Source organism: Varanus komodoensis, unplaced genomic scaffold (genome assembly GCF_004798865.1).
Source record: "Varanus komodoensis strain SLA01 unplaced genomic scaffold, ASM479886v1 scaffold39, whole genome shotgun sequence".
Classification (NCBI taxonomy): domain Eukaryota; kingdom Metazoa; phylum Chordata; class Lepidosauria; order Squamata; family Varanidae; genus Varanus; species Varanus komodoensis.
Genome location: NW_025335922.1, coordinates 8855988 through 9144345, shown reverse-complemented (window position 1 = coordinate 9144345; position 288358 = coordinate 8855988). Strand labels below are relative to the sequence as shown.

Below are 288358 nucleotides of genomic sequence, written 5' to 3'. Positions count from 1 at the left end.
AGGTGCGGAAGCAAAAGTAACGTACAAGGCCAACTCTCAAATTGTAGATTTCTGAAGATTGAAATAAAATGCATCAGCTGACCTGCCAAAATGCAAGGAAATGATCCCTCTTCTATAGGTTTCCATTTTCATGTAGAACGATGGCTTTAAAAACACTTGGGAGAAGTGTATTTAGCATAATAAAAGTTGACATCAATAATGATGTTGTGTATAGGGTCCCACTTAATATAATTAATATCCTCCGACAATATAGATGTCTTTCTTTATGCTGTTGATTGCAAACTACTATACAGATATGTACTTTCAGCAATGTAAGTACCAGGCCATATTATAGATAGCACTGAAGAATGACTGGTCAAACAGTCACTTGTTCTTCTAACCATGTGGTGCAGGCATTCCCTGAACAAGGAAGGTCGCTTTGTATATTTATTTTGATAATAATTAAACAATCATCCATTTCACATTAATAAGGATGGAGTAACTGGAGTCATGGTTGGACTGGGCTTTGTGAGCCTAGTGTCCATTTAATTGGGTTGGGTGGTGGACAGACGATTGGCTTTTTCTGAGGTTAGCATATGCTAAAAGGACTATATTTCTAAGTGTTCATAACTTTGAGGTTCTGCAATGTTTCCACATATACATCAGCAAATGCATGAGTGTGCAAACACTAGCAGCATGTTGTGTGCTTCATCCCAGTTAACCTACTTTTGGATCCATATAGAAATGAGGAGCAAATAACTAACTGGGATGCATCCTTGTAGGATATGTATAAACATAAAAGATAGCCTGGTATTTGGGAATATTTTTTTAAGGTCTACAGTCTTCTGGCTAACACCATCTTCCTAGCTGCACAGTACCTACAGCACAATTCTGGGCACTATAAAAATAATTACAACAATTATTATAAAAGAGAAAATAATAGAACATTGCTTCCTACTACTGTATATACAGATTCACACACGTGCATGGGAGTATATGCACATACACACAAGGATGTGTATATGTGTGTGTTAGCTGTCTCCATATTCAAGTTCAAACTTCTCTACTGAAATTTTGTGATGTTTTGATTGTTATTTGCATTTTACATTATATTTTATGAATTGTTATAAACCACCCAGAAAGCTTTGGCTACCCAATAGTACAGAAATAACATTAGTATCCCTATCATCATTATTGCTAGCTTTTCTTCAGCTCTTTTCTTTTCATCTAATTTGTCATATTAAGGTCAAAAAGTTCTGCCCTTTATTCATGTACTTCAGCAGTGTTTGAGGTTGTGGTTACCAGCTGTTTTCTTGCTTGTTTTGTTAAATGAGGATGGAGACGGCAGTTTTCAGGAACCTTGGGCAAAGCATACTAGATTCCTTTTGACATCTGTTCTACGACTCCAGGTAGAATTTTGCATCACTAGGCCATACTGGGTGGCTCCCAAAAGAAAAATTGGGAAAGGACTCCACCGTGCCCAGTTCTCCATGTATTTAAAAATAATAACAAGTGTGCAAGCTTATGCATGCTTAGGCAGGAGAAAGAACCTACAACTCCCAGCATGCTGAGAATTGCAAGCCTATTTTCTATCTAAACACACATAAGATTGTGCCCAAAGTGATTTATACCCTGCATTTTCTTTTATGCAAAAATCCACTAGATAGCTTATGAAATAAAATGAATGACATTCATACAGTACTACAATAAAAGTGAAATGGCCATAATAAATACCAGGATATATAAGCCATATTTAATTAAAAGCTCAAAAAATAGGGTGACCTTAGCCTGATATAGATGTGGTGATTAAAAGGGCACTAGGAAAAGTTTCCTAGGGCAGAAATAAACAGGAGGTGCCACCACAGAAGAGGTTCTCTCAGTGAGAGTCTGGCGCTGTCTCTGGAGGTCATTACTGTCGTGTGTGCTCCCCTCTTGCCAGCTGCTGACAAAGAAAGGGACTGAAAAGCATTGCTGCTTTCCTCCACTTTAGATGTAAATACACAGTGCATTTATGTTTTCCTCTGCCATCGATGGTTGCCTGCTTCTATTGTTGCCACTGGTTTAACTGCTGTCACCGTATGGCTTTATTGTAATTTTATACAAAGAGCTGCCTAGCAAATCAGCATACTTAAGGGCCTGAAGTAAATACTGGAAATAAAGAAAGGAGAGGGAAACATGGGTGTGGGGGAGAAAAGGCACTGTGAAGGTGTTAGAACATGGACTGCAGAAGAGCACCTGGTAGAGCAGGAGGAAAACGCCAACTCAGAGATGGTTGCAGTCAGAGCACAAGCATTGCAAGTTCACCCTGGGATATCTCTGGGTGGACCTGGAAGGATTCCTGTCTGAAACCCCGAGGAAACACTGCCTGTCCAAGTGGGCTGCACCGAGTCTGGTGGACCAAGGGTCCAACTGGGCCTCTTCAGGCATTCAGCCCGAACTGGACAGGATGCGGCACAGGATGAGGGTGAGGCGCAGAGCCACGCCGGCTCACCCCACTCCTGGGCACACTGGCCACTCCCACTCGGCCCTGACTTTGCGGTCTGAAGAGGTCCTCTGTTTCTCACTTGCCTGAATGCAAGAAGAGCTCTCTGTGCAGTTGGAAGCCATGATGAAGCCGGGTCCCTCTTTGCATGCAGAGCGAATGTGAGCAGAGACCTCAAAGTGTGGGGGCTGTAGGCTGAGCACCTGAGCTTTGGAGCTGTGGGCTTTGGAACAGGGCAGTTTTCTTGAGCTGCCTTTTTCAATGGCAACCGGATAATGGCTTGTAAGGCAGCCTCTCCCACCCTTGGGCCTTCCAGAGACATTCGGACGGCAACACTCAGAACTCCCACTCAATGGCCCTGCTGGATGGGAATTCTGGGAATTGCAGTCCAAAAGCCTCTGAAGGCCACCAGGTTGGGGAAGGCTGTCATAAGGGCTTAGCCCACACTCACGGTAAGCCCAGCAGGAATGCCTGTGGAGCTCCCTACTGCTCCTCCATTGACTTCCCATGCTCTCCAAAACTCACACTTTGAATGGAACCTTCGAGCTTAATAAAATTAGGAACAGGAAATGAACACTTCCATGGGTCCCCTTCCATCCTCCTCCTCCTCCTCCTCCTCCTCCTCCTCATCATCATCATCATCATCCTCTCTGTGCTTCTCAATAGTCAAAGCTCTGGGTGGTGCACAAGGATTGAGAAAATACCCTAAGATGAAATGTAAAATAATACTAAAAGTATCGTAACAATTCATTAAAAAGTGCAATCAAAATTTAACAACTTAAACAGCTAAGACAGATTCACACACCTGGGCCTCCTGAAGCAGCTAATGGTCCCCCCACCCCATGTCATTAGAGCTACTAAATGCCTCAGCATAGAGGGCAGTCTTAACTTGGTGCCAAAGGGACAGCAGAATCAGTGCCGTGGTGCGAGGTCTTCTCCGGAGACCTGCTACAAGTGCTTAGTACATCCATTGTGCTTATGCTAAGTCCTTGGAACTCTGGGCCACCCGCTGCCCCTGGCACTTCTTTAAATCTGGATCTCATGGCTACATCTTTGCTCACTTTTTCTTTTTACTCTGGAGTGGTACAGAAGACCCAATATAGATGGGATAAGGAGCTTTTAAGTTCTGGATCAGTCCTCCTCCTGCATGCCTACTCTATTCAAAAACAAAGGCACAGATGTAAAACATTGTCTGTGTTGGCTGCCTGTGTCTAGTCCAAAGGAAGCAAAATATGTTGGTTTTCTTTTCTGTTCTTTTCCTTTTTTTGTCAGACATGTGACATTTGGCGGAAAGAACCTGATATGATATTCCAAGTCTTTGCTTCTGACAGTTTACAAAAGAAAAGAACTTCCACTTTTTAAAAATACGTCATGTTTGTATTTTTGCTTTGCTGATTTTAATATTCTCTGTGCACCAGCTTGAGTAAAAAGAAAGACAGAAAGATAAGGAAGAAAGAAATGGAGGGAGTGAGAGAGAAAGATGGACAGATGGACAGACAGACAAGGTTATAAATGTTAATGTAGGCAAGTAAATCAATACCCTAGGTAACATGATCTTTCTTCACAATGAATTTCCTTTTTATAAAATTAGGGTATTAACCTAGTATACATTCTGTTCCATTTGCCAGATTCACCTTGTCTCTTTTTAGCCCTAGTCATAAAAATATATTCACAAGAGGTAGGTCACTGCATCTATGCTGCCCCAAATCCTCTCATACAGCTTTTATTTCTGCATTAATCTCCTCTAATTTCCACCCCCCACCCCCACTCTTGGTGCCAGCCTGTTTTTAGTGCAAAATCAAATGCTCAGCTTTTAAGAGGCATCATTTGATGCAAAGATTTCAGAAATGGACAGATTAACCACTCATTAGATCTGACCAAAGCCCGGTGGGTATTTATCTTCAGCAGGGCTGGACACCTGGTCTGACAGAGCCTTCAATGATTCCCTTCCAGAGCAAAGCCTCACCTCGGTTTCTAGGGTTGCCTGAACTGCTACTTTCACCAGGATCATAACAAACAAAACTCCCAAAGATAATTGAATCCTTTTGTTCCCAAGTGGAACAAGAAGGAAGACATTGATTTCCTGGCACCCAAGTTTCATTCAGAACCATTTAGGGTTTCTTGGCTAGGGTCACAAGGAGATGACTGGAATAACCCAAGATACGTTGGCATCCATGGCAGATGCTACAAATGGTGCCCCACTATAATGAGAGTTCTGCCTATTGGATGGTATATGAATGTAATAGACACATAAATGACACATTCAACAATTGTGGTGCATGCGCATCCTGTCAAATTTCAGGCATGCTTATGGGAAGCTCCCAAAGGGGAGAGTTCAGCTTCAAAGACGTTCTCAGGAAACTTCAGTTGGCAAAAGGAACCCCAAACCCCAGCCTGTTTCTGCTCAAAGCCAAGAGAGGCATTTCAACCTTCTAGGATGGGGGGAAATGTTCAAAGCTAGGCATCCACTAAATAATCAGCATACAGGGGAAATGAGGAGAAGCCAGGGAAGGGCTTAACTTTGTTAAGAAAGTTTAGGACTCCCAATGGGCCAGATTTGTGCTGCAGACCGGGGTTCAAATGTTGTGAACCTTTACAGCATGAAAGCTCTGCCATGGTGGGAGAAAGTTCCTTTCTGCCTCTCTCTGGGTTTATCCTGATGCTAAGGAGTCCCCCACCCCTTTCCATGTGTTTTGGACAGAGAGTAGGGAAGGGAACAATTTCCATCTCTTTCTTCCACCTACCTGATTTTCAGCTTTCATCACTTCAACCTGTCCCTCCCACAACTGTTAAAGCACTTTGGGTCACCATCTCACCTCCTACCTTCCTCATCCCTTCTCCTGACTGGAACATGAGCTGCCCATGCATAAGCCGGCTTTTGTTTACCTTTGCAACGAAAATGCCATTTCTGGAGAAACTCGACTCTCCTTCGTGCTGCTCATCCACCCAAGTGCCTTACCAGGTCACTCCTCGAACTAGCCTGTGTGCTTAAGTTATACCTGCTGCACGCCTGGATTTCCACACATGTGCTGGTTTCTGGGTCAGCCCAGCTGGTTTTAACTTAGGCACCAGCAGCTCTATGGCCTTGGGTGCCCAGTCCCCCTTTGGCACTTGAGCTAGTCACCCCCTAGTCATTCACACTCCAGAAGGGCTTGTTCTCTGAACATGGGGAAGGAGTTTGCAAATGGGAATGGAAATGGGTCTGAAGCAAGCATGGTCACAACTTCAAAGCTAATTGCTAACATCAAGATGCTTATTAATACAGTATTATACACCCTCATAGAGAAGGCTTAAGTTGGAGTATGACCAAAGTTGTTCAGGGCAGTCCACACACCCAACATGGCAAGCCGAAATCCTTTCAACCTTCCCGTCACTGCTAGTGATGTTGGTGGTAAATCAGCACAGAGTGATGAGGTACATCTTCTGTTTGTACTTTTCAGTAGACAGAGTGCTTAATGGGCTGCAAAACACAAAGACAACCGTTGGGGATTTTTTTTCTTTTTTATAGCACCTGAAATCAAACTACTGAGATGGAAATGTACCATTGGGTCATCAAAGTCGGGACTCATCTGTCATTCTCCCAGCACCTGAGTCAGGCAAAAAGATGATGAAAATGCAGGAGAAGCCATGGAAACAGAACAAATCTTCAAAGATGCAATGCTCAGGTGCACACGGCCTTAAGAATCTCATCTGGATATTCTGGAACATGCTGATGTTGCCAATACTGCATCCATGAACTGACCTAGTTGCCAAAGGTAAATGGGGGCTCTTTGCCCATTCACGTGGACCTACAATTCCTAACATGTGCAACAGGGCAGATAACGAAACTATGGCACTTCACACACCGAGCTGAGAAGATGCCGTCTTGGGTACCCATCCACTGCACTTCCCCTTACGGTGGGTCCTCCACTGAAGACTGAGTGCACTGTGGACATACATGGGAGAAGGAAGGGCATGCAGCTTGTGACTGTCCAGAAGCTCTGACCTACAACTCCCATTAGCTCTCGTCAGCACACCCAATGGCGAGGACAGTTGTAGAACAAACTGTTTGAAAAGCCACAGGTTGCCTGCCCTTGATTTAGGTCTTTAAACCCCCATGATGACGCTTTATGCCAGTCGCTGGAGAGTATGAGCAGGAGCACCTTGCGATAATGCTCCGTCCATGGGACTTCCAAAGGAAGCAGGTTGGCCACCATGAGGACAGGAAGCTGGACTAGACAGGCCTTTGGTTTGATCCATCCGGGCTCTTCTTACAGTCCGATGGTAACCAGCACTTTGAATTGTCCTGGAGACCAGCAGCCACTGCAGAAGCCACCAACAGGGTCGCAAGCACATTATCAGTCTGCTTGTAGTCCCTTTTGAACATTACGAGCCCTTGCATTCCTCCAACTATTTTTTAAAAATCAAAACCTGCTTTTTTTCTAAAGCAAAAAGCAGATTTGTTACTAAGAAACATATCACTGGTTTTGATCTCTCCTCCAGTTTAAAGGCATGCTGTATAATTAGCTGTCAATATTTTTAAAGAAGTCAGAAATACTCTAAGCTTTGAAATGTGGTGATTTTTGCTTTATTTTTAAAAAGCAGATGACTGTTTGCTCTAAACAGATGTCAAAGAATGAAACAAAAACCAGTAACGGAATGAGAAGTAGGCTTTTTTCTTTAGGAAAATATTTATTTGCAAGAAAACAGATAAAGCATTATGTATTTTCACTTTACTCAGCTACATACAAAAAAGCATTTAGTCTATTTGGTTTTACACTCATCTGCTTAATAAAAGGTTTTTTACACAGAAATTCTCCCCCCACCCCAAGTTTGCAGTATGAACGACCATGTAAGGACACAATTACAGGAGCAGTGCATATATAGAAAAAGTACAAATACAAAAATAGTACGGTATTTAAGAACATTAAATCGATGCAGTAAAGAATGCAAAGAGTTTACATCAAAAGGGGCATTCTCATCATTTACCAGATATGTCTTTCTGACGTCTCCTGATGAACTTTGCTTAATAATTGCCGTATTTCATCAGGACAAATCTGCTGTCCAAAAGTACATGGGTCTGTTCACACAGCAGGAAGCACAACTGAAATGTCTGGGCAAAATAATGTCCATTTAGATGGCCCAGTGAATCACTTTGGGTTGCCTACACGGCTACCAATCCTGTAGCCAGTTAACAGGTGCTGTGCCTTGCTGCATTTACGAGGATTAAGTGCATGTAACAAAATTGCAACCTTTATTAGGGCATTAAGGCTTTAGCCTCGGTCCCATTATCATTAGGAATGCAATCAGTCTGAGCTGTTTGTCCTTAGCCATACAACCAGTTCTGATAGTGGATCCAATGGGAAATTTCTTGCTTGGGTTGGAACTCAGTATGTACATCAGCATTATATGCAGACAAGATCAGGCCTGTGATGCAATGATGCAAAGTGAGGGGAGGCTGGGAATGGGCTGAGGGAAGCCCATTCAAGAGCACATGCCATGGCCACATAAATTGCATTTGTAAACCTCGTCCAGCATTTCAGTCTAGAGATATATGAAGCCAGTCCCTAACTCCAGTGGAAAAATTAATCCTACCCATTTGTGGGGACAGAGGACATGGACCTTTCCCGTGTTTTGTGCTTGGGGGCTGGTTCAAATACTGCAGAGCATCCTCCACTCCTGGGAAAGACCCTACCTTCACTGGGAAGTTGTTCTCTTAACACTGGTGAGATACACCTGCCTTTGTGGGAATCCACGGCACCCCTAGTTTGGCTTTGGGTGTAGCACTTCACCAATGTGATAAGCAAATTGGGGCCAGTTGCACCCCAGAACAGACGTTTGCAGCTGGAATACAGGTAGACATGAGCAGCACAGCACCTAAAAGCATCTTAGAGACAGGTAATGTTCCTAGAACATGCTGAGCCTGATTCAGCTGAAAGGCCTCTGAAAACAGCTTACTGGGGTTTTGGCTCAAAAATAGCAGAAACTTCTATGTATAGAAAGAGACAAGAACTTCCTGGTCACCGCTAACATCACAAACTAAAGTACATCAGAACTGACTAAATCGAACCAAATTAGGAGTATTTTCGAGTGGTACGTGACTATTACAGACTTAGAAAATAACAGTTGTTTGGATACGGGAAACGGTTTTGCAGCTTGTATTTGCAGGATATGCAAATATACACAGTCCTGCAAATATGCCTATACATATAGTGCCCATGGATTGCTGAAAGACAGCTTGGAGCGGGACCATGCTTTGCATGCAGAATGTCCCAGGTTCAATCCTGAGCATCTGGTTACAAATAAATGGGGATCAAGCAGCAGGTGACAGATCAAGGCCTCCATTTGTGGTGCTGAAGAAATGATGCCAGAGTGTACAATACTGAGTTAAGCGAGCAAATGATTTTGGTATTAGCTATGATATACTGAGTCAGATCATTCATTCATCTAGTCCAATACTGTAGACTTTGGCAGCCGCTCCTTTCTATCATCAGTAACACGATCCTTTTTAAAGGGAGGGAAGGAGGGAGAAACAGAATGAAAGAAAAGCTTCTTTGCACTATGCTCATGAGTTCTCATCTTCTTTTGATGTCTGGGGTGGCAAGAGAGTCTTTGGGCTTGTTCACACACCTAATTATGAAGGAGACTCCAAGGGGATCTGTTGGCAACGTACAGGTACATGAGGGGGTGTCACACGGAGGTGGGTAGAGATGGGTTCTCCCCTGCAGAGGAGGGCAGGATGTGCTCCAACACAGCCAAGCTCAGGGAACCAAGGTTCAATTTAGATGCCAGGAAGTACTTCCTGACAGGAGGGTATGGAATGGGCTTCCACAGGAGGTGATTGAAGCCCCATCAGTGCGGGTGTTCAAGGATAGGCTGCACGTGCACATGGTAGGCATGCCGTGAGCAGAGCTGAGGGTCAGACTAGATGGCCCAGGAGACCCTTTCTGACTCGCGCTGTTTCTATGTTGAGGACCATCAGATTTGGTCAGTACCCACACTGAACATGCACGGTAAAATTGAATCAACTGTGCACAATAAAAACAGGTGATATACTTTTCTGCAATTGACATGCCCAGAAGTATGAGGGAACTCTTTATTGATGAGGAGATCCTATTTGCCATGGGACTATGTCTGAACATGAACAAGCCGATGATGTAGATCTTTCCCGTGGCTCTCTCCTGTACACATGCATTGCTGGATCATTCAGATACATCCCTCATTTGGGCTTGCCAAGTCCCCACAGATGAGTGATACTTCAAAACTTGTGGACTGGACTTAAATGCATCTAACCGTTACTTGTCATCAGGTTAATATGAGTGCACAAAGTACTTCTGATAGCCACTGAATTAGCACAGCATTCCACAACCTGATGCCACCCACATGTGATGGACTATAATTTCCACCACCCCAGCCAGCATATTATGCTTATGGGCATGCCATCCAACATGTCTGGGCTCCACCAGATTGGAGAAGACCACCTTTGAGCATTAGTAGGAATGTTATAGTTACAGTCATTTTTGTCTACAGAGTACATCATATAGCTCACTTCCATCCCTCACATGGAACCACTCTCAAAAGATAGGACTGGCCAGTTTTCTGGCAAATGAGATTTGGAATTGTGAATTCTAAGGTAGCAAGCTTTAGGCAGACCCCTGCAAACTATGTATCCCCCATTTCTACAAAACAACAAATCAAAATGTACAAGTAGAACACTCAATCTTTTGCACAGGAGATACCAAAAGGAACTGCTGCACCTTATGTCCCTGAATATACAAACTGTGTTATTGTGGAGGAAGACTAGAGTCTTGGTGCTCAATGGGATGGAATTAACAGCAATGCTAGGATGACAGTGTCTAAGCTTTAGTTGAATTAGCACCTTTTTCACTTTTTATTTCCATTAACCCTATGATTTCACCTCCTACTAAAGATACCACCAAACTATGGTTATTTGGGGAATTAGATTATCAGGAAACAGAAACAGGCTCAAAATCATAGAATAGTAGAGTTGGAAGGGGCCATGAAGGCCATCAAGTCCAACCCCCTGCTGTTGCAGGACACCACGTTACACCATCCCACTCAGATGGCTGTTCCGATTATTTCTGAAAGTCTCCAGTGTGGGAGAGCCCACCACCTCTCTAGGCAGCTGGTTCCACTGTCATATTGCTCTGACAGTGAGGAAGCTTTTCCTGATGTCCAGCCTGAATCAGGGTTGTCACAGCTTGAACTGATTATTCTGTGTCTTATACTCTGGCATTAGCAAGAAGAGATCTTGACCTTCCTCTTTGTGACAACCTTCGAGTGATTTTTAGAAGGATATCATGTCCCCCCTCAGTCTTCTCTTCTCAAGGTCGAACATGCCCAGTTCTCTAAGCAAAATGATACACAGCCACTTGGACACTTGTCCACGCTAACTTTTCAAGGTCTGCACATAGTTCAGCTCGCTCAGAATATTCCAACATGCAGATCAGAAGAGCAGAAGGGGAGGAATTAGTTGAGTGCCAGTGATTTTACCACAATGCACCACAGCTGATGCTCAGGCCTGAGGCCGGGGGGAGGGGGGAGAGTCCTTCACTGATACAGGGTCACAGGATCCAAAATAACGAGACATCAATGTTGGATTTGTACCTGGAGGCCCTAGCCACTCACCCAAGTGGCGGAAGAAGCACCCAAGTAAATCAATATGAACTTTCCCAATGCCCTGCTTTCTTCTGAGTCACTGCAGCAGTGGCCTACTGTTTCACCTTCAAAGCTACATGAAGAAATGGCCTCTTTCCAATTAGCAATTACAGGAAAATTATTTTTGTCACAGAGTGGGGGAAAGGATGCTAAATATACAGCACCTTATGCTGTTCGTGTATGGGGGTGGTGGTGGAGGAGTTTGCACAATGGACTTCTGACATTAGAAACTTGGTATTTTTCATGGAAATCCTTCCCAATGTGCAATTACGGTTACTCATTCATTTGACTGACAGCCAAACTGTGTCTAGACATCATCCACTCTTCAAATTGAAGGTTTAAACCGAGAGAGAAAGAGAAACCCCATAACAGAGAATCTTTTCAATAAAGGGGGAACTGGGCACTTTGACATTAAACCCACATTTGCAATCAGGAAACAGAAAATGTTTCTAAGTATAGCTAAAGAAAAAGAACCAGATCTTCAGCTTGGTGTGAAATGGGAAACTGGCAGTTTACATCAGCCAAAATCTGTTTCAGAAGCATTCACTTGTGATCGTATTTTAATTTGCACAGTAAAAGTGGAACTGAATCATATGTACAGCAAAAGAAATCTGCCATACTAAGCCATGATTAAGTGACACAATTTAAGTGTCCCCAACCTCACACTTGATTGCTATAAATGTGGAGTTTCAAAAAATGCCTTCTCCTTCTCTGTCCCACAGACCAATTTCTTAAAAGTGCAAGAGCTAACAGAGATGTGGAATCAGTAAAAGACAGTGTCATGAAGTTGAATGCAGAGCATGAGAGATGCATTGTTTGTCCAAGTTTGACACTCTATACACAGCCATTCCCAAAACATCCCACAGGAAGGTAACTGAGAACATGATTTGAAGGATCTAAACAGACAGCTAAAATGCTGATCAGAGACCTCTGGCTGTGCTAATGAACAGAGCTGGGGAGGAGCTTTCTACAGTTAACATAATTCATACATTCTTTTCAGTGTCCACTGGAAAGATGTGAACAGGACTGTGCCTGACCTGGAAACTGACACACAGAGGCAAGTGTAACAACTATTCCTCATTGGAGAACAGGATCAGGTATCTCTTGAATTTTCTGAGTGCAGAACTGACCTCTGGCACCCGAAGTAGAAGTTTATTGTAGTTTGCAACTGCCCAAGATAAACAGTAGAGTTAAACTTTCACTGGTTTTTAACCACAACACTTGCTCCAAGAATATGCATGGCTAAAGCGTATATGAACATCTAAGCATGGAAAGAAGCATGAATACACAATTGCATCAGCTTTTAAAAAATTAATGCCAGGAGCCTAGAAGTTCACCAAAACCACTGGAAGGATTCCATGATTTTGGCTTGTCATTCTGGCTGCCAGCTGAAGCCATGGAAAAACTAATAAATACTATTTACAAGAGAAGGGGTAGGGAGCTCTTGTGTGAGAAATTGGCACAAACTGAACATGGCTTTTAGATCTGGTTCAGCCGGCACCACTTCCTCATGCGAACGAGACCCAAACGAAGGGTGAACTGAGAGTGACCTCTTTTCTTGCAGGAAGGTAGCCACACAAGGGGATGCTGGCGACTGCTTTGCACATGATCGTACAAAGGAAGGGAGATGCAAGGCAGGGATAGACGAGGAAAAGCATTCATCATGGGCAGTCTCACATGCCTGGGGTCTTTTCATGCCTTCCTCAACAACCCCCACTAATTCACTGCTTGGAAGCTGGAGAGGCCTCAGCCTAGAAAATGCTGCACTGTCTTCAGAGGGACAACCCTGCTCAGCACTGAACAGAACTTGCATTTGCTGGTCTGCTTGGTTATTTAAATGCCCTCTTTTGTCCAAGAATTTCCCTGCCTACTTTATACTCACACCAACCCTCTTAGCTAGGCTGAGAGAGAATTGGCCCATGGGCCCACGTCTGCCCAGTGAACGTGGCACAGAGTGATCTGAAAAATGCTCTAACTACACCACCATCCTGGCTGGAATTTGTCTGAATCTCCATTTATTATCAAGAGGGGTTCCAAAGGGGTTTGTGTGGTGTGTGTGCGCTTGGGATGTCCTTCCTCGTAGTCAAGTCACACAAAAATTAGCTTTAATGGCTGAAGGATATGGGGTCCTAATAATCCACTCTCCATATTATCAATGTCTATTCTACGCTATGCCACAGGGAAGGTAAGAAAAGGATCCTGTGGGCCCATTTATAGCAACATGAAAACATACATACAGCTGAAAGTTACTTGATCGACGGAGACAACAGCACCCTCCCACTTGCCAAGGCTTCATCTAAAGAACTGAAGTTTCTTCCATTCCCTCTCAGTTAAAAGACAGATGGATGAAAACCTGCTGCAATGCAAGTCCAAGCTTTTCCATTTGTAAAGAGAAATGTCACAATGAGGTGAAGATAATCCTGTACCTGCTCATACCTCTGACATTAACAAAATCAGTGATGAAAACTGCTCAACTGGCGCTTTCTTCAGGTTACACTACACATCTCAGTGATGAACATGGGGGGACCTTTTCCTGGAATGCCAAAGTGTTTTGCCAGAACTGGATTCAATGTCCATTCCAACCTTCATCATAATCATATGATATTATTACAGTTCAATTCTCCTAGTGAGGGAAAAATATACGTTTCTTGTAGTTATATTTCTATTTCTCCTATCTTGAAATTGTGCTTCTGCTTCACCATGCGGGAATATAATAATTAAAAACAAATGATTGCTGAAGCATTAATGAGAATTGCTACCTCATGGTGACATTTCCCTGTAAAAAGAAAAAAAAGCCTGTGGAAAGTCACCCTTCATCCACCCACAGGAGGCAGATTCTGGCTGAATCTAGACACTGTTTGTCCCTTTTTACACATTGCATAACATGGTAAAAGCAGAGACAAGACATCTGCCGTAGCTTCAGTGAGGTGAGGTCACACTCTGCAATTCAACTGGGAGACGTGGCTGCTCCACCCTGCTCCACCGACAACACCTCCCCAGCACTGGCTGCTTGCGATCCTTCTCCCTGGGTGTAGGAGGAAAAAAGATTTGTGGGGCAAGGGCCGGGGGGGTGGGGACCGGAAATGCCGGCCAAAGCCATTTCCTTGCAGGCAAATGAAGAACTCAGATGAATGCTCCTTCTTGCTCTTTGTGCTACAGACAGTGATGAGTTTGTTTCACCTTCGGCTGGAAAGATGATGACAGGATAAGAACAAAAATGTTCCTTTGTGTGTATGCACACGTGCACATTTGATTCTTTTTCTTATTAAGAAGTAGCATTGACTCGTCTGTCAATTTCGATGATCTTTAGTGTTTCATTTGCCTCCAGCTCTGAGTTGACTCTGTAACCAGAGGGAGGGGAAGAAGTCAGGGTACAACACAACGGCAGTGTATGCAAACAAGCCACGCAGGTGGTTTCCAATGGCTGTTACGAATGCCTGCACCAGCTCCTCCATACAGTACCAAGATCGCTGCCTGATACTTGCTTAACTAGTGATGCCAGGATTTGAACCTGGGACCTTCCCGCTGCAAAGCACGTGCTCTGTATGGGGACACAGCACTGAGTCAGGTGGACGTCTTGTAGCTGCTTATCTGAAATGAAGTCCCATTGAACACAAGGGAAATTACTTCTGAGTAGATTTGCATAAAGTTGCACTATTAATAGGTGCCCTCCAGTTGTGCCGGACTGCAGGCTAGTTGGGAAAGATGGGAGTTATAGTCCAGCACATCTGCAGAGCAACAGGCTGGGAAAGACCGGGATGCACTGGGAGTTATAGGCCTTTCTTTTTCTCCAAACGTGCATAAGATGGTGCCTTGAAAATATTTTTCTAACTAACAAGTTGCCCTCAGCAACTTAGATCTTATTTTAAATGCATTATTGCTTTCAATTCAAGTGCTTATAAAAATGGCAAATTTACCCTTCCCAGCTATATGGCAAATTGAGGGGGCTCTTAAGGAAATGCTACCTGGGACATAGTGCACCTAACATCTAAAACCAAGGAGATTACGTTGCCCTGCCATCCTCTGGCACCACTGCTTCTCCTCACAGGAAAATAGCTGCAGCTTTAAAATTCGCATTCAGCTACTCAGTGCCTGCAGGATTCCAATGGCCGCCCTGAGATAGACTTGCTGGAAGAGAGAAGAGCAGTTTTGCTGACCCCACATGGCTGGCCAGAGGTGGCTTCCAAGTCTCTGGGCTTTCCTGCGAGTGCTTTCCATCCTATTGGATGAACACTCCCTAGCAACAGTGATACATGCTCTGGTAACTTCCCGCTTGGATTACTGCAACGCCCTCTACGTGGGGCTGCCCTTGAAAATGGTTCAGATACTGCAACTGGTGCAGAATAGAGCTGCCAGGCTGCTGACGGGGACCGGTCTTTACTCTCACATAACACTGGTCCTCCACCAGCTCCACTGGCTTCCAGTTGAAGTCTGGGCCCAATTCAAGGTGCTGGTTTTGACCTATAAAGCCCTAAATGGCTTGGGACCAGGATACCTGAAGGAACGTCTCTTTCCTTATATGCCCTCACACCCCTTAAGATCTATGAGAGAAGCCCTACTCTGGGAACCCTCTCTAAGAGAGGTAAAAAGGTCATCAACTAGGAGTAGGGCCTTCTCTGCTGTGGCACCCAGACTCTGGAATGTACTCCCCAGAGAGGTACAGCCGGTGCCAAGTTTATACTCATTTCAGCACCAGGCCAAAACCTTTTTATTTAAACAATACTTTAAACTCTAATAGTTTTTAAGTTTAGTTGCTCTGTTTGGTTTATTGTTTTGTTCTGTTTTATTATTGAAATTCTTGTTTTAATTGTCCTCTTAAATATTGTGAGCTGTCCTGAGATCTTGTATAACAGGAAGGCGCATATACATACTGCAGCAGCTGTGCGCTATTGCCATTCACGGCAACAGTGGCTGTTTTCCCTGCAGCAAATGAGCCACCATACAGCCCTTCCACTTCTCTGTGCCCCACACCCAGTCCAGAAACGCGCAAGAGGCCGCTGAACCACACGCCGGCTCCCCCTCCCTCACCACTCCCTCACCTGTGCGGCTGCAGCCCCACCAGCATGGACTTCTCCAGCCTCGTTTCGTTGCCTATCGTGATCTCCGTGACTTGGTCGTGCTGTGACATGGGCACAGACTCCAGAGACAGGGCGGAAAGCTTGGAGGCCTCCAGGTGCCTGTCCCGGCCAGCGCTGCGGTCCAAGAAGGGCTGCTCCTCCAGCGCGTGAGGCCCCTCGTAGGTCAGCAGGCTCCTTGACCGCACTGGGCACAAAGAGGGAGGAAGACGGGGCAGAAGCAAGCTGAGCCGTAAAGGATGGCCCATCAGCAGGGAAGAAAACCCACTAGGGCTCATGGATTCCAACCAATGAACTCACAACTGCCTATATGGAGTTAGAGAAACTTAAGCAAGCCTTCCCAACCTTCCACCCTCCAGCTAAGTTGGACTAGATAGGAACTATGTCCTGGCACATCTGGAGGGTGCCAAGCTGGAGAAGACCTAGGCAGCTCAACACAATCTATCATCATCTGTGAGTCTTCAAGTTGTCCTTCACAGCTGTCCTACTCCTGCACTGATCCTGGGATCTTCTGCACGCAAAGCATTTGCTCTCTGCAGCACGTCCCTTGAAGGGAAATCCACTGCTGGGCTGAGATGTGCTGCCCATATACTCCTGGAGAAGTCGGGGAGTGCTCTGCTTTCCCCAGCCCTGAGCATCTCCTTTCCAGATAATCCAGGGGCTGGAGCGGGGTCTCCGCCTGCAGAGCATTTGCTGTACTGTGCAGTCAGCCCTTTCTCTACATGGTGTTCAGACTGGACCTCTTCAAGTCTCAGAAGTCAGCCTGCTCTTGAAAAGGACCGTCCACCCCTCGCCTCCTGCCCAGCTGCCTCTGCATCTCATTAGGAAGCTCCTCGTGCAGCCAGCAATGACCCCAAAGCTGCAAAAGGGGAGCTGGAAGTGGAGTTCCAAAGCGGGAGTTGTCAAAATGGGTGCCAGGAACTCAGCAGGTCCAGAAAGCGAGGTCCAGTTCCCCCCTGATGAGGCAACTCTTTCCTGCACGGCCCCATTGAAGCAGAAAGGAGAACTTACCTCCAATTACTCCCCCCCATCATTATCCTACCAAGCCATTTCCTAAGGACCTCTGGTTTCCTAGGCAAAGTGTGTCTTATTTAGCTGCAGGGTACAAGCTTCTCCCAACCCCAGCTGTTGTGGGTTGGGTGGGGATGACCGCCGCCATCATGCACCTGGGGACCCAAGGCTGGGAGAGGCTGTTGGAGCGGGGAGGGAGGGCGCTTCCCACTCACCTATAGAGGCTGTGTATGATTCTGGCGTGGAATGCTGGGGCGGCAGGGCTGCCTTTGTGATGGAGGAATTAGGCCCGTAACTCTGCGGGAAGCTGCCCAAAATAATTGCGAAGCATAACACCACCACCTGGCAGGAAAAAAGAAAAGCGTATGCAACAATTTACAAAGCACAATAAAACCAAACCTGGTTGTCTGAATACAATCCAGGAGAGCTCATACTGAAACCAACCCCGAGGTGCAGCTCTCATTCGATGGGATGCTTGTAACTAGAAGCACAGCGGCAGTGAAGCTCCAGTTTAACAAGGAACTCATTGGCATGAGTAGGGCAGTCCTGGAAGCTCTGCAGCCATTCTGCTCAGGCAAACCACTTGCTTGCAAAACTCAAAAGGTAAGAAATCCATCTCGGCTAGACTAGACTGTGACGTGAATTTCAATGTTGTTTCATAACATCACAGCGGGCGCTTCCTGCGTGGCTTGTGCTGATGGACACACCGGTGTTTAAAAAAGAGCCTAACAGGATATTCTTGAAACCCAAAACCTCGTGTGGGGTGGGTGTGGCGGGGGGGGGGGAGATGGGTACATGGACAGGGACATCTGTTCCAAAACCATTTCTCCTCTTGGATGAATGCAGCAAGAAGGAAGCAGAAGCCCTTCCCATTTCCATCGAATGCAGAAAGCCAGCCCAGAAGCAGGTGGTACCAATTCTCTGGGAACGATACCACTTCATAATGCAGCTGAAGGAAATGTGTGGCTGAACGTGCCCTGCCCAAGGAGAGCCAGTACATCAGCGGGGAGGCCTTTCCGGCCAGCCAGGGCATGCACTTTCAAAAAAAACTCAGATGAGTTTTTTCCATGCAGAAGAACTGAAATGCGTTACCACTCCTTAATTTAAAACACACATAAGCATGTGATTCTGGGAAGGGAAAATGCATACAGGAAATGCTGGGCAATCATCTTAGGTGGGGGTTTAATGTACCAATTTTCTTCACCCATTTTAGAGCTTTTAGTGCCATTTTAGAGCTTCTCGGTCCCAGGGAACCGGAGTCTGCCAGCCCACCAGGGCAAGCACTGCATTCCAGGAGCCCCGACAAGAGACAAGGCTCCCGTCTTCCATGCCATTCCCATCACGACGTGTCCCATGCCTCCCACACAGAAAGAACGGAGTGGCAGAGCAAACAGCAATTTTCTCCACCCAGTTCTCACTTGGCAATCATCTTAATATGTAGAAGGTCACAGGACCAAACCAAATGGGCCAGCCTTCATGCAGTTAGCAATTATGCAAATAAAGCATTTTTTAAATGCATGGAGGCTCATGATCCTGAGTGGGAGTAAGGGCCTTGCTCCCACCAAGGTTCCAGTCTAGACCAGCCCCCTCCCGCCACGGCTGCTACTTCGTTCGAAAAGGAAAAAATCCACAGAACTGCATGAACGGTGCCGTGCCCCACGTGACCACCATCGAGCAGAGAAATGCTGGCGGGACTGCAGAGCCCTGGCGAGCTGTAGGAGCACTTTGCCCACTGTGCCGTGGCCACTGCAGCCAAGCTGCCGGAGCGAAGAGCAGACAAGCGCAGGCCCCAGAGGAGGCCCTTGACGCGTGGCCTCACCATGAGACAGGTCCCCGTTTGTGTGCTGGCGGCTTTGCACGAGCGCGACACTTTGCCTGCCACCACGGCTTGGAGCCTCTGCAGCTGCTGCAGGAGTGTTCTGAAAGGAGAGAAGGGCCAGAGGAATCAGTACGCAGCAGCAGCCGACGCAAATCCACCCTGCTTCGGACCAAATCTGTTCCTACAGGGTCCACCCAGATGCCTCTAGGGAGCCCCCAAAAACAAAGGCTGCTTCTGGTACCAGGCCATAATAATAACCACCAAGACTTCAAGCCTTATTCCCCATGAACTTCGTATTCATCTATATATTCATAGCCCAGCTATTGTCCTGCACAGAACCCAAGATGCAGTCCTCACAACGACCCTGTAAGGTAGGTTAGACTGAAAGTCAGTGATGGGCCCAAGTCGCCCACTGTGCTACATGGCCGAGTGGGGGTCTAGAACCTGGAGCTCCCAAGTTCCAGGTCAACTCTCTAACCCCTGTGCCTTTTCAAGTCATTTCCTGGGTTGCTAATGGAAGATGTGGTACCAGACAAATTCACGTTAAGAATTTGCCTGTCATTCATCAATTCTTACTCTCGTCCTTGTGCTCTGCCAGGCCTATATGGTAAGTTAAGAATTTAATCCATTTGGGGCTAATGATATTCATGTATGCACATACATAGTTATTATATTTCAGTCTGGGTTGCTGGAAGGCCTGAACTGTATAGAACAGAGGAAGCCAACAGTTGAGCAATGGTCCAGATCCAATCCTTCCACAGTTTATCAAGCGCCCAGAGAACCTATGGCTTTGTTCACAAGAAAAAGGAACACATTTTCAAGTTGCAGGAAATATGTATGCTCTGCTCTCTAAAGCGTTTTTTATATGCAGAGTATCATATTTTATATGCAGAGTACCAGGATCTATGCATACAATTAACATGATTCTCCAACAGATGAAGAAAGGGAACAACTACTATTACCTTCTTATTGTTTTAAAAAGAGAAAATATTGAAATCTGGTTGTAGGACGTTCATTTGCAGAAGTATCTTGAGAACTGAATGTATATAGGCCTGTCTTTGGATTTTTTTTAAAGTTTCTCTAATTATGCACTAAATGAATTCAAGGACTCTAGAAGTTCAGGCTTAAATTAGTACCCAGAATGATCCCAGAAGCATCACTTCTTAAAATTATGAAATAACATTACACTCAAGAGACTATAGATAAAAAATGGAGGGGGTTATGTGGGTGCTGTTCTTTCCTCTTCATTTTTTCAAGACCAGGCAACTCATTCTCACCAAGCAAGGCTACCTGAGATATTTCGTCAACGACTAAGTAAACTTCACGAGCAAATGGAAGTGACAAAGACCAGACTCCAGCTTTTTCTTTAAAGCTGAAAGCAGCTGGGAAGAAAATGTTTTTAGCAGAGAAAAGAGGAAAGGAGGAGTAGTGTTATCTATTTCCGGCCTGCCATTTCACTAGCCCAAATCATCCACACCCACTACTCTACTCCACTACCCTTGCACAATTTCGCACACGTTTACCTGTGTTTTGTTCATGTGAAGGTAATTTAGAGCGGACAAATGGTGGGTGGTGGAAAGGCAAAATTGATGCTTGCCACTTCTCGACTCAAAATGCCCCCTGCATCTACTATTCTTTTAGGGAAAAAGCTGCCTGACCGTCTCTCAGATGCCAGGACTGATACTTGCACTGAATTGTCTGAATCCAGTCCATCCATCATTCAAAGCTTTTTTTCAAGAGGGCCATCTTGGTCTTGCTTGGTTATAAAAGGCCTCCATCAGCTCAGTATCTGCTTCTCTGCGGAGCTCTTCCAGGCTCTACAAACCCCAGTGCTTAGGTTTACTGCCTGCTCTGTGCTTCCACTACTGGACGACTCCTGCTGATGGGCAGCCCTCCCTGGCTTTGCTCAAATTCCTGTGAGGCTTGTGGCTTGGTTGGAACAAATAAAAAGGCAAACAAAGCCCACTGGCTTGATTTGTAGGGGCTGAATCAGGAGGGGCAGGTCAAAAGCCCACGGCTGCCTGCCTTTGAGGAAACCCGCATATATGGCTTATTAAGAACCTACACCACAACTCACACCTTTTGACTGCAGCAAATTGCAGCTGTGGTACCAGCAACCACCCCACTGAACAGAGTCATAGTGGAGTGGCAAAGCCACATGTCTGCATGCAGAAGATCCTAAGTTTGTCTCCTGGCATTTCTGGCTGGGGAGGAGAGCAGGATCCTGCCTGAAACCCTGGAGAATGGCTGCCAGTCCATGTCAACAGTTCCAAGCTAAATGGACCAAGGGCCTGACTCCATAGGGGGCAGATTCCCATGATCTTTCCACTGCACTAAATAATTAGAAACACAGGCCCATTGGCTCAGGGGTCAAGCACTTGCATGCATGCAGGAGCTCCCAGGATGGATTGATGGCATCTCCAATTTTTAAAAGATCAGGCAAAAAGTGATGGTGAAAATGTACTGATCTCCTCCCAAACAGAATACAAAATTCTGGGCCAGATACATACAGTAAGTCATCTGGTTGTGAGAGCTTCTGACATTCCTAAAATATTCACAGCCTATCATCCAGTCAATAAGAAGAAACTGAAATGACAGCTCACGTGCCTGATTATGGCAACCCCCCACTGCAGGATAAAAGTTCTTTCCAACTCCATTTGGGCATAAAAGATGGGGGTGGAGTTAACTCACGGACAAAAGCCTCACTCTCCCAAGAGGGAAGGCGCCTTCTGGTTTATTAATAACATTCCATTTTGGCAACTGTCTGCTGAAAATGGAAGGGGTAAGTTGAGTGTGGAATCATGAAAAGACACACTCTCTCACACACAAGCATGTGGATGACACAGTAAAAGTCTCCGGTTATTCCTCTTATTGAAGGTCACAAAGGCTTTGGTGAACCAGACACGTCCACACTGATTTGCAGAGGGAATTTACTTGTGATCTGTTTTAACATGGTCGCTATTGTACTTAGCTGCACGGGTGTGCTTAATAAGGTGCAGAGCGGACAAATGAGACATACCCTGTTTAGGAGACTTACAACTGGTGTTCAACAAACAAGTGTGAACCCTTGGACAAAATGCTTGACTTCAACTTGGAGACCTGGGTTCAAATTTCCTTCCAGGCCTGAAGTGCACAGGGTGGTCTTGGTACTGTCATAGTCTAGTCTACCTCACAGAGTTGCTGTGTGGATAAAATGGAATAATTCTATCCACTAATACATCTCTTCCTTCGAGGTGCAAGGGAGCATGGAACCATAGATTCCTAGAGTTTGGAAGGGCCTCCACCATCCTCTAACCAACTCCCACCAATGAGAGGAATCCACTGCTACAACGGCCCTGTCAGATGGCCATCTGCTAGAAAACTTTCCAAAAGTTCGCCATTTTCTTTTCTGCTGCTAAACAGTTTGCAACATCAAAGGTCACCACGAAGTGCTCTCCTAGCACAGTGAGCTATTTCTCAGTGGAACATACTGCCTGAGGAACTGGAGGTTTCCCTTCATAGGGACTTTGCAAACAGTCTAGATGTCTCACCTGAGTGTGAGTGTGTGTGTGAGCACTTTTCCTTATCACCTGCATACAATTCTGCATTGGCCTGGGGTTGGACTGGATGACCTTTCCAACTTCAGAATTCTGTGGTACTACAATCTCTAGCACCTTGAACAGATGCAAGGAAATCACCCTCAGCAATTGCAAAGGACTGATATAAGAGAAACAGGAATGCGCCAGCAAGAGAAAATCAGACAAGAAGTACGTAGGGTGATAAGGAAGCCTTCAGGGGGAGGCAAGGGCAGATGACTGATACCGATTCTCTGCCCAGTGCTCAGCCAAGGCACTCAGTGAAGCTAAATGGTGGGAGATTTGGACAGATAAAGGCAAGCACTTCTTCTCACCCTTGAATTGCAGAATTCCTTGTCACAAGAGGTAGTGATGGCCACCAACTTGGACATCTTTACAGTGGAACTGGACATGGCCAGTAGCTGTCCACTGCTACTGGCCATGATGGCAATATGCGCCCTGCCGATTCAGAGGCAGCACAGCCATTGAAACCTTCTGCAGGAGACGGTTGTAGCAGGACAGAGTTATTGCCCGCACGTTCCGCTTGTGGGCTTCCTAAAAGCTGGTCATGAAACTAAGCCAGATACTGGGTTCAACAGAACTTTGATCTGATCCAGCAGGGCTCTTTTTCCCCTGCTAAGCTATTCGTGCATTTCCATCCCATCTGGTTTGTCCCTGAGAAACCTGAATGTACTTAAATTATCTGAAAATCAAAGTCAGGTGACATAAGCTTGAGGACGTTTTATGCAAGTTCCAAGAGCATCTAACAAGCTCCGAAGTTAAGCAAGCCTTCCATTTTTGTTATACACAGTGACCTGATGCCCTAGAGGTATGTCATGATGGACAGCGAGAGAAGGATGGAAAGTTGTGTCCCCTCAGTGTAGATTTCCCTAGATGACTCTGAATCACATGCTATTTAAAAAAGAACAGGACGGTAACCCTTCTTTCATTTAGTTCATAAACGGCATTGAACCTGCCTACTTCTTTTAAGAACAGTATCTTGATTACTCTCCTACTCAGAGAAAATCCCAGAGTCCAGTGGTGCATCGGCAATTAGGAATGACAACTCAGCTCATCATGGGAAAGAAGAGTAAATTGTAAGTGGCAAGGTATCTTCACCTTAGGGAAAACTTTTATTGCTGCTATCTGGAGTTGCACTGCAATTTAAATTTATGCCATTTGGGTCCATCCTAATTTATGTATACCCAGGGAGTACTTTTCCTGAAGCTGGTGCCCTCCAAATCCAATGGATGACACTCCCATCATTCCCAGAATGGCCATGTTGGCTGGAGATAATGGGAGGTGTACAACTGCAGCTCTGGAGAGCACTAGGTTGGGCCAGGCTGATGCTGAATGCCTGCCACACATCAAACTGGTGTGTATAGGCACAGTCTTGATGGTATACATGGCTCTGCTACTCTGTGATGTGCAAAACGATCCAAACTGGGGGTCACTTGGGGAAATTAATCACTTGGGGAAATTTCTTGCATCCCGCTTGCTTGCGCAGTACGTTGTGCAACCGGAGGGTGTTTTCATGCACAGATGACACAGGGCGGATGAGGGTGATTGTGCACCACACAGAAAAGAGCAAACCAAAAAATGCAAGTTGTATTTACATCAATGTTACCATGAACACAAATATGTCTGCAGTGTGTTTAATGAGGAGCTGGCTGGAGCAGGGGGTCAGACTAGATGGCCCGGAAGACCCCTTCTGACTCACGCTGTTTCTATGTTATCAAAGGCTGATCAGGTTTTCAATCCATAGTTCGATGGGTGAAAAACCTGTGAGGATGTGTGGGGGAGGGATGAGGTAGAGTTTGAAAATTATATTCCGGTAGAGTCAATCCCAGTAAAACCCCCAAAAGCAAGGTCTGTAGTCTTTAAATAGGAATGGAAAAGATAGGAGCTTCCCATTTAAAACAGGCCTCTGAATACCTTATTAGCAAATCACAATCCAAGTATTTTTAATATGTCAATGGACAGTCAATTAAATAAAAAATGACTAGCTTTTCACAGATCAATGTCTTAAAATGGAAGCACATTTTGCACTTTGCAACACTTTGCAAAGGCTCTGTGAAGACCCTAGAGAGAAATCTGGAGGAAAAGTTACTCTCAAGCTTGTTTGTTTAAAACTTTTATATCCCTGCCGCTACTGAGGTCTTGGGATGGCCTTTTAATAAACAGTAAGTTAACCAACAGAAGTTACTGCTCACTGTCAGACAGAAAAAGAGAAGCGATCTTTAATATAAATCTTTCTCTAACCAACTGGAAAACTGATGTACAAACCCAAAAAAGAGGTCTTTTAAAAAGCCACTCAAGTTAATTGGTACAGGACAGGACAGCCTTTCCTAACCTAGTGGTCTCTAAGTGTTTTCAACAATTCCCAGCATTTCTGGCCATAAGACAGATGGGAGTAAGGCAGATGGGAGTTGAAGTCCAAAAGATATAGACAGTCAAGCTTCCATATAGCCTGAAGTGCCTGATCCTGCCTCAACTTGGAAGCTAAGCAGGGTCAGGCCTGGTTGAAATTTGGATGGGTGACTTAAATGTTGTGAACTGCCCAAAGGCTTCTGCTATGGGCAGTATAGAAATGTAATGCAATTATAATAAGAACGAGGGCACCAGGTTGGGGAAGGCTGGCTACATAAGGAATACTGATGCTTCTTTCAAGGGCTAGTTCAGCAGCTTAGGAAGCGGCTCACTGCCCAAGCAGCCCAGCCCAGTCTGCTACAGCTGGCAGCCACTCTCCAGTCTCCGACACAGGTCTGGCCCTTCTCATCACCTGCAGTCTGGCTTCTGTGTAGCTGGAAATGCGAAGGATTGCAACACGGGACCATCTGCATGCAACGCACGTGCTCTGCAGGGAAGACCCAGGAGACGAGCGGTGCCTTAGCTGTCCCAGCCAGCAATCGTCCTCCGCAGATGCCACCAAGGACACCACTAACCAGGTTGCAAAATGAGAGCATCGGCCAGGCAGAGGAACTGCCAGGAGGGGCACACACAGATCGGTCCATTTTGTTTGTGGCTGTCACTGAAGTTTAGCCATGGGATGGGATGGTGGTCTTTAAGTGGATAATTCTGTTTAGTTATTTTAATTGATGTATGTTTCAGTTTTGTTGTCAGTTGCCCTGAGAGCTTCCTGAGAAAGGTGTCTATGCCAGCTAAATATGCTATTCACAATAACAACAACAGCACTAAAGTTTAGAATCAAAGGGTGTGGAAAGAGTTAAGCAGGCGATCATTCAGCCTGTCAATTTCCTCTTCCAAGAGTCACCTCTGCCCCCAACTGACCTCTGCAAATACGGGGACAAGAGCCGGCATTCACTATGGTAACACAGAGTTCATGTGTGGGAGACGTTCAACTCCAGGGCTGCCTCTGAGCTTAGGAACACGTCTTGCCCTCTAGAAAGCAACATATACATGCTCTCTGCCAAGCCGACTGTGCAGTCTTCAGCATCAAAAAGGTAACCCCCTCCCCGGTTTCAGCACTATGACGTCTATCCACGACCGGCCGGCCGGCCGTGCTCTCTTATCCAGGTGCAGGGCATTACATATGCATACCAGGTTCACGATGCTACTTTGTCATAATGCAGAATGCCAGCAGGACCCAGATGCATGATGAGAAAGGAAAGGCCCGTCACTAGCAGAACGTGCGCGGCTATGATGCTGCTCCTGTGAAAACGGCACGTTCTTTTCTTGATGCTGGTGCTTCACCATGCTGTGCCGGCACTGGCTGCCTATGCCATGAGAAGCAGCAGGCAGGGACCCTGTGGTCCCATGTCCACACTGCTTGTCGCAATTCAAACATGTGCAGTGCGTACTGCCTGCAAAGCAGTTTACAGAATCTTTATTTTGTCTGCGTCAATAAGCCGCTCTGTAGAACACAACATAACAACAGGTCTTTCCTGAACTACAGAACATATTAGATTGAGTTCTTTCCATTTATCCTCCTTAGCATTTGTCACCAGCATTCTGAGCTTCCTTTGTAATAAAAATTTATTGTAAGCATATTTTATTGCCATAGCTAGAGCAGTGCAAATATTTATTGTATCTCTTTTTATTTATGTGTTTCATTTCTATGCTGCCCCATACCCAGAGCATTTCACATGCAACAAATTATGAGAGGTTGAGCTTATCAATTAATCAGCTGATTTCTGGGAAAAGCCAACAGAATGCAGGAGAGAAAATAGCCTGAGTGTTAAGTCCCAAAAGAGCAAGACCCAGTAAAAATCTCAAACCTAACTTTTAGACTATTTAAAGAGGAACAAGGCACAAAGGAGATTCTGGAAAGAGTCATATAAGAACAGCCCGTAAGAAAAGCTTGTTTGACACTCCCCACGCTTCAGCTCTTTCAAGCAAGAATAAATGAACAGGTCAGCCATGTCTGCGGGCCATCAAGTTTTGCACTGCGGTGCAAAAGGTGAGGATTAAGGAGTTGGTTTTGGCTCAAGGACGGACACCATACCTGTTTGTGTTCTCCAGAACTTCCACTTTCTTGCGAAGCTCAGTGTTGTCATTTGAGCAGGACTCAACCCTTGGAGACAGACAAGGAATTAAATGTTACAAAGAGCTCAGTCTGGGTGGACCAAGGATCTACTGTTGAGAATCCTATGAATAAGCAAATGTGTATTAACAGAAAACCTCCGGCTTACACAAAGCAGGTCACTGCAGTGCTGCTGATCTTCCGTACCCCTTAGTAAACCCTGCCCAACAAAGGCGCTTTTGAAGTTTGGGGCCCTCTTTGGAACAGCGTGAGACATAGCACTGAAGGCCGCAATAAGTACGTGAGATCAGAGACACGCCGATGCCTGGCCTTGCACAAGCTGCATTGCTTTCCACTAGTGCAAAGTGAACACTGGATACAAACCTAATATATATTTTTAATTGATTATTAGCTTTGCATCCCATCATTTTTAGCTTTCACAAGGAACCTGGGGTAGCTTATGTGATCCCCTTTCTCCTCTTGATTTTATCCTCACACATAGGTCAGGCTAAGCATCAATGACTGGTCCAAAGTCAATGAGCTTTGTGGCCAGGTGAGAACACAGACCCTGATCTCCCAAGTTCTAGTCCAATATTTGAACCATGATGCCAGACTGGCTCTTTGTTTTCCACAAATTCTGCATGCAGAAAACTGATTCTAAAGCTATGAAAGGCTGGGACAATGACACCTCTGGGCCTATGAACAGCTCTCAGGTTTGTGTGATCCCTGCAGCATGGTGGCTTATTTATGGTGGGTACTGGGCACCCGTCTGGGCAGCTGCCATAGTTGGTCATGTCACACAAACTCATGCAACAGAGGAGGCTTGCGTGAGGAAGAAGGAACTTGTGATTAACCCTAGAACAGCTGCAATCGCCTGTACCAATTGAATCAGCCTAATCTACACATAGCCTCCATTTTCTTATGCCATTGATGGTAGTTTTTTCCCTGCTAGTAGCCACTAGGGGGCACATGAAACATGCACACTGTTTTCAGTCTTGGGGGCCATGTTGATTCTTTGGCTGCATCAAAAATGAGCTCTGGAAGACACCAACAGCTGGATGTCTTTCTGAGAATCAAGACAGACCACTGGCCCATCAAGCCTCCTTCGACTGGCAGCGGCTCACAGGTCTCTTTCTCAGCTTGCTATCCAGGAGAGACCCATTAAGCTGAGATGCTGTGGCCTTGGGGCATCTGTTCCACCATGGAGTCCTCTGTTCTGTCTGCTCCTTTCACAACTCTTCACTACACTTTCATTCTATGGATTATTCTGGGCAACTTACTTTTTCTCTAAGCTGTCCATGTATTCTTTTTTTTTCCTTCTGCTTTCCTGTGCAGAGATCTACAAAAGAAAGAAGGGGAAGAAAAATAATTTAACAGAGGTCTAAGGAGAGGGGAGGACAAGCAGTTCCAAAGTGGAAAATGAAAACAACTTCAAACCATGCTGCCCTTATTAAGCATTTTTAGGACTGTTTCCCAATTAAAGAATCAAGCATGGTATAAGATTTAACCTATTAAATTGGTGAATATGTCCACACGGATAAAGCAGCAGTATTCAAGTATGCCTTCTTTATTACAAATCCTTTCCTCAGGGCATGGTCCTCTTCAGGAGAACCCCAGCATGCCTCCAGCACCTCACCCACATCTGAGTGAAAAGGAAAACTGGTGGATGGGCTATCCAGCCCCACACCATGACCCAGTTCGGATGACACAACAACCCACTGTTTCAGTGAACTGTGCACTGTTCTGAACATCTTTGAATGAGTGAGCACACTGGCTCCCACCTGCTCGCCTACTCCTGTGGATGCTCTATCTCTGGGATGTTTAGTGCAATGTGTGAACGCAAAACTGAGGATCACTGGGTTTAACCAAAAGTATAACATCTGGGTTGCTCACCTATCCACAACCCTCAATTCCTGGTTTGTGCACTACAATGTACAACCTAAGAACAGAGCCAATCCTACGCAGGAGTGGGCAAGCAGTCAAGAGTCACAAAATGGCTCCCAAGAAATCAATGGCATGTTTAACTATGGTTGTCACGGAGCTTCCTGTTCACCAGCCCTCTGAATGAATAACAGCAGGAGCAAAGAGATGGCACAGGAGCATAGTTTGCCATGGTCCGTGTAGCCACCAGACAAATTTGGTCCAGAAAGGACGGAAAAGCAAGAAAATGGCAGCAGTGATACTGGCAGATCTGCTGAGGGGCATCTTCCCAAGATAAAAGTTCAAGTTGGCAAACATCCCCACCTTGTTCTTGATTTTCCTACGGATCTTCTTCAGGGCTTTCTCTTCTGCTTTTGTGAGGGGCAATTTTGTAGGGATGGGGTATCCTTCTGCTATCAGTGTCCTCTTCTCTTCCTCTGTCAGTATCAAGGGACCAGTGCCCTGCAGTTTCTACAGCATCCACACAAAAGGGAAGAGACACGGTGACAAGGGTGCAGGGAGAAGTCATCTTGACCGATGGCGACTCCAACATTTCTTATCCGTGACAGCCCTGCTCAGCTCTTGCGAAAGAACGAAGCTGCATGTGTACAAAACTGCATTTTTAAGAATGAAGACCTCCACTGCAGTCTTGTCACCCCAAGTAAATACTGTCATTAAAAAAATCCAAAGAACTCCAGAGATCACAGCCATCATTTTCCATGAGAAGACTTAGCTACAGCTGAAATGTTATTAATACATCAGAGACATTGCCCAATTAACAACATCCTTAATGTTTGTAAGCTGCCCCGAGGCTTATGCGAAGGGGGCGGCATACAAGCTGTCTAAATAAATAAGTAAGTAAGTAAGTAAAATCAAGGAGTCGATGATTATTCTGATGCATGTGTAGACAAAAGAGAGTCCTAGAACTTGTAGCATTTTGCATGTAAATATGCATAAAACTGTGGGGAAGAAGACCCCACAATTGTAAAATCTCATTAAGTTTTCAGGTTATTTGATGAAAATTCCTTACTACTCCTCAGTCAGAGCTCTGGCTGTAGAACATTCTTCTGTCCAAACATGTATGTAACAATAATTGTTTTAAAGGAGAAGGGATCATTCTAATTTTGTTTTCAGATTATGGACATGTACTACACTGAAGTACCCCATCACCTTAGAAGAAGAAATCTTTCTTTCTCCTCACACGCTGGTGAAAATTCCTTTTCAAAGATGGCACTGAATATCCACAATTTTAATAAGTACTTTGTATTATTATTTTTAATTAAAACTTGCTGCTCAACTGATCAGGGCAATTACTTGACTAAGAGCCGCATTTCAATGTTTAACAGGACAGTCAAAATATCACTATGGCCATTGAGCAAACCTTGCATCTTTCCAGCTGTGAAAAGGAAATGAGAAGAAAAACATCCACTATCCAGATTCCTCCATCGCTATGGAACTAAACTCTCTCTTTGTGTCAGCATATCCAGGATGGATTGCACAGATTCCCGATATGTCACCCTCCTCCCGTTGTGGACTTCAGCTCCTATGAGTCCCAGCCATCATAGCCAACGGTCAGGATGCTGAGAGCTGTAGTCCAACACTCTGGCGGGCACAAGCTGGGCCGGGATGAGGGAGTAGGCAGAGCAGCACTCGCCATCTCCCGCCCCATCAGCTCCGGGGATGGGTGGAGTCCATCCCAGTCTAAACTCTGCATCGGCACCATCTGCAAGAGGAGGTGCACTGAGTACAGCCCCATGCAGGTACATTAATGAACAAAGCAGGAGTATCCAAATGCAGAGTTCCCCTTAACTAAACAGTCACCTATTGGGCTAGAGCAATTCAAAGGGTGCCGATATTCTTGGCAAGTAGGAGGCGGCAGATAGGAAGAGAAATCTGCTTCCTACCCTTAGGTGCCAGCTACCCAGCTTAATTTTTTCAGTGCCAGTGGCTGCTAACATGTTTTGCTCCTGTTTGGTTTCCAACAGAGCCCTGACCTTTGCTTGCTGCAGATCCTTGCTCTCAGAACAGGAGGATTTTGGGTTTATCTAGGCTTCCATTAGGACATATTTTATTGTACCACACAAATCAGACATGTTGCGTTCGCTTAAAGGAGAGAGAGACCACTGTTCCCTACGTGCGGCGCTGTTAGGAGAGGTGAATTGGTGAGCGCTGAAGCCGTGCGCGATGTCACTTTCACAGTGGCCTGCAATGGTGTGGGGCTCGAGGGCGGAAGGGATCTTGCTGGGCTGTGCCCGCCCTCTGAATCACTGCCGTGGCTGCTGGGAGGCGTTGGAGGCATGTGCAAGGTATCCACTGCTGCAAAAGACAAAAGGGAATGGGGGGCGGAGAGACAGACCGTTTGCCTTATGGCATGAGAAGAAACAGCGACCCAGTTCTCATACAGCAAGCTCAGTTTGATAAACCATGGTTTGTTAGCCTATGAATGAGTCTTCTGCTTGCATGCATCCTCGTCACATGTCTAGCTTTGAAAAAGACATCTGAATGAGGAAACTATGAGATAAGCACTGCTCACAAAGCAGGATTAGAGTCTCACTTGACATCCTGGTGTATAGCCTGCATTTCAACTTTGGTTTCCCAGTTAGGACATCACAACAAAATGGTTTAATAAACAGCAAAATCTTCCCCACCGTGAGGGAGAAGGGAAGCAGATATACAAGGAGAAAAGCATATTTCATTCGAACTAGGCCAAAGTTTGCAAAGCTTAAACCAAAAGGCCAAAGAGTTTCAAAAACTCAAAATATAGAAGATGAATTGATGTGGCCTGCAACTACACATCATATCAAATACACACCACATGTGCATCCCCGAGCATTAAAGGGCTATCTATAATGCTACAATTAAGGATGCTATCCTACACATTTGGATAGAAGAAATCCATGCTAGCTGAACGTGCTGGGAGTCGTATGGCTTCTTTTCTGTCTAAGCATGTGTTGGGCTGAACCCCCACCAGTGTAACTAGTGTAGCTTCTGCCCATCCCTGTCCAGGGATCCTGGGACTGAAGCTTAATTCATTAATTAATTCGCCTTTTCTTAAGCCAGAGGCATACAAATCAAACTAATGAATTCCCCGTTGATTCAAGTAGGAATAGTAGTGCTTAATAATGCAATCAGGACCAGAATCATGTTTCGGCTAGAATCCTGCTAACAGAAAACGTGGGGAAAGCAACCGCAGTCCTAACAAGCTGCACATCAGAGATTCTTATCTTCCTGTTCTAAGTCTTGTCTGTTAACCTAGTTTATTAATAAGCAAGGATTACACCAGTTTCCCTGGACTTAATGCAAGGCAGGATCTCAGAACTGAGGCTGCTGCATGGGGGAGGAAAGAGAAGACGTGACCATCCATGGCTACATAACCACCTTAGCCATGGACAAGCACCCGGACATGGTCCTTACCGCTTAATGAGGACAGGGAATCCCTGCTGTACCCATCCATCTCAGATCAGAGACAATAGCAAGCAGATTCCTTCAGGGAGCTCTGCAAGCCAGTGGTCCATGGGCAGGAGGTTTTGCACCCCTGCATCAGGGGTTGGTACTGTCTGGTGTCTGATAAGCCTGTATCCGAGAATGGAATGCACTGCTGACTTCCAGAGCCTTCTGGCTTTGCTGCTCATTCTCCTTGTTGCTACCCCTTTTCACCTGTCTTCTCTGAGCATGTGAGCAGTGACAAGAAAGGGGTAAAGAGAAGCAGCAGCATCTTTTACACGCCTTGCACTTTTCCACTAGGTGGCCAAGGAAGGAAGCCAGACTAGCTCTTACTAGCTTTTCCTTGCAGCCAAAGCCACACCTTTCATCTCTACCTCAGCGGCATCTCATGAGCAGCTTTCCAGTTGCCTGCATCTGATGGGTAATGATAAATCCAACACAGTTTTGCTTTTGCTGTCATTATCAGGGGGAGAGTATTTGACAGTAAATGACAAACCTTCCTTGGAAGAAAGGTTCAGGAACTGATCCACTTCATGTGGCTCTAGCTTGATCTCTGGAAGAGCTTTGTGACTCAGGTGTTTAGCCTAAATGAAAAAAAATCAAAGTTTTAGGCAAGCCTTTAGGAGAGGACCTGCTCTTTCATCTACCTTTGCAATACAGTAACCCAGATAAACAGGAGGATTAAGAAGAGGTGCCACTTCTCTGAAAAGGGTAGGTAGACATTATGAGATGGGTTCTTATAGCGGCATATAGGCATGTGAAGGGCTGTCAATGGTAGAGGGTTGCAACTTTTTCTCCCCTGTTGTGGAGGAAAGGATGTGGTCCAACGGGGCACAGCTTAAGGAACTGGGTTTCCGGTTGAATGCCAAGAAGTACTTCCTGATGGTTAAGACCCCTACGATATGGAAAAGGCTTCCCTGGGAGGTGGGGGGGGGCATCAGTGAGGGTGTTCAAGGAAAGACTGGATGCTGACATGCTCAGTATTACATGAGCAGAGCCGGCTGGAGCCAGAGGTCAGACTGGATGGCCTGGGAGACCCCTTCTGACTCAATATGCTTCTATGTTTCTAGGTTTGGATATCATGACGACAGGTACTGGGATGCACTTGCCCATGTAATACACACTTTTGTGGTGGCCACTACTTATGAAGTAGAAGCCTTCTAAGGAAAATACAAAGGGGAAATGCCTGACTGCAGAGGCTGACATTTTCTGGAATTCTGGTATGGAAGGTCCCAGGGTCGGTCTGTGGGATCTCAGGCTAAGTGCTTCATGCTGCAGCAGGGGGTGGGCACAATCCGTCCCAGAGACCTGCTGCCGGTCCAACTGGCCAAGGATGACCCAGGTGAACCAAGAGTCCGACCTGGCGTCAAGCGGCTTCTTACGTGCCCTACTATCCAGCAACACGCTCCGTTTTGCCCAGTTAAGACATCAAGAACCAAAAGCAACTACCATGTCCTCCGGCTGCACCTGGGGCTCCTCCTGCCCCGTGGCTACGGGGCTGGGTGCGGCTGTGAGGGTGACTGAAGGAGCAAGGCCCGGCACATCTCCCACAGCAGGCTCTGTCTTTATGGCAGCCGAAGTCAGCTCTGAACCCAGGCACCAGTCTTCATTTTCCAAGTCAGCTGGACGAAGAGAAGGAAAAAAGAAGAGAGACAGACCCCTGACACATTAGAAACCAGCAAGGCAGAGCATGCAGATCTTCAGAGAAATAGAGGGGAGCTGGGCAAGAAACTAACAGAAGTAAATCCTAGCCAAGGACAGGAAACCTGCAGAGAAAGCATTTAACTCATTAAGCAAAGCTTTCTACCTCCCCTCCCAGGCTATTACTTCTCAGAGAAACCTGGGGCTTTAAACTGCAGCCTAAACATAGCCCTGGGAGGAAGGTAGATTGGCTGAGGACGGCGAACAAGGTAATTACTGCAAGCTGCTAGCGAAAGCTTCAAGCAAGACTAAACAAGTCATTAGACTAAGCAGCCGGGGGTCCGTGCAACATTCGATGCCAACAGAATGCCTACTTATTTTGGCATTTCTGTCATTGGCTTTCTGCCTTCCAAACATCTGAATGAAGGCCAATTAGAAAAGCTAGATAATCCTGCTCTCTCAAAATTAAGTTCTCTCTCTCCATCCAAGTTTAAATAATCATTGGAAAAGCCTGGAATAATGCTTCAGCTCCTGGGATTCCAAGTGCATTTGCACATTATTACTGGTTGATTTATACACCCCCCCCCCCCCCCCCTCTCTCTCTCTTTTTTACAGAAGTTGCAATGTGCAAGATAAAAGTGCAACCAACCACCCTGCACACCAAAATAAGCAAACAAACCCAAACAGAAGTTTTAAAACAGCAACAGGTACACAATAAAATTGGCCCAGAGCTGCAGTTATGGGGCAGTAGAGAAATTATTATTATTAATAACAACAACAATAAAATCAATATTCAGAAAGTACTACTCAAATAAAGTCAACTTCACTGCCTCCATGAAAACAAGCAAAAAAGCCACATGGCCATGGAGTTCACTGGGTGACTTTGAGCCAATCACTCACTTTCAGCCTAACCTACCTCACAGGGTTGTTGTTATGAGGATAAAATGTAAGCTACCCTGGGTTCCTCAAAAGAGAAAAAGGCTGTGTTATAAATGTGATGTTTAGTAATAATAAAAACAATAACACCACCACCTCTATCTGGATATCAACCCACCAGCAGCTGTACTGAAAATATACTGAAAAGATTCAAGGCTTAAGACAAACACTCATATTTGCATATACTAATTTACTTATGCTCTAAAGTGTGTGTGAGTTTGTGTACATGTGTGTATCTTTAAAAGACTCTGTCTCTTAAGGACACCCATATTTGGGGAATTCAAAGGATGCTTGGAGTACTCTAACAGATTTATTTAAACTACTTCATATTTAGAAAAGTTCTGGAGTAGTGAAAACCAGTAAGATAGAACAGGAAAAAAAGGAATAATGGCTGATCAACAAGGAGGGCTTCTTAAAACAAATACACCAAAACCAACACAATGCAGAGTTACTGTCCCAAGCCCAGCCCTTTCTTTCTTGCCATAGGCTCCAAAACACCAGCAGATCCTTCACAATGCAGATCTTTATTGACACGTCACAGCTAACAAGACAATGTAAAGCTAACTGCTTTCTAGAAATAAGCAGAAGGATAAGCCTCTGCTCATGTAAAGAGAGCTGAACCCAAGCTGGAAACTCCCCCCACCCCCATCCGTCCTCCTCAGCCATGCTGCAACTCAACCCTCAGGATGGCTCCTGCTGGTGGGCAGCCCTCTCCTCTCTCCCAGAGCCTCTTCATGGGGTCAGGGACAAGGGGAAGCAACTGGTCCCCTTCCTCTCCTGAAGCCCCTCCTGTCCCTTCTAAACCAAGCCTGCTCTCACGGTTGGCCTGGGAAACTTCAGGCAGCAAACCTGATGGAGCATTAAAAGCTTCTGCCCCTTTTTGACCCTGCTGCCTACCCACCATTGCCTCCTCTTCTGCGTCTTCTTCAGAATCTGATCATTCATGCCTCCCAAATGTCAGCAAAGAGTGCTTGGCCCACTCACTGCCAGACACAAGCCACCGTGACTATTTTTAGAAATCACAATAAGAATCAAAGGTCTGTTCTATGATTAACATGCTTCACCATGGTTTCTCCAGTCATCTGAACCTGGCATCATGGTTTCCACAGTCCATGGTTTCCACTGCAAAGGGCCCGGGAAAGAGAGTCAACTGCTGCGGGAGTGGCTCCAGCCATCCAGTGAGGTACTGAATTTCAGTCATGGAAGCTGACTGGATATGTGCCAACAGCAGGAGGACTGAGAGAGGAAGGTGGAAACCATGCTAGTGGAGAAACCATATGATTGTCTGTCAGTGCACTGTGGAAACCATGCAGGGTGGCTTGTTGCGATGTGTGGACTCCAGCAAGGACTCCAGCTACCAAGGGAATGCCTTCTGATGACATCAGTGACCAGGCAGGCTCGTAAGGAAGAAAGTGGTATCCTGGTCCCAAGTTGTTCAGGATTTAGTTGGACAGGAAATGAAAATTCTGCACGCCCATCGTCCCACATCCCTGCATGATGATTCCCTTCTCTTGCACAAGGGTTTAAAGTGACCATCTGGATCGATGCTATTCTATTTTAATTTCACCATGGAGGAGCAAGACTTCATAGCATAAGATTTTGTTTTTTAATCTATAAAAGCAACACATTACAGGACTATAGAAAATGACATGTTATTTTTAAAAGGGGAGCACTTCTGTGTAGAAGCAGAAGCTCTGTAGAAGCTATACATTACTTCTGATCCGAGCCTAATGCTAAAAATAGCCACTCGTGCTCACTTGCCTGCTGTCAATGGAGGTTAGGCTGGCAGGAAAGAGCCTTTTTGGCAGTGGCCCGACATGTCGAATCAGATTCCATCAATGGTTTATCAGGCCTTTCTTTTCAGGCCTTCCGGAAAGCAATGGAGACCCTGTTATTCTTGTAACCTTTTTCTCGAACAGCCTTGTCGGTGGGTTGATTTTTCTTGCAACTGCTGCGACTTTTATCCTTTTGTTGCTCTGTTTCCTTTATTACACACGTCGCTTTGGGAGAATTCCAGACTTAAGGTGGCCTAAACATAGTTTTAAATAAATTACCCCAAAATGTGTGAGCTCCTGATCATCACTCACTTTTCCTCGCAGTGTCACCATATGGCGCATTGCTTCACCCCTACCCCACATAATCAATGGGTGGTTGTTGATGTGTTGATGCGGAGAGGAAATGCACAACATGATGGGATCACAAACAACATAAAAGTCTGTGCATTCAACAAAGGAAATCCACGTCAGATATGTCACTTCTGGCAGCCTCTCTACATTGCATGGAACATCTGCACTCAGTACAAAGAGAAATTATATCATTCAATTTCCCTGTATCCTGTGCAACAAGAGATGCTTCTTTGCTCATATATTCAACAGTTATTTGAATGCCGTTGGTTTCAACAGAGCAAACTCCACCAGGCACTTTCAGGGTAGAGTGGAATGGGAGCCTAAGAACTACTAGATAAAAGTGGCAAGAGATCAAAGTCTCCTTTGTGGCTGGATCCAAACTGTGGAGCACCTTGTTCCAAGCAGCTCAGGCAGCCTTCCGTTCCAGCAGGCCTTCCACCTTGCTAGGCAGACTGTGCTTTTATCTGGGTCCATTGTATTTAATGCTGTTTTATTATGATACTGTGATTTTAATCGCGGTAAGTCAAGAGGGTAGTGCAGCTCCAGGACTTTTTTTGCCAGAGCAGAAGGGAAGATTCTTTGTATCATGTTTATTTTATGTAAGCCGTCCCAAGGCTTTGCGATGGGGCGGCATACAAAAATTCTAAATAAATAAAGAATAAATAAATAAGATGCAATCAACCAGCATGGCAGGGAAGTCCAGTGACCCTCCTTAATCTGCCAAATAAGATGCAATCAACCAGCGTGGCAGGGAAGTCCAGTGACCCTCCTTAATCTGCCAAGGGACTGAGGCAATAACAAGGCTTCTGAGCTGGCCTGGTGGTAGATTAGCACAGAGGAAGTCAAAGAATGATCAATGTAATCAAGCATGGTTGGATTTAAAAAAAAATTTTTTTTTTTGCTTTGATGGGGCACCTGCTAGCAATTTAAGGGGATACCCTATGCATGCTTAGGCAGAATAAGGGTCTCTAACTCCCAGCAATCCCCACCCTTGTGTTACAGCAGCCTTCCCTCCAGTCAGTTTAGACTATACTCCAGCCATACCCAGCCAGCATCACCCATGCTGATGGGGGATTTTGGGAATTACAGTCCAACACAGGAAAGTTGTATCACAGCATCCTTCTCCCAGCGTTGGTCAGCTATATGCTTCTGGAAAACACAAAGGCAATGCTCCTTCTGACCACTGCATATTCCACATGGCTGTACCACCTCTGAATGTCAACGTTCTATTTGGTTATTGACACTAACAAGCAATGAAAGCAGCATCTTGCGTGACTTGGTCAAAAAGTACATCATCAAGGAGTTGTAACAGGACAGTATGTTTCTAACTACTATTTTAGCCAACAACTTCCCTTCATCAGGATACACAACACAGAAAAGTGATGAATGGCTTCACCCATCCTGGAGAGAGGAGGTATTTCCGGCAAAAGAATGCAATTACCAGGAGCTTTGGCCACAAAGGCAGGGAGAAAACCAAACCGAGAACAAACAACCCCCACTGCTCCTGCAGCCTTGAACTGAGCAACGGGAAAGGGAGGGGAATTGCATACATCTGATGCTAGTAATTACTTTGTGGTGTAATCTTAACCTCCCCTGCTGGCAAAGGAAGATGTAATTTGAATAACGATAGGCCAGGCCAAAAAGATTATGAACAAAAATAAATATGTATACATCCTGTAATCAGACACTTCAAAACAGTAATCCAAGCTCTGCCAAGGAAAAGAGCCATATTACAAATGATGACTATAATTTATTTTAATATAGCATCTATGCTCAAAGGGGTTCTTGACCCCTTTAAACAAATACATACAGATACAATTCTTCGAAGAGCCAATCTTATTGTGTGTCAAAGAAGCCGTGGCAACAAACACTAGAAACGCCCCCTCCCATGAATGGGCTATGCTCACAAGTTGCATTCTGAAGTTGCCGTTGTCCCAGTTGGTGTGTATGTGGAGTACTAAAACTGCAAGGAACTATCCTACCTGGCATCAGATTGCCCAGCAATCTGGCACAGGAATTCACCTACACAGCAGCAGCTCTTCAGGAGCTCTTCAGCAGACGGCAACAACAATGATGCCAGAGTGCAGGACACGGAATACTCGAGTTAAGTTGTGACAACCCAGATTCAGGCTGGACATCAGGAAAAGCTTCCTCACTGTCAGAGCAATACGACAGTGGAACCAGCTGCCTGGAGAGGTGGTGGGCTCTCCCACACTGGAGACATTCAAGAAGAAACTGGACAGCCCTCTGAGTGGGATGGTGTAAAATGGTGGTTGGACTTGATGGCCATAATGGCCCCTTCCAACTCTACTATTCTATGATTTTATGATCTTAGGCCAGGAGTGCAGAATGTCAGACTACAATCTCCATCACCAGGACCAATGGCCACGCTGGCTAGAGCCGATGGGAGTTGGGGTCAACCACATCTGGAAGACCATCCCCAGCCCTGTAATTAGAGACAGGAGCATGAAAGTCTTAGATCTTTTTAACTCCTCATAGTTTTGGGCACAATTCAGTCTGCTGACAAAGCCCCAGACAGCTTGGAATTGGGCTACCCTGAAGGACAGGCTTCCTCTATAGAAGCCTGCCTAGGGGTATTGATATTATCTGGGAAAATCCCTTCCTCTTCCCCATGAACATCTGACGCAAGGTTGACAGGAACGCAAGAATGGGACTTCTCAGGGCCACAACTGTTTAAGAAAGTAAAAAGGGAAATGTATTGTGAAAAGCTCTCCTAATGACTGGGTCCGTGTGGACATGTATGTATACAAGCTGACAGCCAGGATACAAATCCCTGGCTTTCTCTTCCTGGTTAATCATCTACACCAGCCTTCTCCAATCTCCAGAAGGAGTGGACTACAACTCCCATCAGCCCCAGCATGCATGGTCAGGGCCAAGGATTATCTGAGCTGCAGTCCAAAGCATCTGGAGGGCACCTGGCTGGGGAAGACTAATCTAAAGGATCTTCTATGAATACCACATGTTGTCCTTTGCTGCGGCTCTTCCTTTGAAAAGCTGCGGCTTTTGCTCACTCCCTCTCCTGGGCCCAACCTCTTCGTACACAACATGTCTAGACATAAGCCCCTTTTACTGGGTTACTCTCCTCTGTAGCACCAGGTGAGAGGCTGCATTCATTTAGGAAACTATTTCACAGTTGTCCAGAAACATGAATTTCTCTCCTGCTCATTCCCTCCCTTCCTTCAGCTCCAGCCACTGCCACAGATAGTGAAAGACAAGCTGTTGGCTTGCTCCTGACAAAGAAGGTACTGTGCAGCACCCAAACACTGGAACCCTTTTTCAGATTGTCACTGTGGAATGATTAAACAGAAAAAGAGATGGGTGTGTGGGTGGGGGGGGGGTGGAAGGTGGAGTGCAAAAGTATGAAGAAACAGTCATTTTTAAAAGCTCTCTTTGTTTGGAAGGACTGCCCCCAATTCAACTGGCAAGCCCAGAGCTAGATTCATAGGAAAGCTCACTCCAGGCACATGCTTTCTAATGTGTAAAGAGCTTCTGGGCATGTGAAGAGGGCTTTTCCCTCCCACTGAGGCTGAACTGCTGCCAAGGCTTCTAGGACTGAAGATCTCACTGCTAAGGAAAAAGAAATCTAAGCTGCACTAAGTGCTGCTTTTTTAATTTTAGAAAGCTAAACCTTGGATCTGTTTGATTCTTATCTCAAGGAACCTCACTCAAACATGCAATGCTGTTACAGAAAATATTCCCAGTTGCAGCAACAGAATGAGTTGGGAGGTTGTTGCCGTTTAGTGCCAGGTCTGGTTTCATTGCCTTGAGATCTCATTCCACTTTTCACATCTAATGAATACAAAGAACACTGCCTTCTCCATTTGGAGGTACAGTAATAAAAAATTATTCACAAGGCATCACCATGTACCTCACATTTTCTTCCTCATACGCACATGCAGAGCACCAGTCTAGCAATAGCAGGATGAAAACTGAGTCAGGCCAGACCTGACTTGAGGGCCTGAGCAAAAGCACAGACTATGGGCTTTAAGTCTCTTTGAGGATTACGAAAGGAATGAGCAACTTCTGCTTACTCACAAGTTGTCTGGGTAGTCCTCCTGGGACTGGTCCTGTCTCATCCCACAGACTACCTTGCAAGTGATTGGGCTTTATACCTTATGGCACTTTTGCCCTGCTCTTCCTTAAATCCCAAGCCTTTAACTGTATCACCAGTAGGTAAGGGAGGCTGCAACTCCAATATCAGTGGGGCAGAGTCTGAATTTTAAAGGAACTGTCCATGGTACTGAACCTGCACCATGGAGAGCTTCTTAGAAGTTCAGCCTGCAACCTGGAGTGGCTCGACTGCACCACCGACATTAGTGCCCTCAGCCTCCACTCTTCGTAGGATTAGCTTTGAAGGATGACTCTTTCAAGCAGGAGAGCCCAGGTATTTTGAGTGCAGACAGTTCCAACTTGGGTCCCGGGTACTGCCAGCTCCATGGCTCTCTCTGCCTGACACCACAGAGAGCTGCTGCCAATCAGACTATGTTCAGCTCCACACACCATGGAGCATCAAACAGTATCTTATGGCTTGTGTCACGTAAAGTTACAGCAGCAGCATCCAGAACATCCATGGTGCCTACCTTAGTTATAGCTTCACACTGTGAAATGCAACTGTACTTCTGTCCAGTTAAGAGACCACATCCAACCCCCCAAAAGAGATAAGGTTCAGTTTCAACTCAAACCGCTCCTTTTTACAGTCTCTGTCTCTTGATGATGTTCTCTTCCTTCTAAATGAAAGTAAGGGCAAACGTTGCACAACATCTTAACATTGTGAGTTGCCCTGTCTAGCCTGTAGGCTACCAGGGAACCCCTGATGGTTAAGCCTTCTGGCTTCTTCTCCAGACCTTACCCCTTCTGGAGAATAAGCTCTTACTTCTGATCAGTTGCTGGTCTGAGATAAGAGCTGGACGTTGCTGCGTCATGGCAAAAGGAGCCTTCATCACTGTTTAGCCGGGAAATGCTCTAATCCCAGCCCAAAGAAAGAACTCTGGTTTTGGGACGTCACTGTGGAAGTGCCGCAGAGTGAGCCAGTGCTGCTTATTCTGAGTATACATGCAGAAGCTTTGTCCTACTTACTTCTCGGTAGGCTTAAAATAGTAATATTCATATTTGGTCTCACCTGTTTTGCTTCTGGCTCAGCCCAGAGATGAAATACAGATTGGAATTTGGCCCATGGGCAGAAAAGCATTCTTCCGCCCTGGTTTAGGGATAGAGTATCTTATCAAAGAAACTGTCTAAAGAGGCACTATTCATGTTTAAGATGGCTTAATAAACTGCAGTGGTTCTTCCGTTCTTTAGAGGCTAATCGAAGCTTGGGATAACTAAATATCACACATGCATGGACACACATAGTAGATTTCGCATTCAGATATTGCCAATATCACCAGGCGAAGACCTTTTTATTCAAACATCATTTTAATTGCTAATATTATTTGCTTATTTTATTCTTTGGCCAGGGCGACTTATTTTATATTGTTAATTCATTTTATATTTTTAGTGTATTATATTTTAATTGATGTTTTGTGAGCCGCCCCGAGGCTTCGGTGAATGGGGCGGCATAGAAATTTTCTAAATAAATAAATAAATATCAAGGAGAGCTTTCTTACCAAGCAAGCTGTGTCAGGCCTAGAACTATGCTCAAGGCAGCGCTTGGGCTAAAATACACAGACCAGAAGGAAGCAGGTGTGAGCCCAGGATAATCGCAAATGCATTGTGCTCAAGGTATAAAGGAGAGGGCGAGGGAGGAGGGGAATGCACACCCAGAGTACTCAGAGTACCATGAATTACAAAAACTAGATCCCTTGAAAAGCACCTTGCAATATGCAGCTTTCAAAAGAAACTTGACCACAACAGTGAGATGAAATAATCCATTATGCAAGCCCACATAGGTCATCTATTCTCACTTCTTATATGGTGGCTAGACAAGTTATTGTGAATTTTGATGTGACTTCACCAGCAATGAAAAGTAATGGCATGAGATGACACTCAATATACTTCTGTTCCTTGTACTTCTAAAATTCACCTGTACTCTTGCTCTAAGCCTGAGAGACTACAATAGAGAAACCCAAACACGACATCTGCTTCAAATTCAGCTACCAGGTAATAGGGGATGAAATCACTGTATAATAGGCTACAATCCCTGGCAACCTGCAGATGATAGTTCAAGTCCAATCTCCTTCTTAGTGCTGGAACTCAAATGAAAGCATCCCTGACAAATGGCTCTCCAGTCTTTGTCCGATTTCCTCCAGCAGCAGAGAGCTTCCATCTCCCTAGACAGTGGGTACCACTGTCTGGCTGCCATGACTGTGAAGAGGTTCTTCTTGATGCTCAGGCAAACCTATGGACATAGGCAGCAGTCTTGTATCAAGAGCATCTAGATCAGTATTATCTACACAACTGGCATTTCAGACAGGTTTCTTCCCCATCCCTACCTAGAAATGCTGAACAAACCTAAGACTGCTGCATGAGAAGCAAGTGTTCAATCAGCTATAGCTTTTCTCCTAATTACTAATAATTGAGCCAGATCACACACACGTGTGTGCACACAAAGCCAGTTCATCCGGGTTACTTAACTCAGGATGAGAAGCAGTAAGCATAACTGCCATTTCGAATATGCAAGCCCCAACCACCCTGTGCTGCATGCATCTAGCCATCACGGATTCTTCAAGCCTTGAAGAACCCTTGCATAACCTACTACCAATGGCAGGTTACACGAGAGTTGTTTTAATTCTCAAACAATCCACAATGGCTGGGTTTGTAAGATATAGATCAGAGGCTAGATACTGAAAAATGGAGAAATCATTCCGTAAGTGGAAGGCTATCGCTGGGAAAGCCTCCTTCATGTTGTCTCCATTCAGGCTCCCCTAAGAGGGGGCAGTTAAGGAAATCCTCAGCCATAGATTGTGGTGTTCAGGTAGACTGCAGTTGAGAGAGGTGTTCCATGAGGCATATTATGACTTCAGGCCATGTAGGGCTTTACAGGATAGAATCGGCACCCTGAAATGGGCTTGGAAGCATACCTGCCGTCAATGCAGCTAAGCCAGAATTGATCTTACATGTCCGGACTTTTTGGTCCTGGTTATTAATCTGACCACTGTATTTTGCAGCTTCTCAACAGTCTTCAAGAGTACCTTTGCAGGAACCCGATTTTGAGATTACAGATGTTTTCAAACATACATGCCAGCATCCTGACTAGTGGTCATGCTGGCTGGGGCTGATAGGAAGGCATCAACTTGGGAAAGGCTGCACTATTCATTCCTCCATCTCAGAAGCAAGATCTATGCCCTGACAAGTGTGAACATAAAACTCGTCCTGTGGCAGAGATGCCTCGGAAGCATTCTTTGCTTGAAACCCGGCCCAGTTTAAAATTCACCCATCATCACATATATACAGCAAGCTAATTTCTGTATGAAAAATCAATTTGATGCTGTTGCTATAGGAACTAGGTTCAGTTTCCAATGGGTTTCATTTTTTTTTTTTAAACCAAACTTTGCATTTAAGAAGAAATTGAATTTGAAGGGGGAAGGAAGGGCAGAGGAAGGACATTAAAGTCAGAGGTTGGTATTTGAAACCTCATCTACCTCTCCCCCGCCCCCCTCATACACGCTCTGCCCCCCTCCTCTGCCTTCCTGGATCACAGGCAACTTCCCCTGGAAAGGTAAAGAGTGTTAAATGATTCACCAGAAGTATGACTCACCATAAGACCTAGGCTGGCGGGGGGGGGGGGGTACTACACAGATGCTGAGAACACTCGCCTGCCTGTGTTAATCCACAGAAAACTACACACAAAAATGGGAATGGTCTCTGTGACACAGGGACTAGAATGTTGGAGCGGAACTTGAGAAATCTGGGTTCTAGTCCTGTGTCTCTGGGTCAGACACAGACTCTCCACCTAACCTGCCTCACAAGCTTGCTGAAATGATAAAATGGAGTGGAGGACGACTCTGTAAGCCCCCTCGGGTTCCTTGCAAGAGGAACACAGTGAGGATATACATTATGTTAAATAAATAAAGTAGCAAAACTGGCTAAGGGCTGCATAACTGAAGAGAGTCAGATTTAAAAAGAACGAAATAGAACGGAGCAGAGGATAAGGTTCTCTGTGGCTGCAGATGTGTGTGACATCCAGGACTCCTCCAAGTGCCAGTTGTTGTTCCTCTTGTTATTGCATTGAATTTAGCTCCCACCACGCTTCTCTTGCGAGGAACCCAAGGCAGCCTAGGTAGCTCCATTTTAGGCTCACAACAGCTCGAGAAGAGCCAGTGTGGCATAATGGTGAAGAGCGCAGGATCATACTCAGGCAATCTGGGGTCTAGTCCCCACTCAAGCAACTGGGTGACTTTTGCCCAATTGCAGCCCCTCTGCCCAACCTACCTCACAGGGTGGTTGTTGGGAGAAACAGAAAAGAGGATAATTATGTAAGTCACCCTGAGCTCCTCCAAAGGGGAAAAAGGGTGGGATATAAATTTAATGCATCAATCAATGAAACTTCTGGTTGGGATGGCATGCAGGGAGCTGCCTGCTGCCTCTTGCAGGGGGCAGTCCCCTCCATGTTGCCCCAGTCAAGCTGGAGGCTGCCTTTGTTGAGCTCCAGGCCATGCACACTGTGTTTTAAAAGCCACCTTTGTGCCCTGCAAAGCAAAAGGGAGGCTGAGGTTGCTGGTCAGGCTCCAGGAGCCTGCTGGAGCAGAAGACAGGAGGAGCAGGAAGGAAGGTAAGCACGGTGTGTCCGAGCTAGCCACCTCTCTCTGACATCAGTCACTCCCTGGCATCTCCAGGTAGGGCACCGAGTGTTCACAAGCAAGGCATGATGCAGCCACGTCCGTCTGCCATGAACATCTGGTATCAAGAGGGAGGCAAGCTCCGAACTTGGGACTTGAACATGACAACACTTTCATCTTTCCAAGGCTTTGGGGCAGATGGCACTTATCTTACCCCATCCTTCCCTGGTCCCAATTGCTAAAAGTCAATTAATTGATTTGTTTGTTTGTTTGTTTAAGATACATTGGTTTTGAAAAAGCCCTTGGTGCATCTCAGGGGAGATGTCCAGAATTATACACACACAAATATGAACAGCTCCCCAAAGTACTTACACAAGATGCTCACAAAAATGCAGTTATGAATGGGTTGTCCAGGGAGTAAAATTTTCTGGTTTCTGGCAGCTGATACATAGCCTGGTTTTCAGATTGTTCCCTCTGGTACAGGCCTACAGACTGAAGGGGGCAGGCACTAAGAATGTGCTATGGATGCTTTTTCTCATCTAATGTAGAAAATAGTGGCACGGAATCCCATAACTACTGATGCATTGTGTGAATCAGTTCTTATAGTTGTCAGTCCTGAAAATTATGGACAGCTGAATTATAGGAGAGGGAACACATCTCTCTCTCCACACAGCTGATAGTTTTATAACCTTCCATCATGCATGCCCAGTCTTGCCATCCAAGTAATCTCTGCCTAAACTTAAAAAGCTCCAACACTATAGGAAAGGTGCTTCAAGCCCTTGATAATTTCAGCCATTCTTTTCTGGAGCTTCATCCAGAGTTATGATGCCCTTTTAAACCCCAAATGAGATAACCAAATGATGTGTTGTATTCTCACTCTGGCCATAGTGTAAGATAGATGTGCTAACCTTATGATGCTTCCTTGCTGCATTTTTTCCATTTCCATTTTTTAGGCTGTTGAAGTTGTGTGTGCCATATTAAAGGTGTGCTATGAACTGAATTGCAAGTCATGAATTCCTCCTTAGGAACATGGGAAGCTGCCAGACTATGTGTCCATCTATCCTATTTTTGCTGTCACTGATTGGCTCTGGCTTTCCAGGGGTTCAGGCAGAATTGTTTCCCAGTCCTACCTGGAGATGCCAGAGACTGAGCCCTGGGTTTTCCACATGTAACATAAAGCATGTGCTCTACCACTAAGCAACAACCCCTGGCAAAGTGAAGAAATGATAGCTAGTTTTAAGAATTTGTATATTATCATTTTTGCAAAAAGCAAACTGTTACATAAAGCTAACTTGGTTTTGGCAGCACATATGGCTAGTTTTACACTTAACATACAAATTCACAGGTGCCCACGAGGGCCACAGAACTAGCAAACCACCTGCAAATTTCTGTCCAGGTTTTCTTCCTTGTTACTTCAACAGATGGCCACCCTTAAGTTCTGATGGGCTGGGATGTTCTGCTCAGCCTTCCCCTGCCTTACGAAGCTCATCAACTTCTTCCTGCCCACAGGCTTTTCAAGTATGTGTTGCACAACGCACTGCTGAACACCGCATCCCACAGTGCCCGTGGATGCCGAAAATAAACTCTGGCTGCATCTTGACTGAGTGCAAATATGCACACTTCGGCCTACCCCTATCCACCCCCACAACCACTTCACAGTGGAGGTCGGTGACAGCCGCACAGGCCTTGAGGCAGCACACGTGGCTGAAGTGGCGTCTTTCAACTTCCAAAGTGGATTCATTTACCGGCTTCACATGCATGGAGGAAACTGTGTCCCAAGCCTCTGACTGGCTCCAAACTCCAACTTCAGCTCTGGCCCCGCCTGCGTTCGACATGCAGAGCTGGATGCATTCAGACTGAAACTTATGGGGAAGATATGGCTTAGCCAAACTATGCCACTCTTGCCAAGGGACTCTTAGTTGCTCTGGTCCACCTGGATTTGGACAACACGTGAAAACATGGAGGGTTTTCTAAGCTCTACAATTAGTCATGGCTACTGGGATTGTTTATAAGCCATCATGGTTATAAACCTCTCTGAGGGAAACAGGGGGTTCACACAATACACTAAACCACACCACAGGGCTTAATGTGTTGTGTGTCATGGAGTATCTTGGACTTTTAACACTCCTTTGTCAAGTTCATCCCTTCAGGTTGGTATTAAAGCACACCTCTCACCCCTCCTTTGGGTTAGAGGGTATGCTTACTATTTTAGAGAGTGATGTGGGTGCTTACACAAATGGCAGCATCACCAGAGATAAGGCCCTTGTTTCCCAGAAAGCAATCTGGTGAGATTAAAAGAACAGGATCTTGAGCAAGAACGAGTACAAGGCAGAAGTGGGGAGGTCACAAAATCATTCTCTTGAACCCCCGCAAAGGCGGTACTGGAGGGCATCACCTCACTTAGCAGCAAGCCAGGCTCCCAGTTAGAGAAGTCTAGAGGGCCCCAAGAGAGGCGGCTGCTTGCATATTGATGCCCACGGACACCAAGTTGGAAAGCAAAGGCTGGAGGAAGGTCACAATAACCAGGTGCCTACACGGAAACGCAACAGAGTAGCCAAACTCTCTTCTGGTCAACATGCTGCCCTGATTAAATGAAATTTCCCCATTATTCCAGAACCTCACCGGAGACCTCAGCCTCCGGGCAAACTGCAGTGACTGTCCTGCTCAGAGAAATCCAGTAGCAAAAGCCATCGCACCCCTGTTACCTTCATTGAAATTGTCATCTGCCGAAATGTGAGTGAGCGGAGACTGGGGCCGAGAGTCACCGCAAAGTGAGTAGCTGTGCTCTGCTTGAATGAGCGGTGCTGGAGAAGCCGGCGAGAGCTCCACTTCCATCATCTCGTGTTTATCAGACAAGAAGGGGTCGTTCAAGAGCTGCCCCAAGACATCCTGGGAAAAATCATCGAGGAGTTCCGTGAAGGGCTGTGACAAAAAGAGGAAAGAGGAAACGAATCAGGCAGCTATCGTGTTACTAGTCTGTATTAACTATACATAGTCCTTCTGCTTCAAATTGTGTGGCAATCATTTCATTTACAGGGTCACATCATGAAACTCGGGTAACCCAACTGGCACCCCAGAAATGGAAACAGGCACTCCACTGAGATAACAGAACTGGCACATCAAAAACGGGGGTTGTGTGGACCCGTCCAGAACAGGGTTCACCATGTGCCTTTTCTCACAGCTCAGCCAGCGAAGAACCTGAGAGTAGCCCTGAAGGGTTAGATACCTGCCCAGGCAACCATGCAACGCAAGCAGGGCATGAAGAGTGCCCTGCATTTGTCCCTGCATTCGCTCACCAGCCATGGAATTTGCTGGGGGCCTTAAGGTGGGCAGCCTAACCAGGCTCACAGGTCTGTGAGAGGCTAACATGGGGCGAAGGGTGAAGGAATGCCATCAGACTGAGCTCCTTGAAGGCATTAAGTACCTGAACATCCCACATATACTCCATCACCACCACATCTCCATTCTTAGATGCTTAGAGTAATAGCTATTGAGAAACATGTCCTGCATCCATCTTCACACATTCCAAGTTAGGGCCAGCCCTATCATTAGATTGAGTGAAGGAGCTTCCTCAGGCAGCAGATTCTGGGAAAGCAAGGAGGACCAGCAAGGTTGTCCCAGGGCAGAACTGCATGGGTACCAGACAGAGCTACTCTGCTGCACACAGATTCAACAGGTGCACTCCTATGTATGCATGTATGTATTTTCATCTGCTGGGTCAGCCCTGTCGGAACAAAATCACTTCAGATGAAGACATGCAAGAGAAAGTGAATGAACTATACGCAGGGGTCCTTTTTGCAGATTTATGGTTTAACAAGTAATTCATATAGGTACAATTCCCCCACCGATCCCAGCAAACAGAGGTGAGGTGGATAGCCACTGGGATCCTGCTTCCACCCATATGCATACTCAGCTTTTGTGCGTTGACATTATGATTGGGGCTTTACAAATCCATCTTGCTGAAAAATTGCCTCATGCCAATGACCAATTGTCATATCTTACAGCAATTTGATCCAAATGTTAATTGGATGCTAAGTGAACTATTTTCTTTTGTCATTTCTGAACCTACAGCATATTTAACTGGATCAGCTTCAATTCTAGTATTCTGGGTGAAAATACTGCACCTGTCTCCATTTACTCTCTTCAGGCATTTTCCCTGCTGCATTGCATAGGTCTGGATCGATGCCATAAACATCGGCTAACTTGCAAACAGAGTCAATCCCTTCACCGTTCTAAGATGTGCCCACTGTGTGCTGATTATTTCAACCTGCATACAATGGGCTGGCTCGTACACGCTTGTATTCAGTTTAGTTAGCCAAATGTAGTTACTGTTCAGTTCATGCTTACACATGCATGTTTATGGCTCTATGACAGTAACATCAAGGTAGCTGTATATTTTCCTGCATTTTTAAAAAATTCCTTTGTAAATCACACTTTAAAAATGGAGATTTACTTTTGACAGCTCTCAGAATTAACTACTTTCATAAATAGGGTGACTTGCACTTCTGCATATTCTTAAGGTGGTAGAATTTCAGGAAAAAGTACAAAATTGAGGGCACCCAATAGGGCACATGAACAAAACAAAACACCTGTATAAGCATCGTCCTACAAAGGGAGAGAACCAGCCACCAGTTCACTTTCACAAGATAAGATCACTCATACTTTTTGCTACATTTGACAGCTAACCTTCTGACAGCTGTCTAACAGAGCCAAATCACACAATAAACCTACCTAAGCAATGCCTAGATTTTGCCAGCAAGCAGCTCCCTCCACACTGCCCCCCGAGGCTCTCCATTCCTGCACTATGGATATCTGCATTTGTGCAATGCAGATAAAAAATTAAAATGTGCAAATATTTGTGAAAATAAGGGAGCAATGATATGTAAAATGTTTTGCAAACATGGGTAGCCCCTCCAAGGTGCACTGAGGCACTCTGAAGGGGCTCTCCATAGCTGTCAGGTCAGGTTGCAAAAGCTGGCTTAACATTTAGCTTTTGCAATCTCCAGGAAAAATGTCTGGCCCTTTAAAAATATGAAACAGTGGTTGAAATACATAGATTGCTAAAGACAAACAGAAAACCCATGGTCAGACTCTTATCAACCGCCCCCCAGAGCAAAGTCCACAGTAATATTATGAAACAAATTCTGATGTTGCCAGAATGAGTCAAAATGAACAAACATATTTCACCCAACTCAGCAATGCAAAATCTAACAAAATATGCTGTCAAAACATCTAATCCCTGTGTATGCGCTCCACATGATAGGGGTTATGTTCTCCGAGCATTCATATCTTCAGCTGCAAGGGAAAACTTGTTTGCCAGGTTTTTCTGCAACTTATTTTATAGTAGGCCTTCCCCAACCAGGTGCCCTCCAATTGTGTTGGAACATCACTCCTGTGGCCAATGGCCATGCTGACTGGGAATTATGGGAGTTGCAGTCCAAAACATCTGGTTGGGGAAGGCTAGTGAAATCTGTAGACAACCCAAGGAGCAGCAATTCTGGTCCCACAACACACATACCATAAGCAATCACTCACATACACATTAACAAAAGACGTCCCATCTTGTGTATGACTTCCTTGCCCCTCCAAGTCCAAGGATGAAGAACTGCAGTTGTGCACTTATCTGTTCCTTGCGGCAGGAAGCCATTTAGGGTTTTTTGCTCAGTCTAAAGCATCATTATTGGATGCAAGCAGAACTCTTGCCTTGTTGCTTATTTTATAAATTGGTGCTCATATAGTTTTAAGCAGTCTATACTTGCAGAGCAGGGCTGGGGTGTACTGTACATTCCAGTTCAGTGGCGTTGTCAGTGCCCCAAATCAAACTGCATGGCTGCTGATCCACTGCGGGTTCTCCAAATCAAGACTACAGTATCCAACACCCTAGAACACAGGCCAGGCTGACTGAGACTTATGGGAGTCAGAGTGTTGTGAGCCAGGCGTCCCTTCCCAATGAAGGCAATCACTCCGGCAATCACTAAAAAGAGTCTTTTTTCCAAACAGCTGCAAAGTATTCACAAACACCAAAAGTATACTCAAGGTAGAAAGTCGGCCTCTCGCTCTGACTGAAATCACCCCGCACTTTGCTTATGAACCCTTCGGGGCCTGTCTCTTGGGGGCAGTGCACTCTGAACGCCGCTCCTCCAATTGCCCCAGCCGACGAGGGCGCCTGCACAACGAGCATCCCAAATAACCTCAGAAACCTCCCCGGCCTGTTCTCTATCGGATTCTTTCTCACAATTAAGAATAGTATTGGCCCGTGTTTGTCCTTGAAGTGCTTTGATCCTGTGCTTTCTCAGCCTGCCCCGCTGGGGGTAGTTTGCCACCTGGAGTCCCGCTAGTCTCAACATCTGCAGTATCAGGGTGAGAACTCTGAACCTCCACTGGAACAATAATTAACTCCCCTTCTTCCAAGCCTAAGCTATGGTTCCCACCAGAGCCTTCACTCTCTTGTGCACGCTTGGGAATTTCATCTGAGCACTTGCGCACGACACAGCCATCAACAACTGCAAAGATACAAGTTCTGTACTGCACAGGAAGCTATTTGAGGGCAAAACGGACTCTCGCTCTGTTGCAGTGTGCGGTTACAACAGCTCTGGAAACAGGATTTGCCGGGAAGACCACAATTGGTGCAATCACACTTCACACCAACAAGCTTCCCATGTGGCAATTACACCATTATGATCTCCAGTGACATCTGTGCTGCCACATTAATAGCAGGAGGATCAAGATGCCTTCAGTCATGTAGCGTTACAGACTTCTGCACCACTCTTCTATCCATCTGTTCCACAAAGCTGAGAATGCAAGATCAGAAGAACACACAAGATCAATAAAATCATATTTAAAATATGGGTATTATTAGGAAATATCTGTGGACATGCGTGATGTTATGTTAGAATAAACTCTTCCATATCAACATATAATGGAAGATATGCCTTAGATGGATATCGGAATGATTAGCAGGAAGAGACTCCTTTGTGTGGACTGTTGAGAGAGTAGAGGGCCATTCCTAAAAACCTCCTGCTACACTGTCCCACCACTGGATGAACTTGGGAGAGGCTCGGGATGGAGCCTCTTTGGCTGATCCTACAGAGCACACTCTCCAGCATTACCAATTTCTCTGATACCACACCTATTTCCACATGGTATCCCAGGGAAGGACAGAAGGCACATCAGGTCTCTGGGTGATGCGCCACTGATGGACAAGAGTTGCTGACTCCAGATGAAAAAGGTTCCTCCACCCATCATCAGGCCACTGAAATTAAGAAGGCTGAGGTAGGAAAGAGGACTTGGGTTTGTGGAGATGCAATTTGGTCCTGGCACTGAAGACAAATTCCACTGCTGTGCGTATGCTGAGAAGCAGCAGTTCCTTAATGTCATCCGTGTGCCCGAGCAACTATTTTTTATTTGGATTTTGGGTCTCTGGCAAAAAGTAGATCCTGTGAACACGTTTAACATGTTCTAGAGAAGGACTATATATGAAGAAGTGCACAGACATCTACATAAACACATTCCAAATAAATGAGGCAATGAGAAAGCTAGGTGCCAATTCTTCTAAAAGCAAGTCCAGAGGTAACAGATATACTGCTGACTAGCTTTAAAATGTCATTAAAGGTAACAGCACTAAGTAAACCCCAGTGTCACCTTAATGCCCCAGCCTGAAGGGCTTGATCACCTCAGGTTTCTATTTACCAAAGCCCAAGTTAAAGTCCAGGTCAAATCTAAGGTGGGAGTGCCAACTACAGAAAACCTTGACTTAGCTCTTAACTAAGAAAAACACCATCAGACGGATTTGCCTCGATAAGACAGAGGGATCAGGCAGGGAGAAGGTAGTAGAGGCTGACATGTTGAGTCAATTAATTTCTGCCTAGTGGCAGAACAAGGCAGAAGAGCTTTGGGAAGAAGAGGGAAGAACGAGGCATGTGTAGAAATAAGCCCACATTGGAAGCTCCATGTTTTTGTGAGCACCTGGACAAGACACGTTCAATAGGCTCCTTCTCGTAGGGAGTCCGCTTTCTCACCGCCACTGTCATCAGCTGATCATGCTCCTCATTCTCTTCACCAGGGTCCCACTTGCTTAGCTGATAGGCAGAGAGCCAGCGAACAAGGAGGCAAAGATACCTACTCCTCCTGCTTTCTGGGACAACACAGCAGACAGGGAACCAAATAGCGAAGAGGAGGAGCAAGGGTCACAGGGCCTCAGCGGGTATCTGAACATGCCTGCTCCTGATACTGGCTTTGCATTGCAGCAGCCTCCCTCAGCCTTGTGCCTTCGCCATCAACCCAAGCTGGCATGGCCGACGGCAGGAATCCTGGGAGTTGTAGTGAGGACCCCATGCTGTTCAAGAATATACACTGTTAGGCAGCATCTATTTCATATGCATAGGATAGAGATTATTCATCATTCAACCGTAATTAGACTTTTAAAACTATATTGAGTTACGCCTCCAACACAGCCAATCTCTTTGACCTATAACCATGCAGAAAATGGAAATCCAATCCTTAGAATAGCTAGAAATGAAAAAGGGAAAAAAGAGACCTTAGAAAGTACATCTTGGCTGTGTACCAGCTGGACACCTTCAGCAACAGCTCTGTCTGTCCAGCCACATACCATACCTCTCAGACAAAACATTCCTTTCTTTGAGGCCGCCTTTGGCATAAATAGCCTTTTATGTCTGATCACAAGAATCCCTCTGGAATACAACGGGGCTCACACTTATTTAACTCTTTGCTCTTGATTCCTAAGAACATTTTAACTGTTTTATCCAAGGAGCAAAACCTGACAGGGCACCAGCCTCTCTGAAGTTACGGGGGGGGAGAGGGGGGGACAGATTTCACCTACTTTAATCCACCTAAGGAAAAGTGCTAATTAAAACATGCCTCCCAAAAATCATTACCAGGCTATTTATGCAGATATGTAGAATATAGAGCATGATCAATAACTACCTTGGTTGTTTCCAATTAAAAAAGTTTTCCTGCAGGTATTTCACAGAGACTTAAAGCCCGGGGGGCGGGGGCAACCTTTTTGGTAAACAGGCCACAGGGCATATTCCACTGTTATCAGGCAGTACCAGTCCAATATGAATAGCACTGCACTTGCAGACTTTGGTACCTCTGCGGTTTGCCTACCGAACTGGGGAGTAAGCAGCAGTGCAGTCTGGGAGAAGCAGGCAGGCTGGCTCCAGGCCTGAACAGTTGCTATCCTGGATCTACATTTGTGAATGTAGAAATAACTGCAAGAATGTAAATAGAAATGCAATATTTCAATCTCACCATGGTGGAAAAGACTAAGGCCAAGTGACTTGTGTGCTTATGGCTCAGTCTGCTGCCCAGGCCATTTCCTGTGGATGGGCAGCTTCACCTGGTGAAGTTCATCAGGTGGTTCATCTTCTTTAAACCAAACTTGGACTGGGCAGCCCTCCAAACAGAGTAGCCTTTCACAACCTGGTGCCCTCCAGGCGCCATACTGCTAATGGCGCCAGGCGAAGACCTTTTTATTTAAAAGTTATTTTAACTGTTAATTTATTATTATTGTATGTATAGATTTTAATATATATAGCCGAGATGGTACCAGTTTTTAAATTATTAATTGTATTTTTTTATGAATGCTGTGAGCTGCCCCGAGGCTTTGTTGCGATGGGGACAGCATAAAAATGTTTTAAATAAATAAATGAAGTCATTGAATGTTACTTAGTCTCCTTTGCTGCTTCCTCCTGAAACATTCAAGGAAACCGACTGGGCAAGAACGACTAAGTGCATTCTTGAGTGTTGATTAAAAATGACAAAAATAATAGAATATTGCAATCATGACTTATTTGCAAGGTGGCTTCACATGGCATGTGACCTGGCCAAGAATTCTACCTGGCTTTCATTCCAGACACAGCTAACCAGCTAGCCAATGTCCCCTGCTGTTGCATCTTGAGCGGATTCCAGGCATCACCACTTTCTTCCCACAAGAGCGAAAGCCATGATTTGGGAATCGGGGTTACATGAATAATGCAGAACATTAGTTATGTGAAAACAACATCTTATCTACAATAATAAAACACTATTTGAATTGGAATGCACGGCTGCATTCCTGATCAACTACATCATGATGGTCATATTCTTCTGTAAAAAAAAGAAAAGAAAAAGTGGTCCCTGGATATGGTCTGGAATCACAATGCTGAAGCAAAACATCCCTGGGTTGGGCCAGGGTTTGGAGAGGAAACCACATGTGGCCACCTTGAGTTCCATGCTGGAAGAAAGGTGGGCTAGAAAAATCATAAACAAATAAGCTACACTCTCAAAGTCCCTGGCTCTGAAGTAATACAAGCAAATTCAAGAAGCTTCTATAATAATCTGGGTTCATATAAAAGGGCTTTGCAACCTGACTTCGTTGTGATAAATCCAGAATAAAGCCAGAGGGTGGTTTTTTGTTTTGCTTTGTCTTATTTTCTGAGAGACTTTGCGTAGTGTTGCTGCAAGCTGGAATTTGCTTCGGTATACATACAAGGTGTATTGTTTATTTAACTAATATTTGCTTTGCGCGGGGAACATATTTGCTGAACAAAATTATCCTATTATTTCCAGGAATAGTGCTGCCCAGGCTGTAGGTGGGGACACTACGAGTTGAGAAACTGGATCTCTTCTTGGAAAACCACTGACCTTAGAAGTGGGAAAAGATGCTTCTCAACTTGGGAATGTGTTTTAATTTAGCAAGCAGCTGTCTAGCTTGATTTCTCTCAGGTTCATATTTTTCCATTGCTAAATTCATTCTGCCCTGTTTCCAGATTGGATTGTAAATTATTATTTTTAGTTAGCATGAGAATGCATACATACCTTCAACCCGCATTTCAAAATATACACATTTTATATGCATTCTTCAGATGAACACATTTTTGCAACAAATTATTTTCCACTAAATGAAAGGTTTCTATGTATTTTACTGAATATACACATTTTGGACCATTTCAAATGTACCCATTTTAACACTTTTTGATACATATATCACAATATTCAGAAAAGTGTGGCTTTTAGTGTCTAACTGTAGTCTAGTTCATGTTCATGTGTGCAAAATGCTAATTTGGTACATTTGATCTAACTGTGAAGCAAACACATTTCTCTCTCCTCCCTAGCTGAAGTCACACAGCCTGCAATGACTGCTTATAAATTAAAATTCATGCGTTGCCATCCCACTTATGCATATTTCTGATGAAGTAATTTCCTTCTGAGTTCAGGTGTTCACAAGATTACAGCTCTAAGTCCTCTATATGTCACCAACCAATATTGTCTGCCCCTCCATGCTCCAAGGTAGGGCAAAGTCATGCTTTATCTATTTACCTCAGAGGTAGGCAGTCATCAGCCAGCTGTTAATACTTCTCCATGAATATCAGTATTTAATAACTCACTTATTTTTAGGCAAGAAGAAAGTTATCCTTTTCTGGAAGTTATGTTAAACGTCTCAACAAGCAGGGTAGTGAGCTTGTAGAGCAGTCCAGCTCAAGACAATAAAATCAACCGCAATTTACACTTCAGTCAATTATTAAAGAGCAAAGTCCTCTGGTGTTCCCTTGCCCATATTGCTCCAGCAATTAGGACTTTGGTAGCGGAACACACAATCTAAGACTAATCTGCAGGGCAAAACAACAACCCAGATGGCTAGTTTCCCACACGTGGACATTAAGGTCTGCAGATGGAACACCAGAGCAGAGGAGACAGTGAATGGCCATGAACTGCAAAACCAGGCACCCGGAAGGGAAAGCAGAGGTGTCAGGAAGCCCTGGGCCAAACAGCTCACCTTTCCAACATCTTCCATTATTATATTTGTAGTCCATTTCATGACCTTTATATACACTAATCTCAGGACATTAATGTTTTCATATCAGTGATTTCACCGTTTGTTGAATAGGCACTGGCGTAAAGTCTTCCATGAATAAACAAGAATTGGAGGGTGGGGGGACAGCCAAAAATTAAGCTATCTTGGGCCCACAGGGTAGTGTTGCCATGTTTTGAAAGTAAAGATGAACTTTTTGCCTAGTTTACTATAGCTGTATACAATTGAATAGGCTAAATAACTTAATAAATAAGCCCTGAATGGCACTCCCAAAGTAGATTTTTTCATCTTCAATCCAGCCATAAATTCTAAATCAACTTCGTTTCATACAGCACATTATTATGATAACCTGGATCATGATGGTTTCTCTTGAGGGTGTGTATGTTCCTATCTGTACATGTGTATTTTGCTTTGGGGTGGGACTGAATTTCTGGTCCCTTTAGCTCTGTTCCCACATTCCTACACTGCATCCAGAAAAACACAACAAGCTTTCTTTTTTGCACTGGGTGTGTAGTTGCCTCTCACAGCACGAGATCATTTCACCCAACATTTGCCAAGGACTGTGTTTATCCCAGACATGATGAATCAGTGATCTGGCCACTCGCAATCCATAGGAGGTCTATGCTTATATCAGCACCAATGGCTGCTAGCAAACCTGGTGAGTGCAGCATCAAGCCCATGTGTCCATATGCACACGGTGGGCATGTCATGAGCAGAGTTGGATGGTGCCGGAAGTTGGACTAGATGGCCCAGGAGGCCCCTTCTGACTCGCTCTGTTTCTATGTTTCTACCAAAATGCCAGAGGCAGGTCTGAGATGAAATGCCCCTTCTCCCATATGGACATCCATTCACATGCAATGAGTAGGTATGGAAGGCATTTATCAATTTTGCAGAAGGCTCCCAAAAGATAACTGGAGTAAAAAGTAGGGCATATGGAAGAGCAGTAAATAACAAGTGGAACTGATGGGAATCACCTCCTTCCTTAGAATAACACCAAACCAACCTACAGGATTGTGGCATGGATTGCTCTGATGATTATGCAGGGCATATCAAATACTATCAAGTGCTACATGAATGCTAAGTTTTATTACCACCTCTTTGAGGCACTCACTATTATTTTGACAGTACAGTCAGCAGGGAGCCTGCAGCCTGGAAATGCATTAACAGTCTGTCTGGGAAAGCAAGTTGCTTCTACACTCATACAAAAGGCCTCTTTTCATATAGGGTGAATCCATTTAGCAGTAACACCTTCAATACCTCTTCTTCACACTTCTAACTCAACTTGCTACGCATCATCAGTTTTCTCTAACAACACAAGGGGCCTACCTACCAAACAATCTGATATCAGCCCTGCTTTATTTTACACAAGGGGACAAGGCATTCCTATGCAAAGCTGTTCTTCTAGCAAGTGCAAACACAGAAAATCCTTTGTGATTATAAGTTTTGACTTAAACTTGCAGTGCAGGGGAAAGAAGAAAAAATACACACGCTCGTGTGATTTTAATTAGAACTGAGCTGAAATTTCTTGAAGGATATTCTTCTGGGAAAGAAAAATGAGATTTTTCTATGTGTCTCCTGCACAGAAGGAGGGTCATTTTCTCAGAAGGTTTTGGTAGAGGCACCATTCTTTGTTAGAGGCTTCCCTTTCTTCCCCACAGTGGACAGACACTGTGCTAAGCCTGGGGCAACATGAAGGATTGGACAGAGCAATAAGCAATGACGGCAGCAAACTAACAACCCTGAAGGGACAAGGACCAAGCTCTGGTGCTGGTTAATAAAGAGGCCCCATCCCCAATAGACACCTGGAAAATTTCTCCTCCCAATGAAAGAAAACGAGTGAGCAGGTCGCCTCACTTTCCCTGATGGAGGTGGATTTCATGTGCAACATTGCCCCTTCTAGAAATGAGCTTTTGACATGTATCGGGCCAACCTGAGACTTCTCCATGCACAGCTGTTCCTACGCATCTGGTCTTTTGTCTCGTCTTCCATCCACAGCTCTCAGGGCTCTGGCAGGGGCCAGAGGGAGGGAAACCAGAACCAGAGTGCAGCTGGCTGTTTATACCTAATTCCCATGGCAAGTATGTGAGGCCTCTTGCAATTCCCTAGGCGATGCCCACTTATTTCGATTTAAAGCTAGGACTGCTTTTGCCTTTTATGTGTCTCTTCACGAATGTAGCAAAGTTTCAGCCTGCATCTGCCACACACCATCTGAACTGGCAAAAGACGGAACAGTCAACTGGGGAATATTCTAGGGTTCTTTGCAACTCAGAGCAGCCTTTAACCTCAAATCTGCTCACTGCCAAACAGAAATATGCATGTGCAATCCATAATGCGCACCAGTCAGTAGCACAAACTGTAAACACAGTGTACTGCCTGACAGAGCTGCGTCCAAGAAGTGAGGCAGAATTGGGGGGAAATGATGCAAGCACGGTCAGGCTCAGCAAAATAATTTAAAAAATCACATGAGCAGAACAGTCACATGTGGGTTTTTTCATGGTTAGCCGATACTTAAGACTGCAAGTGGAGCATGAGGCCTGAGTATAAAATTACAGCTTGTGCCCCTCTTTATCTCTAGCCTCTACAGCACATTCCATTCTCTGCCTCTCCTTACTCCACCCTGTGAACGTTGAACTCCTGAAATTTACCTCGGTATAAAAAGCCTTTTCCTAAACCTAAAGAAAGTACTGGCATTGCACAGAGCTAAGAAGACAGCCACTGCTCTTCAAGCTGCAGGACGTGTTCGCTGCAAGTAATGCAGCCAGAAGGTGGCATTGCGAGGGCTGCCCTGGCCAGGCTTGCCATATTTCACAACACTGCAAGTCCCGCCTCACCAGATTTACCCCCAGAAATGAGCTTTCCCTTTGGCCCTATTTTGTTGCGCTACCATTGTGGAGAAATCTTTTGTCATCAAATATTATGGATTAAAGTCATGTCATCAGGATCCACAAATACAGAGAAGCGGATATATGCTATTGCACCTCATAAATCAAAAACAGCACGGGGTGAGATGACCAAGTGTTGACAACAACTGCCTGCATGCAGACTTTCAAGCATAACTTTCGCTACTCATCTGCAAAGTTGCTTATGCAACTCAGCGCATCTCTGCATGCAACCAGTGAAGTAGGTGGGCAATTCAGAGCATTGCAGATGTTTTGGACTCAAACAGATGGGATTCTTGCCATGCATGCTTGGGCTCAAAGGTGCTGCAGTCTAACACATCTGGAGGGTACAAAGTTGCCTACTTCTAATCCAGTGTACCAAGCTGTGGCACAGTGCAAATTAACTGGGTTCAGTCTGGGCATTAAATGGAATTGTCAGACGTTCCTGATACTGAGGCAGAAACGAAGAGCAAAATATATTTACAGTCTTGCCATGCTGAATTCTATTGGTTTATAATTTTATGATGGTTCTATTGTACACTGCTTTGGAAACCAGATCCGGAAAAGCAATTTAAAATACAGCAACAGCACCAAGCATGGCGACCAAGTACTTTTTGGTGGCAGGATTACAAGGTGGTAGGTGCAAAATGAGGGGAAAGACTGAGATTATGTAATAGAACATTTTGATCTGATGTGGAACAAATGGATCATTTTTTGGTAATACAGGGGTGAGAGCCTTGATCCAGACAGGGACTGCTGTGGGTTGAAAGCCTCTGTACATCTCCCCCCACTAGTCTTCCAATCCAGATCTGATCCCTGTGTAGACTTCTAAGTAAGAAAAATAGCTATCTACTAGCTATACACTAAAAGTAGCATATAGTCTGGCCTAATTCCAACTCCCCATCCATTGCACTAATATAATATCCACACTCCCCACCCCCACCCATTAGATGATCTATCATCTGCACAAATCTCAGTTCAGACATGTAACAGCCAATCTATGCCTGGGATATTAGGACTGTACTTTGGTTTCATGCATGCCATCTTTCTAACGCATGCTCAGATTCCATCCTATACTTCTTCACTTGGGAAACTATCATTTGCTATTATATAATAACCTGCTAACTATAGGTTGCATAAACCATCATCTGCCTCCATCCCAGAACCTGTAACTATGGTTTGAAGTAGGTTTCAGATTCTGGCTTAGAGGCAAACCATGGTTGGTATAATTCACAGGTTGCCTTTGCTTCAAAACTCGGCAGCAATAGATACTGTATGTCCATACCTCTGGCTTAGAAGCAAACCATAGTTGGTATAATCCATAGGTTGCCTTTGCCTCAAAATTGGGCAACAATAAATATGTCCATAACAGGATAGAAGGGAAGGTGCAGATCCTGAAGATGGTCCTAAGGACTTCTCTATGGGTCAACCATTAAACAGGAACTGAGCTAAAGAATGTCAGGCTGTGAATAATGTGATAACCTCTGCACTGGCCATGACTAATCAAGACATTTTGCTGTCTGACGCAAAAGATAACAAGGCTAACCAAGGGAGCCGACTCTTGCTTCAAAACTGGGGATGGAACAGAACCCTTCACCTGAGGACAGCAAGCTAATTTAGGGATCACAGAGCAGGAAACAGAGCACACAGAACCCCAATTTCTCATTGCTCTTCACCGTGTCCCCAGAATCTACTGCTGGGGACAGGCTCCTTTTGAACGGTCCAGCACATAAGCAAGCCCCCAAACCTAGCTCGTGCTCTCCTCTCTCGCCACCCTGACCAAGGCAGCTCAGTAAACAAGTTTTTGCCTTTCTCCATGACATTGCTTGGAAGAGCCTTAAATTCCATTCACAGCTGGCTGGAAGGAAGAAAACTCCCTAGAGTGTGCATGCACTAAAATCACTGTGATATCATGATTAGTCATGCATACTGGAGAGAGAACATCCTTCTCCAGCACATAAACTCCCCCTCCGCTGTAACCCATTCAAGTCACTGCAAGTTTCCCAGACTCTACCAAGGAGGGAGATCAACATGGTGCCATTCCTAATTTGAGACTAGTATCAGACAGGGCACACCCAACCATTTTTACACCTTTGGGTTGATTTTAGGCCTTCCAGCAAAGAGTATCTTCCCTCCACATACTAAAAATGCACTGGCTTTAAAAATACCCCTCATGCTCAATTACAAAGAAGGAACTTTGTGTCCTATATTGAAACAAAACCAACTATGCTCTGTTCTCCTCTCCCCACACTCCAATTAAGGCAGCTCAGTAAACAAGGCTTTGCCTTTCTCCGTAACATTGTTGAAGAACCTTAAATTCAACAAACAGCTTTTTGACCTGCTACTTCCAGTGTAAGTAAATAAACAAAGAAGGAGCTTGCATTTCACCAACAATAATGCTAGTAAATAATAGGAGTTATCAAGGTTGGATGGAGCAAGGTTTTACTGTGCTTCAGCAACAATGGGAGGCAGCTTCCTCATGTCTCCAGGTGTGCTAAGCTAGAGCTGATGAATCCCAAGGTTCTATGAAGAACTGCAACAACGGACTAAGCAGAGCACACAACCCTGAAATCTGCCTACATTTGGGCTAAGAGCTGGACCTACCATTCGACACGACAGGATGGCTGGCTCAGGCAGCAGATGCTGGGGGGCTGCTGTCCCTTCACCACTGTGGAAGAAAGTCAAATGCCAGCTCAATGGAATAGGGGGCAGCATGATCTTGTTCCACCCCTCAGGCACCAAAATGTCTTGGGCCTATTAGATAGGTGAACTGATGCAAACTGATTGCTCCAGATGCTCAAGACAAGCCCGCAATAGAGCCCACCTGAGGGAAATATTTTCAGCCTGCTTAAAATCACTAACAAGAGGAAAGGAGACATGACCAAAATAAAACACCAGACTTCTCCAAATATCTCCCACTCCTTGCACAGAAAGAAAAATAACTGGAGCCTCCGAATGCTTTGAAATTGGAGCCTTCGAATGCTTTTCCAACTTGGCCTCCTCCCACTGGTCTGTTAGACTAGACAGGACACATTCCAAAGGAGAGAGGGTCTCCAGAAGGAACACAAAACAATGCTTGTATCCTCTGGCAATAAAGACATGCACACCTCCTTATAACTAACTGTATGCTCTCCTGTTCAGTATTTCAGCCACTCTGTAATTTTTTTTTTAAAATTAAGAAAACACACAACCTGGTAGGGGAAGATTTATAAAAGCTACTGAGAGACTAGACCATTCCCAGACAAGTAGGAGATTCGTATGACTATTCAGTCTGAAAATGATTTTCAAAAAAGGGTGACCTAGAAACTTGCTTATTCTGCCATCTGCATCGCATAATTTTGTGGGTTTTGTTTTTAAAGACTAATGATACTGTTCCGCAAGTGCAATCAGATTTTTTTAATGAAAGAAGCTAGACTTCCCTGTTTTGTTTTAAGGTCTTATGAGTAACATATGAGCAAAATGGAAGGAAAAGCAACAGTAGGTAATGAAACAGAGGATATTAAAAATGGAACTCAGCAGCATTTTTAAGGATGCCTGTGAATAACCTTGCCAACACCCCACCCTCAAATATTAGCGTAGACTTCCTCTTTGGCCTGCACAGAAATTCAAGCAAGTGGCCTCTTTGCAGGTTAATAATAATGAATAAAAGCCTCTGATGGGACAGAGGGAGCTGGGACTCTGCGACCAGCCTGTTTGGTTTCCAGGCTGATCACATTAGAGGGCATGAACCTTTTCAGGAAGCTAGCAAGAAACCAGGTGGACTGGCAGAGGAGAGATGGAGTGATCCATTCATCCTCCACCAGTCTGCTCACCTGCCTGCCTGAAACCCCAAGGCACCAGACCAGAGGAAGGCATCTCAAGTATTCACATCCCTCTCTTCAACAGGATTCTTCAGAGTACACAGAGAATACAAAATATGTAAATACAAGAGAACAATGAAAACCCAAAAAATGTGACAGCAGCCTCACAGCTCTTGGTGGAGATGAAACTGATTTAAATGGAGCTATGATCTTAGCAGCACCTGTGTTCAAGTCCACACCTGAAGTCAAACTATACCTGACAGTGACTCATGGCCCCATCCTGGAGAAAAGTCTGCTCTGTGCAAAGTGTTATGAAACCAGCAAACCATACTTTACAGAGAAAATGTGCATACAGGAGAGCCATCATCTGCATTCAGCTGAACACCTGCAAGGAACTTATTCCTAGGGTGGGCAAGGTATGGCCTTCCAAATGTTGCTGAATTACAACACCCTTCACCCCTGACCACTGGACATCTCCCCTGGGACTGACGGGAATTGAAGCCTCACTTTATCTTGTTGGCCACCCTTGAGCATACATACATTTTTCTATACAATCAGAAACTTGGTTTTGCCAAAGTTCCGCTCTACTTTCCTCCACCCCCTACTCCATTGACTAGAATCCCCCATTTCAAGAAGGCTGTCTTGGCTGGTGGCTCACAGGAGCCCTCAAATACACAGGATGAGAAATCTCCAATCAATTTCTGTCTACCAGGACAGAGAAGGGGATCTCTCCTGCTCACATTTCTTTTTCCCATCCCAACTGAAGGATTTCACTAATTATTTTTATTACCCCTTTGGAACCTTTTTGCCATCTTAGAACTCATGGATGTTCCTTGGTATGGGCAGGTACAATTTATGGCCTTTGCCAAAGTCTCTTGTTAGAACTAGAGCAGGATATTTCATTAATAAACCTGGTAGGGTTTGTTGAATTATTACTATTCAGTGCTGACTGTTTATATTTCAGAATTGGGGGAGGGGGGGAAGGAACCCAAGAATAATTTCCAGATATGCCAGGTTGCTCTTTCCATGTCAGAAGTCCTTTTGAAAAGGAAGGTTTGGGCCAGGGCAGTCACCTGGCCAGAGTTACTGAGATTTGTCCCTCTCCCAGGTAATTTATGTGCCAATATTGGGGTTCTCCTCATCCCAATAGAAATGCATTGACAGCAAACCTTAAATAAATTTGCAGTCTGAAAGGTGTTGCAGACTGCCCATCCAGCAGAGAAGCTGGTGCCCCCTTTGCCACAGGCACTGTCCTGCTATGTTTTTATCAAAAAAATCCTGCCACCTATGATTTTTAGATACAGTTACAGCAGTTCTGCCTTCCCGAGCTACTTAGTCCAAACTGTTACAGCAATTATTCCATTAGTCTGGGAAGTTTTGGGAGGCAACTGGATAAGTAAACATCCTTGCAACTTTCTTGTTTTGCTCTGCTTCAGTGCCAGCAGTTCACTTCTCGCTTCCACAACCAGGAAGACCGGGAAGCCATACCAAATATAGCAGAAAATGTTGTCTTCTAGCCAGCTGGGGAATACAGAATACAGTGATCCCCTAAGGCTTGGGACAGCAAGTGTCTGAATAACAGCAGGTGGAGGGTGCTAGCATTATGCACCTGTGCTACTTCTGGGCTTTGCAAAGGCATGTGGCTGGCCACTGGAGGAACAGAAGGCTCCATCAGATCGAACTCTGGTCTGAGCCAGCACAGCACTTCTTATGCTCACCCACATACTCCAGAAGTCAGGACTGTGGCAACACAATGTCTGAGGGGCAAGGAGGGTATTAACAAAGTTGCTTCCCTAAATCACCAGTGCAAAAGAGCTGAGGGGAAGAAGGTATGGCTCAAGCAGAAATGTTAGCTCAGACTTGGAGCACTGGCTTTGCATTTTAAATTCCCAGCTTCTGCTTCAGCAGCTCCAGTTAAAAGAGCCAGGCAGCAGGTGAAGGAAAAGACCTGACTAGCCAGTGATGGAGTAAAGACTACACATATACATTTGCATTGATTTACAGCATTTGCGTGCTGCTCCATATCAAAACAGATTCTGGAGGCATGCAAACAATAAAAAGATAAACAGATCAAAGAATAAAATCAGTGCATTTGAACAGGAAATGCATCTGATGTGTTTTTCAGGTGATTTGAAAGGGGAATTGTTTTCCCTGTTGTGAACACGAACACACTCACTCTAGTCCTGCCAGTGCCTACTGTCAGACAGAAGTCCTGCAACAACAACAACAACAACAACAACAACAACAACAACAACAGTGAAATGGTTCTTTCCCATTAACACTTTGCAAAATTTGGGGTTGGCACCATTTACTTATCTGTTCCTGAGGACCTAGGTGGCATTCACCCCAGACAGTTGCAGCCCCCATGGCCAGTCCATGTTGCAATCTCAGCTCCCCAATGCTTCCACAAGCAACCCTAAAACCCTCTAATGTGCCTGCAGCAAAACATCTCTCAGATGTTAGAAACATAGAAACACAGAAACAGAGCGAGTCAGAAGGGGCCTCCCGGGCCATCTAGTCTGACCTCCGGCACCAGCCTGCTCCACTCACGACATGCCCACCATGTGCACGTCCAGCCTGTCCTTGAACACCCGCACCGATGGGGCCTCAGCAACCTCCTGTGGAAGCCCATTCCACACCCTCAGGGTCCTAACTGTCAGGAAGTGCTTCCTGGCATCCAAATGGAACCCTGGCTCCCTGAGCTTTGCTCCGTTGGAGCGCATCCTGCCTTCCTCTGCAGGGGAGAACAGGTCTCTACCCACCTCCGTGTGACATCCCCTCACATACCTGTATGTTGCCAACATATCCCCTCTGAGTCTCCTCTCCTCCAGGTTGAAGAGATCCGGTTCCCTCCGTCTCGCCTCATACCCCATCCCCTGCAAACCGGCCACCAACCTTGTGGCCCTACGCTGCACTGACTCCAACCTGGCTATATCCCTTCTGTAATGAGGGGCCCAAAACTGAGCACAATACTCCAGTTGCAGGTGCACCAGAGTTGTATAGAGTGCCATGATGTTGAATCATGGCACTGTCTCATCTGATTCAGAGGACAGTATGGTGAATGGGCAGAGCCCTGCCTTTCTGGTGCTCTGCTATTACCTTCCTGATTTCCCCTCTGTTCTCTGTGGAGAAGCTGACAAGGTGAGAATACGCCTGGTCAATTTCACCTGCCTTTAAAAAAAATGAAGGAATGCTTTGCAGACGAGCACACATGCTCTGCTAAGAAACAAAAATTCTGCTTTTCTGTCCACAGAACAGCAGAAACCCCCATGTCACAGTGGGATGGGAGCGAAGCCAGCCAGCCCACAACTCAACCCAGCAAAGGGTGTGGCTGCAGGACTGAACGAGTCTCTCCCTGCCCTGCACCCTAGAGAGACCAGCCCAAATCAGCCCACTCAACACTTCTCCAGCTCCCACTGCAGTGGGTCTCCCCAGCTGTTAACGCAGAGAGCAGGAGCAGGCAATTGCATTTCAGGCGTTCTGAACTCCTATCGGCTCAGCCAGTATGGCCAGTGGTCGGGGGTCCTGAGATAAGTGGTCCAAAATATCTGGAAGGCACCAGGTTTCCGACCCTACAAAGAGAACCAGGTTGGGAGACCTACAGTTTCCAATTATTTGCAATTTGTTTACCATGTTTATATACCACTTATCTGTGAGTGTATTCAAGGCAGATTACAATTCAAAACCACATTTTATCCAATAGGCTTGATGCTGATGAGGAGGGAGGAAGAAAAATGAAGCAATGCAGGCATCAGCTCTTTTTAAGGGTTACATAATGACCCAGGAGATTGTCAGCTACTGTTGGATGCACCTTTTAGAACGTACCTGGGAACAGATGCTGTTGGACTGCCATACCTGTCACCCATTACAATTGGCCACATGGGCTGGGGCTGATAGGAGCTGAAGTCCACCAACATCTGGAAGGCCACAGATTCCCTAGCATCAGTGCTGCGGCTGAGCCTGGTGTGAGGCTTCACATCACATATGGGGTCAGGCTGGTGCTCTCAACCATGGCCCCTCTCTTTGCCACACAGTGCCCAGTGATTCACTGTCCATATTCCCTGGCAGCTCCAATATTCCCACAGCTCCAAACAACAGCAGCTCTTCTCCAGGGATGCATGGTTGGGGGGGGGGGGGCAAGAGGAGTGTAACTGCAGCGTGCTGGAATTGTCCTCATCCCACCTTCTGGTCTTGCGGGGAGATGGGGACATCCTGCCAGGGATGGGACCTCTATAGCCCTTGGGACCTCTATAGCTATGGCTTCCAGGCTTACAGGGGTCAGAGGATCACAGGGGATGTACACACCATGCTAGGGATGGACATTCCTTTCTGCCTGCAAAATTGTTCTTCTCTATGCAGAGAGGGGTAATCACTCATGAACCAAGACTTTCTCTGCAGGAAGAAAAGGTCCGAGCATTGGAGGAAGGCAGCTCCTCTCCCCAAATGGAAATCGTCCCCTTACCTACAATCAGTTACCCAATATAAAAAGGGTGAGGGGTTCTTCATACACATGAGAGATACTCTGCCTTACTCTAGTGCTGGGAGGGGACTTGGGAGGCAAGCAGGGCTTGGGAAGATGGAGGGCTTCACAGACTAGGTCGAGGGAAAGCACAGGCCAGATTCGGCTTGGGGACCAGAGATCTGCCATCATAAACACTGGGCTTCCTGAACCTAAACACATGGAAATAAATCCCATGGATATTGCTCCTAAGCAACAAAGTTCAGCACTTTTATCCAGAACAAAATCCCTGTGTTTATATTGTGATAGAGATTTACAAGTTTATCTTTCCACCCATCTTACTATCTATTAAAGCAATGAGTCTGCCAGTTTCCCACTAATTCCATCATATTTCCTATGCTTAGGCTGTTACAACAGGGCTGGAACACCTTTCTTCAGGCTTCTCTTGGTTTTCCGTACCTGGACCATGAAGGATGCACAAACATACCAACCAGTCTGAATGGGTGTCATTTGTTGCCAGACAAGGATGGCGATGAGGCTGTTTCGCCTCTTTTATCCATTAAGCCTCCTGGATCCTTCTTGCCTGGGGCAGATTCTTAGCCAGAAGAACAAGTCTGGACTAAACATTTTATCTAATCTCTTATGGAGAAGGAGGGAAAGAAGGGAAGGAAATACACAATTATCAAGCTTCTTTTTGCCACTTGAGCTTGTTTGGGTTTAAGCATTTCAGACACGCTTTCTGAAATAACACCTTTCAAGCTGCCTGCCCTAAAGTCTAAAAGGATGTGAGATTTGAGACTGGGGAGAGGGAGAGGATGCAAAGTCAGAAAGAAGTCCCAACACGTTCTCTAAAGATACACAGCTCCAAGGTCTCAGTGCACTAAGTTTATTATTCTGCATGCCCTCCTTTATTTTCTCTGGCATGTTAGATTCCATTTACTCACTCAATCCATTTCTCAACACTGTTCCATTAGAGGTGACAGGAATAGTCACTGTGTAAACTATAAGCTGCAAAAACAACAGCATTTGGATGAAGACAAGCTCAAGGATCTGCCAAAAAAGAGCATAATCATAAGAACATAACCAGAGTCGTACTGGATCAGACCAAAGGTCCATCCAATCCAACGCTTCAGACAGGGGCCAACCACCTGCCCATGCGAAACTCAAAAGCAGAATGTGAGTTCAGCAGCAACTTTCCACTCACGTTCCCTAGCAATCGGTGTACACGGACATGCGTCCTCTGATACTGGGAGCATCAGAACTAGTAGGCACTTATAGCCATGAATTTGTTCAATCCTGTTTTAAAACTATCCAAATTGCCGGGCACCTCCACATCCTGTGGTAGCAAATTCCACTCTCAAAGTATGCACTGTGTGAAGAAGCACTTCCTTTGTCCTGAACCTCCCACCAATCAATTTCATGGGATGGCGCCTTTCGGTTCTAGCATTATGAGGAAGAAAGATGTGCACCTCTGTACACTTCTCTTATGTCTCCCCTTGTGTTTCTTTTCTCTAAGTCCAGCTGCCACAACCTTTCCCGACAGAGGAGCTAGTGCAGCCCCTGGCTCATTTTAGTTGCCCTTTTCTGCACTTTTTTCCAACGTGCAGTTTCCCTATTTAGGTATGTGACCCAAACGGCACATAATATTCCAAGTGTGCTTAGGACCATGGATTTATATAACGAGAGTATGATCTTGGCAATTTATTTCCATTTTCTTTCCTAATTATGCCTAACACAGTCTTTGACCTTTTCACAGCACTTGCATATTGGGTAAATAGTTTCATCACACTGTCCACCACCCTTTAGTCACTGCTGAAGTTGTGATTTTTTGGCCCAAGATGCGACACTTTATACTTAATTCCTTCAAAAAAAAAAAAAAAAACCCTGCCAGTTTGATGCCCAAGCATAACTTTCAAGGTACGTATAGCATCCATTTTCTTGTACTGTGGAAAGGCTGCTGGTCTCCTGCAAATACTGAAGTGTATTTATAAAACCAAAAAATGAATTATAAATGATAGTGGATACAGCCTGCAATCCTTAACATGTATTTATTTATTTCATTACAGTTTTTATAAACCATTCTTTAGTAGATCCATGGCCTAGTTTTCAAATAACAGCCCATGAGTTGTTTAAACCATGGGTTATTCAGGCTACATGAGAACTCGGGAGCTCACTGCCTCTTGGCACTTGTTGCTTCCAATTTGCTTCTTGTTTCTCAAACAGTACAGGGATGCCCCATTTCTGTGTGCTTTGATACAATAGCCAAACCTGGAACTCTGGGCTGCTGAGGGAAAAACCCATGGTTTGAATCCAGGGTTAAAATTCTGGATTGTCTGACCTTCGATAACCCGGAGTTTGGGTGTAGATGTCACATAAAACAACAAGGGAACAAGTGTCATCATAAAAACCAATGCAAGGCAGAAGTAAAATGCACAGGGGAGGTAACAGTGCAGTTCATCCAATTCATGGGTTAAACTATGTGTGAACCACGTCTGTGGGACTTATCTCAAAGTAAGCGCACGTAAGATATCTTGCAGAGAATGGTCTGAAGGCTCACAACTGTGCTCAACTCCTGAAGGTAAGCTAATATGTCACTGGAGATCTTGTTTGGATGGAAGACCAACTCCACAGAAGTCACTGTGACCTCCTGAGGAGGCAGAAAATGTAAATAAAATTCTGCCTCGCTTTAGAAATGGAAAGGAAAAGCTCCCTGCCATGCAGCCAACTTGGAATGCTTGTAACATTTGGAGTGGGAGCTTGGGTGGCAAGAAACAAGTGCAGCTAATTTAGGCCATCTTATAAATACGCTTCCTGAAATTTGTATTTCAAGACATTTTGGATGACGAGAAGGAGCATTTCTCCCGTTCACTACTCTAAACCATGAAGACACTCAGGGTTCAGGGGACCTTTTGCTATCCTGAACTGGTCCAAACTGCTACTAGCCCTACCTACAATGTGTCTTATGTGCCAAGTGGTATATGAAGAGCACATTAACCAAAAAAAAGTATCCCAGTCAACGTTTATTTTCACACAATGGCCACATTTGGACTTAAAAAGCTATGAAGTGATTACTGGACAAGTGTCAAGCTTGGGCATCGCCCACACCCTCACTCTTCTCTGATGGTCAGGAGATTAGAAGCTTTTGCTTTCATTTTAACTGCAATGTAATGTTAGAGCGAAACCAAGACCAACTGTGGATGGTCCTAACAAGGTTTCTGAAACTGGCTTATCTCGATAAACGATAGTTAAGATTAACCACAGTTTAAGGTTCAGCTGTAACATTTCAGTGTGGTTAACGGAAAATGGAAGTGAAAGCTTCCACGCTCTTCCTCACAGCTGTGTCAATGAGAGAGGAAGGGGAGCAGACAAACTTGAAAGTCATGTCTGTAACATTAAATCACCGCTTAGAGCTTATTGTTACCTCTGAATGCAATAACTGTCAGTCACTTGAGATGCATGCACAGTTCACTGCAAGAAAAGAAGTGGCAAGTTTCTTGTGTCAGATACAGAAACCTAAGATCAAATAGAACGGAGAAGGGCTTACAGCCTACAGCCTAATTTCAAGCAGGGTGCTGAATTCAATCACTTGAGATTTCGAGCCAGAGGAATCCACTGATCCTCTAGAGACACGCTGGGTGGGAAGGAAAAGAAGAAGGGCTAGCGGCAAGAGAGAGCGCGAGAGAGAGCCTGGTCCATGCCTGCCTTCTACCCTGACCACCACCGCTGGCATGCAGCTGCCGAGAGATTAACCCCCAAGCAGGCTTCAAAATAGAAAACAGTTCTCCATCCCTGAAATGGAGGGCTTGCTATTTATTCAGTGAGTTGATTATATTGCCTGCAACCACACATTCTTATACTTTTGAGCACCCTGGTGCCCATGAAAGGAGACACTGTCACAAGAAAAAGATTGGAAGAGCAACTCTTCTCAGTTTATCATGTGCAAAAGTCAGCAAGTTTTTAGAACCTTTACTCTTTTTAGAAGCCACTGTAAATAAGGCTGCTTCATGGATGACCCAAGAATCTGTATCTACAAGTACTCAGCCATAGTTCTATCCAACCGTCCTCCCAACAAAGGTGCAAAAATTCTTTTCCTGCAACTGGAATACAGTCCACAGAAAAACATATAATGAACAATATCCCCTACTTTTGGAGTTCCATATACACAAAAACCCCGATATATGTCAACATCCATATACTTTCTAACTGAATGTGCAGAAGTGCAATTCCATAAATTACTTCCTTTGTTTCAAGTGGGATTTATTTATTATTTAAAGTTTTTATATGCTGTCCAATTAAGGTGAGAAAGATCACTCACCCTTTTAATGAGGGCAACAGTTAGTGTTCACACTTGTTCTAACCATGCCACCTAAAAAAATCACAAAGGGTAAAAAGAGAAGTTCTATTTGTACAGCAAAGTCTGTCTTATTTGCAATATTCATCTTTCTTATTTGAAACATCTAGGAAAAAATGATGTCCTTTGAAGGCATTTCCTTTACCTATTGGGCCATGGTCTCTGTTATGTAAAGAAGGATGCATCCAAGACTTGCTATATCTAAGAAGCATACAAAAAAGAGCAACACCTTCAATAGCGAGGCTTCCTTTACATCCCATGCTGAAGTGGACAGATCAAGGAAAGGGGCATTCAACTATCTCCATCATAAAAAAAACAACATTCCCTGCCCCATTCCCTGCAAATGGGACAAAAAAATAAGTCCTCTCATTAGCTCTTGGCACTGTCATTCACCACAAACTGCAAATTCAGATCCCCCCACCCCCATTAAAAAAAAGAGCATTTCCTCCTGTCCCATTTGGTCAGGTCCCCCTGGAGAATCACATCATTAACTGCAAGTAAAATGACTGCAGGCAGCCACCAAGAAAACTCCTAGATATGAACTGTAGTCACACACAGAGTCACACACTTCTCCTCCTCACAGCAGGAAAAAAGGGAGCTAAGTATGTCCATGCATGTGCAGATGTTTTAATTCTGTCTGGCAGCACCAGGTTCTGACCGAGGTGAAATCCTTTGGCCCGCTTATCTGCAGAAGGCAAGGCAAGGGAAGGCCAGGCAGCAGGGGCTTTGCAATTCTGATTGGCTGTCTTATTAAGAATGGGTGTTGCCCATCCTTTCCCCCTGAAAGCAGCCTGGGCTGGAAGTCAGTTCCACAATTGAGCTTTTTATTTTAATGGCATGAGTCACAGTGCTCCGTGCTTTTTCCTAGACCAGTGCTCAGCTCTGAAACAAAGCCAGCAATGATCATCTAAATAAAGCCTGCCTGAAATTTAAAGGCTGCTTTCTTCCAACAGAGCTGGATATGGAACTCTGGAGCAGAGCAGAATCCTGAGGCAACTCACATGTGCATTAAAATATCAGAGGCATGATAAATTCAACTGGTTTGGTTTTATATGGAATAGCTTAAATAAGAGGGGTGGTACTTTAGAATTTCTGTCTGACATGTTAAGACTATGAAGACTTATTGGGGGTGGGTTGGAGTATACAATTACCGTAGCTGCCAGAAATAGCTTCTCCAGAATTAACACTAGAAAGTGCAAGAAATAGCAAACTTCTTGCTGCAGTGAGTCAAACTGTCACCAACAGGGTGTACTCACTTTTGCATGGTGCCACTGTGCACTGCAGGAGGGACTCTGGTTGAAATGCCAAGCACCCTGCATGTAGAAAGCCAGCATATCAAGAAAAATGCTGGAATAGGGACCTTCTCTATCCTGCTACAAATGCTGGTTTTCTCTGTAGGATTGTTTGTGATGGAGCATTCAAACAACTGAATCTCTCAGATGGTGTAGCATGGGAGGAAATTCTCCAAATTTCATTTTGGAGAAGCTCCTGGAAGCCACATTCCAGTTGTGGGCAGGGCTAAAGGCAAAGAGTGTGGGGACAAATGTCAAGGGGGTGGAGCCAAAATTTCCAGTATAATGTGCTTGCTGCCAGAGTAGCAAGGAAATCTGCACAAAATTCAGGAAACCACAAAATGGTAAGCGGTTGGAGGAAAGAGGTGGAGTTGCAGAAAGGGGTCTGGCCACCTAGAGAACCCTGCAGGATCAGATGGAGACTTCAGGAGGGCTGGATCTGATCCTTTTCTCTATCAGACTGAGTGAAATTGTATTTATATCCCACCGTATAGCCCACCTTCATGGCCAAGCAGGGACAGAACTCAGCGCTCCCAAGTTCCTGTCCAACACTCGAATCACTTTGCTGCACCAGCTTTCTCGCACCTGGCTGTAATGGTCTCTGACTATTTCTACAAGGTCAAAAAAGTGGAAGCAGAAACTCAGGTTCATTCTATCACCAGTTCTGAAAATCACATAGTATATAATTAGCAGGAACCTGAAACTGAAAAGCATCTTTGTGCTGCTAATCAGAATAGTCTCTTTCCTACATCTCCTTTGCTCAACAACCAAGACTTGTTGCATTCATTTTATTTCCATGCATGCTTTTGCAAGGCCCGACAAAACAATGCATCTTTAATATTTCCCTTACATCACTGGAGCATTTCAGCTGATTCACAAATCAGTCCTTCATTCGCAAAATGTCACATCATGGACTCAAATGTACAAACGTTTACTGCTCCAAAGGTCTAGCAGAGAACAAGAAGAGGCTTTCCGGGGTCTTTTGCGGGGTACCACCAAGGATGTTTGCTTGAGCAACACATATACTAAAATTGGAACAATACCGGGGGGGGGGGGGGGGAGACCACCAAGGCATACTTGGGCAAAGCTGGACAAATTAATACTGATGAAACACAGTACTTCAGATTCTTGCAGCACAGCCGTTCTTGCATGTGTTCCAGCCCTCAAGCAAGTGGGATTTAATCCCATGCAAAGTACACAACCTTCCATCTTCCAAAATAATAAAAAATAAAAATCAACATCTGCTGGCTTTGTGCCAGTAACTGTGCATTTAAGTTGAACCTGCTGAAAAGGCTGAACATCCAGATGATGAGGCAATAAAGTAATGGACTGTTGAGAGGCCCAGCTTCAGGTTGCACTCATAGAGTTGAATAGCTTGAGCTGATACTGTCAGATCGAGCATCCGTGTGTTTTCTCAGGGCTAAAGGCAGATACTACATGGGAGTTTATTCGGCATGAGAGCCAGTGTGGTGTAGTGGTTAAGAGTATGGGACTGGGACTCTGGGTTTTAGTCCCTGTTCAGCCATGGAGCCAACTGGGTGACGTTGGGCCAGTCACAGAGTCTCAGCCCAACCTACCTCACAGGGTTGTTGTTGTTGTGGCTGTGTTGATGGAGGAGGAGATGTAAGCTGCCTTGACCCTTTGTAGGAAAAAGGCAGGATATAAATCGAAAAATAAATAAATAAATTTCTGCTGCACTACCTTGTTGAATTCTGACTTGCATGTTGGGGCCCCTCATAGGTATTAGGAAGAGTTAGGAATAGGGTTATATATTGCTCCCTAGTAAGGCTATAAAAAGGCCCACCACATGGTCTCTCTGAATCCTCTGGAATTAGGCTGGGAAGAGCCTTATGGCTGAGTTGTCCCTAAGATAGTCCCCTGAAGCACTCCAGGTACTTTGGACTGCAACACTTATCAGCCCCAGCAAGCCTTACCCATGGTGAAGAATTAGGGGGACTGTAGTCCAAAGCTTCCCTAAGGACAGCTCTGCATTAAGATGGTCTCCCTCCTCTTCATTTCATTGGAGAAACTCTTTTGCTGGCCTGAGTGTGGAGCTCACACACAGGCAACTGAGTATGATCTTTACATTACCAACTCGAGACAGCCAAAATACAATACATTTCTTCTCCCTGAAACTGGGTACAAGGATCAGACAGGAATTCAGGCTTCAGGAGGAATTAAATCAGACCCCAAAAAGTCATAAAGATTTATTTTATTTATTTAAAACTTTTCTATGCCGACCACTACCAAATAGTCTCAGGACAGTCTTACAATAAAACAAAATAAAGCACAGCATCAATTCAGTACAATAAAACCCCAATTAAAATCACAATCTAAACTTTAAAATACTGGAAAAATAAAAAGGTTTTCTATAAGATGTCTATAATGCTCATAGGAGATGCTACTTCATGGTTTATTATACTTCTTTTTTGAAATTTTTGGAAGCAGTAGTTATGGAATGCAACCTTCAAGCAATGTTAGTTTGACTAGGGTTAGAGTATCAATGAATAAGAAAGATATAGGGTTAGAAACAAGTTGATTAAACCAAAGGCCTAACTCATTTAGCTTGGCCACTAAGTACCACAGTGGGTATAATTTTAGTTGCCATAACACAACCTCTCCCAATTTTAAAGATGCTGATTTTGGATTCTGTAGATGCTTGAACAGGCGTGTTTATTTCCAGCTGAATACAATAGCCGGCTAAATGGAAAGGATTTGTCAGATCTTCCAGACTGTCCAATATGGTTTTCCCAGTTATGAATGTCAGAGTAAATCTGACCCAAATAAGCCCCGAGTGGCTACTCCCAATGGTATTTGCAATATGGTTTCATAGTAACTTATTAATGGAATAGGACAATAATCTAACCCACACTTAATGCATATGAGTAGCTTGAGGTAGATCTATTAAAACCTGAAAGTAAATACAGCTGCAATCTCTCAATAGCTTAGGAATCAGGGACCCAGGCATGTCTGCTATTTTTCAATATTTTCATTTCAGACATATATTCGTATTATAGAGGTTCATGTGTAATCCATCATCAGCCTTCAGTGCTGCTGTTTTCCTCATCTACTGAATCACTCCACCACATACACCCCGATTCAACATCAGTTTTGCACACCAAATCTATTTGCATCCCTTGCTTGTAATTCCAGTCCCTTGGCCGTGAAAAGCAATTACAGTGTGGAATTGCTTTCTGCATTTCTTCCACACTCCACAGTTTGTAAACACAGACAGTAGTTACACAGAGAAATAAATCCAATTGGTATCTAGTTCATTTCTAAGAATTTATGAGGCTCTTTCAGATTAGACACTCAAGTATATCAAAATAGTGACCCTTGTATGCCATGAAAGAACAAACACAAGAACAGAGATTAAACTAGCTGAGTCTTTTCTTCCCAAAGCCCCCAGGCTGGGAAAGGTGGTTAATTTAAAACTGAGCTCCCAACCTCCTCCCCACTGCTGGAGAACTGGGAAGGGAACACGAAAGTCCAAGGCTCACGGTGGCGTGTCCTCAAAATGCTTAAACCATGCCTTAGGATTGACTGCTGCCCATATGACCTAGCCTTTCCCAATCCGGTGCCCTCCAGAAGCTTTCTAAGTCCCTTACAATCTATGGTGCCTTACACCATAACATTCATTATAATGAGAACTCACACAGTAATAAAACAGTCAGCACTCATAAAAGCAATAAACATCAGCATAAAACATCTGGCTTAGACAGTACTGAAAGCTGACAGAACTGCAGCTGCAATTCAGAAAGTCCCAACAACATAAACAAGGAAAGGACAGAGTAAACAAGTCAGTCTTCAAATCCTTTCTAAAGTCTGCAAAGATGGGGCCTGACAGACTCACACAGCCCATGGCAACACAATCCAGAGGTTTGGGGCCCCTGCAGAAAAGGCCCTCTCTTGCGTATTTGGCTAATGGTCTTCAAAGGTAGGCAAGTCAGAATGGCCTCTGTTGCTGATCTTAAGGATTAGCAAGCTGATCTGGCTGAAGGCTGTATGATTTGCCCTAAAGCAGCGCCTTCCAGATGTGAGCACCAGGCTGGGGAAGCCTATCCTGAAGCATTCGTAGCTGAGCATTCCCAAAGCTTTAGCCACATGGAGCCATGGAGTCCTGCCTCCCCACGCCTCTAAACTTTCAGCTTTTTAAAGAAAATTGTTTTACCTTTTTATTTGGGAACATGCAGGGGTGGGGGTGGCATCTTAGCAATATTCTATCCAACTGCTCACCGAAAAGTAATATAGACAGTGAATAAATTAGACCTTTTTAAATGTTCTGGCTGTACCTCTATACCACTCCCCCACCCAAAAAAGCCCTCTTTCCAAAACATCTCTGATTGTGGACCTGCCAAGGCCTCCGCTAATTCCAGCACTCTGGTTCACATGAAAGCATTTATTCCAGCAAAGCAACGGGGCTTATTTTTCTGCTGTGGAGGGGGCTGCCTTTGGGGAATTGCAAGTGAGCAAAACTTTCCAGTTGCAGATACAGAACTTTTACCAGGAAAGCCAACATCTGGCATTCGCACACAATGGAATCTCACATCTGGAGGGCCAGCAGGCACCGTTGGTTGCTTGCTCTCCCTCGCTCTGTGAAAAGGCCTTTTGTTACTTGTTACGTATAACTTATGAATATAGCATTCTCCACGTCTGGTGGTGGTCTTTGTTTTTACACAGGAAAGGGTTCTGGGGTGTTTGGGAAGTTTTCAGTAAGAAGCAAATTCATTCTCCAGTATTTAACCAAGGAGGCTGGAAAAGGGCAAAAGGGATACAGTCATCGTAACACACATATATCTTTATTCCCGTTCTTCTGGGCTTTTTCAACTTTTCATTTAAAAAAAAAAGATAAAAGAAATGAGCCCCATGCCACACACGGTTCTTAAAGAAAAGCGCAAACGACGAGTCAGTCCTCAGTGTAAAAAAGCTTGCATCCAAACAGTTTGGGTCACAAACACAGCTGTGAGGAAAACTGTGAGGTGGCACATGCACACACAGCATGTGACAGAGAAAGGAAACTTGAGTCATAAGAAACCAGAGAGAGAAACACAACTGATACAGGTAACTAGTCCAATCAGCTAGAATTACTTCAAAATGAGAGGAGCAGATGTTCCTCAGAAACTCAACTACTCTATCTATTTACCTAGTGCAGCACATTTGTGAAATAACACACCCAAGCGGCATTTTAACTGTTAACATTATTGGTTTTATCTGGCCAGGGCGGCTTATTTTATACTGTACTGTTGTATTTTAATTTTATATTTATATTTTAATTTATATTATAATTATTTTAACTGAATGATGTGAGCCGCCCCGAGGCTTCGGCAAATGGCGCGGCATAAAAATGTTGAAATAAATAAATAAATAAATAAATAAACATTATTTTACCCACCCCCAGGTCTCTTCTCTAAGAACACCTGCGTGGAAAATGTCTATTTCCTTCATTGGGTGTCATGTCCCCAGTCCTTCAAAGAAAGCTAAAGATCAATGTCAACATTAGAGTATTGTCAGACACAGGCACAGACCAACATCAGTCCAAAATACTTCACTGTCAAAGATGAAAAGCAACATGGTGCACTCTTCCAGTCTGTGCCCGAAACCTGGCTGGAATGGCAGGTGACTCTTACTTCCATCCCCCTCCACTGCACCTGAGACGGCAGGCAAGTGTGGGAGGCAAGGAACAAGCCAAACGGCCCATCCCTCTTTCCTTCCACTTCTTGCTGCTGCTGCCCAGCCTTTGTCTCACAAGGCGAGACAGCTGCCTTCCTCTGCCTAATGGTAGGACTGGCCATGGGAGACGCCATAGCCAAGGTCCACATCAAAGCCTTGGACACTTTCATGCAGCCCTTGAGTTGTCAGCTGGCTGACCATGATCCTGCCTGCTTGCCCCAGCTTGCCTTACCTGCTGCTGGGTTAGAGCAACTGCCAGAAACACAGCTGGGACCCACTTAAAGAGTTATGCAAAGCCCAGACATTGCACAACTCCCGGGCATGTCACCACCCTGATGGCAGATCAGCAAAGCCACAATCTTGCCTACTAGTTCTAGACAGCCCAGATGTCTTGCATGAGGAGAGATCCCACATACATGTGTGCACAAACCCAAACAGCTTTCAGTTCTGTCTGGCCCATTGCACACTCTCAGTTCCCAGATGTGGCCCTGAGGATGAAATGTTTCCCACCCCTGCCTCCAGTAATTTCCAAATAATCTGAACAGTTTTTATGTATTAATTTTACACATTATTCCATTGATTTCCCACTTTTTTCCCTCTTGCAAAGAACCCTGAGCAGCTTGCATGGCCCTCTGCTTTTCCATTTTATCCTCCTAACAACCTTGTGAGGTAGATTAGGTGGAAAGTCAGTGAGTTTCATGGCTGAGTGGAGATTAGAACCCGAATCCCCGTATTCTTCATCGCTGCAGCTGGATGATGAACAATCTAGAGGAAGGCCATTTCTTCCAACACCTCTGCATCCCTTTTTTTTTCTCCCAAGTGGGGGCTGCAAGTACTGAGAAATTTTTATGCTTGATATGATGGAGAAGCATGATTTGAGATGCAAAGCCAACTATCCTTAAGAAGGAAGGTGTCCACAGAATCACGTCTGGGAGAAATCCACGAAATCCCCACTGTGTTTCACAGTCTAAAAAGGGGGATTAGGTAGGGAAAAACACAAGTGTGGTACCAACATTAAGCTGCATTAACCCACTTTCATTAGTGAGTCATCAATGGCAATTCTGAAATCCTTAGTCATCCAGAGCATTCCCTGCCACAAAGACCAAGAGCTTCTGAAACTGCTGAATGAGTTAATAGTATTTCATAGATTTAAAAAAAAAAATGCAGCAGTGCTTGGATTTGGTCCTTCCCTTTCCTGCTGTGAGGATGGGGCCTCTTACGCTGTTACACCAAGTGGTGAGGCCCACTGTGAAAAGAGCAGCACTTTATAAAGAAAGCCCCCCACTGGGTACAAATTCCCCCAACCCTGGGTGTTTTGGACTTCAACTCCCATCAGGCCCTGGCAGCAAAGCCAATGGCCAGGAATCCTGCATAAAAGGACTAGCCCTTCATAGTTCCATTTCTGCAAAGCATCTTAACACCCTCTCCTCAAAAGGAGGTGTACCATAGTTTGGGTGAAATTCTGAATGGGGAGCCATCCTTCCCACACAGAAGCCGATGGATACAATATAAGGCAAAAGACATGCGCATGACCTTCCTTTCCTCATAGTCCAGGAACCCTCAACATTCTGGACTGGTTCCAGAGATCTTTGGAATCCTGAAGGTGTCATGGATGCTGTCACAAAATGGCTGTCCACTCCTTAATGGCTGTTGTGGCTATCACAAAACATTCATTTTCAAGAAGGGAAATTAGTAAAACCAAAAACAAACCTGACAAGCAAAAAATAATATGACCAAAAACTTAAGTACAAGATGAAGCAGGAACTAAGTTGTAAAACTTTTACTTCTGAGTAAAACATGTACAGGATTGTGTTGTTAGAGGTATTTGAGAGAGTAGCCCCGATCAAAGAAAGGGATCCTGAAATATGTGAATGGTTAATCAGGAAAATGTCATTAAAATGTGCTAATTTCACACAGAACAAAGGCTTGAACATGAGACACTAGAGATTGCATTAGATACTAGAGATCTCTGCAACAGTTTGTTTGTTTGTAGCACACAGCACATGTTAAAAATTGAGTGTTGTGCTTAACAGGGATAAAACTCACACAAGATTTCAAACAATGTTTTCAGAAAGTCATTGAAAATCCAAGCAAATAAATTCATGAGATACGTCTGAAAGAAGTTAACTGATTCCAGAAAGGCAAGTCACTACAAGCTGGTGCTTAAGTTCACCCGCTCCTCCTGAGTAACTTATCTGTTGTGATAGGGAAAGCTCAAAGTTTCCCCAACTCATCCCAAACAGCAATCACCACTCTGAACTTTAAGCAACAAGACTTATGACCAGGAACACTGCCAGACCTGTGCTGTATGTTGAACCATGGACTCGTGGTGCTACACATCCTGTGTACCACTCCTTCACTCAACATATGGATTGTTGTTTGTGTTACCAGCAAAGGGATCCAGCTTTGCACAGGCTGGAGTAGTCCTTAGAGAAGGCATCAAGCAAACTAACATACCTGTCAGACTCGGACACGGTGCCCACCCCAGATGAGGGAAGGCATGGCCCCTGCCGTGATGTACCCCAGAAAAGCCCTCCAACGGAGGGGTCTGTTCACTCCATTCCCTGAAGGGGGCTGCCCCATAGGAGCAGGCACTGTCCCCAGCTACTAATCTTGCCTGTCTTTAAACCCTACAGACTGCAAAGCTGTGTGTCCCAAGGGAAGTTTACTCTAGCAGCTGAAATCCTTACCATGGGTTTCAACCACACCAACATAATTAATTGAAATGATTCAGTGTGTTTTAAAAACAAAACACAAAGCATGTACCCTTTAGTATATACAGCAAGTTTTGGGTGTCCTGGTTTCATGGGGTTGGCTTTATAAAGTTGATGGATGGACAGACACATCCTCTTTCACAGCTATCAATTAACTAAAATATATTCCACCGAAACATTTGGTCCTGGCCAGGCATCCCACTCTTCCTATGCTAGAGGAAAAATGCATGCCCCATGCCAGAGAAGTGGACAAGTCTCCAAATATGGTAGATCACAACTTCCACCACCCTGACTTTTGAACATGCTGGTTGGGGATTGTGGGAACTGCAGTCCAAACTTCTGGAGGGCTCCAGGTTTCCCACCCTATCATAGAGGCACTTTTCTCTTAACCTGAGCCAGTATTTTCACTCCTGAAGATCCTTACATGGTGTTGCATTCAAAATAGTTTATAAACATTAAGCAGTATACAAGGGATAGAAATTATTATTATCCTCAGCCTACTTCCTGAACCTACTCTTGTCAGCCCCTGCTACCCAGAACTCTAGGCACCTCAATTTTGAGTTTAGCCAGTGAATCAACAGGACATGGTTATAAATTTCAAGAGTGCAGCCGTGTTTAAGAGGATACCACACAATAAGGAAATGGTTTGACGCATCTGCTCAGGTAATCCTTTGACATTTACAAGTTCCTGGTTAAGAGTAACCTGCCTTTCTGATTGCCTGCCAGCAGTGATTTAACCGGTATTCCCGTCCGTATCAATATGTTGACATTGGTTAGCCAAATATATTGAGCACACTGTGACAAAGAACTGGACTAAAGCCATGCTGAACCTTTACTTTGCTTGCATAACCAGAAATTAAAGGAGGAAAGAGAATTTTCATGCTGCCCAACATCGTCAGCCCACAAGGTTTGTATCCACACCGCAGACAGACTGGTTCTCCAGAGAACCTTGAACCTGAAGGGAAGAAGGGATGATAACCTGGGGATTTCTAACAGAATTTGGCACACTTAACCTATCATTCCCAAGATTTTTCCTGGGGAGCCCTTTCAATTAAACTGGTGCAAAATGAATACACATAAGCAGGATGGATGTAGGCAAATTAATAATTCCAGTGTTATTGGCTCTAGTCTTCCTTGTACAGTGTGCAAAAGATGTAATGATGAACATTCCTTCAGTCTGCTATAATTATTAGAGTTGGAGCATTTCCTCTGAAATCAGTAGAAGAGAATTCGTACTGCACAGAGATATAGCTAGCTTAAAGTTATTGCCAGGAGCCTCAGCCATTTAAGTCCAACAAAATCCTCATCAGGCATGATGCAAGAGACGGCATACCACAAAAATGTTTATCCCGCTAGCTCAGTCTTCCCCAGCCAGAAGCCCTTCGGATGCATTGCAATTCCCCTCACCCCAGTCCCTATGAGGATTATAGTTGCTGTAGTCCTAAAAATGGAAGGGTGCCTGGCTAATTGAGATATTAAAACCCTCAGTTCTTGAAACCTGCATGCAAAAAAGAAAAAAAACAGCCCAAGCAAATTTGTTCAAAAGCACCATAAAGCACAAAAAGAGTTAAACTGGGAAGGTCTCCCAGTTTTAAAAAGGCATTTGCTTTCTTGCAGTCTAGTTATCAAGATGTCAAGCATGAAGATTTAACAAGTTAATAAGCAGGTTTTTGCACAGATGAACAGTTCATGAAATTAGGTCAGGCCAAAGAAAGGGAAGTAGCAAAATGGCTCATTGTTGCAGAACCAGAAACAACATATTTTACTCTTGATGCTTATGGCTATGCATAGGGAGTAATTTAATAATTCGGCCACTAGTATTCATGCCTGCAAGGTGTGAATTTGAAAGTGGCACAGCAGTGATAGGTGAACGTTCAGAAATTCTGACAGGTGCTGGATGGAATATTTCCCTAACCCTAACCTTAATTCCTCCTAGAATTTAGTTACTGTGCTCCTAAGCACCCACCCAAGTATTTTTCTCCCTTCTTCCAGCTTGATATAAGGTACCAACCCCTGCGGTCTTTTAATTGCAGATGTTTAGTCATGCTTAGCAACACTGCAAATGTATATTATATCAACACTGACAGTTTGTGAAATAGGCCCATCCACAAGACAGACAGAATGCAAGGACACGCAAGCCAGAATGCCTGCTCCAACCTGAGCAGGTCGCATCAGATATTTTATCAGAGATGAGCAAGATGAAAGCAGAACATCCAAAAAGAAAAAGAAATGGTTCATGTGTTGTGCACACAAGCTGCTGCCAAGAATTATCTCAGCTAAATAGGAACCTACATGAATCCTATACACAATTCCCTGGGAATAAGTCTCTGAACTTCATGGGGTTTACTAAGGTTGCAACATTAATTTCTAGAATAAACATTAATCACATGCATACCAGTACACAGAAGCATACTATGAAATCATTCAAAAGCCCTGGAGATGAAAAGCTTGCACTTGGAACTGTTAGTGAATTTGCACGGGGCTGAAACCACCCTATTAGCTAAACAGCATCCCTGCTTCCTGCACCTGGATTCTCCTCCTCCAGGGAGCAGCCAGCCAGTCAGAAGGAGCAGAGGCCAGAAGTAGGTGCTGTATAAAGAGCTCTTTGCACTGCTGACATCAGCTGCAACTCCAAAGGGGAGAAAAAAGAAAATCAAAGCTCATGGGCTTCTCACAAACAAGGTGACATCTTTGTTTCCAGTCTGGCAGGCATGTTTGCATATGTCAAGAGTGAAAAATAAAATCCACAGCATTAGTGAGTCTTTTGCAGGGGGTCTCCAGTGTAGTGTTTGCAGACCCCTCTCTCGGTCCCACTAGAGTCTCTGCCTTTTCTAACTTTCTTTAGATGTTCTAAAAACCAGTTTGTTTGGTTTTTTTATTGGACAGACCAGCATAATGCAAATACGTTGGATGATTTTACAGCAAACATTGCCTCCATGCAGAACAAGCAAACCGGTTCTTTGAAAGATGGCTAGCATAACCCAGTAGATGGGGTGTGCTGGCAACTGCAGCCCACCATTTCTGCACCAGGCTGGGAAGAATGTGCTGAGGACTATCATGCAAGGCATGCCCTGCTCCACTCCACTAAACTCTGGTCTCTCTGCACAGGCCCACCAAGGTATTCAGACACGTTCTGTGCTGTTATTGCGCTATCAAACTCCCTCTGTGAGATTTAACAAATAGTTGCCCATTTTCCCCTCCCAAAAAAGGGGTTCTCAAGATGGCTCATAAAATACATTAAGAAACATTAAGAAGTGTCAAACACACTGAGAGCACAATCCAGTGAGGATGCCCATCACCCTCTGAACCTGGACAGTGCTCAGCACAATTTTAGCTACCTCTGACACTTCAGAGCAAGAGGGAAGGAGGCTGGGGTGTTCCCAGGATACATCGTATCTTGGCAGCTTCTCCTTCCTGCTTCCTGGATCACTCACTCAATCCTTTCTCTGGGGTTGCTTTCTGCACTGCTGCGAGTGGGGCAGAGGAGCCACTCCAAGAGCAGAGTCCCAACTCCAGTGTCAGAACTCTTCTCTGATGGCGGAGCTGTGTCTCCAAGAACTCCTGTGTCTTCTAGGCGCCGTCTAGGGGCCACAGGATTGCTCAACAAACAATCTAAAAGCAGCAGCAAACACTTAAACCAAACAAAAGTACTAGTCAATAAATCAATTTAAAATATGACAGGTGAGCTGTGTGCAAAAGGAGGGCTGGTATTTCAGGGCCATCTTTCAGAGTGCCAGTTTGCTTTTCTCCCAGGGAGGCCAAGTCTACAGTAAAAGGCACACAACATCCAAAATAGCAGGTAAAGTTTGCACCCACTGCAATGTTGTCCTCAGACAGCATTTCACTTTTCTCCATAAGAATGAATGGAGGTGGCTATTCAGTTAAGTGGGAGAAAGTAGAGATGAATTCTGTAGGTGTTAAGCATGCAGAGCTGATGTGGGCATCTTGGGCAGCTCCCATGCCTCCTCAAACTCTCTCAAACTATACCTGCTTATTTTGTCCCATGAAACTCAATGGGGACTACTAAGAACTGACACAGTATCTCTACACTGTTCAGAGAGCTTTTCCATTGTATGAACAGTATATAAATGCTTTAAATAGATAAGTATCTACATAGACCCAGCCTTGGTCTTATTCTCAGTCATGCTAACAAGCAACAGGTATACATACCAGAAATATGCTGAAGGGGGGTTCTGATGACAAACCCAGCTGAAATAAATTCTGCTCACCAATTATAGGTCACATAATGAGGCCATTGCAATTCAGAAACACATCTCCTTCTGCAAGGTCACGGACAAAACAGGTTGTTGACACAATTCGTGCTACACCCAACACTTAGAACGTGATTAAAGGTACAATCCTATGCATGTTGTTTCTGTCTAAACATGCATAGGATTGTTCCTTAAAACAGCGGCCTCGAGGCCGATCTACTGGACGGGGGTTATCAGGCATCTACGACCTCGTAGCCCCACTCATCACACAGCATGGTGTAACTGGACAGAGCACATCCATGCTATTGCCAGGAGCTATCAAGAACGTGCAGCACTTGTGTGGAAGCTCTTTGCACGATGTGCTTTGTTAGACTTTGGCTGCACCAGTGTGGAAGAGCAGCCAAATGGAGGGTGTTCCCAGCACTCTCCATATGAGAACACACGGCTTGGTCCCAAGAGAAGAGATGAAGTAATCGCTTTTCTTGGACCGCCTACATCAGTCTGATGTGAGGACAAGCAAGCTTTGAGGCTGGACAGAATCTGAATCAGACTAGGAGCTAAAAGGAGGAAGGCTTGCTTTCCCCTAATGCTTACTTCCCCCTCATAGAATATCCACTACTTCATGCTTGGAAGTTCAAAGATACTACGCTGCAGTGCTGGGAAAAGTCTCTCTTTGTAATGTTGCTGCACTGGATGGGCTCTAACAGAAGAATGGCAGGGAGGTTATTAACATTCAACAAGCAGTGCCGTTAACTTTCAAGTGTCCAAAAGCCAGGTAGTTTCTTGAAGACTTAGCAAAGCCTTTTGGCCTTCAGCATGTTAAGGAGAACACCAGAGATCGTTACTTGAAATCGCCATCTCTGATCATTTGCAAATAAGGACTACTTTTGCTGTGAGCATTAAACTGTTTGGTTTACTGAAGCAGCTTTGTCCCCCACCTTCATCTTCCCAGGAAGGGGTTAGTTGTGTGTACTGACACCTCCTGAAAAATGGGTAGAGAAGTTTATGAAATACTGGGCAAGAGGCATTGTTCTTTGTTATGGATTTGGGGAGTGGAATTGTCATCGTGCTCCCCAGGCAACCTTGGAAGCTGAAGGAGCATCTCCTGGCCTACCCAGGGAACTAGTATGGACACAGAGAAGGAGAGCTGAGCCATCCCTCCCAGGGTTGGAAAAACTACAAATATCTCTAGCCCCCCATCCAAACCTTAACTCTTAATACTTTTTACCATACATGGGCTGGATTATTTCTCCCTCTCTGTTAACCTACAGTGTTGGCACATATAAGTATCTACATATAAGTATCACCTATGATTTTCCACAGTAGGCCGCAAAACTCAAAAAAAAAAAAATCCCATTGAATTATAGATGACAAACTCACAAATAATCAAATCTGAAAAAGTTGAGGTCTGACTGTATAAGCGTGTTCAGCCTGTTGATATTCATCCAGATTTCATCATTGCATCTGACTGCATATCATTTTTGACATGGTTTTGTTTTTTCTTAAGTATCCTCCAACCCAAAGTGGAGTGTGGGGCTGGACCAGGCCCCTAGTGTTTAAACAGCTTCCTCAAATTAGGCAAGATCTTTTAGCACAAGGTGCTGCTCTTTGCTTAAGGCACACAGTTCTAGAGAAGGTTGTGTGCTGGGTGTACATTCTTCTGCACCAGGTTTCACCAACCTCGTGCTCTCCAGAGATGTTCATCAACTCCCATTGTCCCCAGCCAACCTGATAGGCACTGAGCGCCAACAAATTTGGACTTTGTCACATTGGGGAAGGCTGGTATATAAAATATGTATATTGATATGAACTATATATGCAGCCCACTTGTTAAGAGTCTGTTTTTATATTGGGGAGGAGAAAACACTTTTCCCTTGGATGTTTTTAATAGCTCTCTTCCTAAATTGGCAATTTTCAAAAGCACTTTGTCCTCAAGACATTTGTTTTTAAAAAATCTTGATTTCTTGCATAAGGGAAAGCCACTCATTCTTACTTTCACACACAGAATTTTTAAAATAATAACTTAAGAAGTGACATTCCATTTCATTGCTTGAGCAGAATTCATTCTGGCAGTCAAGGGGGAAATTCTGTACTGAGACTTTGTTCAGTTAAAACTCATTGATTGGCAGTTGTCAGCAAAAGGGAAAAATCCACACATCTTGCCTAAACTGATGCTCACTTTCCTCACTGTTCCTTTCATAACTATTTCTGTGGAATGAGCCACATGGGCCTTAACTCCCTTCCACACTGGCTTCTGTAACAATAGCAAACTAGGAGCAGCTGGAATAGTAGAGGAAAAAGTAGGATGCCAGATTTACAGAAAATTTCAAAGCTTTGGAAACAAAGTGGCTGCTGTTATAGTTCTCTCAAAACCTGCTTTTTTCTTGCTAACAACTTAGTCGGAACTTCTTAATTTGCAGAAAACGGAAGGAAAAAGTCCTTTTGAAAGCTACACAACCGATTCTTTTGAAGAAACAGGAATTACTGGGAGAAGACAAACGATGTTTCCTCTGTCCAAGAGCCATTTGATTTGGACAGAGACCTTAAAGAAGCAGAGGAACATTCAAGCCATTTCCTCCTTGCGTCAGCAACTCTATTTCCCTTCTAAAATTCCAAACTCCAGGCTCTCCTCCATTTTTAACTATAAAGCTGTTTTGACAACATCACACCACACCAGTTAAATGCCTGGCACTTATTCTAATGTCAATGAGCAAACTAAATAAATTGATATATGATGGGGTGGGGGTTCCTAAGTCATAAAAGAAAAGGCGAGGGGAAGGAGATAGAATACACAAACAGCCAGTTTCACAGCAGTTCATTCCAAAAAGAGAATCCACCTACATGATGAGAGAGCCCAAAGATGGCTAACAGCAGGATCACTTTTTGAATCCAGATGTGCACTAACCCAACCTGCGGTTCTTTCATCCACCAAAAGCATGCAAAACGATTTAAAGACTCTGCCTCTCTGTTCCAAAACTGGGGGGCAACCTACCAGCAACAGGATTCAACTCACCGGACCCAGCGCCCCGCCCCCCCTCCCCCGGCGATGCCTGATTTCTCACCGTGTTGTACAGCAGGGCATCGGAGTCCACCGGTTCTGACAACTCACTCAGTTTTCGATCCCAGTGTAAGAGACTCTGCTCCCCACCTTCCAGGACCTCCATGGCCAGTCCGAACCAAGCAAGGGGGCAGGGAGGGGAGAAACACGCGCTCTTGGGGGACACCACCAAAAAGTCACAGGAAACAACCGTGTTCCATAAGGCAAAAATAGGAACAGAGCAGATTAGAAGCGGCCTCCCCGCGCCGTCCCTCCGTATTCTCCCTGTGCTCTGAAAAGGGGCCCGCCGAGCGAGAACAAGTTCGCAAACTTTACAGAGCCGCGAGCTCCGGAGCTACTGCGGCTCGCGACGCTCAGGGAATGCAGCAGCGGGAGTTTTGCATCGGGCTACGCGTGTGCTTTAGGCTTTCGACCGAGCGCCGCCCGCTCTACCAGCTGCCGGAGACCCTCCTCACGGCCCCAGACCGACTGCACCGGCGGCCTCCCTCCGACCCACCCCAAGCAAGGCTCGGCTCCGCCCCGGGCCAATCGCCGAAGCGCGGCGCTCCCGTTTCCACGCTCCCCGCCCAGTCCGCCGCGGAATGTGGGCGGGGAACGCCGCCCGCATCACCGATGGGGAGGCCCTCGCGTGCGCTGCGGGGAGGGGTTCTCCTTTCGGTTCGCTTTGTCCCTGCTGACCAATAGCCTTCAAGCCCCGGCTTCCCAGCCCCTTTGCCGGACCGCAACGCGAGAGGACTGGCTCGTCCTGCATCCAATGAGCAAGCGACAAGAATACAAGCTTTCCCGCAGAAACCCCGCCTGCAGCTTCGGAGGAGGGCTCCGGTTGCAGAAGCTGGAGATGCTGGCTGAGAGAGGAGGCGATTCCAGGCAGAGCATTGCTTTGTCGATCTTGCAATTCGACGCACAAAGCGCGGCGGTGTCTGAATCCGCTCGGCTGCCGGAGCGGTTAATCCCTCTAGAAGCAACTGGGAGCAAAGTGCTTTCCTCAGGAAGCAAATCAGTAGTACTGGGGTACGGGGGGGGGGGGGGGGTTGTGTTTGCCCCTGGCAGGGGGAATGGGGAGAGATCCGTGATGAACTGACAAGCGGGCTGCCCACAGGAGACAGTGTGGTATATAGGTACGCCGGACTTGAAGCCTGGGCATAATTCCCTGTGAACTGATTATTTACTCCGCTGAGAAGATATATAGAATAGGGAGGGGAGTACTACCACATGACTGCCTGTGGTCCCAGTCCAGACTTCTGGGCGTCCCCACATAGCCACATTTCGACATCATCTCCTTTCCACCTACTTTTGGATAAGATTCGTGCAGTCTTGCCTCCATGCTTAAGTTGCCATGCTGCTCTCAAAGCACAGGAACTAGGAGGAGGAGCTTTAAAAGCCAAGATGCTGGTATTTTGGTTTTGTCCCTTGTGGTGCTGGCCCTCTTGTCCCCTGGAAAGTTTCTCCTTGATGGAATTCAGCTCACTGGCTTAAAGAAGTTCAACACTCTTGGACCAAATTATTCTCAGCACAACTTAAAATAGATTGCCCTTCTACACACACGCATGCACACACCTTCCCTGCCATAGACCCAGCTTGCTGGCGTTCCAGGTATGTTGGATAGCTGCAGTGGTAAGGGATGCAGAGAGCTGATACACTGAGGAACAGCAGCAGTTGTTCCCAGGTGTATCCGAAAACGTGCATCCAACAGGCTGAGCCATTTTTCCTAAGGTGAAGGCCAAGATCACTTACAGGAGCCAGCCATAGTTGCAGCTGAATTTTAACTTGAATAAAGAAGAGGGAACAGCAGTCTTCAGCACACCTGTGAAGAGCAGGCAAGCTTAGGAGGAAGAGAGGAGGTTGCCTGGCACACACAGCACTGTCCTGCACCAGAGGAATAGGTAGGGAGTTGCTGTCACCAACCCCTCCAAGCTATCCATGCACTGCTATCTAAGGCAACTGCCTCACTTGGCCTCATGGCTGAACTGGCCCTGGTGACATTCAACCTTCTGCTGTGAGTGTTTAGAATGTACATCGTGACACCATTTTTTGCTAGGTCAGGAAGGAACAACCTTGGGTCCTTCAGGTTTGTACCACAACCCCCATCATCCCCAGCCAGCATGGCCAACTGTCAATCCAAAGCATCTGGAGGACACCAAGTGGCCTTTATCTGAGCTAGGGTCTCACCATCAGTGAAGAATCCACTGTGACTCTCTGTGCAGGACTATCTTTTCTGTTCTCTGTCTAGAGTATGTGGCAGGAAACCAGCCTGCTTCCGATTTTGGCCTATGCTCTTTAGAAAAAGGCACCGTGATGGAGACTAAAGCCAGAATCTCATGCAAGTTTAGACAGAAATGGCCTACAACTATGCTGGGTGGGCATGTTGTGAGTTGTAAATTTTTTTTGTCTAAACATGTATAGGATTGTGCCCTATGGGATTCTCTCTTTTTCTCTCCACCACCACTTTGGTCATTAAGGTAAAAGTCTTGTCCTTTACTGGAAACCACTGACTCCAACTTACGCTCTAACAGAAGGATATGACATGTAAGTGGGCAGTTTGTCCACTTCCCCTTAGAGATTTCCCAGTGACAGCACATACACAGGAAGCTCTGCAGTTTCGAGAATTTGACCAAAAGCAATGCAGTTTTCAGGGCTGGAGCCAGACATTTTTCTGCCTGGGGCAGAAGACAAGAAGCGCCATTCATCACCACTCCACATTCAGAATACCAAGGCTATGGACTGTTGAAAACCTTCACTGAACTGTGGTAACAGAGCAAGGGCCTTTGCCACACCTGGGGACACCAGGCTCGCTTTGGGAGTGTGAGCCAAGCCATGGAGCACATACTCAGCTCTGTGCTTTGGCACCTTGCAGTCACCAGCTCACCGCTCCAGCCTCCCAGAGTGTGTTAAAAGAAATGCAACAGTGATGTGTGCATGCACACACTGGCTGCTGGAGTTCGGGAGGCCTACTTTACAGATGACAGCCGGCTATTTAAAGATAACCTCTGTTGCAAGGACAGGCAACTTGTGACCTGCCAGATGTTTTGGTCTACAACTTCTATCCACCCTAGTCAGCATAGCTAATGAGGAAGGGTGAAGGAAACTGTAGGCCAAAACATCTGGATGGCCAGAAGCTGCCCACCCTTGCCATATTTGAAGGGTGGCCCAGTCAAAATCCACTTTAATGATCAAGAACCACAGCTCTGGCATCCCCCTTCAGCAGTAAGCACCTGGAGAGCAGACTGGGGGGACAGACAATCGCATACATCACCAGGTCCCAGTCTTCCTCATTTTATTGAGTTGTATTTCTGCTTAGGATGCATATTATTTCTAAATTTACCTCTTTGCATATCAAGCTCAATCAATGTTATGCAGGTCTGTGCCCTCTTTTGTCCGTGGGTTTTGGGGGATTTGTTTCGCTTTTGGTGATACATTTCCTCTGCTTCGGTGAAACATAACCGGCCACCCTACTTAATGCCTGGGCCGTCTCTGTTTCTGCTTGCTAAGACTTTGGCAATAGCACACATCTGTAGGATGATTCACATGAAACGCCCATATTAACAAGAGCTCAAGTGGGATGAAGGGGTTGTGCTGCAGACTCAACTGATCCACACTGTCATTGTGTGCCAAATAGGGTAGCCACTTATTAATGCCACCCAAAGGAGGAAATGTATCCCATTTATATGTGCATATGCAAAAGTATAAAAATTATTATAATTTAAACAGAAGCAGAGTATCTCACCATACTGTGGAGCAACACTGTGATGCTGCCCATTCAAGCCTATGGTCGAGGTCAGTGATGGCAAACCTTGTAGAGACCGAGTGCCCAAACCACAACCCAAAACCCACTTATTTATTGCAAAGTGTCAGCACTGCTATAAAACTTGAAAATTGAGGTTTTAGTTTAGAAAAAGCAACTCACAGCCAGTCCAGGTAAATATCTCTCTCTGTCTCTCTCCTTGGCAGCACACTGACCAGCCATGCGAAAGCTCGGACGAGTCGTGGCTAATGAGTCGCAGCTCGTGACATCATTGCCTGGCACCACTACTCCTTTCCGAGCATGTGCATGGGCCCTGTGTGCGCTGTTATCTGATGCTCGGCTGCTGGGGCGATGCTGAGGTGACTTAGCTCGCATGCTGACAGAGGGGGCTCCTAGGTTCGCCACCACTGGTCTAGGTGGTATCTGTTGATGGGCCACATTCTTGATCCATTAGCAGTCCATTAGCATTGGACAGGAAGGCCCTTCAGACAAGGCTACATTTAAACAAAGGACAGTCCTCTTCAACACTGGACTCCTGTTCCCTCTTCTATGGCCACTGCCCTTGCTACCCATGCTTTGCTACCATCTGCTGCCAGTTACAGACACACATTTTAGCCTATGATGGGGGTATACACATAAACCGGGAAATCACTACATGGTGAAAACAGCTGGGTTAGGTAGAAGTGTGGGGTGGTCATGTGGGCCACCCCAAAGGGCTGAATTTGGCCTTGGGACCGGGGTTTTGTACATCTACTTGAATCACCTGGTAACAAAACATTAAGGTGAGGCAAGCAGACAGGCATCCCACGCACGTCTGATGCTGTGGGGACAGAAATTCAGTAGGATGGGAACAACCAGAGGGTTGAAGGAAAAGATCTGTACAGGGATGCTGTGCCCACATCATCTGCAAGCTACATCCCTCTGCCTAATGGGAGGGCCAGTTGTGCTTATTCAAGAGTAGAAGGGCTGCCCCTTCGAAGATATGGGTGTGACATCTCTCATCTTAGGAGGACAAAGTGCCAAAATGTATCAAGGGCCACATTTCATCAAAGCAAAGACTGTAGTAGCCAGCTGGAACTTTTGAAGTTACAGAACATAGTTTGAAATGCTAAGTATAAAGGTGCAAGGTCATGCATGTTTAGGCTAAGAAAAGCCCTACAACTCTCAGTATTCTCCAGCCAGTCATGCTTAGGATTGAACCCTGAAGCAGTCTGTATATGGAATCCATTTGCAAACCAAATTTAAACCACACTGGCATTAACTTAGATTCAGTTTGTATTCAACAGCATTAATTGTATTCCATTATAAAGGGCAGATCTGTGCTGGCAGAAAACCCTAGTACAACCTGTTTTAATCTGTTCACCACCCAGAAAACTTTGGTTAATGGGTGACTAAAAATGCAATAAATAAAACAAATCACTTAATTTCACACAATGATGGATCAAAATAGACATTTCTTGCCCATATCTGCACTCTCGTAAAAGGAAGTAAGTCCCAACCATGGAACTCAAGCAGGCTTAACTCTGAGTAAACATTATAAGATTGCACAACATGATCCAATGTGGCCATCTGTATATCTCTGAACTCAAAAGAACTGGGCAGTTTTTGGAAAACAGGAAAACCATGGAGGTAAAAGTTGGCCTTGCATTGCTCCTGCCTTCCATAGCACTTAGATGGCTGGTTCAAACCAACTAAATGTTTTCCCCAGCTCACAAGGAGATGAGTCTGAGACACTGCCAGGATTCCTTGTGTTGCCTCATGCCTCCCCGACCCCATCTCTGAGGTCTGTCTTCCAACCTCGGAGCTGCAGATGGCATGGTTTCTTCCAGTAGGAAGCTACTTCGAAGTCTGAGTCCCAGCTCCAATTTCGGAGCTATTTTCCAAGGTCAGAACTGGGACTCCAACAGTATCTACCAGCCACAGGATTGCTCCCTTGCCCATAATACCAGCACAACTAAAATATCTCTCTTCAAGGTCAAACCTGCTTTTCCCCCAAGAGAAGCGATTTGCCATTCCTTCAAAACTATGGCACTTTCACTACTGTTGCAAATGTATGTGCGCTTACTTGGAACAAAGCACTGGACTCAGTGACAGTTACTTTCACATAAACATACATAAGATCTGCCTACAAAAACAGCTCCATAAAAAGTTTTGTACTTTTCTCTGCTTTAGAACAATTCCATTTCAACAGATCATTCAAATCCTCTTCCAGCTTGACTGATGTCTGAAATGACACCCCTTCCAAACTGCTTGCTGTTAGATAAAATACTGCTGCTAAACAAGCATTTAAAGAGTAAACATTGTTTATCAATGCAAATTAACAATGTAAATACACTAAATACTGGGCATGTTCAGCCCTGAGAAGACTGAGGGAGGAAATGATATCACTCTATAAATACCTCAAAGCCTTTCACAAAGAGGAAGGTCAAGATCTCTTCTCACTAATACAAGTGCATAGGACACAGAATAATCAAGTCAAGTTGTGACAACCAGGGTTCAGGCTGGACATCAGGAAAAGCTTCCTCGCTGTCAGAGCAATACAACAGTGAGACCAGCTACCTAGAGAGGTGGTGGGCTCTCCCACATTAGGGACTTTCAAAAAGGAACTGGACAGCCCTCTGAGTGGGATGGTGTGACTTGGTGTCCTGCAACAGCCCGGGGTTGGACCCAATGGCCTTCATGGCCCCTTCCAACTCTACTGTTCTGTGATTCTTAAAAAAGAAAAGGGTTGGCAAGTTTTGTACTCTCCCCCAACCCTTTGCCCTCCAGATAGGTTGGACTACAACTCCCATAATAACTAACCAGCATGCTTATACATTGACTTAACAGCCACACTTCCACACTGAGACATTTTGTTGCAAGTTCCACATGTTTTGAGGAATTGTACTTATGGCTCTGTTATCAGTTTAGCAAAACTATGCTCCAAGTCTGCAAGCCACATTGTAAAACAATTGTCGACACACTGTATGCATTCATTATGTCAAAAGTATGACTTCTGCATAATATGAGCATTGTTGAAGACTGTGCTAAAGTGTCAGGGAAGTACCACACTTCTCAAAAGGATTTACTGGGACTATTTAGTGCACTCTTCCTCTTTTTGGTGTCTGTCTAAAATACCCCATTAGAGAACACTTACACACTTAGGCAGGTAGGAAAAGAACTGCAAAATGTGACAAGAAAATGATTCAGGCCCTCTCTACTAATACACACTTTAAAGCAGGGCTGGGCCCTTAGCAAGATCTACTTTGCTATCCACCACCTGCAGCCATTAGATAAGCAAGAGTTTTAAATGACTGAGCATCAGGAATCTGCTGCTCTTTACTGCAAATCTACAGCCAGATCCTGAACTATTTTCTGCTAATTATTTTAACAGCCAAACTAGCACTTCTATCTGAAGCTGAAGGATAAAACCTAAGCCAGTGATCTTGGAAGGCAGCAGCTGTCCAGGATGTCTCAAAACAGAAGCCCTTCCAAGCTGTAGTTTCAGAGGTCTTTAAATTGAGACTTTTTCTCTTAATCCTTATATTTATAGCCTTCCTTCAAGGGATCAGAGGTGGTTCACATGGTCCTCCTCCTGCTCCTCTGCGCTCCTATCCTGTGAGGTAGGTTAGGCTGAGCATGAATCACTAGCCCAATCAGCCAGTGATGCTCATAGCTGAGTAGGAAATGTTTCCAAAGGTTTGCAAGTCAACACCCTTTCGAGGTGTTGCCCTGCAAATCCCATCATCCCCATCCAACAGCCTGTGCAGTGATGGGCATCATAGTCCAGCACCTCTGGAGGTGTTATGTTGGAAACCTGGTCAAGCATGCATTTTGCTCCAAGATTGTACAGCCTTTCCTGTTCCAGTCGAGGCTACTTAAGCAATAGGTCTAGAAATGGTAGTCTGTCGAATATACAGACTGCACTGTCCAGTGCAGAGGCCAAAGAAATTTCCAGCCAGCAATTAACCCAGGCTGCACAAGCTTTTCTGGTTCAAAAGGGCTCTGTGTTTTTTGCAAAAACGGACACACACAAGCCCCCTCCAGCCCACCAGCTGAATCACTCCTTCATTCTCTAAAAGAAGAACTTGGAAAGCAGAAACCAGGCATGGAACAAACGTGCTTCCCCTTCGTTGCACCCGCCAACCTTCCACCATTGACTCATACATAGAATTCGGTGCAGCAGGAGGCAAAAAGCTCCAAACGTTCAATCAACAAAAACCATAGACATGATTTGAAGGTCCGGAAGGTTACACTGGGCACTGTGCCTGCAGTTTGCCCTTAATTGAAGCATTCGAGTCAAACCAAAAGGAGGTGGGGGCTTGTCCTCATAACTCAAAGTGGAAAGTGCAGGGAATATCTGGAGGGGTGCCAAGCACTACAACTGGCTCCTGCCCTGCAGCACTTTCTGAGGAAAAAGTTGCAAAATTCAGCACGCTGTTTTGTAACAGCTACAATCTGTACACCGCATTTCCCTCCCCACCCCACTGCAACAGACATGATGAAGCATAAATGTGGGATTGATTATATGTGATGTGAACCGTGTGTAGGCAATTAGCGTGCACAATTTAAAACATTAAATTGCTGCTGGTGCAGGAAGGGGCCAAGGACAATCCGGACTATGGGTGGGGAATAACCTTATCTTCCTTGCCCCTGCAAAACACACAGGCCTGGCCTAAGACATTTTGCTGCTGGAGAAAGGCACTTTCCATATGGCAACTATTTACACATCCTGCAAAAAAAAAAAAACAAAGGAAAAAAAGAAATGCATCGAATAGGCACAAAACTGATGCAGATTTGCATAACATCTGTATATGAAAATTTATATGGAGCAATGTGTATTTGGAAATAACTGGTTTTTCAATGAAATGATAGGCCTCACCATGGTGGCAAAAGGGTGACCAGTGGACTGGTGGCCCTGCTAGCTGGGGCCAGGGCCCTGCTCTTCCTGGCCTACAGGGCAGACTCACCTGACAATATGACTTCTTGCTCGTCCCCCTGCCTCTCACCATGACCCAGGCAATGGGGGTGGTGGGAAGGGTTAGCACCAGAGGCTGTGACCTTCCTTCTCACTGGCTTTCTGCCCCGCAAGCAAGCATGTGGCAGCAACAGCGAGGAGAAGGTTGAGGAGTAATACAGCTCCTGGCAATAGCAGTGAGAAGGCAGATGAGAATTAAAGTATCTCCAAGAGATCTTAGCAGCAGGCGCTCACTCTGGCCTTCCTTTTTAACCAGGAGCGCCAGTCCTCATACTGCTTAATTATGTGGCTAAAGAGCAACACGATGCCCCAGAGAAAGGCCTGGCCTTGCCCATTCGGCAGGCCTCAATCTTGGCATTCTGCAAATTATGGAAATATTCTCCATCCCTGTGCCTAAGAAGTGGTTTCTATACATGTGTAACAGTCTAAGAATATGCTTTAAGAAATCCTCCCAAAACCACCAGAAGGCTGTCTAGGAGAGGGCTCTATCTGATGCATTTATTGTGGCACGCATGGCTTCTAATCTTAGCCTTTTTAGACGGCCCAGACATAATAGGGACAAAGATAGACACACAAAGATACTTACGTGCTGAATTCCACCATGCCACCAACAGAATGGGATGGACACACAGTTACTTTATTTTCAGATTTATAGTCTGCAGTTTGACCTCAGAGTGGGACACAGCATCAACAGGATATAACAGAAGCGTGAACTAAAACCAAGTATAAATATTGAAAATGCAAAATGCAGTGATGAGCCCCAATTTGGATGGCTTTAAGAGGGCATTCAACAAATACACAGAGGATAAGTGTGCAATCCTATGTCAATTTAGACAGATGGTGGCAGGTGTGAATTAAGGAATCTGGGTTTAGATACCTACTGATCAATGATGCTTGTACCTGACCTGTGATCAGTTGCACTTTCTTGACCTACTGCACTGGATTCATTAAGATAATGTGGATAACCCCTTGGCCAACATGGTAAGCCTTTGGAAGATAGGAACCCGAGAAAAGGAATGGTCACCTTCTTAAAACCAATTAAGGAAAGCTCAGCACTCTCCAAACCCAGGAGAGCAATGCCAGGAGACACAAAGCAACAAGCATACAGAACAGGGTTCCCCACTGGAGTGCCCACAGACACATCCAATAATACCCATGGGGCTCTTCACTCCCTGCCCCTTTGTACTGAATAAAAACTTTCTTCCTCTCCCTTTCCAGCCTTGCTCTTCCTTCCTTCTACCCCTCTGCCTTGCTATTTCCTCTCTTTCTCAGCCTCCAGCCTCATGAATCCCCCTTCTTTAGCTCACTTAGACTATTGAGGCCCCCACGGCTACCACAAGGAGACTAGCCACAACTTCCATGGGAGACATTTTGTGGGAGAACCCACAGGAGTTTCTCAAATTCCAAAAAGCACCATGGATCCAAAACAACCGGGGTCCTTCCTGTAGACAAGAAAGAATTGCAATCAAGTTGTAAGACGGGGAAAAATATGAAGCTGTTTCACTTGTGAGTATGACTATTGGGAACTGTCAAAATGAATGCCTGAACTTCAGCATTTAGCTCTATGCTACTGGACAATCACATTTTCCTAGAATGAAACATGACTTCATAAAGTGGGTGTGAAGATTCCACATTAGGAAAACAGAGTATGTGGCAATGACCTAAAAAATGCGTCAGATCAGAGATAAAGCTCAATACCCTTTGTGCTGTTCTTCCCACAAACGACTAACAGAGCTATCTGTCCAGAAATGGAAAATGATGTTAATTAGATGTTAACAGACTGACTTTCAAGAGAGCAGGTTCACAGCTCACTCAATCTCCACCTGGACAATGGGTTGCAGAAACTGGTTTGCCCAAAACTCTCCCAGAGCAACACACCTGGGGCAGACTTTGCTGAATGCCCTCAGTGAAAAGATTAACAACAGGGCATAGAAAGACACTCCATACTGCACCCCTGAATGGAGACTGAAATTGCTGTCTCTGTCCTTGTCCACAACTGAACTGGAACAGTACAATAAATAATGGGGAAAGTGATCGCATGAACATGCCAAGTGTCTTCTTTTATTGGACTTAAAAAGTCCCTTGCCTAGATATCAGCTTACAGCACATGCCTGCATTCACACAGGGATCTCTCCATGGTTTACCGAGGCATGTTGAACTGGGTTTAAGATCGGAGCCATCACCAAACCAAAAGAGGAACATGCCATGAAGTTTTGTGGTGGATGTTTTCTGCTTGCTTTCTTTAGATCTACTGCTGAGAAAGCATCCAGTCCACATTTAGCTGGCAGTCTGCAGGGCCAATTCTTCTAGCCCAGACTTAACTAGAAAGTTGAGTTGGTCATTTGAAAAAACTGTTCTATTCACTTTGAATACAATAGAATCGTTTTTAAAAAGAGAGAATGAAATGAAACTTATCAAGACAAGCTCTGCCCATGTCTATCAGGCATTACAGCTGAAGTGTTCCACCGTGACAAGATGCACAGCCACAGTCTATTGCACAAGATGCTGGGAAGAAAAAACAAGGGAAGAGTAAGGCTGTCAGGGTCTGCTTGTGGGTTCCCCTGAATCATCTGTCTGGGTGCTCTTAAAAACCAAACATGGAATTCGTAGATGGTCCTTGGCCTGATGTACTAAAGCTCTTAGAATATGAATCACGCAATCAGGATGAGCTGGAAGGTCCAATTATCTCATCATAGACAGTTGTTGCTATCTGGTCCTTGACTGACTGAGGCTATGAAGGGATGCATTTCACAAGCAGGAACATTTTGGGGAAGAAGTGAAAAATGGGGTGCTGGAGGCAGGGGAGGAAGACAGGTAACCAGATGGGCAGGTGGTTGTGGGTAAAAATGACCAGCAGGTAAGGCAAAGCAAGTGGCAACAAGTTTGGAAAGCCCTTTTATTATTTGGATTGTTTGCCATTCTAGCCCAAATGGCTATACAGGGTAAATCAGAAACCTAGAAACAGAGGAGTATTTTTAAAACCACTAATCTCCAAAACATTTGAGTTAAACCTGAGCATAGGTGTTGAAAGCGTAAGTGGCGTAGGTGTAGCGTAAGTGGCGGCTGCACTTACCTGGCATGTGCTTGCTTCCTCACTCAAAGAAGCCTCGATCCAACACTAGGATCAGACTGAATTGCACAAAACAGAATCACAGCAGTATCAGTCTCTGGCCTGGGGTAGGCGACCAGTGGCCACCAGCCTACTTTTATGAGGCCTCTGCAAGCCATCAGTTCACACCTCTGGGAAGAACAGGCCGTTCCTTCTCTAACAGCCCAGCTGGCAGGCAGGAAGACAAGAGTGGCAGAGAGAGAAAGGGTTTATCAGAGAGAGAGACAGACAGAGAAGGTGGCACATGAAGGAGCCAGCAGGGAGAGGAAGGATGGACAGAAGGGGTACTGGAGGGAGGGGGGGGTGTCAGAAGGAGGGTTGGCTCTGCCCCCTTTGGCAAAGGCCCATCCGTCATAATAATGTGACCCGTGACAGATTACTCCTGAGGAAACAGAAAAAGGGGTTGTTTACTACTGATTTAATGCTATTCTCCCCATTCATGTGCCCACATAAAACGGTCTGCAGCTAGCCCACCTGCTCCTAGCAGCAATGAGCCAACTCACTCTTGAACAGACCACTGATAGCCCAGGGGGTGTGGCAACACCGTGATCTGATACTGATGGTAACTATTAAGAGAAAAGGACCGCCGCTGTCCCAGGCAAACTGGCTGTATTAGCCAGGATTAAGCTAAATGGAGAGAATGAAGGAAACAGCTATGGAGGGAATGCTTCCTATTTTAGCGCAGTATCTGAAATGGCTAAACGTGGCCACTGCCTGGTGCTATTAAGTATTTAAGCACATTCAAACACAAGTAGGAGGCATTCAGACACATGCTGGAAAAGCTGCATTTCAAAAGATTGCTCCCTTCTTGCATTGTCCCTCCAGCATCTAGCCTAAACAGCACAGTTAAGCCACCTTCAAAGTTCAAGGACCTAGCAAGCGAGACAAAGCCAGAGGGCAGGATGACATGCATTTGAGAATTGGAATGGTTTCAAACCTTTTTGCACAGTGACCCCAAGGGACAGCAGCTCCTGTGCAAAAGCCAGACGTTCAAAGCTGACAAGCCCTCCCCTTGTTGCGAAGGTCATGAATTTAATGGAGGCTTCAGATATGCATCAAAACATGAGAATCTTTGGTTTTCTGCATACACGGTACAGGAGTCTACTTCTAGTGACTGCTGGTGAATCAATGAAAAAACACAAACACAGGAAGCTGCTGGATACCAGGGCAGATTACAAGGCTGTAGCTGGGTCCAGATATCACAATACCCCACACTCAAGGGGTGAGCATGGGTTGAATGTGGGTTGTCATTGAACCTGGTTTATTGTTAAAAAAATGGGTTGCTGTGTGGTCTGAACCAAGCTGCACTAACAAAGCAGTTTGTTAGCTACAAACAGTCCATAAAGAAAGCCCAAGGTTTGTTGCTGGGTTTTGAAGTATGGGTTGTTTGTCTGTGTCTGAGCCCACTCAATATATGTATCTGACCCAGTCCTGTATTTTCCAGGTTAGCAGGGAGGGGGGGCTAGTAATTCCTATGTCAGTGGGACTCCCAGTTCAGCTTTTATTTTGAACTGTACAGCAGCTATCCATGGTGGTGAGCAAACTTTGGGCATCAGTTCTGTACTATGGATAACTTCTATAAAGCTCAAAATAAAAGCCACAACGGATGAGCAGCCCCAGCAGCAGCCCCTGTTCCAGGGACTGGGCAAATGATAAATCAGGATATACCAGCAAGTTTCTGCATGACTTAGTTGATCAGCAAAAGTTCCCAACTCTCGCTTCTCAAGAATAAGAGCTTCTCAAGAATAAGAGCAAGTTCCCACACCCCAGTCTTAAATTACTGAAACAGGATGTCAAAAGAGAAATTGGGACTGGACGTGTGTGTGAAAGGTCTGTCTTCTGCTCCTGATCACAAGATCTGGTATTGAGCACATGGGAAGAAGCTCCATATCCGTTAATTCTTTCCATACAACTGCCTGCCTAAATTAGAATTGCAATAAATACACGGTAGCCATGTTGAGTAGAAGTCAAATTTCAAAACCTGCATTAGCACAATACCTGGATCAGGTCAACCAAGAGACCGTGAAAAATGTGTAGGCTTTTGAGATCTCCATTCCATTTCATTAGGCAAAATGTTATACAAGACATTTACTTGTGTGTGGAAGGAGAAGAGGAGAGAGGGAGGGAAAAGATTTGATGATGAAATCAGTTTCTGCATAGTCAAGAGCCCCAAATTATTATTATTTTTACTTCACTTGTTCCTCTCCCTTCTCTTTTATAACACCTGATAAAGAGCACTGGACATCTCAAAAGCTTGGACACTCTTTGGTGATCCTTTGATTGGCTTCATTTGCACCAGGCTCTGGTGGCAGGTCTCAGCGTTCTACTTAAAAAGCTTTCAAGACAGAGGTCTGCCCAGTCTGACCTACTCTACTTTTATTACCCTTAGCTGCACAGAATCTCAGACAGGGGTATTCCCTAGCCCTTTCTGGAGATGCCAAGAGCTTCTGCAGGCAAATCCTGCACTTTACCTAGACTCCTGGTAAAGAAACCTTAACTTCAGAGGTGTTCAACCCATGTACATGCCTCCCAGCCCCCACAAAGCAAAACACCGACTCATTCAGGCCCAGTGTTCCTGATTGCACAACAGCCACAAACCAAATACCACTGATCCTTTGCCCTGCCCCAAGGATTTGAATTACAGCACAGGCTAAAAGTTTTTAAGCACAATGGATTGTAGAGAGATTTATATCTGGAAAGCTACTGCCTGAGCTATAAGGACTCTATACCTTTTCTGCTAATGCAAAGGGATGGAAAGAACCAGACCATTCAGGCAAAGTTCCCAACCTTGTTCATATGTAAATATTGCTATTGATCTCCCCGAGAACATTGTTTTAAAGGTTTTGTGGGACCCCACAGGCACCACTATGGGAATCCCTGACTCACGAGCTGCAGATTTTGCCAGCCTCTAACATTTCAGAATGCACTGCATCACCACCACCTCTGCCTTCCACCCTTGCACACTCCTTCAAGGGCACTCCCATCCAGGGGGCTGAACCAAATCCACACTTGCTTAGCTCCGGTAATGATACAGCAACCGGCAGTGACCGAGCTGCATGTCTGAATCCTTCCAGAGAGAGCGCCAGAGAGAGCGCAAACCCTCCAGAGCACATACTGTTCTGTTTACACATCTTTGCCTGGAATGATATATATTAGGCCAAGAGACACTAACATTTCCTAATCTGGGAGCTTGGGGAGATCTATCAACTGTTTTATTAGCTGCCTCAGTTAAAAATGAAGCCAGCATGAAAGGATTATGCATCCAACTGTCGGTAATACCAAAAAATTGTACCGTGCAGAGATGCAAACTTATTTCTGATGTGCACAACAAAATGAGAGGTGAGAAAAGGAAAAAATCAACTATATACATTTGATTTTTTAACATTTTCATTTTGTATTTATATCCTGCCTTTTTCCTCTTGCAAGGAACTGAAGGAGGCTCACATGGTTTTCCTCTTTTCCATTTTAGCTTCACATTGACTCTGTTGAGAACTAAGACAGGTTAGGCCAATAGTCAATATCACTTCATGGATAAATGGGCACTGGAATCCAGATCTCCTAAGACCCCAGTTTAAGGCTGTAACCACTTCACAACAATGGCTTTCCACATATCAAGCACAAGATCAAACAGAAGATAGCCTACGATCTGTTCAAATGCTGAAGCCACCGTAAGGTCTTCATTAAACTATAGGAGGTGAGCCCTTAGCAGTCTTTTAACTGTCATAAGTACACAGAAAATCCATTTAGGTTGATTGTGCATTACCTTCCATGAAACAGGTAGATAATTTCCAATACAAAGTTTATACATATCATTACTTCCTCCTAAAAAGAAACAGCTACTGGGTAGCACCAAAGCATATGATTATAAAGTATTAGCAATACTATGCCTCCAGCAGTTAGCAACCTAAATAAACCCCTACTGAGGTATCCAATAGGCAGAAAACAAGAAACATATTGAACAGGATGTAACCTGAGAGTGACTGAAGCCTTGGCTTTCCTAGGTGGCACTTCACTGATTAGACATAATAGGACTGTCCAATTCCCTATACTTGCATCTTGGGCATTGACTAGGTCGGCTGAGCTGATGGGAAACAGAATCCAGAAAGAAGGCCAAATGTTTTTCTAACCCTGGTATGCCTTCAGGTGTACTTCAAATGAGTTATCAAGTTGCAATCCTTACAACATTTTAAGGCAAAGTGTGCAGCCTGTAGTCCTCATATAGCTCTGACTGCTCCCAGTGCAGTTCATGGAGCCTACCCAGAGATCATGGCAGGTTTATCCTGGTTATTGCTCACTAGCAAAAGGCTCTGTGGCTTAATGGTAAATGAGAAGGTCACAGTTTGAATTCACAGCATCTCCAGCCCTGAAACACTGGAGAGCTACTGCCAGTTAGTGTTGACAATACTGAGATATATATGGAACAGGGACCTGATTTGGTATATGGCTGCTTCCCATTCTGTTTCAAAATCACATAGGTATAATGCACTTTATTAGAACATAAACATAAATGAAACTGTACTCTTCTTATGTTCTTATGGTGGAAGCAAATGTCCCCTTACAGATGCTGCAGCAGCTCTTATTCTACCACTCAAGAACGAACTTTTCACTTTGTAGGGAGGAGGAAACCCAGAGATTTGGCACCATGGCACATATTCTTTGTCCACATGGGCAGGGCGCAGCTCAGTGAGAGACAGCACATGCTTTGCATACAGAAGGTCCCACGTTTGAAACCTGGCCCCCCCCAGGAAAGAATCCTGCCTGAATCTGGAGAGCCGCTGCCAAACGGTGTTGACAACAGTGAGCTCAATGGACGATGGGTCTGACTCAGTATAAGGCAACTTTCTCGGTCCTGAAATCCTTCCCTTTTCTCTGATAGTAGATGGGTGGTAAGGTGAGGGTGTCCTGACAGTGCTAGCTCTGGCAAGGGACACTCATCTCTGTGCAGGACAACTGTGTGTGTGTGTGTGCACCTACATGGCCTGCAGCCTGCTACCACGTACTGGATTCAGCTGTCAGGGCCAAAATGGCTGTGCACCCCAGCCATAAGCTGAGCATTATTTCCCGTATTGCAGGTTTGCAGCGGGTGGGGACTAAGGCTGGGAGAGAGTGGCTTGCCTAGTGCATACCTGGCAGCAACACAATCCAAACCACAGGCTTCTTGGTTCACAGCTAAGGCTCTTACCCACTGAGCTGCACTGACTGTCCAGGGCCAGGGGCAAGCCAGGCTCAGCTGTCAGCACCTTCAGGCCCTGTATGAGAGTTTCCAAGCACTCTCCGGCTGGCCTCTGCTGGAAACAGTGCAAGGCTCAGTGGATGCAGCACTGTAGTCCTTGTTCTTACTCTGGAAGCTGCCAGGTGTTTTGGCTTGGCTGACATGGTGGTGCAACACTGAAGTAAGAAAACACAATCTGACATTCCCAGTGACATTGTGCAAACATTTGGCCACTGGTGCTTTGAGTCACCCGGCCAGCCTGTTTTTCTCCTGCTCAGCCACCAATATCTCGGGGGGGGGGGGGGGTTTCCACCAAAACAGCCACCCCACCCCCTGCATGGCTCCTCAATAGCTTATCAGATCAGCCTTGAGCGTGTATCATATTCTCGTGCAGCCAAATTTCAACTGACAAGAGCTGCAGGCACAGAAGAAGACCAGAAGCGGAAAACAAATTTTGAACAGGAAGAGAAAAGATCATTAAAAGGTCATGAAGCAAAACTTGCTCCTAGAAAAATGCAGTTTGGGGAGATGTGTGGGCTGCAATTTCCACACCTTTCAGCTAATGCATGAGGAAAAGGATTGCTTGGGGCAGGGCACAGTGCCCCAGAGGCATGTGGGTCAGCCACTGCCAATCATAACATCCTGGGCTCTGCAGAGCAATGCTCTGACTCTGTCTAAGCAAGGATCCTGATTCTGAGGCCAGCTTGCAACAGGTCTGCAACACAGACCAGGCTGGGCAAAGAGCAGAATCCTGATCAGGCATGCACTTGATCAGGGGGTACAGGACACACGCGCTGGACCTAGGACTCTGCCTTTTACAGTCAATCGAGCCCAGTAGTTTACAATAATGGCAGCAGCTCTCCAAGGTCATGGAGAGGAATCTTACCCTGCTCGACTACCAAAAATCCCTTTCTTGCTATTGCTTTTAAAGAAAATCTTTTGATGCATCTTCCCCATTGGTTTCATTGTATTTGCTTTCATTATGTATGGTGTGGAAAGCTTTGCCTTTAAAGCAACTTGTAAATCAAACACAATAAATAAATGAGAAGAATGTTTGAAAGCAATTTTTAAAGCTTGAAAGAAGGCCTTTGGATGGGGAAAATTGTTTCACAAAGGCTGCCCACCCATTCCTTCTTTGTTATCCATTCTTTTGCTACCCATTTTGTTTCTGGGGTTTTTTTAATCATGTTCACCATTGTTCCTCACTGCTCCTTCCCATTCTATTTTCACACAACAGAATGTTAGAATCAGAGTGCTAGGCTTGGAGACATCATCATAACGACAGCTCAGAGTGAGGGCAATGATGCCAGCTGGAGCACGCGCAGTCAAATATTTTATCCCTTTTCACAAATACTTTCAAAACCATTGTTGCCACCCCCTTTGCCATGTTACCAACTGCAGATGCAAGGAGCTCCAGGGCCTCTACATACAAAGCCTAGTTTTGCTACTGAGACCCGGCACAACAGCAGCTTAACCCAGGTGGGGAAACAGGGGTACATGGCCTTGCCAAATTCCAACCGAGACCCCAAACTCATGTACAATATTAACAAGATATTAATGTATGTATGATTTCCTTTTCAGTAGTGAATATGCCAAGCAGTTTTTCAAGATAGCAAGTGAAAAATGAAACATTACGTTTTTTAAAAAGAAGGCTAATGGCAGTAGTAGGCCAGTCAGAGTGGTACTACGGCAGATTCTGCTCAGCTCTATGTTTGCTGCCTAACCTAGTAAAGCACATTGAGGTGGCACTAACACAGGTAGAAAAAAATGGTCAGATGTGACAACAGAGAGAAGCAGCAAGCAAGCTTTTGCATAGTTGCTTTGAGAAGGAAGTTTATCTGAACAGTGAAACCTAGCCATGATAGGCAAAAGTGAAAAATAAGTCACATTTCTTCCTCATACCACACCCACCTACCCATCCAGCAAACACACACTGGCTTTCCTTAAAAAAACAAAACATACAGATGTAAAAAACTCAAATGAAAACAAACTCCCTCTCAAAATAAAGCCAGAACACTCTCACACTTCCCTAATTTAAAAAAAGACTATTTTTAATCTTGGCAAACAATCTATAAGCAGGGGCATGATTACAGATTTAGGAAACACTACAAAAATGAAGAAACAGTACAAGCCTCATTCTTTTGTAACCTCATTCTTTCTCTCTTGTATAGTCACTCAGGAAAATAATGTTATCTGGAAAGAAGAAAAAGTGGGAGAAAACATAAATAATCATAGATTTGAACATACACAGACACAAGAAGTTCACAATCCAACAGAGGCTTCGTTTCTTCTTTCTACCTCCAGGATGGAACTAGCATGCCTATGCACAGATACACTATTGTTAAATTAAATTTATATTATGCCTGTTTATCTGCATGGAATCCAAGACAGTTTACACAATCCTCTCACCCTGCTCTACAGCAACCCGGTGAGGCAGGTTATGCTGAGAGTCAGTGACTGGCCCAAAGTCACCCAGGAGCTCCGTGGCTGAGTGGGGAAGGGCACACTCCAGCATTCTAACCATTGCACCACACTGGCTCTCTCTACTGCCCAATCTGGTTGGCAGTAACTTTCCAAGACCCAGACAGAGGGTCTTTCCCCAGAACTGAGATCATTTTTAGCTGGCAATGCCAGAAATGAAGCAGGAACCCCCTTGCAACGCAGGGCCAGCCCTGTTCTTAGGCAACGTGAAGCAGGCAACACAAGCAGGGGGAACAGTCCTGAGAAGCTGAGGACAGACCTGTAGATCTTAAGCAGCCTCTCCTGGACCCCTGAAGCCATCTTGTGATCACTACCATTGCCTGAAATACAATTCGGTTACCACAGTGGTCCATCTCTGTACACAGGAATAATGTGCAAATTTAACCTTTGTCTCAGGCAGGCTACAATGGCTTGGTCCAGTCCTGCCCACCAACCCCTCTCCCTCCTACCTAGGAAAACTTGAATGCATCTGTGAGGGACGCCTGGTTGTCATTTGGAGGCAGAGCAGCTGCCCAGCTGAAGACACGCTGTCACCTGAAGGGGAAAGTAACACAGCAGTCCCCCCACCCCTTCCATCTTGTCTCAGAAGGCAACCACTGGGAGTGTGGTCTCGTTCAACACAGGGGATGGACAGCATCTGCCTTCACACCTGAGGAACGCAGGGCAGCTTCAGGGGCACAGGCCAGGCTGCAGACTTCAGCACTTTGCCACTGTTTCCACCTGCAAACTAAGGTGGCTGCCTCACTTTACCTAGGGACAAGGCCATGTCTGAGCACTATCAGACATCCTGAAGATGAAGATCCACAACTCAAGCCTTGCTCCAGGTGCTGCTGCTTCCTGATGCTAGGCTGGCTCATATTTGTTCCTGACATTTCTATACTAGCCAAGAATCAAAGCTCTCTGGATAGTTCACCAAAATTAAAACCTCAGAACCCAACATGATAAAATGTAATGGGAAAGAGATAATGGAATAAAGATAAATTAAAATTCAGAGCGATGCAGTGTCAAGATTTAAAAATACAAAACCTATTAATAAACAAATTAATGAAGGACTGAAAAACCTGGGCAAATGGAAAAGGCTATATTTGGTGCCCCAAAGACCACAACACGGGCACAAGACATTCCTCTTTGAAGGGGTACTCCACAAGTGGGGTGCCACCACTGAAAAGCCCTTTCTCTTAGTAGCTCTTCAAAGGAGGTGGTTATCCAGAAGAAGGGCCCTGAAAGGACCCTTCTCAGTTCATAAGGTCTGAGAAGACATACATGGGAGCAGGACCATGCCCTCTCTCCCCCTCACACGTGAAGAAAGCCTCCCTTTGTAGGAAGGGGCTTTCTTCATGGAGAAACCCAGCAGGCCAGTTTTCTAAAGACTGAAGAAGCCTTCTATCTATCTATCTATCTATCTATCTATCTATCTATCTATCTATCTATCTAATTGGTATGCCGTCCCATCGCATAGCCTCGGGACGGCTTACATAAAATAAAATAAAACATAATACACATAAAATCCAGATCCACCCTGGCTGCAGATTAAAACCTATAAGCTGAAATTAAAAGTTATTAAAATATTGTTGAAATAAAAAGGTCTTAGCCTGGCACCGAAAAACAAATAACGACGGCGCTAGGCAGACCTCTCTGGGGAGCGCATTCCATAGGCGGGGCACCACCAGAGAAAGCCCTCCTCCAGGTACTTTGCCTCCTAATGTCTTTCACGGAGGGTTCCTGGAGGAGGGCCTCTGATGCCGATCTCAGGGGGCGGGAGGGCAAATATGGAAGAAGGTGTTCCTTTAGGTATCCAGGTCCCAAGACATTAAGGGCTTTATAGGTAATAACCAGCACCTTGAATTGAGCCCGGACTTCGATGGGAAGCCAGTGAAGCTGGTAGAGGACTGGGGTTATATGAGAATAACGCCCAGTCCCCATCAGCAACCTGGCTGCTCTGTTTTGCACCATCTGAAGTATCCGGACTGTCTTCAAGGGCAGCCCCATGTAGAGCGTGTTGCAGAAATCCAACCAGGAAGTAACCAATGCATGTGTCACTGTCACTAGGCAATCGTCCTCCAGGTAGGAACGCAGCTGATGGATCAACCAAAGCTGAAGAAAGTGCTCCTCACCACCGCAGTCACCTGAGTCTCCAGGGACAGCTCTGGGTCGAGGAGCACTCCCAAGCTGCGGACCCTGTCCTTCAGAGGGACAGCAACCCCATTCAGGGCAAGGTCCAAGTCACCTACCCAGAAGCTCGAACCACCCACCAAAAGGACCTCCGTCTTGTCCGGATTGAGTTTCAGTTTATTGGCCCTCATCCAGCCCATTACCTCAGCCAGGCACTGGTTCAGTACAGCCACTGCCTCACCTGGATCGGTTGAAAACCGATCTAAAACCAGATCTAAAAAGGTTCTTTGTCCTGCCAGGTCAAGATGAATGTGTGCATGGGGGTATCTCTATTCTGAGAACTTGCAATTAACCGTATTTCCCATCACTGGGTTTTATGGTGACTTCCCTTGTTCTCTTAAATGATATTATGGCTTCATGTTGAGAGCTGCCCAGAAGGTGCTGTCAGAGCGCAAGATGGGCTATAAGTCTAAACTAAAAAAACCCGCAGGATGCATGCCAAAATATCTGAAATCAACAGACTGAGCTCTGCTTAGCTCTGCATGGGATCAGGCTATTAGCCCTGTGTCTGCAACCGGTAACTATCCATTTCCCCTTCACTTCTGACTCTGATGTGGTTGGCTCCACATCAGAGAATGGGACTGGAATATTTATTGTTCATATCGACAGCAATGTTATTAACATCATCTATTTCTGGCTGTGCTAACTTAAACACAAGCATGATTCTCTGTTGCTCTCGGTCTCCCCAGGGAGAGATATGTTCCCCTTGTGGCTGGAGACAGCAGTAACTGAGAGCTTTTATCTTTTCAAAGACAGGGAAAAGGTTGCAGGAAAACCATTTGCCTCATAATATTCTGACCCTTTTACACTGAAGCTTAAGGCTTCTGAGAATGGCCCACTGGGGTGCATGGATGTTATCGCACAGGCTTACTTCACGCGTGGGGGGAGAGGGCAGGGTCCTGCTCCCATATAAACCTTTTCAGATCTCAAGATCCTTTTCAGGGGGCTTCTTTTGGGTGACCCCACCATGAGGTGAAGTAGGGGGCTACTAAGGGAAAGGGCTTTTCAGTGGCAGCACCCCACTTCTGCAATGCCCTCTTCAGAGAGGAGTGGCTTGCACCTGTGTTGTGGTCTTTGGGGTACCAGGTAGAGTCTTTTCTATTTGTCCAGGTGTTTCAGTCCATTTTTTTGTTAATGGGCTTTGCATTTTTTAAACTTGACACTGCATCTCTCTGGCTTTTAATTTGTCTTTATCCCATTATACCTTTTATATTGCATTTTATCCTGTTGAATTTTAAGATTTTCGTTTTGGCAGATACAGAAAGTTGGAGAAAAACCTGCAGTCTGTGGTACATCCAGATGGGCAAGTACTTCCTGCTAAATTCTTGAAATGGAACTTTCAGGCAAGGCGTTCCGATTGCAAAAAGAGAAATATCCTGATCGCACTCTGCTGGTGGACGGAAAGGATGCAAATGTTTACCAGCTACAATCTACCAGCATAAATTAGGATAGTCATCCTTAGCCTGGTCCCCCAGCTGGACTCCAGTGCCCACCACCATCAGCAGACAAGGCCATTCCCACTGGGGATGATGGGCACTGTAGGCCAACACATTGGGATTGGCACCAGATTCTGGGGAATCAGCCTTTGCAAGCCTCCCATTCTGTTCTCTTTGTGAACAGCTCCCAGCAGCAACACCCCGTGGCACAGGCTAAAAGCTGAAGGGATTTACACAGCTCTATTTAAACCCAGTGTGTGGTCAGGGGGAGGAAGAGGGAACAGGCACCTGGTTAGGGGCACATCCCTTTCCCCCACACTCAGCCACCTGTGGCATCGAAAAGCTGCTACCTGCAATGACTGTTGTGGCTTGCCTCTTCACATTATTTTTATCTAAGTATTCGCCATAGTCGATCTTCCCTTCCACGTAGATCCGAGAGCTGCCGGGAGTCAAGCACAGACAACGGACAGATTAATGGCAACATCCAGTTTTAATTCTCATCTTACTGCCTTCTAATTAAATCAGGGCTTTAAGTGCTGCCATTAACAGATGCTGCTCATTGCTTCAGTCGTGAAATCGGAGAAGGACAGAGGGAAAGGAAGGTTTTGAAAGACTACGGGGAAGGCTGACATAAGAGGATGCCAAGAACTTGCCTGCTGCAGACTCTGCCCAACAGTCCGCCTGCTCCAGGATTCTCTACACTGATGGACAACCACCCTCCAGGGATTTAGGCAGGAGCTTTTCCAGCCCTGCCTGGGGATGCCACGACTGAGCCTGGGAACTTCTGCATCCAAAGCAGGCTCTCTTCCCACTGGGCCATGGTCCTGCCTTCCAGCTATCTGATCGAGGCAGGCTACCAAAGTTAATGCTGCTGGGCAGCAAGAACTTGGTGACTCAAAGCTGCAGGCAGGCTGGCACTGGCGGCCTGCATGGCCACACACTGGCAAATTTAGATTCCAATCACAAGATGCAGCAAAATGCATGAGGAAAGAGCCCAAAGTGTGCAAGGAGCTTAACTACCATTTGGCATTCATAGAGCTAATAGTTCCTCAATGGGGTGCCCTCCAGGTGTGCAGTCCAACACAGGCTGAAGAGGCCAGATAGGGGAGACAGATCTGCCTCTTTACAACTCAGGTCTCCAATATAGTGCCCTCCAGGTAATTTGTATCCCTTGGAGACCTCCTGGCATGCATATGGCATGCATAAGGTCCTTCCACTTTGGAATTTGACTTTAAGATTTTTTAAATTATTGTTATGAAATTCTGAGGCTTGCTACATTGCAAACCAAACTGCTGCCTCCAGCACCATTTATTTGGCTTCAGGAGGAGGAGTTTGGGTTCTAGAGTCCAGCTTCCGCCTCTGGCTTGTACTTATTTCTTTAAATCTCACCAGTTTGCCTTCAGGACAATGAATGTTACATGACCAGCCATGCCACCACTACAATCAGTTTATGAATGGGCAAGGCTTGGGGACAGGTTAATTTTCATTTCACCAGTTTTTCTTCTGGGAAATGAATAGCCACACCTGCTATGACAACCATTTTATAAATGAATAAGCCTTCAGTTCATGGCAGGCCTTTTGTGGGAGTGCCCACAATACTCTCAATATTCCAGATATGCCCAGCGACCCAAAAAGGGTGATGATCCTTGCTTTATAATATTAAAAACACTGGGCAGATTTTATCTCAGCCCCTGCGACAACAGCCTTGCAAACTCAGTAAGCATTTATATCTACCTCTCACCTGATACATACACAAATTGAAGACTGGCAGCTGGTATGGAGACCAGTTTGCTTGAGAGTAAGCAGAGAGCTCATGGAGAGGGCGGATTTTGAACCAGAGGCTACATGGCTTACAGCTCAGATGCTAGCCCAGATCTCAGCACCAGATCTTCTGTCCTTCCTCACACCTGAGAAAATCCTCTATGCTTTGAGGAGCAGTGCCCATTTCATGTTTGGCAAGCACTGTCTGACCGAAACGAGCAAGGTCACTAACCTGGTCCCTTAAACAGCAGTAGGCCAAAGGATATGCCCTGGGTTCCTACAGAAACACAGAAAGCCTTGTTCTGGTAGTGGATTTCTTTTCCCTACTGCAAGCCTGCCTTGGCCCTGCCTTACCACCATCCCAGGCAAGTCTTCTGAAAAGAGGACAAGGCATCAACGGGCAGCTGTCATGGACTCTTCCCTTCTGAGAAAGTGGCTATGAGGAAGCCTCTTTTCGGATGCTCTACACTGCCCAGGAGCAGAAGTGCCGAGCCTCTTTCAGCCTGCGGGCCGAATCCCGTTCTAGAGGCCCTCTTAGGATCTGCACTCGAGCATGGGTGGGCCTCAGGCAAAGGAGTGGGACCACAATACCGGTGCCTTTGAATGCACTGCTTTTACTCCTGCTACTGAAGCCTTAGGAGAGGCATTTTAACTTTTTAGAACTGGGCAAATGATTGCTAACCAGGTAAGAGGGAGTGTGGCTGAAAAAGTCTGGAGGGCTGGATTGGGACCCCAGGAGAGCAAGATTTGTCCAGCAGGCCCAAAATTTCTCTGCAGTCACTGAAGTAAATGGACAAGGCCTCATCCACACTAGAGAACCATACATGTTATTCAACAAAATAATTCTCCGTTTTGGTCTTCCTACATTTTGGCAGCTAATCTGGGTTTGCCTAGAGATCAGCTTATCCTCTGCAATGTTGGGCTCTCAGGTGAGTGCAGCAGTCCCAAGTACCTGGGGAGACTCGGGAGAGAACCTTCTTGCTTATCAACCTGCCTGGTCACTGAGGTCACTGCAGGACATTCTTGCAGGGGTCCCACATGGGCCCATGGCATGACTGGAGTCCACTGGAAGAGCCTTCAGTGAAGCATCCCCATTTCTATGAAATTCTCTAACTTTGGAGATCAGGCAGGCATCAAAACTCACTGTTCTGGGCACCTAGTAAAGACCACTGTATTCCAGGGAGCCTTTCTTTATCCCCTTTATCAGTGGTGGCAAACCTATGGCATGCGTCCCACAGCGGGCATGCGGAACCCTCTCTGTCAGCATATGAGCCAAGTCGCCCCAGCATCGCCCCAGCAGCTGAAAATGGGAAAATGGGACAGAGGGGCCATGAGCATGCTTGGAAAGAAGTAGCAGCCCCAGGCAATGATGTCACGACCCCCAACTCATTAACTGCGACTCGTCTGAGCTTTCGCATGGCCAGTCTGTGCACTGCATTATTTTTTATATATTTTTATATATATATGGGCACATGCGCGCTTGGATCAGCTGTGAGTTGTTTTTTCCTAATTTAAAACCGCAGTTTTCAGGTTTTATTGTAGTGCTGGCAATTTATGATAAATAAGTAGGTTTTGGGTTGCGGTTTGGGCATTTGGTCTCCCCATCATAGGGTTAGAAAAACAAGGGGTATGATTTTAATGGTTGCATTGTATTTAGAATGGGCACAAATGCTGAGCTGTGCAGAAAAAGCTAATCAAGGAAGGTGTTTTCAAAATCGCCCTCTTTTCCATGGAACTTTACCCCTATATTAGGGTTAGGGGAATGCACCAAGGTAGGGTCAGGCAAGTGGTGGCGAACCCATGGCACGCGTGCCACAGCAGGCATGCAGAGCCCTCTCTGTCAGCATGCGAGCCAAGTCACCCCAGCATTGCCCCAGCAGCCGAACATCAGATAAGAGCGCACAGAGGGGCCATGCGTATACTTGGAAAGGAGTAGCGGCGCTAGGCAATGACGTAATGAGCCATGACTCATTAGCTGCGACTCGTCCAAGCTTTCACATGGCTGGTCAGTACGCTGCCAAGGATATATATTTATTTGCTTGGACTGACTGTGAGTTGTTTTTTTCTAAACTAAAACCTCAGTTTTCAGGTTTTATTATAGTGTTGGCACTTTGCGATAAATAAGTGGGTTTGAGGTTCCAGTTTGGGCACTTGGTCTCTAATAGGTTTGCCATCACTGCCCGTTATGTTTCTAATGGCTTGTTTTTATTATTTATGCCTTGCTATGATTCTGAATTGTTTTATTATTTCATTGGTATTAACTTTATGCCTGAATGGGGAGCATTATACATATACAGTTAATAAATGTGTGGGAAACTGGTATTTGACATTGCCTTGGAAAATCAGGAATGCTAACGACAAGGTCTTGCTTGTGCGAAGTGCCTGGTGCAATGAACAAATTCTGTCCCCTGGCCTGCTGCAGTCCAACTCCACGAGAGGTTGTTGAGGCCCCATCAGTGAGGGTGTTCAAAGATAGGCTGGACATGCGCATGGTGGGCATGTTGTGAGCGGAGCTGGCTGGAGCCGGGGGTCAGACTAGATGGCCCGGGAGACCCCTTCTGACTTGCTCTGTTCCTATGTTTCAACTCACCCTTTCCTCACGTACTGATAAGCCACATCTCTCAGCCCCGGCCTGAACACTGAGATCCTGTGCCATGTCGTCTTCTGCGTGATATCGCCTGATGCAAACAGAACAGGGAGCACACATTTTCATTCACTCCCCTTATGCTTATGGCAATGGCACCCCCACCCCCCGCCACACACACTCACTTCCTTGGAGCACTTCGCTGTCTCCCGAGCGCCACATCTCGTTAGTTGCAAGGCTGAAAATGGTGACTGGGTTTTTCCCTTCCGCTTGCCTCATGACAGGATCCTGCCCTACACGGCCAAGCAGGTGGATCCGATTCAATGCTGTGAAAAACAAGAGGAAAATACGAATTTTAAAAGAACCAGGGAAATGAAGCACTGGTGAGAAATGAGTTAGAAGCCAACATGGAGATCAGCAGGGGAAGGGGACCAGAGGGCCAAATCCAGTTTGGAGGAAGCCTTGTGGACTGTGGTAGCTGAGGCCAAGAGCAGAGGGAGTAGAGGTAAAAATCTAGAAATGTAAAAATACCGGCTTATTTCAGCTTAAAGCACTTGCTGCCAGTCACTAAACCTTAGGGTGCATTTCAACCATTTAGAATGAGAGAGAAACAGCACAAAAGCTGAGAAACTACCAAACAATCAATGGGCCAAGAAGAGAAGAGACCAGGTGAAGTGAAGGAGAGCCACAGGGGCCAATTGAGAACCTCTGGTGAGCTACACTCTTGCCTCACCATAACAGAAGGAAATCTCTTCCTGTCTCTTTTTGGATTTGTCCTGAAACTAAGGAGTCCCCTTTGCTTTGGGCAAGAACATAAGGAAGGAAGATACAAGTCTCTCTACAACCCTCTTTTCTGGCTGCCGGATTTCCGACTTGCACCTCTTCATCCCCCAAATGTTGAAGCATCACTTTCAATTTTTTAGAAAAATGGGATACCTACAAGGTATCTATCCAGTGTACATGGGGAAAGGGTACAGTCATGGGAAGGGATGCATGGCCTTGTAGGGCACTCTGGAAGGTTAGATTAGGAGGCCTGCTGGGCTGGATTTGGCTCCCAGGACTGATGGCACCCACTCCAGATCAAAGGTTGCCCTTGGAAGCCACAGATCCTATTCTCAAGAAAAGTTACTTACATCTTTCAAGTACGCTGGGCATTGTTGTCTCAGACTCATACCTCACAAACTGGCGCCATATCTAAGGAGAGAAGATGAAGGGCCAAAACAGTCAGAGAGAGTTTGCCTGCCTGCACAGAGAGGCCAAATGCTGGAAGGCAGTGCCTCCTTCCCCATGGAACCAGGCAGTCCTGGCTCTTCCACCCCACAAACACAAAATCCCAACCACTAGCTAGTTTCCCAGTTTCTGTGCCTCTTTTTGTCCATTCAAAAGCTTGAAATGTCTCTGTCAAGGCCAAGTTTCTGGCAGCAAGAGCTTTAAAAGATGGCTGCTTTTTTGGTATTCTGGCCCCTTCTCCAGGCCTTTGCTCCCATCCACCACTGCAACATGGCTTCCAAGAGCTTCTCTGAAATAGAATGGCTCTTGGGCTGACGTAGGATCTGTAATTTGTACAGTGCAATACCCTTCCATCAGAAGCTGCCCCATCAGAATAGGGGAAGATATTAAAGAAGCAAATCTGGTGCCTCCCTCAGCTCCCACCAGCTTGAACCAGACATGGGTAATGATCAGGCATTCTGGGAGCTGTGGTCCAAAACATCTGGAGGAGGCTGGTTCAAATGTTTCTGTAGCTGGGTGTTTGCAGCCACATTTTAGCTGATCTAATTGCCATGGCCCATCTCCATGCATGATTTAATGCGAGCAAGGAAGGTTCAAGAAAGAAAGGCTCAGCTCCAACAAGGATTCTCAGAATTCAGGGAAGTGATCCTCTGAATGGACAGTGAACCAGACAGGGAAGGAGAGACTTTATGGCATCACTGCTTACAGGCCATGTGAGAGAGGACGGTGCAAAGCACTTCCTCCGGGGTTCCATCAGCTTGCACATTAAAGAGTTTTGACAGCAGCTAGGCCCCTGCCACTTCCCAAGGGCATAACAAGAGAGCAACCAGCTGCCTTTGCTAATAACTATGGTGGCTGCCTTAATGATGGAAGGATCACCCCATGGAGGCCTGCCTGGCACCAACCCTGCCTCCTTTTGCCAGGTTAAGCCTGCCCTCTTAAGGCACTGAATGGCATATGATGGGGCACTCTTATCAGCTGTCTTTTAAACACCTCTAGTATTGTTACTGAAATTGCTTTGAGCTGCTTACATTGCTTTAATTTTGCACATGGGCACTCTATCTGGTTTTTTATCATTCATAGTCTATCATTTTGTGAATTACTGTGAACCAGGCAAAGAGCTTCAGCTTTTGATCAGTACAGAAATGCAATTAATAACAAATGTCAAGAAATCAGGCCAAACCTACTTTTCCCATTAAATGCAGATCAAGGCAGGGAAGGCTGCATGCTTTCTGCATGTCCCCAACCTTTGGTTCAGACGAGGACTTCTTTGCTGACCCACACCCACAATCCTCTCCCCTTCCCACATTCCTCTGGGCCATTCCCTTGCCCACCTCCTTTCCCAGGGTTCCCTGCTTCCACTAGTCAGCTGACTTCTCAGGTCCTTGCCGTTCCAGGACCCTGTCCCCTCTGGGGGAACTTAAGCATCCCTGCCTCTTCCTTTGCTTAGAGAGAAGCTGAGGAAGCTAGAGGGATGTAGGGCTTGAAGCTGGATCAGTGCTGAAGAGGTGGCAGCCTCACAAGCAGAAACCAAATATCTTTTGGTCCTACTATTCCCAAGAACCTGGAAATGCTATAATAAGCCCAACACATTCAAAAAAGGCATTTGCTCAGGGGCCATTTGTCTCTCGCAATGTATATCTTGAAAAATGTTACTGATATATCCTCTGAGAGTATAGTCTGAAAAACGTGCTTGGCTAAGAAAGGCAATCTCTTTCCAGAACAAAACAGACCTACAAAGGCATGTTCAGACACTTGGGAATAACTTCTATCTTGTTTTTGACTGAATTCGTCCCTTTTCCTCTCATTTGTTCTCCCCCTGCACATATATATTTTAGAACAGACTTCAAGCTTTCAGAAATCTACCACGCTGCTTGATGGTTGTTTTTTCCTAGAACCCTGAAGGCAAAGTGCAAAATGATGGTCAATTGCCTACTGCACACCCCAATGTGTTGGGATGTGCTGATGTATGAATACAAATTCACATCACAGAGACAGAGATCACAAACACTAGTAATCCAATTTAGAGAATGCCTTTTTGTTATTGCTATCCCTGAGCAACTGAAAATTAGACATACAGTGGTACCTTGGCTCACTAACTTAATCCGTTCTAGGACTCTGGTCATGACCCAAACTGGTTGTGAGCCAAGTTAAATTTCCCCATAAGGTTCAATGTAAATAAGGTTAATCTGTTCTGTAATTATTTTTTTTAATCAGAAAAATGTAAAGCAAAGTGACAAAGAACAACAAAGATTGTGGCTATCTCCCCATCCCCCCAGCACGATTGTGATCATGTTCCTCATCCCTGCACACGCCCGTCATCCCAGCGCACGGGGGGAGAGACGGGCGCGAACGCAGGCGTGCTTCGGGGGGGGGGGGGTGAGACAGGCACAATCATGCTGCGGGGGGGAGATGTCCGAGATCGCGGTTGCGCTCCTGCAGGAAAGACGGGTGCAATCATGGGCGTGCTCGTGCAGGAAAGATGGGTGCGATCTCAGCCATCTCCACGCCCCCCCCCCCCAGCATGATCGCGGCCTTCTCCCCACTCAGGGGGATGGGGAGATAACAGCAATCGTGGTCCCCACCCAATGCAGAGTTCACGACCTGAGTCAACATTTTTATGAAATTTTTGTTCGCAACCCAAGTTGGTCATGAACTGAGGCGTTCGTGAGCCGAGGTACCACTGCATAGGGTAAATTGGTAGCTCCCAATCTTCTTTCTGCCCACTGCTGTTTTAATGTGTCCAAGTGGGAAGAATGCTGAAATTAGGGCAGAGAGGACAGAAATTAACAGGAACAATTTAGGAACAAGACAGGAAAGTACAGTTTGGCTGCAAAATGTCATGATGACTGAAGTACTTTTGTTACTTCATTCTATGGAACATATATTCATTTCCAGTCAAATATTCTGTGAGTGGATCCCCAAGTAGATGAATCTATCATTTTTGTTCTTGTATTAGATTAAAGTGTGACTTTGTTTTGAGAATCATTTTATAAGCTACTTCAGATAGACAGCTGCAGCCTGAAATGGGATATAAACATTCTGAATAAATTAGTCGATGTTCTGGATTAAGACTGCCATTTTTAAGGACATTTTAAAAAGAACTTTTTCTTTCACCTAGCCTGTATACTTTTTAAAAAATAGCCGGAAGGTACACATCTCTACATAATTACTTAAGAGGCAAAGCAAATAATGAGATATGCCTTCCCCAGCATGAAAAAGTGCCACCTGTTGATTTCCACCTGCCAGGCAGCTGAGTTAAAAGACACAGAGCTTTTTAGTACTGAGAGCCAGTGTTAATGTACTAGTCAGACTGCTAGACTGGGACATGGGAGATCTGAGTTCTAGTCCCCACTTGGCCACAAAGCACACTGAATGATTTTGGGCCAGTCACTCACTCTCAGCTTAGCCTACCTCCCAGGACTGTTGTGAGGACAGGACTGAGAGAAACAGAAGTACATAACCTGCCTTGAACTTCTTGGAAGGAAAAGGGCTGGATAGAAATATTAATTTAAAAGGAGCACCCCTAGGTTTATCAAACAAGAAACAGACTCTATGATACTGAAGGGTCTTCTATAGTTAGAACTTGAAATCAACCACTATTTTCATTCTCTTCTTTGCCAGTTCCTTTTTCCAAATCTGTTCTCTATCTCCCCCTATTCTTGACCCCAAACTTCATTACAGTAAACCACTCTGGATTTTTTTATACATACATGTCTCCTTGCCCAACCTTGTGCTCTCCAGATCTGTTCAACTACAGCTCCCATCATTCCTCATCCACCAGGGCCTGTGCTGGCTAGTGTTGATCCAAGTTGCACATCTGGAGAGCACTGGGTTTCGGAAGGCTATGGAAAGCCCTTTAGCACGAACATGTACTCATAAGCAACTTCAATTCCTCATCCTTGTTTCTGCAGTAATACACATCTCCAGCTTCAACAGAATCTACCTCTTATAGAACTGTAGCACAAAGAGTGTTACCTGCTGTAGAGGCTTATGAAAAATTCTGGCCATTTCCTTTAATTCTAATTAGGCTGCTTTTCCAGTTGCTCTGAAAGAGAAAAGACATTTATTAAAATAGTCAGGCATTATCAGCTGTCAGGTGGCATCTGACTTTCATTTCTGCTTCTCATGCCACATGATAGAACATTGGAAATAAAAACAAAGCCAAGTGAGAAAGGGGGGGAAAAGAAGCCAAAAGGGGAAACAGTGGCTAGAGACACTGCAACTATCCAGAAACATTACATCAAAGAGGCCTCTTTTGCACAAAGCAATAAGCCAAACCCTTCAGAATCATAGCTTACTGCTTAACACCAAGAATATCAGAAATGTGATACAAATTAAGCTGTGCTCTTTTTCCCATGAGTGTTAGGACAGACATAGTAGCACATTCACAGAAAAAATAAGCTAGAATTTCAGATAATCCTGGCTCATTTTGCCAGCAAGAAAAAGTTTAGAGTTGCATCCAAACCCAAATCCTTACTTGCTGTTCTCAAACAAGGCAGGAATTGTAAGCCAATGCCAAACTGGGCTTCATGTAAGAGCATCAGACCAGACTCAGATGTAACATTACTTTTTTTTTCTTCCAAGTTAAGTTTCTGGTTAATGAAGTTGCTCCTGTTGGTGAGAAGATGATTGGGCAGTCTATACCAACAGGGTCACTTACAAACAAACCGGGATTCTCTGGGGTTTGGGCTTATCACTTTGTGGGAATGCATCTGCTGCTTCTACCACAACATATATGGAAGTAAGAATTTAGGATGAATCCTATTTGTGACATATCCTTTGGGTCCTTACCCTGCTCTTTGCCCAGCCATCTCCAGGGATAGCTTAGTTGGGATCTGCTTGCTCCAGTATTACTACCAAGATGAAATCTACCCTAAAACTATTAGTTGCCATAATCAATTACTGAATTAAAAGAGCAATGGGCCTTTTTAGGTATTCAGAGAAGGAAAGATCTAGCTGGAGGGTAAAGTCACTCCTCTGCCAGTCACATGTCTCCACTGCCAGCTCCTTAGTGAGCTGGCATGCCACTGCAGAGCAGCTCAACCAAGAAAGCCAAAGCAATAAAAATGGGGTGATGAGCTTTCAGAATCTACCCAGATCAGAACCCAGCAGACCCCTAAAACATGAAATTTGTTAACAGAATAAGACATTGCAGCCAATTCAATGGACAAATAAAGGGCCCATTTAAATACCTAAGGCTTCCATACTTGCCCAGGCTGACCTGGGAAATTGCATTAATTTTAATAGGTCTGCTCTAAGTAAGACGTAGAGCAGCTACAATTCTATGTCCATTTTACATTGCCACATTTAAGTCAGGAATCAACAACCTCTCTGTATCCTTCCTGCAGATGAACAACAAGGACATCATACAGAGGAAGGAAATCTATAGACTAACTAACCAAAGTGAAGTGTCCTTTTCAGCACAGATATCTGCCAAGCGGTACCTAGGGTCAGGGCAAAATGAGCCAAAGCTTTGTCATAAAATGGCTGCTGAAAACCCTAAGAACAGGGTTTAGATTTAAGATGGGATTTCCCTAGGAATCCATGTGGCAAGTAATATTATTGGTAGTAATACTGGAAGTGCACCTTTGAAATGTTAATTGCTTGCCAGTCCTCTGGAGGTACACTCTTAAGAGATGCTAATGGTTTACTTGTCCTGAAGATTCTCTTCTTTTATATTGTACTCAATCCTATTATTTTATTCTAATGTACTTCTAACAAGCTGTGTCATCCTTCACCCACCCCGCAAACTGTTTGTAACTGGTATAAATGCTGGTATAAACTCCATTTCCAGTTCCTTCGGGGACTGCCTATATGCATGTATACAATAAATGTTCTTTTGATTGTACATCCCCAGATAACTTCTTTGGGTAAGCCCCCCCCTCCTCCACACAGGTCTAGACATTACACACGTGAAGGTGCTAGTACGTGGAAGCCCCAAGTGATCGAGGCTCTAACAGCAACAGGACTACAGCACTCATGCCTGGGGACCGAAAAGCAGAGCCCACAATTACATATACAAGACACACGTGAAAAGAGCTGGAGATTATCTTCTTACAGAAACTTGCAACAAATACCAAGCTCTGCTGAAGAATGCTGGAAAGGACTCAAAGGCCAACCATTCTTGCAACATATGGTGTTGGGGTTTGGGGGTGGGGGGGAGGCAGGGAGAGAGAAAGAAAGGCAGGCTATTATTTCCAAATAGGGAATAAAGTCCTTGGGGCTCCTTTGGAATCAGTGCAAGCAGAAAGAAGGCCGCTGGGGAAGAAAGATGCAGGTGGCTGCGCAAAGCATGACTCAGCGCACTAGAAAGCTTTTCCTTTACTGCTCATCTCTGCCAACGAGCCTTACCTGGGAACCAGCTTTGGTCACTTCCCCACGTGGACGCGATCACATACGCAGGAAAAGATGCGAAACACACATGGCCGCCCTCCCCACCAACTCTTCCGGTCTGGCTTCAACCCGCTTTCCCTCGCTTACCTTCAAGCGGAAGAACTACCAAGGGCGGGTGAATTCCACCATAGAGAGATCCGGGCAGAGTGGCGCCAGTCCTTTCCCATGCGCAACCGGAAGTTGGGACCTTTCCCCCTTCCCGGTATTTCCCGACTCGGCTGACCATAGACCTTTCATGCAGACTGGGAGAACTGCCGTTTTCCTTTCCCAGCGAAAGTTTTCAAGTCTTGCTCCTTATCCTGGGGACGGAAAAGCGGTGCCCCTAGCGAACAACGCGAGAAACCTCGGATTGGTGTGATGGCGTAAGAGCGCGTCCCCGTCAAAAATAAAGTCCCTGCTCTTTTTCGTCTGGGCATTGTCTTGAGGGAGGTTTGTTTGTTTTTTAAGTACATATAAAGTACTCGGAGCTCTTCGAAATGTGCCGGCTGGGAAACGCTGAAAGTTGTAGGACTTCTGCCTTATCTCTGCAGAGGATCGCGCCGCGCAAAGTGGCCGCAAAGAAAGTGAAGTGTGGCAATGGCACCAACGCTACAATTTTGAGGGCGAGACTACCGCGTGCAATTGCGCGCTGCGTTCCGTGACGAAATTCGGCCTGTTCTACCTTTGACACCGGATCCGAGCTCCACCGGCGGTGGCAGGGCTTCCGTGACTATTCGTTCACTCAAGTGTTCGATACTGAAATGCACGAAGAGTAATCTTTGGACTTAGTTTTTTAAGAAAAGTTTTGAAAATTGAAAGAAAATCATGTTCACATACTCTTTCCCGGAATAAATAAGCAGTTTGCATGTAACATTAAAATCGCAGCTTAAAATATACTGTCAAAACCATTTCGGCGATAAAATCCAAAACAAGAAAGCACTGCGGCAAGGTTAAGTGCAGGCCACTTGTAACCTGTATATCGCATTTTCTGTCTTCCGTAATACGTTCCAGAGGAAAGTGTTCCGGATGATGGGCACAGCTATTCTTAGAATAAACTCCCCCACTAAAAAAAGAATCGGAGATCAATGTCTAAATTTTCCTATTTCTACAGTTACTCTAGCCAATTGTTCCCCGTGTGTATCAATTTACTTATAAACCTGATGATTGCAGCCCACCTACAAACTCTTGGATTTTCAGGTTCATTTTCTTCTTTTTAATGCCAGGGCATGTTCTTTTGCTTTTTCCAAAGTTATCAAGCTGCTGTTTAACACCTGGGGGAAAATGTCCACCACAGAGATTTCGTGTAAATCTAAAGCAAGTGTTGCTGCACAGGAGTTGCACACCAGCACAAGGAATATTTATTTAATACAGGTGCGAAGTGCCAGACTGACACAAAGTATTTCAGTGCTGGATATCAGAACAGTGATGTTCATCCATCGTTTTCGATGAGGACCTTGACATCTAACAAGTCATGAGTTGTCCACGGTGTGTCCGCAGGTGGCTGATAAGGCCAATACGGGCATGGAGTATTCTGCCACATGTCGGGCAGACGTGTGGGCACCACTGTTGCAACATTTGCAACTCTGGCTTTACGGAGTGCTGGCTTCTCTTGTGCTATGGTTGTCCTTCTGGCTTCAGAAGTTTGGCAGCCTTGGTGGATCAACGTGCGCCATGTTGATCAGTCTTGTGCCAGGGTCTCCCAGGAGGTGGTGTCGATAACCAGGGACTTAAGAGAGGCTCTCAACGTGTCTTTGTATTGCTTCTTTTGTCCCCCGTGTGATTGTTTTCCTTGAGACAGCTCACCATAGAAGAGCTGTTTGGGGATGCGGCAGTCTGGCATCCTTGCAACATGGCCTGCCCAACGTGTCTGGGCTTTCATCAGCAGGGTGGGAACTGACAGCACGCCTGCTCTGGTGAGGACCTCTGTGTCTGGCACCTTGTCCTGCCACCGGATCCTCAAAAGACTGCAGTTGCAAGTCGTGTGGAAGTGGTTCAGTTGCCTAGTGTGCCTCCTGTATACTGTCCAAGTCTCACTGGCATACAGCAGGGTAGCTAGCACTACTGCTCGGTAGACTTTAAGCTTTGTAGCAAGGCTTATTCCACGGCGGTCCCACACTTTGGTCTGCAGTCTGCCAAATGCAGAGCTTGCCTTGGTGATTCTGCAGTTGACCTTGATGTCAATTGTCACTGCGTGGGAAAGAGTGCTGCCAAGGTATGTAAATTGGTCCACTGCTTGCAGCTTTTGCCCCTTCACTGTGATAGTCGGTATTGGGTTTTCGGAGCTGGCTGATGCATCACTTTGGTTTTCTCTGTGTTGATGAGGAGGTTGAAGTTGTCGCATGCTACTGCAAATTTGTCCATGCTGGCTTGCATTTCCTGCTCTGATCCAGCATTTAGGGCACAGTCGTCAGCAAAAAGGAGGTCTCGTAGCACAGTCTCCTTTATCTTGGTGACAGCCTGGAGTCTTTGCAGGTTGAACAGTTTCCCATCGGTCCTGTATTTCAGGCTGACTCCCAAGTTGTTCTGAAAGGCATCTGTCAGCATGGCTGAAAACATTATGCTGAACAGGGTCGGTGCCAGCACGCACCCTTGCTTGATGCCATTTGTGATGGGGAAGGGCCCTGAGGCTTCTCCGTCATCCAAAACATGAGCTGTCATGCCGTCGTGGAACTGACGTACCATCAGGATGAATCTGTCAGGGCACCCAAACCTCGACATGATGCGCCACATACCTTCACGACTCACAGTGTCAAAAGCCTTGGTGAGGCCCACAAAGATGGTGTACAGTTCACGATTCTGCTCTTGACACTTCTCTTGGAGCTGTCGGGCTGCAAAGATCATGTCCACAGTGCCACGCTCTTTGCGGAAGCCGCACTGTGTCTCGGATAGTAGACCCTGTTCCAGGTGGTCAGTCAGGCGATTCAGCAACACACGTGCAAGGATCTTGCCTGCGATGGAGAGCAGTGATATTCCTCTATGATTATCAGACTTGTCGATTTCCTTTCCTCTTGTAGAAGTGTATGATGGACACGTCTTTCAGTTCCTGAGGAATGGATCCTTCATTCCAGAAGGACTGGAACAACTGAGTGAGTTTGTCGACAAGCACTGCACCACCTTCCTTATAGACTTCCGATGGGATCGTGTCAGATCCTGGGGCCTTGCCACTGGACAGCTGGCTGATGGCCTGTAGGGTTTCAGGCTTTGATGGTGGGGCATCCAGGCTGTGGTTGATATCCGCTTGGGGCATTCTGTCAATCGCCTCGTTATTGATGGAGGATGGGAGGTTCAGTACGGATTGGAAGTGCTCAGCCCAACGCTATAGAATCAGAGTCTTCTCAGTAATGAGATTTGCACCATCTGAGTCCAGTAGAGGGGAGCTCCCTGAAGGCTGAGGTCCGTACAAGGATCTGAGGGCTTCGTAGAACCGTTTGGCATTGTTTCTATCAGCAAACTTCTGGATTTCATCTGCTTTGGCACTCAACCAGGAGTCCTGCATCTTGCGAAGCTTGCTCTGTACAGTCCTGCGAGCGTTGTTGAAGGCATTTCTCTTAGCTGTTGACAACAGGTCATTCTGATGAGCACGGTGAAGGCGGTGCTTTTCAGCCAGTAAGGCCTTGATCTCTTCATCGTTTTCATCAAACAGTAGTCAGAGTCGGGCAACAGATCAATACCTGCTCCAGGTTTTTGAGTGTGCATTGCTACCTTTAATTAGGTAGCAATACATCTTGTTACCTGTTCTGTTTTGTTTTTTTAACAAGATGTCCTCATAGGCACCCAGATTTACTGGTACCTACTATGACTGTAGCACTTCATATCATTAAGTGCTTCTCCAAATTGCTGCGTACCATCATGCAGCCCCAACACTTTCTGGAGAACATGAATGTCCAATGCCAGAAGCAAAGATGCACCTGTGCAGCAGCCCCAACAGATGCGTGGACATGGCTCAAGCCCTCGTCATTCCTCCCTGACAAGATCTCAAATAAATCCCCCCACACATACACTTTTAAATAACCAAGGTTAAAAGCTTTATTCGCACAGGTGTCACTTTTTAAATAAATAGCTATCTATAGAGTTTCAACAGCTAAACATGTTTGGGCTATCCAGCAGCTAGCAATAAAAAAAATATTCATGTAAGACTGGGGAACTTATACACAACAAAGGAAATGTTGAAAGATCCCTGAAGACACTGCTCAAACAGACATGCCTGTGTGATTGGGTTAATCAAATGGAGCAGTGGATTTGGCTCATGAAACAATATCCACAGTTAACACTTTGACAGGGGCATAAGATTGACTTTATTTTTATTACATAACACTTTACATAATGTAGTCCCCAGAAAATGAAGGGCTTCTAGAAGCATGTCTTCCTCCCTTCTAAATGCACTTAAAAACCCACCCCTCCCCTTTCCAAGAAGACAGATCTTTTCCATGGCTGTATGTAGGCCACTCACTGCCATATTAAGGATAAAGCGGGTGCTCAAAAGACACAGCCATCAAGGACAGGCTATTTCTTGCCTGCTGTTGCATTTGGAAATGGAGCACCTGCTTCCAAACCAGGTTCTGTTTTTCTAATCACCTATGGACAACAAGGCAACTCAGAAGCATCCCATCTGCTAGGATGGTAATATTAAATATATGTTGTTATTTTCTCAGGCTCTTTAGGCAGGACCTGAAGTTTAGAGTAGTGGCATAGCCTCATATGGCCCTTCCTTTCCTTCCAGAAGAACAAGCCATCTGCTGCCTAAGAGATATTCCTTTAAAACACTCAGTATGGAGCCAACTTTTCTTTTTTCAACGGTAAACACAGAGGTCCTTAAAACAGGCCGATAAAAACCTGGAGGAAGGCAATAAAGTTATAAGGACCCCTGAGAATCCAGGGGACTTCTCAGTTTAAAGCAGCTGCGGGCAACCAAAAAAATCTGGAGAAGCACAATCCTTATCAGGCCTAGTCAGCATAACCAACACTGGGAGATGATGGAAGAGGCCAAAACATTTGATGGCCAGAAGTTGTCCAACCCTGGCTGGAAAAATTAGTCTATTTAAGATTGCTGCCACAGCATCCCTCTAACTATAGATGCCAGGTTTCAGTGGCCAACCTAGAGGACAAGAAGGACAGCATGGTCTAACAAGAGATATGATGGCCAGCAACCATCTCCCACTGAGATTTTGCACCATGCTAATTGTAGTCATGATGGCAAAAATGAAGCAGTTATGATCTCTTATCCTGCATGGTCACTCTTCACTCTGAGATATGCCTTCCAAAGCTTGAGCAGCCTGGTTCTCAATAGCCACCAGATGTGAAGCTAAACGACCGGGCATTTTTGCCTCCCACCAAACGTTTCTTGCTGTTCTGATGCTTTGCACTGAATCCAGATGGTCGAAACTGGGCACATTCCAAAGACAGGTCCTTTTTGAAGGTTTGGGCAAGACGGGCTGCTCTTAGCTCCCTAAGAAAGAGTAGAGATGTGATTAACAAAAAGATCCGTTGAATTACAGAGCATTTCCCTAAGATGGACGATGTTGATGGCAAAGCACATTCAACCTCAGGGGAATGGATACAGCAAGGAAATGGAAGAAGTGCTGGACCCTTCATATCCTTTCCAAAAGCAGCTCACTAGTGAGTGCCTGCAAAATGTGGAGTTGCCAGATTCTGCTAGTAGCTAAAAGTATGATGTATATGCTAATTGCAGGCCTGCCTTGGATGGGAAAAGATAAAGTATATGAGGTTGAGAGGTACAGGACCACAGCCCCTCCCCAACCTGTATGTTGGTTTGCTATGCAGAAAGGCATACAAGGCCCTCTTGCTTTATGACCCCTACATTTTATTGTCTTCACACAGCTATGGCTCCTGAGTGCAAAGAGGAAAAGGAAGGAAAAAAGGATGAACACAGAATGGCAATCTCCTCTCTCTTTCTAGAGGCTCCCCATCCCTTTCCATTTTTATTCATTCCTCCTTTGCCTTGTATTCAGGTCTGGGGGGACATTAATTCTCTTTTTGTTTTACCAGTTTTCCTTCTAAGAAATTAGTCTTCTGTGATGAGGCACCCTACCATGGCAGTCACTTTTTGAAGAGGAAAGCTTTCAATCCATGGCAGCCATTTTATGAGCACATCCATAACACTCTTTCAAAATTCCTAATATGCCCACTGAGTCCAAAAGTCCTCTGTTTTACCTTGTCCTCTCCAATGTGGCATGAATAGTTACAGACCCCTCACTTTAAGCTATCACAACTTTTGAGTTTCAGTCCATGTAATGTCTGTTTAAGAAGAAAAGCATTTCCCTTTTATCAGCCATATCAGATCCTCATGGAAAATCATCACCTTGGAAATCTATGATGGGGTAAGAAGTCAGGATGTTTGAGAGAGAAGAGGGGTCTAGTCATTCGCCTGAGTAGCATCTAGAGTAAATTATCCTGCAAGAGTGGAGTTCGCTTCCAAACCAAGTAACCTGAAGCCTCGGTTCATTGCAAACCTTTTGGTTTTGAAGAGTGAACAACGGTACCTTTCTAGCATAGCAGTTTTGAACCTCTCCACATTGAGCTGTCTTTGAAGTTGGGCAGCTTTCCCAAGAGAAGGTCGGAGAACAGAATGTTTGGTTAATGCAGCAGCCGATGGCCTTCTCACTGGATCAGGATGAATCATTAACTGAGGTAAGGAGAAAGCGAAAGATTGTAGAGGACAGATGTGCTGAACTGCCAGTGCTCCTTGCTAGTTCCCCAAGGATGCTCACCTCCAGCAGTTCTGCAAAGCCACGTGACAGCGGCTGCGGGATGTGTGGAAGGTTGCCTTGGCGGATGTGATGCCACATGGTATCGTTGGCAGGAAGTGGTCCACAGCCTGCCGCTACAGCGATTGTCAGTGCAAGCGCAAAGATGTCTGCCTTGGGCAGATAGCAGTATTGCTAAGGAGGGAAAGAAGAGCACTAGAGATCTTGAAGTGGTGAGACCATAAACCCAATTTCAGTCTGACACATGCTGGCTGGGAATTATGGGAGCTGTAGTCCAACATATCCAGAGAGTTGGGAACATTATTTAGGAAGCTCTTATCATATAAGAAAGGGACATATTCTAGAACTGACAATGCTTCAACTGAGTTTGAAAGCTTTCGTAATTTAAAATCCAAGCGTAGAATATGCAGATTTCCCAATTTATTTCTGAATCCCTCTATCCAATTAAATTCAAGTTCATTTAAAACACTCATACTACTTCATATCTCTGACCCAAAGTTGAAAACCTTGTTAAAACAGTCCTGGCAATAAAGGGGTAGAGTGCAAGATGTACTCTTGATGTTAAAGAGCAGAAAGAGGATGGTTTTGAGTGTTCTATTTTCTTGAAACACAGGCCATTACTTGTTACTAAATTTTCAAACAACTGATATGCAGCATTAAACCAAAAGCAGTAAAGGGCTTGCCTATGCTGGACCACGGCCCCAGTCTGAACTTCTACGGCAAGTGTGGGCAACTTGTAGTTGGCAGTTGTGGCCCATCGGGTGTTTTGGGCTACCAATTGCCCACCTGTTCTACAGACATATGCAAGCACCCTCAATAATGTTTGTTCTGCCTCTGGGTTGGGAACCTGCAGTCCACCGCATGTTGGACTACAATCTCTATTAGGCATCATACCAATGGCTAGGGTTTATGGGAATTAGAATTCAATTACATCTGGAATACAATAGGTTTCCAACATCTGCTCTAGTTTTGGCATATGCTTAATAGGTCCTTCATTCATATCCTTAATAGGTCCAATTAGTCCCTTCAATGAACCTTTCATCAATTGGTGGCCAGGTGTTAATTGCCACATGTTAGCAAGTAGGCATTGCAAATTTTGTGTGGGATTCCCCAGACTGCAATTCTAAGCACGATGTATGTGGCAGTCTCATGCTATTGAGGCTAATAATAATAGCAGCATCAGTAGGACTTACATAAAATCAAAACTGTAGTGTAAAGTAGCGAAATGTGAACACAACAAAAAGGCATTTTGAACATGAATGGGGTACTTTGTCTGCTAGAATTCCCCATGTACATCCTCAAGAAAGCCACCATTTTACCTCTTGCAAGACTTCCTTTGCCAAGAAACAGCAATCTCCTTCCTCCACTTGGGGGTTGGTAATGGACGTCACATGCCCAAGGTCCCCTGATCAAGAGAAACGTGTGAGATACCGGAGGCTTTGAATGCGCCTGTCATTTTCAATGCCTTCTGCCTTTGTGGAGACCTTTTAACATTTCAGCCTTGTCCACTGAAGAACCCAGCAAATCTCCTATGGGATCACTTGACACTGAAAGCTCCTGGGAAGCATTCATGGCTGCAACATCTGGTCAAGTTTCATGGGCCCAAGAGTTGCTCTGTGTGAACAGAGGACAACTCTCAGAGGACAAGCCTATGGCCTCTAGAGGGGGCATTATAGGATGTTGGGGATTCTCCCCAAGTTATAGGCTACAACCTTGGGGAGGGGAGAAGGTCCCCAGTGGCTCCACCCTTGGAAGAGGAAGGAGGACTAGACTGGGAGGGGAGAAGACCTGGATCTACAAGCCTCTCCCCTCCCATTGCCCATCCCCACCCTCTGCGGAGCAAGTGGGTGTACCAACTGGACCAAATGTACCAGCTGGAGGATGGAGAGACTGCAAAAGCTTCTTGTGTTCATTCTACACTGCCTGACTTTTGCCAACAGGTCTTAGGAAAAATGGAGGCTCCAAAATCAAAGCTCATCATCCAGCAGGTACCTGCTCTTTACAGCTGACCCCTTAATGATCAGCAACCACTTCCTGCTACTGTGCATTACACAGGAGGATAAGCAGCAGTCCAGCAAACCTGCCACTATGGCACTCAGTGAAGAACTGCCGCCAGCCAAGGGAACCATTGCTGTATAACAGGCCAGCCCATTGCCCCTCTAGCCCAGTGCAGTCTGCTCTGCCTGGCAGCATTTCTTCAGGATCTCAGGCAAAGCCCTTCCCCATCAACTATCTGGGCCTTCCAAGAAGAGGTAGCAGGGACTGACTCTCTTCCACTGAGCTAGGCTTCTCTCCTTACAGAAGCTTCCAAAGAACCCCAGTGATTCCTGGAACGTAGGGCTGAAATCACAAATACTCCATGGCCCATTTCATCTCAAAGCTGGAACAATGCAAAGCAAGACAACCCAATGGCAGCAATTGCTCCGAATCACATGTGGATTGTAGGGGAATAGCCACATCAGTCACCACTTCGTTTCTTATAGACCACCAGGACTGGCATATGCTGGAAGCGGCAACTGACTTTTCAGCCAGCACGGTAGCTGACCTTTGACCTGGCTTTCCAGTGTGCTAACTCACATCTATGACCGAGTTCAGACAATATGGTAACCCACACTCAAGGGCAGAATGTATGTTCTTGCTGAGCCATGGGTTATTGTGTGCTCTGAACCCAGTCAAGAAAACAAACCACAGTGAACAACCAATCTCTTCATGGGCTATTTGTGGCTAACAAGTCATGGTTTGTTAGCACGGGTAGGTTTAGACAATGGGATGACCCACAGAACGAGCGTTTGAGTAGTGTCTTGTTTAAAACCAGTCTCAGATCTATCACAATGGACGATTTTGTACTCAGTATCAATGAGTGTGCTGCTGGACTTTGCAGAGCCCATGTTGTAGGGGTACAATGGAGTATTAAAGGCTGAATAATACTCGGATCCAGTTTCTTTCCTCCACATTTGCATCATTATGAACTCTAACCTGGATCGAACAGTGGCAATGTTTGTAATCCGGATTCCACACATGGATTTCCTTGTGTGATGTGCTCCATGTCTGAAAAAATTCTCTTGACATACACACCACACCCATTATGCACACATGCAATGATTCTCACTGAATCTCTCTGTACTGAATCCAGAACCACTACATTTCAGCACCTATTCCAGTTATCATGACCAGCTGTTCAGTAGGTCCCATGTACAGAGTCCTGGGGCACTAAGTTCCTAGCCAGGAAGAGAGAGTGGTATGTATATTATATGAGCTATTTGGAAAGCACAACCTGAAAAGCAAGTCGCACAAAGCTGTCCAGAGACAAAGAAACATGTAAACTACTCACCAATTTTATATACCACATTAGAAGAAGCAAACCCATCATCTTCACTGTCACTTTCCTCATGACCAGCAGGCCCCATCAGTTTGTGACATATGAAAATATTGCCTGCAATCGAGAAGAAATAAAACACTGAAGCTTGCATTATCCATGCAAGGAAACTATACCAACAGTCCACAGGGCTTGCATCCCACAAATTTCTATCTATGCTGGGGAGGAAAAATGCTTCCAAGCCTCAGGGTCAAAAACAATTTTGGAGAAGATCTTGGAGGCCACTTTCTAATGGTGGGCAAGGCCAAAGGGGAAAGGGAAGGGGCTGTCTTGGGAACCCCAGAAGGTCAGACTGGGACCCCCCGACAGCCAGACTTGGTACTGGGACCTGAGGTTCCCCATTCATGATCCTAACACTCCTCACTGTCCCTGGAGATTCCATCCTGTGGAAGAGTATAAAGGACTATGGAAGTTCCTACTCGATATGCAACAGCCAATTTGCTTTCTGCTAGAGCTCATAAGTGAATCACAAGAGGTCCCATTTTCAGAGTTTATCAATCAGGATATTATCAGCCACATTATCAGGTTTCATGGAAACACGGAACTGGAGACAGCTTTGTAGGCAATCTAGCTCAACTCCCTCATGAAGACAGGAGATCTAGAGGTAGAACGTTGCCAACAAAAGCACTTCCAGCTCCTAACTGAAGAGTTCCAACAAGGGTTGGCTGGTCCTATTACTGAACTATTTCTACCATCAAGAAGTTGTTCCTTGTGCTTACCCCAAATCTATCCTCCTGTGTACCTCTTTTAGGGCTGATCCTGCCTCTTAGGGCAGCAGAGAAGTATAGCTATCAGAAGATTACTATAATGCCCCCACTTTTATTTTATTTTCTCCAGGCTAAAGTTTGTTTCTTCAGCCTTTCTTTGCAGGGCCTGTTCTGGCTTTCTCTGTGTTGTGGAAGTACCCCAACTGATCATGAAAGAAGTAAATACAAAGCAAACACCATGCTTCCTGGCTATTCAGAAACAATAATCCTGCAGTTCTAATTAAGTTCCATGACTTATTGATGCCGCAACCATGGAGAGTTTCCAGAAACCTTTCATAACTCTGTATTGGCATTGCTGCAATTCCTAAATCAATACAGGAATGAGACCTCCCAGGGCTTCAGTATGCTCACACTTTCTCTAAACTCTATATTTATAGTTATACTCCTCATCTGCACAGATTCCAGAGTGGTACACAATGAGAGATGACCAAGTTAAGAAGAATAACATAACCTATCAGTAAAAAGAGTATCAGTTAAAAAGTGTCTGGTCAAGCAAGGAAGGCTTTTGAAATAAATGCTTTCAGCAGGCACTGGAAATAACACAATTATGGTGCCCGCCTGAGCTCCAAGGAGAAGACATGCCACAGGAATGGAGCTGCCACACTGAAGGCTCGTCTCCATTCCATCTGGGCCACAGGCCCATGCAGATCCACCAAGAACATGCTGCTTGATGTCCTCCATGATGGCAATGCAGTAGATGCACAAATATTTGTCACTGAAGGAGCATCAGAACATAGGAAGGTGCCTTCATGAAGTCCGAGTCCATTTAGCAGTAGCTTTCCAGGATTTCAGACAGGCGTCTTGGCAGCCCTACCAGGGGATCTCATGGATAGAATCCAGGACATTCTACATAAGAGCAGGTGCTCTGCTACGGAGCTGCGGCCCCTCCCCTTTCAGGTGTGGCCCCAGCGAAGGCTTACTGGGTTTGATATCCAGGTGAACCAGGCCAGAAGCGTGAATATATTTCAGCCCCATGGAGACTTGCAGTAAGATCTCTTTCAGCTCAGGTTCTTTGAAATAGTCTGCTGTCTTCACATTTTCTAAAAGCACATCTTGAAGGCTTCCACCTGCAGAGAACCAAATGTTTATGAAGGTACATCCAGAGAGAGCAAAGTCTCTTTTGACCAAGTCCATCTGTTCCCAGACCCACCCCCCCCCCAGGAGCTCTTACAATGGGTTTAAAAGGCATCTTAAGAAGTCAAAAAAGATCAAGAAAAGAGGGAACCTGGCAAATGCCAAGCGAGGTCTGTGCAGGCACACTGGTGCTCATGGGTGCCATGACAGAGACCCCATGAAGGAATTCACAAACACAAAACATAGAAACAAAAGAAAGTCAGAAGGGGCCTCCCAGGCCATCTAGTCTGACCCCCCAGCTCCAGCTGGCTCCACTTATGTAATCCCCAACATGTGGTTGTCCAAAGCTTCCATGGATTTCAAAGTTCAGTCACTTTGGAGTGGGGCAACGGAGACCCCCATGGGCCCAGCATCCTTACCATTGCAGTGCTCGTTCTGAATAATCATGTGATCATCTTCAGCCCAAGCAGAATAATAGCGCACAACATGTGGATGATGGCCAAGCACTGCATGGGCGTAGACCTCTCTCAAAGCCATTTGCCTGGAGAGAGAGAGGGGGGCAGGGGATGAAAAGAGGGACCCATAATTAAAACTCCAATATCATTGTCAGATTGGGAACTGGACAGGAGAGGGTAAGTGGAGACAGTAGTATGTGCAGGCAGACTTTTTGTTCATGAGAGTGCTCACTAAATGGCTAGAAAACATCTGGAAGGTGCCATACTGCTCGGGCGGGGGGGGGGGGGAGGTCATTCAGAATTTGCTTAACAAATTAACATTTCTCTTCAGAAGAATGTGATCTTGGTTACTTGAGATGTTTGTAGGCTCTCTTTTGGAAATACAACCCACATTTAAAACCCCATTCCACTGCTCAGACCCAGAACACCTCCCGCTCTGACTTAGGAATGGTTTAGTCTTGGCACTGGGTATAAAGAGAGTTCATTGATCGCAGCTTTTCAGGTCTAAGAGAAAGAGAGCCAAGGGTGGCGCCATATGCTAACAGCCATTTGGGGAGCTTTCTGTCTCCAGAGTTCTGATGAGAGCGGACCTTGTCTGTCCAAGGGTTTACACCAAGAGGGCTGACCCTCTCTCAGCTTCTTTCCTGCCAAATCCCATTTCAGAAGCACTCTCAAGGACCATATTTCAGTGCTGAAGGCAGAAGAAGCTGGGCAAAATGTACAAGCCTGTTTCAGCTTAAATCTCTTACTGCCGGTAACTGTGCCTTGGGAGAGGCATTTAGACCTTTTGGGGAAAAACTTCACAACACCTAGGAAGTCACCAAGGGGGGCAGCCAAAAAAAGCCAGAGAGATTGTCTCAGGAACTTCGGAGAGCTGGACTGGGATGCTGGCTGGGGCATAATGGACCCCAGGCCCATGGTTCTGCACCCCCTACTTTAAGCTGTGGTTCATTCTAGACAAGGTTTCTAATGCACCATCGCCACATCTTATTCACAGAATTGCAAGGGCAGGTTTCCAGGGAACACCTCTTCCCACTTACTGCTCTCCCAAAGCTTCATCCACTTTTTCCTTACTGCGGAAAATCCCTTTTGGAAGAGAGATGGAAGAGCTGTGCGGTGCCTACTGCTTGAGGCACAGGGTTCCTCCAGGGAGCGCCATGTGTGTCTCTATTAGATGCTCAGCTTGTAATATCTGAGCCTATTGCCATATATTTGCAAGTGAGATCAGCCTCCAGTGTCTTCCTTCTGAAGCAAGCAGAGCCCAGGAAAGTGCTGCAGCCCTACAGCTTCTACCTGCTTGTCCTAGTGGAAAAAGCATAGAAATACTGCAAAGCCAAATGTCTCATGTCAAGGCAAGATTTACAATATTTGGCACAGACTAAAGAGAGGCCATCTTGGAAGGATAAGTAGGGGGATGCTTGCTGGGTTGAGATAACAGTTTGAAAAAATAATGGTGATAGTCTAATCTACACTGGCCTGAGAGCACATTAGAATCTAATGTGCTCTTTAGCCAGTGTGTAGATTAGTACTGTTTCACCAGCTCCTGAAAATGGTAATGTCAAAAAACAGACACTGTTATTTATTATTACAGATGACTAAAGGCTGTGTAATATAGTTTGGTGCATTCAGAAGCAAATGTTGCCTTCAAAGCTCTCTTAGGAAGACTAGTTTGGTTGGCAGAATGGATTGCCTATTCTGCTCTGTATTCCCACCTCAAATTTGCTCTGGAAAACTGGAGAAATTTGGGTCAGGTTTGGTGCATGTGCAGAGGCAATCGGAGAATGGGAAGGCCGTGTGTGAGCTGAAGCCTTGTATCCCATGCAAATCTTCACTTATGGGGTGGGGGCGGCGAATAAAACCCACAGTCATAATCCCTCATGGTACGTATGTGTGTGTCTACTAAGTGAAGGGCAGTTGTTTTCTGGTTTTGCTTTGCACTGTTCACTTACTCATCCGCAGATCCAGCCAGGGGTCTCTTTGAGCGCTTGATGGCATAAACACACCCATCCAACCTTTTGATGCATTTGTACACAGAACCAAATTCCCCCACACCAATTTTCTCCAGCTCCAGGAACTCCTTCTGGTAGCGGGACACCATGTTGCTCTCACGTAAGACAAATCTCTGAGGAGGGCAAAGACAGACCCACGTAAGTTAAGGAGATCATACATGAGTCCTGGAGCAGAACTCGAGAACACCTTCTTTCAGATTTATGATTGTTTTCATAAATATATGCAGGCAAGTCCAAAATCACTCTTTGCTCAGAGAGTTTCCTATTATTTTTCTATTTGAAAATCTATAGAATTACCACCTTCTGAAAATTGTTTAACAAAGGCCTCAATCCAAAGGACTAATTTAGGGAAGTACAAGAGCTTGATTGCATACAGTGATTTGGGGATCTTCCATCCTTCCCCCATTTTCCACCCTGCCCATGTTTCCCAGGAACTGATGTACCCAGATAGCCTACCTCTGCTACTTGTGTAATATACAGCATCCAGACAAGAACCCCCTTCCTGCAGGAATTTGTTCAATTCCCCTTTAAAGCCATCCAAATTGGAGGCCGTTACAGCATCCTGCGGAGGTGAATTCCAGAGTTTCTGGGTTGAGCATAGCACAAATTTCAGTATAGTCTTACTAAACTGTGTGGCAGCTGAATGATAGGATAGAAAGTGCTGACCCTTCTGTAGTGGATCTACCCTAATTGGCAACTGTACTTCCGGATCTCAAGCAGAATTCTGTTCCTAACCCTGGAAGAAGAGACCCTTGAATAGGAAATGCCAGAGACAGAAGAGGAGCATAGATGTCTTCTGAAAGAGCTGTGGCTTCATTTATGAGTTCAGTCAAATGGCAATGCACCCCATTGTGAAGCTTTCCCAATTAAGCAGGGGGGTGGGGGACATGCTAAATGCTTGCTGAGAAGGAAGAAAACTTGGCATCAGGGTTTAAAGTAGAGGAGCAGAAGCTCAGAGCTGGGGTCAAATTTGGCTCCCCAGAAGTCCCCAAAAGGCCAATTTACCTTCCCTGATCCCACTCCTTCCTCCCAGCCACCAATCACTTGTGGTATCCCAGGTTTTGTGTTGTCCTCTCACATTCTGTAAGGTTAAACTGTCTCTGCCTAAGACTAAATTGCTGGCAGAAGGAGCTTCATGCTGAAATATGCTGGTATTTGGGCATTCTTGGCCCTGCCTCTTTCGACTGTGGCAGACTCACCACTGGCCCCAGCCTATACCTAATCTCCCAGAGCTTCTCTGAAAGAGGTTCTGCACTTTTGGCTTAAAGTTACAAAAGACACTCTTGGCTTTTTCCCAGAGGGAGGCTGGGGAGAGAAATCACCAGAGACAAGCCACACTGTAGACTCAGCCTGGTTTCTCTCCAGAAGAGGGCGATGGTGCTTTATCGCTTAAAAATATTTACTGGAAAGCAAAAAATCCATCTCATACTCGCTTGTGCGAAGTGACTCAAGGGCGAAGAAGCAGAGGAGAGATTTGTGCACCAGGACAGGAAGGACGGACAGCAGGAGATATTAATCTAATCCTGAGTAAGGTTCAGCACTTTCTCTCCCACCATGCACACCCTCTACCGAAGCCTTGTTTTCATTAGCTTTTCAATTAGGGGTTTAAAAAAAAATCCTTAATCTCTCTCTGGGTAATTAACACAGTCAACTGCAATAAGGATAAAAAATGACTCTGATCTGCACTTGCAAAAGCAGCATGAGAAATTGTCAGGCCTCATCTAGGATTATATCATTGCGGAATGCCAGGGACGGGGGAAATGGAATTCCTACCCCTCCATTCCAAATACCGATGGATTACAGAAAGCCAAATACCCCCCCACGCACATACACACCCTACACATAGAAAGCTACACACAGGGAGAAGACTTCTAGCAGAATATTTTCCTTTCCAACTTACTAGCTAGCTCCTTTCTCTTCAGTATGTCACAGCTTTCCATTTGCACACTTTGGTTTACACAGCAAAGAACAAAACACACACGTTGGTATTCAAAAGTGGTTCAGATTCCAGGAGAAGCTACTCCAAATGCTTCCAGTTTGCTCTTTTATCACACCAACTTCCTGCCTCCTTCACAGAATTTTACAAGGCAAGAATAACATCTTCCACTTGTAAGCTGTCTTTGTTTTTCCCATTGCTTCTTCCATCCTTTTCTTACCATAGAAAATTAAAAAAGACACAAGAACTGCGTAGTATCTCCTGTCTGGTTCCCACAAGAGCTCTGAGGATGCACTGCTTGCATAGGGATGGATAAAAGTCTATTTCCACCCAACAGTTATTTCAACACGGGCTCACTCGTAAGCCCATCCTCTCCTGGACAGCCAATAGTATAGCAGTTAGACTTTTGGACTGGGACTCAGAAGATCTGGTTTGAAGCCCCCATTCAGTCACCAAGTTCATTGGATGACTTTGAGCTAGTCACTGACTCGCAACTTAGCCTACCTCACAGGGTTGTAGTGAGGATGAAATGGAGAGAATGCCAACCAAGTAAGAGAACTTGGCTTCCATGCATGAGGAAAAGAAGATGGGATATAAATGTAATGATAACATATAAAAACAAATTAAACATAGAATCTTCATGAATATTTGAATTTTAAATACACGTGTCTGAAAGTAATTTTGCAAAGTACACATCTCTAAATGCATTTTTATTTGCTTTTTTAGCAGAGAATCATCTATTTATGAACATTTATGAAGTGTGAAAGTCACTGAATCACTAAATCCTGGTTCATGCATTAGTCATGGATGTGGAAATCATTTGAATTTGTATTAGAATTCGCTAGCCAAAAAACTATGTGAAAACCTTTGAACTAAAGTAATATGTTGATATGAAACAATTCAACCAATGTGAGTTTTATGGCTGAGTGAGGATGTGGATCGGTATCAGACATTTATTCACTGTACTGGATATATTGCTGCACATTTCAATGGGATTTACTCTGCTAAAGGGATGCAATGGCACAGTGGGTTAAACTGCTGAGCTGCTGGGCTGGTTGATCAAAAGGCTACCAGTTCGAATCTGCACAACAGGGTGAGTTCCCATTGCTCCGTCCCAGCTCCTTGCAGTTCGAAATCATGCAAATGCAAGTAGATAAAAAGGTACCACTTTGGTGGGCAGGTAACAGCATTCCATGCACTTCAGTGTTTAGTCATGCCGGCCACATGGCCACGGAGACTGTCTGTGGACAAATGCTGGCTCCCTCGGCTAGGAAACGGAGATGAGCACCACCCCCAAGAGTCAGACATGACTGGACTTTAATGTCATGGGGAAACCTTTACCTTTTATCTTTTTATGCTGTTTTAGGTACATAGGCACACCTGCAAATCAGACAAGGACTTCTGAATAAGCATGCCTAGGAGTGAGCAGGCTCTGCTGAATGCTTACAGTAACAGTATAATTATTATTTATTTATTATATTTATATCCTGCCTTTTTCCTTTCAAGGAACTCAAGGTGGCTTACATAGTTCTCCTCTTCCTCCCAATGTTATCCTCCAAACAACAACCCAGTCTAAGAGTCAGTGACAGGGCCAAAGTCACCAGTTGGCTCCATGGCTGAGTAGGGACTAGAACGCAAACTGCCTGAATTCCAGTCCTATACTCTTAACCACTACCCCACACTGGCTCTCACTATAATGCTTTTAAAATGTCATGCAGGCTACCCTAGGACTACCTTTGGCAATGAATGGTCCTATACACACAGTCATTGCTCAGTATTTCAGTCCTCAACATACTCTGTTACAAACCAAGGCTTTACTTCTCCAGGACCAAAAAGGACCGATATAGAGTCTACATCGTTGATTATGTAGCACTGACTCTTAATGTTTTCAGAACTGATCTATCACTTGATTATAGTAACCCAAAATAAAGAATATTCAAAGATATGGGAAAGGTGTTTTTTTCCTTTTTCACTTCGAAAAGTAGCTGAAGAGCTGGAGAAAATTATGACACATTTAGTTCAATTCAGGGAAAGTGCAATTCACGGAAGATTGGGGTTAGATTACAGGGAAGGACTGAAGTGACAATATTAAAAACATTCCTCATAAATTGGGACTGCTCTCCTAATGTTTTGAATGCTCTCTTCATTTATATATTTTTGCTTTTAACCATGTATTAGGATTGGAGCCTGTTGTTTAGCATTGTAATAACTACTGCACTGTAACTTTGTTCTCTTTTTCTCTCCTTCCTACACACTTTATTACAGGTTTCCTTTGAAATTGTCAAGATTACAGCATGTGTTCTGCTAATACTTCTTTTATCTAACATTCCAGATTAGTGCACTCTTTCTTCTCTTCAAACAGAAAGCTGCTGAACATAATGGCACTGCTACACCAAAGCCAACATCAGCTACTCACCTTGGCTGGCAACCCCTGCTCCACAGGACCCCCTTTTTGGCTAGGATCATCCCTAAAATGATAAGTTTAATTATATGAAGACAGAGCCTAGTGCAAACATAAGAGACACAAGCTTTCTTTTTCACTATTTAAATATTTAAGCACCAGCCTCAGGAACTATTCAGGCTTGATAAAGTATTTATACAGGCATTTCTGCTATAAGCATACAGAGACTGCAAGAAATTTCCTTCTTGAAATCATGGAGGCTACAGCCTGCAGATTGAGAGGTTCGTAGTCTAGTTCAGATCAATGCAGATTTTACATTAATGCACAATCCCCTGATATCTGGAGACACGGGAAGTTGTAATATGACAATTTAAGCTTCTGGAATTGGATCCCAGAATTGTGATATCCAAGACTCCTAAGCCTTGAAGGAAGCACTCAGCCAACTCCAGCAGATCCACATGCTTCAGTTCAAGCATCACCTTTTCCATCCTGCAGATGCAGGAAAAACTGGGGAAAGAGAAAAAGCAAGCTGCTCAGCTGGCCATCCATGCTTCAGCTCATGCACTGGTGCAATGTTGATCTCTTATCAACAGTGTGAGCCAGCAGGATCCGCAATGGCAAAACCTGCTTTCCCATGGAAGATCAGCAGATTCGATGTGCCATTACTCATTGACAATGTTCTAAAACTTACCACTGAGTATGTAAACCATTATACTCACCTCCTACAATGTTCTACCAGCTAATCACAGGTTTTAGAGAGCCAGTGTGGAGATAAGGGTGTTGGACCAGAGGCCTAGGAGACCACTTGGCCATGAAACTCATGGGTGACTTTGAGCCACTCACTAATTCTCAGATCCCTCTCTCACAGGGTTGTTGTTGTGATGATAAAATGGAAGTCTGCAAGCTGCTTTGGGTTCCTCACAAGAGGAAAAAAGGTGGCATATAAATGTAATGTGATCTAATAGCAACAGTAAAGGGTGGGATGCTCTTCCTGTTATTTAATACAGAGGAATACATAGAAACAGAGCGGGTCAGAAGGGGTCTCCTGGGCCATCTAGTCTGACCTCCGGCTCCAGCCGGCTCTGCTCACGACATGCCCACCATGTGCATGTCCAGCCTATCTTTGAACACCCTCACCGATGGGGCCTCAATGACCTCCTGTGGAAGTCCATTCCATACCCTCGCGGTCCTAACTGTGACATAGGGTTCCTCCTGCTTTGGAGGATGCTCCAAGGCTTCATAAGAAATATAAAGAGACTGGGTTCAAACAACATGATAACTGGTATTGTCTGAACCCAGCTATGCTAATAAGCCATGACTTACTATCCCTGAAGAATCCTTTGTTGTTAGCTTGTCAACTGCTGTGGTTTGTTACTGTACATGGGTTCAGACAACACAATAGCCCATGTTTCAACAGCAACCCACCGTTCAGTGACAACCAATGCTGAATCCATGCTTAGGCCTTCAGTCTGGTTTGTATTGAATGAACCCAGTCAGAGTAGTCACTGCAGTGAAACCTCTACCGAAACCCCAGAGGTTCAGTAGCCTTGGACAGGATGCAAAATATTGGCTCAGTATGAGTAACAAAACCAATCTCACTGCTTCTACACAAGACTGCTCCTACTTCTTCCTTGAAGCATATTTTTCAGCAACCTAATTTAGGGGGAAAGCTTTTTAACTTTTGCTGTCGTTAGGCAACAACAGGCCATACATTCTTGCTAATCTACTGCAACCAATTAGAATATTTTCTAAATACAGTAAGTGATACATAAATCTATGGACGAGGAAGAAGAGGGGGAGGAGAATATCATCATGCAGAGATATACCAGCAGATTCTGAGCTGCCTTATCAACCCCTGTAATAAGATATTTTAGTAAGACAACACTCACATCTTCCCTTTGGCTTTCCTCTTGTCATTGGGATGGAAAACCATCTGTCGATATGACTCGGGTGTGAATGGGTTAATGTTAACCAAAGATGTCTCCTCAGGGTCAGTGCAAGAAGTGAATCTCAAGTTTCTCATCCCTTTGGAGGGGAATTTGCGCACAGGTGAAGGGAAAGCTGTTTTGCTTAGGAGACTCTGAAGCACAAAGCACAAAGATCATCAATAAAGGATGTGCTAAACCACCAGAAACACACACCTGCATGACCTGCAAAAAAGGAAGACATTAATGATTGCTTTTATTTCCAACCTTTCTAATGCCTTGCAAAGCATGCAAAACACTATCTCATTATGAATTTTTAGTGCTAATGTGCATTTAAGGTGCAATCCAATGGTTGGCTGGGGCATACTGGGTATTATAGGCCTTGTTTTCCCTAAGCATGCACTTGTATGATTCTTATCATCCACCCATTATCCAAAAAGAGCACAGAGCAGCTTAGAAACATGTGCCAACAATAAACCATGAAATCATACTTTTGCATCAGAGAATATTAATAGTCATCTGCCTCAAAAAACAACCACCCTTCAAACCAACAAAACAGGAGCCAAATGCTTATGTAAAAAAAAAAAAAAAAAGCAACAGCAGCAGCCTAGCTGGTTGGTAACAAGAACAGTGGCTTGCAGAAGTATTCGTATATACCCTTTCACTTTTCCACATTTTGAAATGGATGTAATTGGCATTGTTACCACTTGAGGTTCACGTTGACACTCAACATTGTGAAGGTGAAAATCTTTTTTTATTGTGGCAAAAAAGTTAAGTAAACAAAAATAAACCTGGCATTGATGGCGTAAGTATTTACCCTGCTGGATTAATTTTTGGAAGAAGCACCTTAGGCAGCAATGACAGCTGTGAGACTTCTTGGGTTAGTCTCTATTGACTTTGCACATCTGGATGCTGCAATGTTAGCCCATTCTTCTTGGCAAAATTGCTCTGTCTCTGTCATGATGGATGGGGGCTGCTGATGAACAGCAGCTTTCAAGTCTTGCCACAGATTCCCGATCAGAGCGGGGTCTGGGTTTTCACTGGACCATTCTAGGACATCCAGGTTCTTGCTTTTAAGCCACTCCAGTTTTTCTCTGGATAGGTATTTAGTATTACTGTCCTACTCGAAGACAGCCCTTCACCCTAGGCTCAGGTCCCTGGCACACTGAAACAGATTTCCCCTTAAAACTGCCTGTATTTTGCTCCCTCTTCCCCTCAGTCCTGAACAGCTTCCTAGTCCCTGCTGAAAAGATAATTCCTGCAAGAGGAAGCTACCACTACCATGCTTCACCCTGGGGATGGTGTTCTCAGGGCAATGAGCACTGCTGGCATTCTGCCGCTCATCGTGTTTTGTAGCAAGGCCAGATAGTTCCATTTCGGTCTCCGCACAACCAGAGAACCCTTTTCACATGTTTGCTGTGTCTCCCACATGCCTCTTTGCAAGCTCCACCCCAGCTCCAATATGGGTTTGCTTTCTTCTTGCTGCTCACTCAGAAAGCCCAGCTCTGCAGAGTGTCAGGATGATTGTTGTCCCATGGGTGCTTTCTTCCATCTCAGCCATGGATCTCTCCAGCTCCTTCAGAGTTACTACTGGCTGTTGCTCTGAAAGCTCACAAGCAGGGGAAGAAATAGCCAGACAGAAGCCATCAATAGCCATGACAAGGTGCTCTCCATTTGAAACTGGAGGTTCAATTTTAAGGAGAAAACTAGGATGAGTACCACACCAGGAAAAGCCATCTCCAACATGCAGTGGTGCCTTTAAGCATGCCACTTCCAAGCCTGCACCTTGAAGTGATACAATCTGGTAATGGCCTTACTTTCTACTCAATTCTGCAATGGCTGCAGGTGCTAGGGGTTATAGTCCAACATACCTGGATGGGGCCAGCTTGGAGAAGGCTGCTGTATTGGGGGAGGGAAAAGAAACCTACTTTCCATGTAGGAACACCAAATGTACATCTATCCCAAGGTCAGAATTTCCAAACTCCATCACAGACTTTGCAAAAGGTTACTTGACTCATATTTGATTTAAAGAGAAATCAAGAGAGAGAGAGCTGCAAATGCCAGCCGAGTCCTCCATCATCTATCTTTTATCTATTTATTTACACCTCTCAAGAGCCAAAAGGCTGTCTTGTTATTATAGCCTGAAGAGTCACGACGTAGAACCTGGGATAAATAACTGGCAGAAGTTCCTTTGAATTGAATCCGAGCTGCCTCTGCCATGCTACATTCTGATGGTTAAACAGAGTTGTTCCAGTCTTCTGCAAGTTGGTAACCTGCAAACCCAGCATCCCCATTCCAGCATGTGCTGAATAAATTGTACTGGGGAAGGCTGAACTCTTTGATACCCAGCAGTTCATCAGAGAAAACAGGAGTGTTTCTCTTCCTCTTAAGGTTATCCTCCAAACAATCTCTTGAAGTAGCTTCAACTACCCATGATAACCATCACAAATTCACTAAGTGAACTTGAAGACTTTAAGAAGATTTGAACCAAGGCTCCTCCAGTCCACATCCTGTACTCTGAACACAACCTCTCGTGAGACTGGGGTGGGAGGAGAGAATTCATTTCCTATACTTATATCTTGCCTTTCTTCTTGCACAAGGATACATTTGGAGTAGCATAACAGAGCTGAGCTCATAGTCCTTCTATGCAAAAATCAATTTCTCATTTCAGAAGTCCAAGCATGAAGGGGGTTGTAAATCGGAACTGCTGCTGCTATTTTTGAAGCACTGGAATTCAGGCATCCTTGCCAATCTACTCCAAGAAACTGGCAAGGATTTCTGAATCCTGAACTGGCCAAACCTGGCTTGCAATGGTCCAGATCACATTCCTCTCTCTTTCCTTTGCTCTGGTTTCCTTGCAATGGCGGGGAATAGCCCACTTAAATTTTTGCTCCCAAGCATACCCCTTTATCTGTGCTTTATTGCCCAGTGGGAAGAAGCAGGAAATCAGCAGGGAGCAGCAAGTGTCCCTTCTCTCTGCTTTCTCACTCAACAAGCCAGCAAGCCCCAGTAACAACAGGAGGGCTGCGAGGTCTGGGTGATCAGGTGTGAGCTCAACAATGCTGCCCTGCTCCAATACCACAGTTCAAGTGGTACCAGGAAATGCAGAGCATCCTCCCACAAGATAGGTCCATATATACACTGTGCTGAGCCTTCCTAATGGAATGCAAGATGAATCCATCATGATGACTTGGCTTAATGCAGGGGTGGACAACCTCAAGAGCTGCATGGGCCATTTTAATCCCTTGGACCCCCTCCTCATGGGCCATAGCCCCCTTCAAAATGGCATTTTGTTTGATCTCAGGTAATTTGTCCTATTAGGGCTTTGTAGCAGCTATATAGCCCTAACATGGTCAAATCCAGCTTGCAAACAACATGGGCCAACTTTTTGAGACAGTCCCACAGATGCTAGTTTCTTTCTTTTTTAAAGCTTTTCTTTCAGAGGTGGGCAGTGCTCACTGTGGCGGGAGCACAGGTGGCTACTTCTGGTTTAAAGGCACACTTCTCCTCCTCCTACAAAACACTACTACACCAGGGTACATCTTTATGGACGCACTTGTACCAAACCAACCAAGGCAGAATCTTTTCTGGCAAATCAAGAGCTTCTCCAGTGCTGAGGATTCATGGACATGAAAGGGACAGATAAAACATGCGACACAGCCGGGGGTCCTGCCTGCTAAGACTATAGAAGTTTCATATTTGAAACAGTAGAATGCATTTTACACAGAAAAAAGGCATAAATTTATGAGTATTGTCAAAATGTCAAGCATGTTGAGCAGGATTACATTGTACGCCACATGCAGTTCGTTTACTTAGAGGAGTAGGATACACCAAGTCTTACCACCAATGCCATCCACCTTACCTTTGGGGTATTTGGGGTATCACAGAGTTGCAGTTTTTGCCAAGTAACATAGTGCAGTGGAGTCCCAGGGTAATCCTTCAAAGAGAGAGTTTTCTTTCTCAAAGATTCTTTGCATTCTCTCACAGGACTTGGCCACGACTTTGGAAGCCTCTGGGAGAGGTCAACTATTTGCCTCTGTGGAGTAACTGGGACAGGACTGGGCATTCGCCAGCTCTGAGACTTCCAGTTTTTCTGGGGGCTGCCATGTCTTAGTTCTTCCTCTTGCATGCTATTTTCTTCTTCCAACTCAGTGTCTTCTCCACAGCTGGAAAAATCCAGCCTCTGAATAATTTTGTTATTGCTGTTCCAGTCATCCATTGTGGCTAGAATGAGAAAAAGGCAAATAGTACAGACTAGACACAAACTTTTTGCAGTACCTACCTCAACCATGACCTTGGCAGTTATCCCAAGCCTGCTCCATATTTCTGCAAAACAAACCCAATTCTTAAAGCACCTTCCTTCCAGCTGTCCTAACTACTTACTTTCATGTAGCAAAAGGTCACAGGCATGACCTAGTTCTGTGACCTTTCTTAGGCATTAAGAGCTAGCTTTCAACTTTTACTCAATACATACAGATGTCCCTTTTGAATAGTCCCTTATGGAGTGGGTTGGTGGGAACACTGTCTATTTTAAAAGATTCATTATTCATTTTATTTACATTTATTTTAAGCTTTCTTTAAGGGTGGAATCAGTACATGATGTGGAGACACAGGAACAAGGGACATTCTATGGATCCTTATTGGGAAATAAATCCCATTGAACTTACTGGTACTTGTCTCCAAGGGAATATGAATCAGGAGGCGGCTGTAGCCAGGTTTCATATTCATTAAGCATAAGCATTCAGCCTACAGCTGTTCTCACACAAGGGTCTAAGTCAGTCAGTATACACAGAAACTAGCCAGAGAAAAGTTCCACGTAATAACTCTTTTACAGCGATCTCTAAACCCCAGAAGGAAGGCCATATGCTACAAGCAGATGCAAAGGCACACAGCCAGCTAGCCAGTGTTTTCTGACAAAACATTTTTCTGACTGGAAAAAAATTCCATCCCTTAGTAAATGCCCCACAAAATGTATAATGACTCTCACTGGTGCTGCAATACCCATTCAAAGGCAAGAATTAAAAGCACAAAGTAATTACCCCTACTTCCTGCTAGCTCCTTCCCAGTAAACCCACTGATGTGTGATGCATTCTGGGAGGGAAGAGCCTGGGAAATAGTGCTTAAGAGTAGCTTCTGGCTTATCCTGTGTTTTTATCATGGCCTATTCTGCAAGGACTTACAGCCACACAGTTCCTTCACAAAAGGCAAAGCAGGGAACATGAAGGCAGGAAAATGAAATTGCTGTTGAATTCATCTGCATTAAGTGGAGACACATTGACGGGCTGCTCGCTGAAGGGCCCTTGAAGGAGGAAATGGTAGAAAATGTGCTTTGCATGTAAAATGTCCAAGATTCAGTTCCGGTTAGGGAAAGTTCCCAGGAAGAAACCCCGGAGAAGTGCTGACAATCCTGTACTAGATGGACCAGTGGTTAGACTTGTTATAAGGCAGGAGTGTTGAACCTCTTTCTGCCCAGGGACCAAAACTCCACCATAGAGAAAACCTCAGGGACACATTCCAGTGTGGACAGTGCCAAAGACACAGGGATAGGAACCAAATACTGGTATAACTGATCATAAAGCTCTTATGGTCAGTAACTAAGCCTTGGAAAAGCTTTTCAACATTTTACAGTTGTGAAAAAACTGCATTAAAACTGGGAAACCATGAAATGGCAAAACTTGCAGGGCCAGATTTAAATACCAGGTGGGCTTGGCTTGGTCCCTAGGATTGAAATTTTGCTTGGTATAAGGCAATTTCTATGATGCTAATTTCTCCTTGTTAAAAGCATAGGCTGCATGATGAAAATCACACAGCACCTCCTAAATATTAAACAAATCTCCCAAGTACTGAATATCAAGAATCTAAAGTGAAGTAATTGCTAGATATTTGGTCACATCCACCACTGACCACTGTTTGTATTTTTATCTACCAAAGGGCAGGTGAGCTCCATTATGAGGAGTAAAATTTCTTCCATTGTAGAATAGCAACCTGCATGTGCACACAAAATAAAAACCTTATGGTTGTATAAGTACCACTAGAAGATACAAGGCCTGGCACACACCACAGCGATCCTATCCATACTTACTCAGAAGTATGCCCCAGAGTTAGTGTGAGCTGCAGCCCAAACTGAAGCTTCCAGATGTGTTAAAGATTTTATTCCCAGATTAATAAGCTTGCAACCCTACACCTAGTCATTGGGAAGTCCCATTCAACATAGTGGAACTCACTTCTAAAAATCAATAAGGATTATGCTATCAGGGTACAGTCCCGTGCACATCATCAATAAACATCATCTAACAGCCTGCAACTTGCAGCTCAATCCCATACATATTTGCTCTGCAGTCCTACTCTGCCCAACAGACCTTACTCACAGATTAGCATGGCTGCACTCCTAAACCCACTTACTACAGAGTACACCCCACTGAAGTATACAGCACTATATCCAAGGTGATCTATATTCTTCTCCCTCAGTCTTAAAGGTCACTTTATGTACCACAGCTGAGCTTAATCTACCTCATAAGGTTATTTTAAGGATGAAATGTCGGTGGTGGTGGGGACGGTCCATAACGGTGTATAAAACTGGCCTGTTTACATGAGATTTTTTAAAAAGTGCACTTCCTAATCTATGTTCAACTGCTTAGAATTAAACGGCATAATCCTACAAAACAAAAAAGTCCTACAACTCCCAGAATTCCTGAAGCAGACATTTTGGCTTCAGAATACAGGAAGCCGAAGTATTTTTTTTTTAATTTAAGCATGCATTGACTTGCACCAACTGTATATATATTAAAAAGAATAATCTCTGCATTTGTCTACTCAGAATTTAAGTGTTCTTAACGTCTATGGGAAGCTCCCCCCAACAAGTGCTGGTATGAGTCCATTATCAGAAGACCTTTCAGAGGTACTTTATAAAAGCCAGCCCATTCAGAAAGAATTCAGTTTGGGCTTACTCTCAGGTAGGCGGATAGTGGCTGTCGCAGTTTTTTTGCACGATTTTCAAAGTAGGGTTTACATCTGGAATATGGCAGCATAGGTTCCTGCTCTCAGGTGCTGCGATCCAGTGCATGCTTATTCGGGAGTAAACGGAGCAGAGCAGGGCTTACTTCCCAGTAAGGTGCTCGAGCGGGAAGAACTCCCCATTCTAAGTTAGCGCGCCGCATCCAGGATCGCAGCCTCCCGGCGGCGCCTACGCTTGCCCAGGACTGGGACGCCCAGCGCGCCTTCCCCGGGCAAGCCAGGCGCGTCAGGTGACAGAGACGGCGCAGGGAGACCTCTCCGACTTCCCTTTCTCGGAGCGGCCGGGCGAAGCCGGCCGGACGAGGGCGGAGACCGGGCGTTTCCAGAGGCCGCCAAGCGCCGCCCCTCACCTCGGCGCGCCGCAGCTGGCTGGGCCATGGTGGAGCAAGCAGACGACGCGCCGCTTCTGTTCTGGGCCGAGGGCCCGGCCGTCTCCTTGCCAGAGCCGGTCGAGCCCGGCGGCTGGCGGGGCTCTTGCGCCTCCTCGGCATGGGGAGGCGGCAGCAAGGGCGAGCCGGGCGGCAGCCGTCCCGGGGGGCGCCTCCAGCAGCTGCGGCAGCCGGAGCGCGAGCAGGTGGAGGAGGACCAGATCGTGGCGGTGTTCGTGGTCACCTTCGACTCCCGCACCGGTAAGGATGGCGACGGCGGCGGGAACCAGTGCACACGACCTCCCACCGTTCCGCTCGTTTTTCTGCACTGAAAACGAAACCTTGGGTTTTGCACCCACCCCCTTTGCATTCGGCTTTGCGCGCGATGGCTGGTTGCTTCTGCAGCAACAACCTCCTCTCTCAGAGGTTGGATGGGGAGGGGGGGGCGGGAGTCATGTCTCTCTGACCATGTGCAGAGCGCGCTTTCTTTCGCCTCTCCATGTAAGTGAATTGCAGCGTTCTGTGCGATTCGAGGCCTCGGTTTCCACGTCGGAGGGCGGGACTCGTCTGATATTTACCTTTCCCTCAGGTTGGTCATAAGGAAGGATGTGCTGGCTTAATCCCACTGGCTCATAATACATGGAGAATACCTCAATGTAGATAGAGGGTCCTCCGCCTGTGAAGAGGATTCACACCTGTTTGCTCTTTGGATTTCCCCAGAAGACAAGTGGACTCCCCCCCCCATCACACACACACGTGCGCACGCATACACATATGTTCTCCTTTTATTTTTATTTATTATTTTTCAATTTATATCCTGCCTTTTTCCTACAAAGGGCTCAAGGCAGCTTACATCATTCTCCTCCTCCATCTTATCCCCACAACAACAACCCTGTGGGGTAGGTTGGGCTGAGAGTCTGTGACTGGCCCAAAGTCACCCAGTTGGCTCCATGGCTGAGTGGGGACTAGAACCCAGATCACCTGAGTCCCAGTCCCATGCTCTTAACCACTACACCACACTGGCTTTTCATAGAAACAAGCCTCCCCTGATTGTCCTCTGCTTCCTCTTTAACCTTTCACGAGGGAGATTTCTCTAAAACAACCTTTCTACATTTGGGGTGACAGGGATGAGTCCAATAGATGCTGCACTACAATTCCCAGCCCAGCATGATCAATGGCTTGGGATGATGGGAGTCATGGTCCAAGCTCATTTAGAAACTGAAGGTTAGAAAGGCTGCTGGAAGATTTATTGTTTGATTTGAATCCCACCTTTCCACCAAAAAAAGGTACTCCAATTGATTAAAATAGAATAAAAATGGACACAACTCTAATTATACAGTTAAAACAAATAATTACAAACAACCACAGCAATACATATCAAGCTCTCAACCCAACAGACCCACTTATAGGCCAAAGGTGTTCTTGGATAAGCAAGTCTTTGTGTGCTCACAGAAGGGCAACAGAAAGGGAATGAACCTAGCCTTTTTTGGAGGAAGTTTGGCTACTAAAAAGTTGAACCACTGGGTGCAGCCACTGAAAAGGGCCTCTTTTGATCTCTAACAAATACACCTCAAAAGAAGGCCCTGACCAGGGTATCTTAAGAATCAGGAAGGCTCATTATGCAAGTAAGTGCTCTTTCAGTTAGTCTGGCTGTTACCAGCACTTTGTATTTTGCCCAGAAACAGAAAGTAGCCAGTGAGACTGGTGTAACAAGGAAGTCACATCTTCTCCATAACTGTTCCCAGTCAACAGTGTGGGCTGCAGCCTTCTGGACCCACTGAAGTTTCAGACCAGTTTTGACAGCAGCCCCATGTAAGGTCTGTTGCAGTAATCCCAATGGAAAGTAATTGAAGCATGCATGACTCTGGTCAGATCAGACATTTTTAGGAATGAGAGCAAGTGATAAGGCATGTGTGGACTAATACCATCTCCATTCCCTGCATTTGGAGGAGCATCTGCCAGAGGTAGTAGAGCATACACTTCAGCCCGTAGCATGTACAGCTGCAGCTCCTGGATAAAATCCCGGGCTGGCATCAGAGGGAGATATGGCTGGGCACCCGCCAAGGGCCCACCCTCTTGGGCCTGTGGCCAAAAGCAGCCTGGAGTTGTGCCTCCTCTTCACTGTTGTCACACTGCCTCTCGCTCTGGTCCAGACAGCAGTAACAGTGAGGGGAAGCACCCATCCCATGACCTGCTTGCTTGCTGGTTCTCAGCCTGTCAAGCAAACTAGTGCTAGCACTGATGAAAAAGTGTGAGAGGCAGGAGTAGCCAGAGACAAAGGCAGCAAGAAGGCAGACTCATAGATGAGGAGGGGCACCATGGGTTTCCTGCCCTCAAAAACCTAAAGCAAGCTCTGTTATGCTCCCTGGCACCTGGAACAGTCACTGTATATGTGCTCATCCTGTTCAGCACCTTTCGAGACCATTGACTTTGATCTAAGATCTTTGGGGGACACAGATGTTGAATAGGGCCTCCCCAAGGCATTTTGGTGTCTGGTGTGGGAAGTACATGTGTCTCTCCATCCTGCTCTGAATGGCGGCATCTTTCCACGTCCATGAGTACCTTTTCTTTCTCTGGACAACATACCCATGTCCAAGAGAGCCTTTGCCTATTGACCAGTATTAAAATGAAGTAAGTAAATAAATTTCCAGGAATCACAGCTATCCCATCCCCAAGCAGGTGGGTATATTTGGATGGACACTGTGAGCTTAGCAGTTCTATCCTAGCAGAACTGACAGTATTGTTCTGCACGGACTGTCAGAGTTTGGAAGATAAAAGCTCCTTGGTAGAAGAGCACATTTCTTCAGGATTGCTGATGCGAAAGAATCCATGGGAATTCTAGGCCTTGCCTCACTCCAAACTCCTGAGCCTTCCCTGTGCTGAGTATTAACTAGGTCCTCAAGGAAATGTGCTGTTCCTTTTCCTCCCTTAAACTTTGCCTGAAATGCAAGAGTGTAAACATCACCCAGTGAGATAAGGTCTGTATGTGAAGTGTGAAGCCTTTGTCCCCTTCCCAGTATTCCCGCTTTTGTAACTGTATTGATTATGCTCAGACAAGAGTAGGAAACACATGGCCATCCCGACAATGTTGGCCTCGTAGTTCCTACAAGCCACCATAGCTATTGGTCAGAGATGAGGGACTTTGGGGTCAAACAACGTCTGGAGGAACAGAGTTCTGTGTTAGAATTTGTTTACCTATATATAAGAACCCTTCCCCTGCATCTCCTGTGTTAGTAGAGCATAAGATCACTCCATGCAATTATTTGGTGGTGGAATCAGGACCGGCAAATGGACCTGCATATTGTCACAGCATGTCACTAGTTTACAGGACTCACTGCCATGAGACACAGTGATGGTTGCGGTCTTAGATCAGCCTTTCACCACCTGATGTCCTCCAGGTGTTGTGGATTATGATTCCCAGCATTCCTGGCAATTGGCCGTGATAGCTAAGGCTTATTTCGATTTCGATTTTCAATTTATATCCTGCCTTTTGCAGTTGAAGTCCAAAAAACCTGGTTGAGGAGGACTGGTTTAAATAAGAGATAGTAATAGTAATGTTATGGTGGAGAGGCCTCTTCTCAATCTTACTTTCACAGATAAAGATGATGCATTGAAGAATCTTTTCTTCAAGGATGTGTTAACCATTACATGCAATGGTAAGCTGGAATTCTGGTGATCCTAGTTTATTGCACCTCTGACTCCCCCTTAGTTTAAATAGTCCTTGTGGTGGAGATGCTATCAGGAGTAGAATAGTTAATGCCTTCACTGAAGTAAAGTTGTGGACCTGATGCTCCCAACAAAGCCAGGAGTTGTCAACCCCAAACAAACCCTGGTTTGTGCTTTTGGCTCCTACTGAACAAAAAAGGCCTGGAGGACAGTTTGGAGGACACTCTCAGCTTTTGATTCCTGGTTACAGTAGTCACTCCCATTGCAGCAGGAGTGAACTGGTTGCCTGTATGAATAATACAAGCTTACAGCTCATTCCTAGTAAGACAAGATTCTGTGGAATCCTGTCCTATCACTGCATGCATTATAGCCATTGCAAGCTAGAACAGTCTGATTGTGACATCTTAGCTGACAAGGGAAACCACTTGGCACGTGCTTGGAAGCACCTATCTGTGTTAGTCCATGTATTCCTTTATATGCAAAGTGCTGGTTAATGTTTTGCTCTGGGAAATAGATCCTCAGTAAAAATGAAGAGACTCCTGCGAGTCCCTTGGACCACAAGGAGATCAGACCTGTCAGTCTTAGAGGAGATCAACCCTGACTGCTCTTTAGAAGGCCAGATACTGAAGATGAAACTCAAATACTCTGAGAAGGAAGGACTCACTGGAGAGGAGCCTAATGCTGGGAACAATTGAAGGCAAAAGAAGAAGGGGCCGGCAGAGAATGAGGTGGCTAGGTGGAGTCACTGAAGCAGTCGGTGTGAGCTTAGGTGGAGTCCGGGGGATGGTGGAGGACAGGAAGGCCTGAAGGAATGTTGTCCATGGGGTCGTGACGGGTCAGACACCACTTCGCAACTAGCAAGCAAGCAAAAAATGAAGAACAGCTTCTTTTTAAGGATAAGCAGAACAGTAGAAGTCTTCATTGCAGCATTTTGGTGATGTGAATTTTGGAGTATTTGAAAATTTCTCCTTTGTGTTGTGGTTTCCTTTACTTGTTTCATGGACATGTCTCAAAGTTTCAACAGAGCCGAGGTGTCAGTTGCAGTAAACTCTGTGGAAATACTCGTGGCCAATAGCTGCATGATGATGCTCCTTTCAACACTACCTGTTTATGCCTCATTGAAACGAGTTTGTCGCAGTAAAATTGCAGTCCTGTGTACACTTGCATGGAAGTAAGTGGCATAGTGATTAGAATCTTGCACTGGGACTTGGAAGATCTGCATTCTAGTTCCTTGTCAGCCATTATTTATTTATTTATTTAAAACATTTCTATGCCGCCCCATTCGCCGAAGCCTCGGGGTGGCTCACAACATAAAATTAAAATATAATATGATGCTCTCTAGGTAACCTACCACACAGGGCTGTTGTGAGGAAAAAATGAAGAGGAAGAGGAGGATAATGTAAGCTGCCTTGGGTTCCTTGCAGAAGAAAGCAAGCTATAAATATAATAAAATTCTTTGGATATTATATGACAGTCACACATGACACAGTAACCTGGAACAGGTTAATGCAGATGGCTTGTTCTAGTTTGGACCCAGTCTTGATTCTAGGATGATCCTTCATGTACCTATGGCTCACCCCTCTGCCCAAACGCACCCTTGTGTCTGACTGTGCCACAGTTGAATCACATATGTACCTTGGAGTAACGTTGAGCAGCATCTTGGTTTCCTGAAGCTTGCTCATAAAAGCTTTGTTTCAAGAGTACCTCTCTTGCATGGTCCCAAAATGTCTTGCAAATTCTGTTGCCTCATGATGCAAAGCCTGCTCAAGTTGATTATGAAACTATAATGAATAGGTGTGTGATGACCACTGAGTGTGTGTTAGGATGTTGCTTCATGTTTATCTGAAATTGCTATATGGTGGTGTTTACATCATGTGGCTGCCAATGGAGTAGACATACTTTCAAGATGGGGTGGATGAGGACTAACTCTCCAGTGAGGAAGTTGCTAATGCAGGCTGTCTCTCTTCCCCCCTCCACCAGAAATACTTGGAAGGTGACTTCAGACTTGTTATTTGTTCAGTGAGATTTGTTCAGTTGACAATTACAACAGCCTTGTAAGAAAGCCAACAAAAGTTGCAAGCTAGCAGAAGATTTCACCAGAGTGCTGTGTAGCAAGTAGTCCATGTATCTTTGCTGGCCACAGAAAAAGGTTATGCCCATTCTCTGCCTGGAAAGGCAGGCTTCTCGCTTTTCAGCAGGATTTTAAAAAGCTATTTACCAAGCGTGCTGGCAAAGGAGAGACAGATCATTGTGGTCCTTCCTTTGCCTTCCCTCTGCATTTCCACGCTGCCTGAAGAGGAAAAGCTGTTTTCCTTCCCCTGCGCTTTGCATGGAAGCCAAGTGGGTTGTTGGAGGGAGGGAGGGAGCAGGTGGAACTCCTGGTTGCTTGGGATCATCAAGTCTGATTTACAAAGGAAAAACTTTTGGGACCAGCCCTACCATCACTCAAATGGCAGACACTTGGAGGCAGCGGTAAGGTGCTGGAGATGGGAGCTGGTTGTCCAGCATCCCCTATGCTGTCCTGCTGAATAAAGAGTTAACTGTCAGTCCAGTTAGCATCTGTGTGTGAAGGAGGACCAGGATGCTGCCATCTTTCCCTTTAGCTCAGGAAGCTAAATGTTTTGGGCCAGCACTGATTGTGCCATTGTCAAGTTCTAGAATAGAAGTTCCCAATCTTTTTGCATTGGTAGGCACACTTGGGAATTAGAGAAATTGTTGAGGACATCAGCACAGAATGCCTAATTAGTGGATCACCACTTTGATGTCTATTTGTTGTAGACATTTTGGGCTGTGACTTAGGAAAAAAATCCTATTTTAGGTTTACTGGACATGTCTCTTTAATAAGGGAGTGTATAATTGAGCTAATTGCTGGTGGTGCGGTGCAGCTATTTGTTTAAAATAAGCTAATGCTTATTTTAAACAAATGTTTTGACAGAGTGCAGTAGTTGTTTGTTTTTGGGAGGAGGCTATTTTGCAGATAAAGTTTGTACTGGAACAGCCATTAATATTCACTGAGGTGCACACTCTTTAAAATTATTTACCTGTTTCATGGAGATCAACAAATGAAAGGGGAAATGGATTCTCCTTTTGAGTGCTGAAAGACGGATACCACAACGCCGGGACATTAAGTGCTCACATCTGCAATGCTATGGAGTGAAGACTTTGCAATGCTTTCAGTATATGAACGGATGGCGTATAGTTGCCAACTTCAAGTGGATACTTAATGTGGATATTTGATTCACTTTTGTTGAAGCCTATGTATACTTGCTAGAAAGTTATATGCATTTCTTATAAATCCATGAACATATATAAAACATGGGGACAATAACATTTAAAAACTAAAGCTTTTTTTTTTTTTTCAAATGTATGCAGGCTCCACACTTGGGTACTTCTTCACGGGCACAGTTTGAAGTGCCCACAGGCACTGCATTGGGGATCCTTGTGTAGGATGTTTGGCTTGCATTTCTAGCAAGTTATAATTGGTGGTTGCCACTGATTTCCCCTCTCTTCTCCCCCTTGTTAGGGATGTCTGTCTGTCGGCAGCTTCCAGGACTCTGGCACTGCTGGTGTCTGCCATAGGCCCTTCTCAGTTCTATTTTTTCCTGGTCTAATATTGACCTGGTAACTGGATATTTCCTTTTCATTATCCAGAAGGCCCTGGACAGAGAGTAGTTAAACTCAGCTGCACAGCATCTCTTGGAGTGCTAGAAATGCAGCCTGTCAAGCCCAGCAGGATCCTTGACAAAGGAAGGGAGCCCATCAGAGGACACCTTGTCCATGACCCTCTCCAACCTGGAATTGGCAAAAGCAGCTGAAGATTCTCACTCTGCCTTAGCTTTCTTTAAAGACTGCAATTCCAGTGTAAGCACAGTCCCAATCTACCAGCCCTCCTCTTCCCATACCTGGCTGGGTATTCCTGCCTTGTAGAGTCTGAAGACATGCTGTTCTGAGCATCACATCCCATTGGAAAGAGGAGTGTGGGTGAAGAGTTGGGAGCCAGTCCCATGCTGGGTGGGAGACCAAGCATGGCTCAGAGGCTCTGTGAAAGCAGCCCACATGGTTAGTCTAGTTAAAATCAAGAGATAAGCTGAAGCAGGTGTTTAGCTCAGTGTCAGAGCATCTACCTTGCATGCAGAAAGTCCCAAGTTCATCCCTATCATCTGTAGGTAGGACTAGGAAAGAATCCTGCCTGCAACCCCAAAGAACTGCTGGCAGTTTATAGATATGGGCAAGGTGGACCTATGCTTCCTAAAAAACAAGGAGGTTCAGTTGTCCTTGTCCTGATATACATGCTTTATTATGGTGTAATAATTGTGGTTTTATTATTGTGCTGACAGCCTAGGAGCAATTCAGGACACTGAAGTTAACACTGGAAATCTTGAGTTTTCACCTTTTGTGACCTCAGCAGACATCGTGTACTTTGCAATCACAAGAACTAGAAACTTGCATTTAGGGAAGGAAAACAGAAAGGCAAGCATCTGGGGAAGCGGTGTTCTCTTCTGGAAGATCATGTTTAGTTTTTGCTTCTGTGGGTTCACAGCATGAAAAAAAACTGAGATCAAATATGCATTGTTTATATTCTGGAGTAGGAATTAGCACCTGCCATGCTGGAAGGCACTGGGGCAGGGGATGGAAAGAAGATGTGGTGAAGAGAGGATTACAGTAAATTGTAAAAAGTGTGTGTCCAGTTCATTTGTACATACTTGAGCTTCGTTTCAACAGGGAGTGAGCTCTAAAAGAGGGTGAATTCTTCCCTGTTAGTGAGACTGGCTGGCAATAATGCAAAATGTGTATTCCTGGAAAACAGCAGGGTGGGAAAGGTAGGTAAAGGCAGAGAAAGACAGTAAAGGCAGCATCACAGTATATTCTAGGCAGGGAGGGACAATGATTAGACTGCTGAGGATGGTGGAGTCAGAGGTGCAAAGATTTTGGTCTGGAAGTAGGGTGGATAAAAATCAGTATTCTTTAAAAAAAGCCAGAATTAAAACTTAAATTGTGTTATTTTACATTTTAAAATAACAGGTTCAATTTAATCACAAGTGTGCTAAGCGTGTGCTTACAGTTTCATACAGGTGGAGTGAAATGGAACATGAGCATTAACTCCAGTTTTTTAATTTCATGAAAATGGCTCTGTCTAGCCTTACTTTTAGCTGATGCCTTTCAAAATTCTAGGTATTCAGTTTCTGTTTCTCTAATGAAAACCACTCCTGCAAGATGCAGCTTGGATAGTTTTGTTGTTGTCCTCTGCTTAAGTAGAGGTAGAACTGGCCTAAACAAAACAGAAGAATTTGTTAAAATAGAAGGTTGGTGCATGAACTAGAAAACTAGAAAACAAAAGTAGCCATGTGGGCCAGAAGGGAAAAAAAATCAAAAGAGGCTCTTTGAAGGTTACTGAGGAAGCTTTCCATGATTTTTTCTAGTTTGCAGAGCTGCAAAATGATAGAATAAAGAGTCCTTGAAAGAAGGGATACTTGAGAACTCCTTTGTCCTCAATAATGGATGTAGTTGGGCTTGCTGTGTGTGCCAACTTCAAGCTCAACATGAGTTTAGTATCCATGGGTAAGCAGTGCCATTGAAAGCTTGTATCATGGTTTATGGATTTCTCTCTTGCCTAACTGCACAAGCAATCTATTATTTGTTAATTGCGCAAATAATGAACGCATTAAACCTACAACGAAGTCATAAAAAGATGCCGGTTCTTGATAAAAATGTAACAATCCAAGGCTAGTTAAAAATGTCACGTATGCAAGCTAACAGCAGATAGTCAGTTTATGAATTCTGTACACTGCTTTTAGCCTCTTCTAGGCAATATCAGCTAACTCATCTTTGACCACAATTTTGTAGTTAGCACAAGTTCTCCTTTTTCACTTAATTGAAAGTGCTGCTGATGCCACAGATTAGTCACACCGTGAAGGAATCTTCTTATGTTCCACAAGCATGCTGTATTGTTAATGAACAGCTCAGAGATCAGCTTGGCTGGGCCTCTGTGTATCTCTTAGACAGAGCAGTATTCTGCTGCATTTTTTGATGTGATACCAGATCTGAAGACCTCCGATGCAGTAAATGCACAGATGTTTCCCATATGTATTCCAAGACCTAGACTCTTCTGTCAAGGTAGAACTTACACTAATACCACATATTGCAGTCTTATTTTAATGTAATCCTTTCTCCAAAGAATTGCATCCAATGTTAGTCTAACTTAATCCACATTCATTCCAACTCTAAGTAGAACTAACATTGGAAACATCCCAGTATAACGTTATGCAGAATGCAGTTGTACAAGTATCAGTGGAGCAATTTATGGGAAGATCTCATCACTGATCACATCCACCCCTTAAAATCATACAGAGCTCATGTGTTCCTTAGAACCCCTTTAGCAGAGGTAGACACCCTGGTGCCTTCTAGGTTGGACTACAGTTCCCATAAGTTCCAGCTGGTGTGGGCAATGGTCAGAAAATATGGAAGCTTAGTCTCTTAAACTTCCCAATATGGTAAAATGCCCCATGGGCTCTGGGTGCTTTGTTAATCATGCCAACTATCCACCTTTGTTGGGTTCAGATGACTCGAGAAGCTACAAGCAAGGTTGAGTTATGGAGTGGGTGCCCTTGAATCAAAAAGATTGTGTAAACCTGGCCTGTTTATTGACAATGCATTTGAGTAGCCCCAGCGTTACTTAGCTTTAGTAGGGCGCTGCAGGAGGAAGAGGAGTGAAGCAGCCATCGAAACGGCATCAGTCTCTACATTTTCTGTGCAGGGTTCAAGGGCAGAGGTGTCGAACGGCATGCCGCCTTTCATAGATACAGTGCCCCAGAATGAAACAACATTGTTTGAAATGTCTGCCGCTACGTCAGCCTTCTTCTTCGGTCTGGTGCCCTGGGGAAGGCTGACCTAAGTCAACATCAAAGGGAGCACAACGGAAGTCCCAGGAAGCGTCTAATTAAGCCAGGAGCTCACTTGGCGTGCCTTACCTCTCCCAGCTCAGTTCGTTCTGCAAGCATTGTGGCTTGACGAGTCGTTGCCTCTCCCATGGGGCCTGACCATCTGTTTCAAACCATCAGCTAAACATTACCTGCATTTGTCTGGCAGGCCACCTGACCACCTTGCTCAGTGAGCCAGAAGTGGGTGACGTGGCAAGGAACTGAAGGAGGGAGGAAAGATAGGAATCGGTCAGGCAAGATGCTCAAGCAAACAAAGGAGTGACTCCATGTGGGCATGGTGTTGGGGGAGGGGAGTAAATGGTGAGAGAGGAGGAAAGGGGGAAACATGGCTGGAAAGAGGTCCGTCGCCTGTCCCTTTCCATGCACCTTCAGCTTCACGCCATGCATTTCAAGAACTCATTATTCTTCAATGCCAAAGTTGCATTGCTCTTTTTGATTTGGAATTTGTTAATATCTTTTTAGCCTGCCAGGTCTTATAAGGCCTGAGGGAGCAGCAAAATATTTAAGCACACATGCACACCCAGAGGCCTGGGGAATGTTACCTTTTTTAATTCAACTGAAAGCCTAGTAAATAAGACCATGCCAATGCCTCACCTGCAGATTTATTTAGTTTGGCCTGTTTCTGGCAGGATTGCAAATGGGTTTGTTCAAAAGTAAGTCTGGCTGTCCACATGAAACTTTTATTTTCACCTGCTCATAATGTCTTTTCTCCTCTGACTGTCTAGGGAATACTCTAACACAAGGCAGAATGTAATTAATTTATTTGTTTTCAGGAAGAGGAAAGGGTTGAGATCTTTTGGCACTCAAGTGCCCTTATAGCCTTATGGCCTGGCCAGTGGTCTGGGATAATGGGAGTTGTAGTCTCAAGCATCTGTAGGACCCCAGTGTACCTCTTCCTGCTTTAAGGGGTCCTACTATTTGAGTGAGGATTATACTGCTTAGCTGGATTAAGTACCAGGTCCTCTCTCTCCAGACCAGAAGAACTGTAGAACCTTGCAAAGCTCCCCCCTCCAGTACCTTGGGCCATTTACTGCAAATATAGGAAAACTGCTGCGTTTTTCTCTGCCTTTACCTTCCCATTTGCAATCAAGATTAGATCCTCATTTACAACATTTAGAGATGCAACAGAGGGCCCCACCTGCTGTCTTCTCCAACCTGGTGCCCTCCAACCCCCAATGGGAATTGTTGTCCCACACATCTGAAGGGCACCAGCTTTGGAGAGGCTGCCTAGCAGGTTGTCACCATGCTCCACACATAGACACGCATTGACATCAGCACTGCCTCTATCTCCATTCCCATCCATTATTTGTTTTAGAAGTATTTGTTTTATTTAAGACAAACACAGCTCTGGAGGCAAAATAGAGCCCCAGGCACCTGTGAGTTTCTGTCTCAACAAAGGCATTCGTCCTCCATCCCTCCCCCCAGCACAACATTTGTTTCCAAAGCTGCCAGCAAATTGATGTTTACTCCTGGAGTCTGGCCCAACATTACTTAGCTCAAGGTGTATTTATGGTTGGAACATTTCCTGCCCCTTTTAAGCCACCACACTTACCTGTAAACTCTCCGGAAAGCATAAAAGTGGATGTCCATTGTAAAACAAGCAGGCAGACAAAAACCTTTCAGCCTGAGGGCCAACCTCCATTTTGGAAAGTTTGTGAGCAGGGATATATTCCATACTGAAGGCAAAAGGAACAGGACGCAAACCAAAATATAGCAGCTCTCTCTATTTTGCTTAAAGGTCTTCATGCCATTAACTAAGCCTTGGAGAGGTATTTCAGCCTTTTCAAATAGGAGAAAATGGAAAGCCCAAACACCGATTGTTGGAGAGAAGGGACAGAGTCTTCCTGGGGCTCCTGGAGGGTTGGATTGGGGCCCTTGGCCTGAAGTTCTGAACCCCTGCAGAAGATCTATGAGTGGCAAAATGCCATCTCCTGTATCCTCTCCTGCACTGAAGGTAGTAGTGGGCAGTGGTATTATGAACGGAGTTGAACGAGAGCCTTGTATTACATTTACTAGATGCACCAGAGAGAGGCTTCACTGGGGCATTGTGGGAAATGAGAATGGTCACTCACACCCAGCTAAAAGCAGGGAGACCAGGGCTGGAGTCAGCATAACAGTGGGTTCTGCTGGGGTTCTGGGACCCTGACGGCTGCCCAAGCATATCTCATGCTGGTGCCCAGTCTGAGAAGAACCGAGGCTCAATAGCCAATGTCTCTGGAACCATAGGAAGCCATTGCCAGTCCGGACAGACAAGACAGAGCTCGGCTCTATAGAAGAGATCTTTCTCTGTTCCCACTCTGTTTCCCAAGGCATTTTGCTAACGTCACAAATTAAACTTCTGCCCTTTAAAGGGGGATCAGCTCTAGAGCTTCAGGCATTGAACAATATAGAACTGTATTAAATAAGAATTTGCCCTCAGATGCTTGCGTTTAAGTAGTAGAATTTTATACATTCCAACAAACTTGAGGAACAGATAAGATTTATTGAGGAGAAATGAACTTTCTGGGGGCAAGTATGCAAGTCTATTAATAACCCAACTACACTGGAGCTGTTTCAGCAGCTTCCCTTTCAGAACACCAGAACTCTGAGGAATATGTACATCAAAGGACCAAGTAGTGGATTCTGGGAAGGAACTGCCTGAGACCCTGGAATGCTACTTGCAGTCGGATTACTTGGATGGATAGACAAATGGCCTAAGGTGTAGAAGGAATCTTACATACAACAGTGGCACTTCCCCTGAAGATAGTAGTTGTCCCATTGACTTCACTTGGCTGGCTTCCAGATGTGTTGGATTACAGTTCTCATCAGCCCCTGATGAATCGTGCAGGTTGGGGATGATTGGATGTGTAGCCAAACACATTTGGAGGATGCTGACACCCCTCATCACCAACAAGCATGACTAATCGAGGGAGGGCTGATAGGAGTTGTAGTCGAACAGAAGGCACCAAATTGAGAGGAGGCTGATTTAACCCATAATCACAGAGAGCTACATGGGGCTTGTTCTTCACCCTGTTCTAGACAGGGTTGCACTCCCCCTAAGGGGCAGGCACACAGTTTGGGAGAGTCCTTGACCCAGAGCTATCTCTGGAATCTCAGGTGGCTGCTGAGCACCTTCCACCAGCTTCAGCTGGTCCATCAGCAGCATCCTTACCTGGAAAGGCAAAGCCAAGTGATCGAGGTTGTCCCAGCTGAACTATTGTAACTGGCTCTATGTGGAGCTACCCTTGAAAACGGTCTGGATTCCTCAGTTGGTGCAGAATAGAGCTTCAAGATTGCTTACTAGGACTGGCAGATAAGATCACATAATGCAGATCACAGCCATCTTCACTGGCTATTGATTGAAGGCTGCTAACTTTAACATATAAAGTCCAAAATGGTTTATGGCCTGGATCTCTGAAGGAATCTCTCCTTCCATATATACCTGCTCAGACCTTGAGATCTTCCTCTGAGGACCTTCTCCAGGAGCCCTCTGAAAGAGGTTAGAAGAGGGACTACCCTGGGGAAGGGCCTTTTCTGTTTTAGCACCCCAGCTTTGGAATCTTTTCCTTAAAGGGATGCACATGCCACTGACACTTTATTTATTTCAGTGCCAGACCAAAACCTTTTAATTTACCCAATATTGTAATGTTTGCTTGGTTTTTAATGTATGACATAGAATTATCTTACATTTTTATAATTGGAAATTCATTTTATCTAATGCTGTTATAGTCATGGTCTTTTGTAAGCCATCAAGAGATCCATCCTTGGATACAAGACAGGGTCAACATGTTTTAAATAAATAAATAAAAATAAAGGGAAGGGGCAGCCACTGTAGGACAGTCTTGAGCTTACCTTCATCTCCCCCCTCCCATACAATCTACTATATTACAGCCGGTTAAAACTTAGAGCACTAAGGTTTGCTTTCTGCAAAGCTTGATTAACTGGACATGTGCAAACTCCTCAGTGAACTTGGCCAGCAATATATGATTTCAATAGCTAAATATAATTTTAGCAATTGGCAAGCAACATCTGTGTCAAGTTCAACCAAGCTGGTAATGAGATGATGGTGGAGTTCTAATCTACATATCTTAGTCTAGCCTTTCTCTAACCTGGTACCCTTGGGATAGGTTTGGCTGTAATTTCCATAATTCCCTGCCAGTATGGCCAGTGGGAATCAACACATCTGGAAGACACAAGATTCGGAAAACCTGTCTGAATGGATGCAGTTTGTGGGGCGAAGGGGAGCTATTAAATAAAGCTATTACTTTTGAGGATCTAAATCTGAGCTTCTCTATTCTAAGGCATGCATGCATACACCGTGTCCCATCTGCCGTCGTCCGGTATAGTTTATAATAATACTTTTGTAAAATTAAAAAGTTTCAATCCCCTCCTTTGCTATGCTGATTTCACTATGAAATGAAAAGGAACAGTGCATTGCTCTTAGAGGGTGTGCCCAAGCTGGGGGAACGGGCATTTATATGGCAAATGTGTGTGAGTGTAACTAACATAAAAGCGATGTGCCTTTGCGGGGGGCAAAGAGCATCCAAATTCTACATATACACAGATGCAGCCTGAGAGGCCCTGACTGGCCAAGAAAGGGATCTCGGGGTTGTGGTGGGTAGCTGGATGGAGACCATTGTCCCAGTGTGCAGCTCCTGTGGGAAGGGCAAATTCTTTGTCATGGATCATTAGGGAAGCAACTGGAAGGAGAACTGCCTGTATTGCAACTCTCTTATACAAGCCCATGATGCAGCTGCCGTGCCTCTTAAATGGCGTCCTTAGCCAATTGCGTGGGTCCACTGACTTACACAGTGGTACCTTGGCTCACGAACTTAATCCATTCCACGACTCTGCTTGCGACCTGAATTGGTCGCGAGCCAAATCAAATTTCCCCATAAGGTTCATTGTAAATAAGGTTAATCTGTTCTGACCCCTATGAACATGATCGCGAGCCGTTTTGGTCGGGATGTGTTGGGATGTGCTGATATATAATGAATACAAATTCACATCACAGAGACAAGAGATCACAAACACTAGTAATCCAATGTTATTGCTATACCTGAGCGGCTGAAAATTAGACATACAGTGGTACCTTGGCTCACTAACTTAATCTGTTCCAGGACTCTGGTCATAACTCAAATTGGTTGTGAGCTGTTAAATTTCCCCATAAGGTTCAATGTAAATAAGGTTAATCTGTTCTATAAATATTTTTTTAATCACAAAAAATTGAAACAAAGTAACAAAGAACAACAAAGTAACAAAGTACAGTACAGTTGAGAACACTAACCTAGGTGGGGGGAGGTTATTGTTTGGAGGTAGAGTCCAAAGGATAATCGTGCGATAGCAATCGTACTCAGGGTGGGCGGCGGGGGTGGGGTATGGCCGCAATCGTGTTTGTTTAGGGAAGACAAGCGTGATCATGATCATGCGATCGCATGTGTGTAATTTTAAGGTTAGAGTATTCCTCAGTGTGGTCTGTACTTTAAATCCTAGATGCAGAATAAAAGAGGAAAGAAAATTAATAAATGCAAAAAGGCACATGTGTTAACTGGAACAGGCTCTCAGTGTTGACTTTCGTGGTGGTTTCCATTCTCTGTCTCTTAATCCGCATATACTAAATTTTGGGAGTGTGATCTCGGTTAGTATTTGGCTTTTCCTGGAACAGGCATGCTGGGAGAGGGGGGTCACTAATTGCTGAAACCAGGCCAAAGGGGTGGGGGCTCCTCAAGACAAGGGAAAGGTGAGGGTGTGTGAAACTGCTCTGGCATCAACTTATTAAGCAGTGATTTCAGTAAATTTCAGTAAGTGCCCTAAGAAGAGTTGTGCTAATCAATGCAGTCGATTTAGACATGCCTGTTTGACCAGTCAGACGACAACTGAGGGCTTCATGGAATGTGATCCATAGGATGAAGCTGTTGAAAGAATGCAATAGGAAAGTAACTCACCTATCTGTAATTATGCGTGCAAATGAAACCTGCCACAAAATGTTGCAGCATGGAGCACTTGTGTGTAGGATTCCATGTCATGGCCTGCTCCAGTTTTCCATCCCCCCCCCACCCCCCAAGAGGCAGCCACCATGCTGTGGCCACTGAGCATGTTCAGTCTACATAGAGTTTTTTTGCGTGCATTTGGTTTCTCCCAGTTTTTAAATTAATAATGGCATTTAAATTAGCTTCAGCAAGTGCTGGCACTTAGGAGTTTTTAACTGTTTCATTGTTGTAATAATGTTTGTTGAGAGAGAGAGAGAGAGAGAGAGAGAGAGAGAGAGAGAGAGAGAGAGAGTCTCTTTTGTGTAAACCATCTTGAGATTTTGTAATGATTCGACAATATATGAAAAGTTTAAATAAATCCCCCCCCCCATTTGTGCAACTTCATACATGAGCAGTGGCATTTTACCTGCATACTCAATGGCACTCATAGTTTGAACATTGGGACCAGAGGGGTGGATTACACTGCAGGGATGGAGGAGGGCCTTGCAAATATATAAACTAAATTTCCCTCTTTCTGTCTCTCACACTCACCCTGCCTGTACGCTCACACACGCCTGTAACCTGGTCTTGTAGCATGAGCAAGATGCAGTCACGGCTTTGCACAACTTTTACACAACTTTGCATTGTTAAGAAGCATGCTTTTACATGACACACACACAAATCACACACATTCACGAAGGAACTTTTGGTGTGGAATTCTGGGTGCTTAAGAACCTAGAACTGCCAAAACCGGGACAATCAGAGACCACAGGGAAAGACTTGAAAGCAATTCTTGTGTGGGCTCAACGTCTGTCCCTCCTTGCATTCCCTTCTATGCAGGTAACATGGTTGAATGGTGTTTGCCGCAAGACATCGACCTGGAAGGCATCGAGTTCAAATCCATGGCCAGCGGGTCCCATAAAATTCAGTCAGATTTCATGTGAGTGTACAGACAGTCCCCAGCCTTCTCCTCCTGCGGCATGTGTCCTTCGTTGGTCCAGGAGTGCACAAGCTTCCTCAGTTAAGTGGAGGAGGAGTTTTGGTCCAGATGAGCAAACCCCGCCTGCATTACAATGGGCCACGTGCACTGAGGTTGGGACAAACCCTTTCAAAATCTGTCTCTTCAGGCTCTGCGGACGTTCTCTTGTGCTCAGCCCAGTTCTGCAAAGCGAGCCAAGCCAAGAGAAAGTCTGCAAACACTTGTGGATCCCAGTAGCGGGCAGGGGAAAAGGGCACGGCACCTGGCAAGCACACTTGCAGTGCTGCCCTTGCACACCACCTCCGTCAGCAGTCACAGGCAGGGAAGTCGATCACTGCGAGCAAGCACACCTGGCGCCGTACATGGTGACCCATCTCCTCCGCCTGCTGCCGCTGGCAGTAGCAGGCACTGGTTCGCTGTGTGTGGGAGCGGATTCCCAGGGACACCCTGCGACGCCGGGAGTGCTCACCAGGAACTTGGAATGTGGGCCACTGAGAGGGTGACTGGCATCCGGGGAACCAAGCCCAGGGAATTGGATGGATTCCCGCCCCCCAGATGGATTCCTCGCGCATCCCCAGCATGCACGCAGGCTTGTGCAAGGCGGGCCTGCATTTTGCACTAAGCTGCTGGGGATGCTGCATGCACTGGTCCACACTGCACCCCAGTTAGGATCCCTGTTGCTGGTGATCAGGCTACCACTATACCTTTTCCCCGTAGGAATGAACAGCGAGCTTATTGGGGGTGGGGGGGAGGAAGAGGCATCACTGGGCTGGCTGGAAATTCCTTTCCTTGTCCGGGTGGCCTCTGCTCTTGGGTTTGACTTTGCCCTGCTGTTCCCCATATTGCATACCCCATATTTACCTTCTGCAGTCTGGCACTCCTCAGGGGAATGGAGCACAGCTCGCTTCCCCTGCAGCCAGCATGGCCAATGCGACATAGCCTGAAATGTCTGGAGAGTGCTGGGTTGGGGAAAGCTATTGCATCCAACACGGCAGGTCCTGCTCTCCCTGTATGTCTTCATTTCCTGGTCTGCGTATTTGCTGACAACCCATCCCATGCTCCTTTGCAGTTATTTCCGGAAAGGGCCTTGCTTCGGCTTGGCCTGTTTCGCCAACATGCCCGTGGAAAGCGAGTTAGAGCGTGGGGCCCGCATGAAGTCTGTGGGGATTCTCTCCCCTTCCTACACCCTCTTGTACCGATACATGCACTTTCTGGAGAACCAGGTCAGGTATGTCCTTAGGGGAAGGGCCTGCGTGGGGAGAGATGGAGGCCGTCTGCTCCGGTATCCATTTGGGAGTGGTTCTTGAGGGTGTGTTGGGAAGCCATGGTGCTTTTCTGGCAGTTTAATGAGGCTTTGACAGCAAATGCAAAGCCTGGAATGGGGACTTTTCCTGTGGTGTCTAAAGTGAGGCAGGGACACAGAAGCTGCATGCAGCCATTCAGGCTCTCAGGTGGCACTTGCGTAAGTGTGAGCCTCCTCCCAGACCAAGAATTATGCATGCAAGGAGGGTGTCCCACCAGCAGTTCTCCTTGACAATTTATTCGGATGAGATAATCTTGCACTTTGGACGCAATGCATGGTGCATCCATCCTAAGCTGGCTGCCAACTGCCCAGCAAAAGGTCCCCTCCAGAAGAAAGAAATTTAAGAAATGGGTGGGCTCAGCCACAGCACCACCCGTGCCCTGGTGCCATTAGTCAGAGGGCATGAAGAGAGTTTAGTTCTGCTGTGCCAATTGGATACAGGATTCGTGAGGAATCTCACAGCTAACAAAGAGCTTCCTGCAGCAGAACTGGCAGGAAGAACTCCCTGGTCCCGAAGAAGGGTTAGCATGTGCTGCCGATGCCAGTTGAGAAGGTGGGCTGCTCATTGGATTGAAAGGCCCCTCCGCAGGCTCCTCCGTAACATGCCTGGCTTATCTCGCTTGTCTTCCAGGCACCAGCTGGAGATGCCGGGACATTACTCTCACTTGGAAGCCTTTTATGATGACAAGAAAGGAGTCCTCCCAGCTGGCGCCTCCGCTTCTCAGCAACCCGTCCACTGGCTGCCTTCCATCCACAGATACATGTACCCAGAGATGAAGGTGAGGAGCCAACAAGGGGTTAAAGCACTGTGCAGAGTGTGACCAATGCTTCCTGTTGGTCAGATTGCATGGAGAGGGTTTAGCTGCTGGCCAAGATAGAGCCCTTGAGACCTCTGCCACCAAGAGGGATGAGGGGTCACCCAGGGGCTCTCCTTGCGACCCTGAGAGCTTCTTAATGGACGAGCAAGCTGCAAACCTTGGAAATGAAAAATGCAGGGGGGCCCTGTGGAGGGGACTGAAATGCAGATCCCTGCTCGGCCACCAGTCTCACTGCGTGGCCTTGGGCCAGACTCCTTCTCAGCATAGCCTCCTTCACGGGGTTCTCAGGATTCCAGGAGGAGGTACAGGAGGGTCCCTGGCTGTTAGCTGAAGCTTTCCAGTGGTAAATCAGGATAAGTCCATGATTCACCAGGTGAATAAAGAAAAATACTTCTCAGAAGATACTTGTTCAGTGTTAGTGTTGGTATGTGCCTGGACCAAGTCGCACTAGGAGCTTAGTGGCTGTTAGGGATTTGAAACTGGGACTCCATATTGCCCTCCCCAATATGCCCTTGTTGGTTTCACTGTTTTTCTCTTGCCCTTCCAAGAAGTTCAGATTGGTGCCCTTGGGCTTCAGGTGTGGTCACCCATGCAGGCACTGACCAGACCTGCTCATTTTTCAAGGTGAAACTGTATCTGGTGCTTGCAGACTTTTCAGTGTTGCTGTAAGAGACAAGTTGTGCTGGTCCCATCGCTTATCCTTGATACAGCCCCATTTTTGTCAGCACTGTAAATCAGCAGGCAGAAAGAGCAGGCGAAAGCTCTTTTCTGGCATTGCAGGATCTAAAAATGCTGCAAACTGCTGCAGAATCTGTTTCTATCTGGGTAGACTTAGGGAGTCTCCTCAGATAAATTTTTAGAGGCACTACATGCCCCGGCGCACATGCGCATGCATGCTCACACACCTGCAACAAGCTAGATGTTACATTTTGGTCTGAAATGTACATAAGTAAATGTTCAGGTGTGTATACTTAGTAATAAAAGTAACATGGTTATCATTTCTAGGCCCCAAGATCCATAGAAATTTAGGTTTCTTAAGGTGCAACCCTAGGTCATGTTTAGACAGAAGAAAGGCTACAATTCCTAGCCTGCTCTGCCTTTTTTCTTTTTAAATATCTGTAGGATCGTGCACATAATACTGGAAACTGTATTCAATAGTGTGAAGATGAGGAAGCTCACAAGACTTTATTTTCTAAATGCATGAAACTAAAAATGTCGCAAAAATAATACTGCATTTAAAATGAGGGTGCAGAATGGCTTCTGGCCCAAGGGCCAACTTTTATTTTGGAGAAGCACTTGGGGCAGTGGGTGGGGCCAAAGGTGAAAGGGGCAGGGCTCAGAGGGCAGGGCACACTTACCTGAAAGCTCTCCCTGCCAGTAACTCAGCCTTAGGAGGGGTGCTTCAGCCTTTACCCGCGAAGTTGGAACTGATTTGGCATGTGAAATTCCAGAATGTGTCCTGCTTCCTTCCGTGGAATGTTTGCTTGCCTATAGCTGCCATCCCTCCCTCCCCTGCCTGAAACAAAATCAGTGTGGTGTCCTGTTCTCTCAACTCAGTCTTTGCCCTGTTTCTCCCTGGCTGCAGATCACGCACCCTGCAGGCTGTATGTCTCAGTTCATCAAGTTCTTTGGGGAGCAGATCCTTACACTGTGGAAGTTCGCCTTGCTTCGCAAGCGTATTTTGATATTTTCACCTCCTCCTGTTGGTGTGGTCTGCTATCGAGGTATGGAGGAGCTGGAGGAGTGATGGAAACCATGGAGTCACAGATGGTGCAGACATGGGGGCAGGTGGATGCTTCCTCTCCTTTAAAGTCCACGGACTTAAGGGATCACCCAAAGAGATGTATAGGCAGCAGTTTCAAGCCAGTTAGTGGTTTGTCTACAAGGTCCAACAGGAAAGTAGTCTTATTGGTCCCATGTGGCCCTCCTGGATTTTAGCCAGTTTAAGGTAAAATCTATGCCAAATTCAGTTTCTTTTGTGAGGAACAGAGAATTGTTTCATAAGGGAAAGCACAATCCTAGTCATGTCTACTCAGAAGTAGGTCTCCTTGAGTTTATTGGGACTTACTTCCAGGTAAGCAGGCCTAGGATTACACTCTTATCCTTACAGTTCTCTTGGCGGTTTCTGTGATCACCTCCAAGCCAACTGATCATTCTAATCCAGCATAGCAACTTGTAACATTCTCGGTAGTGGGATGTAAAGTTGCACATTATGCACTCTGAAGACTGCGTCACTGTGCAATGTTCCAAGCGAGGGAGGGAAAAGAATGTAGTTCAGTGCTAGAGCACATGGATGGCATGCAAAATATCTGAGTTTCAGTCCCTGGGTCTTCCAAAGTTAAAGAAGGTTCAAGCCTCACTGGAGCTATTACAGAACAGGATCCTAATTTAGACTTTAAAATAACCATCAGTTGATTGGGAGTTGGAAACAGTTCCCAATCTACTGCAAATCACCAGAAAAGAGAATTAGAAAAGAGAATTTTCACTGCATTTGAACTGTTTTGATTTTCAGCGTAAGCCATTCCATCCAGAAGCATACCTGTTTCTTGCCACATAGATAACTTTTTTGGAGACTAGGCTTAATCATGTTCTCCAGTGTAGAGGGGCTTGCAAAGTGGAGTGGTGGCTTTAGCAGCCACCTGGTCAATCTTGCTCTCATTCCCTTTTCCCCTTGCCTGCAGTTTACTGCTGCTGCTGCCTTGCCAATGTCTCCTTGCCTGGTATTGGTGGGACTGTTCCCGACTCCAAGCCTTTCTTCTACGTCAATGTCGCCGACATCGAAATGCTGGAGACAGAAGTGTCGTATGTGGCCTGTAAGTTTGTGATGCTCTCTATCTCTTCACTCATTCTTTTTGCTCCCTCGAATTCTGCAACTGTGCTGTTGCCAGCACTGGGGCCAAAATCAAGAAGGTGCTGCCACGGAGTGCCTTGCAGTTTTTACATGGAACATTAAGGAATTCAATGCTCCTTATTTCACTTTATTCATATGTTCAGCAGAATAAAGTACTACAGATTTTTCTAGGTTTGTGCAGGGCAGGGCAAGAGGCATGTTCAGGTAATATGGATTTTTCAATAAAAGTTTTGAATTGGAGCATTAAATGGAGCAAATGTTCATTTGTAATAGAAATTTTTCTGATGCCTTAGTCCAGCTTTCCCTAGTCTGGTACCCATCAGATGTTTAAGTCTATCACTCCCAGCATTCCTGTTAGCTAGGCTGGTTGGTGAGATGAGCTGTCCAACACATTGGGAGAGCACTGGATTGCCTGAAATAAGGTCTAAGTGTTCAAGTTTATCAAGATCTCCCTGGATCTTCATTCTGTCTTCTAGGGCGTTTGCTATTCCACCTAGTTTTGTATCATCTGCAAATTTGGTTATCTTTCCTTGTACTTCCTCATCTCAACCATTAATGAAGATGTCGAGTGCTGGGCCCAGGACTGATCCCTGTGGCACAGTCCTCTTGTCCTCCCACTAACGTCAAAGCCATTTTTGGTAGGGTTGCGAGAGAGGGTCTTCTCAGTGGCCACTCCCGAGTTAAGGAATTCCCTGTGGAAGGAGGCCATGTCGGTTTCCCCACTGCCATTTTTCTGCTGATTGGCAAAGATGTTCTTATTCAGACAGGCTTTTGGCATGTGCACTAAAGGAAGTTTTAATTGCTTGAGCGCCATATATTTCTTTTATTTTTGTGTTTTGAATTGTGCTTTAATTGATCTTATAGAATGATCTCCTCACTGAGGCGAGGCTGACGCCACTGCTGTCATATTTTTGGTGCCAGGTTAAGAATGCCCTCTACTCCCAGGCATCGATTCATATTTAATGGCATTTATATCAGCTGCCTTTTTAACATGTCTAGTATGTTCATTGTTTAGCATTTTTCAGCAGTAAAAATTGTTTTAAATCTTCTACACTGAAATTATATGTGGTGCTTTGTTATCTGTATTTATAATTGTAATTTTATTGTTATGAACCACCCAGAGAACTTTGGCTATTGGGAAATATAGAAATAAATGACTTCTTTTAATGTTATGTTTTAATTAAGATTTTGTTTTCCATCCGAATTATTCCTTGCCATCTTGAGCGCTCCCTTTTTGCAACAAGGCAGGATGCAAGTTAAATAACTAAAAAAGCACAATTAATTCTGCCTGGATCCAACCATTCCCTTGCTCTTTTCATGGCAGGCACAACAGAGAAAATCTTTGAGGAGAAGCGGGATCTCTATGATGTCTATGTGGATAACCAGAATGTGAAGACTCACCATGAGCATCTGCAACCACTCCTGAAGATTAACAGTGCAGACAAGGAAAAGTACCGGAGACTTAATGACCAGAGGTAACACCCGGGGTTGGTGGGTGGGTTTCCCATCCAGGTTTAGGGATAGCTTGAGTGTGGGAATCCATTTTGTTTCTGGATTGTTCCCAATATTGGTCAGTGTTTTAATCCAAAGATTCTTGGGGAAGATTTATTCCAAAACCATGGAATAAATCCTCAAAACACCTGAAATTGTCAGAATCGAAAAACAGTCTTTCCTGACTGCAGGGACCCATTTTCTAGGTCCTCTGCAGCAGGAATAGAGTGCCAGAAAGCTGCTGCCGGCCACCTTGGGTCAAGTTGGGATATGTTGTTTTTGATGGGTATATGTGTGTCTCCATCATTCAGACAGATGCTGATGTACTCCCAGGAAGTAGACGAGGACTGTAGTTCTTGCGAAGAGGACCTTTTCATCCTGTGAGTTGTTCATGTGGGATTCTTCAGAGCATTCCTTCATGCTAGTGATAGGCTCCATTCCAGATAGGCTTGAATGGATAAATAATTGAATAAACCTGAACTACTTACTGAGAAAAATGGAAATAGTTTGCTTGCTTCCAAGAATTTCTGAATTTAGATTGCACGTACCTCTGTTCCCCCTGGGCTCACACCCCTTTCTTCACACCCTGCTTCATTTATAGTGTTTTCACCCTGGTCTTCAGCTTTAAAAAATCTCTTAAGTTTACAAAGATTAAGGCAGCCCCTACCTTCAAGCTAAGAAACAAGACCAAAGGAAGAGAGGTTGGGGAGGAAGAAGAAAGCAAATGCATCAGTTGCTGATGGATTGGGCCAGCTTGTCCTTCCCCTTGCTGTGGTGTTCTGCCTGGGAGGCAGGGCTTGCAGGTTTTCTGGCTGGAGGATGAAGACAGAGTCCCACAGAACCATCAGTTGAGACTGTGTATTCCTTCCAACAGAGAGGGCTGCTCCCTCCCTGGTGAATGGATGAAGTAATGGAGTAGTAGGAAACAGGGAAAGGGGTTGATGGCAGTTCTCCCCTGTGGCTTCTTCTCCCCTTCTGCTTAATTCTGCAATTCAGATGGCTTCTGTGAGGGGAGGAAGAAGGGAACAGATATTTCCAAAATGTATGGTGCAAAGCTGTTTTCATTGGCATTTAGGACTTTCCCCATTTTCTCCTCCATTGCTTTCTCCTTCCTGTGATGATGGAGAACCAGCAGGCAATCCAGCCGACAGTGATTCCCTGTCTGCCTTTGGAGTTTTGGTGGTGGTGGTGGTGATGAGGTTCTACCCAGCAATACAGCATCTTAGGTGACAAAACTCCTGGGAAATGTAGTTTTCTCAAGGGTTTCTGCAGTGTCTGTAGCCCTTGAGGAATTACTTCCCCAGGGACTGCTTGTACCTGGAATGACTAGCAGCAGGCCTGAGTGGGGTTGAACGGAAGACCTCCACTTGGTACTTAAAGCACTAATGATTGGGGTTGGGAGGCAGGTAAAAGAGGCATTTGTTATAGGCCCTGAGATACATTCTAAACCAAACATGCAACTCTCAGCAGCATCTCTAGTTCCAGCTGAGCTGGGAGGAGCAGGGTGGAGTGGTGGAGGCTTGGGCAGGGGACATCATGGCTAAGCCGTGGAGCAGAGCATGTACATCACATACAGAGTGTTCAGTCCTCAGCATTACAGATCCATGGAGCTTGGGAATGTTTGAGAAAGGGCATTCCTTCAGATGCATTGGTCAGCCAGAGGTGATGACAGCCTGGGGAAGCCTGGTTGGACAGCTCTTCCATAGCTCCTCAGGAGTCTGGGGAAGTGGAGACCTGGTGACGCTAGGCTGAAAAAATTGTGGGTGGGTGGCTCTGGGTGCAAACAGAATGAGGCAGCATGAGAAAAGGCCAGAGAAGCAAGAGGGAGGTGCTGGCAGGAGAGTTTATTGGTTTGAAATATCCTGTCCAGTGCACGAATTAGAATTCTGTAAAATGTGAGCCTGTCAGCTACCATCCCCCAGAGGAAAGGACTTTGTTGAAATGTGTTGGAGAGTGTATGGAACCAGCAAATACTCCTTCCAGCACCAGTTTAAGGTTCAGCCCTTAGGAGGCGGAGGACAGCCACTTCTGTTGTACTAGAGGCGCCCTGTGTTCTTCTTTTAAATGGTTGTAGTTTGACACTACCCAGAATGTCTTCTACCTGGGATGACAGAGAGGACAAGCAACAAAGAGCCAGTCCCTGGCCTTTGGGCTTCACACATCCTTACGCATCTCCCTTTCCAATGAACTCTGCAGGTTCTTCATGGAGCAGAACAACCGGATATTTCAGACCTTGATGGAGGTGTCAGCCAGCCAGGACAAGACCTTGACAGCTGACCACGCCCGAGGGATGGGCTTGGACCCCCAAGGCGACCGTAGCTTCCTCATGGACCTACTGGAAGTCTATGGCATCGATGTCATGCTGGTCATTGATAACCCTTGCTGTACTTAGGGCAGAGAGTACTCGGAAGGGTGAGAAATGGAGAGTGCACACGCGTGCGCAGAAGACGGCCACTTCTTACAGACTGCAGGATGAAAGAAGGGCAGCCTTGCTGGACTTCAGCACAACTCACATTGTGAAGAACTGCCTTTTAAGAGAATTCTCTACAGAAAGTGTTATTTATATATATATATCTATATATATAATTTCCTATTAACTCTCATTTTCAGGTATACCTTAACCAAGCAGTCCCCCCCACCCTCACCCCTCATCCAGGGTAGCCTGCCTGGCCATACTTTCCCCTTTTTAGTTCTGTAAAACCATGGCCCACTTCCTTTCCTTCCTCCCCACTCCCCTCTGAAATGACCCAGTAGAAGCTCCTTTTGAGAGCCTAACCCAAGACCTGTTGGCCAGGAAGTCGGGTAGTTGGGAAAAGCACTTTAATTTCTTGGGGACCAACATGAAATTTTTATGCTGCTTTGAGCCTTGGTGACTTGGCTGTTTCTAGCTTTGACTGAGTAGAAACAGCCCCGTGTGTCTTTTAAATTCTTATACAACATGTACAAGATGCTTGTGTTCTAGCTATATGGCATTTCCGGCTGAATGATGGTTAACCTGTAAGGCTTTGACATCCGAGAGATGGGTTCCAGGGAGCAGCTTGTACTCCTAAGTCCATTGCTTCAGAAGTAGTAGGAACAGAAGAACTCTTCTTTTGTTGACTAATATAATTTTTCCCTAGCTTGGTCACTGTTTGGCAGGTCCCGCTGGGAGGGATGGCCCTTGGCGGTCCCTTGCTGAGCTGCAGCAATTGCCCTCTTTCCAGAGAGGAAGGGCCTATCTCAGGTGAGCCCCGTCTGAAGACCGCTGCAGTTGACCTCACTCCCAGCACTGTATTATTTGCCCGTGCAGTTTGACGCTGTGGAACTGATGCATCCTAGGCTTGGCCTGCATCGTGTCGACTTGAGCTAGCTCTGAGAATAGTGTGCCTGCCATCTTGGTAGCTTTTCTCATGCACTGCAGCTTGAGCACTGGCTCTTCCTGCACGAAGCAGTCCTCTCACACAGGAACACTGTGTCAGCCCAGGAGTGTTGGGCTATAGCTCTGATCATCCCCAGTTGGGGTAATGGGAGTTGCAGCCCAGCACATCTGGAGAAAACCAGGCGGGAGCAGGCCATGCAGGAGGGTGTCTAGGCTTCAGACTGAACCTGAATCAATCTCTCTGTGTTCCCACAGAGTGGCAGTGGTGGGGTTTCATTGAAAAGGTAAGAGAAAGTAGCAACGGGCTGGTAAGCCTCGCCGGGAATAGTTCTGCTGTAGTATGGCAAGGGAATTGGTCATATATTTGATAACTGTGATTATTTTAGAGTACTCTGCTGTCGGGTGCATAGCTGGTTGGTGGCTGGGCACCTGCGCAGCACGTGAAAAACCATCTGCCTATCTTCTAGCTTTAAGGCTTAGTTTAACCAATCCAAGTTCTGTTGCCATGTGGCTTGCGTAGCAGCTTTGCTGTCTCGTGCCCTTGATGTTGGGCAGCCTAATCTAGCCTTGGCCCACCAGCAAGGGTGCAAAACCACTGCTGATAGCTTAGCGCACTTCTGTAGACTGGCCTTTGATGGCCTTATTGCTTCTTTGACTTCTGTGCCTGATAGGTAGCCTGAAATCCCAGCGGCTTCTCTTCTGTCCTGCCCGTTCTGCATTTCAGTGGCTTTCTTCTCCATGAGTTTTGAGACAGAGCTTTTGAGCTCCTCCTCTGTCATACCAGCTGAGCTGCATAACAAGCAGGGAACCCCATTGGAAGCCTTGTTGATCTTCCATGGGGAAGTTTTGAAGGAGGGGTAGATAAACTGTGGTCCTCCAGAGGTTGCTGGACTACAGCCTCCATCATCTTCAACCTTTTGACATTGGCTTTGATGATGAAGTTGGGGTCCAGAGTTAACTGGAGAGCTAGATTCCTCACCACAGATTTAGAGAAAACTTTGGGCACTGGCCTAATGGGATTGGCCAGTATTGCTGCCCATGAAGCCCTTACTCAGTTCGAAATGTATCCCCGATCCTTGCCAGCCAGTATTTTATGCCTTTTTTGCAAACTGAGGCTGCCAAAGTTGCTTCTTTATCAGGCATTGGGTGTTCAACCTACCAGCTGTGTTTCAGCTGTTCTGATCAAGGAGTCACTGTTTGCCTGGTAGAGGGATGGAGAGCTGGCTCTAGATGGAGGAAACGGGCCCTGTATGAGTGAGCCTTTCCTGGTTCATATTTTCTTGGCCTACTTGTACCTTAAATTTTGAATGCTGTGTGCTAACCACCGACTCTGAAAGGAAATGTCTTTGTCTTGCTTTTCTGTGCTTTGAATAGTTGTCTTATCCCAAATATTTGCTGTGTTGCCCTAATTTATTGTAGGGAGCGTTCTGCATTTTTGGTTCCTTTACAAAACACACGAATGAATGCCTCTTAATACCAGAATGGATGGATGGATGCAGTCAAACACCCAACTTGTGGGCCATGATCATAGCGATGCCATTCATCCTCTTTGGTATGGAAGAGCCACACATTCTTTCCTTGTCTTAACCCTTTCCTACCTCATATTTAGGTGGCCTGCAGGCAGGATTCTTCCTGTGCAAAGGACTTAAGTTTGCTATTTTATATAATGAAATAAAAGAACTGAAATGGTTTGTGGCTGCTTTAACCCACAAAGGGCATATGCAGGCAGCTGCCGCAGTGCCGATTCACCCACCAGGCAAGCCTTCAGACTGGTGACTTTGCTCGTTGTTCGGCTTTCTGCACAAATCACTAAGTTGCAGCAGGGCACTGCCTGTTAGACTGGCCTGCCTGGGGAGGGGAAGAGGCAGTAGGGCTCCATTGCCTTTCTGCCTATCCAGGCTTCATCTCTTGCATCAAGAGGTTGTCCATAAGCCTGTGCAATAGCTGTAAAACTCTGGAACAGAATAAACGGCAGGGCGTGGGGAGGAGTTAAGAGGCAGAGCTCTTGCAAAAAGAAGAAACTGGGAAGAGCAACTGAAGTTTTGGGCAATTTAAAACTTATCGTGTTCCTTTTACATGAGCTTGCTGCGCTTTTGTCAGGTGATACATTTTCCATTTATTTTTGATCATGCTAGAAAAAGCGTCCCTGCATAGTTTGGGTGTGGCAGCAGGAACAAGAGCAAACAAAACCCCCAAGCTATTAAATGTAGGAGCAGGTTAGGGTATAACCCTTCAAAGCCATCAGTGAAGTATTACATCCTACTTACAAAGCCCCTTTGTAGTCCTGAGAAACTGGGTACAGCAGAGAATTTTCCCCATCATGACATGTTCTATTTATTTTCCTGGCCCCAAAGCCTAAGCAGCTCTTTAATGACATAAACACTTCATAATCTTTACCCACTTATAGAAAAGTGGGGTGGGGGGTAAAGGAGGAATTATTTCAGCTGACGTTTCTTTGCTAGGCAACAGAATTAAGATCACAGCAGGAAAGCCTTAGTGCAGGAGATGGAGGTATGCTTAAAAATCAGAGGGAAAAATGTGTAATGCTAGATCACCATATTGGTATGGGGTCTTGCTTGGAAATACCTGACTTCCACAATTAATTTGTTACTGCAGGCCTGTCAAAGCCAGCATCTGTAGCAGCATGATCCCCGAGGCTACAGCAGGAGACCTTTTGTAGCACAGTGAAACTCTAATGCCAGATTATTAAATGCTGTAAGCTGTATTTGCTCCAAGAACAACTGAGCAGGGCTGCCACGGATAGGACATTTTGGAAGGCTTTCATTCGCAGGGTCATCATAAGGCAGAGATTACTTGACAGGACATTATAACATAAGCTGTATACTTACAAGACAAAAGGTATGTTTCTTCTGCCTAATTTAAGGCACAATCATATGTTGCTTCTTTAGACAAAAAACGGCCTGCAATTCCCAGTAAACTCTGTCTACCAGGTCCCCTTCCTCTTGACTGCTGAACTGCTCATAGCCTCCAGGCACAGAAATCACTTTTAAACATGAGCTGGCATTCCCCATCTGTGTTGTAAAAGGAAAATCCCAAGCCAAATTCACTTTCTGTAAAATGCATCTCTCAGCTCAGCTTTCAGTGGGACCTCTATTCCTGTGCATTGAATGCTGTCATTGCAATAATCGTGTTATCTTGGAAGTCTGAAGCTTATCCCATGGCACTTTCCATGTGTGAGAGCAGCTGACAGGAGGCAAAAACGGAAGGTGCACATGTGATGAGGTTACCATTTTGTAAGAGGTCTGCAAGGGGTCACATACCTGCACTTTTTCTGAAGGCTCACCTTTGAAGAAAATTAAGAACTAGTCAGTTGCTTTTAAACCCAGAGCCAATAGCACCAGAGAAGTGACAGTGGCAGAACCTATTCCTGTATAGGTCATAAAAATACAATTTCTAAATCTAAATGAAGAGCTAGGCAAGACCAAAGTAGGCCAGACAGAAGATGGGCATTTTTTAATCTAAAATTTCTAATGTGTGGGGCTCTAATATAGTTTCAAAATGTCATGGACAAATGTTGGTACTTTTCCCCCTTGAGACTTCTGCAGCTTCTGACAGAAGGACAACAACTTTTTTCTCACCAAGATTAAGATGCAGCTTTAAGCCCTTGTGTTGTGACAACTGAAGGTACTTTATAGGATCAGGCTGCTTGATAAAGGTCAATGTGATTCAAAGTTTGTCTGTTACCTTGAGAAGAAACTATGCTTTGACAGAGTTGGAACACTCCCTTGTGCAGGATCAAAATTGCTTCCTTTTTGCCTTGTGTATCCTTAACCCCTGGAAGTTTCTTCAACTTCCTTGGAACTTTCTAGAAAAAAATGTTAAAATGTATGTGCACTGCTCATCTTTGAGAGCCCCAGTACATTGTACAAGCACCTGCTCTCCCTGCAGGGGTAGTAACGGGTGTGCAACCACTGCCGTTGGACAGCAGCAGAAATGGAAGGTGCAATGGAAGGCCTGCAAAACATGTTGCAGTGTGAGCTGGCTCCAGCCAGGTAGCCATGCCGTCTCCCATTCATTTCCCCCCGCCCCCCTGCAGCATTCAGTGTTGCTTGCTTGCTGAGCATGCTCAGTACACACTGGAGTATTCTGCCACACCACACCCAGGGAAGGGTTTCCCTTCCTACAAGTCTGCTGAAGCTCCATTGTGGATGGTGCCGCTTTAGCCACATAAGGTCGGTCGGTCGGTCGGTCGGTCAGAGTGTCTCTCTCTCTCTCTCTCTCTCTCTCTCTCTCTCTCTCTCTCTCTCTCTCACACACACACACACACACACACACACACACACACGAATTTCCTATTCAACTGTATGATTATTAAGTCTGTGATGCTCCCCCTGCTGTACAGGAAGAAATGTGCCAGTCTGTTATAGAAATGCTAATGAGGGAGAAATTACTGAAGTGCTCAACATGCTCCATGTGTTATGAGTGTTCTAGATATTTCTCCTAGAAGCAAGAATGAAATACTTGTTCACCACCCTCAGCAGCTTTTACAAAACAGCCCTGCATGGGGAGTGGGGACATCGCTTTAGCACTGAACTCCTCCATCCCTTTTCCTAGTATCTGTCAGAAGTGGCTGTAGCATCAACGCGCCACAGTGTGTAGTGCATTCTTATACCTGGCACAGTTCATACCACTGCTGAGTTCACACTCGTGCATGGATAGCTTCACGAAACGGTAGCTGGCCATGTGAACAAACCTTTGAAAAAGTCTGTTCTGTGAATGGCAGCAATAGGGAAAGTGAAGGCTCATTTCACCCCATGTAAGTGAAACATCTGTGAACTCCGCTAAAATGCTTTCTGCAAGCAATAGCTCACGCTGTTCCCATCTATGAAAAGCAGCTGCGAGCTCTGAGGCAGACTGAGCTGCACGGGCTTTCTGTGGAGCAACACCACGCACATGCACCGCTTCAAGGGAGCAGCCTGTGCTAGAGCAAAGCATCACTTCACCACCACGGGCAATGACCGAAGGCCAAAGCGTCACATTGTGTAGGAGGGCTGTGCCTGGATTTCCCAAGACTTCCAAGCAAAGGGATTTGCTCTTCTCCCTGAACTTGGAGCTGGGTGGCAGTGCCACAGGAAGCGCTGCTTCCATGCTCAAAATCTCTCCCTACCTGCTGAAGTTGTGATTAGTGCCACTGGGGAAAAGAGACAATGGCCTGTTGCATCTACCAAGTGGCGCTCACAGCTTGGGAGGGTGAGGAGAGAGCCTGACTGGAGGAGGGTGAGGGCAGGGATGTGACCCTCCTTTCCCCAGCACCCCACTCTAATCCAGTTTGGAGCCACGCATACCAGTTCATGCACACATTCCTCATAAGGTGTAGGTCAAACACAGCCAATCCTGCCCAATTTCTTGCAATTCTGAATGTTACTGAGAGCACTTTTTCTCTCCTTCTCAGTGCAAAGGAAGTACATAGCTTGTTGCGTAAGGGTTGTGACATTCCTCGATAGTAGATGTGGAGTTTTTGCAAGAGTTCAAAGATGCTATTTTGAGGTGACTGTAAAGACAGCATGGGTGGCGCTCTCCAGATTCGAACAGCTGAAGAGCACCAAGGATTTGATTGGCAGCTAGCCTCTTCTCACTAAGTTCTAGCACCAATGGCTTTCTTACTCTTTCAGTAAGAGGGAAAGCACTAACTTTGTGAATTGCCACCGCTTATGTGAAGCCCAAGAAGGACTTGTGTACATACTATAATAGCCTTTTTTACTCTATTAAAATTCACTTTTAACACAGCTGCTCTTTGTGACTGTTGATTATTCTGGAAAATCTTTACAGGACGTGTAATTCCAAAACCTAATGCTTCTCTGACACAGAGAAAGACTTCAAGACTGTTTACATTAGTAATGGAAGAGCACGAACGATTGGCACCTTAGTGATTAGGTGACATGTTACGCGGATTTCATCACATTAGTCTCCTTTCCCAAGGGACTGGGAGTTCAGATTTCTCCATCCACAATGCCCACAAAAGCTTGTACTTTCTGGGAAAGGCCACGGCTCAGAAATACATGTCCTTTACATGCATAAAAGCCTGACTTTGTTCTCTCTTTCCATCTTCATTTCCAATTGAGAGCCAGTAGTCGAAACAGTCTGTGCTTAACTGCAGAAATCCAGGGAGTCTGACAGTACCTTTGCATTTTAAAGTATTTAAACAATCCAGGAAGTGTGACACTTGCATTGTCTTGATAGGGATACACAGGTGATTGGATCCAGAAACTGTCATAAAATAGACTCACTGCAATCAATGGGAATTAAATTCATCATAACCAGCATAAGATCCACTGACTTCAACAGGTTAACTCGAGGATGACTAAATCTGGACTCACACCAATGCCAACATTTCCAAAAAGGGCTTGAGCTTAATGGTTGTACTGGGAAGTTATTCTTCCCCCAAGAAATAACCAGAAGAGAAGGCAAATGAATGGCTAAATCATAGCTACCCTCTCTTCTTCCTAGCAAGAGAACACAGAATGTACAAAGCCAGTTACTCATGTATTGAGATCATTCCTCAAAACAAAGGTTTTCATGGAAGTTGAGGAAGCATATACAGTCTTCATGCACAGCTCATTCAAAGGATCTGTCAGTGGTGCTGTTAAAATAACACCTTTTTCTTGAACATTTTTACAGGGATCTGTATCTGCAGGCAGTTCACTGAATGTAAATACCAGACTAGTAATAGGTGCCACATCACCTGCCTTGATTAGGATGCACCTTGAAGCATGTGCTCTTTCTTAACAGCATCACAGAAGAACTGCAGCTTCCTGGGTAACAGCTTCACCTCCACTGACATTGCTTCATACTCTTCATTGTCTATAGCCAAAGAGCCTTCGGTATTCTGCAAAGAAAACTGGGTTTATAGAAACTGGTTACATCAGAAAAACTAAACAGATGTACAGCCTAAATCTGCATCTAAGCTGCCATTTTTTATGGTTACGGGATACCAGAAAATACCAAGAAGAGCTGGTGTTCGCACCTTATCCTGGGCGGTGCAATGTTCTCCTGTGACATGAGTTCCACACTGAAGGGATATTAATTTTGTTGCAACAGTCACTGGCCACAGTGCTTAGTGTACTCTGCTGTGGCTTCAATAGTGTGGTGCTTCAAGTTGTGAGCTAGAATGCCTGAAAAGAAACCTAGATGGCCTGCATGTTGCACCACCTGCTCCTCCTCAAGCCATCTGAGAAAAGGAACGGCAAACAATTACATACTCCTCAACATTTTACACCATACCTCTGGAAGCTGCAAGATGCACCGACTCGCCTGCAGACACTGGCCTCCCTCAGGACATAAGTGAGGGTCCTGAATCTTCTGACTGCTGCTCAAAACAGAGGGAGAGACAGAGGAAAAATGTGTGCTCAAAATACGTGCTTAAACATGGCAGCCACCAGCAAAGGTTTTGGGGGTGTGGAGGTGTTTCTCTGCCTCCTGTAGAAAGGAAAACTTATAACAAGACAAACAGCAGAAGGTTCAGACAGGAAGGCACTGTGAGGTCAACAGGCTGCATGAGAAAGAAACAGTCACAGGATCGTGTCTGAAGCTTGTGCAAGCCTATTTGCACAACTAGTGTTAGCTCAGTTGTAGAATTCTGTCACCAGCTGAGGTGAGTGGTGAGCCGACTGCTGTGGGAAGACTGATGCTGAAGGAGAAGGTCATATGCTCAAGCTCACAGGTAGCTAAGCAATGGCAGAAGCAGAAGTCAAATGAGAATCAAGTCAAGCCAAGTACCATCATAAAAAAAACCTAGTGCTGAGATAACTTGAGTGATGTTATCTGATGTTGATGCTATTTTATGCTTCTGCACTGCCCTGAAATCTAATATAGTAGCAGGCATTATATAACTGTTTCATGTACGTATGAAATGCAATACAGTATCTTTCATTGAGAGACGTAGGAGATGGATGATGTGGAAAAGCAACCCTGTGACAAATTCAAAAGGGATATAAATCATTGTTTTCTGCATGGGTAACTCACCAACTTGCATTAGCAGGGTTTTTTTTAATCATAGAGCACTAGCTACAGTTAGAAAGCTCAAAAGCTGCTTCAGAAGTTCATTTTTCTAATATGAAGGGCAGCATCAGTGTAGTTAAACGGTTTGTACTAACACTTGAATGCATCTGAAAGTGTCCTTTTGCCCCAAATGCTCAACGCTAGAAATCAAATGTGTGTATTAGACTGCCAACCTGGGAATCCTCAGCAAAGATACACAACAGCCTAGTTTAAATGGTCATTCCAGGCTTCAGGAACCAGAGTTTGTGAAGCCACCCCCCGGTGAACATCCCTTGGTTCTCCCACTCCCATCACTGGCTTTTCAGCATTTTAGTCCTAGTCCCTATTCAGGCAGAGCTCCCTAGTACAGCCACACTGGGGAACTCTGGCTAAATGGAAGCCAGCATCTTTGCCCCAAAGCTGGCTCATAGCACTGGATCAAGTGCATGAAAAGGGATGGGCGCGGGAGGAGCTGTCAGCCCCAACTTCATAGGCCACGGGTTCTTTTTTCTTCATTATTGTGCAATACAAAACAACTAAACTGCACCATTGCAGAGGTGGGTGGACAGATGTAAAGCTGTACAAGTTTTAAGTTAAATCCCAAAAAATCAATACTCCTACCTACCTACCTACCTATCCTACACTGCTATATATTACTATATAATAGAACATACCATTGTTATTGAATTATACATATGCTTCAACAAAGTCGCCCCAAATATCCATATATTTATCCACTTCTAGAGTACACCTAAAGGCCACCTATTCAAAAGATGAATGTTTTCATTAAATCTTCCACCCACAGTGTTGTTCATCCTCCAGTGTTGTAATATTAGTCTTTTAGGCATCAAAAGGGCACAAAGAATCCATTTTCACTGATCTTGTGTTATGTTCTAAGAGACGGGGAGATAATTCAAAAGAACATGTGTGCCCTGAAATGTTAAAGAACTTTCCATCATAAGATTTATCTAAGCGATTATCACCTCCCAGAAGGGAGCTGGCATTGGGCATTGCCCAAACATATGGAGAAGGGAAGCATTGGTTTATAAACCCTCAAACAGTGGGCTTAATCTGATCACTGACACAATCTTCCTTTATTGTTTCCTCAAGCATAATCATATGGACAGTATATGTAGGGATGAGAAATAAAATGAGAACATTTCAAAAGGCAGACAAACTTGTGGTGGATGGAGTCAGCATCAGCTGAGAAAATGGGTCAGTGAAAGAAAAGCAGTATCTGGAATTGAAAGAATGAAGTGCAAGCAGCATTACAGAGCCACCTGCCAAGAATATACTATCTGTAGTCCAGAAATTGTAATCATTTGGGCAGGCACAACACTGAAGGAATACTGGAAATACGCTACTTGGGTAATCTTCCAAACAGCGGCAAGAGTACAGATGGTTGATCTCTGCTAAAGAGCTGAATGCATCAATGAGAAGCAAAAACTACAGATTGAATGCAGCAGAGAGGAACTGTGGCCGATTCAAGGATTTAGCTTATGGAACTAGAAGATTTGTTGGTTAACCTAAATGAAAACAGATTACAAATACCTTGAGCTGCCTAGTCCCTTTAAATTTTAGGGTATCAGCCTTAATAATTCATGCTAAGCACACTTGCTTGCAAGCCAGTTCCACTCAGATCAATGAGGTTTATGTCAAAGTCTATTCATTTCTTTTTATTACTGCATTTATAGTTTGCCATTTTTCCTCTTGCACGCTCTCCCTCTTGCCAAGTCAGTGACTGCTCTCAGTCACTCACTGAGCTTCACCACCAAGTGGGGACCAGATCCCCCCAGTTCCAATTCAGAACTTTAATCAGCACGCCATGATATGCTACACTATGCTGCCTCTCAGACCAGGAACCAAAGTTCATCTCCTCAGCCAACCTGCAAGGAAAACTGCTATCCTCTTAGTTTACACACAGAAAGAGGAGAAGTCAGTATGTTACTTGTCAAAGCTACAAGCTCTTAGCTGGGTTAGGGTTCAACTCCAACAAAACTGCTCACTGCCACAGACAGGTTCTTCAGTTCCATGAGCTCATGAAGCAGCTGAAGCTAAGACTTAAGCTAGGCCTTGTACCAGAAGAGTAGAGAACATGAATAAAAGAATCTCTCTCTCTCTCTCTCTCTCTCTCTCTCTCTCTCTCTCTCTCTCTCTCTCTCTCTCTCTCTCTCTCGCTAAGAATTTCAGAGACTGCAGACACCTCTGCAAGTCATATTATAAAGCTGTGAAAAGACAACAAGGTGAAAAAAGAGGCAGAGCTGTTAGGAGAAGAACAAAATGTAACCCAAGGCAAATAAGTTTATATACAATTCATTTTTTAAAAAAATCTGTATATATTTAATACCATATCATTAGATTAAACTGACTAAGCGCGAGGACCATAGGCATAGGTTAGCGTGCGCAGCTTTGCACTGCCGCGTGCCACACGCTGGAGTGGTATTGAGTCTACTGGAGTGCATGGAAAGATGCTCACACCTCCAGTTGCTGCCTAGGACAGTTTCAGAAGCCCAGCACCAGCTTTGATAAGGTAAAACTTACTCTTCCCAGAAACCTCTGTTCTCCAACCACCCCGCCATCCAAAGATGCTGGTTGCTGCCCCTTTGCCCTTCTCTGATCAAGCCTCATGCTGAAGTGACATCCCCCTGGATTTTTCCCCCAGAAAAAAATACTATAGAAGGCTTTATGGTTCCCACCACAAGCTCCATTCCTAGCGCACTCTAGGAAGCATCATGAAGCTTCATGCACTAATTCCAAGAGCACTCTGGGGATGCACTTGGAATAGGGCTTGTATGGTAGAAACCACAGCGCATTTCCTTTATTCACCTGGACCTTTTCCCCATGACTCTGGGGGTTCAGCCTACAGGGCTTGCTGCACATTGTGCACCCCTTCTATCAAAGATGGTATGGCAAAAAGTTGTCCCTCATTTCTTTCCTGTTCCCCTCCCCTGAAATCCAGGGCCTCTTTCACAGGAACTCACACACACAGAAGAGCACTGAGCATGGAACTGGGGCTTTGCAAGCCCAAATCAGCTTGCACGGGCACATTCCTCTTCTTTGAACGCTGGCCCAGAAGAAATCACCTGTAAAGCTTTTGACTAAATGTTAGCAGAGGCGCTCTCTCCTTCTCTCATCTAGCTTCTATCTGACTTAACAATGTTCTCTCATTGTATCATCAACTGGAGACTTTCCCAGTTCCAAAATCTTAGCGAAACATCAGCCCGTAGGCATTTGGGAAAGGAAAAGTCAAGTGAACTAAAATGTAGGCTTCCTACAAACCGTAAGAAGGGCTATTTTCATGGTTTCCTTTAGCAACTCGTTTACACCTGCAGTGCCTCCAGAGGCCTCACTAGTTAATTCCTGCCCATTCCTTAATTCAACAGTCTCACTATGGATTTGCACAGCATCATTCTTCTTGCTTTCCCTGCCCCATTTTCCATCTATAATAGTTCAGGCCTGAGCTGGAAATAGCAGGTCTCCATTGCAACAAGTGTTTCCTCCACTCCCTATTCTCAACCCTGTAATTATATTTGGCACCGAAAATACATATTTGAGAAATACCTACATTAAGATGATCCAGAATGCCCCCAAAACTTGTACAAGCTTTCGAATTCTTTTGTGGCATTTTGGTTGATCCTGAGATTCTGTGTTTTTTTCTCCCACAGACCAGCACAAATATTTTTGTTCTTTATGGTCCATGAATTCTTGAAAGAACTCATTAAATGCATTCCACTGCTACATGCAGAACATCTGGACCTGCCTGCATCAAGGGACCAATGTCTTAGTTATGTCAGATTCGCTTTCATAATTTGGACAGTGTCCTCAAAATCTGACATTAACACTGTTCTCTGCTTCCCTCTCATTTATATACACTGCCATTTTTGTCAGTAGTGTTCATGTAATTACTTTCTAGATATTGTATAGGCTTCCTTTCATCCATAATGTTTCTCAAGGCTGTTTGCAATTTTTCTTTAAGAAAAGCTGTTTTTGGGTGCAAGCAGACACATGAAGCATAAACCAATATTGTAATTCAAATGCTCTTATTCCAACTTCCTAAAGTGCAAGATGGCTAATGGTAATACTTCAGATTATACTATACCAGCATTATCAAATAAATGACTATATAAATCAATAGGCCTGCCAGAGCAAAAGAGAGTGTGCAGCTTCCCCCATTCTTCTCTCAAGCACACACAGCAGGCACAAGCAGTCTTTGGTTTATGGAATCTATGCTACCACAAGCATCTTAATTTCATCACTTTTTTAGCTGGTATTTACACCTACTCTTCCCAGTGCTCCAGATATATGTCAACACTTACAAATATCACCCTCTTTCCATAACACATATATCCTATTCCATTTTTGCCTAAAGGATGGCAAACCCACCCCTTCTGCTATGTTCTTTTAAGGTGGGAGACCAAAATACTTTCTCTTAGAAATCTTTCTGCAGCTGCCCATGTAGAAGAACGGATAGCATCTCATCCGCATGAGAACTTTGAATATATTTCTTTCAAGTAGACATAGGCATATTAATACATAATGTCAATGCAGATCAGCAGCAGAAAGATATGCAGAGATCCAAGGAAACTGGAAGATTTGCAGCCTTGCAGTGGTCATAGAAACCATAAATTAATGACCGGGATTAATCACAAAGAGCCTCTCTTTTTCTGTTTCTGTTAACTAAACCCAGCAAGAAAAAATGGCACAACATGGCAAAATATGGCTCAACCCATGGTGGTTTATAAGCCTTGGTGATTTAGCATGTCATCTGAACCCTGCACTCTCTCACAGGTGGCTTATAAGCCACTTCAAACTAGCCATAGCTTGTTGTACGGTTTAACAATAATCAAGGGGGTCACTCCCCAAAGATTCCCAGGGAATGCCAAACAGTACCTTCAGAGGGGGTTATCATTAAAAAAACAAACAAACCCCCCTCCCCTTTGCACAGAGCCAATCTGTCCAGGTATGCTCAGGGAAGCTCACTTTGGGACAAGAGGCTGTTTCCCCCTTTTGTAACACAATCCTTGGTTTTGGGGTGGGGACAGGTCTGCTGCCTCAGGTGTTCCCCAAGTGTTGACAGTGTCCCCCTGCTGCTAGCATAAGACGATAAGCCATGCTGGATCAGACCAAAGGTCCATCAAAACCAGCACTTGGTACGTATGGTGCCAGGCCAGCTGCTCACAGGATTCCTCAGGCAGGATGGGTACAAGACCTCTGCCTGCCCAAACTCCTCAGCAACTGGTATATGCAGGTATGCTGTCTCTCCTAAAGGAAGTAGCACATGGGAAGCAGCACATAGCCAACAAGGCTACTAGCCACTGATAGCCTCAGGGGACACTTCAAACTTGGGAAAATCCCCATGTGAGGAAGCAGGTTTGCCCCTTTAAATTACAAGCCCCACCCCTGCCCAAGGGGGGGGGGTGTTAGATTTTGCAGCTCCAGAGGTGCTGTCCACTTGAGGTGAACTGCAAAATTGAGGGGTCTGTTGGGGCTTCCTAGCACCCTCAAAAATGATGAAACCATTTGGGAGGGGAAATAGAGGGTGCGTACCCCCAAATATCTTTTTTTTACAGGTTCTTGAGGATTCTTTAAGGGGACCTTGTGGTTTCCTGTTATCCACATTTCAGAATGTGAGGGCTGTCCAAGCCTACATAAACACCCCCTTTAGAACCCAAGGATTCACCAGCAAGAGTGCTTAAAAAAACTGGAAAAAAATCCCACCAGGAGTGAGCTCAGAGCTGCAATGTGACATGGGCGCTTGTCTACGTGGGCAAGAAACTGAAATTGTTTAAAATATATTCAGTGATCATGGTACCACTGGGCATCCTTGGTGGGACTACCTCTCAGATGCCCCAAAACCGGATTGGGAAAGGTGCCTTTAACTGCAGCTTTCGCAATCTAAAAAAAAAAGCAGCCAGCACAGAATGGCTTCCTGTGGCTCAGGGGACATGTTGGTGCTCCTGCAGTGTCCACTGGGGTACTGGAAGACTGTGGGGGGTGGAAGGTGGAAAGAGTTTGGAGGAGGCATGCAGTGCATGGTCAAAATTCCCAAGCGACTCCACATGTTATGGAAACTCCCCAGTGTCTAGTTTTGTCCTTGAGACTCCTTAGTATAAAAAACGACTGATGAGAGATAGAGAGATAGATTTTATGGCATGATAAAGCATATAATTACAGCTCCTTTAGTACTCACCCTCTTTTTATGTAGTCACCCTTACTAATTGTATCTGGTTCAATGCAAATATTCATGAAGTCTTCTGTTCTCTAATAGAAATATTTAGAAAAAGACACATTACTATTAACATCTAAAAAAATCTCATAAATACTCCTTTGAAAAGCAAATGCTATACTTCTATTTCACTGTACTATCATCCTGGGACTTTTTCGTGAAGGACAGTATATAAAAGCTATAAATGAATGAATGAATAAATGAATGCAGGGGCACCTTCTGCCCCTGAATGAAATGACAAGCTTTTCCCATTCCCTGGGAAAAGTATTTCTTGGGAGGCAGAAGACAGAGCTATTAGGGTGTATGTTAAACACTAGATAGAGTGCTCCCCCACCACACACACACCCTTACCTTCAATTTGTGTGCACCTTCACCCTCTTTCCAAATTTAAAAATTTAAGAATATAATATAAAATGAGTGTGACTGGGTTCAGAAAACACAATAACCCACTCAATGGGTTGAGTATCATTTGTTATTGAACCATGGGTTGTTGATGAAACATGGGTTATTGAGTTGTTTGAATCTAGCTGAGATAAAACATGGTGAACAACCTACAACCCGCCAACAACCCACCAACATTCCTTGAGAAGGAATGTCCTATTGCATCTTTCAATCATCCTCTAAGGTAAAGATTCCCAAAGGGGAAAGTGAGGAGTCAGACCTTACTGCACATACTTTATAAGCAGGAAGCATCTAAACAGGGGATGCAAATTAAGCTATTGTGGAGGACCTGGAGTCAGAGTCCAGGATGACATACCAAAGAGGGAATCTCAAATACAAACAGCATCAGGTCTAACTGCTTGTCTTAGCAGACTGAATCATCGTTCCTTTGATTCACTGAGCATACACTGCCCCGGGAGAATTTGATTTAAAATTGGATGTACTGGTAATTGTCCATCAGGTTGTAGAGGGATGGCTACTCGGTGCAGCAACCCAAGTAGTTACTACTTTACATATATGGCATCTCAGATGAATATATCCAGAGGAAGTCTAAGTAAGAAGCAAATAACCAGCCCTAGGGCCACTAATCCTGGAACTGTTTTTTGAATTAATTATAGAAAAGACTGTGTAAATTCTGTGCTAGATGGACAACAAAAGTGAAAATTTTGCACAAAAGAAAACTGGCTTCTATAGCCTATGTAAATTACATAAAGTACACCCTCTAGCATGGTTCTATGTGCTTAACTAAGTCTGTCATTTACTCTAACTTTGCATATTAATTCTACTTTCACTAGTTATGGAAAAGGGAAAGGAGCGCATGTGCTGTGCTGAAGTCTAGCTTCTTCACTGCTAGAAAGCTGACAGTCTCCCCTTTGGTACAGGGGGTATAGTCAACATACGTGTACTTTCAAGCATGTTTTTATAACATAAGGGCTAGGAATTTCCCCTTCACACTTTTTTTTTGTGAATGAAAGCAGAAAGCTTTTCAAATACACATTCTGTGATCCTATGGAATTGCAGTTCACAGACAAAGCCTTGGCAACAGATACTCATTTTTTGCAACACTCTACTTCAAAAGGTACAGGTATGGCAAGCAGACCTCTACGTGAATTTTAAAAGACTACAACAGAACACACTCATCTCAAACATAGTTTGGCATTGTTTTCAAGTCTTATCTGCTATATCAGGCCTAAGGTATTTAAAAAAAGGTTGTTATGCCTTCAGCTAGAAAGCAACAACAATTTCAAATAGGAAGACAAATTAGGGATTTTTAATGTCTTACTTTCAAGTCAAGATTTCTGTTCTGCGTAGTGACAGAAAATTCAATGGCAGACAGCTGTACTTCTTGCCAGGACTCTGAGGTCGCTTCCGTGGGGATTTCTGAGGTCCAAGAAGAAAGATACCATTAAGAAGAAAGTGAAACAACACAATTGTGTTGAGACCAGTAGAGGCCAAAATGCTTTGCTTCCTTGTTACTTCACAGGGCTTCATTCTAATAGCTGAAAAGGAAATAAAGCAGCCAAGATGGAAAAAGGAAGTTCACATAACAAAAGAAGAGTAACTCATATATACTTCACTGGAACAGTTAGTCGTGCTGCAAGGTCATGCCACACGGACACAGTGGGGAGCCAGCATGAAGGCCCCTTTCTTTTCTTTTTTAATGTAGATTTTCTTGCAAATCTTCTTACCTTTTGGGACAGGAGCCCAATAATTTGCCAGTCTCTTGTAAAGTCTGATGTATAAAGGAGGTCTAGAAGTCTTCTGTTCCGGCTCCTCAGGAGGCCTTGGAGTTGGGCCCAAATAGGTCAGAGAGGCAAGATGTTTCTGAGGCCACTCCTTGGAGTTTGACCAGAGAGAGAGAGAGAATATACATGGTATCTCAGGGCTGGACCAGATCTGCAGACACAGATTTGGGACCCTTGGTTGCCACTGAATGGCTAGCAAGGGTGACCTGTGGAAGAGACACTATGAGCAGGGGAACAGCTGAGTGCCATCAGCTGCTCTCACTTTACAGCTATTACATTAGTTCCTTTCCCCTATGATGAGACGAATGTCTGTCTTTTCCATCTGTAGGGAAGAAGGGGGCTGTGGAAAAGTGGCGAGTAGGGAAAGGAACGGTTAAGCACAACACTTCCTGTTTCTGTCCTGCAGATGGTGCCTTCCTGAACACTTTGAAACCAATTTTCCCTGATCTTTGCTGGCTGAATGTATCATTTGTCCCTTAGAAGCATCATGATCTCAAGGAAGAGCATAGAAATGCAGTCTCCAAATACAGCATGAGCTTTTCTTGTCTCAGACTGTAGGATGTGAAATAGCAAAAGTTATGGAAAAGGCAGTGTCATCGACTACCCATCACCCTGCAATAGCATCACAAGAAGGAAAGGAGATCTTTGGGGACCAAAGTCAAGCAATAAGAAGTGGGACAGCTATCCATTCCGTAGCCAAGCATGTTAAATTCAATGTCACTGAACAACGCTGAAAGAACACTTCAGCAGAACAATGCTGAAAGTGCTTAGGAGCCATCTTGTCCATTTCTGAACACCCACAGTGCCAGATGGCAACATATGTGCTGTTTACCCTTCTGCTTCATAAAATAAAAACTTAAATATTTTGGCAACATTAACCCTGCATCTCTGTTGGGGACTGGGATGGAAAGGAACTATTGCCTTATCATACAGCCCATTACCCCAAGCAGGATACTCTGGACTAGTGAGCTTAGAATTTAAATCCACAGTCACAATTTATCTGTTATGTGATGCTGCAGGATTTCAGCAGACACCTATATTCCTATTAACTACTAAGGAATCAGGAGAGGGTGTGAACAGGAGGGAAACAAAAAAACAGGGCCCCTTTAATGAACGTCAAATCCTTCAATACTTGAGAACTTAAAACTAGAGCAATTAACCTTTCTGCTCATTTTGTGACAGAAGGTAGGCTGACTGCAAGAGGCAGATTATCAACAGTCCTGTAGGCTCTATTTATAGGCACCACTTACGTCAACTGAATAAATCTCAGGGTGAATCATTAGCATAACAAAAACCATGAGAGGGGGCTGAACTAGAGGAAGGCAGCAGAGTAGCCTCTAATGGATTTCAGCTGCACCCCAGCATTCTTCCAGAATGTCATTAATTTTCTCAGCCACCCATTTCTAGCACTCCAATATGATTCCAGCTTCATTCCAGGATTCTGCTTTATGAAAACTCCATGATTCTGCTGCTCATTCAGCAAAAAATGCTCCACACAAAACTGGCCACACATCAGTCCTCTGTAGAGGGCCAGCTTCAGATATGCCACAAGAATAATCTAGAGTATTATACTATCTTAAATATGCTCCATAGCAAAACAAGTTGTACCATATGTCACACACAATTTGAACATATGAAGCTGGATTATAATGAGGCAAGTTACGGCTCTCTCAAAATCAGTTGCCTCTGTTCACTGGCAAAGGTTCTCCAATAGAAGAGCCTTCTTGTTGGAGATATTGGCTAGGGACTGAACTTAGGTTCAGGAGCATGCAAAATGAGTGTACCACTGAGCTGTGCTGTGCAGTGATGTTCTTATTAACTACAGTGAGTGACTGATAGGGATGCTTCTTTACCTTTAATGCATTAAAGAAGTGGGCTCCTTTGATTTTCAGAGGCCCAAGATACCAATACCTGGAAGAGGATAAAACAAAACAAGCAAAATAAAGTTGTGGCCATGGAGAAGGCAATTATCTTTCCCGATGCAGTTTTCACTAGAGCTGTTTCTTACAATTTAATTCTTGGACTTTAGATGCCAGTCACCTCGCTGTAAAGTACAACTGATCCCTGGATCTGTACTGATGCTGGTGTCACCTCTGGCTCAGTGAAACCTGGCCCATGAATTTTACTATGATTCAGAACCTGCCTAACACGTTAGATCCTAATAGTCCCTGGACTATCCCTAATAGTCCCATTTGGCCTTTCCATATCACCTTTACACAACCAGCCCTTCCACTGATTCCTGTGGTTCCCAAGTAGCAGAACCACGGGTACCAAGTGACCAGTACAGAAGCAAAGGGGTGCCTCCCAAAAGGTGCACCCATACCACTGAGTGGATGAGGGGCCTCCAAAACGACCTCCTCCATGAAACAGAAGAGCCTGCCACTCTCCCCACACACAGCCCCTGCAACAAATCCCAGGCATCAAACTCTCCACCTAACTAATGACTCTGAACATAATGCAGAATAATCTTGCCCCCTTTCCCTGACAGCAAAAACCTCCTTGTTCTTGAGAAAAGTTGTCAAGAGAAGTACTGGACATATCTGAAGATAACTTACCAGGGAAGACCCACCTCATTTTTCAAGATGCACCAAATAGGCACTTAACCATTTGAAAACTAAAGTGAACTGCAAAGCTTAATCCTGGGAGAAGGATAACCCTTTGGAACCAGTCTATACTTTACTCAACACTATGAGAAATTCTGTATCTCAGCTATTCCATGCAGCATCTGTAACATGTACGGTAACTTAAAGCATAATTCACTTCCGCTGTGTGGATTAATTCCACATCATTATCTTCATGCCCACTTTGGAAGTAGATACTTTCAATTTGATGGGGCGAGCCCTGGTGCCAAACCACTCTGAAGTTATGGCAGACACATGTAGCAGGTGCTATGTAGAAACTGCTTCAAATGGGTCTCAGAATAGCCCTCTGAGAGCTAGGCAAGGCTCCTGGCAGCACTCTAAAACCTAGGCTAATTCTGGACGGGGAAAACAATCCATCTATTAGTGCCTCAAGGTTGACACTTCAGCATAGTGGACCAGTTTGTACAGCTGTACCATGAAAGCTTGGGCCGAGGAAGACCTAGGACAAATGTGAGGAACCTCTTCCAGCCCAAGAGGCAACTTCAAGTTTAAGGGGCCGCATTCCAAAGGTGGGTGTGGTGAACGCAAATGAAATGGGGCCTAAAAGACAAAAAATATCAGCACGTTGTAGCTTAACACTCTTGGCAGTAACTATGCCTTAGGAGAGGCATTTCTGTCTTTCAGAAGAGGGGAAACCACAGAAAAGCCAGCAAACCACCCAACAATCAGAGGCAGGGGAGTGGCTTTCTGAGGAATACTAGAGGGCCAGACTAGGCCCCCAGGATGGCTGGCTTTAGCCCTAGGTCTGAGGTTCCCCAGGAGGAGAGAAGTCCACTTGTGTCAAAACAGGCTTGATGACAAACCTGGAGTCAATGCTTCTATGAACATACTGCACAACACACTGCTCTCTCTCCTCTCAGCTAAATTCCTCCAGGTATTGGAAAGCAATGCCCTCTATTCTTTACATGATACAGATTAATATAAGATGTCGCATGGGATATCAGAGAAAAATATTTCTGTGGTAGAAGATAAAGGCAAAGAGAACACAAAACAATACTGTATTTCTTTACTTGCTGACTTTTGCTCCTGCATCTCGATAAGACCCCCATCTCAAACCAGTTACAGCAAACACAGGTTGGTCTTTGTTTCCCTGCAAAAAAAATCAGCAAAACAGGAGTAAAGATCCATACAAAAGCAGCCATGTGCCAATTACACTAATCTAAGGAGATCACAGCAACAATGGGTCAAATACTCAGCAACGAGCTGAACTAAAATATCAACTACTACATGCTGGTGACACTACATTAAAGCTTTTAAAAATTAGCTTTGTTATGTGCCATCAAGTCATCCCCAACTTATGGTGACCTTCTTAATGAATAACCTCCAAAATGTCTTGTCCTTTGCAGTCCTGCTCAGCTCTCATAAATGAGTCCTTTATGAAATGGACCATCTCCTAAATGGTCTGCCTTCAACCACCCCCAGCATTACTGTCTTCTCCAGTGAGTCTTATCTTCTCATGATGTGCCCACAGCTGCAGTTTGATCATTTGTGGTCAGTTTTGCTTCCAGGGAAGCAAAATCTGACATGATTTCATCTAGGACCCACTTGTCTTTTTGTTGATATTTACAAAGTTATTCTCCAGCACCATGTTTTGAACACATCAACTGGACCACTTCATTTTGTGGACACCAGAAGCCTAAAGAATGACATACAGCATTATTGACCACTGTACAGTTGTTGAAATAAAAGGGATTTTTTCACATGGGTGCCTCAGGAGTGAAAGCCCTCTCCTCCTTCCCAGGGTGTCTACTTTTGTTGCAGGAAGCAACTGAACAAGGAACTCTGAGATACTGAAACATGATTTCAGAAATGAGATAATCAGATATGTGTGTGGTTCCAGAAAAAAACTAAACATGTGAGAACAATAAGAAAAGGCATGCCTAGGTGAGTTACTCCTGCAGTAGTGCCTAGTGCTGTTCTGCATGAGCACAATTTTTATTTTATGTTGCCACTGTACTAATCAAATGTGTGACATCATTTCCATTACAAAGAAGAAGTTTAAGCACTGCCTTGCTCTCAATCCCTCTGTCCATTCTTTGAAGAATAATTAAATGGTTCTGCAAGCTTTTATATAAATAGTCCTGATGTGTTATCACCATGTCATATGACCAAAAGCTAAAACCAGACATTCAGACAGACATAGGCCTAAGAATGCCCATCCAAAGCAGAGTGGGTAGTTAAGAAATTATTACCTTGATCTGCAACACATCAAGTGGAATCGTCTCTCCTCTAAGGATGGATAATGTGGCATCTGTGATACATCTGAAAAAAAAGTCAGAGAAGCACATAATTCAGCAGGAAAGAACATGCTTTGCATGCAGAACATTCAAGCACAATTCACTTATCTCCAGTTAAAAGGATTTTAAAAAGCAGAGTTGGAGAAGACCTCTGCCCAAGGACCTTAGAAAACTACTGCCAATCAGAGTTAATAGCATTGACCTAGAGGAAACATTGACGATAATGGTATAAAGCAGCCTTCCTCAACCTGCTAAAACTCAGATGTGCTGAGTACCATAATCCATAGTCATTGGACACAACAGTGCCTCCTCCATTCTACCTAAAGAAGCTCAACCTACAGGGTGGGCGGCTGAACTACACTTTAACAGTGCTGGTGGCACAGCATCTTTCATCTCACCTGAAGGTAGCAGGCTAGCTAAGGGCATGTTGCCTGGAACACACACCGCATGGAGCACAGTCCCATATGTACCACTGAGTTCTTGCCATGTGAGGTGACTGTCTCACTCTGCCCACTTGTATACCCTCACTGTCATATCCACAGAACAAAAATACTGGCATCTAAACACAAGAGCTTTTACTTCAGTTACTAACCCATCCTGACCTCAGAGCTAAGCAGGTAACAAGACTTCAATACACAATGAAACAGAGAATCTCCTGCTCATTTCCAACCATGATTTTGTTCTTTATTTTGTGGATCTAAATTTGAAATGTGGTGCATCATCTTTCCATCATATCTCTCCCTGCTTCTCACAACTCCACTGCTATAGAGGATAAATTATTACTCCCACACACAGGCCTGTCTGTTCACTCTTGCTCACAGAATCTAATTATTAATAATTATTTTGTTATCTAATTAGCATTCTGTTCAACAGAGATTTTGCTGGCATCCTTTGTGCTCTCTCCAAGGCCACCCGTCTTGGCGGCTTAAAGGGACAACCAATGCTCTTGTCAAGAACAGACCTAAACTGCACAGCTTGACACAATGAGCCACCATAGGTAAGCCAGCAATGCCTATTTTCATGACATCTCTGCTGGCCAGACAAACATTTCCTGAGAGCCAGTATGGTTACAGCACAGGGCATAAGCTAGTGCCCTTCAGTACTGTGGACTACAACTCCCATTCTGCCTGACCTCTGGCTATGGCAGATAGGGCTTATGCGAACTGTGTTCCAAAACATCTGGAAAGGGCCAGATTTGCCTGCCCCTGGACTAGAGTATAAGTGTTCACTGGTGGGCTCAGGTTCAAATCGCCAATGAGCAACGAAGCTTCCTGGGAGATTAGAAAGCAGTTCTCCTGTCAGACCAACCTCTCTTACGGAGCTGTAGTGAGGACAAACTAGGAAGGCCTCGTGTATGCTGCCCCGCATAGACAGAAGGAAGAGCAAGATACAAGGCGATAGTAAATATAAAGTCAGACACTCTCACAAAAAGGTCCATAACATACCCCAAAATGAAATAGCTAAACTGGTACAGATATTTACAAACATCAGATTTACAGCCCTTCCTCCCTTATTTTTGCCGATTTCTACCTCCCCATCACCCTACTCCTTTTGATATGCTTGCGAAGGTCCTCATAGTATGCAGAAATGCAAACTTACTGGACTTGGTTTGCACTCTCATGATAAAGAGTGTGACTCAAGGTGCTGGTCTTCCCAAGGGGAATGAATCCAATAGGAATCTTACTGAAAGCTGCCTGGGAACAAGTGCAAAACAAACTGACATCAACATCAGCTGAATTCAGCTCCTTTCTGCAGAGCGCAGCTGCGCCCAATATCACTCCCCTCCACCCTGCGTCTTGGCATGAAGCAGTCAGGCACTTCCTGAAAGAGAGGCAGTAATGAATAATGACTTGGAACATCAGCCTCACTGGACAACCCTCCAAGTGCCAACTGGCAACAAAGCAGCCTTCTGTACTCATTAGGCACATTGTTACACACATAGAAGTTGGCACACTCTCTCTAAGCAATGTATGGAGTCCGTCAGCAAGTGTCCATCGACGAAAAGGCTGAAGATGGCATCCAAAGCAAGGCTGCATGCCAGTCTCATTTCATCTGCAAGCAAAGCTTGCTTGAGATGGAAATCAATAATTCAGAGTGCCTTTCCCCTCAAGGAGGGGAATACTCAGAAGGCCCCTGGAAATCAAGCTGCATGAACATTTTAACGTATCAATTAAATAGTCTTTTTCAACAGACAGATTTACACATTTATCTTTGTCTCTGCAAACCGGGGGAACAGATTTTGTTTGCTAATTGGGCCACAGAATGAGTCATAGGTTGAACAGATTTGGAAGTTCAAATGCAGCTCTGTATTCTCTGGACATACTGGCTGTCATAAAATTGTTGGCTGCAAGTCACTGTATTATTCTCCTGAACTGTGCACGGCTAAAGCCATGCTGCTGAAATACACACACACGCAGAAGCTGTTCTCCTCGATGCGTGTAAGCACCTCAGTGTTAATGACTACATTGCCACAATACCCGGGCTTTCTGCAGAGGACCGCAGCTTGCAGCACCGTGACTCAGCAAATCCAAATCTTTCCTCAGCAGCTTTCCATCACTTGTTGCCTGCAATGCCTCTCTTTTATCACGGTTTGTAAACCCAGCCCCCTTCCTCTTCTCGTGTTCTATCTTCTGTCCTTTCACAGACGGGCTGGTGTCACACAAACATAAAAACATACCAGTGACATGTGCAGGACTGTCTGCAGTTTGGCAGGAGTGACCTATGTCAAGATTAAATGACTGGTATGTGCCATGCTGGTTTTGTAGGGACTTGCATCTGAAGAATATTTTCAGGATATAGGTGGTGATCATCCACTGCTTTTGTATCCCAAAATGTGTGGCACAGTGGTTAGAGTGCAGCGCTTGGAGATCCAAGTTCATTCCTCACGCGGCAACGAAGTTTACTAAGACTCCCACTGACTCTCAGCCTAACCATCTCACAAAGTTGTTGTGAAGATAAACATTGAGAGGAGGAGAAAGATTATATAAGTAGCTTTGGTTCTTTGGAGGGAAAGGGCAAGATATAAATATAATAAATAAATAAAGCATTGCTGAGTGTAATCTGCTAACTGCAGTACCTACCAGAGTACTATAAACCTCCATTTCAGGACTGGATCTATCTAAACTGCAGCCAAAACATTTGGCCTATGTTTTGGAGTTTTGTGTTACTTCCCCACCTAATTTGATGAAGAGAGGATGAGGAACTCAAAAGTTTGCCCCTTTTGTGGAATTTTGATTGGTCTAGTAAAGGCATTGCCCAATTCTGGATTTTGGACTTCTTCCCTAGAGGTCGGCATGGTTATCTTTGCATTTGATAACTATTTGGGGTTACCCTAAACTACACTGGGATGCAGCATTTTATCACACAAAGGAAAAGAAGGAAGGGAAACCAAGAAAAATACTATGACAGAGGACCCATTAATCCTACTTCATCAACTGCTGGCTGTTACCAAACAAAAAGATGCAGAGACAGTTTTTGATCAAGTGGTGATGCTCCTCCTTCAACACCTAGAAGTAGTCCAGAAGCTGCATGGAAACCAAAGGGTAGGACCAAGAGGAGGCACACCTTTTGGGAAAGGGCAGGGAACATAACAGACAATATGTATTTACATCCCTGCACAAAAGGCATATTCCAAACTAGGACCACCATGAAGGGTAAAGAACATGCTGATTCTGTAATAAAGTTTCTGATTAAGCTGCACACACTCAGAGACCAGCTGCAAGGCTGGCTCCAGAAAAAGATAAAATAGATCAGATGCTGCAGCCTGACAGCTGATAGGGAGTCCACTGAGGTAGTCTATTGCAAGCAGACCCAACCATCAAATGAAGGCATAACATGGGCTGTACTATCCTGTTCTGTAATGCAAAGGAAGCCCTAACATAGAGAACACTGAAGGCACTTTTTAGTTATGTCACAACCAAGACTGGGAAAGGAAACTTATTTTTTAAGGAATTTTGCACATGCTTTGGCTTGATGAATCATTTGGCAGATGAGTTGTGTGTGTGTTCTGAATGTATGAAGAGTCCTGCTGGATCAGACCAAAGGTACATCCAGTGGAGCCTTCTCTTTTCACAATGGCTAACTAGATTCCTCAATGCGAATCCCACAGCTTCTTTCCGCTTGCCTTCCTCAGCAACTGTCATTTAGAGACATACTGCCTCTGACGCAGGTACCATGACTAGTAACCTTGAATTTGTCTAATCTCCTTTTACAGCTGTCTAACACAATTTGTGTTTCCTTCTTCTCTACCCTTTGCTGATTAAGGAGTTGAATGATGATCTCTTTCCTGGGAAGGGGGCAGTCAAAATCCTGATGGTGGCCACATTTAGTGAAGATAGAAGTCCTTGAGTCAAGGATTTCCATGCGGTCTGGACTATGCTGCACTGAGAAGAGGAAGGGAGACTGAGAGGGAAAGCATCAAGTAATTCTGCTATATGACAGCCCAGAGACTGACACCAGCAAAAGCCCCTCCCCAAGAAATGCAAGGAACAGAAGCTGAACTGAAAAAGGCCCAGACTATAAATCACTGCAGCACTGGTCCGTTGCTTGTTTACCCAGGAACTGCTCCACTGCACGGCTGGGGCGGGGAGAAGGAATGGGAGAAGTATATAATTTCTTTCTTTAAGCGCTGAAGCTGTCACCTCCTATTATTCCTTTTGCCCAGTTTCCTTTCAACTGTAGAGATCTGAAAGCTTTAATTTTTCCCAGATGGAAATGTAATTCTTTACATTGCTGTTGAAATATAATTTTGTGTCTTCGTAAGCAGGCAACGTAGTTCTGTGCAGCAGGCACCATTGTACTTGCTAAAAGCCTCCTCAGATCTTCGACTGAATCATTAAATTGCCTTTTCTTGGTCAGGTTCTGATAAGACACATCGGAATACAGTTCTATTAACAAACAACCTTATATGCTTGATGTAACACATGCTCTGCCACTCCATCTATTTCGCCCATAGTCTGCTTCAGATGGGAACAGAAATATGGCCACAACAGGCTCCATTTTATATTTACATGAAGGTATATACATATGTATTTATAGTTCTATTAGTTCTGCACTCAGATTCTACTATGGTGCGTACACAGAACTTAAAGGGCTTAAGAAGCTGTTTTGTGCCCAAATAAGGCTGAGCTCCCAAGGAGGTGGTAAACTCTACCAGTTCTTACTGCAGGTGGAAGTTTACATGACCAAATATCCATCCCAGCCAACAAGTAACCTGCACATAGAAAACAAGAAGTTGGGGAGGAGGTTTCTAACCTGACATTCTCCCTGACATGCTATTTTTCTGTGTGAAGAAAATGTGTGTGCAGGGACACTAAATCACTCCTTGCAATATCAAATGGTACAGGTTAGGCACAGGTGTCCAACCTCACCTAGAACTGACCCAGGCACAGGCAAGTGAAATTGCAAGAACCTAGCAGGGTGTAAAGAGTCCCCTCATGCATAATAGTTAAAATTGCAAAATTTCTGGGATTCTGCAATTAAGAATGCAATAAGGAAAAAACAAACAAGCAACCGTACCTCATCTGCCCTTCGGAGGAGCCCAGTTATAACCTGAAACAACCAAAACACGTTAGCTTGCACTGGTACTCTGCCTCTGCACATACTAAGCAAGAAATTTCCAATTCCAAAACAAAGAGGTGGCACATCAGCAGGTCTTGATATATCCTACCATTTTTGCACCAAAGGAATATTCTAGGTTCAAATGCTTTTGTAGGAATCACAGTGGGAAGAGTCAGATCCAATTGTTGGAAAATGTTCCTGGGATGGAACCAAAGAGGAGGAAAAAATCTTATCAGCAATCCTTCCCCCACATCCCATTTCATTCTGTTTCTAAAGCTGAGGGCCTTACCCAGAAAAGGACCGGGCAAGGGCAGGGAAAGTAAGGAAGGTAGCTGTCCAGGCTCCAGAAAAGTTTTTCACCAAATTTTGAAACACATATAGGAAACCACTACAGTTGATTCACTACTAACCAGGTGCACATCCAGTGCTCCTCCCAGGCCTTTCTTGCTACTGTTGCATAGCTGTTCTGACCCCACAACCACCATCAAGTTTTTCCCTCTCCTGCCTGTGCTCTCTTCTTCCTCCCCAAGAAATCCTCAAACAGATTATCCTGTCTCCATCAGTGCCCACAAGGCAAGAGCAACCCACACCAGGTTCACTAGATGTGCACTGTAGGTGTGTGCCCAGTACACATGGCCCCTCAACCAGCATCATATGCAGCCTTCATCCTCAGTTATTCTACACGTGGTGCCAAACTTACAAAAGGCTTCAGGATTCATGATACATTAGTTCTTTGGATAAGATGCAGCTTTAACAGTTGTTCTCTCATAAAACAGACCCTGCAGCTTTCACAGAACTAGATTAAGAGACAAAACCTGTAACCTCCGAGACAGGTCAAGGTTCAAAGGGACAAAAAGGCTGGCAAATGGCCAGGCAGAGATTGGAGCCCTTAAGTCAAAGGAGGGGAACTGATATTCCTCCAGGTGCTGCTGGACTAAAACTCCCACTGGCCCCAGCCACCATGGGCAATGGTCCACAGGGCAGACAGCTGGACTCCAGCAGGATCTGGAGGGGGAGAGGCTCCCCACATCTGCCTTAAGTGCAGCCAATTGACAAACCAGGCTTTGTATTTCCTCAAGGGCTTCCCCACCTCACCAGCAAGAAGGCGGACATTAAAGCCAGCCATCTGATCCTACAAAAGCCAGCTCCTGGTCAGCACTAGCCTGGTTCAGACAGTAGATTCAACTATGGCTTAGGGTTAAATAAACAAGATTCATTCTTGTCAGCTCCCTTGCCACCTTACCCCAGATCAGAAGCATTTCTTCCCATTTTCAACTAACTGCAGTTTCATGTTATACCTGAACTCCTGTTTGTTGTTTAGTCGCAAAGTCGTGTCCCCATGGACAACTTTTTTACAGCCTCTCCTGTCCTCCACCATCCCCTGGAGTTCACCTAAGCTCACCCCAACCACCCCAATGACCCCGTCTAGCCACCTCAACCTGTGCCGTCCCCTTCTCCTTTTGCTGTCAGTCTGAACTCTACACTATGTTTAATCTTAGCTATGGATTAGGGAAACAAGCAAACTTCCTAATTTACAGTTTGTCTATATTGAGACGTAATACTAAAGAGCAGCTACTTAATAGAAGTGAACAGTTCCAATCTTCTCAAAACAACATAAGGTGCAGTCACAAAAAGGTTCACAATCCAGAGATGTGTTAATGTATTAATAGTTTGCATTACAGCCAAACAAAGTTAACATTCATGTTAGCTCCAGTTTCTTTAGAACAAGTAACTTGAAACTGGAAGAGAGATGATCATGTATCTGTGCTTCTGCATTTAAGGGAAATTTGAATCTCTGTATACTAATTTTGTACCTTCTTTATCCATTGTACAATGTTTCTTCCCAATTGTTAAGTGGCCATATTCCACAAGAACTGCATACATGACAGAAGTTCTCCTTGAAAGGAAATAATCAGGGGCTGGGATAGTAAAGTATGTTTGAAACACACATTACTAAATATTTTTAGGCACAGAAATGCCTTGTGCTCCTAAAATACGGCAGAAATAACATGACGATATAAGCCAAACCTGAGCACTGGGGAGACATTGGCAGACATAAGCAGCAAGAGGGTTTTGTACATGGTTAAAAAAGAAAAATTGACCAGTCATCACCAAGTACCAATAATGTCCAAACTGTAGTCTGTCTCTAGCTCCTACATCTTGTATACTCAAGGAGACTGCACCTTTGGGGGCTGGGATTACCTGAGAGTGCTGTTCAAGATTAACTACTTGCAAAGGAGCCCTGAAAAAATTATTGATAGTATAATTCAGCCTCCATTTCACTGCTTCTAATATGGATAAGATGCCAGCAAAGGCAGGTGAGGGAAGATAAGGAACACATAAGAAATTTCACAGTACCTCTTGTAGAGTTCCATCTCCTCCTGCAATTATAATCATGTCTGTGTGTTCCATCAGCTCCAGCAACTTCTTTGCTTGCCCCTCATAATCTGTCTGTGATTTAAAAAGAAGTGCAGAAATGTACTGTGCTTTTAACACTGCCTGCCCCGAAGGAAAAATTGGTATATATGTTTTAGCTCCACATGCACAAGTATATTTTTAATCTCAACACAGTATGTGCCATCTTATTTATTTTTTAAATATGTATTCTGCCCATAAAACAACCACCCCCAGGCTCACCGTACATCACACAGAGACATTCTAACAATATATTTTTTCACCCAACTAAGGGCACAAGCCTGTGGCAGCTAGAGGGTGGCCAGAGGATAGGTAAGAATCCAGCTCCCACCTTAGCCGTGTGTTCTGAGGGTGGAGCTGTGACTCCAACCATGGAGCACCTTCCAGTCACCTTTGCAGCAGGCATGGATCTTCCCATGCCCGCTGCCGCTCCAAAATCACAAGTGCCAGCATGGGGCGGGGAGCCTTCCAGGGGGCAGAAAGGGGGAAAGGGGCATCACTCTGGAATATGAAGACTCCCGGCAGTGCTTCAGCTCCTTCTCTATGAGCAGGGGCAAAAGATGCAGACGGCCAAAATCAGTCTGTGTCTATTGCAGGACATGAGAAGCACAGAGGCAATCCTTGCCCTCATACTCCAACTGGATGCCCACAATCCCCTGAATGCAGAGGATGGCACCCTAAGAGAAATACAGTCTGGGCTATTTTTAAATTAGAAGTACTTAACCCAAAGCATGTAATATCACTTGTTTTTGATGTAAAAAGAAGAAGAGAAGTTGCAGGACTAACAGATGGCTGAGTCTCTTCAAATAGATTGTTCCCTTCCTTGCCTTTCAGTCAAAACTCTCTGTTGGTTTATTAGTGAAAGCAAACAGCACCACCTATTGAACTGTCCACACTACATCTTAGAGCACTGGAAGAACGTGCAGCCACTTGCCATCCAAGTTCTGACATAGCAATTGCACATGTTGTACTTAACAACATAACCCCTTGGACAGACACAATACCTTTGCTAACTGATGAGAAGGATTCATCCCTCACTTGCAGAAGACAAACTTTTCACGCAAGGAGGTGCTTTGTAAAGCACCACGCACACTGATGGATGGTGTGATATAAATAAATCACTACCACAGCCAGGTTTTGGCAGTAGAGTTCCTGAACCATGGCAAGTTTCTCTTCTGCTTTATAGGAGCTGTCCATGATGCTCAATAGTGGCAAGCCTGTTTTGGGGATGGGATTTAGCACCATGCACAACTCCCATAAAGCTCAAAAGTGAAGCTGCAATGGATGAGGCCCACTAATATGGAACTCAACAGTCTCTCCTGGATTTTGAGTACCAGGGTTAGGAAAAAAGCCCCTGCTTGAGACCCAGTAGAGCTGCTACCTGCCAGACTAGGCAGAATATTAATTTGTTTCAGCATAAAGGTAGCATCACTTAAATTTTCATAAAATGAGAGATGCTGCCTTTCCAGGAAATGGTTGTTAGCCTACTTGGTCTTTAAGTCCCCCAGAGGTGGGACATTTCCCTCCTGCCTATGAATGGAAAATGATCCGCCTTTATTTCTTGTGCATACCGCACAAATAAGTTAATAACCAAAACAACACAATCCCAAAAATGTTTAATCCATCCAAGTTTTCTCTTCTTCTTATGTACTTAATGCTCCCATCAGCATTTCTGAGTAGTTCCCATCCAAAGGGTGACTGCAGGTGTGAAATGGTGTTCTTTATCAATCTCAAGTGTTCTGTGGCAATTTTACGAGCTCTTGCACATCAAAATTTTGCGTGGCCAGTTACCAATTCTTCTACCTACCGGCATGCATTGGTAGCTGTCACTCCAAAACATTCTCTTGGGTCTCTCATCAAGATGCATTACATATTTTCCATCACTCTATTTCAACAAACTAAATGCCACAACCCTCCCCCACAAAATGGCATTATTTAAAAATAATAAAAAATAATAATATCCTTCCACTTCAGCATGTGTCCTCTTTCGCTTTAGTTTCACCTCTAGTAACATGAGGTGAATTCTGACCAATATGTACTGGAAGAGACAAATAATTACTAGGAAGAGAAAGGTTAAGTCCGTCCTAATTCTTTACCTTCACCACAGTCACGTCCAAACCAGACAAGTGGAGAATTGGAGCTGCATTCTTTTCAAACAGACTCCTGGCTTTGCTAGAAAGTAAAATATGACAGATCACTTCAGAGCTGTTGCTTTTAAAAATATCCCTCAGTGTTAAAAAAAAAAAAACCTAAATTATGTTCATGTTAAAAATAAGCTGTTCAGCACATCCCTGGCCATGTCTAGTAGCTGAGGGAACCAAATCAAAGCTATTGCCTATGGTCTTATTTTATTGGTATAAATATGGCCATTTGTTTTTGCACGCAGAATGAATAATCCGTATACAGTTCTCAGTGGCAAGATATCTGGGCAAGCAATGAAGTCTGCCTTCCTCACAAGTGAAGTGAATGAGTGGGCTGGAGGGGGCGGATGAAAGAACACCGAGCAATGTTAGACTCAGACAATTTATGCATTCTATTACGTTAGTTTTATCCTGCCCTTCCCCAGAGGATCTTAGGGTAGCTAGCACACAATTCTCACCCACTTGTTGTGGGGGAAATGTAATTAACACATTAAGTTTTTTCCAGTGTAAGCAGCAGTCCAGTGATGGGGGAGAAGGAAAAGAACTGGGTGTGCAGGAAGTGTTCTGTTTCAGCTAGTCCTGAAATGATCCACAATTCGGAGGCAATGAGGAAGTTGGATGCAGAGTCAGGGACTGGCCAAGCCCCTGACTCCCGTGCTGTGATCCTGATCAAAAGCAATCCATCAGAGCTGCTTCCTGTTCCAGTCAGTGCGCTGTCTTGCAAGCTGCAGTCCAAAAATGCAATATGAACAGCTTCCATGCTTGTATGTGGCTAATTTGACTTCTCCCCAAGAAACTTTCCTTACAAAAATTGTCCTGAAAGATCCTGTATTAGACTCACCTGAGAATGACATGATGATTGTATTCTATGATGAGGTTGAACAAAAAATAAACAAAGTGGGAGAAATCACTTTTATCCTAATTAGCAAAGTGAGCAGAAGGTATAATAAACTCCTGCCTTTAGGTGTAAATATTTTACAGGCCTTTAAAAGCAAGATTAAAAGTAAGATCAAACCAAGCTCAACAAGACTTACTTCCAGACAAGTATACCCTGGCCTGCAATATTTAAGAAGTTAAGGTTTTGTTGAATACCCTTTTTCTTTCTTGGCCAATCCCATATATCCTCCATTCATTACATTACATTTATATCACTCCTTTCCAGCAGGAAATATATGGCTCTCCCTACTCCAGCCCTCATTCCATATTCATAACAAACCTGTAGGGGAGAGGTCATCCCTACCATGTGGAATATATGGTAGTTGGCTTGCATAGGTACAACTCATAGTCCTACTGCTCTAGTATTACTTCACTTTTCTTTTCTAACTTAAGAAACTTTCTAGGTTGTTTTCTTGCAGAAAACACCCCAAATAAACCCTAACATAAATTACGTATTATTATCCTAATAATAAGGTATGGGATACTAGCCCTTGGTTGACAGGATGCAAATTCTACATTTAAGAAGAAATATTACCTGATTATTCAGTAACGTTAAAACAAAAACTTTACCTGACCTTGTTTTGGTTATGCTCCTGTGCATTTTATGCCGGTTACTGCATAATAAATAGCCATGCTATTAATTATAAATTATTTTGGTAAGGTAATTTATAGCACCCAGAGAATACAAAAGAAGATTTTAAATAAGGGCCATTTTTCAGAGATGTGTAGTTTGTAAGACTTATATCCTATCAAAAATGAGTTTTCAGTTTAGGCTAACCAGACAATGTTTTAAAACAGTCAAACATCTATCACAGTAAGTGTGGTATGCATGGAAGGAAAACCCTTAAGTTGCAGATACCTCTATGCACACAAAGACACATTTCCCCATATAGAGTCTTCACTGGAGGAAGCTTCAGGTGAAGTGGACCCTCCTATTGCTACCCGCCCAGTGGTGTGGGTGAAATGCAATGGGATAAACATACAGAGGAAGTGTGATGTCCTCAATAGTCATTCGGAACAATAATTTATTTACTGTTTGTTTTATTTCTATCCCACTTTTCCTTCTCTCCGTTATCCTCAGAATGACACAGTGAGTTGGGTTAGGTCTAGAATAAGTGGCTTTCCCAAAGACAGCCAGTGAGCTTCATGGCCAAGTAGCATCTCCGTGGTCCAACACTCCAGCCACTGCTCCACACTGACTTACAGCATGGCTCTCATTTAGAAATGCTGGGAACCACTCATCTGGAATCTGCCTTAGAAAACTGGCACAGCAGGGAGGGCAGCCGAGAACTCTTCTCCTTGGCATGCTAGTTTTCCAGGAAATGATGGAAAAGTATATCAAAATCATTTAGATATTTACTATAGTAAGTGGTAAATAAGTGATATGAATCAATTAATTAATAAATTCAAATCTTACCCAGACATAATTTACAGGATCGGATGCCTATTTGGAAGAGGTGCATGCATGGTCAGAAGACACTGTTTACTTCACAGCAGTACTTTAGCTGTACATTGGACTTTAAAACAACTTTTGCACGAATTGGCTATTTGCTATCAATAACTCAGAAGTGCATTTGGAAGAGAGAACACCAAGTGGCTTTAGGGACATCAAATCTGCATGACAAGCAGCTCAGCACTGCTATTTACATGAACCTTACATTCTAACAACAGCATGAAAATAAATATGCATGACCTTAATGAGGAGATTCATATAAGTAAATGTACCAAATGACCATTCTAATTATGGTTTCTTATCTATATTGCAAACTGCTTAAGTCTGATAATATTAGATTTGAGGTTGATAAGGGGTAAGACTTTGATTCACACAAATGGCTTTGCCCTCACCAACAAAGGCAGTAAGAAACAGTGCCAGTAGGCAGAGTAAAGAGATACCTTGGGGAATCTTACCCTTTACAAGCTGCAGGGTTGAGAAATACCGTTGCTTTCTTTATGTTCACATTAGAAGGAATAATCTGGTTGCCGAATACCTAATAAAGAAGGAAAAGTGGGAGTTTCCTGTTATACAATAATCATATTTCTCCTCTGCTTCTGACAGTGCACACAGCCCTGACACCTCCATGTTATCTTGGTAGTTACTGGGCAACTTCTTGCCCCACACAAAGGAAATGGCTCAGTAAAGGGAAGCAGGATGGCTTTTTTTAGTCTGCCCACTCTCAGTTAGCAGCTAAAGTCCACCTTGACATTTTCAGATCTGCAAAACGCTTAATCCAGCCTTCTGTTAAACGTTATGGCTGCAAATCTAAAAGTTGCAGGCAGCCTTGACAATTAGCATATGGAACTGAACTATGTACATGCTGTTAGTTGTGAACAGTGTATAGACTATACAAGTATGGCATTCTGTACTGTGACATGTCTGCCACACTTCGATGCAAGCTAAGTAATAGAGACAAGTGCTGGGAAAATATAAGTAATAACAGTAATCAATGCATTTATTCTCAGAGCATTTTGTGAAGAGGTATAAAACAAGGCAGCTGAAACAATTGTATTAATGCAAGAGTTTTGTAACTTTTCAAAGCAGTAACTCATAGCAATTATCAAAATCATTGAGATTATTAGAGCAGAGAATTTAAAATGAATTAGAACAAAGTTGAGCATTGCGTTCTATTTATTTCACTGCAATGAGAAAGAGAAGGCAGAAGGTACATAAAAAAACAGTGATTCATGAGGGCAAAGGACAGAGGAAATCAAACTGACATGTTATCTGAAGAACAGATGGGGAAATCAGTGATTAATTCTATTACTTTTGCATTCTTGAGGGAAATCAGGGAAAATGACTGTCTGCGTTTTTAATTCTGGTCTGTTACAGCTGTTAGAAATATTTAATTATTTACTTGGTAGAGGGAGCAATATATTTGCCTGCACTGAACAAACAACTTGTCTCTTCCACAACTTATACATTTGGCAGACTTGCTCTTTGTGGAGGCTTTGCTCTCATGCATTAAAGAAGATGAAGGGAAACACATATCAAAAGCCTTCATAACAATTTGCTAGTCCTTTAGCAGAGGAAGAGGAGGGACCTTGGGAACTGATTTTAAAATTTACTTCTCATTTGACCACTCTGTCCTCCTCTTTACCATTCACATCAGTTCCCCCATTACACAAAAGTCCTCAAAGTAGTATAAACAATAACTGTGACTGAATATTCCATAAACCTGTTTATGTCACTTGATTCATTTATGTTTGATGACTGTCACTGCCAATCAAATGTAAGAACTGGATTAGCTGAAAGCATGGAATTTAATGCAAGGACAAATGAAATAATATGTCTCTAGTGTTGTATCTGCAATGAAAAAATTCCTTTTTTTTTTAACTGAAAGGCCAGTGATGGCTTACATGTATGGTCAACTCTAGGCCAATGGTGGCAAACCAATGCCATGTGTGCCACAGAGAGCATATAGAACCCTCTCTGTCAGCAAATAAGCCAAGGTGTCCCAGCATTGCCCTAGCAGCTGATAACAGCACACATAGGGGCCATGAGCATGCTCGGAAAGGAATGGTGGAGCCAGGCAATGACATCACAAGCTGCGACTCATTAGCCCTGATTCATCTGAGATTTTGAATGGCCGGTCAGGGCACTGCCAAGGATATATATATATTTGCTTGGACTGGCTGTGAGTTGTTTTTTCAAAACTAAAACCTAAACTAAAGGTTTTACTGTAGTGTTGGCACTTTGCAACACATAAGTGGGTTTTGGGTTGCAGTTTGGGCACTTGGTCTCTAAAAGGTTCACCATCGCTGAAATAGGCTTAGCAAAACGAGGTGTCCTAGCATGGTTTTGATGGTTGGAATGTGTTCAGAATGGGCAGAAATGCTGAGCTGTGCAGAAACAGCTAATCAAGGGAGGCTTTTTCAGAATCGTCCTCTTTTCTATGGTATTTTACTCCTATATTAGGGTTAGCGGAGTGCACCAGAGTAGGGTTAGGCCAACGGTGGTGAACCTATGGCACATGTGCCACACCAGGCAAACAGAGCCCTCTTGGTCAGCCTGCAAGCCAAGTTGCCCCAGCATCACCCCAGCTGAGCATTAGATAACTGCGCACATGGGGGCCATGCATGTGCTCAGAAAGGCAAAGTGGCACCAGGCGATTATGTCACGAGCCTTGACTCATTAGTCGCAACTCATCTGAGCTTTCCCATGGCCTGTTATTGGGCTGCCAAGGATATATATATATTTGCTTAGATGGGCTGTGAGTTGTTTTTTCTAAACTAAAGACTCAGTTTTTAGGTTTTATTGCACTTAGCGATAAATAAGTGGGTTTTGGGTTGCAGTTTGGGCACTCGGTCTCTAAAAGGTTTGCCATCTCTGGTCTAGGCTTTAGTTTCTTCTTATGATTAAACTTTTGCAACCCTTGAGAATGTCATTTTCTGATAAAATAAATAAAAGCCAAGTTGAGTACTGTCTCCTAGTAGCTGGAGGGAATGGCAACCCTCAGAATTTATTTTAGAGCTTTTTGCCACAATGGGTATTCACATCTATTTAAGCACATCCTTTAATTGGTTGAAGAAGTTCAGATTTAAAGGAGAATTTTATATAACTTCCTTCTGATTATTAATTTATTCAATTTCTATAATGTCCAATAGCTGAAGTTCTTTGAACAGCTTACAACAACACATAAAATACAATATAAAATATGAACATTAAAAATAACCTGCCCAGGGAGCCATGTGGCTAATAAAATAAAATGAAATGAAATGAAATGAATAAAAATATTACCACACAAAAATTAAAACTGAATTTAATTTGAATTTTATTTAATTCAAATTTAATTTGAATTTGAAACCCATATAAACATTACAATACCTTAAACAAATTAAATCTTAAGACCTAAATAAGCAACTAAAAAGCCCCAGTAAGTTAATTAAATGTTCCATGTTAAATGACAGACTTATCCTGGTGCCATACAGATATTAAGGTTAGTACCAGGAGGGTCTTAGTGGGGAGTTCATTCCATAACTGGAGATCCACCACAGAAAGACGCTTCTCCTTGTTGCCACCAACTGTCCCTCAGAGGTGGCAGGCCCCAGATCTTGATCCTAGTGCCCAGGTACATGGCGGCTGGGGGAGGCACTCCAACAAGTACTGTGGTCCCAAATCATATAGGCCTGTATAGGTTAAACCAGCATCTGAACTGTGCTTGGCAGCATATAGGCAGCAAATACAAGCCAGCCAGAATTGGCACTATATGCTCTGAGCATTTGGTCTCTGTAATTCATTTGGCTGCCACATTTTGTACAAGCTGAAGCTTCTGTGCATTGTTGTAATCTAGTTTCTAGTGCAAATCTAATGCTAGATAACTAATAGCAGGATATCTCTGTCCAGGCAGGGATGTAGCTGAAGCTGGTAGAAGGTCACTAAAACCATCTTAGCCTCCACTAACAAAGTTGGCTGAAGGAGCATGCTCAAGCTATGAACCTGCTCCTTCATAAGGAGTGCAACCCCATCTAAAACAGGTTATACTCCCTCCAGCCAATCAGCAGAACAACCCACAAACAGCATCTGTCTTGTCTGGACTGAACTTCAGTCTGTTAACAGTCATCCAGTTCATTGTAGCAGCGAGGCACCAGCTTAGCACATCCACAGCACCACCTGCTAAAGATGAAAAGGCAAAAAGGGGCTGCATCTCATCAGCATACTGAAAACAACATGCTCCAAAACTACAGATGACCCCACTCAGCGTTTTCATGTAGATGTTGAACAACATGGGGGACAAGACTAACACCCAAAAAACCCCATACTGGAGAGTCCAAGCACAAAACAATATCCCCCAAGCACAACTTTCTGGAGCCAGCCATTCAAGTATGAGCGGAACCAGTGCAATGCAGGGCCTCCCACTCCCACCTCAGACAGTGCTCCAGAAGGATACCATGGGATCCTTTAGATCAGTGGGATCTAAAGCCCCTGAGAGGTCTAGGAGTAGCTTGCCTCTCTCCTGGCACAGGTCAACATACAGAACAACCAAAACTGTTTCTGTACCCATCCAGGCCTGAACCCGACTGAAATGGATCCAGATAATCAGTCTGAACCAAGGGTCACTGGCTGGTCACTACTCTCTCAAGAATCTTGCCCAGGAAGAGGATGTTTACCACTGGCCTAAAATTATTGTGTCCTTCTGGGATCAGGTAGGGCTTCTTCAGAGGGGACTCACCACCACCTCTTTCAGGTGGCAAGGGACCACTGTTTCTCATAAAATGGCACTAAGCACATCCCTGGACCAGCTGCCAATTCCCTCCCTGCTAGCTTTTATTAGACTAGTGGGGCAAGAATCCAGCATGGACATGATTGCATGAACCTGTCCAAACACCTTGTCAACATCTTTGAACAGTACTAACAGGAATTCATCCAAAAGCATTTGACTAGACTGTGCTCTGGATATCTCACCTGATTTCACTGTAATAACATTGGAGTCTAAGTCCTGGTGGATATAAGAAAATTTATTTTAGTGGCTTAGAAAGTCCTGTCAGGCTACTGAGAGGCATTTAAATGTGAAAATAAATAAACAAACAAACACAATATTTTGGAAATACCTAGCACATATATTGCAGCAGACTTTAGATGGCTGTAAGATGTCCTTGGGACCAGCACATTGTAGGCACCAGATAACCTTAGAGCCTCTGGAGGGTAGTGAAGAGAAGATTAGGTGGCGGCAATCAGATACTGTTTGTTTGCCACTCTCACTGCCTCTACAGGCAGACACCAGGGCTTGAATCTATACAATAGTTTCCCTCTATCTGCACTCAAGCCACCTCCTGATTTGCTTCATCATTCTCGGCTCCGGAGCAGGCCATGGAGCTGTACAAGCTCTACTACAGGGAAGGGTGCACAGGAGCAATCATGTCCACTGCCTGGGTCACCTCTGTATTCCAGACATCAACCAGAGATTCGACAGGACCACCAGAAATATCACTTGGAGCTGATATTTTACTTCCCAATTGGCTCTGTATAAATGATTTTTGTATGTGCATGTTACGTTCGCTCCACAGATAACTATGTTTAATACTGACACTCTAATAAATATCACTTTCACCCTGTCCATTCTTTTTATGCTGTCAAATATTTATGGAAATTTTTTGCCACTGTCAAAGAGAAAGACATCAACAGTTTACAAAAGGGCTGATATGAAATTTGGTGGTCACAGGGTTTAGGAATCAAAAGGGAGTTCACCCCATAACAGGATCAAAGGGGCATGTATGAAAATTCATAGTGTGAGAAAAAATACAGAGTATTAAAAAATCAATTCCCCCCCACCCCACTTCCTTGGAACACTTTTTTCCATTTTCGTATAGGTTCCAGACTACCAGAACCAATCGGAATGAAAAAGCTACACCCTAATTGCTCTCCACTTTCACTTGACAAAATGAAATTTCAATCTACAGAGTTGTCAATCCTACCACCCCTGCCCCATGCATTTACCTAACAGAAGCAATACAGGCAATTAAGTTTTCAGAACTGTCACACTGAATAATAATTTAAAAAGTCCACCATCATGAGGCTGTTGAATAATTTGTGATAGCACTGAACTGGAGGTATAATTAGGTGCATACCATTGGTCCTGCAGGAAGGAGAAAATACCTTGTGGTGTTTGAGCAAAAGAATACAGACAGCCCCTTTGTCAGGCTAGTCACATAGATGAGACCTGCTGGGAGAATCTCCAGAATCCTGCACAAGTGAGATAACGAGGGGATTTTAATCTAATTTGATCTTGTTAAATGGTATTACCTGGGCTTCTTGGCATGCAGCTCTCCTTAGCAGATTATCACTATCAAGAGGAGGAAAAAAGAAACAAAAATAAAACAATGGGTGCTAGAAAACACAAGTTTAGGCAAGAGACAGATGAATGCATGCATTAAACACATCTATGATTACTACTTTGGCATACAGCATATAGTCCAAACTTGTCAGGAATGCATACTGTTCAAAACTCATAATGTTGTAACTGCATTAGCTTCCCTTTTTCACTACCTATGACTTTGTTACTAAGATTCAGATCCCACATGTAATGAAATTACATGATTAAATAATGCTCACCCACAAAACACACTATATAAATACTAACTGAAAACCTCACCTTCCTACAGCCTAACTTGCAGGTGATACAACCATCCAGTGGTTGTAAAAGTGCAAATATTATTATATACTCCATCCACACAGACACATGCACATACAGTGTCACTAAGCTTAACCCCTGCACTTTGTGGTTGGGCACCTGAGTTTTGTGTACACCTACCTTACTATTTTGCCTTATTTCATTTATCCACTTTTTCCAAATAAGCTGTCCCTGGGGATTCATTACAATTGGGCTTGAAGTGTTGCACAGTTAAGGGATGAAGAACAGGAGACAAAATCTTAATTTCTGAGAGTTCTTCTCTCTCAATTAATATAGCATTCCAGTTCTAATTCATGCAGCCTGAAGTGCTTTGGCTTTGGAAAGGACATCACTTTCATTTGCCAGGAAGTAAAGCCAGGCGAGAAAAGCTCATTAGGAGATAGCTTGTGCCTTGAAGCAGCTGGCATCGAGGATACGAAGGCCGGAGGACAAATGGAAACCTGCTTGATTTAGAGTGGACAGGACTCAGAGGGACTCTACAAGTGTGAAAGGGCTATGTGACACCCTTTCTGATTCAACTCAAACAATATGCTCTTAATACACCCCCGATTATTTGGCTTATTACAGAATGATTCACTTTAGGATGTTTCCCACTTGTCCGCTTATGCAGTTCTTTGCAGCCACATATAATATATTACTGCCATGGACACTTTTCTTGCATTACGAAAAATTGATTTCAGATGAAGAATCAATTGGAAAAATTCAAACTAAGCAACAAAGGAAACTCTGCCAATAAGAAATCTTTAGTAAAAAATAATGGGACAAATAGAAACAAGGTTCCTAAGTGAGAGAATGTATAAATAATATATTACTCCAATTCACTCCTAATTGGAATATTTATCAAAGTTTTCCTCAGGGGCATTAGCACTTCCTTTAACATAATGTTTACTCTTCCAATTTAAAGAAATAAATCATGGGTGTTAAGAAACAAGAGCATTTTTTACAAGGGCAGACTATTGACTAATTGCTATAATTTTACTAAGGACTAGTTAAAAACCAACCTGGCACTGAATGAATTGGACAACCATGCTCCATCTCATCCACACATGTTCAGAGAACCACTGTGCACAAGCATATATTTATTACTCATTTATTTCCCACCATATAATGGCTTCTGAGCAAAGAGCTTAAGAGACTTATTCTGATGAAATGATTCCCAGCCTCCTCAGCTAAGCATCTTTATGCGAAGGAAATACTGAGAAAGTAAGGATTTGCATGATGCACAGTAGTGGAAAAGTTGGTCAATCGCATCTACAAGAACCATTTCCATGGTCTTTCTGCCATAATCATTCAATTCATTCCTCACTGTCAAGCTGAAGAAAAATTTTGCAGAGAATACTGAACCATTTTGTTACCATCTGTTTCAAGGTTAGAAGTCACAGCACTGAGGTTGCAAAGACGGGGTGCGCATGAGATTGTACACCATTTAAGCATGGCCCCGCAGGGCTGCAAATGACAAGTACAGTATGCTGAAAGTCAGGGGTTGTTCAGTCCTATTTATTTCACTTAGTGTTGCTAAATATTTAAGTGCACAAAATCACCTATTTTCTCTGCATTGCATTGAAATCTCTCCAATCCATATGAAGGGAAATCCATGACAGGAAAAGGGTTTGGGTTGGATCCAGAATCTGCCTTCTACAAGAGGACTTTTCTTGAGAGAAAGGGGTCTGCAGAAGGAAAGACCCTCTGACTATTTTGAGATCCCCCCCCACAAAAAAACCCTCAGTTCATCCCACTTAAAAGTTTCTTCTGACTCTGTGTTGGATTTTCAGGGGGCTGGAAGGGGCTGCAAATAAGATAGTAAGGAGGCCCACTTCCATCAGAACACTTGAACCAATGTAAATCTGGATCCAACCATTTGTACACATAAAACACTGCCAAAAAGCTACTATGTAGGCAGTTGAGCTTACAGTTCTGGCCTGAATGCAGAGATTCACACACTCAGAAATAGGTTTTACGACTGTACCTTACTCAGCAAGCCGCCACCCCACTTGCTGGAGGCAGTGGAATTGAGGAAGCAGTTCTATAAAAGCTACTGTTCCCATGAACTCTTACTGCAGGGCAATATATTCAGCTCATTTATTATAGTCTGTATTAAAACGTATTAGCTGAGGCCTCACCTCTCTGAGCAGCATATATTATATAAAATGTATTTTGAATATTGTAGAAGAATTCTCTCTCAATCCAACATGTAAAATAAATTAAGTCTGAACATAAACACTTGGGCAAATAAAAAGATTTTCACCTGGCATGCCTAGGAAAATAAAGACAACGCAAGGTAAGTAACCCTGTTACATTTTAAAAGCAATTACAATTAATTCAGTAACTTTTCAATCAGTAGCAGAAGAAAAGTTAGATTATATGGTTATATATTTGCCAACAGGCAATATTATCACCTAGAAAAGCCAACAGACTTTCATATTGAAATGACAATATTCACAGTGAAGTGTGAAGTAATCATATCCATGGTTTTGTTCCATGCTCACAACAATCGCTTTTACATTCAAGCAAAAGTGGCATCAAAGCTCAGCGATTTCCAGCTACTGTAGTACTTGCTGCTTCACTGCTACCCAGTTTAGCAACTAAGAATATAAGAAGAGGCAAGCTGGATCAGATGAAGATCCATCCCAGTGGCCAGCTGCCCAGTGTAAATCCAAAAGTAGGACATGAATGTAACAGCATCCTCCTACTCACGTTCCCCAGCAACTGGCAGACATAAGCATATTGTCTCTGATGCTTGGAGGTAGCATATAGCCACCAGGACTAGTTGCCACTGATAGCCTTCACCTCCAGGAACTTGTTCAATCCCCTTGTAAAGCCATCCTAATTGGTGGCCATCAGTACATCCTATGAAAGTGAATTCCATAGTTTAAAAACCCGCTGCGTAAAGATATTCTTCCTTTAATCTGTCCTTAATCTCCCACCTAGTAGCTTCATGGGATGTCCTTGAGTTCTACTATTACATATAAGATAGAGTAGAATATGTCTCCAAGCCTACTTTCTCCACACGATACATAATTCTGTACGCCTCTATCATGTCTCTCCTTTTCCTAAACTAAACAATCTCAGATCTTGTAACCTTTTCCCATACAGCAGCTGCTCAGCTTTTTGATATTTTAGTTAACTTTTTCCAAACTTTTTTCCACTTCTGAAATTTTCTTCCAAATAACTGGTCTGGCTTGGCAAGCCAGTCAACATGGATGAGAGAAATTGGGAGCATGCCTCCATTTACTTAGGCAGCTAACCCATAATCAATACAGATCTAATTCACCTCCTGCAAATAGGCCACCATCAAGACAGATCAGAAAAGTAATACTCTATGACCGTTTTAGACATGAAATCATCATTGCATTCTTTGGTAGACTTGTTTGGGCACATTTTTCTACAGAACACAAAACTTCCAACACTAAACAATGACTTTCTCTTGGCCCCTTTTAAAGATGAATGGAGCTGAAACCTCTTGAAATCAAGTGATCAATTTCAAATACAACAGCCATACTCCACTATCAAAGCGCCTAGCGTTTCATAAGAGAGAGGATAGAAATAATTTGCAGAAATCACTGATATTCAGGAAGAAAAGGCCTTGCTTCAGTCTAGTCCAGCCTTCTACAACCTGATGCCCTCTGGATGTTTTGGCCTTTAACACCCATTAGTTCTGGTTAGCATGGCCAGTGGCCAGAGAAACTAGGAAGTGTAGATCAGAACAAATGGAAGGCACCAGGCTTGGGAAAGCTGTAGTCTATCACGGCAATCTGATTCTTCCCCCAAACAGATGGAGATTCGGTACAGTCTTTACATGATAAGTCTCTGCTGTGGAAAAGAACCACAGAGCCCAATACAGAAACACAGAGGCCAATAAAGAGATAGGCCATGCTAGCCCGGAAGCCAAATCTGAACACTGAAACCTAATGGCTACTTTCTGCTAGAAACCACTTGGCCAATCGGCAAGACTTCAGGGCCAGCTAGGCCTGACAGAGCAGACTATTGTTCATTAGCATTAATAGTTCCCATCAATGACTATGCTGCACCAAAATCAAAAGACAACAATGCTCATGGCAATCAGCTATTTCCTTGCAGGCCGGATTCCCTGGATATTTTTGAAACTTTATCTCCTATTAGAGGAGTAACAACTGCTCACAAAAGACTAGACCAATTCAGGACCATTCTCTTTCTCTCCTCCTCATAATAAGGGTGGGGAAAAACAGGAGTCTGTACTCTTTTGAAGTCAGATCATTATGTATGTCAATTTTTTAAAAGATCAAAAATCCCCTTTAAAAAAGGTAACAGTTACTATCTACTACAGATTGAAACAAAGGTGTAATGATGACAGAGGAAAACCTTAGATACAGTTCAGTATTATTCCCATACTACACTAGCCAGAGTGACTTATGACATCCCTCCTCAATCACTTGCATCCATGTGGCTTGTACACTTAGCACTATAAGAGAGATTGATAGAAATTCCAGACTATGCCAGAAACTATTTTAGTTTTTCTAACTCCTATGTATATAGCAAAGCAACAGCCTAGCCAACTCATACAAATGCATTTACATTACAAGGAGATTGAGATGCCAGTCTTTCAAACTGCTTGTCTATCTTGCTCTTTATAATAGCATCTGTTCATAATTACCAGTTTTGTTCTCCCACAAAGTGCTATTTCAAGCCATAGTTCTGTTGTTCCTGATGTGGACTACACAGTATTTGCCAGATCGTTTCTTAAGCACTCTACTGAGTGCTTAGAAAACTGCTGCCCAGTATTAGTGCAAGATCAGAAAAGCTTTGGGCTGGTGGGCACAGGGATCACAGGCATTTAGTAACAGTGTCACACTTATGGAACTCATTATCAGTTATGATATATCAGGAACCATCTTTGCAAGTCTTTAGAAGAATCCTAAACATGCATTTAGTCTCAGTAGCTTTCTCCTAAGGGTTGAGAACTGGACACGGAACCACTGATTGATTCAAAATTGAGAAAGGAGTTCGGCAAGGCTGTATACTGTCGCCCTGCCTATTTAACTTATATGCAGAGCACATCATGAGAAAGGCGGGCCTAGATGAATCACCAGTTGGAATTAAGATTTCTGGGAGAAATATCAACAACCTCAGATATGCAGATGATACCACTCTCATGGCAGAAAGTGAAGAGGAACTAAAGAGCCTCTTGATGCAGGTGAAGGAGGAGAGTGCAAAAGTTGGCTTGAAACTCAACACTAAGAAAACTAAGATCATGGCATCCGGTCCTCTTACTTCCTGGCAAATAGATAGGAAGAAATGGAGGTAGTGACAGATTTTATTTTCCTGGGCGCCAAGATCACCACAGACGGGGACTGCAGTCAAGAAATTAAGAGACGCTTGCTTCTGGGGAGGAAAGCTATGGCAAATCTAGACAGCACACTAAAAAGCAGAGACATCACCCTGCCGACAAAAGTGCATATAATCAAGGTTATGGTTTTCCCAGTTGCAATGTATGGCTGTGAAAGTTGGACCATAAGGAAGGCAGAATGCCAAAGAATTGAGGCATTTGAATTGTGGTGCTGGGGGAGACTCCTGCAAGTCCCCTGGACTGCAATGCAATCAAACCGTTCAGTCCTAGAAGAGATCAACCCTGACTGCTCTTTAGAAGGCCAGATACTGAAGATGAAACTCAAATACTTTGGCCACCTAATGAGAAGGAAGGACTCCCTGGAAAAGAGCCTAATGCTGAGAACAATAGATGGCAAAAGAAGGAAGGAACGGCAGAGAATGAGGTGGCTAGACGGAGTCACTGAAGCAGTTGGCATGAGCTTAAGTGGACTCCAAGGGATGGTGGAGGACAGGAAGGCCTGGAGGAATGTTGTCCATGGGGTTGCGACGGGTCAGACACAACTTCGGAACCAACAAAACAACAAAGGGTTTTATGGAGCTGTTTTGGGAAATTGCTTCAGTGTACACTGATTGCAATATTTGTACTTGGTTTTAATCTTATTGCTTCATTTTCGTAAGTTACTAATATTAACTACTTAAATGCTAATTGACCAGGTTGACCCTTGCAGAAATACACATTTGGATGAGATTATACATTTATTTCCTCCATCTGTCATAAATTCTTCCAATTAGGTTACCTTTGAGTTTTCCCATCCTTGTTCTATCAAATTAGCGATTCTAAGATTCTAAGACTTGTAATTTCAAAATATGCTCCAGTTTGTTTCTACTTGCAATTTACAAATTCCCTTAGCACTACTAGTCTCTGGCACTTTCTTATTTCTCTGTTAAGCAATGAATTTTTAAAATCAGATTTCTGTTAATATGTTGATATTAATGAGGGTACAATTAATTCCTCCACCACTGAATGTGAGGCCAGCTAACCCTTTATAAAGGGCTGGATCAAGGTCTACTACTTTTTTTTTTAAAAGTAATAAATAGCCTTAAGCGAAAGTTTGAAAAATCTTATAACTCAATTTGCCATTTTTCCAATGGCACAACTATATCAGGAGCTGCAGTACATCAAATAGGAGCTATATAATATTGTTTCACAGCAGGAGGAATTTACTCTAACCTGTTTAAAACAGGCACTTCAGGAAAATGGCATACATCCTTGTACGATTTTGGCTCATCAATTCAAACAACAAAAACATCAGAATATTATTTCAGCTGTTAAAGATGAGAGTGGCGAGATACATGCTTCCCCTGAAGACATACACTCTTAATTTTAAAAATGCTATTAAGAACTGCATAATAATGAAATATCAGAGAAGGATATGCATGTTCTATTTTCTCATGCCAAGCTTTCCTGCCTAGGAGCCTTACAAAGGCAGTTTCTTTTGCAAACTGAGACAATAGCGGAAGCAGTAACTAGTATAGAAACTGGGCAATCATCTGGGCCAGATAATAAATTTAGCGGAAATCAAGCTTTTTGGTTATAAACTGTTTTTGCTTATAGAACTTTATTTTTGAATCAAGGTCACTATCATCAGTCCTCAAGGATGCATTTGTTATTGTGATTCCCTGTACTAAGTATTGACTTATATTGATAATTAATGGAAGTATCAAAGCATGAACTCCAACTTTGGCCAACAGATTGGACTAAAGTTGAAATGACCTGTTACAAACAGATCAGGTGCAGTTTTGGGGTTAGGGTTAGGGGACAATAATCTTAGATTGGTTATCAACCTGACTACATTTAATATGGAGAGAATATATAGAGCAGCCATGCTTTCTTTGGACACAGAGAAGGTATTTGGCTAAAAATATTGGAAATTTATTGAAAGTTTTCAGTTTCCCACAGAAAGGCTGAAATGGGACAAAATTCTAGGTTCAGTCAAAGAGTTAGAGCTAGGGCTAATACAGAGCTGTGGAGTCAGTACATAAAACCTTCAACTCTGATTCCTCAATTTATGGTACCTTCAACTCCACCTCCTTTGTATAGCAATATAGGAATACACTAATTATTATTTATTTCCTATATTGATTGAAAGCTCTCAGCTTTGTCAGATGTAAAGAATGTTGGTAATCGTGTTTGGCCTCCAGGAGATTTCTGATCTTTCTTTAGCCCTGATGTAGATGGAATGTCTTTATTGCTGTCTCTCTCATTTACAGCTTCTAACACTGTAGGATGAAAATGCTGCAAGTATTTGTTTTTCGGCGCCAGGCGAAGACCTTTTTATTCAAGCAGCATTTTAACTGTTAACATTATTGGTTTTATCTGGCCAGGGCGGCTTATTTTATACTGTATTGTTGTATTTTTAATTTAATATTTATATTTTTAATTTATAACTATTTTTAACTTAGTGATGTGAGCCACCCCGAGGCTTCGGCGAATGGGGCGGCATAAACATGTTTTAATAAATAATAAATAAATAAATATCATTTTAAATTTGATGCACTTGCAGGTGCATTTTTATCAGAGCCACAGAAATTACTAATTTTTGCAACATATGCTTTTTCACCATCATCAACTTCTATAATATATTGACACACATAATATTTCCCATCTGTTGTTTTTTGTACTGTGTTCAAAACTTTGTTGATACTTTTTTGCCATTGTGAATTTTTTTCATGGGGTGCAGCTCTCACTAATATATGAAATTAAAGTATATCCTGAAAATATAACCTGAAAAAATACTCAAATTAGTATCTGTGAACTCGGAAATGTTAACATATGATTTATATTATAATTTAGATTCCACCAACTCTGACTCCAGTAACCCATGAATTGCTTCCAATTCCAGTTCAGACTCTGTAAGATCATGATATTTGGGATGAAAGCTAGACAATGAAGAAAGCTGGCAGGAAGAAAATTGATGTATTTGAATGGTGCCATTGGAGGACAGATTTGCTAATACATAATACTGACAAAAGACAAACAAGTAGGTCCTTGATCAAAGCAAGCCAGAACTTTCCCTGGAAGCAAAAATAACGAAATTGAGGTTATAGTACTTGGGGAACATCATGAGAAGGCAAGACTTGAGAAGACAATAATGCTAGGGAAAGTCAAAGACACTAGAAGAAGAAGTGAAAGACCAACTAAGAGATGGATCAACATCATTAAAAAATCCACAGCTTGAATTTATAAGAGCTGAGCAGGAATGTCTCAGGACATTTTGGAGCTATTCTGTGTAGGGCTGCCATAAGTTGGAGAAAATATGATACACAGGGTCATTAACAAAAATGGAAAAGCAAATTGAGTTGTTCAGTCTTGCTCAGTCAATGGACTGCTGCATTGGCATCCATGACCGGAAAGGTTAACAGATCTTAGGTTGCATCCAGTTCAGCAAAAACCTATGTTCTCTGTTTACTGGATGCTGTAACAGCCATTTAATACAAATTTATCTATGTCAGCTAACTGTTGGAGGTGAAACACAATTAAGGCTTTGCTAGGAAGCACTTCCTGACAGTCAGGACCCCGAGGGTGTGGAATGGGCTTCCACGAGAGGTCGTTGAGGCCCCATTGGTGCGGGTGTTCAAGGACAGGCTGGACGTCCACATGGTGGGCATGTTGTGAGTGGAGCCGGCTGGTGCTGGAGGTCAGACTAGATGGCCCGGGAGATCTCTTCTGACTCGCTCTGTTTTCTATGTTTCCATATTCTGGCTGCCCCTTTTTTTGTTGTTGTTAGTAGCGAAGTTGTGTCCAACCCATCACGATGGCCCCTTTTTTTGGGGAGGTAATAATTCTGATATTTATCTATTTAGAACATTTTTATCCTGTCCTATACAAACTGATTTCTTTGGACAGCTTACAATATAATATAAACAATAAATATAAACAATATACAACTATAATAACAAGATAAAATGTGACTGAGGATATTAATATTAATAAAACCAAATTAAAATTATTTAAGCTTTAAAATACTGGGTAAATAATAAGGTTTTAACCTGGCACCAAAAAGCATATAAAGTTGACGCTAGGTGAACCTCTATGGGAAGAGCACAACCACTGTAATAGAAAGGTCTATAATATTTTACCAATGTGCACAACCTTCTTAATTATCCATCTGTTTCTTTCAACTTAACACAAGATCTGCACTATTTTGACAGTTAAAAGACTAATATTGTAATACTAGGACAGTCACTTTCACCAATACAGTGGGTTGAAGATTTAACAGTGCTTTCAGTTTTGAATGGGTAATCTTTTGGGTGAAATCTACAAACGGAAAAATATCAAGATACCTGGTCTGCCTTTGTTGAAGCTGATGTACAATTGTGCTTATGGACAGTAGTACATCTTGCTTTAGGGGTATACATTTCATATGTATCTATCCTAATTGATCTAATCAAATCTCATATAAAAATAGTAGTATTTTATTTTATTTTATTGTTTTGACTTTTGTTTTGATTTATTGAAACTCACAATTAATTGAGAGTGCTGATGTTGATTAATAGGCTGTTGATTTATTTTAGCTGATTATTACTGATATTTTCATTTTGCCTTGAGAGGATGCTTTTGTCCTATACACAGCCTATAAGCACTCTTAAATATATAAAAACAAAAATCAGAACTGACAAGTTGGCAATTCCTCAGACTCAGAGAATTTACTTCACTTTTCACTAGAACGCTGAGATCTGTCAACCAAAGCCAGGTTCATAAAAGGAGCTTAGGGGTTGTCCAATTACCCCTAATATTCCATGAGCCAGACAATGGGATGATTTCAATATACAAGAACAACTCTACCTCTGTGTTATTACAGATTAGAGATCCCAATGCAAAGCTTTAAAACTGACCAACTGAGCTTAGCGAGAAAGACCTGGTTAAGGGCAACCAATTAAGTCTCTTATTTTTAGGTGAAGAACATTGATGCGGACAGAGAAGCAATTAGCACAAGGCCAGCAACAGCAGATAATTTTTTTTTCAAAAAAGAATTCAGCTATTCTCAAATTAGTGAGAGTCAGAAAGGCATGGTTTAAGGCATGAAACAGCCACTTTACTGCAGCTAAGCAGGTTTAGGTCTGGTCAGAGACTTGATGGAAAAAGCCTGTGTAGTCTATCTATGCTGCTACCCAACAATAAATCACTTGCTAATCTACTCCAAAGTTACCTTGAGATCTTTGCCCAAGCATGGATCTGCTCCTGGTGGGACTTGCCTCAGCAAGCTATAAGAGCAAACAGTGTTGTTGTTAATAATGTCCCAGGAGAAATTCAATCACACCTGGGGTGAAGATCCACCTCTTGTATCTCTGTTAGACACTACTCTGGATACATGCACATCCTTCCAGTCAATGCAAAGTGTACTTTCCATGTTAATTCAGAAAAACAAGTGCAACTATACTTAACCTAGGAAACTCATGATTAATAACTTCTTTATTGTTTTTTAAATAGGAGCTGCCATGGGAAGGCCAAAATAAGATTAGGACCCTGGTAACCCTGACTGCTTTTTTGGAGGCCAGATACTGAAGATGAAACTTTGGCCACCTAATGAGAAGGAAGGACTCTCTGGAGAAGAGTCTAATGCTGGGAACAATAGATGGCAAAAGAAGAAGGCGACGGCAGAGAATGAGGTGGCTAGATGGAGTCACTGAAGCAGTCGGTGTGAGCTTAAATGGACTCCAGGGGATGGTGGAGGACAGCAAGGCCTGGAGGAATGTTGTCCATGGGGTCGTGATGGGTTGGGACATGACTTCACGACTAACAACAACGCAAAAGTGTGAATATATTTTTCTTCCTGTAAGTTTCCTACATGGGGCAAAGAAAAAGCAACTTCAGAGGTACTGTTTGCCTATAATCCTAATCAAAGGAATTAATTCCAATTTCTCAGCTAGAGCCTAGATTTTTCTATGCAAGAATAAGTAAGAGCTTATTTGGAATTGGATCTTTCTCTTGCAGACAAAGTTCTCCTTCAGCAGCAAATGTTCAAGTAAATGCATGAAAATGCTAATTTGGGAAGTCAAAGGCTACTCTGAAGCAATATTGGGCTAAAGCAGCACACCTTGCATTACAAGCTCTAAATGTTATGTTGTAAGCCGCCCCGAGGCTTCGGCGAATGGGGCAGCATAAAAATGTTTTAATAAATAAATAAATAAATAAATATGGAAGAAATAGAGGGATATGCTTTTGCTAAACCTTTAAGCTGTTATAAAAGAGGAAGTATGTTAGTCAAGTATGTCTCAAGCACAGTAAACCAATGTCAGCAGCAGCCTAAACTCATTTGTAAGGCAATGTGTATATATAGTTTATTAATCCATTCTTATGTTGCTCAAAATTTCAGATGTGTGGTTCTACATTTATTTGTATCAGCATTTAACTCGCACTCCTAGAGTCTCCAGGGTGGTAACATTGAGGAGTCAAAAGCAAAGTCACTAACCGCACCCGGGAAGCTCAAGTCAACATTGGTCCCAATGGAATGATCAAATTAAAACAACCTCTATATTGCACAAATGGGAAGATCTTAAACTCAGTTGATGCTAAGGATCTGGTGAAAATCCAAAAAGGCAAGTTTCCCTTCATATTTGTGTGTGAAGTTCTGAAATCACCTCTCTACATATCCCACTGCATTCAAGGTAAGCAGAAAAACACACTACTAATGAATGCTGTGAAACACTTCAAACTGAGGTAGAGTCTTTAACTTACATAAGACAGCTTTAAAAAATTAGCTTCCACTAAGAATTAACAAAAGCATAAATCTTAAGCATGGCTCTTCACATACCAATGTATCTAGCTAGGGATGTAACAATTATTATTTTCCCCTGAGAACAGATATTGTTGCATTTAGTGAAAGTCAGCCAAAAAGTTAAAAAGCAGAAAGGAAGGCCTGCTTTGCAAAATAGAAACCATCCTCCTCTGGAAACCATGGCTTGTTGATTATAATTGCACTTAAAAAGAGAATTAAAATAAGACCATGAATAATTTTAAGTGCACCTCTACACTAAGCTTTTAAAGCATCCAATATTTTTAGATTTTGTTGTAGGCCAGACTGGATTTAATTCTATATACGAGGCAGAATCCTTGTTTTCATGTTTGGATAGAAAAAGGTTCTACAACCCCCTACATTCTCCAACCTTCTACACTGGCTGAGGAATGCTGGTAATTGTGGGACAATTTTCTGCCTAAATATGCATACAATTTCACCTGGTTTAGTTGTCATGGTTCCCAAACCATTAAAGTCTAGTTTATGAAAAAAATACAGATTCAACAATAGATTCTCAAAAAATGACATTTCTGAGGCTTATTGTACAATGGAACAAAGACAAAGACTGGCACTGAATTAGGATGTACACTCAAGAACTAAAATAATGAGTATTTGAGATATCATATGACTTTAGATGAACCTCTTGATTTTGAGTACTCATAGCTGACAACACTGGTAATCCAACTTGACCTTTTGACTGCTTCCGCATACTGTGTATCCCAGTTAGTGAGATACATCCATTTTTGATTTGGTTCATTTTTAAATGGAGAACGTTCTTCCTTTTAGCAATGTTCACTGCAAGTTTCACTGCTTTTTTCTTCACTGTAAATCAACACGATCCATGATATCCTTGCCCATGGTAGACTATTAAAATCTCTTTTTTTTCCGTGAAAAGCAATGCATTCTGATCTTCACCAAGTCTGTACTGCATTTTTGCACTGGGAAATAATTGGACACATTCCTCTTAAGTATAACCCAGCTTTCCCATCCTTCTCAGCTTCAGAGAAACACTATTGTGGGTGTATGTTTAAAACCTTGCCATGGAACTGCATAAAGCCATGCTAATAAACCTGTGAAGCCTAAATTTAATTCTCAGAGTTCAACACACAATCAAATCCCATTGAAATCAAACAAGCCAATTACTGCAGGTTTAAACATTAGAAACAAAGGCGGTAAAAATGTATACATGCTAAATGAAATACAGATATACTCAAGGAGAAGAAACTGAGTAAACAGAACTGAGTTAAAGATTTGTTTCCTTAAGCCTCCCTTTTAAATTCTGGCAGGATTTAACATATAATAAATCAGGAAAAAAGTGATTTCCTATTTCTAAAAAGTGATGAAAAAAGATTATGGTCCTCAAGACAACAATAGTTTAAAATTATTTGGTTATATTTACATTCTCTTGAAACTGTATTTATTTTTATTTATTTATTAAAACATTTTATATTAAATGTACAAACAGAGATTAAAGTTAAAGCTTATTAATATCTTTTCAGAAAACAGTACTACGGTTTAGGCCCTTTAAAGGAATATTTCTAGAGAGACAGCAGTAGAGGGACAGCAGTGAATGGCTATTTCTCAAATTGTACTCCATGAATATACTTATGCTTCAATTTTCTGAAGGGTTTTTTTCAATTTCAAAAATGAAACAAACCATGGACAATAAAAAACACATGCAGTAGGAGGGTTCGAACGATCATATCTCAGCTTAAACTTGAGATAGGTTTTGGCCACGCATGCAGTCTGCCCTTTCCTCCTTCACAGCTGAAGCCAAGAAGCGAAGAAGCCTTCCATCATTATAGCTTCCCATTTCATCCATACTAAGAAACTAGTGCCTACAGCTTCAAAGCATGTTGGAATATTAAGCCAACCTGAAGCCACAGTTTAATATACTAGCTTGTTTCAAGGTTGCTAAATTATCTGCAAACCACATAAGAGATGAACCTCTCTGCTCATCCAGTGTCCATATGCCCAACCTTGGAGGAAATGGGAATGGTGTTAGAAAAGAGGAAGTTGGAAAAGAGAAACAGGAAAAAATTAAAGGGACTGGTAAGCTGATTCATGATTCACAGTGGATATGCCTCTTTATCTTTTCTTTTTCTCCCTCTAATGATAAGTTTATAAAAACTCCTGACTTTTCTATACTTTGACTATAATATATACATGCTGCACTGGTGAACCTAAATGAGAAAATGTACCAAGGGAGATGCTTCCATCAATAAAGGCAATTGTTTTTAAGTTTGTTGATTGTAAAAAGCCCAGAGAACATTGTTAAAGGACAACATACAAGATAAAAATACAAATACAAAATTGGTATGGGCTCCTGGACAGCATTAACTTTATATATAAATTCCCATTTTAGATGAACTAGGAAACTTTAATGGTCTTCTTTCTTAAGCAAATGCAGGAGACAGGAAGCTGTGGGAGCAGGGGGCAGGAGCAAAAGGCTCATTCTTATCTTGGTTTATTAAATCAAAGTATGATAATCTGAATATAGTTGTTACAGATGTTTATGCATCTGAAATATTATCACCCCTCATATGTAAAATTGACTTGACCCAGTCAAGGGTCACAGTAGGACATCTTTCCCCAACAAATATCTTGGACTACAACACCCCCAAAGCCAGCAATTAATCTTTATCTACTCCCAGGAGACTGCCAACAAAATGCTATCTTCTCAGAATTCTGAACAAATAAACCCACTTGATTCAAATTAAACACCACTGCAAGTTTGAAGCAAACACATAGAATCCTGAAACAATTATCAGGTTTGCATAACTGGGGAAGGAAGATAACCTGCATTAGTTTATTTTCCTGCCTTGGGTGTTTCAGTTGCACACTGGCAAATTAACATAATTATCCTCAGCTAAGTAGGGGTTAGGTGGATTTACAAACTACCCTGGAATCCATGGCTTATTCTAGGCTTGTAGAATGGGTTGTAAACTACTCCTTCCCCACCCACCCACTCCAGGTTCTGGTAACACAACAAACCATACCCAGCCAGTGTAGCTATGATAATTCAATAGCATGCACAGGGTAGGAAAATATGCTACAACGGCTTATTTTCCTTTTCTGATCTCACAGAACTACCCAATGACTGTTCAAACCACACAATGTAGCCTTACCCAGCATGTTTCATAGCATGTTGAATGCCATGTTTTTGAGCCCTATTTTTAAATACATAATTCCAAAGAAAATTATAGCATTAAACATCTAATCTGAAGGGAGGAATCATTCAATTCTAACTTTAAATAAATGGAAAAATCATATTTCTCAATGGTTTCATTTAATGTAAAATACATTCATCTATTTCATCACAACAATTTGCCACCCAGTCCAAGGGAAAGAAATAAGAAATATTGAAGTATACACTTTGCCTAAACCAGTTTCATGCATTTTCAAACTTAGACATATACACACATTGCCTCCCAAAGGTATAAATTTTACCTTATTAAAGCTGCAAGGGGCTCCACATCTTATTGGAAAAGTGGCAGTTTAATCAGAAAAGTGACTTAATCCTATTCCCAATCAAAATTTCCTCTAATCTGATTTTGTATATGCAATGAAAAGATGCCACATACATGGATGTATCTAATTATGGAGAGAGAGAGAGAGGAAAAGATTGGACCCTCCCGCCCATCCTGGTTCCAATTAAATTCAGAGCCTTCCATTGCTATAGTAAAGTTAAAGCAAACTAATCAGGAGATAGTCCATATGGTATGCATGCACCTTCCAGTATATAACACTAGACTCTAATTTAGTTTTTAAAAAATACATGTCAACAATACTTTAATGAATAATTACCAGTGCTTTCCATACAGCCAATTACCTCCCCAGGCAAGCAAGCAGGTCCCAACAGTAGTCTTTTTCCAATGATTTCTGAGAGTGTGAAATATCTTCATCACTTTAGCCATGTTTACGTTTTACTCTGCAGCGCACCTTACAAGCACTCTGAAGTGAAGAAAAGGAACACAAGAACATCTGCATGGTAAACTACACATAAGAAAAATTAATATCTTCAAACACAGGAAAAATAATGTAACATTGATTTGCCTCTAAATAACTACTACCTTTGCATTTGTAAAAATAAAGGCAAGAAATAACACTGGCTGAAAATATTGCTTTTGAGTTGAGGTTTCGAGTTGGAACCCACTCATTGTTGAATACCAAGGAAAAACAGTACAAAACAATGCAAGCCAAGAAGTCAATAAACAAATAACTCAAAAACCCCGATTTCTGCAGATTCATAAGCCTCCTGCAAATGAGTAAAGCACATTTACTGCAATTATTCCAGATCAGTTCTACTTGAAGAAAATGCCTGAAAGAAGCATGTCCAGTTGCGGAAAGAGTTTGAATGGGTATACATTTTAAACAAGACCTTATGAAATATGATTTATGAGTTTTGGCAATGCAGTAGCAACCAATCACATGCTTCCAGGAAGCTCACATGTTTGTCTGCAACAACTAGGCATACTGCTTCTGAAGATGGAGGCTCAATTTAGCGACTGCTAATAATAAATGTTAAGAAAAATATCCTAAGTCTTAAAATAAAAATATCCCAATCCTATAAATAACTGTTATCTGGGTTTTGTTTTTGTCTTTGTGCCTACCTCCATTCTCCAGATGATTTTTCTCCCTGATCAAGACCCTTAATTCCTCTGTATCTTCTGTTGCTTTTGTTCTTCTCCAGAGCAGATGTTGTGACCATTTGTTTTCAAAAACTCCGGCAGCTCAGATGCAGAAAGTAGGCATCTATTTTCAAGGACCTGAAGACAGGCTATGTCTTAACCTGTGCCAGCAGGTACTTTCCCTTTACACCAGAAAGTTTTGTCACTATAAAGCCATATCAAGAACAGACACCATTTGAACATGCACAAAGTGATCCTCCCCCGAAGGTTAGCTTTTTTTTCTTAAAAGTATGCACACAATTGTCTTAAAATAATAACTAATATTAAACACTCAAGCTTTCCTTGACATTAAGTCCTCCTGTCTGCTTCTATGAACTCTGTCAAATTTGTAAAATCCAATTTGGAACCATCTTCCTCATAATACTTTACCCCTTTTTGATAATTATGAAACCCCTCTAGCTATATACATGCATACAAATGAAAGGCCTGAGGTGTTGGGACTAGACTGTTGGTGTGCAGTGCAATTTTTCGGAAGGGACCCCACAGAGAAAACCTCCTATGTACATATCTATCATGGCATGGAAAAAGATTCTAGCTCAGCCTGCACCTTCTTGTAGTTTTTAAAAATTATTATTATTATTATTATTACTGTCGAATTCACCTCTAGAATAAGCTGAAGTTCTTTGGGCAGTTCACAAAAACACCTATCACAAACACATAAAATATAGCATTTTTTTTCAATATACAGAATTTTAAAACAATTTAACAGCCGAAACAATTTCAGTACAAAGCCAATACCCTTCAGCACAATTAAATGCCTGGGAAAAATGGGTAGCCTTAAACTGAAGCTGAAAAATGAGAGTTTGTGCCAGGTAAGCCTGAATGGGAAGCTTGTTCCATAATCAGGCGTGGCCACAGAGATGGTGGCCACGCCTGATGTTGCCACCATCCAAGCCTCCCCTAGATGTGGCTCTCAGAAGAAGGTGCTAGTTAATGATTGTAGCATTCAGGTAGATCCACAATCATCTATTCCCTTTTTATGCAAGCTCAACCACAGCCTGAACTGATACAGTGCATTGTATTACCACAGAGCAATACTGAGGTACAGAGCTATCTTGATGCCCTGCATACTTCTGTAATCATCCCCAACCTGGTGTCCTCCAGATGTCTGTTGGCAACTCCCATCATTCCCAGGCTGATATATCTGGAAGGCACCAGGTTGGGGAATGCTCCTTTTACCGACAGCCCCCTTGAATGCCTATCTGAAATGCAGGTCGAGCCAATGAAATGCTGCTTAGGACAACTTAGCAACTGGTTATCTCGCCTTTCCTTTTGACACTTCGCTACCTGCACCATCCTCCTATGCTGGGATGGAAGTGGATGAAACCCTGCACCAGAAGGGCTGGTGTAAGATATTGAAAAGATCTGGAGCTCCCTGGACTAATTTTTTTTTAAAAAGCGCACAATTTTGCATATGCTAATTTACATATGCTCTAAAGCCTGTGCCTTTAAAGGACCCTATCTGTAAAAATGGGACAGCAGAACGTTTAATTTCAGAAACAAAACAAAATTGTTCAACCAGAAAGATTCAAGGAGGCTGCAGGAGAGGAAGCCCATGTGGGAGAATGCCTGCTCCTCCAAGGGAATCGGATGCAGCTGAGACCATCGGGGGGCCCTGCTCCTTTATTTCAAGCCCACAACGTGCTGGGGAAGAGGGCTTCCCCGAGACTCGGGTGTCAAGCCGGGTGCCACTGCTCACCCGGCCAGCTTTGGACTACAACACCCAGGATTCTTGGCCATTGGCCACGCTGACTGAAGCGGATGGGAGCTTCAGCATGGACTACTCTACACCCGGGAGGAGCCACAAGCTTGTGAACGAGTCCTGCACCCCACCGGGGCAGAGGCAGGGCACGACAAATAGACGCGGAGGAGCAGCAGCAGGCGCCCGCACGGACCCTCCGGAGGGGCAGCCTCACCTGGCCCGGGGAGCCTCGGAGCAACGCCTTTCTCTCCCCGCCGCGGCTGCAGCGTGCCTCCGCCTCCGGCCGGCGCTCGCAGGACCAGCGCGGCCTCTCGGAATCGCGCCGCCCCTCAGGCCTGCGGAGCGGAGCGAAAGCGCCTCGGCCTCCTCGGCTTTCCCGCCTCGCCGGCGCACGCAACTCCGGCCGGCCTCGCTTCGCTTCGCTCGGCTTCCTGGCGCCGCGCGGCTTCCCCTTCCCCGCCAGGCGCGGAAACAACGAGCCGCCTCGCCCGAGTTCCGCGCAGGCGGCGGCCAGGCCAAGCGGCAGGCCTTCCGAGGAGAGAGCCCCCGGAGACAAGGCTGCCTTGTAAACCAGCATAGTGTTGTTGCTGTTGCTATTACTATTACTAAATGAATAAAGCTGGAATAGTAATTCCTGGAAGGTACAGCTAGGGAAGGGTGTTGTTTAAAAGACGAGTAAGGGGAGCCACGAAGGCGATGTACAGGATTAGGCGAGGCATGGAGAAAGTGGAGGGGGAGACATTTTTCTCCATCTGTAGTACCCAAAGAGAGGCCCCCCTGAAACACGACTGATAAAAGGAAGAATTTCTTCACACAATGCATAGTCAAAAATTGGGTAATTTGCTACCACAAGACATGAAGGGCACTAATTTGGATGGCTGGACAAGGGGGCTGGACAAATTCCTGGAGGAGGAGGCTGTTGTTAGCTGCTAGTTCTGATGGCTATATGCTACTTCCAATATTGGAGGCAGTATGCATATATATGCCAGTTGCTGGGAAACATGGGTGGGAGGGTGCTGGTTCACTGATTCCCTGCTTGTGGGTTTGTAATAGGCAGCTAGCTGGCCTATGTGTGAACAGAATGCTTGATTTGATGAACCTTTGGTTTGGTCCAGCATGGCTCTTCTTATGTAAGTATTTGATTGATTGAGACCTTGCCTTTTCATCCCAGAAATGGCACTCAGGGTGGTTTATCATCTATTTACACCCAGGGTAGGCAATTTGTAGCCCTCAAGAGGTTCTGGACTATGACTTTCATCAGACCTAGTCAAGGTATGAAAGTGGTAGGCAAACAAGCAACACCCTGGAAGGCCACAAGTTGCCTCCCTCTGATCTTCATGGTTGCTCTTACTCATCTTTCTGAGTGTCTCAAAGGACCCTGTCAGAAGTCCACACTGCTGGTCACTGTGTGTACAGAATGCTTGAACCAAGATGAGCATTTGGTCTAATTCTTCATGATTTTTACATATGCATTTATGTCATTTACTAAAGTACTTTCCCCTCCTTTTTGCTTAAAGCAGAACAAAAAAAGGCATAGCCCGTTTGTATCAGCTTATTCTCCAATGCAGCTGCAGAAAAATGACATGGAAAAGCTATAAAACAGGACAGGGAACCTATGACCCTCCAGATGTTGGTCTATTACCCCCATCATCTTTGACCATTGGCCATGCTGGCTGGGCCTGATGGGAGTGTTAGCTCAACAACATCTGGAGGGCTGCATCTGCTCTGAAAGAAATGCTTTGTTCAAAGCACGGGGTATGTAGCATGAATGGTACCTCAAGACAGTTGACACGGCTGGGGGACTGAAGCCAGTTTAGCTTGGGTCTGGCATTAGCGATTAGGCATTTTCAGGAGAGTTGTGCTTTATTCTGAAGTGCTAATCAGCCTGATGTGTAGTCCAGGCAGAGACTAGTGTAGCCTCCTTTCTGGTCCAGCTTCATCTCCTTGGTGTTTTTCTTTCAGTTTCCTTTATTCTGATCGATGTGCTCCTACTTCAAAGAACCCCCTGAATCAATCAAATACCATCAGATTCCTTACTGTTCAGGGTTCAGGACAGTGTTATCTCAAAGCAGTCTTATCGCTATAACAACTCAATAACACTAAGAACTGGTATCCATTTTTGTTTTTGCATAATATCATTTAGATTGTACACCTGAGGGGCAGGGACAATTTTGGTTTTTTACTGATCTGTAACCTGCTTTGAGGGATTTTTGCTGAAGAGCATTATAAAAATGCTATATATACAGTGCTTTAACTTTAAAATGTTCCTTCAGTGGTCTTTGTACTGCCTGAATGAATACTTCCTTCCTTCTGCACCACTGCCGTACCTATTCAAGCTGTACATTTGTAATTACTTAGATTATTAGAATGTCACAGTAGGGAATTACTTACTCTGTAATGGTTTCTCTGAACTTCCCACTGTTCAAAGAAGGGTATGTGAGTGTAAAACATTATCTTCCAAAACAGAATGGTCATAGAGGACAGATCCTCAGCTTGTGTTAACTTTTAATCATGTATTACTTTTTTACACTGGATAAGATACTAGTTCAAACCTACCAGGTGTTTCTGCAACTATGTTACACCCATTTGAAATAATAAACAGTAGCAGCAGAGGCCATTGTTGCCTTATTATCCATCCAGGCGTGTGACCTGATATTGCATTCCTGTTGAAATTCCTCCAGGCAAAAAGACTTGTTCTGTATTTTAATGTTTTGATGATGGACATCTGGGCACCCTGGAAGCTTAGCCGACCTGCTGTATTTTTGCATGTATCTGATATCTCTTCCCTGCATCTTCAGCTGTTTTGTTGTAAAGAGCCAGTAGAAGTTATTAGCAAAGCAGCATGGGACCAAAAGAGGAGAGTTAATAAAGACCCCCTCTGGATTCTGTTCGGCAGTCTTATTTAAAAGCTACAGAAAATGACCCTGCATTTGCTGTTCTCTTGATACTCTCATTTGGTAGTTGCTGAAAATAATTGTTTCACTATCATTTGATCAAGAGGCTTAAATAACTGGGTTAAATTTTACATCTGTTCTCCTGTGTCACAAAAAAATATCCCACATATATTTTCTTGCTTGTGGAGTAACATTGTATATACATATATTTAGCTTTCACCTCATTTGACTGGGGAGAAGCAACTTCTCTTCCATCCTACTCATCTGAAAGCTATGTCTCGTTTGCAAGCAAGCTAGTCTGAATTATTGAGTGTCAGGGTGAGTAGTGGGTGGGGAGGTTTCCATGAACATCTCATGTTTTCTGTGGGTGGCTGAGGAGGACTGTGGCTGCATCAGCACTTAGAAAGCTCCATATACTGAGGACAGACCCTTGGTCCCTCACTCAGCACTGTCTAGCAGCAATGGTTCTCCAGGGCTCTGGTCAGGATTCTTTCCTAACCCTAACTGGAGAGACAGGGATTGAATCTGGACTCCTCTGTGTGCAAAAGGAGGCACTTTGCCACTGAGCTGCAGCCCTTTGATTAGTTCTTCAGTCGCTCTGCTGCAATCAAAGACTGTTCACGCAACTGTCAAGCATAGGATGGCTGTGCCACAGCCCTGGAAACCACCGTGTGCATTGCCCTCTTTCCAGGGCAGGGGTTGGGAACAGCCTAAGCCCCCAGTCTTGGGTCTGGAACTCTAAAGTATCCAGCCTAGGGGGCCATAGGATGGCTGTGCCCTGCTCTCAAATTCTATTTATCTCTACATATAGATAGGTATTACAGGTCTCCAGAGACTTCAGATATTTTTTGTAAGCCCCTCCCCTCAAAAAAAGAAAATCTGACCTACAGCTTCCCTATGCCTTGCCCTGAAGCAATTTGGTTTTATAAAAATCCTCCACTACTGCTAGACAAGGCTTTAAAAAAACTACCTGCCCTGTAGGAGTCTTTTTTTTTTTTGTGGGGGGGAGACTTCTGAGGAGGGACGATCTAACCCTAACCTACCCTGATGATGTACTTCATCCCTTGCCCCCCCCCCACACACACACATGCACACTCAAAAAAACTGCATCGTGGGCTTTTAGAGAGCCCCCTTTGCTGACAGTGGAGGCAAGGGGGAGTGGTGTGCAGAGGGGAATTGTTATGATCAGGTGGGTGTTATGAGCAAGGATGCGCATACAGGAGAGAAAGAGTGTTGCTCAGTCTGCTTGCTTTAGTTTTAACCTCACCCACTTCTGGTAGCAGGCATTCATTGCTGGCCCGCTGCTCCCAGAAGATTTCTCCCTGACTGGAAAGTCCCTCTCCAGCCTCTTGCTTTTCCTGGCATGTACCATTGCAGACAGGGTCTCTTGCTTTGCCCTCTGGCAATCAGCACTTTCAGGAAGATATCAAGGCTGAATCCACTTGTTTTATACTTGCAAGAAGTTTGTAGATGTGACAATACTTAAACATGCAAGCCCTCACTGCTGTCTGCTGTGGCACAGTCCATGGATAGGTTTTCTCACTCAGTTCTAGTGAATCTGCAAGGTAGGGTATGTGTGCGTGTTACTTGAGGGGGGTGGCAGAAGGAATTAACTTCTTAATTTAATTTTGTTGCAGGTGGCTGGCACATTTTTCCTTGGTGTGTGACCTAGACATGTCAACCAATTACATATTTTAAGTTAACTAAAATAGCATACTTTGTAACCCAGAGATGGACAGACCTCAGGCTCAGGAGATGCACTTAAAAAAACCCCCCCAAAAAACAGGACCTCCATATCCACCTGCCAGCTTTTGATGCTGAGGGCATACACTTACAATTAAAGAATTCTGACCACCCCAGGAACTTGTTTCTTACAACCCTATCGAGCTGAATTTGCTTCCACTGGTTGGAATTTGCTCCTGATTAATTTGCTGAAGTTTTGCTTGGCTAATCTACCAGTTAAGCTTATGAATGCTTGTATCCCCTATGTTAATTTAATTTTTTTCTGGCTCATGTGAAGATTAATTTCGTGATCCTGTCAGAAACCTCAGCTTTTGACTCAAACTTTTGAGTCCTGATGAGAGGGGAGGAAAATAAACCACTAGATGGCTCTCCAGATCAGGCTGTTATGTAAATGGTGGCTGGTTAAGTGTGATTATTCTGGCTATGCTGATGTCCCTTGGAATATTGTCGATTGCTAAAACTGGCTGCTGTTTAGTCTGTTTGCATGACAAGTGCCATCTCCCTCCCCCCACACACATCCCAACACACACATGAGGATGCTTCTTAATTTGTATATGTAGCTACAGTATATTTGCTGTGTTATTTCCTCTTCCTTTTCTATTCATTTTTAAGTCAATATGCCAAGTGGGAATTGCAGTCTCAGATACAGGAAAGGAAAATATCTTGCTGGTTTGTGAAAGCAAGCAGAGAGGATTTGGAAAACAGGAAGCAACTTTGTACAGAGTCATACCTGCTGGCCCAGTCTAGCTCAGTATTCTCTACAGCAGCTTATCCCAGACTGGTCCCTTCCAGTCCAGATGTTGGATTCCAACTCTCAGCATCCCTTATCATGGAACATGCTGCTGAGGGCCAATGGGAGCAGGAGTCCACAACATCTGGAGAACACCAGGTGGGGAAAGCTGATGTATATCAGGGATGTCCCCAGAAGGCCGTACCCTCTTTTCCAACACCAATCATTTGGTGGGTTCCTGAGTTTTCTGCCATTCCCCCACCCTCTTCCACATCTGAAAGGTTGCCATGTCTTTCTAGAGGCTTTGAAACTGGATGTAAGGGTGTTAAACTAAATTATGCTGATATTTGGGGTTTGTAGTTTTGTCTTGAGACCTTCTTTTGCTTTGGTCTCCACCCATCCCTGGGATGCAGCCCCTGAGAGCATCTCCAAAATGGATGTCAGCCCTTGTCAAATAGAGGTTCTATAGCCCTGGTCTACAGGGCTAGGGAGCGGTTGTCCTGAGTCTTTCCAACCATTCTTGGGGACACCTGAGATTGAACCTGAGACCTTCTGCATGCGCTGGAAAGCACACACTGAGGTATGACTCCTCTCTGAAGTCTGTATAATGGCTAAAGAAGATGGGCTTACTTGTCTTTATTTCTGACACTGTCCAAAGAAGCTTATGTGGAGATTTCAATCTGTATTCTTTATGGGTTCTCTATTGGCCAAGAAGGTGAGTGTTGGGTTACCACCATTCTGGTTGGATAGCTTGAAAAATCTGCCAAGAAGACCCTCTTAGAGTCCTGTATTTAGCAGTGGGTTAGACCCTGCCCTTCCAGCTGTACTATTTTATGATTCTATTATTTTTCCAAGCTTTCTTGCCAATTAGCAGAAGAGATTTTTTTTAAAAAAGTTCATTTCTCTCTCTTAACCCTTCCTGCACTGCATGCACCTGCAGAGACACACAATCAGGAAAAAAAACTTTACTCTTTCAGGACTTAAATTGTGCCTGAGACCAGCCCAAGAACTTATTTTCAGAGCTAGAATTGAACACTTAGACATAAGAAATAATAGGTAACAAAGCCTCTGAGCATGTGCAATGTGAATTTGCTCAAATGGTAATTCACAGAAACCAACCCACAGCATACACTTTGGGGACATGGGTTTCTAGGCAAAGTTAAATTCTGTTTTTATTCATTAAGCACTTCTCCCTTTTCACTGATTTCTATATTTCCTAATTCCTAATACTGCATGCCTCTTCCATTCATGCTATGCTTATGAGCACCTACAGACAGCCTGCTAGTCACTAGAAGAAGCAGTGTGCTGGACGAGATGGCCCTTAGTCTTGTGCAAAAAGCTATTCTGTTTTTCAAACCCATAGGGCTGCAAAATGCACACAGCTTTTCTGAACATGTAACTTTCTCCAGGCAGTGCTTTCTGTATACTCCATAGTGTTAGCTAGCCAGCACTTTACTAGATCATGAGTTAATAATGGTTTGAAGCTATCTCGATTAAAAAATTTATATATATATATATGGTTATAAGTAGGCCATGGAGGCCAAGGCTCCTGCTAATTTAATATCTGTGCTGAAGATGGAATTTCAGGTGCTGCATCTTCATGGTTCTTAAAGGTACAGGAGCCCTGTCCTCCTTTGCATGTGCCTGGAGGTGGCTGGCTTCAGAAGCTGGAGGCTCTTTCAGCAAGACACCTTTGGTGGACCCCAGTGGGCCCTCCTCTTGGCATTGTCATCGACTGCCTTTGCTTCTCCTTTTTCTCACCATTGCTACCACTTATTTGAGGCAGAGATCCAGTGATCAAGGAGGCAGTGCCGAGACAGCCCCCTCCTTTTCACCATCTCCGTTGCCTGGGCCAGAGCAAGAGTCTGGTGAATAACCAGGCTGCAGTATCAGAGAGCGGGTGCAACTCCAGGAGGCACCTGCCAGTTTGCCTCTGCTGAGGTGTACGCATGCATTGGATGCTGACCCAGGCTTCAGGCTACCCTGACCAGTAGCCGCTTCTGGTTAGGTTTAATGCAGTGCTAGTCAATATTTAAAAACAAAATCAAAACACTCCTTTAACTTCATGACGCATGTTGTACAAATCCATCACTGTTAAGCTAACTGGAGTGACAAGCCATCCACAGATTGCTGACCAGGCCTTCTCTCTCCCTCTCCAAGAATATTTTGAAAGGAAACCCTCAGGGGATGGCTTTAATATGAATCTGCCAATATTGTGGCTAGAAGAGATGGCTTGCAGACCCATGTTACAGTCCTACTTTCCTAAGAGCCCTAGGGTATCTACCTAACAGCAGAAGTGCCTTCTGTAGATACTCGTTAAATAGCTGCAGAAACCCACCACTGCTGTATTTATGAATTTTCAAGCAAGGCACACAGAGAAGACTTGGATACAAGCTAGCCAATCTGACAAGACTGATGATTCTTTTGAGATGGGCAGGCAGCCTTGGCACTGATTGGGTTCACTCTTCTGCGGTTAACAGATGTTTGTAGCCTTGAGGTGCAACCAGATTCATTAACTGTGTCTAGATCCTGAAGTTGTCATGGTGGCCAGGAGTGCTTTTGACACACTTGTTCAGAAGGTTCCAGCCTTCCTTACTCAGATCTAGCGATTGACACTGTTGTCTTCAACACCTCAACGCATGTGTTCTGCGTGGGGCTGCACTTGAAGTCTGCTTGGAAGCCTCAGCAGATGCAAAATGAAGCCACCCACCAACTCATCAATATAGCAGGTCACCATGACCACATTTGATGAAAAGATTTAATACACTGCTGCATCCTCTTAAGAAATGTACCACCATAAAATCAATAATAAAACCAGAGAAATAAAATCAGAACCAAGACAGCAAACAGCATATCGCCCGCAGCAAAATCCTTCTGATGCTCTGCCCCCAGATAAGCCAGACTTCCACAATCGAGTGCCCCTCCAATGTTTTGGATTATAACTCCCAGCATTCTTGACCATTGGCCATGCTAGCCAAAGCAGCTGGGGACTGAAATCCCCAAAATCTAGAGAATAATCAGTTGGGGAAGACTGAGAGCCTTATACCTGGAGTAGGTGACCCAACACACTCCAGAGGTGTTGGACCACAACTCCTGAGCACAAGCCATGCTGGTTGGGGCTAATATGATCTGTGGTCTAAAGAACATGAAGTTGCCATCGCCTGCCTTTCACAGGATTCCAAAGGTCTACAAAGTGGTTTTTATCATAATGGGGAATAACTGGGACCTTGAGAAGGCCTCATTTCATCCCATACTAATTTTGATTTCCTTTACCAATGGAACTGTTAGCAGGAGCCTATTTGTAACCCTCTAGTGACTTCTTACCTCCTTTTGGGCAAAATTCTTATATTCCAAAAGGAAGGGTTCTTTTACTCCAGCAAGATTTCCAATAAACTCTCTAATAAGCCAGGTTCTTCCTCCTAATTTGAGGTGACAGCTATAACCCATCAAGCCTTGAATACAGCGTTGGCCTTACATGCCCAAGAGACTGCCTCTCCATTATAATATTTATTTTAATTGTGGCAGTCATCTTTCTAGAAGAGTATATTACCTACAGCGATGTACAATAAAATCCACAAAGCACATTTACAAGCACAATTAAAATAAGAACAAAAACAAGAAGCAGAATGATCATAAAATATCACAGCACAGCAAATGTGGTTGCTTGTTCATTTGAATATTGTGGCTCACCCAGAAATTTGAGGTGCCTGCACCTCTCCCCACGTTTCCATCCCTTGGTCCTCCTGCAGCATCCCAGGGAGCATCAGAAGGATGCTGAGATGTCCTCTGAGCTGCAACAAGCCAGATAGCTCTGGCCAAAGCAAATGTTATTTATTTATTTATTTACCAACCGAGGCTTCGGCGAATGGGGCAGCATAGAAGTTTCCTAAATAAATAAAGAAAACGTCACCAGTAAAAGCATCTTTCCCTATCCTGTTCTGGGGTATCTAGGACATGTCCCCTCAAGGATGCCCAGCAAAACCTTATGGTGGGCTGCCCATGATTACCCACTATTAAAAAAAAATTAAAGTCCCACCTGTCAAAGTATGACCGCTTGGCTCCTTGCAAAGACCTGGGGCACTGTACGTTGCAGAAAGGGGTTGATTCCCCCTTTTTGCAGTGTGATCCACCAGTGTCTTTGGAGAAGACCTGCTGCCGCAGGTGTCCCTCAAGTCCCCCACATTGAAAGGGGAGATAGGATTGTCCCTTTCAATCACAAGCATCCTGGCCTCACCACCACGAGGGTTTCCCTCAGCTTTGCCACTTCCCAAGGAGCCAGCAATTCTGTGGACTGTGAAACTGAGGGGTTGTCTACCATCCCCTAACCCTCCCCCCCCCCCCAGGATCTCGCAAAGCATTTTTATAGGTTCTTGGGATCAGGGTTCATGTGAGCCCTTGTGGCGCTGTGTTATGCACATTTGAGAAAGGGAGAGCAGCCCAGGGCCAAAGTAGCTCCCCCCTGAAAACAACTGAGGATTCTGTTGCAAAGATTGCTTTCCAGAACCAGACACCTTTAAAAAAAATGATTATTTTTTTAAAAGGTGCTCTGGCTATATAACTGCAAAGAATTATAGATAGGTGAACCCTTCCTGGGCTTATTAGATTGCTCTCCAAAGCATGATCTTTGATTACTGGTATCTCAATCGGCCTTTATAACCATGTAACATTACCTTAACCCCTTTGGCAACTTTGCCACAATATATAATTCATGTCTGCCATTATCATAGCTGTGACTTCATCCCCCTCTCTAAATGGATTAATCAGTGTATCTGCAAAGTACCAGGATTTCATTAGTGACTGGTTCATTGCCCATCAAGATAAAGATGTAATGATTGAGTCATTCAGGTAAACACTGTAAAATTTAAATGGGGGTATGTTTCCCCTCTTCAGCTCTGCTTATGCCGAGTGGTCAGAACACAGAGCAAGGAGGGTGAGGAGCCTCTGGCCTTCAGGCTAAATCTGGACTTCCCGGGGGCGGGGGGCAAGCACAAGACTTAGCCCAAGGCTTAGCAGCCATGACCAATTTTTTCTTCCTCTGCTTTTAGTTATTCAGGGGCAGGACATCATTACTGGTTCTTAAATAGAAAGCTCCCTCAAGATGGCACCTAATTAACTACCCATCTGTGGCTGTTTCTCACTGCCCAAAATCTTATGAATCACAACTGTTGTACACCTCGGGATGATAAACCACAATAACCAGAATATCAGATACAAATTAAATTTGTAACAGGGAATGGATAATGCTAGAGCCAGGATTTCTCTTTACAGAAATCGTCTATCCTTCCCAGCCCGCTTAAGGTTTTACTTATTGAAAAGACTAATATCCTTTTGATCTCAGAGTTGGAATCCCACTAAGGTCTGGTGCAATATAGATTGGTTAAATGCCACTTGCAAATGGTATTTACAATGCTTTGGCTTTCTCAGAAAAGAACATAAGAAGAATCAAAACCTTACCTAGTTCAGCTCTCTGTTCTCACCGTAGCTGACTAATGCAATATCACCCTTCAGCTTGGGCTCCCCGGAAACTGGTATTCAGCCATGACTACAGCCATTAATGTCATGACTACAGCCATTTATCTTCCATAAATTAGTCAATTCCACTTTAAAACCATCTAAATTGGCACCCGTAACTACATATTGTGAAAACAAATCCCATCATTTCATATCCTTTCTAAGGTGCAGTGACTGTAACTGTACCTTGTCTTGCAAGTGCGGTCGCACCACAGATCTGTAGAGTGGCACTACGATATCGACAGTTTTATTTTTGATTCCTTTCCTTATGATCTCTGACAGGCACTTACAATTTTTCACTGCAGCCACACACAGGATCATTGTTTGCAGGAAGCTACACAACTTTCCTGATGAGTCAGTGTCAGAGCACATAAACCAGGGATCCTCAAGCTTTTTCAACAGGGGGCCAGTTGAAAGGTGCCAGCGGTGGGCGCAGGCCACCAAGATGGTGTCAGCAGGGAGCGTGGGCTGGTGAGGGGGCGGGGGTAGGGGGCGCATGCGGTGAGGCAGGGTTGGGGGGTGTGCGGCAAGTCCAAAACGATCTCCGCACAAGCAAGCCGCTGCCTCGCCATGCACACGCGGCGAGTCCATAACCTCTGAGGTGGGCCAGATAAAGGGGCATGGTGGGCCAGATCCAGCCCATGGGAGGTAGTTTGAGGACCCATGCCATAAACATATGTGTGGAATTAAGACCGTTTTTGCCACAATGTACACCCCTTTATATTTGCATACTTTATTTATTTATTTATTTATTTAGAAAATTTCTATGTCACCCCATTTGCTATTTTAATGCCTATTCTGACAGTTTGGAAAGAGCCTTTGTTTGTTTATTCAGGAAAAAGCTGTTTGGACATCTTTGCAACTCCCTTTGTATTTTTACCACCACAAATAATTTGGCATCAAACTTGACCACCTCACTGCTGACTCCTAACTCCAGTTCATTTATGAATTAATTGAAAAATACTAGTCCCTGTACAGATTCTTGGGGGATTGCTCAGTTTATATTCTTCCATTGTTACGTCCATTGCCTCCTCTCTGCTTCCTGTTCCTTAATCAGTGATCAATCTATAAGAGGCGTTATCCTCTTATCCCTGCTGCATTTGCTCAGGAGTCTTGACATTGTCGAAAGTCTTTTGAAAATCCTAGTAAACAATGTCTGCTGGATGGTCTAAAAGCTTGGAAAGAAAAGACTTACCTTTCCAATATCCATGCTGATTCTTTTTCCAGCAAAACTAATCCTCTGTATGCTTCATAATTTTATCTTTAATGGTTTACCTGGAACAAATGTTAAGCTGATCCCCTGTATTTTCCTGTTTTAAAAATTGTATTATGCTGTCCCAGAGCTGATAATAGAAATCTTCTTAGCAGACCATCAGTTCCACATTTAAGTTCTTTGAGAACTCTTGGAATCTCCACACTCATTCCCCAAATAGGTTCAGAAGTTCAGAGCTACCCTAATTATTGTTCATTCTACTTGTTTGGGACAACTGGCCAATCTCTGTTTCTTGAATTGCTGCTGGGCCACTGTCTCCAGAATTATAAAGCACATGCTTGCTCAGTTTTCATGAGATATTGGTGATGGATCTAATCAAAACAACCTGAAAGGTGATGCTACTTAATACCCAGAAGTGTCAGGAGCAAGATCAAGTCTTATGCTGATAATTTTACACAAAGGTTGGTTTTATCATAGGGTCAATCAATCTCACTAAATTGAGGCATTTTTCAGCTTTTGGGGATATCACTGCCTGAACCAAATTGTTAGCTAGATCCAATTTTTATTAACATCAGTGACCCAGATTTTCAGGAAACATTGCAACCCATCAATCAAAAACAGGTGAGTCTCCAGCAGGTATCTCTTTATGTGCTTATCAACTGAGCAGGCAATTCTGCATGCAGAAGGAGGTATTACAAATGGATGAACTTGATTTAATGTTCAGATGTCACATCTGAACCAAGTAGAATTAGTATTAACCCATGCTGAATATTCTAAGGCAGCAATATTCTTTATCTCAGCGGTAAAGTAAATGTTGGAGGACAGCAATATTTCTTCCAAATTAAAACCATCCGAAAATACATTCATTCCACAGAGTATTTGAAAAGAATTTTTGTTGTTGCAATGTGCCATGTAACATTTATTGCTCTTATTGGTTTTGTGTGAGAAAACATTTTCTGATTGATCTTTTTTTCTTTCCTTCTTAAAAAGCAAGTTAAGTTTGTATTGTGTTCTTTGCTCTTGCCCAGAAAACTTCCACAAACACCCCCACACTCCTTTCCCTGGATTAATTTAGACACTTCATACTGTGGTTTAGTCTGGCCTGGGGTAAAGTCTGTTCATTTAACTAGAGTGTTCTGAAGCAGGTGCCCTGTACGAGCAAGTGGGTGTGTTTTCTGTGCGCAAAATCATTCTAGAGGACAGCAGAAAGCAAAAGAAGTTAGTTTTGCCTTGAATTAGGAATGCAGTAAAGTTCACAGATGCTTCGTCTTTCTTCCAGTTTCTTTCTTTTATGTTTGACAGGACTGCTGTTATGCTTGCATGTGTGATTTCATGATCCTTACATGGCCCTGAGCTAGTCTGGAGTTCAGACCGCCCAAGGGTCACAATCCAGACTGTCTGCCCTCTTGCATAACACCCCCATTTCACTATTCTGCACCAAGACAACTCATGCCTGCAAATGGAGTTTTGGAAGTGTCTCCATCCACTGGTCAAAGGACTTGCTGGCAGCTTGCTCCCCTCACACCCTGCCCTCGCCACAAAGCGGGGCTCAACTGCAACAGCCACTTGCCCTAGGACTGCAAGCAAGAGCAAAGCATCCTCTAGCCCCATCCATCAGTTATTAATAGCTGCTAGGACTAATTTGCTGTATGTTTTCTCCAGTATAAAAGGCAGTATGTCTGTACATACCAGATGCTGAGGAACTTGGATGGGAGGATCCTATTGCACTCATACCTTGCTTGTGGGGCCCCATGGACAGCTGGATGGCCCCTGTTTGAGCGGAAGGCTGAGCCAGATGGACCCTAGCAGGGCTCTTCTGATGTTGCTATGAAGTAGATCTTCAGATGATTTGGACCTCAGTCCTACAAGTCCTGTCTGCATGGCCAGTGGTCAGGAACGCTGGGAGTTCACGTCCAAAGCATCCCCTCCCCTTTCAGAATATTGATTTAGAATATTTATATTTAGAAGATTAACCCAGGTAGCAATCCAAAGGGGTAATTTAATTGAGACCAAGGGCTTGGGCAGGAGAAGTCACTTAGGCAGATCCACTTCCTACCTAGCCCTTCTCTACAGCTTTTTATTTAGCCATGTATTTATTAGATTTATAACCTGCTTTTTTCCCAATGAACTTTAAGGGCTCACATCATTCTGCTCCTCCTGCTCTCAATCTTATTCCCACAATAACAACCCTGTGAGGTAGGTTGGCCCAAAGGCATTCAGTTAGCTTCATGGCTAGTGGGGACTACAACCCAGATCGCCTGGGTTCCAGTCCTGCGCTCTTAACCACTGCACCACACTGGCTCTCTACATCTGCCACACCCTTAGTAGTAGCACAATACATGCTCGTACTTTGCATGTGGTAGGTTCCATCTTCATGCTCTGGTATCTCCACTGGACAAGCATTTCAAATAGTAGGGTGGATTCAAATAGATTGTTTAAAGTAAGTCATTCATATTTTTAAACAGTAAAATTGGATTTTTACTTAAAAATATAATACAATAAAAGTATAATTGCAATTAAAGCTCACATACATGCTAAACCAACAGTTGTAGTCTAAAAATACAGTTACCTGCACATAATGCTTCAAACCTACAGTCACTTACCTGGGATTGTGCTTTAACCTCTTGGGTGCTGATCATAAGAAAAGCCGGTCAGACTACTTTAAACTCATTCCATCTATAGGTAAGAAAGGAAAGCCTGCAAGACATATCCAGTGGAAGAATGAAGCTGTGAACACAAAATTCTACTCAGCTGTAAGTTACTGTGGTCACATTTGTATCATTGTTCAGAAAAGATATGACACACTTTCAAACGGGAAACTTGATCTAAGCCAGTGATTTAAACTGACCATTTCTTGCTGATTTAAATCATGATTTAACCTGATCTACCCTGTTCCACAACAAAGCTGGGAAAGAACTGAGCTTCTGGGAAACCACAGTGAGTTGGAGTGGAGGGCACTCAGCTAAATGGACCAATGGGCAGATGATGCAGAAGGTCGATTTTTGCAGCAGTAATAAGTAAGGTTGGTAGGTAGAAGTCAAGAACTTGTAATGAGCATCAGTACTTTGTTCCCTTTTGTCTAGATACGGTTAGTAGAAATTGGTTCAGGTCTTCTAGGCTTCAGTGGGTCCTGCTACTGCCTTTGTTGCTGGCAGTTAAATTAGTATGAGTATTGCTTGCTTAGTTGTTGGTGGCTGTACTGTGCCATCAGTGTGAATGGTTCAGGGCCGGTCCTACCGTAAGGTAGTGTGAGGCAGTGACCTCAGGCAGCAGAAGCTGGCTGGGGTGGAGGAAGCTGCAGCTCCTTGGGCACTCCTCTCTGCTGAAGACAGAGCAGACCTATGCATTCCAGGCAGCTTGTCCTGTGCCCCATAAACCAGCCTACTACCCTCGGATGCAGTGGAGGATGGGTTCCCATCACCAGTGTCCAGATAAGATTCAACCACTGGTCCTTTTGGCTTCTGTAGGTGGAATGGGGAGACACCATCTTGCATACCTTCACAAAGAGTAAAATGTCTTGGGCTGTTCCCTGTCCTTCATGGAAGGTAATAGGATGGCTCTCTGCCCCAGGGAGCTCACAATCAGAGCAGAAAGAGGGGGGAGCAGAACTAAACAGGGAGGACTTACGGTGCATGGACATTTCTCAAAGGGTGTCATTCCAGGAGCTTGAGTCCCCATATCTCCCACCACTCTGCTTGTGGTCAGAATCATGTCAGGGGGGGGGGGGTACGTGTGTGGGGAACACCAAAGCAGCAACATCAGTGGTAGCTTTGTGCCAAGGCCAGACTGACCTGCTCCTATCCAGCCTGTGGACCCACCCGCTGCTGCTGCTGCCCATTTTTAAACCACAAAAAAAGTATAAGATGGATAAGCACGGAGTATGAAACTCAGGTGGGAAGCTCTGGGATACATTTTCAGCTGTACTGGGGATGAGATGCAAAACTGACTATATACTTAAGATATGGGTTGTAATGGTGGTTTTATTGAGTAAGTATTCCTAGTTCACACAACCATGAGGCACACAGCAGGCACGAAGAGACCCTTGGGGACCCTCCCTGCTCCAACTTCAAGCCACAGGCAGCAGGTTGCATGTACGTACTGCCACATCTGGAGGTCAACTTTTGACACACCATTGTAGAGAAACACGTTGACTGTTTACCAAGCAAAACCTGGATCCCTTGCAGGATGTCAGTTGCACATCACCAGGCAGCCACAGGCAGGAAGCTGTTGTGCTGAGGGTGTTCCTCCTCCTCCTCGTTCTCCCTGTGCAGTTGTACAAAGAGGACTTCAGAAGCTGTTGAAACATAAACTCTCTCACTTGCTCACTCACTCACTCCCTGTGCACATGCAAGACACAGAGGAGGATGGAGAGAAATCACACCCCCCCGCCTTAAAAGAGGAGCCATGGACAGATGGGATTGGCTGGCTGGCTGGGATTAATTTGGCTGTTACTACCTGTTCACAGCAATTTCATTGGTTGTCCAAGGAGCATCTGCTCTGCTACTGGACAGGCAGAATACCAGACAGATTTTCTTGTTCATTTGCTTCCTCGCAGCCCACTAGGCAGCAGGGTGTTGCCAGCATCAGGGCAGGCAGACGGGGTTGCTTGGCGACCAGAAAAGAAGCTTTGGTTTTCTCCTGCAGTGCACTGCATCTAGACAGAAGCATAGCCAGTCCATACACAGTGTGTGAGCGCATCTGTCTCCCTGCATACCTGGCACTGAATTGTGATATCTCTTGGGCCGCTATCCTATCTGGACTTACCTGGGAGTAAGCCCCACTCAGCTCCGATCAACTGACCAATCAATCAATTGATCTGTCATCTCATCTCCCCTCATATCTGTGTCTATAGTCTACTATCACTTTGGCTGCAATTCTTGCATGACCTTATCTTATATCTAGTTCGGGAAGCCCAACCAAATGCAACAAATTTCTTCAGAGTGAGAGTTGTGCCATGGATCGATCAATTTACTTATCAGGCTCTCTGTCTGATATTGCTGTAACCCTTATACACACTTACATGGGAGTAAGCCATACTGAACTCAGTGCAAATTACTTCTTGGGAAGACAGTCTCAGGGTTGATCTGCTGATGGAGAGGTGTAGCATTAAATGCCACATGCTGGTGAGGAGCTCTTTGGTCATTCCAAAGAAAGGCAACTGCAGCGGGTGCCACTGTCTGTCCTCCAAATCCCTCACTTGGTTCAGTGGTTCATGGACTGTTACAACACTTCAAGAAGATTTGGCCAGTACAGAAGGAGGCCACTTGTCCTGATGGGGACAAGGTGCTCTGATCACATAATGGCTCTACTGCAGTGGCTACCAGTGTGTTTTTGAGCCCGTTGCATTGTTTGTAAGCCTAGTTATTCCATATGAGTTGGCCTGCAGTTCCATAAAGACATGCCTATTTCCAGGATAGTCCCTGTAGGAAAGCAGAAACACCGCAGAGCTCAGGGCTCATTTTCCATCTATGACTCAAATTAGCTTTGGCATTTGAGGCCTCCATGCAGAGCGATCAATGCAACATTTACATTGACCAGAGCTAGGAAGCAGGTTGCAGTGGTTAATTGCTGGGATATGACTGGGTTCAAACCTTCACTCAATTGTCAAGCTCATGAACTTGATCATTTGGGTGATTTTGGGGTGGCCACTGCATTGTAAGGATAAAATGGGGTGGGGAGCTCCATGTAGACCATCTGAGGCTCCCAAGGAGAAAGGTGTGGTCTAGAAAACTAGATGACATTTTACTTAAAAATTGTCCTCTATTGTTTTTTAAAAAAAATTCTGCCTTGGAAATATTCACAAATAATGCCTTTTAGGCAAAAAGGTGTTTTCAGGGCCAGAGTAGCTGTGATACCAGGAAGTCCATGGCTGGGAATCCTAGTCACCCACCCCAAATGCAAAAGCAATGACACCCTTCTTGAATTAGGACTCTTTCTGAAAGAAGCTTTTAATTTGCTGCATCCACATTTAGTTTAGTAGCAGAATTGAGATTTTAGCTCTACACGAAGTGTTTCCTGTCCTGCTTTTCTGGTACAGAACCTCCAGGTGGCACTGTGGTGTAGAATTATAGTGCAAATATACAAGTGGAAAGCAAGTTTTCTTCCTCTTCCATAAATTAAAACCACATTTTCCCTGATCTAAAAAAAACTCACTAAAACCCTGTGAAACTGGAGGGTCCTGAACCCATAAGCAGCCATGAGTAGTGAGTGATGAGTGCACAATCAATGTAGAAGAGCTGTTAGACTGGGGCCCTGGGCTGAAGGAAGCAGTTTCCTTCTACCGCATTGTTTTCTCAATCTTAATCCCAACCAGAGGCTCCCATTTGCACAATCAGGGCAATCATACTGCGCTTTGGAGGCAAACAATGAAGAACAACTGGAGATATTCTGGCAAATTTGGATAGGTTCTGCGGTCAGAGACCCATGTACTTACACGTCGGATCTACTTTCCCCTAGAGAAGTGATTTTCTGTAGGAGGAAGAGCTCTGCTTATGGAAGATCCCTCTGCCAAATCTTTGGAGATCCCTTTCCACCCACATCTCAGCTCACTCATTCAGAGGGCTGGAGGGGCTGCCATGGAGGGAGAGAGCAGCAAAGTGATCCAGCAAAAATCCAGATCCAGTCCAACGAAGGTATATTAGGTTATCTTCTCTCTTCGTATGAGACTAACTGAAGCATCTCTCCTGTAAGTAAGGGTGCAATCCTATGCATGTTTAAACAGGAAAAAGTCCTACACCACCCAGCGTGCTCCAGCTAGCCATGCTGGCTGGGGTGTACTAGTCATCACAGGACATTTTTCTGTCCAAGCATGCATAGGACTGTACCATAAATCGCTTTCGCAAATGCAGCAGGCCAGCCTCTGTTGTTTACCTGAACTCCTGACTTGCCTTCAGTATTTCAAGAACTGTCATGAGTCAGTGCTTCTTACCAGGCATCAGCAGGTGTAGCTAAATTACGAGGACCTGGTGAAGCTGAACAAAAACCATGCCTTTTGTTCCTCAAAGCTGCCCAATCAGCCTTTGCATCTCGCACTGTTCATTTCTTTGCTCTGCAAAGAGAGCATTTGGCTTCACTGAACCTTAGAATGCCCAGATCCATACTCTGAGCCACAGAATATGTGGTTCCTTAAAGGAGGTACACTTTTCACGTGAATTCGTTAACAGGATCACCATGTAGAAATTAAAATGAGGCTGTACTAGGTATGCCTTTTTGGAAGTTAACTCCATCCAAATCACTAAGGCTTACTACTGCTGGGGGTCAGAAAGAGGGCTGTTTTGGGCACTCATTCTCCAGGCCGGCTGGATGGGCTTTGGAATACTCCGAATCAGAATGTGAAAAAGAACTGGGGAGAATCTGGGAATGAGGACCATGCCAGGACACTGAGATGAGGGGAGTGGAGATGCTTCTCTCAAGGCCAGACTCCCCTGGTGGCAGGCAGTCCATGGGAATAACCAAGATGAACAGCTGGTGGGAAGGGATGCAGAGCAGGGGAGTTTTCCAGGCACAGACCAGGCGCTCCTGGCTCTTGTCCCATTACAAGGCATCAGCAGAGGAGGGTGGCCCTATTAGAGGACTGGAACATGGAGAGGAGGCATGTTTGCTTTCAGAATGCCCCTCCTGAAGAGATGGGGCCCAGGGATGCTCATAAGGAAGGGTCCTGGAGGTGATTACTAGCTTGGGTTCAGCAGACTGCTCTGTGCACGCTCAGAGATTCGTTCTGGGTGTTTGGTGTTTTTGGTCGATAAAGAACACTTGGCAAGGAAAACGGTCTGTGACTATTGAATGCACAAAGGAGCAACCCAGCTCCTGACAGCTACAGAGAAAATGCCTTTAGGATGGGGACATTTAATGTGAAATACCCTGTTCTTTCTCCTTCAGAAATCAAACAGATTGGAGAAAGCTCCTTCACCCATATCCTGACAGAAATTCAGTCTGCTGCTTCTGTGCTCCTTAGATTCCTCCCTGCAACCCCAGTGCCACCACTGAGCAGAATAAACCAGAAAGGTCCTCATGTCTTTCAGGCAGCTGAAATTTAATTGATTCTTCTGCTGCTGAAAGCTCCTTTTTGTTTTGTGCTTAACCTTTTCCCAAGACCACTGAATAGAGTTCGCAGTTTTCCATCTGCTAGCAAGACAGCAGGGTCGATGCAATGCAAGCTAATGGAAACTATGCATTTGACAGTTGATGGATCCCGAAGTTGATTTGTACATCTTTCTTTTCATTTCGTTCTAAGTGCTGATTCAGTTATTTATTTATTTATTTATTTATTTTTCTGCCGCAGGAAGCACTCCATTCTAACAAGAGTGTTAGGGCTTTGCTCTCTGTCATTTACCCCCGTGCACCTGTCATTAAAAGCTTGACTGCTGACAAATGTTTGATGTATGTTCAGGCGGAAGAAGTTGGCAAGGATGCAACTTGGGTTAGTGGAGCCATAATGACTCTGACTCGTAGTTCAGTTCCTTTGATGAAAGCTGAAGTGCAACAGTGAAAGGTTTGATCTTTAAGGAGATGTATACAGCGATCTCTATTGAAACCTGGGCAGTCAAGATTGCTAAATATTCATTGATATAAATGGCAGGTGATTCAGTATGCGTGTTCTTTCAGTAATATATTTACATGCTAATAAATGCAGCTTTAAAAAAAGCAAATGTCACCTGTGTGAGACATTCAGACATCTGATTTTTGCATTTTTGATGAGCCCCTTGGCTTGAATCCAGCCCTTGCTCTGCGGAGGACAGTCCCTAGTCTGAAGGGCTCTTAGCAGGCTATACTCCATTCAAAGACATCCTGTCCTTGAAGGCCTGGGCCAGTCTGGTTTAAGGAGAAAGAAAGGAGAGTGGGAGCCTTGAAGTTGCCCAACTGCAGCAAACACTTGGTGGCAGCGCCCGTCACCAGCTGACACGCTTCCCTGATACTAAGGGCAGGGAATCTGCCTTGGTGGGGTACAAGCTGCAGGCTAGATGCCGACCATGGGGTGGCCATACCACTGCCGTCCAGGGGGAGGGGGAGCCCTTCAGGAGATGGGCCTTGGTGGAGTGCAAGCAGGTTCCACAGGCTGCCTAGTGAGCGTCTGTGGTAAGATTCTGCCTGCACTCTGGAGCATCTCCTCCCACATGCTGCAGTGAATTGCACCAGTATTAAATACAGTCATTATTTCTAAAGGTGCATTGATGCATGCCAGTTAGCATATACACATTTTATGCAAATCAGTTTCCTCTTTTGTCCTCTTTTTTGATGATATCCTTCCTTTTTGTGGTCTCATGTAGGAGTGATGGAAGACTTTATCCCCATTTGACTTAAGAACATGAAAATACTATTGTGCAGTTTTGAGTTGGACTTTCAGTTCAGAATGCATCTTGATGAGGCCTCAAGGAAGTGTGGGACCCTCCAATCCACGGAGAGTCCCAAAGCCCAGTATTTGGCCTGCTCTAATTTTCGCAGTTGCTGTGTCTGCCAAGAAGCCAAAATAGAACATCTGTCCAGCCCCATTTAAGCTACCAGTCATGGTTGGTGTTTTAGCTAGGCCTGCCCTCAAGCACAATGTTCTTTCCAGTCTTAAGGCACAACTTAGGTATGTGTGTACAGAAAAAAACAAGCCTGCTTTCTGTAGAAATGTGCACAGGAATGCATGTTGGTTCTCAACCTATAAAATGGGAATAACAGTGACTTCCTCTTTTGCAACTGTTAGGGAGAGAAAAGAGAAAATAAAATGCCATTACTACATATAAGGCATTTGGACGAGGACAATATTGTATTGTAAATTCGTTTTATATTTTTAATGTATTATATTTTAATGTTTTGTGAGCCACCCCGGGGCGGCATAGAAATTTTCTAAATAAATATATAAATAAATAAAACTAAATAACCAGTCACCAGTTTTTAAAACACACAACATGATTTCCTTTTATTTAATTGCTTAATCAGTTTACATTCCACAATTGACAGTTTACTTTTTCATATTTTTCCCATAAACAAACTGTTTAATTACCAGACGAGATTGTAAAGTGATGGAAATACAGAACTCTCTGCCAATTGAAAAAAAGAGAAAAATTGCAAGATGCAGCCAGTTTCCTTTTGTTTCGTTTTTTTCCCCTCCCAGCAAAGTCCTGCAATATTCAGTGTTTTTGTTTGTTTGTCTTATTTTTCCTCCCAGAAAAGTCCTGCAATTCTCTGGTCGATCATGACCGCAAAATTATGCAAGAACTCACCAGTTTCCCTTTTTCATTGCCTGGATGCCTTCTGTCATTAAAACAGACAAAGAAACCCTGGATCTTATAGATGTTCAGAACAGTAACACTAAACAGAACAATAATTTGGTCTATTGCATTCAGCTACCCTTGCTCACCTTTGCTATGATTGGCAACATGAAGAGATAGATGTGATAAGACTGAGCTTTAGCTGTAAATATAGTCAAACAACACATCAACTTGGTTCAGCAACATGATAACCCACACTCAAGTATTAAGCATGGGTTGAATTTAGGTTGCTATTGAATCATGGATGCTGCTGAAACATAGGTTATGGTGTTGTCTGAACCCAGCCAAGATAACAAACCAGATGAGTAACCCACAGTTCACAACCCAACCATGGCTAACTTAATGGGTTGATTTTTGGTTAACAATCCATAGCTTGTTAGTACATCTGGGTTCAGACAACACAATAACCCACAGTTCAATAACAAGCCAGATTTGAGTGACAACCCACACTCAACCGTATTCAGCTCTTATCACTTAGTCTGATCCCAGTATCTAAGCATCTCAGAACAGGAATAAAAACATAATAATTCATGTTATTGGGTTTTAAAATTTTATTGTTTAGCATCATTAGCCACTTTAGCCATTTGCATTTCATGATGGTCCACAAGCTGGAAACAATCCACTATGTTTCATTTATTTTTAACCAGTGTGACTTAAGTGGGAAGAATATCCCTCTGGCTGCTGCTGTGGGTAAAGGGAAAGGCAGACGGCTGGATAGAAAGGCTCTTAAACCAGGGGAACTGAATCTCCAGCTCATGGGCCAAATCCAGCCCTCCCAGAATCCCAAACTGGCCTCTGAGTGTTTCAAGAAGACCAAGGCCCCTTTCCTCCTGACTGTAAACAGCTTAACCAGTGGTGGTGTGGTGATTAGAGTATTGGACTGGGGACCTGGGAGATACGGGTTCCAGTCTCCACTCATCCATGAGCTCACTGGGTGACTTTGGGCCAGGCATAGACTTTCAGCCCAACTTAACCCAAAGGGTCGTTGTTGTGAGGATAATATGGAGCTAAGTTGGCTTCCTCACAAAAGGAAAGAAGACAGGATATAAATTAAATGATGTAATAGTAGTAGTAGTAGTAGTAGTAGTAGTAGTAGTAGTAATAATAATAATAATAATAATAATAATAATCAACTTGCTCCAGCTAACGTGAATATATGGTGAACATTTTGCTACAGTAGGGCAGTGTATCTGCTCTAGGTTTTAGTCTGAAAGAAGCTATCCATGGTGATGCTCCTTAGCCCCAAACCAACTCCAGCACCTTAGATAGCTCCTTAAAAGCCCCCACCCCATTTATATTTAGTATTCTATCGTTCAGCTTTTTCTAGCCCCCATTCAGTAAAATAAACACAGTTCACATATGTATTTTACTGTTGATGTGCACCAGCCAAGCTCACTGGCTGTAAACAAGGTAATTAACCATCTTCCTCCTTTGAAGTCTAGTGGCTGAAGATATTGGGCACTCGAATGGACACACTCAACAGATGGTGGACTCTGCTTGGCTTTGAGACTGAAGTTATTCAGGTCTGAATGACAAGAATGATGTTGTCCTAACTACGTCTACCTGGAAATAAGTTCCATTTTATGACTAATGCATAGAATTTAGACACACCTTCCATGCTTGTGAGGAGCAAGCCATAGAGGGTCGTATTGTGTGATCTTCACTACTTCCTGCAGGGTGATTTGTTCATGGGCAGCGAACCACCACAATAATCATGGCTTGTTCTGGTGGTTGTTGGACCTGGTGGTTGCCACAACTCATGATGCCACGGCTTTTATTCCCTTTTTACCCTTTCTTCCCCTGAAGAAGAATTTCGCAGCCTCTGAGATGACAGCTAGTGAACAACCCTTTCAAAGTACCAAAACAGCAGGCTGGAGGGCTGTCACTAGATCATTACCCTGCCCCCCCCCCCGACACAAAATGCACAATTTTAGGTCATATTAAACCTGCCATATAGTCAGATTTGTGGGTCTGAAATGGCAAGACTCACCTGGGTGATGTCCTGGTGGGGGGAAGTATCTTCTTTTGAAGTGCCCCAGGTACTCACCATGCATGTTGACCCAGGAGGGCTGTAAATAGCCCTCTTTCCCTGTCTCGACAACTGTCAAAAGATAAACTATCCAGGGAAGCCAAAACCACAAGAGTTCTTTGTTCATCATCATCATCATCATCATCATCATCATCATTATTATTATTAAACATTTCTATGCCGCCCCTTGTGGCATAGAAAAGGAGAGGCCAGTAGATTATCCCTGCACAGTGAGATTCACTAGGGATTTTTGTGTGGATCTGCATTTTTGCCCCTTTCCAAAATTCTAGGTGCTCAGGAAGGTGGACAAGGGGGAACCATCCCATTCATGGCTGTATATGTCCAGGTCAAAAATCCTGAACAGCTCTGGCAAAACAAAGAAATTTAAAAAACCTTTTAAAAGCAAGTTTTTACAGCTAGCTCCCAAAGCCCCTGCAAATGGCATGGCCTGCACTTTTCTACTCTCCTTAGCGCCTGGAGCAGCCGTCCCCCTCATTTTTCAGGCTGCTGCCCCCTTCCTCTTGGATGACAACCATAGTGCACTCACACCTCTTTCTTTGCATTTGGTCTAATGTGCTACTGCAAATTTAGAATAAAATAACATCCCCTGGAACTTTCCACCTCCCCCTTGGCGGGGGCATACGTCCTACTTTGGGAATCACTGACCTAGAGTCTTGGGAAAGGGAAGAAAAATGTAAGGAACCTGGAAACAGTCAGACTCACCTAGCCCCACACACAAGCCTAGAGGATCTCCCCATCCCCTTTTGATGAACCAATGACAGCCATCCCAATGTGTCGCTTGGGCACTTTGCAGAGGTTGTCGCTGGGTGTCAGCTCAGAGATTATGAACAATGATTTCCAGAAACAAGGAGAGAGAGAGAAACGTGGCAGTAGCTTAAAGCCCTTTTGCACCCTGGGATGCAGGGTGGAAGGCTGATACGGACAGTGGAAGATAGCCCATGGTGAGCCCGATTGTCAGGCAGGCCATGAGCATTACACTATGGGGATGGCCTTCTGCTGATGTGGGAGTCACTTATCAGACATTGCCTGTGACATTATAACATAGTCACCTTCTTAGTCTATGGACCTCATGTCAGGTGTCTCACGAAATTTACATGGCTTTCTGTGTTCATTTTTTGCTTGCAGGTGAGCATGCAGTATGGGATGCTGCTTGCTCACCTATCCAGCACTCAAGCATACACCTCCATCAACATCTTCCCCCACTGTAAGACTATCCTGCAGCCACAGAGTTCTCCCATCTCACCCTCTAGCAGGGCAGGGATATCACTTGATATGGCCAGTGCTAGTGAAGCACAAAAATATCTGCATGGAAAAGCCCTAAGTTATACCCTAGGAATTGTAGAGAAGTACAGATTACCATCTTGTTTCCCTTCATGGTACTTTGAGTTGACCTGTGACTCTCAGGTGTACTAAGTACAAACGCTCCATCTGTGGTTGCTGAGTCTACAGGTGTGCAGCTGCACAGATGGCAGAGCATCTTGGGCCAGCCATTTTCCTGAAGAGGTAACCTTGCAGTGAAGAAGAATAATTCCACAAGCCACTACAAATGTTCATTGTGGCTCCTTCCTTCCTTCCTTCCTTCCTTCCTTCCTTCCTTCCTTCCTTCCTTCCAGACACATTCACCTAGCTGGTCCACACAAAAGTAGTAAAACTGCCCAAAGAGTGGTAGCACTTCAAGCAGTAGGTAGAATTGCTAGACTGACCACTGCTTTATATATATTATGTTTTACTTTATTCTTCTTATTTATGTAAGCCATCCTGAGGCTCTGTGAAAGGACGGCATACAAATATTCTAAATAAATAAATAAATATACAGATTGGGGAGGTGGGGACTCCTTACAGAAGGAAAGCTCTTTGTCAGGGAGTTCTAACTTGTTTCCTGATTTATGAGACTATAAGTAGAAGACTGGCTATTTTCACAAGGAAGCACTTGTTCACATGCTTTCTCCATTGTAAAGTGGTCCAGTCTAAGAACAGTGGTACCATGTGAGCAGTAACTTGAGTCAGCAGGGTTCTTGGTTTTTGTAGAAGTCTTCTTCCAAGAAGGGACCTCTTCTTAGGAACAGGGCTACGCCTTAAGACAACTTGTTTGGAAAGATTAGAGGTGTGTGTGGGTAGGCCTGAGCCTGAGAAACAAGGAGAGCCAGCTTCTGAGAGACTATGAGGATGGACCAAAGGAAACCTTGAACAACGTTACTGAAGATAAAGTATCACCTTTGTCAATAATTCATCTTCATAGCATACTCCCAGAAGATGAATATATTGTGTGCTGATGAACAACTAACCCAGTGCATTCTGGGTCATACTGTATATTGTCACCAACTGAGAATTATCATTTATCTATGCTCTAAAAGACATAATTAATGACAGGAATAATGCACACCTTGAGGCAAACTCATCCCATGAGACCTGTATTGTGATGGACACAGCAATCCAATGACCCTAGAGAACAAAGGTATGTTCAGATTTTGAGGTCCCTGATAAGAACCAGAGTTCTGATCCCAGAGTCTGGGATCTGCAGTCCTATTTGCCTCACCACTGGCACTGAAAGAACCACCAGGTTGTAAAGAAAACTGGGTAAAGGGGAAGGGGAGCTTCCAGGGAGGAGAAGGAGAGGAGGATAGGGCATTGGGATATCCTGGCAGTGCCCCACCCTCCTTCCCTCCCTCCCCGCTGGAAGTGTTGCAGTGAAGATGCATGCTCATTGTCCTACAGGTTCAAACTATTTACAGGCATCCACATTAGAGTGGAACTTACTTTCTCAAATATTGAAGGTCAAAGCACTTGTGGTGCATTGGGACAAAAACATGATTGTAGGATAATTTTACAATGTTCTTCTCTACTAAAAACAAGTAATATATACATGCTAAATTAGATCTGCTTAGAGTATGGGTGGACAGTTTTGTGGACCTCCAGATGCCTAATCTACATGGCCCATCAGTTCTTACAGAACATTCTCCAATGCAAACTTAAAACCTCCTTATGTAATAACTCTGCAAATTAGCCTAATTTGCATGGGAGCTTTTTCTGGAAAACCCCCATTGCTACTGCTAGAGATTTTGAGATAGCTAGCCTCAGCCTTTGTCCCTGCAGCGGGGTGGGGTGGGGGAAGGCACTCCATCCAACACAGGGAATGCTCACCTCTATGTTCCCTTATCCCAGTGTGCTATTTTCCACATTTCTGAAGGACAAGGCAAGAGGGAAATTTCTATGTGTGCTACAATGGGTTTCTTGAGTGTGTAAACCTGATGCTTAATGGTCTTCTAGTGATGGACTGGAGCAGCCAAGAAGGCTATCCCCCATTCTGGTCAAATTGGGGGTCGATCACCCATCCTCAGAAGACATGCACTCCTTAAGGACACACTTGCGAAGACCTTTTAGCTAGAACTTGCCTACTAACCCAGTGGCTAGAAGACTGGGGCACATCTTAGCCTTTTGGGGTACTGTCACTTTGCCCCAAACAAGTAGCTCTAGTGTAATGAGGCTCCAATGAATTTTGCATCATTGGAATTCTGCACCATCTGTGACCACATTGTATCCCCATATCAATCTGGCAGTTGTCAAAGCAGCTGCAAAACAACTGTATTGAGTGAAAGTTGAAACAGAACTAGCTGGTCTACATTCAAGGCCTCTTGGCTGTCACTCACAGCAGCTCTTAGAGATCACCTTGATGCGAGTATTTCTTAACGTGACTAAGGGCAGCATCTTCTGCATGTTTAGTCAGAAGAAAGTCCTACAACTGCTGCATAGTTGGCTAGATGGCCAGATAGTGGTCAGCCTTCTTTTCAGTCTGAACATGCATAAGGTTACTACCTAACTGATACCATCACATCTCTTTATTTAAATATATGCAACATATCTGTACAGTAGCAAACACAAATATTGCCCAGTTTGCCCTTTGAAACTTCCAGTGACTTGAGACTAAAGTATCTCAGGAACCATCTCATCTAACTCTGTCTGAGAAATTTATTCAGCTTATTCAGCCCTTTCACTGGGTCTCTCCACTGTAGGTCATACAACAAGAAACAGGGCCTTTTCGGTTGTGGCACCCAAGGTTTGGAATAGCCTCCCAAGAAAGGTATCCTTGGCCTCGACACTGTCTGCTTTTATGTGAATGGTGCTATTTCAGAATATTGTTTTTAATAACAATGTATCAGCTGTTGCCAATTTTGCTTTTGCACTTATATTCTGGGTGATGTAATTGTTCGTGAAATTGTTATTTTCAACTCTCCATTATTAGTGTTGTTGTTCTTATAGAAAGGTAGGACATAAGCATTAGGAAATAAACAGATAAATGTCAACAATGGAAGTTCTGCTACACATTATGACCAGTTCCTTTCCTCTTTGGTATTAATCTTTGCCCAAACAACAGGATCATAGTACATTTCTTTTACAAGACCCCTCAAATGCCTTTCAATTCCTTTTACTATATTCAGTCACGTTGTTAAATGTAGGAATCGTTGTGCGAAGCTTCTTACTGAAAAGCGGAAGACTGGCTCTGTTGTAAAAGCACAGTAGTAATAGCGTCCTTCTATGCAAGATCTCTCTGTCTATTGGCTTTTCACCATATTCATTTTATAACCTTCCGAGTGGTTCACTTGGGGATACCCAGGACTGGCTGTAAAATGCATACAATGCAGCAAAATTCTAAAACAGAGGAACAACAACATGATCTGCAGTCACTGGCTGAGATATATCATGCCTTAAAAAAAGAGGCTTACATTTCAGAATGATCCATTTAGCCCTGGCATGGTGCAATTCTAATATCACCAGATTGCGAGAAGTAATCCAGAACTAATAAATCCTGATTTCCCATAAATCTCCACCAACGTTTGTGTGCAGCCCCTCAAATTCTGTACTAGTAGTCATGGGTTACTTAATCTGAAAAATGTCTGTAATTGTGTAAATGATTGTACACTCTGTAATGCTGATGAGCCTGTTAAGGACCTCACCCTACAATATTGTAGCATTAATAAAAGGTCTGTTTGGATTGCAATTTTTTTCTTTAATTGGACCAGAGTTGTCTTTAATTTTAAGAATTTTTTTTTCCTTCCACAGTCAGAAATTATTATGTTTCTCATTCAGAGCAGGGCAAAAATAACAGTCTCTAGCTCTGCATTTACATTTCTGGTTTTCAGCAAACATGCCCTCATCACTCTTCTGTAACATTTCTGACCTTAATTACTAGAAAGCTACATGTTTTAAGTACTGCTCCATCAGCCGCATATAACTCTTCTACCGATCTGCTGAATGGGTTGAATACCCTGTCTTGCAATGGTATCACCGTACTCTCAGGCATCTCTGTCACAATTGCGGTGTAATTCCTCAGTTGCTCGGAAAGAATCAGCTTCTTTTTATCAGTCTATTAATGTGAATTTGATCAAATGTCTCCCCTGAATTTCATTTCTTATGATCAAATGCCCTAGACGATGCTTCAGCTAATACCAGATCCTTTTATGGCTGACAGTGTAATTCATAATCAATTGTAATTGGAAAACAAAACAACCCGCAGCCTTGTGTGCTGTAAGCATGCAGGTATATTGGCTGAATTATCCTAGCAATACCAACATTTTGGGATCAGTTTCTGATACAAAATGTTTTCCTTATGCATAAACCACATTTTCCCAACCATAGACCAGAGGTTGTGTCTCATTATCTCTTTGAGTATTATGACATTTCAGTCCAACCCTAGATTGGGGGGCAACTTGTGACCCTCCAGATGTTTTGGCTCACAAGTCCCATCAACCCTCCCTATCAGAGCCAATGGTGAGGGATAGGACTTGTAGGCCCAATAGCATTTCTCTTTAGTTTTCTCTAAATCATATTTTTGTAGCAGTGCAAAATTCTTATGCATCTTTTGTCATTTTACCCGGATTACCTTAGAAAGCAGTAATATATTAACAGTACTGGAAATAAGGATTTTTAAAAAAAAGATTCACAAACTTTCTTTGATGCTCAATAGTCCGGTTCCATCTGTCATGATTGTACAATAAAGATCTTGAAAGTACAACCCTGTACGTTTCTATTCAGAAGCAAGCCCCACAGAGTTCAGTGGGGCCAACACTGAGAGGGATGTGTGTGCATGCATGCCTGTGTGTAGATAGGATTTCTGCTTTCATGCAGTATTGCCTCCACCAGGTTTGGAATATGTTTTCCCTCGATATTAGCCATTACTGTCACCTCTGCAGCAGTTGTTTCTCTGTTACAGCAGACATGTCATGGATGGTCCATAAGCTTTGGCGACCAGTTCTTTAGTGTTCGATATTTCTGTTTGCTAATGAGCAACGCAATTATCAGGCTGCTCTCCTACACCCCCTTACTTGCGAGTATGCCCTACTGAGCTCAGTGAGACTTGTACCTGAGTAGACCTGTAGAAGAGTGTTACTTTAACAGAACAGAATCTTGTAGAGCAGTGGTCATTGCAAATATCATCACACATCCCACTAAAAATGAGAAATTCTGACACAAGGCAGTTACCCATCCCCACAAGTCTGAGTGTGAACTTCCCATTTTCAGAATATCTTATGTAAATGTGGTCAAATGGATTCACCTTACTGAGTCATGGCTGAAGACTTTGGAAGTTATGTCAAAACGAAGTACTCATAGTGAAACAGACTTAGAACTGTTGAACGCTGTACACTGAGAAAACCTTGGGTGATGTGGCCACAATAGATGTTCTATGGAAACTGGCTGGATTCAGCAGGTTCCTGCAAACACATCCAAAACTGTTTGATGAGTTTTGCAAAAACAAGAGCAGTTACAGGGCCTTGCATATGACATGTTACTGCCTTTTGATAGAGCACCGGCAGAGTGGCCGCCTGGGCTGAAGGCAAACTCCCAGTTGATGGTATGCTGGAAAACATTCAGTCACAACCAACAGGTTTTTGCTTCAGCAAGATCAAGTGAAAATACGTTTCTTAGTCTGTCCCACATTATGCTGTAGGGAAGGGGGTTGGCTGCTGCACAAGCTTGTTCTCAGTAGAAAAGTAGCATAGCAGGAGGAAGCCAGGTGCCCACTTTTATGGAGGACAGTCCTCTATTTGAATGACAGCCATCTTCTATTTGATGGGCTATCCTGTTGAAATCTGGTTTAAAGATAGAAGGCAGTGTCCTATGAGGTACAAACACTAATATCAATGGCACAATTCTTGGCACAAGGCCAATAACAACAACTGGTGGGCAAGGCCAACAACTGCTATTAGTGTAGTGCTACAATAGTTAAGCCTAGTGCAACAGAATGTATGTTTGTGGTTGTACTCCACTGGACACTGTCTAAGCAACCATCAGAACTGTGGATAGTGCACAACAGGTCTGCTCACAGCCTTCCATAGCACAGTGAGATGGATTATACCGGGAGTGCCAAAAATGGATACACATTTTAAGAGATGTTATCTATGCCTTACCCTGATGCCAGGAATGATTGAAGGCAAAAGAAGAAGGGGACAGCAGAGGTTGAGGTGGCTGGATGGGGTCACTGGAGAGGTGGGTGTGGAGTTGGGTGTACACCCAACTGGAGAACCTGAAGGAGTGTTGTCCATGGGGTCGCAGAGAGTTGGACATGACTTTGCGACTGAACAACAATAATCTATGTATTACTTTTCAAAGCTGAATTGAATCACAGTAGCAATGTGTAGTATGATGTTCGCTCAAAAGGTGGTGTTCCTTCAGAAAGAAATTGAAATGGCATGTCCAGCGATAGAAGTGGACAATTTGGACAAAGTTGCTCAAGCAGAAGATCAGAATCTTCTGTAATCAGAAGTGTCTGGATGCTGATGGTAACCTAAAAGTGACTTGTATTCATCTTTTATTATCATTATATATTGAGTATTACAACTTTAATACAGTTTTTTTCTTTCTTAAAATGTGTATACATTTTTGGTACCCTCTGTATTTCCATTTAAGCTGAAATCATTCTCCCTGAATTTGAATCTTTACATATGCATTAGTATATACAATTTAAGCATATTGGCATCTTTTTTCTCTGTTTTTATGATGACGGAGTTTTCTTTCTTTCTTTTTTTTGGTAATTCATAATCCATGGTATGCTGTGTTTCTTCATACAAGGGATCAGTCCTTGTCCCCCTGCCCCCATCTCCAGGAAGGCGTATTCAGACATGTAACTCCCTATTTACAGCCTGAAGTGGGACAATCCAGGGTTTTACCACTTGATTCTTCTGAATGCATAAACCTGCCACTGTGACAGTATGGTTGTGGTTTGATTGATTGTTTATTTATTTATTACATTTCTAATCTGCCCTATATACAGTGTTGCCCATTTTATACCACTCCAGTGATGGAGGCAATGCAGAAGTCATGTGGGAGGGATGCAATCACATGGAGAAGACAAGACCAGGCACGGGGGAGGAGGTAGCATTTGTTGGGTTCTTCCTATGTGACTCTCCCACTTGATTTCTACATGTCTACATCACTGTAGTAGCATGAAACAGAGCTATGGGAGGACCAGCAGCCATGTCATTCCTGGAATGTAGCGCTTTGGCTTTCTGTTATCATTAACAGATGTTCCATGCCAGATTGCTCCTGAAAGGAGCCGATAGAGTCTTCTGATAAAGAATGGGAGGGCCGAATCAGGTTAACTATCTGCATCTATAGAAACACAGAACTCAATTTGTTGTTTCTTAGTCAGGCAGCATTGTAAGGTCACTTGCTGGGGAGATAAACTATGATAGAACCCTTCTGGCAAACACACATCTTGGCCAAGGTCAATGCAGCAGATGAAGGATAACCCAACAGAAGCAGATGCTTGGAACAGCATCATAAAACAATTTGTTGGAAAGAACCACTTCGCCTCTCCTCACTTTCTCCCCAATAAACTTTTATGACATTGACTTTATTATGACACAGAGACCTTACAAGCCTTTCAGAGACAGTTCCCCACCCCTCTCGACAGCAATACATGCAAACAGTTTGCTTTAGAACCGGTGACTTCTTCAGCAATAGGAACAATGACAGAGGCTTCAATGCTCTTGATCTCCCTCGCCTCTTTGACAAAAAGGGAGCACCGGTGAGGCAGTTGTGGGGGCGGTCTTGGAGAATTCCTTAGGAAAAACAGGTGCTGCATCTTTCAAATCATTTGAAGATTAAATTCCCCCCTTCCCTCCCCTCTCCACCAGTTCACAAGCTTAAGTTTGTACATTTTTACAGGTATCTGGATCCAAATACAGTCACACATGGAAGGTGCTGATATGAAAATAGAATAGGAGCTCTTCTATTTATATAAAACATTTTCATGAGATTGAGGGCAGGAGAAAGGTGTGGGGGGAGGGAGAGAGAGAGGAAGGGAGGGAGATGAGTGGAGGAAAAGCTGATGGGGAAAGAAGATGAAGACTCAGGATGTGGCTGCGATTAGGGCCAGCCTGAGACAGTTTGCTGCCTGAGGTAAAGGACAAGATGCTGTCCCTTCCTCGAATGTGTTCAGGAGTGCATCAGGCTGGCACTGACTGTTATTTTGACCCTGGCCATGGCTAGTGATATGGCTTCCAAAACAGCAAGCTGGCTTAGGTTGCATGTGTGGCCATAAGACCTGTCTTCTAGTCTCTCACTGCAATTCTCTGCTCTGGCACATGGCATCTGCAGCAGCTGCCTCAGTCAACCTAACGGGGTGGATCTGGGTAATGCAGTCTTCACAGATGGACACATTTTGGAATTTGAGAAGCTGCTGTGGGCACTGCCACAAAATGGCTTCCGGGGAGCATATGATTACTCATGCAAGGGCTGCTGTGGGGATCCAGCTAGTCAGGTGTTGAGGAGCGAAATTGTGAGGTTAGAGGCTGGGAGGAGGAGGGAACGCAAAGGATTCATCTCAGGCCTGTTGGTTCTTTTATCCACACAAACCTTTCCCCATCTCTGTCTTTTTCTCCCCCTGTGGCCTGTAGCCTTGCCTTTTTACTCCTCTTCACCTCTTTATCTTGCTGCTTATGTCTGCCCAGCCTTTACACCTTTGCCTTGCTTTCTTTTCCCACCCACTGAACACTGGGAACCTCTCCAGTCTCAAATTCACCCAGAACATTTCAATTTTTTAAAAAAGGGTTTGCATTATATGTGCAAGGATTTTGTACACATCTCTTCTACTCTGTGCACCTTTGATTGGAGAACTGCATTACAAAATGCAAGAGAAGTGCATATCTTGGCCGAGTTTTGATCGCACAGACATTTGAAGGGGGAAAATTAGTTAAAATTAAAATGTGAACTGAACAATGCTCTTCTCCATTCCTATTCAGATCCACTTGACCTTTATGGGCCAAGTAATGGTGCATGATATTTGTGATCAGATAGTGCAATGTATTTTTCTTTCTCTGGGAAGAACTACAGAGGCTCCCAGACTGGACCGGAGCCATGGGTTGAGAGGAAGGCAATGGGCTTCTCCAGTGTTCTCATTCCTGGTCTCATTCCTGCTTTGCAGCTGAATTAGGGCACAACAGGCATACAGAATTAGGGCACATCTGTGCTGTGGACAGGTGTGCCCATCATGGAGGCCCTCAGTGGGACACGACTGCCCAAGAAGGGCCTTTTAGCGTGACAATGGGGGAAAGGACTTTGTGCCGTGCTGCTCACAGTCTTCAGGGTGTGCAGGAAAGAGAGAAGTGGTGCCAAGGCACATCAGAAGGTCCTACAGCTGCAGGGGAGGGGCCAGGACAGGTGTGGCAGGGGCACTGGTGTAGTGGAGGGGGGCACGGAAGAGCATTTCTCAGGGCAGGAGCAGTGTCAGAGCACTGGGGCAATGGGAACAGCTAAGTACTGAAGATCAGGCACTGCCTTCCACCAAGGCAGACCATTGCTCCGTTTAGCCTACATTGCAGACACTGACTGGTAGCAGTGGCTCAGGCAGATCTCCTTCCTAGTCCTCTATGGAGATACCAGGGATTCTGCATACAAAATACATGCTCTAGCACTGCACTATGGCCCTTCCCTGAGATACTCTCCCTGCTCTGGCAAAGGTTTAAGGTGATGACAAATCCTTTCAGGCTGGCCATAGTTTGCAGCAGATTAACACAGGGGAAGTCATAGAATTAAGCTAATATTCAAGCACATGTCTTCTTTAATGGGGTTCCTACTTCACCTTAGCAATTTAAATGCAAGATTCTTTGCAAGATTCTTTTTATTTCTAATTTAAAACTAGAGGTTGCACTTCAGCTGAAGGGCTTTTTTTTTTTAAAGGCGAGATATGTTTAGCAAGTGCAATTAACCAGACAGAAGCAAGAAAGAACCACTGAACTCATGGAACTTATTCCCAAGTAACAATGCATAGGATTTGACTGAGGATGCGGAAACTCTGCCAGAGCTGGGCCTCCCATAAGGGCGCTTATGTGCTGAGCTGCTGGGAGGACCACACATTCCACCTGTGGCTCCAGAAAGCAGTGCTGCTCCAGTTTGCAAGGGCCTCAGTGGCACAATGCCATGCTATGGAGCTCTCTCAGGGAGTGGAGCTCGACAGGTACCCAGAAGCTCTGCACAGATGTGGAGCCACCACTGTGTGGCCTGAGCAGGTGCTTCTTTAGGGCAAGGTGTGGGCAGGAAAGTGCCTCAGGAGCAGAGGCAGTGCTAGGATCAGCCAGAGCCCTGAATCTGTCATCTGGCGCCTCCGAGGGGCCCTCTGCCACAGTACCCTGCTGAACTGGGACATTTGCTAAGATACAGGGACAGGGTTCCCAGTGCTCTGTGTTGCATCTAATTCCCCAGATCAGCTGAATTTTTACCCACATAGAACTAAGCTTCCACTTTGAATCTGAGGTGGAGGCTTCTCCCCCACCTCTGAAATCAAATACTGCCCTCCTCTCCCCTCACCAGTCTTCCCTTTTAATATAAGTGTATCCTTAGGAGACGGGCTCCTTGGTACACATGCAAATTGGTGTTTGATTGCATTGCATTGTTTTGTCTTGTCCTGTGGCCCTGAGCCCTGGACCTTTCTGGAGTCTAGTATCACTCCTGCTCTGGATAAACCTTTGCTGCTTGGTTGTAGGGGAAAAGGGGAAGGGAGTGTGGCTGTTTAGGGAACCCCATAGGACCAGATGGGGACCCCAGGAGATGGACTTGGCTCACAGGCCCAAGGTTGCCCACCCCAGTTATTTGTTTTTGCATTAACTTGATTTGGTTTTCATCATTATCATCATCACCACCACCACCACCATCGAAAACTCAATATTCAATGGACAGGTGGAAGGCATTTTGTGCTTAAGTCTGCACTGCCAGTATGATTAAAGCAATCAAAGTGGACCTAACACTTCAAAATCTATTAGTTTTAATGAGTATTAAATGGGATTATACCACTGATGGTCAGATCTGCATCAGGTCTTGCTCCACAAATAATTACTTTCATACACACACAGAAACAGAGAACAGTGATTTGGTAGACTTAAGCTCAAATGTATCGATTTCGCTAGATGGAAATTTGTTCTGCAAAATGTCTGTCACATTTTAAAAGAGTTTTACAAGCTCTGGATGTTATAATATAACAAGTGCCGCAAAATTCAACGCTAGTCTATATATAGGAGCATGTACTTGCACATGTGTGAAGACACATAGTTTATGTACAGATGCTGCATTTTGATCTTATAAGCAATTAAGTCGCTGCAGCTGGAGAATTCCTAAAAGTTTCCTGGTTTTTACTATCTTCTATCAGAAGCAAGAGCAGAGAATGTGTGGAAGATCAAATGACAAATCCATGAAGAGAGACACTAAAGTGATGGAAATTGCTCTGTAAAAATAGTAATGGTTCGAATTAGGTGTCTGAGTTTCCTTTTGGCTCCCAAGAGCTATAAATAATTCAGCTTATTCAACTGAAGGCATTTTCTAGCAGTTTGTTGTGGAGGGTCCCAGCCGTTCCCCGTACGGCCTCTATTGCCACACAGCAGCTGTTTGATGCAAGTGCAGCTTCATTCTACAAGCCAGATAAAACCAGCTTCATATTAGTGCACGCCATGGTTGTTACTGCTGAACGAGAAGCTCTGACAAGAGGAAAACGACATTGGAAAACTCTGTGAAAAGCGAAGTCACGATCTGTCAAGCTTCCATTGCTTGGTTGGGCTTTGGGGGCCGGCCCAAGGGGTTTCCCGGCCTTGGAGGGAGGGCAAGATGGTGCCATGGCACACACGGCTCTGGCTCCCAAGCCCTGCTGCCACTTCTGGCCGCCTGCTGGAAGCAGCTCCCTTCCCCTGCTAGAGCTGGGCTTGGCACCCCCTGCGTTTCTTTAAGCGTTTCACTGGATCATGCCGAGCTGTCCCCTGGGCAGGCAGCTCCTCTGAACCAGGACCCTCCGTGCACTCTGGGTTTTGGAGGGCCCTGGCGCAAGACGCCTCGTGGGGCTCCCTCTCGTGAGCCTGCCTGCTGCCAGGCATTGCCACAGCTGCTCCTGCTCCTTATCCTTGTTCCCGAATCATTGCTAGCATGCACTGGACAGGCAGAGAGCCTGTGAGCCAGGAGGCTGTTAGCCTCCTTTGCCCCTCTGTCTTGCTACCACCACTCACTGGGCCAGGGTGAGCGGTAGGTAAACAAGCAGGTTGCACTGATGAGGAAGAGCAAGTCTGGGGGCCTTCTGACCTTGGCCCCATAATGGGGTTTGGGCCCTCAGAGGTGCCCAAGCATGTCCAGGATTGGTGCTAACCCTGTATGCTCTGTGAGAGTTGGAACATAAGGAAGGCTGAGCGCCGACGAACTGGTGCTTTTGAATTGTGATGTTGGAGAAGACTCCTGAGAGTCCCTTGGACTGCAAAGAGATCAGATCAGTCAATCCTAAAGGAACTCAACCCAGACTGCTCTTTAGAAGGTCAGGTACTAAAGTCGAAGCTCAAATACTTTGGCCACCTATTGAGTAGGAAGGACTTATTGGAAAAGACCCTGGTGCTGGGAACGATTGAGGGCAAGAGGAGAAGGGGGCGGCAGAGCTTGAGGTGGCTGGATGAGGTCACTGGAGAGGTGTGTGTGTGTTTGGGTGTAGTTTGGAGGATGATGGAGGACAGGAGAGCCTGGAGGAATGTTGTCCATGGGGTCAAGAGGAGTCGAACACAACATGGGAAGGACTGTCAAGGGGAAAATATCACAACTCAGAACACTGAAAAACATCTACGTTCCAGCATGCTGAAATATGATCTCTCTCTGTTGTGGGCTGCAGTGGATGTTTTCCAATGTTTTTTAGTCAAACAAGCCGCCCCGAGGCTTTGTTGCGATGGGGGTGGCATAGAAATGTTTTAAATTAAATAAATAAATAAATAAATAAATAAATAAATAAGAGCTGTGAAGGCCTGAAAAATACCTGGAATCCCCAGGGGAAAAGCAACAGGTATTTTCTCCCTCACCCTACAGAAATTCCACAGAAGGGTGGGAGGAATGCAATTTTGTCTTTTAAATCCATTTACCTCCATTTTCTCCCAGACCTTCACAGCTCTAAGCTAAGAGCCTGCTGCCAAGAAGAGCACAGGGACGGAAGCAGAAGTGAATAATGGTGGGTCTAATCTTCATGATTTCTGTGGAATTTGCTGTTCATAAAGGCCAGTTTGGACATGGAGACTCATTACTTGATGGTTTGTAGTTTGGATCGAACCATCCAGGGACCTAACTGCACAGAAAATTTTTAGATCACCTGCTGTCAACTCCAGTGTGATGCTTTTTGATGAAATCAAACAGGTCATGGAGGTGTTGCAAGTCATGTCCTTTGAAATGTTTAATGACTATTTGGGTGGGCAGGTAGAATGGGATCATGACAATATTCCCTGTCCATTGACCTAAGTATATTGATTTTGAAATCTGCATAGATCCAAGGCACGTACAAATGCATGCATTTACCTAATTATTTCACTGTTCTTCCAATGTCTCAAGGTTCCATATTTAGGATCCCCAAGTGGTCTCCAATACAACCCCTAACCAAATCCAGACCTGCTTAACTTTGGCAAGGTGGCTGCCTGATTTTCAACATTAATGCACATAGGTCAGAGGAGAGGACAAAGATAAGCCAAGTTTTCCTGAGCCTGGTTTGGAAACAAACCAAGCGAGAGTGTAGAGAGCCAGTGTGGTGTACTGGTTAAGAGAATGGGACTGGGACTCAGGTTCTACTCCCCATTCTGCCACGGAGCCCACTGGGTGACTTTGGGACACTCAGAGACTCTCAGCCCAACCTGCCTCAGGGTGGTTGTGCAGGTAAGAGTGACAACAGGAGGAGGTTACATAAGCTGCTTTGAGTTGGAAAAAAGCAGGATATAAATCTAATAAATAAACTACTGCAATTTGCTGTAGCCTTTGGGAAATGACACCACCCATGAGAAACTAGGTGATGATGCAAGATGTGTCAGTGAACAGGCAAGCCAGGATGTTGAGGTGGGAAGTGTGGGATAGGCAAAGGCTGCTCCTTCTCCCCATGAGCACCATTGATTGCAGTGTCCAACCAGGTAAGGCCTTAAGGGAAGAGGTGACAGGTGTTTGGAGGAGTAGAGGAGTGTCAGCGAGGGCATTTGAGGAGAGCGGGGAGAGCTGGCAGGAGGCCAGTTTTATTTTCTGAGCCTCGGCTTGGAAAATAAACCAAGTTGTTTCCACTTCTTTCAAGCATATCTCCAAATCAAGCCATGATAAGGGAGGGAAGAAATCTTGCCCTTCCAGATGTCATTCGATGCACACCCCAAATCCAAGAGCATAGAAAACCTGAAAGAACTCTGGCTGAGCAATGAAATAATATGAAATGGAATCTTTGAATTTCAGATGTTTGCTGATATGGTTAAAGGGCTCTGGCTCTCACAAACAAGATGGATCCATCTCCTTCTAACACCCACACCTGTGCAAATGTATCCTCTTTAGCCGAAGACACAGCTTTTCTTGCTCTCTGTTCCTCTTCCTACCCTCCTTCGCTCCTCCAGTCCTCTTTGGCATGCATCCCTCATGCTGGCCAAGGTCGCTGTATTCTCAGTCCCATAGCATCTGTGGGAAACATGGCCTTCAGCCTCCATATCTTCTTAGATATGCCACACTGCTTTGCTCTGGACTAAATATAATCTTAAATTGTGTTGGTGGACATTTATCTGATTTATATTGCATGATTTTAATCTGATGAGGACTTTCTGTGAGGGGGAGTAAAAGGCAGGATATTTATATATATTGATTAAAAAATAGAAAAGACCCCAATTTGTTTCAGATTAACTCTGTAATCAGCTCAACCCATTTGATAATCAAAGAAAAGCCACGGAAAACAAAAACCACTTGCTGCAATATTGTGTCAACAAACAACTGACCATGGGTCAGCTGACAGTACACTTTTTACACCCCTATAAAGCAGAATGTCTGTGATATTCCTTGCTGAAAAGTTAGTAGAGTACTAAATACTCAGTGGGATTTCTGGACTGAGGAAGGGAAAGAGCTAAAGAATCCCATTATGAACAGGATTTCAGCATACATACTGGCCCTGAAATGCATCCTAAAATTAAAAAATGGGTTGTTTACTCCCTGGTTTCATCTCTTACCACTTGCCTTCTGATATCCTTTATCAATTGCCCATCATTGCTGGTGAAAGTTAAATGGACATAAATGGATGAATTGAAAATTTGAGAGTGAGGCTTCTCCATTGAGCTGGGGAGAAGGCATTTCTTATTACTGCAAAAAAAAAAAAAAAACCTGTGTAAACTTTAGACAGAGCTAACACTGTGATTTCCTTGCCTGCCTAGATAGGCTTAGAAAAGGTGATGTCTCATTTCTTAGCTGTTCAGATTTGGAAAAACTGAGTTAAATGCCATGGGTAGCTGACTTCCTTCCTTCCTTCCTTCCTTCCTTCCTTCCTTCCTTCCTTCCTTCCAAAGCAGGGGAACTTCTCCAGCTTAATGGGACCATGAAGTAAAAAACTTGTAACTGCATGTGAGATTTCTTTACACTGCTATGAAATTCAATGAAAGCTAACGTGCATTAGCCAGTCCCTTAATATTTCATCTGCCACTGCTACACAAGGAACATTCAGATCATGGGTCATCTATTTTTTCTGGGTGACAGAAATGTTATCACAGCACATCCAGAAAATTAGCTATCCCAGGATCTTTGGCATAAAGGATGGTGAAGGAACCAGCATAGAGAAAGATGTAGGGAGGGAAGAAAGAAACAAGAAGATGGAAAGAAACATGGGAGGGACGGAGGGAGGGAGGGAGGGAAAGAATGAGAGTTCAAGCTGAAGAATCACGACCACATCATACAAACACAGAGCTTATGAGACATGGATTTTCATTCTCCGCCTCCAACCCTTCTCCTCCATACGCACGGAGAGGTTTTCTCCCAAATGCAAGTAGGGATCTGGTGAAATAGGGTAGCTTCTGATGACAAAACACAAGGCATTTTATTTTGGGATACATTGACATAACAAGAGGCACCACTGCTTAGGTCCCATTACTAGCGCTCAATTCAGAATCCCACACCTCCACAATGGCATATACCCTGTTGTCTATAAAATGGTGGCCCCCAACAACAAAAATCTCCACCCAAACTCCTCCTTCCCAGTCATCCCAAAGACTAACCAGCCAACTCCAAGGGCCATCTCCATCTCCTTCTCCCACACTACCCGCAGTGCCTTCTCTCTGGAATGTGGAATTCCCAGCTGTTCCATGGCAAGGGGGAATACGTGCAGAACAACATCCGGCCAGAGATACCCTCTGCCTCAGAGCAGGCGCTTTCCCTCATGCATCCTCCACAAGTCTCGATGCCTTCAGCAACAAACACAGCAAGGATGGCTTGACAGGTGATCACACTGCAATGTTTGAGTATGTTTTCTTTTTTTAAAGGGAGGGCAGGGGTGACACATGCACGCACTCATGTATCTCAGCATCTTAGTGAGGCTCTCTCCTGCATTTCTACCAACAGTTCAGCCTCATCAGTAAGCCTGGATGTAAGGCAGCTGGAAGTTGCAAACAGCATCACTGGAGCATCCATTGAATCATCCTTATTTGCCGCTTTGTTCTTGATTTCCCCCCTAAAGTTTAGCAAAGAAAGGAAAGCCTTTCATAATGTTCTATTTCATTCCCTTTTGCTGTAAGTCAGAGACAAAAATTAGGCAAGATTGTGTTGTGTTTTTAAAGAGGAGAGTGTGCAGGAAGGGAGATTCTGAAGATGGCCTTGAGGAGATTACATTTAAGAGAGGTAACTCAAATGTTTGGTTTATTTTCTGTTTCTATTTCCCCAATTTGCAACAGACAAGATTGTGTTTTTGTTTTTGCTTTAGCTTCCTGTACAGACTCGGTCTTACATACACCAAGACATCCCTTTACCCCCTCCCTACCACATCCCACCCAACTGGCAGTAGACAGATGCAACAATATGTTCACTTGACTTTTGAACTGGGATGCTGAAGATTTTTAAGAACAAGATGGAAGAGCGATGTTGCAGAAAAGCTTTTCCCACCTCCAGGAGAAAGAACAAGAGTGATAAAAAGTCTGTAGAGAAGATGTAGGCGCCATATTGGATTTCACTCTACCTTGGCACTGGCATCCATTTGAGATCTATATATAATATGTTTATGTATATATATTTATATATTTATAATATGTATATTTATAGGTTTGTTTGTGTTTGTCTTAGCACACTGTCCCATTCTCAGGTCTCGATTTGGGGCAGTTGGTCCTGGGGACAGGTTGAACAGAGGGGGCCAGCGTGCAGAAGAAGCCAGAGATCAACGTGAGACCCAGGCCCCCCCATGCACAAAACATTGACCAGCCATAGCCGTGGCTGATGTCATCAGGAAGTCCATACAGGTACCGGGGGTATCGGGAGAGCTCGAAGTTGATTCCAGCCACACATGTGCACAGTGAAATGATGCAGAAGGTTCCTGGAGGAGGAGAAGAACAGAAACAAGGGTGGGGGGAGGGTGAAGAAGGATTAGACATCATTCAATGGTCTGGTATCAATCTATAAGGCCCTAAAAGGCTTGCCGCCAGGTCACCCCAGGTCTCATCTTCTTCCATAGATACCTGCCTGGTCTCTCCAGAAATGTATAGGACACCAGAGAAGATCACTGAGAGCCTAAGTTGGGGTCTTCTCAGCATCATGTGAAGGCTGTTTTTATTCTTCTAGGATTTTTAGTTTTAAAAATCGTACTAATGCATTTTTAGATGCTTGCACTGCTCCTAGCTTTTATATTGTTTATTTCTCTGTTTTTTCTATTTTCAACAATCTCTTTAATATCAGATTTTATTGTGTCATTGTATGGTACAATGCTAAGCTTCAGCAAATAGCTGGTATGGAAATGCAGAAAAAAGGGGAGGGGGGACGACTAAAAGCCTTAACTTATCCACTGCGTAAAAATCAAAATGAAGGGTAATATAGCTGAGGAAATGGATCCAGGAAAGAGATACACAGATGGGTTTAAAATGGGGCCAGCAACTCTAGAGTGCCAGTTGTATCCATTTATTTAAAGCATTTTTTTATTTTACTGTTTTCTAGGCAGCCAGCAAACAAGTGCTTCTTATTAACAATTTTTGCATACGTTAAACCACAAATCCAAACCCCCAGCAAACTAGAAAGGCTTAAATAAAACTGCTCTTGCGTAGCACAGCAAAGAGCAACTGAGACATCTTGGAGAATTACATTCCACAATTTTGGCAGATGGTTTTACCTATGTTAGTCTGCTGTCTAAGCTCTGTGGATGAAGTATGGGGCAGTAGATTTACACCTGCAGAGCTTTCCATGGGGGTTCTGGGGTCCTCCATGATGGAAGTTCAGGTAGCCAGATTGTCCTACTTTACAGAGGACAGTCCTCTGTATAAAGGTAACCTTAGTTTGAACAGCTATCCAGTCCAAGCCCACTTTAAGAAGTACCCCTGAGGAGGGGATGCAGAGGCCTTGGTGTTACTCATCCAAACTGAGCACCTGGACAGCAGACTGCGGAGGCACCTGGCCACCTGGCCACAGTCTTCCCCATTACAGAAAGCTTAGTGTATTGTGGATCTGTGTAAAGTTCTTACTTCCAAATTTGCAACTACATGTGCAAATTAGCATAAGCAAAGTTTATGTGAATCAGTGTGCTCTTGTTTCAGTGTGTGGCTTGGCAAATGTGCCCTGGTACATGCAGAGCTTTGCATTGCCAGCTGAGCGGCATTTTGGTCTCATCCTGATCCCCCCAGGGCTTGCTGCCTGATGCAGCTAGGATGACACTCTTAGGCAGCAATCAAGCGGGTTGCACCCTCTGTCAACGTGGAGGCTACGAGGAAGCAGAAGTAGTAGAGGTGATCTTCGCCTCCCCATCCTCCTGCCCTGCAACTTTTGCCAGGCATGCTTTTCCCTGCACCAAGCTGGTGCACATCGGGGCTGGCGTAGCCCCAACACAACGCATATCCTAGCACAGTGATGGCGAACCTTTTAGAGACCGAGTGCCCAAACTGCAACCCAAAACCCACTTATGTATCACAAAGTGCCAACACTGCAATAAAACCTGCGAACTGAGGTTTTAGCTTAGAAAAACAACTCACAGCCAGTTCAAGCATATATATTTATATACCCTTTGCAGTGCACTGACTGGCCATGCGAAAGCTCAGACGAGTCACAGCTAATGAGTCGCGGCTTGTGATGTCATCGCCTGGCGCCGCTACTCCTTTCCAAGCATGCGCGTGGCCCCTGTGTGTGCTGTTATCCGATGCTCGGCTGCTGGGCCGATGCTGGGGTGACTTGGCTCGCACGCCAACAGAGAGGGCTCTGCATGCCCGCTGTGGCACATGTGCCATAGGTTCACCACCACTGTCCTAGCATCTCCAACTCTTTCCCCTCTCCTCTCATCAAAATCTCTCCTCCCCTCCTTTGAGGTCAAGTCCACAACTTCGGAGGGCAACAGGTGTAGTTCCTTCCATGCCAGATATAAAAGGGAGGGAAGGGTGCAGATCTCCAGCCCCCCCGCCCCACCTTCAACCTACTGATCTCGTGTCGTGGAATTCAAATGATCCACGGCTCTTCAGATGCTGCCAGCGGGCCATAAGATCGCTTTCTTGGTTTGCAAGGTGTTGTGGGCATATTTTTTCTTGGTTTTTTTCCTATTCTCTTGCTATTAAAGAGACAAATGGGAGATCTCCTCTAGAGCCCCTTCCATTTATGAGGGAGCACAGCCTCAACACTTGCGCAAAACACGTGGATCATAGCTGAAGCACATACTAATGAACACAGTGCAGTTTCCATTGCGTTGGAATGTGCTCTTGTGTCACACACAAACGCAATTGTGGGTGAAGTAGGAGTTGGGGAGATTATGTGCACAGGGAAATGGTCCTTCAAGGTTCATTTGGCTTGGTGTGTGTTTGTTGTTTAGCTCCATTAACTACGTGCAGGTTTGCTGGAGTGGGAGAGAAAAAGCAAAAGCAATAATCGGCCCCTCCTCTGGCCCCCTCACAAAAAATCATGGGGAAGGAAAAGTGGTGGGGAGAGAAGAGAAGGCTGTGATGCTGCTTGTTGCTGCCCTCACCCCCTCCCATGGATCAACAAGTCAGCCCCCCATTCCCCCCCCGAAAGAATTCCCATTGACGTCAATGTGATTTGTTTCTGAGTATGGCCATTGGAAACAATGCCATTTACTTCTGAGTACACAACATTTTGTACTCATTTGTATCTAGCCAGGGCGACTTATTTTATATTGTTATTTCTTGTATTTTAATTTTCTGTTGTGAGCCGCCCCGAGGCTTCGGCGAATGGGGTGGCATAGAAATGTTTTAATAAAATAATAAAATAAATAAAATAAAAACATTTTCAGGTTTGAAAAAAATTGCAAACTTTATTGTTTGAAAGGGGAGGGGAGGGGAGGGGAGGGGAGGGAGCAGCGCTGCATTTACTCTCCAGTTCACTAGCCATGTAAAGGAGGGAGGGAGGGAGGGAGTAAAGCTACTGAAGAATCTCTTCAAAGATGCTGCTGCTTCACCAAAGCCCTGCTTGGACACTTCCTCTTCCCTCCCACCCACTGAAGCCACTCCTCCTGGTCCAAGAACAGTACCACAAGTTTAGCACACACTGATGTTTACACCAAGGAAAAACTGCAATTCCCCAAAAGGTTGTGATGTAATTGGTCTCATGAAATGCAGGCTATAGTGCTTCACTACATGAGGCATGAAATCAAGGCACCTTACTGAGGCTTCTATTTTCTTTGTGGGAGGGTTACAGCATCTTTTACACAAGGTCCCCCCCTCCCCAGGTTTTCTGCTTCCTGCCATTCTATGTGTTCCATTTCACAACACAGGTGTCTCTGTAGTGTAGTGTAGAGAACAGAAGTGCAAAAATACACAAGGTTTCTATAGCAAATAATGATGCCATCCAAGGAAATATTAGAACTTCCTTGCTGTAAAAGGACATCATGAAACTCACTGGAAACCTTGGAAGAAGCCCTGGAAAGGTGATGGTATCATTTGAAATTCCCACAAACTCCTAAGAATGAGGGCTCACAGGTACATATATGTGCAGGTATTGGGCCATCTCACATATTACATCCTTCTGATGCTCTGCTCAAGATTCAGAATGAGAACCAGAAGAGATGAGATTGGGAAGCTTAACTGAGATGCCAACACATCTCAAGGTAAACCAGTGGCCGAGGAGAACCAGAGAATTTCAAATGGGAAACTCCAGAGGTGGGTGGGGGATGAACTTCATATCATCAGTTCAATAGTGCACCATTGTAAAAAGGTAGACCAATTGAGAAGCATCGGATGTCCTCAGCACCCAGCCCGTAAGCAGCAAGAGGCACCCTGGAGGTAGAGACTGGTCCTGTTAGCCTGGAAGGGAGGAGAGATGTCCATTGGGGATCAATATCGTATCGTCAAGCTGCATTTCCTTATTAGCTAGTATTCTAATTGCGCTTGTGTCCATGGTTATTGACTGCTCCAATACTTTTCTTTTGCACCTCAAAGCCAGCCCGGCTGGCCAGCTTTAACAAGCTTTAATACAAAAACCTTTTGTCCTGATCTGCTTGAAAGTGGGAGGAGGAAGACCAGCACATGACAATAAAAATGTGATGGCAGAAACAGTGCGACGGTGGATCATGTGACATGCTAGTGCATCTGGAATTATGATGCGAGTAAAAATGTCCAGTGTTGATCTTCCCTAAGATGCTTGTCTGTCTTGAATTTCATTACTAGCAAGCAGCAACATCCCCAGTTACTTATATTTCACTATTCTTGATTATGAGCTGAATCATTTCTGTAATCCCTACCCACCTCCTTCAAAGATGGATCAGAGCCACAGGCTATTGGCTAGTGCAAAGGGGGAAATGCATGGCCCTTCAGATGTTGTTGGACTGCAACTCCAATCAGTCCTGGTGAGTATATCTGACAGTGAAGGATGATGGCAGCTGCAATCCAGTGCCATCTCAAGGGGCAGGAGTTCCCCATCCCTGAATGAGAGCCACTGTATTGCTTGCCTGCTGGATCTGGAAGGCTGAGAAATCACACAATGTATATGTAAAAATAAAATCAAAGCAGGTAGAAATTAGGTCAGTCGTGACACACACCTCACCTCCTAATCAAGGTAAATGAATATGGAGTGGAAGGGAAAAGGGAAGGATAAAAATGTGGACTTTGCAGTCTCCACCTTCTACAAATGACAAAATAATTACATCCAGTTTGCCTATTGCTTGGTAAGAGGTACTGCGGAAACACCAATCTTTACATCAGCCCAATATTCAATATAAAAATGTAAGTCTCTAGCAGTTAATAAAAATATTTAGAATTTGCATGGTGGCTTTGACAGTATTGTTCACTATACATGTAGCCATACGCATTATCTTTCAACAACCCTAGATGCAGAGTAAGGCCAGCCTGGAAGGTGTATGGATGAGGTCAGTTTCATAGCTCTGTCTCATAGGCACCATACGACACCAGCTCCCATGGGGCTCTTTGGTACAGTCGCGTATTAAGTATGGCTCAAATTGCCAGCAGTGAACGTCTGTGCAGCGTAATCCAGCAGGATTCTAATTCTGTTGTCCGTCTCCTATGCAAACAGACAGATGCCAAGGCGACCTTTCCTAACTTGTTGCCTTCCAGATGTGTTGAACTACAGCACCCATCTGGGAATGGTGTGGAATGCTGTCCAACACTTCGAAAAGGAACCAGATTATGCTAGGACATACAGAAGCAGGGCAGAAGGAACAGAAGACAACATTGTCCTGAATCTCCTAGAGGGGTTTGGAACAGGGCTGGCATTCTGCATGGATGGCCATCTAACGGCAGCACAGCAAAGAGAGATGCAGCAAATACGGCTTGTCCCAGCTGTCATTCGCTCTTCCCTTTTCCCTGAAGGCTCTCGTTCTTCTGACAAAATAAATGGGAGGGGAAATGTAGGAGAGCTGGACCCCTCCTTTTTCACAGCCATACAGCTCTTGAAGGGCTTGGACCAGTATTGGAGATGGGCCAGGTTGCCTCTGGACCTGTTCCTAGTCCCAGTTTCAGGACATGCCTGACCCTGACTGCTTGATTGATCCCTTCACCACACACTACATG

General features: G+C 44.4%; 6 protein-coding genes across 12 annotated transcripts in view; 1 reads left to right on the top strand and 5 right to left on the bottom strand.

Annotated features, from left to right (window-relative positions):
• Positions 1-11661: 11661 nt before the first annotated feature.
• Positions 11662-90583, bottom strand: CREB3L2 (cAMP responsive element binding protein 3 like 2). Its single transcript, XM_044441329.1, has 12 exons — positions 90117-90583; positions 48572-48788; positions 33875-34047; positions 32922-33009; positions 31116-31297; positions 29306-29452; positions 28342-28400; positions 27044-27112; positions 19025-19124; positions 17421-17547; positions 16159-16381; positions 11662-14460 (listed from the first exon to the last, which is right to left on the bottom strand). The coding sequence occupies exons 1-12, from the start codon at positions 90216-90218 to the stop codon at positions 14385-14387; spliced, it is 1563 nt and encodes a 520-aa protein (XP_044297264.1). The 5' UTR covers positions 90219-90583; the 3' UTR covers positions 11662-14384.
• An 18579-nt stretch (positions 90584-109162) lies between these two features.
• Positions 109163-125300, bottom strand: SSBP1 (single stranded DNA binding protein 1). 3 transcript variants are annotated; one of them, XM_044441176.1, is made up of 9 exons: positions 125151-125300; positions 122775-122844; positions 118700-118760; positions 117752-117892; positions 117573-117660; positions 113572-113660; positions 113063-113175; positions 109873-109933; positions 109163-109325 (listed from the first exon to the last, which is right to left on the bottom strand). In XM_044441176.1, exons 2-9 carry the CDS (start codon positions 122805-122807, stop codon positions 109282-109284), a joined length of 630 nt encoding a protein of 209 aa, XP_044297111.1. In that variant the 5' UTR covers positions 122808-122844; positions 125151-125300; the 3' UTR covers positions 109163-109281. The 3 variants fall into 3 exon arrangements, with proteins under 3 accessions (XP_044297111.1, XP_044297112.1, XP_044297113.1); XM_044441177.1 differs by lacking the exons at positions 109873-109933; positions 113063-113175 and having other exon boundaries at positions 117573-117664; positions 117750-117892; XM_044441178.1 differs by lacking the exons at positions 109873-109933; positions 113063-113175.
• A 5034-nt stretch (positions 125301-130334) lies between these two features.
• WEE2 (WEE2 oocyte meiosis inhibiting kinase) lies at positions 130335-153004 on the bottom strand. Its single transcript, XM_044441218.1, has 12 exons — positions 152940-153004; positions 149702-150063; positions 145804-145994; positions 143930-143981; positions 139518-139690; positions 137533-137654; positions 136960-137106; positions 135228-135329; positions 133216-133301; positions 131900-132070; positions 131672-131814; positions 130335-130617 (listed from the first exon to the last, which is right to left on the bottom strand). The coding sequence occupies exons 1-12, from the start codon at positions 152974-152976 to the stop codon at positions 130452-130454; spliced, it is 1752 nt and encodes a 583-aa protein (XP_044297153.1). The 5' UTR covers positions 152977-153004; the 3' UTR covers positions 130335-130451.
• A 216-nt stretch (positions 153005-153220) lies between these two features.
• Positions 153221-182262, top strand: DENND11 (DENN domain containing 11). The gene is made up of 9 exons (XM_044441033.1): positions 153221-153482; positions 170614-170713; positions 171822-171980; positions 172687-172834; positions 174459-174597; positions 175555-175686; positions 177049-177199; positions 177527-177595; positions 179412-182262. Exons 1-9 carry the CDS (start codon positions 153230-153232, stop codon positions 179605-179607), a joined length of 1347 nt encoding a protein of 448 aa, XP_044296968.1. The 5' UTR covers positions 153221-153229; the 3' UTR covers positions 179608-182262.
• A 4012-nt stretch (positions 182263-186274) lies between these two features.
• AGK (acylglycerol kinase) lies at positions 186275-239934 on the bottom strand. Of its 5 annotated transcripts, XM_044441028.1 has the most exons (18): positions 239748-239934; positions 237754-237953; positions 236948-237094; positions 220652-220691; positions 214822-214901; positions 211933-212008; positions 209780-209872; positions 207380-207412; positions 206503-206722; positions 203462-203552; positions 201818-201887; positions 200636-200715; positions 198837-198894; positions 196927-197074; positions 196521-196618; positions 194762-194832; positions 187816-187900; positions 186275-187420 (listed from the first exon to the last, which is right to left on the bottom strand). In XM_044441028.1, exons 3-18 carry the CDS (start codon positions 237055-237057, stop codon positions 187286-187288), a joined length of 1488 nt encoding a protein of 495 aa, XP_044296963.1. In that variant the 5' UTR covers positions 237058-237094; positions 237754-237953; positions 239748-239934; the 3' UTR covers positions 186275-187285. The 5 variants fall into 5 exon arrangements, with proteins under 5 accessions (XP_044296963.1, XP_044296962.1, XP_044296965.1 ...); XM_044441027.1 differs by lacking the exon at positions 237754-237953; XM_044441030.1 differs by lacking the exon at positions 237754-237953 and having other exon boundaries at positions 206590-206722; positions 239748-239932.
• A 42035-nt stretch (positions 239935-281969) lies between these two features.
• The window catches only part of TMEM178B (transmembrane protein 178B), a 302879-nt gene continuing 296490 nt past the window's right edge, over positions 281970-288358 (bottom strand). Inside the window, exon 4 of the mRNA XM_044441307.1 lies at positions 281970-282726. Within this exon, the coding sequence (XP_044297242.1) occupies positions 282476-282726 (251 nt within the window). The 3' untranslated portion in view covers positions 281970-282475. The remainder of the gene's footprint in view (positions 282727-288358) is intronic.

What these genes read in the sequence shown, in the direction of transcription:
- CREB3L2 (XM_044441329.1), bottom strand. Translation starts at nt 90,218, where the DNA reads ATGGAGGTCCTGGAAGGTGGGGAGCAGAGTCTCTTACACTGGGATCGA. An exon ending in CTCTCCTAACAGCGCCGCAC is followed by an intron (nt 29,453 to 31,115) that starts GTAGGGAACAGT and finishes TGGATGCTGTAG; the next exon opens with AAACTGCAGGGCACTGGTCC. An exon ending in GTTCTGGAGAACACAAACAG is followed by an intron (nt 19,125 to 27,043) that starts GTATGGTGTCCG and finishes CTCTCCTTTCAG; the next exon opens with AACACTCCTGCAGCAGCTGC.
- SSBP1 (XM_044441176.1), bottom strand. Translation starts at nt 122,807, where the DNA reads ATGGCCAGAATTTTTCATAAGCCTCTACAGCAG. An exon ending in GGATGTACCACAGACTGCAG is followed by an intron (nt 109,934 to 113,062) that starts GTTTTTCTCCAA and finishes ATTGTATTTCAG; the next exon opens with GCAATGGTAGTGATCACAAG. An exon ending in AGGCTGCTTAAGATCTACAG is followed by an intron (nt 109,326 to 109,872) that starts GTCTGTCCTCAG and finishes TCTTCTTTCCAG; the next exon opens with ATAACATTATTTTCCTGAGT.
- WEE2 (XM_044441218.1), bottom strand. Translation starts at nt 152,976, where the DNA reads ATGGGGAGTTCTTCCCGCTCGAGCACCTTACTGGGAA. An exon ending in ATACCCCAAATACCCCAAAG is followed by an intron (nt 145,995 to 149,701) that starts GTAAGGTGGATG and finishes TTTGTGCTTCAG; the next exon opens with AGTCTCCTAAGCAAAACAGC. An exon ending in AAAACTGCTATGCTAGAAAG is followed by an intron (nt 130,618 to 131,671) that starts GTACCGTTGTTC and finishes ACTCTTTCTTAG; the next exon opens with GGAGCTAAGAGCAGCCCGTC.
- DENND11 (XM_044441033.1), top strand. Translation starts at nt 153,230, where the DNA reads ATGGTGGAGCAAGCAGACGACGCGCCGCTTCTGTTCTGGGCCGAGGGC. An exon ending in CACCTTCGACTCCCGCACCG is followed by an intron (nt 153,483 to 170,613) that starts GTAAGGATGGCG and finishes CCTTCTATGCAG; the next exon opens with GTAACATGGTTGAATGGTGT. An exon ending in TTTCTGGAGAACCAGGTCAG is followed by an intron (nt 171,981 to 172,686) that starts GTATGTCCTTAG and finishes CTTGTCTTCCAG; the next exon opens with GCACCAGCTGGAGATGCCGG.
- AGK (XM_044441028.1), bottom strand. Translation starts at nt 237,057, where the DNA reads ATGGCTAAAGTGATGAAGATATTTCACACTCTCAGAAATCATTGGAAA. An exon ending in GAGAGTGCAAACCAAGTCCA is followed by an intron (nt 201,888 to 203,461) that starts GTAAGTTTGCAT and finishes CTTTTTTTTCAG; the next exon opens with ATGTATCACAGATGCCACAT. An exon ending in ACAGAAATCTTGACTTGAAA is followed by an intron (nt 194,833 to 196,520) that starts GTAAGACATTAA and finishes TATTTCTATTAG; the next exon opens with AGAACAGAAGACTTCATGAA.